This window comes from Lepus europaeus, chromosome 5, assembly GCF_033115175.1.
Source record: "Lepus europaeus isolate LE1 chromosome 5, mLepTim1.pri, whole genome shotgun sequence".
In the NCBI taxonomy this organism is placed as follows: Eukaryota; Metazoa; Chordata; class Mammalia; order Lagomorpha; family Leporidae; genus Lepus; species Lepus europaeus.
This window is the reverse complement of record NC_084831.1, coordinates 82,645,266-82,933,623: the sequence shown is the minus strand read 5'-3', so window position 1 is coordinate 82,933,623 and position 288,358 is coordinate 82,645,266. Positions and strand designations below refer to the sequence as shown.

The window sequence follows — 288,358 nt, the reverse complement described above, 5'->3', positions numbered from 1 at the left end:
GCTGATAAACACATTCCTCAGTTGGAATCATCCTGAATGCAATCATAGTTAAATCACTTGTGATCAATATTTCAAATTTATCTACAGACAGTAGATTCCCTTAATCAGGACTGGAGTTGGATGGTAGGTAGAAAGCTGTGTTATTACATAAAAATTCACAAAAGCATTCAAGTGTCCCTGGAACTATGTTTTGGTTGCCTAATAGAAACACTAGACGTAATTAGAAGAAAAGACAGCTCATTTCTCGTCATTGATTCTGTTTCAAAGAAACCTTGCCCGGCTTTCACTTTTAAGCTCATTTGAGAGAAGATGAAGTTTCCATCAAAGTCCTGAAATGGGTACCAGATTTTGCATTCTTGGAAACTACAAATGACTTTGATTGCTGTTATTTGCATAAACTCAGCTTACAGGCTGAGAAGGTGAGCTGAGGCCAGAGAGTTCCTGACAGTGTTGGCTTTAGCACTACGGGCACCTAAGACATGAATGGTAAATGCAGCCACCTCTCTGTGTTTCTCTGCATGTGTGTCTCCCTCTCGTTGTCTCACTGTCACTCAAAAAAATAAGATTATGAGCTTTTAAATTTCTGGTAGATAATTTTAAAGAAACAGAGACACAAAGGGCACTCAGAACTGAATTTGAAGAGAAAGAATCTATCATCTCATTTGGGTAGGAAATATGTATGAGGGGCCAATTAACCAAATGTTATACTGCCTGCACCTGTTAGATATAATATTTTAAGCCACAATCATTCCTGGCAATAATGCCTTGGCCCCCCACAGCAGCCATTAGATCCCGAGGTGCCTCATGAGAAGTGGTCCGCCTACGGGGACACGTCGGGTGACATTCGATGTCTGTTGTGTACTCTGCCACATGATTCTACCTTTCCCTGGTAAAAAAGCAACCCTAGAGGCAGATTCCACCAGTTCGCTCAATTAGCACAACTGTGAGAGCAAGAGGGCTTCGTCTTACAGTGTCCACATAGGTAGCCTTCTATTGAATAGTGCACTTCCAGCACACCAGAAGCAGCGGGAGGAAATGACCACGCTAGTTTCCTCACAGCCTCAGCTCTTCCGGAACACCGTGCACACCCAGCCAAGAATGTGCGCTATAACACAGGCAGGGGCACCAGGCCTGTGGAAGGGCAGCCCTGCCTGTCGGAAGGGTCAGCAGTGCACAGAGGGACAGGGACTCCATCTGTGAGGAGCAGGGGCAGAGCGGTCCAGAAACCTGCGGGAATCCAGGGATGTTCCTAGCGTGGGATTCCACAAACCTGTCCTCTGCCTGTTGACTAACGCTGTTGAAATCTCTACTTGGTATGGAGTTGGTCTTCTGTGTACAAAGTTACTTGAAAATGTGCGGTAATGCAGAATGGGACTGGGAAGGGGAGAGGGAGGAGGGGGAGGGGTGGCAGTGGGGGTGGCAGGGCGGATATGGTGGGGAGGATAACTGTATTCCTAAAGTTGTACTTATGAAATTTGTATTCCTTAAAAATAAATTAAAAATAAATAAATATGTAACAACAACAACTCTCCAAGGCTAGCAAGATATGAGTGCGGTTTGATTTCTGTCCGCCTCCCTCAGCCCTTATTTCGGTGATCGGATATGCTTTCATTTTCAGCTTCTTAAGAGTGGATTCCCGAGGGGCCAGACCAGAGGAGGAGTGTAAGAGTGTAAGAGGGAACTTGTTTCTGACTGCGGCGCCCTGGCCTGGTGAGTGCACCATGGCGCTTAGTCACCAAGGGTCCCTTCGCTTCCCCAGCACTGTCTCTGTGTTGGCTTGGGCACTGGGGGCCAGAGGACTCGCAGGTCGCTGGGGGCCCGCCCTAGGTGCAGCAGCTCTGTAGGGCCCAGAGGAGATGGGGGATAGCCACATGTGCCCCGGATGCGCAGCTCCTACTCGGTCTTCCACCAGGGGCAGCAGCAGAGTCCTGCTTGGGATGTGGAAGGACACATCCTATCCTTTCTGTGCAGGGCGGCTCAAGTCCTTTCTGGGAATGAGACCCAGATCCAGCCCCTGGCAGTGGCACTGCTGTGGGGTCCTTCCCTCCTGCCTCCCAGCTCTTTCTTGCTGTCCCCTGCTGGGCTTTGGAGGAATAGAGAGGAAAGATGCTTACCTTAGACAAGTTCAATCCTCCAAGTTTCACCTGATGTTTTAAAGCCACACAAATATTCCAGAGTTCACCAAGTTACATTTCACGGAGCTCTACTCTCACTTTCATTAGTCAGCTGTTGGAATTCACAGTACGGTCTGACCACGAGTGTTTACATCCACTTTTAGAGTGCATGGCCCTTGCTTGAACGGTGTCAGAGTGACCAGAGGTGCTTGTGGAAGACCCAGAAGGGAGGCGTTTGTATCCTCGGCCCACGTGACCCCTGGACAGGAGACTTGGGAAATCGCTGGGGGTTTACCCCCATCTGATAGAGCTGCCTTCTCTACGTGTAACTTGGTGTTAAAATTTCCTGGTTTGTGTTCCGTTGTGTAGATGTGCCGGACTTTATCCCTTCATCATTAGATGAACTCTGTGGTTGTTTCTGTGTCGCAGCTATTACGCTCCAGTGAACTTGCAAGTGCAGGCATCTCTTCCACAGGCTGACTTCCTTTCCCTTGCATATGTACTCAACAGTGGAATGCTGGATTGGATGGTGGCTCTAGTTTTAGCTTTTTGAGGAGTCTCTAAACTTTTCCACAATGGCTGTCCTAATTTACATGTCCAATAGTGGGCAAGGGTTCTCTTTTCTCCACACTTGACCAGCACTTGTTATTTGGGTCTTTGATAAAAGCCTTTCTTTTTTTTTTTTTTTTAAGGGAAAGGGTTTATTGGGGAACAACCTACAGACAGTAGTGAAGGGGCGGCGAAGGAAAAAGGAAGGAGACGGTAAGAGAGAGAGACAGAGAGGAGGAAGAAGAGAGACACGAGAGGAGGAGAGAAGCCAAGAGAGGCCAAGAGAGCAGGGAGTAGAGCCAAGAGAGCAAGTGTTCAGGAACAGGCCCTTTTAAAACTTTGCCTGAGGGTGGGCAGGGAAGCAGGAGCAAGGAATCCCATTAGGATGGGGGTGGAGCCTGGCTCAGGTAGCTGAGCTGTGTGGCCACCTGGCTAAAACTGCACCAGTTTCCTAACATTCCTCCCTTTTGTTTTGATAAAAGCCTTTCTAACTGGAGTCAGGTGATGGCCCATCATGATTTTTATTTGCATTTCCCTGATGATGAGTGAGAGAGAACATTTCTTCATACACCTGTGGGCACACGGAATACTGTTCATCCATAAAAATGGATGAATTATGTCATTTGCAACAATATGAATGGAACTGTAAGTCTTAAGTGAAATAAGCCAGCACCGAAAGACCAGTGTATCATGGTCTCACATGTGGTGTCTAAAGTAATTCATCACACAGAAGTATTATGATGGTTTCTAGAAGTTGGCAGAGCAGTTGGGAGGAAGGCTTGGGGGAAGGTAATTGAACAGGAATAAGAAATTCTGGTCTTCTGTTGCAAGTAATAGGGTGACTACAGATAATGATAATGTACTATATAGTTTTCCTACAAATAGAAAAATCCAAAAGAAAGGATGTGAATGTTTTTACCATAAAGAAATGATAGATGTCTGAGGAAGTAGATATGTTTCACCGGACTGGACATTACACAATATGTATATAGATCAAAATATCACATGGTACCCTAAAATATGTACAATGTTTAAGGGATTTATTCATTTATTTGAAAGGCAGATATATTTTTAAAAATTTTTTTAATTTTATTTTTCCTCCAAAGAAATATTTTATTTAAAGAATACAAGCTTCATGCATCTCATAAGTAGAACTAGGATAGAGATTCTTTCCATCATACCTTCCTGCCCACACACACTCCCACCTCTCCTCTTTCTCCCTCTCTGATTCCCAGTTCCGTTCTTCACTGAGATCAATTTTTGAATAACTTTACACACAGAAGACCAACTCTACACTAAGTAAAGTGTTCAACATATTGCAAGGAAAAAAAAATGTTCCTCAATAATCGAGACAAGAGCTGTTAAGTCATTGCATCTTGAAGTTAATTTCACATTTTTTTTGGAAAAAAGCACCCAAGAATGATAGATATTTTGCGAGCACTTAGACATAATTATAATGCAACTCCCTTTTTTTTGCAGTCTATATTTATTTGCATCTGACATTCTTTTTTTTAATTTATTTGAGAGGTAGAGTTACAGACAGTGAATGGGAGAGACAGAGATATAGGTCTTCCTTTGGCTGGTTTACACCCCAAATGATCCAAACAGCTGGAGCTGTGCTGATCTAAAGCCAGGAGCCAGGAGCTTCCTCGGAGTCTCCCACGTGGATTCAGAGGCCCAAGCACTGGGGCCATCTGTACTGCTTTCCCAGGCCATTGCAGAGAGCTGGATTGGAAGAGGAAGAGCCGGGTCTAGAACTGGTGCCCTTATGGGATGCCAGCACTGCAGGCAGAGGATTAACCTATTGAGCCACAATGCAAACCCCTGTAATACAATTCTTTGAGATACGAGGTTCTGCATGGGAAGTTAGTGCATAGTGTGACTTCTGTTGGTAATTTAACAATTAATGCTGTTATATATGATGTCAGTGATCACCAAGGCTCTTGACATGAGCTGCCTAGGGTATGGAAGTCTTTTGAATCCACAAACTCCATCATTTTTTAGATAAGGCCATAAGCAAAGTGGAAGTTCTCTCCTCCCTTCAGAAAAAAAGTACCTCTTTCTTTGATGACCACTGCTTTCCACTGGGGTCTCACCCATTGAGGTCCTTCATCTTGGACATTTATTGCCACAGTGCCTTGGCTTCTCTTACCTGAAATCCTCTTGTGGGCTTTTAAGCCAGACCAGAATGACTTAAGGGTTGATTCTGAGGTCAGATTTCTACTTAAAGTGATTGTTATTCTATGAGTCTTCTATGTGGAATGCTTCCCATGTTGGAGCATTTATTCATTTTTAATTCCATGTATTATTATTACCAGACACTTAATCCTATCCATATGATCACTTTAACACTTAAGATGGTATTTACACCAAACAGCTTGAGAGGATTTGGAGTCTCATAGCAAGTTTTTAAACTGCATCCTTAGCAGTAAGTCTGTAGGAATGTATACAGTTCTATACAGCTTTATAGTTATAAACTTCATACACTTCATAAATACAACTTCAGGAACATGGTGATTCTTCCCACTGTGCCTGCCCTCCCACCTATACTCCCATCCCTCTTACTCCTCCCTTCTTATTCCCACTCTTATTTTTTACTGAGATCTATTTTCAATGGACTTTATACACATATGTTTAGCTGTGTGAAGTAAAGAGTTCAACAAATAATATCAAAAAAAAACTCTTCCTCAAAAGTCAAGACAAGGGTGTTCAAAATCATTGCTTCTCAAAGTGTCAATTTCATTTATACCAATTACCTTTTAGGTGATTTATTAGTTATAACAGATCACATAGAACATATGGTATTTGTCTCTTTGGGACTGGCTGATTTCACTTAGAGTGACATTTTCCAGATTCTTCCATTATGATATAAGTGACCAGATTTCATTTTTTGTTCCTGTGTAGTATTCTGTGGTGTACACATCCCATAATTTCTTTTTTAAAATGCCATTTCACCCCTTCTCTTATGCTAACTAACCTCTGGGGTGTCTTTTGGAGTGAGACGTGTTGCCAGATGACAAAGTCTTTTTTTTTAACATTTATTTATTGGAAAGTCAGATTTACACAGAGAGAGGAGAAGCAGAGAGAAAGAGAGAGAGAGAGAGAGAGACAGAGAGAGAGAGGTTAGTCTTCCCTCCACTGGTTCACTCCACAGATGGCTACAATGGCCAGAGCTGTGCCGATCCAAAGCCAGGAGCCAGGAGCTTCTTGTGGGTCTCCCCCATATGTGCAGGAGCCCAAGGACTCGAGCCATCTTCTACTGCTTTCCCAGGCAATAGCAGAGAGCTGGTTTGGAAGTGGAGCTGCTGGGTCTGGAACTGGCGCCCATATGGGATGCCAGTACTTCAGGCCAGGGCGTTAACCTGCTGGGCCACAGCACTGGCCCCGGCGTCCCATAATTTCTTATCCAGTCTTCAGTTGAAGAATATTTGGGCTGATTCCTCTTCTTAACCATTGTGAGTTGAGCTGCAATAAACATGGGCATTCAGATAACCCTTTCATATGCTGATTTCATTTCTCTTGGATAAATTCCCAGGAGTGGGATGGCTGGTTCATATGGTAGTTCTATATTCAGATTTCTGCAGTATCTTAATACTGCCTTCCATAGTGGCTCTACCAGTTTACATTCCCACCAACAGTGGTATTTACACCAAGACCTGAATGGATAGGTGTAGGTATCAAAGAATCTATGCATTCATTCTGTTTCCCAATGTGTTGGCATACAGTTCTTTGTAGTAATTTCTGATGATTCTTTTTATTTATTCAGTGTCTGTTGTTACATTTCCTTTTTTATCTCTAACTTTATTAATTTGGGTGTCCCCCCTCATTTTGAAGTTAGTTAAGCAAATGGTGTATCCATTTTGTTTACTTTTTTTTTTTTTATAAAAAGCCCTTTGTTTTGCTGATCTTTTGTAATCTTTGATTCAATTTTGTTTATTTCTTCTCTAATTTTAATTATTTTCTCCTACTAGTTTTGGGTTTGGTTTGATGTTGTTTTTCTGGATCCTTGAGATGCATTGATAGCTCATTTATTTGGCGTCTTTCCAATTTCTTGATGTAGGCATCAATTACTATAATCTTTCCTCTTAACACTGTTTTTGGTGTATCCCTTAAGTTTTGATATGTTGTTCTGTCATCTTCATTTGTTTCCAGAAATTTTCTGATTTCTTTTTTGATTTCTTCTATGACCCGCTGTTCATTCAGGAGCATGTTGTTCAGTCTCCATGTGTTTGCATATGTTCTAGAGATTCCTGAGTTGCTGATTTCCAGCTTCATTCCACTGTATTCTGAGAAGATGCATGGTAAAATTTTTATTTTTTTTGAATTTGCTGAGACTTGCTTTATGGCCTAGTATGCGGTCCACCCTAGAGAAAGTTGCATGCATTAATGAGAAGACTGTGTATTCTGAAACTATAGGAGAAAATGTTCTGTAGATATGTGTTAACTCCATTTGTTCTATAGTGTTGACTAAATCTATTGTTTCCTTGATGATATAAGATGAATATATAATAAAATTATAAACTATATATAAATCCTTTTTAAATTTATATATCTATATACATATATATGTTTATATATATGTTTATATATATACATATATATGATATATAAATATATATGTATTATATAAATATATAATACAAATATAACAAAATCTGTCTAATTTTGTGTCTATTGCCCAAAGTGGGGTACTGAAATCCCCCATTACTATTATATTGGAATCTATGTCTCCCTTTAAATCCCTTAACATTTCTTTCAAATAGACAGCTGCCCTGTAATTAGGTGCATTTATGTTTATAATAGTTACATCTTCCTGTGGAAATGATCCCGTAATCATTACACAATGCCCTTCTTTGTCTCTTTTAACAATTTTCATGTATAAGTCTATTTTGTCTGATATTAGGATGGCTCACGAGCTCTTGTTTGGTTTATGTTGGCATGGATTAACTTTTTCAATCTTTTCACTTTTAGCCTCTGTGCATCTTTGTGAGATTTTTTTTGTAGGCAGCAAATAGATGGATTTTTTTTTAATCCAATTAGGCAGTCTGTGTCTTTGAAATGGAGAATTGAGATCGTTTCCCTTCAAAGTGACTATTGATAAGTAATGACTTTGCCCTGCCATTTTCCCAAAAATATTCCTATTTTTTACTTTGAACTTCCTTTTCACTTTTACTGAGAGATTTTCATCCTTTCCCTCCTTTCCTAATCATGACCATGTTTCTGTTTTACTGTGTGTATCACATCCTTAAGCATCTTTTGTAGGGCTGAATGTGTGGTGACAAATTCTTTCAATTTTTGTTTGTTATGAAAGGTCTTTATTTCACCTTCATTCATAAATGAGAGCTTTGCAGGGTACAATATTCTGGGTTGATTTTTTTCTCTTAAGACTTGGAATATATCTCGCCATTCTCTCCTAGCCTGTAGGGTTTCTAATGAGAAGTCCAATGTGAGCCCAATTGGAGAGCCTCTGAAAGTTATCTAGCATTTCTCTTGTGCACCTTTTATAATCTTTTATTTATGTTTTACTGTGGTGAGTTTGATTACAATGTGTCATGGTGAAGGTCTTTTCTATTAGGAATTCTATGTGCTTCCTGTACTTGGATGTCCCTTACGTTTTCCAAATTAGGCAAGTTTTTCCTATTATTTCACTAAAAAGGCCTTCTAATCTTTTATCTCTTATGTTGCGTCATTTGATTGTATCCTGTAAATTCCCAACAGTGGTTTTTAGTTTTCTAATATCTCCTTTTGGTTCTGGTTTGATTGTATAATTTCCTGTGTTTTGTCTTCTAAGTCAGATAGTCTTTCTTCTGCATCAACAATTCTGTTGTTAAGGCTTCCACTGCATTTTTTATTTGTTCCACTGAATTCTTCATTTCATTTTGATTTCCCCTTATGATCTGAATTTCATGAGAGAAATTTTTTTCATGTCCTGTACAGATTTCAGTAGTTTGTGCATTTGCTTCTGATTACTTCTATGTAATCATATGATCATTTTTTTGAATTCTATTTTTTGCATTTGGTCCATCTCATCATCTTCAAAATCTAGTATTGAAATGTTGTGTTCTTTTTGGGGCATCATGTTGTCTTCCTTATTCTTGTTTCTTGGATTGGCGCTTCTGTAGATAAGTGGAGTGTCTGCTTTCAACGAATATCTAGGGGCTTCTAGTAGTTGTGGCCAGGGATCTCTGTTTAGTTCTCCAGGGTGAAGGTCGTGTCTAAGGTGGCACACCCAGGTTTTGTGCTGTAAATCTCTCTCTCTCTTTTAATCAGAAGGGAAGTTCATTCTGCTCAGCTGAGCTCCTCTCCTCAAAGGAGACCAGTGCCTGAACGCTAGCCCCATTGGGTTCAATATTCATCTCTTCTGCCCCAAGGACCACACAAAGGATCTGCACAGTCCTCTGTGTAAGCTCATATTCCCCAGCAATGTCCCTCACCAGGAACCAGGAAGCCCTGAGCATGTGGAATCTCCCACCATGACTGTCCAGATCCCAGCCATTCTGTGAGTCCTTCCACACAGCCTCATTTTTTTTTTTTCACACTCCCAGCATACAAACCTTCCACAGTCCTGAGCTCCCAGTCCCCTGTTAGTTCTTCCTCCCAGAGTCAGGAGTCTTCATTTGGCTGATTGCTGGGCATGGATATGAACTGGCACAGCTGTTACTTATGTCCAAAATAATGCCCGCTCTATCAGCTTGTTACAGGACACTGTTGTAAAGTGATGGGGAGAGAGAAATGTGTCCTTCCTTTTTTTGTCTCTTCTAGTTGGCAGGTACACTATCTCCTATGGGGCTCCAAGCGATCTTCCCTCTGGGCTCTTCCTGTGGCTTTATTGCCAGTGCTTGGGCTGCTGCAGTCTGGTCTCACTACACTCTCCAATGTGGGTGTGTAGGCTTTTGGCTGCTGCAGTCTGAGCTGTTGGCATCCATTCCCTCCACATAAGTACACCATGTCCCTCTAATTTGCATTGGGTTTCCTCTGCCGTTTTCTCCCTATCTCTTCCCGGAGACTGCAATCTCTCCGTTTTTTTGTTTTGTTTTGTTTTGTTTTTTTAAACTATCTTCTAGATTATAGCAGTAAGTTCCCATCCTACTCCACCTTCTTGGAACTCCTCCCTTGTCTTTTTAATATCTACACAACTGACATATATTCCTCACTGTTCTGGAGCCTGGGAAGTGTGGGATAAAGGCATCAGATTTAGAGATTCAGTGTTTTGCTCATAAATAGCATTTTTTGTCAAGTGGTCCCTTTTTAGTCCCTGGTCTCTTTTTAGTCCCTTATAAGGACTCCGATCTTATGAGGGCTCCTCCCTATGACTCAGTCACTTATTTTGGTTCTGCTTCATAAAACAGCACTTTGGAGGGTGTGTTTCAGCATATGAATTTTGAGGGTACATAAGCATTCAGTTTATTGTACAGAATGAACTATTTGCTATGGATGCTTAATAGCTGAGTCAGATTTAAACCCAGTGGATGGTTACTGAACAAGTAAATTGACTCAATGTTTACTGACCACCTTACAAGAAAGTGATTCAGCTAAAGAAGCATTCATTGCTGTATTAACACTAGATGGTTTGATAATGACCTTCAGATACAGTGAAGTCAGTGGAACCTGAAGTGTGTGATAGTTGGGAATAGGTTCCAGATCCCCCCACTTTATAAAAAAGATTTATTTATTTACTTGAAAGTCAGAATTACAGAGAGAGAGAGAAGGATAAACAGAGAGAGAAGTCTTCCATCCGCTGGTTCACTCCCCAGCAGCAATGGCCGGAGCTGTGTCCATCTGAAGCTTCCTCCAGGTCTCCCACATGGGTGCAGGGCCCAAGGAATTGGGCCATCTTCTACTACTTTCCCAGGCCAGAGCAGAGAGCTTGATTGGAAGTGGAGCAGCCAGGATTCAAAACGGTGCACCTATGGGATCCTAGCACTTTAGGCAATGGCTTTACCCGCTACACCACTGTGCTGGCCCCCAGATCATTTTGATGAACATGTCATGTATGACAAGCTCAGAGGCTCACGGCAGCTGTGCTGCTTTCCAGGGTTTGCCATTGCCACCTTATTCCACTCCCTCCAAAGAGGATTCTGATGCTGATCTAATAGCAAGGACAAAGAAACTTCACAGACCCTCACCATGTCCACTGAGGAACATTCTTTGCTTCACAGAAAGGAGGTCAGGCTAGATGCACACAGATTGGTTTAAAATCCCTGCTTCCTGCTTCTATTAAAGGCTGCATGTGTGGCACGGTTTAATCTGACTGAAGGGCAGAAGGAATCAGGGAATTCTGTTTCCTGGGCTGTGCACTTCTTGAAGGTATTTCCTGCAAGCTCTGAAAGAGTTATGCACTATCTTTGTTTTTTAAGATTTTCTCTATTTATTTGAAAGAGAGTTAGGGGTGTGGACCCAGCTGAAACCAGGAGTCTATAACCCCATTGGGGTCTCCCAGTTGGGTAGCATGGGGCTTAAGCACATGTGCTGTGCCATCTTCTATTGCTTTCCTAGGCACATACATCAGCAGGAATTTGGATTGGAAGTGGAGCCCCCTAGACTTGAACCTGCATTCTTACATGGGATGAAAGCAGTGGGTTAACCTACTGCACCAAAACTCACGCCTCTATGCTCTACTCTTTTCTTTGTACTTAACACAAGTTCCCACACTAAGGAACCACTCCAACACTGAAGAGTTTTCTTAAGAAATAAGTTCTGTGATTGCCTTAACCAGAGCTCTAGATCACACAAGGGATTTGTAAGGCATCTTCACTCTGCATGGAGACCTCATTCTTCCGGTAAGGCAGAAAGAGCCAACCAGGCTCTATGGAAAACATCACAAGTATAGAAATGTGTGCTTGGTAAGAAAGGTTTAGAAGGAAAGAGTGTTGTTGGTAAGAAGGGTTAGAAGGAAAGAGCTTTTTAAATAAGGAAGGGACATTGTTTGTAAGAATCCTGGTGGCTAGTTTACTCTAGACTGGAATGGAAATGATGGAATGTTTCAAGTAAGTTGAAGAGGGTGTGTGGAAGTCACAAAAGGTTATGAAAGAAAGAAATATTGGACATGCTAACTGCTGCTCCAGGAGGTATCTGTGCCATGTTCCAGGAAGAATGTTGTCTCTGGGTCAATCAGACTAGACAGGTACAAATCCAAATTCGTACTTTTCCTAGGCAAAGCCAAACAGCTCCAGGACGAGGCCAAGCAGGGCTGGGATTTCTGGCCTGATATCTGATCATGGAAATCCTGGCTATTTCCTCTCCTTGGCCCTTCCTCCTGTCTGATAACATTTGCATCCATAAAGTCCTTTGTTTCAGACCTTCAAGAGAGAAGTTTTTCTATTTACATCCAAAAAGCCCTTTGTTCCAAGAGGAGCAGAGGTGGGGAAGCAAGACCCATCTCCTTAAAAACCCCCAGCCTCAACTGGACTGTGCACTCAGCCCTCTGCCTCTGCTGAGCCGCCCACCTGGTCTGGCCAGGTGTACTCTCTCCACTCAACCATATAACCTCGCTCCTTCCTTCCCCTCCCCCTCAGTCCGAGCGACTGGGTACTCTCTCAGTCTCAGGCTCTGTCTGGAGAGGTGCCCATCTGTCCTTATGGATGTCCCTTCCCTAATAAAACTTGCTATTTTACCTCCCACTTAAAAAAAAAAAAGAAAGAAGTTCTGGGGGTATGCTAAGACACAGTGTATAAACCTGCCGTTTCCAATAGTGCCATTTCTAATGGGAACTGATTTAGATCCTGGCTACTACACTTCTGATCCAGTTCCCTGCTAATGGCCTGGGAAAAGCAGCAAGAAATGGCACAAGTCCTTGGGTCCTTTCCTCCCAAGTGGCAGACCTAGATGGAGTTCTGGGCTCCTGCACTTGGCCTGGCCCAACCCAGGATGGTTTGCCATTTGCAAAGTGAGCCATTAAAGGAAGGATATCTTTTCCTGTCTCTTCATTCTCTTTCTGTAACCCTGACTTCAAATTAGTTAATTAATCAAAATAAAATAAATAAATAAATTATGAGACAGTTCTTCAAGCTCAGTTCAGTTGGGTATAAAGTTTGCACTAGCAAGGCAGGCTATAGACAAAGTCTCTGAAAATGGGTAAGTGATATTAGAAATGGCCAAGCAGCTAACTCACTACTTTTTAAAATTCCACATGAAAGGTTTTTTTGTGAAATTGCCTTTACAGAAAATGTTGAATAAGTTCTGAAATAGATCTTGATTCATTTAATAATTTAATAATTATCAATGCTCAAGTATATGAGAAACCTTTTGCCTTGAGTCTTGTATACATGTATATAAATAAACATTATTTCAGCAGATGACAGTGTGTACTTGAACTTCAGACTATGTAGAGATCCCTTGTACTCTGCTTATGTCCTTACACCTCATGCCTGATTCTTTCCTGATCTGTGTAAGTGGCTATATTTTAGACCAAAATTTTTCTGGTTCACTGTTTCATGTTCCTATTGCTGGCTGTGTGTGTTGGGAAAGTTTAAGGAGAAGCAGAATTTGTTGTGCGCCCATTCCCACCCATTGCCCTTCACAAGATCATCCAAATCTGCCAGACATAGAACATTCCCTTGAGTGGAATGGACCTTTGGGTCCTGGCTCAGCTGCAGGGCTTCTCATGTCAGTGGCTTGGTTAGGAAAAGTGGAAGGTGATGAAAAATTATTTCCATGGGTGGCTCCAAGATGGCAGAATAGGGAGGGAGCACACCGATAGTCCAGGAAAAGATATTATAGTGAAAGTGGAGATATTGTAATTTCAGGGAAAAAACTGCAGAGGAAACTCTTCCAGAACTAGTGGGACACGGTGGACCTATGTGGAGAGCACAGGTACCCACGGATCAGGACCCCAGCCACAAAGTCTAGGCACAAGCACTGGAAAGGGAAGTGAGGCGAAACTTCAGTAGCCCAAGACACTGGCAGAAAAATAGCAGAAGAGCCTAGAGGGAACGAGGCTTGAAGCCCCATGGGAGAAAGTTCACCAGCCTAACTAGAGGAGAGAAAAAAAAAAGGTACCGGTACAGACATAATTCTCTCTCTCCACTCACTTTGCAAAGGTGAGCAAGAGAAAGAGCACATGCCGTTTTGGACATACGTAACAGCCATGCTAGCTCAGGACTGCGCCTGCCCTCAGCCAAGCAGAAAAACCTGACTCTGGTGGGGAGAAATAACAGGAGGTTAAGACCTAGTGAATGTCTGGAGCTTATGAACTGGGACTGTGAAAAAAAACGGAGGGTGTGTGGGAGAACTCACAGAGTGCCTGAGATGTACTCTCCATGGGAGACACCACAGACTCGGTAACCTTGACAACCTGGTGGGAGATTGCAGGGGAATCTTAGCTTACACTGAAGACTGCACAGATCCTTTGTGTGGTCCTTGGACAGAACAAATATTATACCCAGGGGCTAGCACTCAGACACTGATTGCATTCAAGGAGAATAGCTCAGCTGTGTGGAATTACTTCCCTTCTGAATGAGAGAGAGAGAGAGAGAGAGAGAGAGAGAGAGAGAGAGATTTACCTTGCCAAACCTGGGTGTGTCACCTTTGGCACACCCTTAACCCTGAAAAACTGAACAGAGCTCCCTGGCCACACCCACCACAAGCCTCTAAAGATTCACCAAAAGCAGACAGTCCACTTAATCTAGAGTCATAATATGAGAAAAGCCACCACAGAGAGGAAAAAAAGAATAAACCAGAAAATATCTCCACAGTGCCAAGCAACAAACGCACATTGAACGTTAATGGCCTCAACTCTCCAGTTAAAAGACACAGACTGGATGAATGCATTAAGGAACAAAGCCTATCTATTTGAACTTACAAGAAACACATCTTTCCAACAAACATACATGCAGACTGAAAGGGAAAGGTTGGAAAAAGATATTCCATGCCAACAGAAACCAAAAAAGAGCTGACGTAGGCATCTTAATACCAGACAAAATTAATTTTTAAAAAAATTTTTTACAGGCAGAGTGGACAGTGAGAGAGAGAGAGAGACAGAGAAAAGGTCTTCCTTTGCCATTGGTTCACCCTCCAATGGCCGCTGCAGCCAGGGTGTTGCGGCCGGCAAACCACACTTATCCGAAGGCAGGAGCAAGGTGCTTCTCCTGGTCTCCCATGGGGTGCAGGGCCCAAGCACTTGGGCCATCCTCCTCTGCACTTCACAAAATAAATTTTAACACAAAAACTGTTAAGAGAGCAAAGAGGGGAACTATATAATGATTAAGGGATCAATTCAAAAGGAAGATGTAACTATTATAAATGTATATGCACCTAATTACAAGGCATCGGTTCATTTAAAAGATATGTTAAGGGACTTAAAGGGAGACTTAGACTCCAATACAATAGTATGGGGGAACTTCAATACTCCACTCTCATAAACAGACAGATCAGTCAGACAGTAGATCAACAAGGAAACAGCAGATTTAATTAACACTATAGCCCAAATGGATCTAATAGACATCTACAGAATTTTTCATCCTATACTTAAAGAATTTACATTCTTCTCAGCAGTACATGGAACCTACTCTAGGATTGACCACATACTAGGCCATAAAGCAAGTCTCAGCAAATTCAAAAGAATTAGAATTGTACCATGCAGCATTTTAGACCACAGCAGAATGAAGTTGGAAATTAGCAACTCAGGAATCCCTAGAGAGTATGCAAGCACATGGAGAGTGAACAACATGCTCCTGAATGAACACTGGATCATATAAGAAATCAAAAGAGAAATCAAAAACTTTATGGAAGTAAATGAGGATAACAACACAACATATCAAAACTTATGGGATATGGCAAAAGCAGTGTTGAGAGGAAAGTTTATAGCAATAGGTGCCTACATCAAGAAATTAGAAAGGCACCAGATAAATGAGCTTTAAATGCATTTCAAGGATCTAGAAAAACTGCAGCAAAGCAGACCAAAACTAGTAGGAGAAGAGAAATAATTAAAATCAGAGAAGAAATCAACAGAATTGAATCCAAAAAAAAAAAAAAAATTACAAAAGATCAGCCAAACGAAGAGCTGGTTTTTTGACAAAAATAAATAAAATTGACACACCATTGGCTCAACTAACTAAAAAAAGAAGATAAAAGGCCCAAATCAATAAACTCAGAGATGAAAAAGGAAACATAACAACAGACACCACAGAAATAAAACGAATCATCAGAAATTACTACAAGGACTTGTATGCCAGCAAACAGGGAAATCTATCAGAAATGGATAGATTCCTGGACACATACAACCTACCTAAATTGAACCAGGAAGACATAGAAAACCTAAATAGATCCATAACTGAGACAGACATAGAAACAGTAATAAAGGCCCACCCAACAAACAAAAGCTCAGGGCCAAAGGGATTCACTGCTGAATTCTACCAGACATTTAGAGAAGAACTAACTCCAATTCTTCTCAAACTATTCAGAACAATTGAAAAAGATGGAATCCTCCCAAATTCTTTCTATGAAGCCAGCATCACCTTAATTCCTAAGCCGGAAAAAGATGCAGCATTGAAAGAATTACAGACCAATATCCCTGATGAATATAGACGCAAAAATACTCAATAAAATTCTGGCCAATAGAATGCAACAACACATCAGAATGATCATCCACGGAGACCAAGTGGGATTCATCCCTGGTATGCAGGGATGGTTCAAGGTTCACAAATCAATGTGATATACCACATTAACAAACTGCGGAAGAAAAACCATATGATTATCTCAATAGATGCAGAGAAAGCATTCAATAAAATTCAACACCCATTCATAAAGAAAACTCTAAGCAAATTGGGTATAGAAAGAACATTCCTCAATACAATCAAAGCAATTTATGAAAAACCCATAGCCAGCATCCTATTGAATGGGAAATGTTGGAAGCATTTCCACTGTACCAGACAGGGATGCCCACTCTCACACTGCTATTCAATATAGTTCTGGAAGTTTTAGCCAGAGCCATTAGGCAAGAAAAAGAAATTAAAGGGAGACACTCTCACTGTCCACTCTGTCAAAAAAAATAATAAAAAAATAAAAGAAAAGAAAAGAATTTAAAGGGATACAAATTGGGAAGGAAGAAGTCAAACTATCCCTCTTATTTTATTTAGGGCATCAAAAAAATTCTAGTAAGAGACTATTGGAACTCATAGAAGAGTTTGGCAAAGTAGCAGGCTATAAAACCAATGCACAAAAATCAACAGCCTTTGTATACACAGGCAAGGACATGGCTAAGAAAGAACTGCTAAGATCAATCCCATTCACAATAGCTACAAAAACAATCAAATACCTTGGAATAAACTTAACCAAGGACGTTAAAGATCTCTATGATGAGAATTACAAAATCTTAAAGAAAGAAATAGAAGAGGATACCAGAAAATGGAGAAATCTTCCATGCTCATGGATTGGAAGAATCAATATCATCAAAATATCCATTCTCCCAAAAGCAATTTATAGATTCAATGTGATACCAAACAAAATTCCATAGACATTCTTTTCAGATCTGGAAAAAAAATGATGCTGAAATTCATATGGAGACACAGGAGACTTTGAATAGCTAAAGCAATCTTATACAATAAAAACAAAGCCAGAGTCATCACAATACCAGATTTCAGGACATACTACAGGGCAGTTGTAATCAAAACAGCATGGTACTGGTATAGAAACAGATGAATAGACCAATGGAACAGAATAGAAACACCAGAAATCAACCCAAACATTTACAGCCAATTTATATTTGATCAAGGATCTAAAAGTAATTCCTGGAGCAAGGACAGTCTATTCAATAAATGGTCCTGGGAAAACTGGATTTCCATGTGCAGAAGCATGAAGCAAGACCCCTACCTTTTTCCTTACACAAAAATCCACTCAACATGGATTAAAGACCTAAATCTATGACCTGAGACCATCAAATTATTAGAGAGCATTGGAGAAACCCTGCAAGATATTGGCAAAGACTTCTTGGGAAAGACCCCGGAGCCACAGGCAGTCAAAGCCAAAATTAACTATTGGGATTGCATCAAATTGAGAAGTTTCTGTACTGCAAAAGGAATAGTCAGGAAAGTGAAGAGGCAACCGATAGAATGGGAAAAACTATTTGCAAACTATGCAACTGATAAAGGATTAATAACCAGAATCTACAAAGAGATAAGAAACTCCACAAAAACAAAACAAATAATCCACTTAAGATATGGGCCTAGGACCTCAATGGACATTTTTCAAAGGAGGAAATCCAAATGGTTAACAGGCACATGAAAAAATGTTCAGGATCACTAGCAATCAGGTAAAAGCAAATCAAAACCACAATGAGGTTCCATCTCACCCCGGTGAGAATGGCTCACATTCAGAAATCTACCAATAACAGATGCTGGAGAGGATGTGGGGGAAAAGGGACACTAACCCACCATTGGTGGGAATGCAAACTGGTTAAGCCTCTATGGAAGTCATTCTGGAGATTCTTCAGAAACCTGAATATAACCCTACCATGCAACCCAGCCATCCCACGCCTTGGAATTTACCCAAAGGAAATTAAATTGGCAAATAAAAGAGCTGTCTGTACCCTAATGTTTATTGCAGATCAATTCACAATAGCTAAGACCTGTAATCATCCTAAATGCCCATCAACATTAGACTGGATAAAGAAATTATGGGATATATAGCTATAGAATACTATACAGCAGTCAAAAACAATGAAATCTGGTCATTTGCAACAAAATGGAGGAATCTGGAAAACATTATGCTGAGTGAAATAAGCCAGTCCCAAAAGGACAAATATCATATGTTCTCCCTGATCAGTGACAACTAATCGAGCACCAAAAAGGAAACTTGTTCAAGTGAAATGGGTACTATGAGAAACTCTGACCAGATCAGCCCTTGTCCTGAATGTCGAGTAACAACTTAATATTTTATCCCTTTTAGTATTTTTTTTGTTCTATTTAATACTATTGGTTGAACTCTTTAATTAACATAGAATTATTCTTAGGTGTTTAAATTTAACTGAAAAATGATCTCTGTTAAATATAAGAGTGGGAATAAGAGACTAGGGAGATGTACAGTTTGGGACATGCTCAATCAGAGTTTTCCCAAAAGGTAGAGTTAGAAACATGCCAGGGGATTCCAATTCAATCCCATCAAGGTGGCATGTACCAATACCATCTCACTAGTCCAAATGATCAATTTCAGTTCACAATTGATCAGAATGATAGGACTAAAAGTCAAAGGGATCACATAAACAAGACTAGTGAATGCTAATACTAACTGATAGAATAAAAAAGGGAGAGAACGATCCCACATGGGAAGCAGGATACACAGCAGACTCATAGAATGGTAGATGTCCTAAACAGCACTCTGGCCTCAGAATCAGCCCTTATGGCATTCGGATCTGGCTGAAGAACCCATGAGAGTATTTTATGCATGGAAAGCCAAGATACTCTGGACAAAAAAAAAAAAAAAAAACCTAAATGAAAGATCTCTGTGAGTGAGATCCCAGTTGAAAGAATGAGCCATCAAAGAAGGAGGTACCTTTCTCTGAAGGGAGGAGCAAACTTCCACTTTGACTATGACCTTGTCTAAATAAGATTGGAGCTGGTGAACTCAAAAGGCTTCCATTGGCAACTCATGACAAGAGCCTAGGGTGATTACTGATGCCATAAACAAAAATGTCAATTGTTAAGTCAACAACAGGAGTCACTGTGCACTTACTCCCCATGTAGGATCTCTGTTCTTAATGTGCTGTACAATGTGAATTAATGCTGTAAGTAGTACTGAGACAACATTTTACACTTTGTGTTTCTGTGTGGGTGCAAACTGTTGAAATCTTTACTTAATATATACTAAATTGAACTTCTATATATAAAGATAACTGAAAATGAATCTTGATGTGAATGGAATGGGAGAGGGAGCGGGATATGGGAGCACTGGAGGTGAGAGGGAAGTTATGGGGGGGGGGAATCCACTGTAATCAATAAGCTGTACTCTGGAAATTTATATTTATTAAAGAAAAGTTTAAAAAAAAAAGAAAGAAAAATTATTTCCAGACCCTGGACAAAGTCAGTGGTACTCTCTCTGCTTCAGATGGGAGCTTGGTTTTATTCAGCAGAGATAGCCTGAACTGTTGGAAGAGCTATGACAGAAGTAAGAGCTTTGCCTGATGCTGGCACTGTAGGAATTTAAACCTCATAGTTGTGTTGGGAGCCAGGGATGACGATTTCATTCCTGGCCAATTAAGATGAGTGAGAATTGGCGAACACTGAGCATGGGGGCTGTCCAGTCCATCAGAGGGAACAGGGCAGCAGGGTCAAGTGCACTGTGTGCTGTTTCTGCCTCAGTGAGTCCCTTCTGCACTGCTTCCTAAGATTGTGTACTTCATTTGGGGACTCTGGAGATCAGGGAATAGAGGGAGAAGATGTGGTAAATCAGGGCCTCACTGGAAGGCAGTCCATGTGTTTAATCACATGTCAATATTTATGGGGTGGACTTTGTACCTGGACCTACAGTGAAGACAGTGAAGTACCTGAGATGCCAAGGTGGTAGAACAGAGAAAATGCACAATCTGGATTCACAGTTATGTGAAAAGTTCTCTGTTAGGAGTGGCAGTGTGGCACAGTGGCAGCACAGAGGAGGGGACCACAGCAAATCTCAGGAAGTCAGGAATAGGAGACCTCAGGAAGAGCAGAGACTGGCAAATAATTACAAGGGATGAAGAATTCTGTGTCCTGTGCACCCAGGCCCCAACCAAGAAAGCAAGCCCTGCAAGTGCAATTATAAGGAGCTTACTCCAGCTACAAGTCTGAAGAGTTTCTAATATGATGTTTACCCCAAAGAAAATTTTCATTCTAATTCCCCATCTTTACAACTGAGGGGCTGGATAGAGAGGTCATTCATTTCAGTATATCAGGGACTTCATATGTAAAATATATTCAGGAAGAATCATTTAAATACTCACTGAAAAGCTCCAATGAAAACCAAATTATGATATGTGTCTCATGTTGTTTATTTCACTGTTCAATTGAATGGACTTTTCATGTTGAGTTGAATTATGCTGTGTCTGGTTGCATGAATGGCTCTCATCCTATCATTGGGACTTTTTCATCCTTGTGTTATTATGTCAAGTTTGATTTAGTAATTGCTTTTGTGTTCTAATGAGCAAGAAATTCACACAAAATAAAGAAACACAGAAGCATATAGGATTAAAATGAATTATCCTGTCATTTCTCAACCATTTCTGTGTCTTCCTTTTATACCCATGGATACGAGTTCATGTTTTTTGTTTTTTTCATATATAAACAATAATATAATCACATAATCATATCCTACAATTCAGTAATACAAATATATAGATTTTGCATAGCCTTTTTTACCAAGGAAAATTTTGGGGAACTTTCTTATATTAGACCCAATAAACATTTCACTTCCATTTTATTTTTGTGGTTATTTTTAATTTTTTTAAAGATGTTGATCATTTATTTATTTGAAAGCAAAAAGAGATAGAGAGAAAGGATTATTATTCAATTTCAATTCCCAATTGTCCGCAATAACTGACAGCCAAGGGCCTGGCAGCCAATCTAGTACTCCCTTGGACGATGAGGACCCCATAAGTTATGTCATCCAAGCCTTGGAATTACAATGATCCTGCATCCAATAGACTATTTCATACATAACACTTCAACTTGGGTATACAGTTCTATGAGAGAAATTGCAAAATGTGCAACTGGTTTATGAAAAGAAACCTACAATTTAACTTTTGATAAATAATAATGGGCCAGCGCCGTGGCTCAACAGGCTAATCCTCCGCCTTGTGGCGCCGCCACACCAGATTCTGTCCCGGTTGCCCCCTTCCAGGCCAGTTCTCTGCTATGGCCCGGGGGTGCAGTGGAGGATGGCCCAAGTGCTTGGGCCCTGCACCCAATGGGAGACCAGGAGAAGCACCTGGCTCCTACCTTGGGATCAGCGCGGTGCGCCGGCCACAGCGCACTGGCCGCGGTGGCCATTTGAGGGTGAACCAACAGCAAAGGAAGACCTTTCTCTCTGTCTCTCTCTCTCTCATTGTCCACTCTGCTTGTCAAAGATAAAAAAATAAAAAATAAAAAAAAGATAAATAATTATAAGAGTTGATACACTAGCAAGTCAGAGGGACTGTCAATTTCCCAAATCCCTTGCTTGCTCACTGTGTTGTCAAAGCTATTTTTTTTGCCCTTTCTAGAAGTGAAAAACGAGCACAGAGTTTTGCTTTGCACATCTTTTATTATCAGTAAAGTTAAATATTTTCACTCTTTTGGCTATGTAGAAAATGTGGATGTGATTCTACTATCATTGATATACAAGGACTCATCACAACTTAAATCAACATCTGAATTTGAAGTATAAATTGCACATCTTATCTTCATCTTCCAATGTCTTATAGCTTAATTCAAATCATTTTTATGAAATTTCATTATTTTCCAATTTGTATCCTAATTCATCATAATTATTCTATAAAAATAAATTCTATAAAAATTAAGTTTATATTTTTAGGAAGCTAGGCCCTGATAGACTTTAATAATTGTATTTTACTTTTAAAATTTTTACTGAAATTACTGTAACACACATACTTTTCACAATAAAGAACATTGTAGTACTACTAAAATAAAAAATAAAGCCCATTTTATATTTTCAGACATAAGAACTCTCAGTGAAACTCTGTTTTATCATGCTTAGTATAAATGCTGCAAGCACAGATAGTAATGGAGCAAGCAATTTACAGAAGAAATCAAGGACGAATGTAAACCATGATTGTCCGTCATTTCTTGATTCTTCATGATCTTCTTCTTGATGACTTCCCTCTTTAAAAAACTTAAAACCATAGAAAATTAATCAATTTTTAAAAAATACCATGTAGGATCTCTGTCCTTATTGTGCTGTACATTGTGATTTAATGCTATAACTAGTACTCCAACAGAATTTTTCACTTTGTGTTGCTATGTGGGTGCAAACTGTTGAAATCTTTACTTAATATATACTAAACTGATCTTCTGTATATAAAGAGAATTGAAAATGAATCGTGATGTGAATGGAAGGGGAGAGGGAGCGGGAAAGGGGAGGGTTGCGGGTGGGAGGGAAGTTATGGGGGGGGGGGAAGCCATTGTAATCCATAAGCTGTACACTGGAAATTTATATTCATTAAATAAAAGTTTAAAAAAAAACTTAAAACCATTCCCTTTAAATCCTGAGGGCATGCCTTCTTGAACCTATAAAATGGAAAGTCCATTTTCAAAACCCTCATCATTAAGAATAAAAGTGTGATATTTAACAATGTCAGCAGTTAAGCACATAGTTTATTTTTCTACCATTTTAGAGGTTTTTTTGGGGAATTTTTCCTCCAGCATAGCCAGGAGTTTTGACTTGAATAGGAGAAAATCCATGGTTTAACTTTTATAAGATATCCTTAGCACCATTTCCCCAGGAGAAAGTGGGGAGTTTCATATAGGCACAAAGAAAGCTCATTGGGAAAGAATGTGGATTAAATTCTAACTGGCTCTCATTCCATGAGGAGGCACAGCTGAGCTCATCTAGCAACTCCTCAGCAGTGCTGACACCGCACAGGACACAGCTTATCAAACCCCACGCTGGGACAAAGGCTGTGTTACTTTAGTCATAAAGCATGATCAGGCAGATCTGGAAACAATGCACCAGATTCAGATCTCCATTTTCTATCAGGTCAAATTTGATATTTTCAGACCAGATAAACCTATTTCAGTCTCTTTGAGCGTTGTTCCAGAAATCTCAAGCACCAGTAGACTTAGGTCCCATTGCATAGGGGCTTAGTGAGACCATTTCACAATTGGAGCAACAACTGCAGCCCCAAACCCAGGAGAATGTCATTTGTGCCTCCAAAGTCCAACACTCCAGAAAGGGCTGGAGCCTCCTAGATTTCCGTGCTTCAGGGGGATCCAGGTGTATCTGAGGTTGCAGTGGGACAATTGTCTTTTAGGTTCCCTCTAGAATGACACCTGTGCCTGACATCGGGTCCCGCTCTTCCCCAGGATCCAGAACATTATCCCCCAGGCACCGCCCAGCCCCCAGACTCACCTTCTGCTTGTGCTTCTGCTTCCTCTCCTTCTCTCTGAGGAGTTCCTCCTTTTCCCGCTCCATCTTCTCCTTCAGTTGAGCGATGTTCTCCTGGAAGCTTCTCTCTTGAGCCTCCATCTTTTGCTGCATCTCCTGCTCCCTCTGTCTTAGCACTTCGCATTCCTTCTCAGCTGCCTCCCTCTTGGCCTTCTCAGCTGTTTCACAAAGCATTAACAAGGGAAGAAAAACCGTTGAGTTCAAGACCAGGCAGTTTTGACAGCAACGCTGCAAGTGGGAGGGGAAGCTCTTCCCCTAAACAGCAAGAGGAGTTTCAGAATGTGCCAGAGAGGCACTGATTGGCTCGATGGGCAACCCAACTGCCCTTGTTTTTTCAGGTTTAGCAGACCATGTGCTCAATAGACAGAGGAAGTCTCTTATTCCAGGAAAAACGTCTCCTTCAATTCACAGGAGTTCATGTCAGGAACCTCCCCACCCTCCTGTGAGCTGAGCCCGGCCCGTACCTGCTAAGGCCTTCTGTGCATCAGTGAGAGCTTTGTCTGCCTGCAGGATGGAGTTCTCTGCTGCTGCCTGTGATTCCAAGAAGCTCTGGAGCACCTCATTTGCCTGGAGACCAGCAAGCAGGAAAAGCGCTTTAGGGAGAAAAGATCTAGCCAAAATTGGCAAATGGGATTACGTCAAATTGAGAAGCTTCTGTACTGCAAAAGAAACACTCAGCCAAGTGAAGAAAGAAGAAACCAACAGAAAGGGAGCAAACTACAAAAATGACAAGGAGTTAACATCCAGAATCTGTAAAGAGCTCAAGAAATTCAAAAGCAACCAGACGAACAATCCAGTTAAAAAATAGGAAAAGGACTTGAACAAGCGTTTTTCAAGAGAGGAAATTCAAGTGGCCAAAAGACACCTGAAAAATGTTCAGGATCACTAGCCATCAGGAAAACACATATCAAAACCACAGTGAGGTCTCACCTCACCCCAGTTAGAATGGCTTTCAGAAATCAACAAACAACAAATGCTGGCAAGGATGTGGGGGAAAAGGTACCCTAATCCACTGTTGGTGGGAATGTAAGCTGGTGAAGCCACTGTGGAAGACAGTGTGGTGATACCTTAAAATCTGAATATAGACCTTCCATAAGATCCAGCCATCCCAATCCTGGGAATTTGACCAAATCAAAAGAAATCAGCATATGAAAGAGTTATCTGTACCTCCATGTTCATTGTAGCACAATTCACAATAGCTAAGCTATGTAATCAATCCTGATGTCCATCAACTGTTGACTGGATCCAAAACAGTCTTGAACTACAAAAGCAAAGCTTCAGGCATCCCCCCAGTTGAATTCCAAGTCCACCACAAAGCTCTAGCAGATTTAGTACTGGCATAAACACTGGTAAATGCAACAGAAAAGAGTGCCAAGGAATAAGTCCATGCATATACAGTAAACTAATCTGAGTAAAGGGGTCAAGAATGTACATTAAGTAAAGGAGGGCCTCCTCATGAAATAATGTTGGGGGAAGCTGGATATGTAAAAGAATGAGATTAGCCCCTTATTTTCCATCATATGTAATATTAACTAAATGTTAAAGATCGAAACTTCAACCAAAGACTGGGAAGTATAATACTCCTAAAAGAAAAAATAGGAAAAAAGATGTTACAAAGTAGCCTTGACAGTGATTTTTTGGCTTTGATACCAAAAGCACAAGCAATAAAAACAAAAAGAAACAAGGGAACTATGCCAAACTAGAAAGTTCCTGCACGTTTAAAGAAACAATCAACAAAATGAAAAGGACATATACAGAATGAGAGTCAATATTGGCAAGCTATATACCTCATAGGAGGCTAGTATCCAGAGTATGTAAATAAGTCATAAATCAATGGAATACCAAGACACCAAAGACCTGACTTAAAAATGGGCAAAATAGGGGCTGGCACTGTAGCACAGTGGGCTAAGCCTCCACCATTGGCTCAGCATTCCATATGGGCGCAGGTTCATGTCCCGGCTGCTTCTCTTCTAAATCAGCTCTCAGCAAATGGCCTGTGAAAGCAGTGGAAGATGGCCTATGTGCTTGGGTCCTTGCACTTACATGGAGACGGGGAAGAATCTCCTGGTTTCTGGCTCCTGGCTTCATATAGGCACAGCTCTGGCCATTGAGGCCATTTGGGGGGGTGAACCAGTAGATGGAAGACCTTTCTCTGTCTCTCCCTCTGTCAGTAATTCTAACTCTCAAATATATATATATATATATATATATATATATATATATATATATAAAATCTTTTAAAAAGGGCAAATTCCTTTTATAGACATTTCTCAAAAGCAGATACCTGGAAGACTAACCAGCATATAAAAACTCGTTCAATGTTTCTAATCATCTAGGAAATACATCAAACCATAATGAGATATAAGTTCACACTCTTAGAATGGCTATTGTTTGGGATCACAGTTATGGTGCAGTGGGTAAGTCTGCCACTTGCAAATCTGGCATCCCATACTGCAACACCTTTTCAAATCCCAGTGGGTCTGATTTCATTCTAGCTCCATGCTAATGTACTCGGGAAAACACCAGAAGATGGCCCAAATACTTGGGCCCCTGCTATCCACATGAGAGATCCAGATGGAATTCCAGGCTCTTGGCTGTGGCAAGGACCAGCATGGCAGATGTGGGCATTTAGGGAGTTAACCAGCAGATGGAAGATCTCTTTCTCTCCACCTCTCCATTATCTCTGTTACCCTATCTTTCAAATAAATAAAAATAAATCTATAAATTTTTAAAAAGAAGAGCTATGATTTATAATTCAAAAGTTAACAAATGCCAGTGAGAATTTGAGAAAAGGGAACATTTACTCAACTGTAGCGAGGATGTAAACTGGTACAATCATTATAGAAAAATAATGAAGCTCCAAAAAAGAAAAAGAAGGATTTCTGGTGGTCAGGTAGATGGAATAGCCTTGTCAATCCTGCTACTTGCTGAATGTGTTATTTTTTTTTATATTATTTTTTTTGACAGGCAGAGTTAGACAGAGAGAGAGAGAGAGAGAGAGACAGAGAAAAAGGTCTTCCCTCTGTTGGTTCACCCCCAAAATGGCCGCCATGGCCGTCGTGCTGCGCCGATCCAAAGCCAGAAGCCAGGTACCTCCTCCTGGTCTCCCATGCAGATGCAGGGCCCAAGCACCTGGGCCATCCTCCACTGCCTTCCCGGGACACAGCAGAGAGCTGGACTGGAAGAAGAGCAACTGAGACAGAACCCAACACCCCAACCAGGACTAGAACCCAGGGTGCTGGTGCCGCTGGCAGAGGATTACCCTAGTGAGCTGTGGTGCTGGCTGCTGAATGGGTTATTTAAAGGCAAATTATTAGCTTTTCTGTACATCATGTTTTCTACCTGTATAATGGAGCTGATGTTAATACCTGATTTATAGTATTCTGAGAATTAAAATGATAATCTAAAAAATTAACATAAAACTATATTTGGTATAGGGAGTGAATGTCATGATGGTCATCACCATTATCATTATTAATATCAGTGCACACCACTGTCTTAAATATATCTGCACCCTATCTAAACAGTTTGAATTTGTCCACCCAAGATAAGATCATAATCATTTTGAGAATAGTTTTCTTCACTAAGCATAAAGTCTATTCTTTGTTTGCTTTAAAACAATGAAAATAAAGAGAAGTAAATAAATGGTTGTCACACCTGAATCCCTAATTTCAGATCCTCTCTGGGAAGAAATCTTTCATTTTACCTAGGAGTATATAACTATATATGGATATTAAAACACTTCAAATGTCAAATATTGCTGTGTTAGTTTGCTTTCCAAGATTCTAACAAAATCTTTGAAGCAGGCTATTTTATAGAGGTGTATTTAGCTCACAGTCTACAGGGTCAAGGGCACAGCACCCGCCTGAGCATGGCTCTGACCAACACATCTTCGGCTCTCACAGAGGATAGCATCACAATGCAATGTGTAGAATGAAGATATTAGGTTGCCAGAGAGTCATTCAGGGAACAGCCCTGGTTTCTATAACAAATTGATCTCAGCATTAACTCAGGGTCCCATGGGATCTATGACCTTATATCCTCTGAAGGCAGCCCCTAATGAACTAAGAACCTCCCATTTGGCTCCATCTCCCAAAGTTCTCATCACCTCTCACATGGCCACAATGAGGGTGAGGACGATGTCTCAGAAACATCAACCCTGGAGGACTAATATCCAGACCATAGCAAATGTTTCCCTCTGCCGTGATGCTGTGGTCCTCATTTTCAAAACAAGCACCAAAGATCCCACAACTCCACTCTGTTGACCAACTCCCCCCCTATTCCTCACCTTCACTCCCTTCCTGGGCACCAGCTCATACTCCTCTTCAACCTTCTTTCTTGCTTCTAAGTAGAGATTGTGGCCTCCAGGTGCAAAGAAAACTCCTCTTGAAATACTTTCCATCAGGAACTCTGAGAGCCGTTTAAGCTCAGCCTGGCAGTATTTGACAGAGGCCTCTTCATTCTGCAGCAGGAACTCTTTCTTTTTCTGCTCTGTGGTTTCCTGCCAGGGAAATGTCGGTTCACACATTAGAAAGGAATGAGTAGCAGGGAAGGTCCACCTGTGATACACTTCGCAGGAGGATCTGGACGGCCTCAGAGTGGACCAGAACAAAGAATGGACCTGCAGTCAGGAGACTTACTTCACTGTTACTTCTGGTCATTGCCTGTTTAACCTTTGCAAAGCCATGTATTTCTCATGGGGGAGAGGCCCAGGCTCAGTATCTGTAAATGAGGGTCAGAAGCCCTGAGCTCTGTGGTTCTTTAATAAATAATACGATTAACAGCGGCCTGGCCACCAAGACTAACAATAGAAAGGTGACTGCAATTAAAATTTCCTCAGAGCATGTGGATTGCTATGGACAGCAATATAAATTTATAGGAATATATGCAATAATGTCTCACTAATTGGTTAGGTGTATTTTGAACCAACTTTTGAACCCTTTAAAATGCTTTCGATGATGGCTTGAATTCATGAATATGTAAGAAAAGAGTTTTTTGTTTGTATTTGAAAGTTACAATCCAACTAGGTTTCTTCAATACAAATCAAGAGACTATTTTGCTTTTCCACTTCAGGCCTAGACACATAGAAAGCTAAATTTTTAATGATTGTTACTGTGGTCAATAGAATTAAGATTTTCCATAAGACTTCTCTACTCTTGATGTCCATATCCCCCATATTTCCTGGGTCTGAGAATATGATGGCTGTTACTCTTATGATTACGTCACGATAAATAGCACAAGTTGACTTTACAATCGAAGGAACATATCTGGCATTATCCAATCTCATGAATCTTAATGGTAGTTTTTTCTAGTTGGTGTCAGAAAAGGAAACCAGAAAATTAGAAGCAAGAGAATTATTTGATGCAGTATGACCAGTTTAAAGATGGAGGGGTTCCCTGGAGACTTGAGGCCCAAGCCCATGTGACACCTTCTTTCCGTCTGTCTACACTGAGCAGAGGACCCAGACACCCCGACATGCATGTCTGCAAACAGAACTGTGTGATATAATGTGTGCTGTTTAAGCTGTTAACTCATGATAATTCATTTTGCTGTACCGAATAATTAAGTGTCTGTCCTTTAGAAAAAGGGTGACCTATAGCCCATAGAGCTCTTTCATTCTCAAGAATCAGGATGCCTTCTACTGTGGTAGGGGGATGATCCCAGGGTGAAAAGACAGACGTTAGGTGTCATCCAGAAAGGCTGTCGCTGGCAAGGGTGGATGTTCAGATGTTTACCAAAAGGTTCTTCTGGAATTCCCCATTGTCGTCCTTGAAGGAGTGCGCCATGAAGACTGCAACGGCTTCCCTCTCCCAGGCTGCGTGCAGGTCCAGCAGCTCCTGGAGCGTGGCTGTGGGGAGCACCAGTCGCTGGGCCATCTGCCTGCTGTAGAGCTCGGCTGCCTTCTGCACGGCTGCAGCATTCTCACGCTGGGCCAGAGTCGTCACTGCGTTCTCCAAGCAAGGGACGGCGCCGCTGTTGATGGTGTCTACGTACATCTGCACCAGACTGCCCAGCCCTGAATAACAAATAATGTTGAGGGAATAAATACACAGTTCACATTCATTGTTTTCACAGGATTTATGAATCAGCATCCCAAACTTCAAAACCGTTCTGCTTGTATTGAAGTGTTCTTTTCCTGCTCCTCGTCCTTCCCTTCCTCCTCCTTTTCTTCTCTCTCCCCCCTCTGGCTTTTCCTTCTATTCTTCCTTTCCCACCTTACTCTGTGAATCCTTCTCTGTATTACAACATGGTTCTTGTTCTGTTCACCCTTTCTATTATGATTTTCAAATTCACCAATTTGCAAAATTAAATTACCGATTATAAGAAATATTACTTAGGTTTTCTAGGAAAGTACTTCTCCATTTAAATAAGGTACAAATTTATCAATCTAGGAAAATTACATAATTTTTGTATTCTCATTCCAAATAAAATGCTATCCCACTTATTAAAAATACCCTCTGTGTTTTGACGTAGGCACACAGCATGTGGATGTATATATGAGCTGATATTGGCATGGAATCTTGTAACTGACACGGTCATATGTCCATGAAGCCAGCCCTGTCTATAGGTTTAAGTTTAATTCCTTTTCTCAAACTCTAGAAGAGCTGGCATCAGATTACTCTCTCTTGTTTATGTTATGACTGGTTTAAAATCCTACAACATTTTGTGCTTCCTCACTGAGAAACTCATCTCATAGGACTTCTCACATGCAGATTAGTTTCTGTAACAGCATTTTGTGCTTGCGTCATTTGTATGTTCATTTCAAGAGATAATTGAGGCCTCAGTAATTCCCAATGGAGGGAAAACTTAACTAAGAAACATCACTTGTAGGTGTGGTAGGATCATCTCCTTCTCTATATTCCTATGCAGAAGCAAACGAAATGATTGACAAGCCCACAGAAGAATCAGAGCTTCATCACACACGCTGAACCACAGGGAGACATGTTTTGACACAGAGGAAACTCACGGTTTCCAGTGACAATGATGCCCTCTCTCAGGGTCTTGGTCTTCCCATGTGTGAAGATATAGGAGCAGAATTTTTCTGACTGCTCCTTGAAGTTCAATTCCAGTTGATCTTCTGGCACGTTGTCCATATGGGCTAAGAGATTTTTATCATTTGTGGGCCGGTCAAAGACAAAGCACTTCCGTTCTGGAAAGAAACGCCTGATGCTCATTACAGAGTTGTTGGAATTTTGGATTCTGGCATTCCTTCCTGTGGAATTAACAAACAGAGCATTCATTGAAGAGACAGCAAACAAAGGGCTGAGGACTTCCAGGAATCTCTGTGATATGGCGGCTCCGGTGTCTGTGAATTGTCCTTTATCCAAATGTGCAAAGTAGTCATGCTAATATACACAAAGCATGGGGAATCCTTCCTGCATGGAGATGAGACTCAGGGAATTACTCTGTATGGAATGGAAGGTATTCATTTCAGGAGAAGACATTTATCATGGATCCTTTTCACTTGTAGAGTGACTATATTCAAATGATTTTGAAAAATCAATTAATAAAATTTTTTAGAAACATATCTCTAATATTACAGTCCAATTCAGAAATGAAACCAGAACCTTAAAGTAAAATAATGCTACAAAATAAGAATGTGATATTTTAAAAGCAGCATGAGATAGACAACATTCAAGTCAGTAGAGAAAAATGCTTAAAAACATAACAAAAAATATATGCACTATTCACTATGTTTATACACTGTATTAGGAGTAAGCTCCATAGCCTTGGCAGCTCATGACAAGAGCCTCAGGTGATTACTGATGTCATAAATTGGTAAATCAACAGCGGGAGTCACTGTGCACCTGCCCCCCATGTAGGACATCTGCCCTTAGTGTTTTGTACTATGAGAATTAATGGTAAAACTGCTATTCAAACAGTACTCTATACTTTGTGTGTCTTTGTGGGTGCAGTCTGTTGAAATCTTTACTTAGTATATACTAAGTTGATCTGCTGTATATAAAGGTAATTGAAAACGAATCATGATGAAGAATGGGAGGAGAAATGGGATGGTTGTGGGTGGGAGAGAGGTTATGGGGGGAAAGCTGCTATAATTCAAAATTTGTACTTTGGAAATTTATATTTAATAAATATAAGTTGAAAAGAAAAAAAGCAAAAAAAAAAACAAAAAAAAAGAAGCTTCAAAATAAAACTAATCTCAATAAAATGTGGAGATCTCACTAATTCTCAAAGTCAGCTTATCCTAGAATGGACAGTAACTGAAGAGGGATTCTGAGGCATATATTTTGTTCAATAAATGCCTATTGATAGAACTAATAAAAGAAGGAAATAAAATGTATAGTTCCTCTAAGTGCTTTTACTTCTCTATTCTTCTAAATATAACCAAAGTAATAAATATTTAATAGTAAACTGATCACGCATTGCCTAAAGATAAAGAAGTTGGTGTTATAAAAAAAGACAAATGACTGTTTTATTGCAGGCACATAGCAGTATTTTCCCCACTGCAGTATTGAGGATATAACTATGCTTCTACGAAGGATCCAGCAATCAAAGATATAAAACATACCTAGTGAAATTTATTTTCAACGAACAGATCGTGGGACTTCCTAGTGATTTTCTGTTTACTAGCTTTCTAGTTTATCTATTTTTCTAAGAATAGAGTAAAAGGAATGCTTGAGCTTATTAAGTATCACAAATATGAGTCTTAGAAGTAAGAGCAGTTATTGCAGTTCTCTCTTTTTTTTAATTTTACTGATTGGACTAAAATGGTTGATGCAACATTGAACTCCAAATTTCCCCACTAAATTAAAATCTCAAACTCTAAAAATTTCAATAATAATTATTAAAATCATGCCCATCCATCAGTCACAAGTCATTATTAGCTTGGGCTTCAATCCAGTCTCAGAAGAAAAAAAAAAAAAAAAAAAAACATTTCAAGTGCCATTGGAAGTCCTGCTTGACCCCACCTTGTAACTAAATCAGCCATCCCCAGAGCACACTCTGATACCTGGAATCAGCTTCAAGGCATTCTCAAGGTACTCGTCTTCTGTGATGGGCTGTCCTTTCACGTTCAGTTCCAGGGTGAAATCCCGTACAGCCCAAACGAAGTCCGGAAAGAAACTCACAAACTCTGCGGAGTCCTCTACCTCATCAGATGGGGAAGAAGATCTTGTCCTGATTAACTCTGTGAGTTCAGTAACATAGCTGAAATCTCAGTTAAGGAAAAAAAAAACTACACCACACACTCTACATCTCACTTAGAAACAAATTGGACGAACACTCCCCTTTTCCCTGCGTCCACTCTTAAGACACAGGAAAACTTAGTTACATAAAGAAGAAATAGTCTCAACTGCCATTCTCCTAAACTCAGTGAAACATGGAAGCAGTTTCTGGAAGGATACTGCAGCTGCTCCAGGGCCTGGTGGTTGATGGTGCCCAGGCTGTTGTAGACCAAGGTGCTGCTCAGAAGCACGGCCAGGGCAAAGATCCAGGAGTCATTCTTAGGGTCTTGCTGAAAAGCCCATTGGAATAAGAGACTTACACATCTACTCTTCATTTACTCTTTGTTCACACTTTGGCTATATTATAACTGAATGTTAGGGTAAATAAGAAATGTCAAATATAATTACTAAAAAGAAATGTGGTTTTGATATACTAGGACCACACTCAGTTTGATATTCAAATAAATGATAGACATTGCTACTATCCGTGAAGTATTTAATGAAGTGCTTAAAACATAGGTGTCCAGTAGTAACTGTAGAAGTATCCCACTGTAATCATTGTTCTCAATAATGACTATAATAAGGACACAAATCCTATGAAATTGAGTTCAACTCTTCACAAGAATGGACCCTGCATTTGTTTTGTGCTTATAAAGTTCCCTATGACAATTTCTAACCACAAAAGGATGATGTTATAGATCAAATACATGTCACTTTATAAATGTAACCAAAATGATAATCCTTCCCATGAGTGGAATACAACATTGTCTGAGACCAAACAAACAAGCAAAACAGAGGTGAAGATATGGAGGCCTATGGATGTGAATAATTACCCTGAATTCAGAATAAATAGGGATTCTGTGTGGCTGGGATATGATGGCAGTAAATAGAAAATAGCTGAGATTTGAAGAGTTGATAGATAGAAAAAGGGTTTGTGAAGATGAAGGGATCCAGCAGGCAAAGAACTAAGAGAGGCTAAGTTGGAACTTTCAGCTCACAGTCACATAAAGGCATTACAAAATTATCCCACTTGATGGAAGTGCTGAGTACACAGGCAGGAGTGGGAGGGGAGGCTGGAAATGAGATTCCTGTCAAGATGTAGAAAGCATTACCCTATCACAGTATGAGTCACAAGATCAGCCAGTAGTATCTCTTGTATCACTTTATATTTTGTTTTGCTTTGATCCTTTAACAAATTTAATTTCATGAGCAGAAGTTTCATGTGAAGCATTATTTATTAAAAATCAACAGCCCATATTGGTTATACTTAGATAACAATCAGTACTTTAAACTAATTTTTAAAATCAATTTCAAATTTGGTGCTTTTCTTCCATCATAAGAGAAGCCAAAGATCTATTGCTGCTTCTTGTAATTTAGACTGAGACTCATAAATAAACTGAAAATATTGATTGCCCCTGAAACTATAAAGATAAATGCATAAAATCACCCATTACACCTTGGGGGTGGTTGGGAACAGTTCATGTTACAAAGAAGTCAGCAAAGAATTCATCTTCAAAGCTCAGAGACTTTGATTAAAAACTTAATAATAAACAGAAGCTTTTCTAAAGATGATATCAATAAAATTTCTTCACAAAGACCTTATTTTCAAAGTCGCTACCTCCAACTCAATCAACCTTCCATTTTTGTAGATTCTATTGATCTAATGCAATAGAGCTTTCTCAGGAAGCTCTTGCTAACTCAAATGATTAGATTGGTTTCCCGCTTTTGCACTGGTGCTACTCTGGGCAGATTGTGTTGTAGTCTCTACAACTAGGCTCGACCCATTACCTTATTACAGTTTTACCTTTGCTACTTAGTGCAGAGTCCTAGAACTGACTTGCTCATTCGTATTCATTAAATTAAATAATTACTCCAGCATTAAGAGTAAGAAGAATCTCTCTTCATCCTATATCAAAGTGTTTGAGGTTACTAAGGAAGTTTGAAGAAACAGAATTTCACCTCCTTGCTCATTATTGGATTTGCAATTAAGAGAAATGTGTCACATTCTAATCAAACTCACCACAGTGAAACATAAAGAAAAGATTCTAAAAGGTGCAAAAGAGAAATGTCAGATTACTCTCAGAGGATCTCCAATTAGACTCACAGCTGACTTCTCATCAGAAACCCTACAAGCTAGAAGGGAATGGCGAGACATAGCCCAGGTACTAAGAGAGAAAAACTGCCAGCCCAGAATATTATATCCTGCAAAGCTCTCATTTGTGAATGAAGGTGAAATTAAGACTTTTCATAGCAAACAGAAACTGAAAGAATTTGTTGCCACTCATCCTGCCCTGCAAAAGATGCTTAAAGATGTGTTACACACAGAAACACAGAAACATGGTCACCAATATGAAAGAAGGTAAAGGAAGGAAACCTCACAGCAAAAGATCACAGGAAGCTCAATTTCTCTTTGACATAGAATTAAACTCTGATGCTCTGTTAAAGCAATGCATTATAGTAATCTAAAAACAAAAAGCAATTCAAATCCATTGGCAATCTACAAAAAGAGTTAAAGATTTTAAAAGCTATTATTAAAATTGCTATATTGGTCTATTATGCTATGTTATATGTGTGTACATATTGTATGTCCATATAGGAAATTTTATTAAGAGTTTTATTTTAAATGGCTTATAGATAAGATTGTCCATAAATTTAAACTGCTAAAATCAATCAAAGATACATTTTAATTCGTGTGACCTGAATCTGTGTATCATATGTTTTAAACTTGTTGGTAGAAAGAAACTAAAAACATTTTATATGGTTGTGCTTAAGTTTACTGGTTAAACAAACTACACCATGTTAGATATTTAAGAGGTGTTTTCAAATACATGATTCTTAAAATTTATAGAAGGCATTGGACCTTCTGGTAAATGTTTTCTTAAGTTGTTATCTAATGGTTGAAACTGTTTGCTAAGTATTCATGTAATATTGCTATTGTCAGTTGCTCCCTCATTTCTCTATTCTAAGCCCAACTTGTTCTTTCATTTCTCTATTCTCTTCAAGGTAGGAAACTAATTCTATTATGAAGGAATCTGCAGGACGCACAATTTAATCTTTAGACCTTATAAAAGAGATGGCTAACATTTTTCTGTAATAGCATAGCCAAAATAAGAACTTAAATAATAATCTCATAGCTAGATTCACTTCGCCATCAGCGAAGTATACAGTAAGTAGAAAAAACCTCCCTTTCAGACAAAAGGGAAAGAAAGTTTTAAAGTGAGAATATAATTTTCCTCATGAGCATTGTCTACTTTATAAAAACTACTACAGAACATGCCTGTGACTATAGACTTGTAGTTCAGGCCACCGAAGATTAGAGATGGGACTTGGGCACTCCCTTGACTTGCATCCTCTGGTCTGCTTTAACACAAACCAGGAGGAAAAGAAAGCTAGGCATCAGAAGCAATGGGTGGCAGGCCTATTACTGGCTGATCTGTACAGTGATCTGCCCTCAAGGAGACCCAACAGGCCAGTCCACTGCAGTGGCTGTCAATGTGGTAAGCCTGGGCTTCAGCAGAAGTCAGCTTGGGAAGAGCCCTGGCAGCTCTGCCAAGAGTTGGATCACTGGAAATGGACCTGCCCTGGAGTCGAAGGATGCCCAGGTCAGAGGCACAGATCTTATTGGCTCTAAGCTGAAAAGCCCTTCACTCAGCCCAACTTCCAAAGTGACCAGTGCAGCTGAGGGGATGGCCAAGTAGGGTCAGCAACATTGCAGGCAGAACTGTAAATTTCTTGTTAGAGATGCCCCCTGCCTTTACCTGGCCAGCTCTCCTCCCAGGCCAGCCAAGTAATGAAAGTCAACAGAGTGTCTTCCCCTAGGAGGTTCACACCTCCCTTAGGATATACCCCATGTGAAGAGATAGATAGGTCTGGGCCTCTTAACTTACAAGGCCTAAAGCCCAACAGATTATTATCAAGCTCCTTCTATCAGGTTCTATTTGCCTCTCAATCAGAAAACTTAATTGTAGCTTAGACAGCACCTTTCTTAGCACATCTAATAATGACTCTGTCCTTTGTTCTAGACCCTGTCTAGCACACTTGGGCCTCATTCCTTTGTAATCATAACCTCTACCACCAATGGTTCTACTCCCAACCTGTGTGTACTGATGGTCCTCTTCCCCACTTAATGCTGTATAATTGTTCAAACCTGGTAAATGCCACTCTTAGGATCATTGGTTACTATCCTCACCCTGTCTTTTATGACCTTGTCTAAATATGATCAGAGTTGGCAAACTTGGAAGGCTTCCATAGCCTTGGCAACTCATGACGAGAGCCTAGGGTGGTTACTGGTGCCATAAACTAGAGTGTCAATTTGTTGGGTCAACAACAAGAGCCACTGTGCACTTGCTCCTCATGTGGGATCTCTGTCCTTAATGTGCTGTACATTGTGATTTAATGCTATAACTAGTACTCAAACAGTATGTTTCACTCTGTGTTTCTATGTGGGTGCAAACTGTTGAAATCTTTATACTAAATTGATCTTCTATATATAAAGAGAATTGAAAATGAATCTTGATGTGAATGGAGGGGGGGAGGGAGCGGGAGAGGGGAGGGTTGTGGGTGGGAGGGAAGTTATGGGAAGGGGAAGCCATTGTAATCCATAAGCTGTACACTGGAAATTTATATTCATTAAATAAAAGTTAAAAAAAAAAAGAGAAATGTGTCAGAAAAAGTGAAGTGATATGGCAAATTAAAATGTAAGAGCACAGTTGAGAGTAGAGAACATTCTGGACCTTACCTTTTCCACATCTCTCTTCATCATATATCAAAGTGCTTGAGGCTACTAAGGTAGTCTGAAGAAACAGGATTTTAACTTCCTGGCTCATTGTTGGATTTGCAGTTTAGAGAAATGTGTCAGAGAAAGTGAAGTGATGTGCCAATTAAACTGTAAGAGCACAGTTGAGGGCAGAGAACATTCTGGGTGCTTTACCTTTTCCACATCGCCCAGGCCCTCAGTGTCCAGGAGGACCAGGGTGTGGTTTGGCTTGGAGGGGTGGGGCACGCACCACATCCAGATGCCCTTGGTTTCAGATTCCACCGTGGAGCCCAGAGGGAAGCCTGAAGGGAAGAGGACAATTAAAAATCCCTGAGATACACAGCAGACTCATAGAATGGCAGATGTCCTAAACAACACTCTGGCCTCAGAATCAGCCCTCAAGGCATTCGGATCTGGCTGAAGAGCCCATGAGAGTATTGTAGGCATGGAAAGCCAAGATACCATGGAAAAAAAAAAAAGACCTGAATGAAAGATCTCTGTGAGTGAGATCCCAGTGGAAAGAATGGGGCCATCAAAGAAGGAGGTACCTTTCTCTGAAGGGAGGAGAGAACTTCCACTTTGACTAGGACCCTATCGGAATAAGATCAAAGTCAGCAAACTCTAAAGGCTTCCATAGCCCTGACAACTCATGACTAGAGCCTAGGGAGATTACTGACGCCATGAACAGGAGTGTCAAATTGTTAAGTCAGCAACAGGACTCACTGTGTACTTACACCCCATGTGGGATCTGTCCTTAATGTGTTGTCTAATGTGAAGTGATGCTATAACTAGTACTGAAACAGTATTTTTATACTTTGTGTTTCTGTGTGGATACAAACTGATGAGGTCTTTACTAATTATATACTGAATTGATCTTCTGTATATAAAGATAATTGGAAATGAAAAAAAACAACCTGGTGTTAAATTGGAAATGGCATAGAAAATTAATTAATTTAAAAAAAATTATGTAGGATCTCTGTCTTTAATGTGCTGTACACTGTTATATAATGCTATAACTAGTACTCCAACGGTAGTTTTTTCACTTTGTGTTGCTATATGGGGCAAACTGTTGAATTCTTTACCTAATATATACTAAACTGATCTTCTGTATATAGAGAATTGAAAATGAATCTTTATGTGAATGGAAGGGAAGAGGGAGCGGGAAAGGGGAGGGTTGCGGGTGGGAGGGAAGTTATGGGAGGGGGAAGCCATTGTAACCCATAAGCTGTACTTTGGAAATTTATATTCATTAAATAAAAGTTTAATAAATGGAAAAAAAAAATCCCTGAGAGCCGGCTGACAGGGTGGCCAGGGGTTATATTCATTAAACCTGTAGGAATGCAGGCTAGATCAGGAAAATAAGCATTCTCTGAAAACAAATTATATATATATATATATATATATATGTTATACACAAAATTGTATAAATATGTATCATAATACAATCATTATATATAACAAGTTTATATCATATAGTCATAAAATTTTATAATATATGATTATATACTAATCATATATAAATATTATCTTATAAAGAAATGTTCTTTCTTTCAAAGACTCAAACTACATCACTTGGTAGAGCTGGTAGAAGTCTACTAACCCACATCATTTTTTCTGAGACTAAAGAGCTCTCTTGCCTCTCATCTTCTCATAGGGTTCCATCAGTGGGAAGCCTCACAGGAGACAGGAAGGCAGGCACGTGTTCCTTCTGCTTCCCCCTTGCTGGGCCTCAGCGTCCCAGTGGCTCAGTCCTCCTTACATGTGACTCTACCCAGCGGTGTGGTCTTGACCATGATCTGGCATCAACTCTTTGCCTGTCTCTTCAGGCTGTAGGGATGGTAACGCCCACCCGGACGTTGTCATTGCCCTTCTCTGGTGCTCTCTGATGCTGCAGTGTCTCTCTTTACCCCACATAGTCCTCTGGAAATCCCTCCATGGAACTCTCTTTGATTATTTTTAATTGATTATCCGTTTCCTGCCACAACTTATTCTGTACATTAGGGTTTGTGTTTTTCTCACTCCCATCTCTTCCCCTTCATTTTTTTTCTTTTCTCTTCTTCAAGCTAATTATGAGTCCTATGTCGTTACCCTCAGGAGGGAGATGTAAGTGAAGGGAAAGCAACATAGAGCTGTGAGTCCTGTTGGCCCTGCTTTCCAAAGGCTGAATCCCAGAAGGACATGGTTTGAGGTTCATGCCCAGGAACCAGCGGATGGTATTTTCTGCCCAACAGCATTTTGACCATCTGCCTTAGGCCAATGTTTCCTCCATATGATAAAAGAACTTGAGGTGATGCAATTCCTAGAAGTTCATGGTTTTACATGGCTCAGGTCACTGCATTTCTACAGTCTGGGTGCTCTCACAGGGAGGACAGAAAGCCTGAGATGGTCTGGTCTTTTCTGCATTGTTGTATATCTGATTGCTCACACCCTGTGAACCCCCTTGTAGAAAGGACAAGTGTGAATGGAGATGATGACTACATAAAATTTGTGGGAAAATGGAATTAAATGGTAAGTTACATTACCACAAACAAACGTTTAAATCCCTACACATTGTTTTCACTATACACAATTTCCATGAACATTTGGAAGACTCTCCATCACAAGAGTTTGAAACTTATCTTTTAGTTCTATTTTCTACAAACTTTTGAAATAAATTCATATAAACACACACACACACACACACACACTGAGTCACAACCTAAGAGAGAGAAATAGTGAACTGGTTCTTCTCATGAACCTGGACCAGGAATGAGTGTCGTTCTTTCCATTTTTCCTGGGATATGGCAGGGTGGTCGAGTCACAGTTCAGATGTTTGAAGTATTTTGGAACCACAGCCTCTTAGTAGAGTACAGGGAATTTACTACATTGCCCTTTAAGGCTGTTCTTGAGTGAACAATAAGAACAATGTGGTTGAACCTTTAATTCTGATATCTGTCTCTAACAGGCCTCAACTCTATCATGCTTCAAAGAGTGTCCCTAAAACTGATGTGATCCAAGTAAGTGAAAGTGTATTCTACTGACTGAGGATGAAAAATGTCTCCAAGAGAAAATTAAAGTATGTTACTTAGGAGTCAATGGAAGATTGGAGGTAAAAAGGGGAGAGAAAAAAAGAAAGGAAAGACAGATAAGGAGAGAGGCCTAGAGGAAGGTTGGGACATAGTGATTGAGGGAAAAACTGAGAGAGATGGAGAGAGATGCAGGATCATCACAGTTTCGTCCACTAATGGTTAGTTAATAATGACAGTGAACCAGGCAGGAAGTCAGTCATTAGGGGGGAAATTATTGTATAATTTTTAGGCTAGAAACAACAAATAGCACAACAAGACCTTGTCCCAAATGCCAGTAAAAGCCAGAGACAACTCGTGGGGAAAAAAGACTTCATAAACCATGATATGCAAATGGCAAATCAATATGTGAAAACATGCTCACACTTAATCATCATGAGATAAATAGTATATCACTACACAGTCTAAAGTTAAGCCAAAATTTAAAATTTGTCTCATGTTATTAAATTTATGCAGATTGTAGTATTTTCCATTACTATTAACGAACAAACAAATTGCACCTAAAGGTATTTAATATTGTCAAGAAAGCCTGAAGACAATTATCTCTGATGCTTCAATGGCATTTCTGGATATCTGGTAAAGAGAAGATTTGTACGTATTCCCCAGGATATAAATGCAAGAACAGTCATGACAGCCTCATGCATGAATGATAGTAACTGGAAATAATACCAATGTTCATTAACAACAAATTGATAAATAAGGAGTATTATTCTCAGACTATGGCATAATGTATCATAGTACAAATAAGTAAGTTACCTTTACATATAATACCCAAAAGATTCTTAGAAGTTTTGCTGAGAGAAAGATGAAAAATACCCAAGACTACAAACACTATAATTCCTTGTAAATAAAATGCTAAAAGAAAGATCAAAGTACACTGATGTTAGAGTGTATACACAGGCTGTAGACTATTTTTAAAAAGCAAGAGTGGAAGCAGTGTGCCTATGAAAGTAAAATTTCAAGAGCTCTAGTGAGAGTGTAAGGAGGTATTATTTGGACAGTTTGGTGTCCGGAAAGTTATATTTCTTGATCCTGATTACATGGGTATTCACTTTATATTTACCTTGATGTACATGTGTGTATTATATATATTCTTCTGTGTTAGAGTTTAAATATTAGAAAAGATTTAATATAGAAAGAGAAGGGAATATAATTTATTATGTCATGAAGTGAAACAGAAGGCATTGTAGTTCAATTTGAATATTCAATATACATTAATTCTTCTTTTTTTTATTTTTTTATTTTTTTTATAACTTTTATTTAATGAATATAAATTTCCAGTGTACAGCTTATGGATTACAGTGGCTTCCCCCTCCCATAACTTCCCTCCCACCCGCAACCCTCCCCTCTCCCGCTCCCTCTCCCCTTCCATTTGCAATATACATTAATTCTATGAATGTTTCTGAATATTTTCAGAATTTTATATGCTACTTGAATGAAACGTACAGCTTGTGAAAACAGATGTAAGAGGAAGAAAGAAGTAATTACTATTGTTCATTTCCTGAGCAAGTTATAGTGGAAGGGATCAAGATGATCAGCAGGTGGTTGGAGCAGTGGTTAGGATGCTATTTGGGACAACTTTATCTGATATCAAAGTGCCTGAGTCCAAGATTCATCTCTGCTTCTGATCAAGTTTCTCCATAGTACACAGCCTGGAATGCAGCAAGCAGCCACTCAAGTGCTCAGGTGCCTGTGAATCCTGCTAGGCTCGAGGTGCTTGTGACCTGGCCCAACCCCAGTTGTTGAGAGCAGCTGGGACTGAAAGAGAAGATGAACGATCTCTGTCGGGCTATCTTGCTGCCCTCAAAAGAAATATAAATAGCCGGCGCCGTGGCTCACTAGGCTAATCCTCCGCCTTGCGGCGCCGGCACACCGGGTTCTAGTCCCGGTTAGGGCACCGGATTCTGTCCCGGTTGCCCCTCTTCCAGGCCAGCTCTCTGCTGTGGCCCGGGAGTGCAGTGGAGGATGGCCCAAGTGCTTGGGCCCTGCACCCCATGGGAGACCAGGAGAAGCACCTGGCTCCTGCCATCGGATCAGCGCGGTGCGCTGGCCGCAGCGCGCCTACCGCGGCGGCCATTGGAGGGTGAACCAACGGCAAAAAGGAAGACCTTTCTCTCTGTCTCTCTCTCTCACTGTCCACTCTGCCTGTCAAAAAAAAAAAAAAAAGAAAGAAATATAAATAAATGCTTAAAAGGTAAAGAAAATGAAGTGGAGTTGATCTTTTGAAAGACATAGGAGGCCGGTGCTGTGGCTTAACAGGCTAATCCTCCGCCTTGCGGTGCCGGCACCCCAGGTTCTAGTCCCAGTTGGGGCGCCAGATTCTATCCCAGTTGCCCCTCTTCCAGGCCAGCTCTCTGCTATGGCCCAGGAAGGCAGTGGAGGATGGCCCAAGTGCTTGGGCCCTGCACCCACATGGGAGACCAGGAGAAGCACCTGGCTCCTGGCTAAGGATCAGTGAGATGGGCTGGCCGCAGCGGCCATTGGAGGGTGAACCAACGGCAAAAAGGAAGACCTTTCTCTCTGTCTCTCTCTCTCACTATCCACTCTGCCTGTCAAAAAAAAAAAAAATGAAAGACATAAGGAACTCCTCATTAATAGGCTAAATAATGATATTTTCTAGATACATGTGTGGTTGAGGTTGTAAATCTGGAGGGGACAATGAGAAGTTTTCTTCTTTGGAGGAGTCATGCTCTCCTTTCAGGTGACTCTAGATGAGGAATCATCAGCCTGTGTTGTCACTGGTGCCAAGCTAACGACCCCTGTTCCAGGCCCACACTCACCATGGTTCTGTCTTGCCAGGCGATTCATGAGATAGGATTTTCCTGTACGGCATAATCCCACAATGGCCACCACCACCACCGGTTGAGATATCTGGTTAAGAATCTCCAAAGCAGTGGGATTCAATTTCAGCTGCTCTTCCCAGTTTTCCACTAGACAGATGGGGGTCTTCATGGTGATATCAGTTGCCATGGTAAACTGTAACCCCAAAAAGTCATTGATTAATAAGCAGAATCCTAAAGCTTTTCCTAAATGTTATTCAAGTGTAACACATGTCAGCTTTGTTTATGCACTGTATATGTCAATCTCCTAAGTTTTATATATCTTTAAAAGAAAAATAACTCATCTAGCATGTCAACACCTGGTTATAGGTAGCTTATATACCTTACTTCATGATTTTTACAAAAACTCTAAAAAAGCATTGCTCCAACCCTGGCTGTTGATTATAGACAAGGTTGAGGGCATTGGTTAGCAAAAAGAAAAGAAAAGAAAAGAAAAGAAAAGAAAAGAAAAGAAAAGAAAAGAAAAGAAAAGAAAAGAAAAGAAAAGAGGAAGAAAGAAAAGAAAGAGAGAGAGAGAGAAAAAGGAAGGAAGGAAGGAAGGAAGGAAGGAAGGAAGGAAGGAAGGAAGGAAGGAAGGAAGGAAGAAGGGAAGTGCAGCAAACTCAGCAGTTAACATACTTCGGGGTTTCTGCAGTTCTTTCACTGCTGAGCCTCATTATGGCTGCATTGAGGATAAGCTATGTTGTTGTGAAAATACACCAAAGTGGCATTCCTAACAAGAAGGCAGTCAGAGAGGTTTTTTTTAAAGATTTATTTATTTATTTGAGATGCAGAGTTACTAAGAGACAGAGAGACAGAGAAAGAGGCCTTCCATCCACTGGTTCATTCTCAAATGGTCGCTATGGCCAAAGCTGGGACAATCCGAAGCCAGAAGCCAGAAGCCAGGAGCTTTTTCAGGTCCTGCATGTGGGTGCCAGGGCCCAGGGACTTGGGCCACCTTATTCTGTTTTCCCAGGTGCATTAGCTGGGAGCTGGATCCAAAGTGGAGCAGCTGGGACTCTTCAAACCAATGGCCGTACCAGATGCCAGCATTGCAAGTAGTGTCTTAACCTACTACTCCACAGCACCTGCCCCATTGAGAGAGATTTGGCTGTCACTTATCTTCTCAAAAACAATGCTAAGCAGCATTTATGTATTCAAAAACTTTACTAGCGGTGTGACCACCAGAAAGATTACTAACTTCTCTGCGTCTCTGTTTCTTCTATAAAATAGAAATAGCAAGCAGTGACAATCTAGTAGTCATTAAATAGCTCTTGAAGTACTCCTGAAACCATGCCTGGTTTACAGTGATTCCTATATAAACCATGCTTGAAAATAGAGCCTAAGGTAGCATGCAGATATTTCCTGAAGGGACATGAAGGATTGGCTTTGAACAGAAACAGTGACACTAGTCCCCAGGGTGAAAGCAAGCAGAGGGCAGAGCCCAAGGCAAGGATGAGCAGGCAGGTGCTGACCCAACAGAAAGGCTGACAGAGGGAGAATGGATCAGCTAAGAGGAACCCAGAGCTATCCTGGGATGAAATGCCAGGGTTGAAAGTCTAGGGTTTAAATCACCCATTGCCCATACTGTGAAACCGTGCTGTGTCCAAAATGTGGGCTCAAAAATGCCCATGATCATATGAAAACATGATAGATATATATATATATGTACACACACACACACACACCATACACACACAATGGAATATTGTTCAGCTATAAAAAATAATATTCTATCATTTCCATCAAACTGATTGCAAATGGAGGACATCATGTTGAGAGGAAAAAGCTGGACACAGAGATAAGTGAAGCATGTTATCTCATGTACGTTGGAGCTAAAAAACAAAAAAAAATACTGGGACCAAAAAAATAGAAGAAATGCCTGTATGTATCAGTTCTGTTGCAAATATACTTTTATCAAACTTTGTTCTATATCAAAAATATTGTTTAAAATGCTATATCATTATAGTTTTTATAACCTGGAATTATTTTAAAATTCACTTTTCATGAGTGAAATTAACATTTTTTCATTTGATTATTGTTTATAGCCCTTTCCTATCTTCCAGTGAACTAAGTTCTCTTCACTTTTAATTTGTTGAACTCTTTATTTAATATAGCATTAAGCCTTTGACCATAATGTAAGTTAACAGTGTTGTCTCAAAACTTCAAAGAAAGAGAGAGAGGGAGGGAGGGTGCAGGGTAAGTATCATTATATTCTTAGAATCCTATCTGTGAACTATGTCAAATCTGCTCTCTTTATATCAATATCACAATAAAACATGTTTAAATCATCCGTAGCTTGGGGCGAGACCTTATAATTGGACTTCATCTTTGTAAGCCTAGATTTTCTCATCAAGGTTACAGGTAAGCAATAATGGCTGCCTGCTTTGTTACTGTAATACTGAGAAAAAGAGACTCACTAAATTTTTTAAATATAAATGATTAAAATCCTTTTACCACAACAAGCAAGTCTGAAAATGTATTAGGGTACGCTTATTTGTTCTTTAAGTTGAAATTACCAAGAAATAATAACAATCCAAGGTCTGTTAGAAAAAAACGAAAGTTCTTAATAACCTTTCTTTGTATATTTTCTCTACTTGTGTGCAAGTGCTTGGGAGCAGAATTGGGGCAGTGAAACAGGAGCTGGCATTGTGTGGTAAACAAGAGGAATTGTAGAACTTAATTACTTAAATATTTTGGGTTTTGGTTAGGAATAGATTCATTTCCAAAGTTCTGTTTATTTGTGTTTTTAATGCAAAGCATTCTGAGCCATTTAAACCAATGATTTGCTTTTACTTTTTAACAGGGTTTTGGTGGTGCAGCAGGTTCAGTGAGCTGTTGCTGACATTTGGGGAGTGAACCACTGCCTGGGAATCAGTCTCTTTCTCTCTGTCCCTCTACCTCTTAGATGCTTAACCAAATCCTTTTTTAAAAATTATACATATTCTGTACCATATGATGCTTTGATATATTAGGCATTGTGTAATGGCCAATCAGGTTAAACATATCTACCCCATGATACATTTATCATTTCTTTATGGTGAAAACCTTCAAATCTTTTCTTCTAGATTTTTATGTTTTTAAGAAAAATCTTTAGTACACTATCAGTATCACCCTACATACTGCAGAACACTAGAACTGCTTACTCTTATCTAAAATAACTTAGTATCTCTTAAATTGCCTTTGCCCATGCTTTCCTCCCAGCCGCTAGAAACCACCATTACACTCTTAACTGCTGTGAGATGAATTCTTTAAGATTCCACTGGAGTGTGATCATGGTGTGTTGGGGTCTTAAGCCTGAGGCTAGCCCCTGGACAGCATAAGCACTCCCCGAAAAGCCTAAGAGGATAGGTAAGGTCAAGGGGTCAAGCACACTGCAGCAAGCACCCGTGAATTCTGTGGAAGCAGGAACTACCTTATTGAGGAAGTGTACGGGTTTATAAGGCTTCCAAAAGACATGTGCAAAAAAGCTCGTGCAGGTGTGGGTAGAACACGCACAGGGGCATCTTAAGCAAAGTATAGGTGTTAGGTAGGAAGTCAGATATGAGCTTATGCGTGTGTGACATAAAGGCCTAAAGAGAAGATGTCTATGTCCAGCATATGCATCTGCATCTCAAAGTCATCCCCATAACGTTTCAGGGGCAGCCCAGTGTTCACATCCTGCCCTGCCCCCACTGCCAGGTGGGGGTCCCTGCCCCTTCTGCCTGACAATCTTCCACAATCTTCCAGATGCAGCCCAGTATCTGCATTTCAAATACCCTGCTCCGGATCCTGGGTTAGGATGGCACCAGCTAGGCTTCCTCCTGCCTGATACCTTCAGGGAAAAACTCAAATGGGAGCTTCTTAATATTTACACCCATAAAATCCTTTGTTTCAGGAGGAGATGGGTGAAGACAAAGACCCATCTCCTTAACCCCACCCCACCCCCCCACCCCACCCCTGGCCTCAACCAGACTGTGCGCTCAGCCCTCTGCCTCACTGCTGAGCTGCTGAACCGCCCACCTGGCTTGCCCAGGTGTAATCTCTCCACTCAACCATGTAACCCCACTCTCCCCCAGCCCGAGTGAGGTGCCCATCTGTTCTTATGGCTGTCCCTTCCCTAATAAACGTTGCTATTTTACTTTCCACTACTCTCTGTCTCACGCCTGAATTCTTTCTTGTGCAAAGACAAGAACCCTGACATTCAACGGTAACATAGGGATCACGCACTGTTCATGCGTCCAGAACTAAAGCAAACCTATCCCTGCCAGTGGTCTGATCTTATGTAGCTTAACCACAGCAGCCACAGACACGCCCCTCGAACATCCGCCAGGCGCCATATTGTAATGGAGATTTTAGGCAATGCCCAATATTTTCCCCTCTTTATTTTATATTAAAGAGAGAAAGAGGAACTGAGTGGAGAGTGTGCCTGTCTTATGTTGTCCCCTCTGACTTGGATCCACCCTTTAGGGAGCATGTCTGTCTTAGGTTGTTCCCCTCTGGGGATCTTACCTGTCTTTGACTACTACTCCAGCTGTTAAGGGCTGCCCCAAGGGGATCTTACCCATCATTGGCTACCACCTCAGCAACTCAGGGTATGATGTATTATACCTCTACATCTTGGCAGTGGCCGTGGCAGATGTATAGGGTTCCCAATCTGGCATTTAAAGAGCAGCATAACCCAGTTCTTAAAGAGTGGCATATTGTTGTTGGACCACCATTAACTGGACCACAGCAATGCGATCTTAGACAAATTTACAAGGACAATGGAGACCAAGGGGCCCACAGCGGGAGGAGATAAGTTAGCCATCCCCCAAGGCCCGACCACAGGTAATAGAGCTTCTTGGAGGGTCTTGATCTTATCCTGAATGATGGCAGAGCGATTAACATAAAATCAGCACTCCTGATGTACCATGATGATCCAGTCACAATGAGGCAGAGAGTCCAATATGGTCTTTTTATCCCTGTATGAGAAAAGAAAAATTGCTCCTCAGGAGGGGATCCTCCTGGGTGACCATCTTCAGCAAAGGGGAGATATTGGTTTCTCGCAGGTTCCCATATGGGATTGGAATTCCCCTGAGGGAAGACACATCCAAATCCTCTACCAGCGCTTATCAGTGGGTCTGGTCCTTGTCAGCATCCCTTTAGTGGGTCCTTCCATTTTACCCTAACCGAAAGGTAGGGTACTTGGAGGGACCAATGTTTGTGAAAGGCTGACAAGGGCTGATGTTTTGGAAAATTTAAAATATTTCAGGTGAGCATGGCCATTCATAGCTGGTCCTGTAGGGGTATGATTTCCCCCTGTTTGTTTTATATTAAGTTGGTCTTTTAAAATTTTATTTTGTTTTTTTGATGATTGTTTGTCCTTGTGGGTTGTGAGGAATTTTAATAGAGTGTTGAATCATTTTACATCTTGGCAGCACTTTTAATCTAAACATCCTGATTGGTTATTATCTCTGTAAGATGAGAGATATCTTTTTTGACATCTCCAGGGGCTCTCTGGAGATACCAAAATCTAGAGAATTTAGAACTTTGATCTTTAGAAAGTTTGTTAAAGGTGCCAAGAGAACTTAGAGTATCTGGTTAAAACAGAATTTTTTTTAACATTTTGAAATGATAGTCATTTATTTAGTTAGGGTGATTTTGACACTTTTAGACCTGATTTAATCAAAATGATATTTAACATAACTTTTTAAGCTTTAATGTGTTTTTATTAATCTAAACTTAACAGAGACAGTAGAGTAAGCAATAGATTACCTTGGCAGAACATGAATTTTAGGTCTCTTGTTGTTGAATAAACCAGAAATAAAAAACATTAAACATAGTAGTTAGCACATGAAAGCATCACATAATTCAGAACTATTTAACAGAGTTAAAAAGAGCTTATAGTGAAGGACCCTAATCCCCACTGGGTCCTTTAGATCGCGACCCCAGACTCAAAAATCCTCAGACCAGATGATGCAAATGCAAGAGGCGGCTTTATTTACATTTTGCGCAAAACGGACCCCTCCCTCCTGAGAGAGTGAGGTACTGGACAAGGGTTACAGGCAGTATTTAAAGGCAAAAACCACAAAGTTATCTTAAGCAAGTGAATACAAAGGGGAAGGGGGTTTTTGTTTACAGTAATTTCACTTATCTTAGTATACAGCATTCCTGCTTATCTCAGTACACATCAGTTTTACTTATCTTAACCATTGCACAAGGGGGGTTTCCAAACTGCTATTCCCTGTTATCTGCTAAGTTGCAGTTTCCCAGAAACTAACTGACCTTTCTTGAAACTTCCTAGTTTTTTAGCAGGTAAATTTTCAGAAGTCCTTCAATAGGACCTAACTCTAGAAATGGCTGAGAAACCAATTAAGTAGACACTGTAAAAAAGAGGCCTTACAGTTTTTGCAAAAACAGATCTGTAAAAGAAACAAGTTTAAAGTATATCAAAGACATGTAAAACTGAGCAAGCGAACCAAGCCAACCAAAGGGTGTTTGCATTAACCCAATTTTCTGAACCAATTTGTATTGGCTTACTTTAGTTAACAACATAAAGGCTTGTATACACAGAATTTACTCTTATTTTTATAAGGCTACTCTAGCTGGAAAGCAAAACATGAATACAACATAGGTCTGACATCACTTACAACACTTTAATACACTTCGCATAATCTGAATTGACTCAAACAGCTGTTACTTTAACAAATTTAGAGTCTTATCCTTTGAGAGTTCAAGGGATCCGACTGGAAACCTCAAAGTTGGAAGACTCGGTTTAGGATTCAAAACTGTTAGTGTAAGACCCCTAGACTAGGTGTCCTACAATACGGACCCCAGAAACACAGACTCCACTCCAATCGATGCAAAGGCAAGAGGAAAGTTTATTTCATTTGCAAATGGGCTGTCTCTGTAGCACCCTCTAGTGTGATGCAGGGAGAGAGCGGCCCCGAACATCAGTTTTACAGGGTATTTAAAGCTTAAAACCACAGCATTAGCATACTAAACTGTGTCAAAATTCTATTGGGTATGTTAATGGTTACTAGGGAAGGAGTTGGGCTGGGGGTAGTACGGGCTGTTGTGCTTTGCGGTTTTTCTTCTTTCCTTATCAGCTTAAGCAAGCAAGGAAGAGGATGGCAGTAAAACCTTGGTATGTCACAACAGGATAAGGGGTTGCAGGGCTTTCCGTTCTTCTTTGTTCTCTAAAGATAACACATGTTTTACAAGCTTAGCCATTATACAGAAGCAAGAAAAAATGTGGTTAGCCTTGAGTCCTGTTAGTCCCAGTTCCTCCATAGTCTCAACTTCGTCTTTTCATTAGAGAGTCAAACCATTTAGCCAAAAATTAGTACTTTTAACCTGAGCATTTTAACCAAGGCTGTAGACTAGATCTGATCAGATTTAAGGTAATCACTCAAACATTAAAGACAGGCAAATAAAGTAAACAACTTCACATTGCAGTTTTCCCAATCAAGACTCAGTACTGGCAATAGAAAAACATGAAACCTTCAAGACACATGCAAACTCCCATCAGCTAAGTCAGGGACAGCAGCACAGAAAAGAGCTGATCATTAGTGTAGGAGGCAATTGCTTAGGTTTCCATTAAATGCAAAGAGAAAGACCCATCAGGTTGGAAAGGGTTAATGGATCAAGGTTTTTGTTCCCTTAGGTAAGGCCAGCATTTCCCTTCCCCACCTCCTCCTAGTAAGGAGGGGAATTGAATTGGAAATGGAGAGGAAAAAAGCAGCCCTAGGAAGTGCTCTCCCTAGAGATATCTGACCATGCCTGCATGGGTGTGGCAGGCCACACTGACTGGAAGAGAGTGCAGAGAAAGGCTGTGGTCCCCCATTGACAGGGAAGACAGTGCATGCTGGGGCCTAGCAGGCCTGGTCATGGGGTTGGGTAGGCGCACTGTTTACAAGATGGTGGCAGGCAATCCAAGGGAGGGGAATACCCATAATAGCACTAGGCTGAATGTACCCTCAGTAATTGGAGGGGCGGTAGATTGAGGCAGCGCTGGGCCTTTAGGGGTTACCGCCACACCTGAAGGCTCTACCTTAGTTTTAACTGCCTCTGGGGATTTATTAGCCTCCTGACGTTCCTCATCAAAGGCCACCCAGCTCATGTGTTTCATATTAACCAGCTTAGGTGTGCACGATTTTTTATGTGGCTTTGAGCCTTGCGTCTTTAGTATTTATCTCCGTGCATTAGGCTCTGGGTCACCAAACTTAGCATGAGATTGCCCCATCCTTTCGGGGATAACTTACCTCCAGAGCCTTGCTTAGCTGCTTCCGCTGATACTTTCACTTAGGCCGGAGTTCGTCCTTCTCTCGGGCTGGAGTCAGTCCTTCTACAGGGCCTGTTCGAGTCCTGTCGAAGCAGGAACTACTTTATTGAGGAAGTGTACAGGTTTATAAAGCTTACAAAAGACATGCACAGTAGGGAAGCCAACCAACGAAAAGGTCATGCAGGCATGGGTGGACCACGCACAGGGGCATCTTAAGAAAAGTATAGAGATCACGCACTGTCCACGTGTCTGGAACTAAAGCGGACCTATCCCTGCCGGTGGTCTGATCTTACATAGCTTAAACACAGCAGCCACAGACACACCCCTCGAACATCCACCAGGCTCCATATTGTAATGGAAATTCTAGGCAATGCCCAATAACAGTGTACTGGTCTTTGTGGGCTGGTTTACTTCACTGAGCATAAAGAGCTCCAGGAGCAGGGAGGTGAGAGGTAGCCACCCACAGTAGCGCCTCTGCCAGGTGCTGGATTGGGGTCCTAGAAAGGACTTCAGCCCCTTTGCACATAAGCGGGTAGGATCCTTCCCTCCTTGTTCACTCAGAGCTCTTTGCTTGCAGCCCAGATTGGAAACCCTAGGAGCAGCAGGGCATCCTGGGCACAGCAGGCACAGGACTGCAGCCTCTAAAATCCATTGAGATACTACGGGGTCCAGAGAAAGCGCCTGCTGGCCTCGCACCAGGGCCTGTGAGGTCCTCCTGCTGCCTGCACCCACCACTCCTAGGTAGGCTGCGCTAGGAATTCGAGGTGGTCGCTGTCAGTGAAGGGAAGGGGCCAAGAAGAAGAAGCACCTCCTTCCACTTACCTGACCAGGGCGCCGCAGTCAGGGCCAAGCTCTCCTCTGCCTGCGCTCACCACTCGCCATCGCTCCTGATCTGGCTCCTCCTACACACACTGTTATGTTGAAAACCAGGGCTGCTCTCACCACCCAAATGAGGTCTGAGTGGACGACAACCGAAAGCGAAACCACATGCTTTTCTTCGTAACGGCTGAGATGTTTGCTGTGTTTTGCAGGTGGACAGGAAATCGGAGTTTCTAGGAAGAGGGGCCAAGAAAGCCTTAGGCTTCCAGTTTCTGAACCGCTGTGCCCCTGCTCAGCCCTGAGGAGCCTCTGCCCCTCTGTCCATTTCGGCACCCTTCAATCAGACAAGAGCAGCCTCTGCCTCTCATGGCCACCACGGACGCTGCCTGGGTTACACGCACACTCCTGGGCGAGCTGACCTCCCTGCAGGTCAGGGGCTTGCACAGGGGCCTGGCAAGGAAAAGCAGTTCATCCTCCCGAGATCCAAACAGGAAGCGCCTGGCATGGAGCCCTAGTGCAGGCGCCTGCTCTGGCGGCTGCTGGGGATTGGTGAGGAGACAGAGGCAAGCGCCCTGGGCTCCAGGCAGAGCTCAGAAAGGGCCCCTTCACACCTGCGCAGCCCCTGTGTGGGTGGCTCGGGTAAGCTGAAGACTGTGTCTCATTGTGTGGATGTTTCCACAAAAGCCGACCTAAGTATGATTCAAACACATTCCCAGGTTCCTGCAGGGTGTATAATGCTTCCTGGAACTAGTTTCTCTCTCTCTCTTTTTTAACCTGGGGGTAAAAGGGTGTATTTCCATTTACATGGCTTAACTCAGTGAAGCAATATTTGTAATTCTATCCCTAGTGATATAGCATCCACACAATGTCTATACTTTTTATTTTCACAAGTAAGAGATAATACGTGATTTTTGTGTTCCTGGGTATGGCTTACTTCACTTAGCATGATGATCTGAGATCTGTTTGGTGGTTGAATATTACGAGTAACATTTCTTCATATATACACCACACCACGTGACTCATCAGGGCTGCCTCCCGTATCAGCGTTAGAAGGAAGCCGGGAGCAGGAGTTAGAGCTGGGTATCAAAGCCAAGCACTCCAATATGAGACAGGGTCTTAACTGGCATCTTAACTGCTAGTCCAGATGTCCTGCCAAGCTTTGAACTTTCACATGCTTTCTTGAAACAAAACTCCTTAGATATGCAGTCAAATACGTAGTAAAACTGAGGAAGAGACTAGAATCAAAAGTAACAGCAAGTCTTGTTTTTCAGTACTAGCTTGAACAGATTGGTCAGTTTCAGTGGATTGCAGAATGTGACTGAGTAGAGGGAGATGGAAGACAACATTTTCTCACAACTGGACCTGCAGGAAACCCAAGCCATCTGTTTCCCTACCTCTGGAAGGATGTCACCTGGCTTAAGGGTCCTTGTCATATGGATGAGCAGAAACTGTCAGTTTTGGTTGTTTTTTTTTTTTAAGATTTATTTATTTGAAAGGCAGAAGCAGAGGCAGAGGAGGAGACAGAGAAAGAAAGAGAGTGAGAGAGACAGAGAGAGAGAGAGAGGTCTTCCATCCGCTGGTTCACTCCCCAAATGACTGCAACAGCTAGAGCTGGGTTGAGTCAGAGCCAGGACCATGTGGATGCAGGGGCCCAGGCACTTGGGGCATCTTCTGCTGCTTTCCCAGGCCATTGCAGAAAGCTGGATCGGAGGTGGAACAGCTGGGACTCGAACTGACACCCATCTAGGATGTGACACTGCAGGCGGAGGCTTTACCCATATGCCACAGCTCTGGTCTGAAATTATGAGTTTTCAACAGCTTATTCCTTAGTCATTTATTGGCTGGCATAATGATCTGAAATTGTTTTTACAATATTTAACATGATCCTTTTAATGCATTCAATTTTGTAAGAAATGGTTTTAAAAAGTAAATGGAAAATACAGATGAACAAGGAAAACTAAGAACTTTTCTCCTTAAAATAATACAGGTCTGCTGTTTGGGAGATTTTTCCACAGAATGTTTCCACACATCCCAACAGATTTGTCCCCTGTGCTGCACAAATACCCGCATGTGCCCCTATCTGGAGGGACACATTTGTATCCTGTTGTGAGCTCTGGCTTCCCTGGGAAACACATTGTGGACACAAAATTTAGAGTAGTTACACAAATTTCCTCCAAGGATGCTACAGATGACCTGAGAATAGATTGAAAGAGTCCCCAGATAGGTGGGAGTTGGAAAGTGGGAGTTCTAAGCAGAGTTTATAATCCAGCAAGTTGTAGTTACAAATGTAACTATAGTCATTAATTTCTCTGTGATGAAAGTACATTTTTAAAGAAGATTATTTATGTGGATACTTGAATATGAAGCCCTCCCAAAGTTGTGCAAATGGAGGGAACTGATGAAATCTGCCTTTTAATCAGGGAGAGGCAGAGTTGTGTGCTCGTGACAGTGCACTTCAGCTGTCAGATGTCACCGCTGTAGATGGAGCCGGAGCCCTGCCTCATGAGGCACTTGTGTACCTAATGGTCCCTGGGAGGAGCAAAGAGCATACTTGCTGGAAATGATTATGGATTAGAATAATAGGTCTAACCGATCCTGTATAACACTTGGTGAACTGGCCCCTTATACATACCACCTACCCAAATGACAGAATAGTTCCTTTTACTCTTCAGGTTCAGTTCAGAGTCCCTTCTTCTCGCTGTTTCTTTAAAAATTGTCAATGGTAAAAGAAAGACCTTTCTCTCTGTCTCTCTCTCTCACTGTCCACTCTGCCTGTAAAAAAAAAAAAATTATCTACCAGAAATTTTGAAGGTCATAATCTTATATTTTTGTGTGACTATGAGACAAAGAGGAACACCCAGGCAGACAAAGACAGAGATGGCTGCCATCTACCCATTCACGTCTCAAATGTCTGCAATGACTACAGCTAAAACGGGCAGGCTTTTCTCTCTTCTCAGCTCACCTTCTCAGCCAGGAAGCTGAGTATTTATGCAAAGGATAACAACTAAAGTCATTGGCAGGTTTTGCATGAAAGCAAGTTCTGGTATCCATTTCAGGACTCAGATGGAAACTTCGTCTTCTCTCAAATGAAATGGAAAGTGAAAGCAGGGCAAGGTTTCTTTCAAATGGAGTTGATGCCCAGAAATCAGCTGTCTTCTAATTATATCTATCGTTTATATCAGGCCACCAGAACATAGTTCCAGGGACAATGGAATGCTTTTGTGAATGTTTATTAGTAACAGAGCTTTCCATCTACCATCCTACTCCATTCCAGGTTAAGCAAATCTACTGCTGTGGATTAATTTAGAAATGTTGATGACCAGGGATTTAACCATTTCTAAGGAATATGTTTATAAATATAAACATTTATAAATGTTTATAATTATGTGTGTATGAAGATACTTCAAATTTAAAAGTATTAATGGTATTTATATCCCATTTATGAGTCAATGTTTTTCACCAATTACAGTTAATTATGAATTTCTATTCATGAATATAAATTATTTTATAATTATTAAAATGCAGATGTATAACATGAGAGAGATTTCATTTTAAGCAAAAATCATTGATTTCAGTAAATAATTGCTAGGTAATTCTTATTTATTTGGTTTTCTTTTTTTTTTTTTTTTTTTTTTGAAGATTTGTTTATTTGAAAGAGTTACATAGAGAGAGGAGAGAGAGAGGTCTTCCATCTGATGGTTCACTCCCCAGTTAGCCACAATGGCCAGAGCTGTGCCGATCTGAAGCCAGGAGCCAGGAGCTTCTTCCGGGTCTCCCATGTGGGTGCAGGGGCCCAAAGACTTGGGCCATCTTCTACTCAGGCCATAGCAGAGAGCTGGATTGGAAGTGAAGCAGCCGGGTCTCAAACCAGCGCCCATATGGGATGCTGGTGCTTCAGGCCAGGGCGTTAACTCGCTGTGCACAGTGCCGGCCCCTTAGGATTTCTTTTCAACTGTTCATTTATTCTTAGACACATGTTAAACACAAGCATCAGCAATGGGCAAGGCACTGTCATATTAGGGGTCTCTGGGCACAGAGGAATTATTCACATAAAAATAGTTCAGATGGCGTGTTGCCCTGCGCCTCCCAGCATGCAGCCTTTTGGCCCCCACTCTGCCTCTGCTTTCCTGCTACATGCCTGTTCCACGTGGCACCCAGCCTGCTCTCTGTGGCTATGGACCCAACTTAGCTTCTAGATTTCTTTCTCCCCTTTCTCTTCTCGCTCCTGTGTGTTTCTCTCAGTGAATAAAACATTTAAAACTTATATGTCACCTGGTCTATTTGAACTGGTATTCAGAATTCACCTCTGAATACACAGTAAGAACCCACAGGATTATTAGTATCTAAAACTATTAATAAGAAAGGATGATATCATAATGGTGACCCAGATGGGTCCCTAAATAACAGAGGGATTTATTTTAAAAAGAAAGAGATCAGTTATGAACCGAAACTGATTACTTTGACTGGTGAGATGGCATTGGTACATGCCACCTTGACGGGATTGAATTGGAATCCCCTGGCACGTTTCTAAATCTACCATTAGGGGTAAGTCCAATTGAGCATGTTCTGAACTGTACATCTCCTCCCTCTCTTATTCCCACTCTTACATTTAACATGGATCACTTTCCAGTTAAATTTAAACACCTAAGAATAATTGTATGTTAATTAAAGAGTTCAACCAATAGTATTAAGTAGAACAAAAAAATACTAAAAGGAATAAAATAGAAAGTTGTTCTTCAACAGTCAGGACAAGGACTGATCAAGTCATTGTTTCTCATAGTGTCCATTTCACGTCAACAGGTTTCCTTTTAGGTGCTCGGTTAGTTGTCACCGATCAGGAAGAACATATGATATTTGTCCCTTTGGGACTGGCTTGTTTCACTCAGCATGATGTTTTTCAGATTCCTCCACTTTGTTGCAAATGACCGGATTTCATTGTTTTTACTGCTGTATAGTATCCTATAGTGATGAGGCCAAGGCAACTTCAGCTGGCTGACAAGGTCACAGCAGAAGGTCTGTCTCAGCAAGGCATAAGAAAGACAGCTGCTGTCCTCTTGGTGGTTTTAGGTTTGATGGGAACTACAAGCTGGAGCTTCCTGGTGGTCCTGCTAATGATTGCTGTATTCCGAATTTTACGGAAGAGCACTTAGTCTCATAACCTCCAAAATGTCCATTGCCTTGTAGAATTTTAATCAAACAGAATGTTAGTGTAGAAGAAATGGTTAATGCCTTATGCAAGGTTGAGCTGTTTGTAGAAAAGAATTAAAAGGCAACAGGCTCTCTGGTATATACTCCCCACTAGAATAAAGATAGATGTTAATAAAGCTTTAATTCACTATATGCTACAAATACTACAATGGTTAGGATGTCAAAACTGTAGAATAGATCTAAGCAAACCTTTAAATAAGTGCAATAAAGAAATTAAAGAATTACAGAAAAAATTGCAAAGAGGGGATACATTTTAAAAAGGGTCTGCTTTGAACTTGGGGCTTCTAGCAAAGATTAGATTAGGAAGGTACTATTCTAGCCTATGTAGCCAATTTCTGCATAGTTCAGCAGCACTCGAGGCCTTGGCTTGTGTGGGCAGCCTGTTATCTTGCACCTGTCTGTGATTATAACCCATGCTCTGAGTATGCCCTTGAAAATCAAAAAAACTATAATTAGAAAAAATGGACAATAGGCTTTTCATTGTAAGAAGAAAAAATCAATATGTGGCTTATAAAATAAAAATAAAGTCTGGTGTTTAAAAGCCAGAGCCATGCCATCAGCCTTGCTCTGAGTGTCTCTCATTTCTTCGAGCGCCAACACCTCTCACACCTTGGGGCCCCTGGACTGGCTGGAGCTGGTCTCCGGCACTATAGAGTACATATCCCATAATTTCTTTATCCAGTCTACTGTTGACGGGCATTTAGTGATCAGTTTCAGTTCATAATTGATCATAATGATAGAACTAAGAGTCAAAGGGATCACATAAACAAGACTAGTGTCTGCTAATACTAACTGATAGAATTAAAAAGGAGAGAATGACCCAACATGGGAAGCAGGATACACAAAAGACTCACAGAATGGCAAATGTCCTAAACAGCACTCTGGCCTCAGAATCAGCCCTTAAGGCATTCAGATCTGGCTATAAAGCCCATGAGAGTATTTCAGGCATGGAAAGCCAAAACACTCTAGAAAAAAAAAATCTCTGCGAGTTAGATCCCAGTGGAAAATACGGGTCATCAAAGAAGGAGGTACCTTTCTCTGAAGGGAGGAGAGAACTTCCACTTTGACTATGACCTTATCTAAATAAGATCGGAATTGGTGAACTCAAGAGGTTTCCATAGCCTCGGCAACTCATGACAAGAGCCTCTGGTGATTACTGACACCATAAACAAAAGTGTCAATTGTTAAATCAACAACAGGAGTCACTGTGCACTTACTCCCCATGTAGGATCTCTGTCCCTAATGTGTTGTACTATGACAGTTAATTGTATAACTAGTACTCAAACAGTACTTTATACTTTGTGTTTCTATGTGGGTGCAAACTGTTGAAATCTTTCCTTAGTATATATTAAATTGATCTTCTGTATATAAAGATCATTGAAAATGAATCTTGATGAAAATGGAATAGGAGAGGAGCGGGAGATGGGACAGTTGTGGGTAGGAGGGAGATTATTGGGCGGAAAAGCTGCTATAATCCAAAGTTGTACTTTGGAAATTTATATTTATTAAATAAAAGTTAAAAAATAATTAAATAAAAAAGAGACTGTTTATTGAAATTTGTTTTTGTTTAAAAGGAAAAAAAACACAACATGGTAAGAATCCGCTTCCCACAGCTTCTAACTTTGCTTATTTTTTTACATTCCACCCCGTCTCCCTCCCCATCAGCATTCGCAATAACACATCAGAAGACATTCTTCTCATATCTAGGAAACTCATACAGAAACATGAGTTCCCAGATAAACAAAGCCATCTTCAATACTAAAGACAAAGCCAGTGGCATTGCAATATCAGAGTTCAAGACATCCTACAGGGCTATTATAATCAAAACAGCATGGTATTGGCAAAAAACAGACATGTGAGCTGATGGAAATTAATAGAAACACCAGAAATTAATCCATGCATCTACAACCAACTAATCATTGACTATTGAGATTAAATCACTCTTTGGATGCTGTGGGAAAATTGGATTTCCACGTGCATAGGTATGAAACAAGACCCCTTTCTCTACACCTTATATGAAAACTCACAGTGGCTCAAGAATATAAAGCTAAGACCAGAAATCGTCAAATCACTAGAGGAAAATATGATGCAATACATTGACATAGGTAAAGACTTCTTGGTTAAGACCAAAGAAACAAAGGCAATGAAAGTAAAAATAGACATATGGAATTATATGAATCTAAAGGCTTAATATCCAGGTTCCAAAAAGAGCTCAAGAAACTCAACAACACCAAAATACATGATCTAGTTAAGAAATGGGCAAAGGACTTGAACAGGCATTTTTCAAAAGGTGAAACTCAAATAGCCAACAGACACTTTAAAAAATACTCAGAATCACTAGCCAACAGGGAAATGCAAATAAAACCAAAGTGAGGTATCATCTCACCCAGTTGGAATGACTGTCAACTAAATATTAAAAAACAACAAATTCTGGCAGGGATGCAGAGAAAAGGGTACACTAATACACTGTTGGTGGAAATGCAAACTGTTACAACCATTAAGGAACACACAATGGAGATTTCATAGAAAACTAAAATTAGATCTAGCATGTGACCCAGCTATACCACTTCTGAGGATATACACAAAGTAAATGAAATCAGCATATGAAAAAGTCATCTGTACTCAAATGCTTATGCCATCTGAATTCATAATACCTAAGAATGATCCTTGATGTCCATTAACTGATGAGTGATTAAAGAAAATGGCATATATGAAAATGAAAGAATACTTGTCACCTATGAAAATAATGGAATCTTGACATTTACAACAAAATGGATGCAACTACAAACCATGCTTAGTGAATTGAGTCAGACCCAAAAATAAAAATATCGTGTGTTTTCTCTAATTTTGTGGTACCTAATATACGGAAAGAGTATAAAAAGATTTAATGTATACAAGTGAAATTGACATTTTTGGATTTGATTATTGTCTATAGCCCTTGTACATGTGTCTGCTGATCAGTGGTCTTTCTGCTTTCTACTTGTTAATCTCATTATTTAGTGCTTCATTAAGCCTTTGATGTACAGTAAAATAAAAATAGGTTATTTCAAAATTTAAACAAGAAAGAAAGAGGGAGACAGGAGAGGAAGTACAATATTCTTAAAACTGTATCTATGAACTACATTAAACCTATTCTCTTTATATTTATAAAATATGTAAATAAACAAAAAGAATTTAGGGAATCAAAAATTACTTGGAGAAACTGATTTAAACTCTTAAAGTTTTTTTTTTCCTAAAACCATGTAACTTCCTTTATTTGCTTTTAAAATCATTTGATTACCACTCTGTTTAAAGGAATGAGTATAACTTCATAGTAACATGTGATCTTTTTTGAAAATTTTTGTCCTATATTTGACATGCAGACTTACACAGAGAGAGATATTCCATTCTCTGTTTGACTCACCAGATGGCCAAAATGGCCAGGATTGAACCAGGCCAGGGCCAGGAGCCAGAGACTCCATCTGAGTCTCCCATGTGTGTTCAGGGGTCCAAGAAGTTGGCTATCTTCTTCTACTGTCCCAGTCACATTAGTAAAGAGTTGGATTGAAAGTGGTGTGGCTGAGACCACAACTTGCACCCACAAGGGATGCTGGCATGGCAGGTGGTAGCCTAACCCACTGAGCTGCAATACTGGCACCAGGGTCCACAGGGCAATACCCCTTGATCCTATCTGCAGGGGCTTTGCACTGTAGCAAATTTTGCTTGGCCTTTCATGCTTTCATTTAAAATGTTTATGGAAAACAACATGGCCTCATAATTACTGTATTCTGCACAAGAGCAAAATTGGCCTCACATGTCCACCAAGATCTGCCACCAGCACAAGTAGCACCTGGGCCCCTTAGAATCATGAATGAGCTGTAGAGTGAGTGGCTGAATATAGGGAAACAAATATGAAGGCAGACCTGGGGAAACACAGGCAAGTGCTTCAATGCTCAGTGGAACAATTCCATTCTCCCAGGCCTGCAGGACTTCCAGGATTGCAGATGGGAAGCATACCCATTTTTTTTTCCCATTGTTTGGTCACTTAGCACATGACTCAGTTTATCTACACTAATATATTCAACAAGCAGTTTATCCAATGCAGTCTCTTGTCCTAAACATTCTTGAGCTTTGAACCCTTTTTGGACAGGTATGAATTTTCAAATCGTTTCACTCAGCTCTATTTTCTCCAATTTCTTATTATGAGATAAACTAGTTAGAAGCGGCCAATAATATCCATGCTACAGCCTGAACACTTTGCTGCCTTAAAATCATTCACCAAATATGCTGGTCTATCATCTAAAATTTTGATCTTCCACAAAATTTCAGAGCACGTACACAAGAAAGCCAAGTTTTTGCCACAGTGTAACAAGTGTATCCAGTTCCCCATAGGGTCACATCCCCATTTTCATCTGAAACCTCATGAGCATTGCCTTTGTTGTCCACACATCTTTCAGCATTTAGGTCTTTTGAACCCTCTCCTGAACTGGTATTAATGCTCTGCTTAAGCATTTTAGGTTTCTCTGCCCTTTGCTGCCAAACTCTCCCAATCATTTGCAATAAGCCCATGCCAAAGTCTTCTCCACATCTTCAGTTATTGTCATTGTAATGACCTCACTCCAATACAAGATTTCAATTTTACTATATTTCTGCTTTATCAAAATATCTTAAGACAATTAACTTTATTAACATAAAAGATTCACTCAGACCTCAGTTTTGAAGGTCCAAGATCAGGTAGTCCTAAGATGAAATAGAAGACCGAATATCAGAATTTGAAGACAAACTTCCAGAAATAATACAGTCAGTTCAAACACAGGAAGAAGAAATTAAAAAATTAAAAAATATGGTCGGAGACCTACAAGATTCAATCAAATGGTGTAATGTTCGGGTAATAGGAGTCCCTGAAGGGGCAGAAAGAGAGAATGGATTGGAAGGTGTTTTCAATGAAATAATATCAGAAAACTTCAAACAAAGGCAGCTGGATAACAACAGCCAAATTCAGCAGATAGCCAGGACTCCGTATAGGGTAGACCAGAAGAGAAATTCACCGCGACACATTGTGGCAACACTCAGCTCAGTGACACACAAAGAACAAATCCTAAAATGTGCCAGAGAAACATGACAAATCACATTCAGGGGTAAGTTAATCAGACTCACCCCAGACTTCTCATCGCAAACACTACATGCAAGGAAACAATGGCATGATATATTTCAAGTTTTAAAAGACAAACAATGCCAACCTAGAATACTATACCCTGCAAAGCTATCATTTATGAATGAAGGGGAAATAAAGATCTTCCAAGACAAACAGAAACTGAAAGAATTTATATCCATGCGTCCATCCCTACAACACATGCTCAAAGATGTGCTGCACACAGAAATACAAAAACAAGAACTTCGCTACAAAAAAAAAGCGAATGTAGAGTAACCTACAAACAAAGTTCAAAATACATAAACAGCTTGTTTCAGGAAACATGAATGGGAAAAGACAGTACTAAACAGTAATCACACTGAATGTGAATGGTCTTAATTCTACCAAAAGACATAGACTAGCTGATTGGATCAAGAAAGAGATTCCATCTATATGCTGCCTTCAGGAGACACACCTTATCAGCAAAGATGCACGCAGACTGAAAGTGAAAGGATGGAAAAAGATACTCCAAGCTAACAGAAATCAAAAAAGAGCTGGTGTGGCCATCCTAATATCAGACAAAATAGACTTTAGCATAAAAACTATTAAAAGAGACAGAGAAGGGCACTATATAATGATTAAAGGATCTATCCAACATGAAGACATTACTATTATAAATGTATATGCACCTAATTACAGGGCGCCTGGCTACCTGAAAGAATTACTAAAGGACTTAGAGGGAGATACAGATTCAAATACAATAGTAACAGGGGACTTCAGCACCCCACTCTCACCAATGGACAGATCAACCAGACAGAAATTCAACAAGGAAACAACAGAGCTAATTGATGCTATAGACCAAATAGACCTAATAGATATCTTCAGAACCTTCCACCCACCGCCACAGAGTTCACGTATTTCTCCCCAGTACATGGAATGTTCTCTAGGATTGACCATATGCTAGGCCATAAAGGGAGCCTCAACAAATTCAAAAAAATTGAAACTATACCATGCAGCTTCTCAGACCATAGCGCAGTGGAACTTGAAATCAACAACCCAAGAATCTCTACACCATATGCAAATATATGGAGAATGGACAACATGATCCTAAACGAACAGTGGGTCATCGAAGAAATTAAAAGAGAAATCAAAAGATTTCTAGAAACAAATGAAAATGATAACACAACCTATCAAAACCTGTGGGACACAGCAAAAGCAGTACTAAGAGGAAAGTTTATAGCAATTGGTGCCTACATCAAGAAGCTGGAAAGGAACCAAACAAATGAACTCTCCATGCACCTCAAGGATTTAGAAAAACAGCAGCAAATCAAGCCCAAATCCAGAAGCAGGAAAGAAATACTAAAGATCAGAAAAGAAATAAACAGAATTTAAACCAAAAAAACAATACAAAAGATCAACAAAACCAGGAGCTGGTTCTTTGAAAAAATAAACAAAATCGACACACCATTGGCCCAACTAATCAAAAAAAGGAGAGAGAAGACCCAAATCTGTAAAATCAAAGATAGTAATGGAAATGTAACAACAGACACAACAGAAATAAAAAAAATCATTAGAAACCACTACAAAGCGATGTATGCTAACAAATTGGGGAACCTGGAAGAAATGGATAGATTCCTGGACACATACAACCTTCCTAAACTGAGCCATGAAGATATAAAAATTCTAAACAAACCCATAACCATGGAAGAAATTGAATCAGTAATAAATGTACTACCAAAAAAAGAAGAGCCCAGGACCGGATGGCTTCACTGCTGAATTTTGCCAGACATTTAGAGAACAACTAACCCCAGTTCTTCTCGAATTATTCAAAACAATTGAAAGGGTTCCCTCCAAAATTCTTTCTACGAAGCAAATATCACCTTAATTCCTAAGCCCAGAAAAGACACAACAGAGAAAGAAAACTGCAGACCTATCTCCCTGATGAACATAGATGCAAAAATACTCAACAAAATTCTGGCAAACCGAATCCAACTGCACATCAGAAAGATTATTCACCCAGACCAAGTGGGATTTATCCCTGGTATGCAAGGATGGTTCAATATTCGAAATCAATGTAATACATCACATTAATAAATTGAGAAACAAAAATCATATGATTATCTCAATAGATGCAGAGAAAGCATTTGACAAAATATAACACCCTTTCATGATGAAAACCCTAAGCAAATTGGGGTTAGAAGGAACATTCCTCAACACAATTAAGGCAGTCTATGATAAACCAATGGCCAGCATCATATTGAATGGGGAAAAGTTGGAGGCATTTCCATTGAAAATTGGCACCAGACAGGGGTGCCCACTCTCACCATTGCTATTCAATATAGTCCTAGAAGTGTTAGCCAGGGCCATCAGGCAAGAAAAAGAAGTTAAAGGGATACAAATGGGAAAGGTGGAAGTTAAACTATCCCTATTTGCAGATGACATGATACTATATATAGGGGACCCGATAAACTCCTATAAGAGACTATTGGAACTCATAGAAGAGTTTGGTAAAGTAGCAAGATACAAAGTCAATGCTCAGAAATCAACAGCCTTCGTATACACAGATAATGCCAGGGCCGAGGAAGAACTTCTAAGATCAATCCCATTCACAATAGCCACAAAAACAATAAAATACCTTGGAATAAATTGAACCAAGGATGTCAAAGACCTCTATGATGAAAATTACAAAACACTAAAGAAAGAAGTAGAAGATGACACAAAAAAATGGAAAAACCTGCCATGCTCATGGATTGGAAGAATCAATATCATCAAAATGTCCATTCTCCACAAAGCAATTTACAAGTTCAATGCAATACCAATCAAAATACCAAAGTCATTCTTCAAAGACCTAGAAAAAACGATGCTGAAATTTATATGGAGAAACAGGAGACTGAGAATAGCTAAAGCAATTCTTTACAATAAAAACAAGGCTGGAGGCATCACAATTCCAGACTTCAAGACATACTACAGGGCAGTTATAATCAAAACAGCCTGGTACTGGTACAAAAACAGAGGGATAGACCAATGGAACAGAATAGAAACACCGGAGATCAATCCAAACATCTATAACCAACTCATATTCGACAAAGGACCTAAAACCAACCCCTGGAACAAGGACAGCCTCTTCAACAAATGGTGCTGGGAAAACTGGATGTCCACATGTCGAAGTATGAAGCAAGACCCCTACCTTACACCTTATACAAAAATCCACTCAACATGGATCAAAGAACAAGAGATGTGCCATGACATCATGAAACTAATCGAGAGCATAGGGGAAAACCCTTCAAGATATTGGAACAGGCGAAGAATTCCTGGAGAAGATCCAAGAGGCATGAGTAATCAGAGATAAAAATAAACAAATGGGATTACCTCAAATTGAAGAGTTTCTTTACAGCAAAGGAAACTGTCAAGAAAGTGCAGAGGCAACCAACAGAATGGGAGATGTTATTTGCAAATTACACAACAGATAAAGGATTAACAACTAGAATCTATAAAATGATCAAAAAACACCACAGAATCAAAACAACCCAATAAAAAAATGGGCTAAGGACCTTAACAGACATTTTTCAAAAGAGGAAATCCAAATGGCCAACAGACACATGAAAAAATGTTCAGGATCCCTAGCCATCAGGGAAATGCAGATCCAAACCACAATGAGGTTTCACCTCACCCAGGTTAGATTGGCTTCCATACAGAAATCAACCAACAACAGATGCTGGTGAGGATGCAGGGGAAAAGGGACACTAATCCACTGTTGGTGGGAATGCAAACTGGTAAAGCCACTATGGAAGACAGTTTGGAGAGTCCTCAGAAACCTGCATATAGCACTACCACAGGACCCAGCCATCCCACTCCTTGGAATTTACCCAAATGGAATTAAAGGAGGGGAAAAAAGAGCCATTTGCACCTCAATATTTGTTGCAGCTGAATTCACAATAGCTAAGACATGGAATTAACCTAAATGTCCATCAAAGGATGACTGGATAAAGAAACTATGGGATATGTACTCTATGGAACACTATACAGCAGTAAAAAACAATGAAATCCGGGCATTTACAGCAAAATGGAGGAAGCTGGAAAACATCATGCTGAGTGAAATAAGCCAGTCCCAAAGGGACAAATATCATATGTTCTCCCTGATTGATGGCAACTAAATGAGCATCTAAAATGATACCCATTGAAGTGAAATGGACACTATGAGAGACAATGGCATGATCAGCCCTTGTCTAGACTGTTGAGGAACAACTTACTATTTTATTCCTTTTAGTATTTTTGTTGTTGTTGTTGTTGTTGTTGCTAAGTGAAATGGACACTATGAGAGACCATGACAGGACCAGCCCTTGTCTAGACTGTTGAGGAACAACTTACTATTTTATTCCTTCTAGTATTTTTGTTGGTGGTGGTGGTGTTGTTGTTGCTCTGTTTGTTCTACATAAGACCACTGGTTGAACTCTGTAACCAATGCACAATCATTCTTAGGCGTTTAAAATTAACAGAAAAGTGATCTCTGTTAAACATAGGAGTGGGAATAAGAGAGGGAGGAGATATATAGGTTGGCACATGCTCACTCGAACTTACCTCCAATGGTGGAACTAGAAATGTGCCAGGGGATTTCAACTCAATCTTACCAAGGAGGCAGGTACCAATGCCAGTGCACTTAAAGTGATAAGTATAAATACACAACCGATCAAAAAGAGAGGGTGCGTGTTGAAGATATTTCACAAATAAGACCAGTGTAAGCAAATAATGAAGGAAAGAATTAAAAGGGAGAGAATGATCCTGCGGGGGAAGCAGGACACACAGCAGACTCATAGAATGGCAAACGCCCAAAACAGCACTTCTGACTCAGAATCAACCCTTGGGACATTCGGATCTAGCTAAAAGGTCCATGAGAGTCTCACAGGCATGGAAAGCCATGACACGGTGGCAAAAAACAATCTAAATGAAAGATCCTGGTGAACAAGACCCCAGCAGAAGGAACAGGCCATCAAGGAGAGAGGCGCCTTTCTCTGAAGGTAGGAAGGAACCTCCACTGTGATATGGCCTTGACTAAACAAGTTCAGAGTTGGTGAACTCAAGGGGCTTCCATAGCCTAGACAGCTCATAGCAAGAGTCTCGGGTGATTGCTGACGTCATAAATAAGAGTGCCAATTGTTAAATCAACAATGGGAGTCACTGGGTACATGCTCCCCACGTAGGATCTCTGTCCTTAGTGTGTTTTACTATGAAACGTAAAAACACTACTAGTTGAACAGTACCCTATGCCTTGTGTGGTTGTGTGAGTGCAGCCTGTTGAAATCCTTGCTTAGTATATACTAAGTTGATCTTCAGTATATGAAGGTAATTGAAAATGAAACTCAATAAAGGGCGGCATGGGAGAGGGAGAGGTGAGGGCCACGGGAGGGAGGGAGGTTGGGGGGGGAAGCCACAACAATACAAAAGTTGCACTTTGTAAATTCACATTTATGAAATAAAAAAGAAAAAAAAGGATTACTGAAATGAATTAAAGACCACACAAATAAATGTGTGTGTGTGTATATATATATATATACTCTGTTCATGGATTATAAAATATATATAATAAATCAATGTTCCTAGTGAAAAAAAAAAAGACACAGAGTCAGGCCTGGCCACAGGAATCTGGATTTAAAGACTTGGATTTCAGGGCCAGCCTTGAGGTGTGATGAGTTAAGCAATAGATTGTGATGCCATCATCCCATTTGGGTGCTGGTTTTAGTCCTAGCCTTAAGTTCCAATCTAGCTCCCTGCTAATATGCCTGGGAAAGCAGCAAAGATGGTCAAATCCTTGCGCTCCTACACTCATGTGGGAGACCCAGATGGAACTCTTGGATCTTGGCTTCAACCTGGCTCAGCACCAGCAGTTACATAAATTTGAGGAGTGAGTCAGATTTCTCTCCTATCACTCTCTGTACTCGGGCTTTCAAATAAAATAAATTTTAAAAGATTAATTTATTTACTTATTTGAAAGTCGGAGATACAAGCAGAGAGAGAGAGAGAGAGAGAGAGAGAGAGAGAGAGAGAGAGAGAAAGAGATCTTCCATTCACTGGTTCACCCCCTAAATGTCTGCAACAGCCAGGGCTGAGCCAGACTGAAGCCAGGAGCCAGGAGCTTCTACCAGGTTTTCCCATGTGGGTATAGGAGCCCAAGCACTTGGACCATCGTCCTCTGCTTTCCCAGGCACATCAGTAGGAAACAGAATTGGAAATGGAGCAGGTAGGACTCCAAACAGTACCCATATGGGATGCCAGCACTGAAGATGGCAGCTTAACCTGCTATGCAACAGTGCTGGCCCCAGTAAAATTAAAAAAAAAAAAGACTCAGATTTCAATAATCACCTTTGTAACCAACATCCTGAAGTATGATATTAAGAACTTTAAGCCCTGATCAAATAAATAATAACCAATCTACCAATGAGTCAAGAAGGGGTGGAGCCCACTTTGCCATCTTAGATTTTCAGAACAATGTTCCATCCTATCGCTGACAAATCAAGGGAAGACCATGACTACTGTTAACCAACCAGAGACCTGCACATGAGCTGATTTCATGCTATGCAATCTCAACTGTAAGATTCCTCAGCTTTAATTCTTCAGAAAATCTGGGAACTCAGTGATAACTACCTGACTCCCTGTCTGAATATTGCAAAATTAAGCCCTACTTTCTTCCACCATCTTGACATTGTGATTGGATTTCTGTTACCATGTAAGTGGACCTGGTTTATAATAATTCCTCCAACCACTCTTCAGAGTTAATGTATAACAGAAATTCTTTGTTAAGATTCCCTTGCTGGTACCATATAAAGGTCTAATTTTGGTGGGGGCATACTTGGAACACCACCTCTGTGACATGAAACACAACTATTCAATTGGACTGCCTGTTATGAGGAATGGGAGACTAGTATAATGGCTCCTTTGTCACTCAGCAACTAACCTGACTCTTCCCTCCACAGCTACCAATGCAATGTGTAGTATGAAAACATCTTGGGGAATTTCAGACACATAAATATTGGGATCCTAAAAATGCTACTCAAAATTAGTACTTTGAGATACTAAGAACCAAAATCGGCACAGCAAGTCCAGGGTCTCTATAACTTCTTGCTCCCTATATCAGGTGCCTCATGCCTGAAGTTCCCTTTCTGAATAAGGGACTATCTTCCAAAGGAAATGATATTGTTAAGAATTAACTGCCAATACTCTAAGCAAGCAAGGAAGACTATGTCGTGGAAAAGGAGACTGAAAATCTTTGCCTATTTTCACTAAATACATGCCTGTTCTGAAGACTGCTACCTGAGACCGTCTCTGCCTAAGACAGATTTTGTTCCTCATGCAATTCCTCTGCAGAACTTGCCCTGGTGCTATCAGACCCCCTACCAGAAGCTACAAGACTCTCTTTGGTCCAGTACTCAGAATGCTTTTTAAACTCAAGCATCTTACCTCTCTTTGAGTCTTGTATCTTACGTGAGTCCCACCATACATACAATCAGAGTAAACTGATAAACTGTTTCTCCTGTTTTTCAGAGTAAATTATCAAAGTGTGGCCCTTTTGTGGATGCCGGGTAAGAATGTTGATGGGAGCTGGGCTGCAAGAGAGTGCCATGATCTGTTGGAGACTGTGGAGTTGAGTCTCCACATTTTGAATCTAAGATCTCAAAATACACTGTGATGCCTATCCATTGATGTAAGGTTTATGGAGGTAATCTTCATAACAATGGCAATAAGACTGAATTGGAATGGGCCTTGGATATTATGGGCTACTCCAAAGTGTTTGGGTTGCAAGAAACCCTCCTTGGCTTTGATTTTATTGCATTTCAAGACCCCAGGGATTCAGCTTTTGCCCACCAAGAGCTAGACAAAGAATGTTTTGTTGCTGTCATGTAAGAAAACAGAAAGTTTTCCTAATCTGGGGAAAGAAAGAGACATACAAGTGCAGGAAGCACATAGAACTCCTAATAGACATGACCAGAAAAGATCTTCACCAAGACACATGGTAGTCCAATTTTCAATGGTAAACATAAAGAAGAGATCCTGTAATGTGCACAACAGAAATATCAGCTTATCTTCAGAGGATCTCCAGTTAGACTCTAAGCTGATTTTCCATCAGAAATCCTACAGGCTTGGAGACCATGGAGAGACATAATCTTTTACAAATGAAGGTGAAATAGGCCAGCGCCACGGCTCACTAGGCTAATCCTCTGCCTTACGGCGCCGGCACACCGGGTTCTAGTCCCAGTCAGGGCGCCGGATTCTATCCCGGTTGCCCCTCTTCCAGGCAAGCTCTCTGCTATGGAGTGGGAGTGCAGTGGAGGATGGCCCAAGTGCTTGGGTCCTGTACCCCATGGGAGACCAGGAGAAGCACCTGGCTCCTGCCATTGGATCAGCGCGGTGCACTGGCTGCAGCGTGCCAGCCACGGCGGCCATTGGAGGGTGAACCAACGGCAAAGGAAGACCTTTCTCTCTGGCTCTCTCTCTCACTGTCCACTCTGCCTGTCAAAAAAAAAAAAAAATGAAGGTGAAATAAAGACCTTCCAAAATAAACAGAAATTGAAAGTTTGTCACTACTCATCCAGCCTTACAAATGATGCTTAAGGATGGGCTATACACAGAAACATTATTCAACACTATGAAAGAATGTGAAAACCAAAAAATTCCTTGTATAAACTACAAAGGGAATCCAAAGCGAACAATAGCAAATTTATGGGAAAATGGCAGGGCCAAGTTATTATTTATCAATAGTAACCTTGAATGTAAAGTGCCTAAATTCTCAAAAGATAGGGAGGCTGGCACAGTGGGTAGTGGGATAAGCCTCTGCCTGCAGCACCAGCATTCCATGTAGGTGCTGGTTTGTATCCCAGCTGCTCCTCTTCCAATCCAGCTCTCTGCTTCTAGCCTGAGAAAGCAGTAGAAGATGGCCCACGTGCTTGGGCTCCCGCACCCATGTGGGAGACCCTAAAGAATCTCTGGCTCGTGGCTTCAGCCTGGCCTGACCCTGGACGTTGCAGCCACTTGGGGAGTGAACCAGCAGATGCAAGACGTCTCTCTCCATCTCCTCACCTCAACCTTTCCTTCCCCTTCAGGTTATGTCCATGGATATGAATTTATGTTGCATTTCTCCAGGAAAAGACAATAAAATATTCACATAAACATTATGCTCTGAAATTCAGTCATACAAATATAGCCACTTTTCCTATCATTTTTTCACTTAGACAATCTTGAAGATTTCTTATTTAAGTCCAAATAGACTCAGCATATTCTTTTATTATTGCTTGCTTTTTAATTTTTTAAACCCTCTTCATTTATTGATTTGAAAGTGCAGAGAGAAAGAGACAGACACAGACAGATAGAGAGACAGACAAGAGGGGATGGTAATTCTCCCATCTTCTTTTCCACTCCCCACATTCCTACAGTAGCTGGGGCTCTGCTAGTCCAAATGCAGGGGCCTGGAACTCAGCCTAGCACTTCAAGGACCCCACTGCATGAGCCATCACCTCTTTCGTCCAGGGGTACACAGGAGCAAGAAGCTTGAATCAGGAGCAAATATGGAATGAGTGTGTCAAGCAGCCACTGAACTGCCACACCAAATGCACAGTCTCTCATTTTCTTGTTTTTATTTATGTCCCCTTTCATTTTAGTGACAGTAGAGTATCCTTTTGAAAGAATATACAGGATTTAACTTTTCATTATACAACAGAGACATTAAAGTCCTCTCAGAGTAGTCAGAAAGTGCTTTGGCATTACAATGACACTGCAACCAACAGACTATTACATATGCCACTTCAGCTTGGTATATAGATCTATAAGAGAAATTCTCAAATATGCAATTGGTAATTCAAGTACACACATTTTACTTATTGATGTATAATTATGACTACTGACATTCACATTAAGAAATATGAGTGACTCTCAATTTCCCAAAACCCTTCCTTGTTAACTGTGCTGTCAGATATTTTTTTCTTGCCCTTCCTAGAGGTAAAAGACACACCACACAATTTTACTTTGCACACCTTTTATTGTCATCAAGGTTCAACGTTTTCACAATTTCAGCTATTTAAACAAAAAATGTGGTTGTAGCTCTACTCTCGCTGATGTACAAGGACTCATCACAACTTAAATAACCTCTGTACATGTGTAATACTAATTGCACATCTTTCCTTCATCTTGTCATGGTTTTTGGTTTCACTTAAATTATTTTTATGAATAATTTCATTATTTTCAAATTTTGTTACCATTTCTTCACAATAATTAATTCAATAAAAATTCAGTTTGGTCTTCTGTGGACGCCAATACCTGATATTCTTTAAAAACTGCATTTCGTTTTTAAATTTCCTTGAAAGAAACTACTATGACAATTTTTAAATGAACAACATTATTAGGCTATTAAAACAAAAGAAGTCCAATTTTATATTTTCATTCCCAGAAAAATCAGTCTTTAGATTTTGAACCAAGAAATTTCAATGGCAAACCAAGTAACTTAGCAGGCCCAGGTAGTACCAGGGTGAATACGGTGCCCAACATATCAAGGAGCCCTGTAAACCATGAGGATCCTTGGTTTTTAGTTGCTTCAATTTCTTTATTTAGCTCTCTTATCTGGTTATTTAACTCCTCAGCATTCTTTCTAAATCCTTCTGTAAGCATTTCTTCTTGGACCTATAAAATGGAAAGAATCCACACTTCAAAATCCCTAGTATTAGAAGTTAATATTTGTATTTCATGATGTCAGCAGTTTAGCATGTACATCTATTTTTCTACTATGTTAGAGTATTTTTAGAGGAATTTGTCCAATATACCCAGGAGTTTTGACTTGAATAGTGGGAAAATCCATGGTTATATTTTGTGAAATTTTCTTACCACCATTTTCCCTAGGGTGGTGGGATTGTGTTACGGCCCACAGAAAGCCCATTGGGGAGGAATCTGGGTTAAATTCTAATTAACTCCTAGTTCCTCTGAAGTGGCACAGCTGAGCTCATCTGGCACATAGTGGGAGTTGCAGGTACTGACCGAGCGCCATGCTGGGACAAAGAATGTATTACACTTTAATCATGCAGGAGGAATCCGGCAGGTCCAAAACAAATGGAGCAGATTCAGAGCATTCAGTGTTCTCTTATCAGGTCCAGTCTCAGCCTTTCAGACCAGGTATATCTGTTTTAAGTCTCTTTGAGAGTTCTGCAGAAATCTTAACCACTAGTGGACTAAGATCCCCTAGAAATGGGGCTGAAGGAGAACATCTCTTATCGGCCTCAAACCCAGGAGAATGTCATTTGTGCCTCCAAAGTCCAACACTCCAGAAAGGGCTGGAGCTTCCTAGATTTCCGTGCTTCAAGGGAACCCAGGTGTATCTGAGGTTGCAGTGGGACAATTGTCTTTTAGGTTCCCTCTGGGATGACACCTGTGCTTGACATTGGGTCCCGCCCTTCCCAGGATCCAGAACATTGTCCCCCAGGCACCGCCCAGCCCCCAGACTCACCTTCAGCTTGTGCTCCAGCATCCTCTCCTGCTCTCTGAGGAGGTCTGCCTTTTCCTGCTCCATCTTCTCCTTCAGTTGAGCAATGTTCTCCTGGAAGCTTCTCTCTTGAGCCTCCATCTTTTGCTGCATCTCCTGCTCCCTCTGTCTTAGCACTTCCCGTTCCTTCTCAGCTGCCTCCCTCTTGGCCTCCTCAGCTGGTTCACAAAGCATTAACAAGGGAAGAAAAACCGTTGAGTTCAAGACCAGGCAGCTTTGACAGCAACGCTGCAAGTGGGAGGGGAAGCTCTTCCCTTAAACAGCAAGAGGAGTTTCAGAATGTGCCAGAGAGGCACTGATTGGCTCGATGGGCAACCCAACTGCCCTTGTTATTTCAGGTTTAGCAGACCATGTGCTCAATAGACAGAGGAAGTCTCTTGCTTCAGAAAAACCACCCTGTCCAATCTATAGGAGGGCATCATAGGAATCTCCCCCCCCTCACCGTCCTGTGAGCCGAGCCCGGCCCCCTACCTGCTAGGGCCTTCTCTCCATCAGTGAGAGCTTTGTCTGCCTGCAGGATGGACTTCTCTGTTGCTGTCTGAGACTCCAGGAACCTCTGGAGCACCTCAGTTGCCTGGAGAAACAAGGAGTAAAAATACTTTAGACAGCAAGTATCTAAATCTTCTGATGTGGAAATTATTGTTAATAAAAGTACAAATCTGACCCTGTGAATCCTGCATCTTCTTTGGTCTTAGCAGAAACTCCAAGCTCTTTGGTGAGGCAGGAACTTCCTCTAGGGCAGCTTCCTTCCTGGCTCTGCAGTCTCCATTCCCAGCAATGCTGCCCGCCACCCCCACCCCACTCCGAGGTCAGAGCCAGCGAGATTCACGTGCAGGTCTACAGACACGTGTCCACTTGGCTTGCAAGATTTGCACTTTGGTTCTCCTCTGCCTGAATGCTCTTCCACCCTTTCTTACCTAGGATAACATCCACGGATACTTCCATATGTGACTCTTACCTCCTCCAACAGGAAGATTTTCTAAGCTGCCTTCTGAGGTTTTTCTCTGAGGTTGTATTGTGGTATAATGGACAAATAACTGTGTATGTTTAAGATATAAATAAAGGGGCCGGTGCCGTGGCTCAACAGGCTAATACTCCGCCTTGCGGCGCCGGCACACCGGGTTCTAGTCCCGGTCAGGGCGCCGGATTCTATCCCGGTTGCCCCTCTTCCAGGCCAGCTCTCTGCTGTGGCCAGGGAGTGCAGTGGAGGATGGCCCAAGTGCTTGGGCGCTGCACCCCATGGGAGACCAGGAGAAGTACCTGGCTCCTGCCATCGGATCAGCGCGGTGCTCCGGCCGCAGCGCACAGGCCGCGGCAGCCATTGGAGGGTGAACCAACGGCAAAAGGAAGACCTTTCTCTCTGTCTCTCTCTCTCTCACTGTCCACTCTGCCTGTCAAAAAAAAATATATATATATAAATAAAGGATGTTTTGATGTATGTGTGCATGCATCGTGAGGTTCTTTATATTAGGCTAATTAATTCATCTATAACCTAATATACCTTTTGCTTTTATGAGGTAAAGATACTTGAGATCTCTCTTAAAAAATTGTAAGTGTATAATATGCCAGTTTAACTGCTGTCACCCTCATGTACTGTAGATATACAGAACTTATTCATCTTATAACTGAATGTTGTAATTTTTGACGAATGGTAACCTTCCCTTTGCTCTCTGTTAATATGAGCCCAACTTCTCTTTTTTCTTGAGTATAAAAGAAAATCATGGGGTTAAAAAAAAATCAGGGTTAAAGCCCTGGCCTGAAGCACCGGCATCCCATATGGGTGCTGGCTCTAGTCCCCACTGCTCCGCTTCTGATCCAGCTCTCTGCTATGGCTTGGGAAAGCAGCAGAAGATGGCCCAAGCCCTTGGCCCCTGCACCTGCATGGGAGACCTGGAAGAAGCTCCTGGCTCCTGGCTTTGGCTCAGCGCAGCTCCAGCCCTTGAGACCAACTGGGGAGTGAACCATCGGATGTAAGACCTCTCTCTCTGCCTCTCCTCTCTTTCTGTGTAACTCTGACTCTCAAATAAATAAGTAAATCTTAAAAAAAGAAAAACAAAAACAAAAAAACTTGGCTGGCGCTGCTGCTCACTTAGCTAATCCTCCGCCTGAGGCGCCAGCACCCCAGGTTCTAGTCCCGGTTGGGGCACCAGTTCCGTCCCAGTTGCTTCTCTTCCAGTCCAGCTCTCTGCTGTGGCCCGGGAAGGCAGTGGAGGATGGCCCAAGTGTTTGGGCCCCTGGACCCGCATGGGAGACCAGGAGGAAGCACCTGGCTCCTGGCTTTGGATCAGCGCAGCGTGCCGGCCATGGCGCCCATTTTGGGGGTGAAGCAATGGAAGGAAGACCTTTCTCTCTGTCTCTCTCTCTCTCTCTGTCTAACTCTGCCTGTCAAAAAAAAAAGAAAAAAACTAAATCATGTAGCATTTGTCTTTTTGTCTGCCTGTTTCATTAGCATAATATTGCCCATGTTCATTCACATTGTCACAAATGACAGGATTTCTCTCTTTTTAAAACTGCATAGAACTCCTATAAAGGTACGTGTTAGTATGTGTGTGCATATACATAATAGTTTCTCCATCTCTTCATCCACTGCTGAGTGGTTAGGCTGCTTCCCTGTCTTGGTTGTTGTGAATGCTGCTGTATTGGACGTAAGAATATAAATAGCTCTTCAAGTTACTGCTTTTATTACTTTTGGAAATGTAAGACCACTAAAAGCTATTAAAACTAATAAAAAAATTTTGATGAATATGCAGGATATAAAATCAACATAAAATAATCCACAGCACTAACTGCTAAGGATTTGAAAAAGAAATCAAGGAAACAATCCTACTTACAATAGCATCAAAAAATAAAATCCTTAAGAATAAATTTACCAAGGACATGAAAATCTATGCTCTGTAAGATTAACTCAGTGATGAAAAGAAATTAGAGAGATGAAACAAATGGAGCTATTTCTAATATTCATTGCTTAGAGGAATTAATACCGCTAAAACGCTCGTGCCACTGAAAGTGCCACACAGCTTCAGTGCAATTTCTATCAAAGTGACAATGACAGCTTTTACGGAAATTAAAAAAAAAATCAACCCCCAAAATTTATATGGAACAGCTGAAACAGCCACGAACCACAAAAACAACGCTGCAGATACAGCACTTCCTGAATTGTGCCAGAGGCCTCTGTCTTTCCATCAGACTTGCTTCTACCTGACATGATTCAAGCTGTGGTAGAAACCTTCCCAAGGGCAGAAACAGGAAAAGGGAGGCTTCTGTCCTGGGAATGGAATGTGGCTGTTATCTGCTTGCCTGTGAAAGCTTCAGCTGCAGGCCCTGTCTGCTTCCATGTAACCAGTCAGGTTCTGCTTGTTCCTACAGAGCAATGGTGTTAACTCTTGCCAGACAGCAGATGGCTCAGATTGTGTGTAAAAAATATATATCTTCAGCTACTATGTTCCTATGTGCAGTACTGTATCAGTCCTGAGGCTAATACATTAGAATATCCAATCAAATGTGTACATGTAACCATATAAGGGAGACAGAGAGGCTAAGACCAAATATTAGGAAAAACTCTTCTTCGTTCTGGGCTCAGCATCTTGAATAAGAAATTCCACCTGTGCTTTATGCTGTCATAATAAAAGACTACTTCCAGTTAAGAGGCCTTCATGTCTTGTCTCAGTACACAAATCCTGCTACAGAATCTCAGGTCTACAGCAAAGCTAGGGTAGTTTTGCTGTTGTTGTTGTTGTTTTATGTTTTATTATTATTATATTATTATATAGGGTATATATTATTATATAGGGTATATTATTATATTATTATTTATTTGACACATAAAGTTAGACAGTGAGAGAGAGAGAGAAAGGTCTTCCTTCCGTTGGTTCACCCCCTAAATGGCCACCACGGCTGGTGCTGTGCCAATCCAAAGACAGGAGCCAGGTGCTTCTTCCTCGTCTCCCATGCGGGTGCAAGGGCCCAAGCACCTGGGCCATCCTCCTCTGCATTCCCAGGCCACAGCAGAGAGCTGGACGGGAAGGGGAGCAACCAGGACTAGAACCCGGTGCCCATATGGGATGCTGGCACTGCAGGAGGAGGATTAACCAAGACAGCCACAGCACTGGCCCCCAAGGGTAGTTTTGATATTGGTATCGAAACATATACATAGACTAGTGGAACAGAACAGAGAGTCAGGATAAAAAGCCCATGTTTATATGGTCAAATAGCTTGAATAATGTTCAGGAAGACACATCAAGGAAAAAATATTCTCTTCAAGAAATGGTGCTGGGAAACCTGAATATACAAAAGAATGAGATTGGCCCCTAATTCGACATCATGTGTAAAAATCAACTAAATATTAATGACCTGAAAGTGTATAATTCCTGGAAGAAAAGATAAGGGAATAGATCTATGACATTAGCCTTGACAATGATTTTTTGGCTTTGATACTAAAAGCACAAGCAGAAAAACAAAAGAAACAACTGGGCTCTGTCAAACTAGAAAGTTTCTGCTCATCTAAAGAAGCAATCAGTAAAATTAAAAGGCCGCATACAGAATGAGAGACCATATTGGCAAACCATATATTTCATAAGAGGTTAGTATTCAGCTTATATAATAAGTCATACAAAATAAATAAGAAAAAAATTATCTGAATTTAGAATGGGCAAAGTACTTTTTATAGACATTTCTTAAAAGGAGATATTCAAATGACTACCAGTATATAAAAACATGTTAAATGTCACTAATCATCTGGGAAATAAAAATCAAACCACAATGAGTTATCAGTTCACACCTGTAGGAATGGCTATTATTCGGGGCCAGCATTGTGCCACAGTTGAGTTAAGCAGCCATTTGCAACCTTGGCATCTCCTATCAGGTCAAGTCCCAGCTGCTCTGCTTCCAATACAGCTACCTTAAAAAATGCCTGGGAAAGCAGCAGAAGATGGCCCAAGCACCTGGGCCCCTGCCACCCACATGGGAGATTGGGATGGAGGTTCCCAGTTTCGGCACGACCTCCCTGGGTTTACAGCCACCTTGAGGGTGAAGCAGTGGACAGAAGATCTCTCTCTCTCTCTCTCTCTCTCTCCATCACTCTGCAATTCAAACAAATACAAATAAATCTTGAAAACAATGGCTATAATCTGTGATTCAATTTGTAAAACTGCTGGCAAGAATGTTGAGAGAAGTGAACCCTTGTACAACCGTTGGTGGGATCCATGTGAAGCTCCACAAAAGGAAACAAATGAGATTCTAATGATCACATACATGGAGCATCCTGGTCAGCCCTGTTACCAGCCAAGGGTTTCTCTAAAGGTAACTCAGTAGCTTCTCTGTGCATCACATTCCCAATTCTATAATGGGAAATATGTTAGTACTTAATTTAAAGTATTCTAAAAATTAAATTGGTATTCAATAAAATAATCTGAAACCATGCCCAGTATAAAGAGTGAATGTGCAGACTGTTAGCCACGATGGTCATCACTATCATCGTTATTATTCTAGTGCATATCAGTACGACAGCTGTATCCTTCACAATACCCAAATCACTAAGAATTTGTCCACCTCAGGTGAAATCACAGGCATATTGAGAAACATTTTCTGTATCCAGAAAAAACTATTCTTTTGTTTGATAAATAAAATAAATGGTGTCACCCCAGATCCATTTCTGGGGAGAAATATTTACAATTTATCTAGGAGTATCTAATTATATATGGATAAAAGGAAACTTTAATGTCAAAATATTATTGCTTTAGTCTGTCATAAGTCTGTTTTCTATGATTCTAACAAAATCCTTGAGGTGGGCTACTTTATAAGAGGTTTAAGTTGCACTCTGGAGGTTCAAGGGCACAACACCTGCTTGAACATGGCTCTGGCCTAGATGGCTCAGGTTCTCACAGAGGATGGCATCCCAATGGAACACGTAAAATGGAGAGATCATATTACCAGATAGGAAGCCAGAGAGTGATTCGGGACCTTCCTGGCTTTTATAACAACTTGATCACACAAGAACCAACTCAAGGTCCCACAAGAACTACTACCTTAATTAACCTCCTCTGAAGGCAGCCCTCAAAGACCTAAGAACCTCGCGCTAGGCCCCATCTCCCAAAGGTCTCATCACCTCTCACATGGGCACACTGAGGATGAAGCCCCAGCACATCAACCACTGGAGGACAAAGCACATTCAAACCACGGCTACTGACATTCCCTGCTCACTGTCCTCAGATGAATCCGTGGTCCTCACTTCAGAAGGAGCAGCCAAGACCCTGCCTCCATTATGCTGACCCACCCTACCCACCACCCCATTCCTCACCTTCACTCCCTTCCTGGGCACCAGCTCATACTCCTGTTCAACCTTTTTCCTTGCGTCTAAGTAGAGACTGTGGCCTCCAGGCGCAGAGAAAACTCCTCTTGAAATACTTTCCATCAGGGACTCTGAGAGCCGTTTAAGCTCAGCCTGGCAGTATTTGACAGAGGCCTCTTCATTCTGCAGCAGGAACTCTTCCTTCATCTTCTCCAAGGTTTCCTGCCAGGGAACCATAAGGACAAACATTAGAAAGAAACTGTTACTGGGGGAAGCACGAGGATGGCCGCAGAGTGGGCCAGGACATGGAGTGGGCCAGTAGGCTGGAGTCTTGATTCAGTGCCACTTCTGATCATTGTCTGTTTAACCTTTGCAAAGTCTTAATTCTCTAGGGGACAGTCTCCATACCATAAAACATGGGTCAGAAGACCTGAGCTCAGGGGTTCTTTACCATACAATATGATTCACAGGGACTTAGTCACCAAGACTGAACAAAAAAAAGTTGTGATTTGGCTCAAATTAAAATGTCCTCAGAGCACATGGATTGTTACAGACAGAAATATGAATATATAGGAATACATGGAAATGAATCTAATTGGTTAAATGTATTTTGAACCAATTTATGAAAATTTTATGAATTCCTTTGATGATGGCTCAAACTATGAATATATAAGAACCAAGTTTTTTGACCTTGAAAGTTGCAATCCATCTGGGTTTCCTTAATACAAACTGAGAGATATTTGTTGCTTATATAGTTCAGGCCTAGACAGATGAATAGATACATTTTCAATGAAGGTGCCTATGGTCAGCAGAATTATGATTTCCTATAAGACTTTTCTCCTCTTGGTGTGCATCCTGTGCATAGTCCCTAAGCCTGAGAACATGATGGGTATTTTCTTGTGATTAGATCACATTATATAGCACAAGTTGCCTTTACAATGGAAAATACTCTATCTCATATTATCCAGTCACATGAGCCCTTGAAAGGTAGTTCTCTTTAGCTGGTGTCAGAAAAAGAAACCAGAGACATTAGGAACAGGAGAAGGATTTGATACAACATTCCTAGCTTAAAGATAGAGGGGTCCCCTGCCCCAAGCCTTCGTTTGCAGACCAAGCTCATTGGAAACCTCCTTCCAGTCTGTCTGCACTGAGCCGAGGACACAGACACCCTGACATGGAAGACTGACCTACAGACTGTGTGACAGTAATGCATGCTGTTGTTAGCTTCTAAACTCATGAGAACTCAGTTTGCGGTACCAAAAAATAAAGTGTCCTTTCTTTAGAAAATGGGTAAATGAGGCCCACAAAGCTCCTTTAGTCTCAAGAATCCAGATAACTTCTACTACGGTAGGGAGATGCTCATGGGGTCATAAGGTATCGTTCTAGAAAAGACAGATGAGGAAGGATAAACGCTAAGATACGTACCGCAAGTTTCTTCTGGAATTTCTGGTTATCATCCTTGAAGGAGTGCTCCATGAAGACTGCAACGGCTTCCCTCTCACAGGTTGCGTGCAGGTCCAGCAGCTCCTGGAGCGTGACTGTGGGGAGCACCAGTCGCTGGGCCATCTGCCTGCTGTAGAGCTCAGCTGCCTTCTGCACAGCTGCAGCATTCTCACGCTGGGCCAGAGTTGTCACTGCGTTCTCCAAGCAAGGGACGGCGCCGCTGTTGATGGCATCTACGTACATCTGCACCAGACTACCCAGCCCTGAATAACAAATAATGTTGAGAAAGTAAGTAAATAGTTCTTTCATTGCTTTCACAGGAATTAAGAATCAGCATTCTAAAAAATCACGAAAATTCTATTTATCTTGAAGTTTTATTTTCCTCCTCCTGCTCCTACTCCTTCTCCCTTTTCTTCTAATTCTCCCACTCCTTCTTTTCTGTGTACTCTTCTTTTCTAATCTTGTTCTGTGAATCCTTCTTGTACAATAACATGTGTGCTATTGCTATTCACCCTTTCTATTATGGCTCTCAAATTCACCAAAATTCAAAATTAATTACTTGATTATAAGGAATATTATTTAGAGTTTCCTAGAAAAGTACTTTTCCATTTTAATAAAATACAAATTTATTAAACTAGGAAAGGAAATTACATAATTTTCAAGCCTTCCTTCCAAATAAAATGCTAACTCTTTGATAAAAAATTTCTCAGAAGTTAACATCCTGCCACATAAAATATTGAACCAAACATGACCTGATAATCATATCATGGGGACTGTGTGACTAACATGGTCACATGTCAATAAAGCCAGCCTGGTAAGTAAGATTAGTTTTAATTTTTTTTTCAAATTCTTGGTGAGTTTGCATTGGAATCATGGACTATTTTTTTATGTTCTGACTGGTATTAATTTCTGGTATTAATATTTTGCTTTTTCACCAAGGAATTCTTATCCTATAGGACTTCTCACGTGCAGATTTGTCTCTGTAATAGTATTTTGTGCTTCCATCATTCCTGGGTTCATTTCATGAGATAATTGAAGCCTCGGTAATCCACCATTTGGGGAAAATTTAACTAAGAAACATCATTTGTAGATGTGGTAGGAGCATCTCCTTCTCTATATTCCTATACAGAAGCAAACGAAATGATTGACAAGCCCATAGAAGAATCACAGCCTCATCACACACACTGAACCACAAGGAGACATGTTTTGAGACAGAAGAAACTCACGATTTCCAGTGACAATGATTCCCTGTCTCAGGGTCTTGGTCTTCCCATGTGTGAAGATATAAGAGCAGAATTTTTTTGACTGCATCTTGAAATTTAATTCCAGTTGGTCTTCTGGCACTTCTTCTATACGGATTAATAGATTTTTATCACTTGTGGGCCGGTCAAAGACAAAGCACTTCCGTTTGGGAAAGAAATACCTGATACATGTTCTGGGCTTGTTGGAATTCTGGATTCTGGGGTTCTTTCCTGTGGAATTATAAAAAGAGTACTCATTGACGAGACAGCTTACAGACAAAGGGGCTGAGGACCTCTAAAGGAATTTTTGCATTACTGCAGCCCCTGTGCCTGGAAATTTTCCTTTATCCCATCCTAAAAAGCAGCCCTAGGCTAACTGACCCAAAGCATTGGGAATCCATTATTGTACAGAACTGGTAGTGAAGGAAATGCTCTGGAGAGGAGTGGGAGGCATTCACTGTGAGTAAAGAAATCTATCATGGGTCCTTGGCGCTTGTATTGTGGTAGGTAGAGTGACTACATTTTAAAACTATTTATTGATTTATTTACTAAAAGTCAGAGTTACTGAGAGAGAGACAGAGAGAAAAATCTTCCATCCACTGGTTCATTCCCCAAATGGCCACAATGGCCAGCACTGAGCCAGGCCAAAGCCAAGAGCCAGGAGTTTCATTTGGGTCTCCCATGTGCATGGCAGGGGCCAAACACTTGAACCATCTTTGTCTGCTGTTCTCAGGCCATTAGCAGGAGCTGGACTGGAAGTGGAGCAGCCAGGACATGAACAGGTGTCCATATGGGATGCCAGCATGGAAGGTGGTGACTTTATTCACTACACCAAAAAGCTGGCCCCATAGTGATTATTTTTAAATATTTTTAAATAATTGATTATAAAAATTCTCAGAAATACATTTTTAATACTGCAGTCTCAAGTTAGAATTGAAACATAGACTTTAAAAACTTGTTAGAAGTAAAGGTGAGATGTTTCTGGAAAAATAGCATGAGAACAGATGAAATTCAAGTCACTAAAGAAAAATGTTTCACAATCATAGGAAAAAAATTAACACACCATTATATTTATAGACTACTTCAGCAGTAACCTTCAAAGAATATAATTGGGGACCTCACTATTTCTCAAAGGCAGTTTATATTGACCTGCACAGTATCATGATGAGGGATTCCAAGGCATATACTTTGTTCAAAATAACTGCTGGAGCCAGCACTATGGCACAGTGGGTTAAAGCCCTGGCGAAGCACCGGCATCCCATATGGGTGGCAGCTGGAGTCCCAGCTGCTCCACTTCCAATCAAGCTCCCTGCTAATGCACCTGGGAAAGCAGCAAAAGATGGCCCAAGTCCTTGGGCCCCTGCACACATGTGGGAGACCCAGAAGAAGCTGATGGCTCCTGACTTTGGATCAGCACAGCTCCAGCCCTTGCAGCCATTTGGGGAGGGAACCAGCAGATGGATGATCTTTCTCTCTACCTATTTCTGTAACTCTGTCTTTCAAATAAATAAAATAAACCTTTAAAAAATAACTGCCTATTGAAAGAATGAATAAAAGAATTAATTAAATCTATGGCCCCTCTAACTGCCACTTCTCTACTCTTCTAAATGCAATGTAATAAAATTGTAATACTAAAATAATAACACATTGCCTAAGGCTGGAGGGTGAAGATAGTGTTATGAAAAAGACTAATCAAAGGATTCAACAATAGTACTGGAGGCACACAGCAGCAATTTTCCCCCATACTACTGAGATATAAAAATGCTCCTATGAAGAATGCAACAGTCAAGGATAATAAAGCATATCAAATGGAATTTATTTTGAGAATTAGGTCATTTTGTTTTCAAGTGATTCTGCATTTACTAACTTCCTAACTGAGTTTTTTTTCTCAAAATAGAGTAAGAGAAATGCTTAAATTTATTAAGTAACACAAATATATGAGTCTCAGGAGTGATAGCATTGATGGTAATCCTCATTTTTTTCATTGTATTGATTGGCCTAAAATTGATACAACATTTAAATTTATAAATTAAAAAACTCCTCACCCAGTGTAAATCTCAAATTCTGAAAGTTTTCAGTAATAATTGCTAAAATCATGACCACCATCAATCACCAGTCACCATGAGCATGGGTCTTAATCCAGTCTCAAATAAATATTTATTTCAAATGCTATAGGACAGGGCTCTGTTGATCTCCCCCTTGCTACTGAACTAGTCATCCCCAGAGCACATTCTGATACCTGGAATCAGCTTCAAGGCATTCTCAAGGTACTCGTCTTCTGTGATGGGCTGTCCATTTAACTTCAGCTCCAGGGTGAAATCCCGTACAGCCCAAATAAAGTCTGGAAAGAAGCTCACAAACTCTGTGGAGTCCTCTACTTCATGAGACGTTGGGGACGATTTTGCCCTGATTAACTCTGTTAGTTCAGTCACATAGCTGGGGTCTTAGTTAAGGGAAAAGATCCTACTACAAATTCCAGATCTCATTGGAAAGCAAGTTGTGGGGCTGGCACTGTGGTGCAGAGGGTTAAAGCCCTGCCCTACAGCACCAGCATCCCATATAGGCAACAGTTCAAGTCCCAGCTGATCCACTTCCAATCCAGCTCCCCGCTAATGAGCCTGGGAAAGCAGCAGAGGTAGCCCAAGTCCTTGGGCCCCCGCACCCATATGCTGGGAGAAAGCTACTGGCTTCTGGAAGAAGCTCCTGGCTCCTGGCTTTGGCCACTGCAGGCATTTGGGGAGTCAACCAGTGGATGGAAGCCCTCTGTGTGTGTGTGTCTCCTCTCTCTCTCTGTCTCTACATTTCTCTGTAACTCTGTCTTTCGAATAAATAAAATAAATCTTAAAAAAAATGTCTGGACAAATGTTCCCTTTACTCCTAGGTCCACTCTAATTAAACCAGGAAAACTGAATCACATAAAGAAGAAACAGTCTCAGCTGCCATGTCCTAAACTCAATGATATACAGCGGCTCTGTTCCTGCAAGGATACTGTAGCTGCTCCAGGGCCTGGTGGTTGATGGTGCCCAGGCTGTTGTAGACAAAAGCACTGCTCAGAAGCACAGCCAGAGCAAAGATCCACGAGTCATTCTTAGGGTCTCCCTAGAAAGGACAATAGAGCAAGGGACTTAGACATGTACTCTTCATTCATTTACCCATTCATTTTTTTGGTTGTTCATTCACTCTTTTGTCTGTACTACAGTTGAATAGTTGGGTTAAAAACACATTTTAAACATAATGCTAAAAATAAAATGTCTTTTGATATGTACAACATGCAGGGCATAAGTTTGTTTAGTGAAAAAAATGAAAAAATGAATGACAGTGTATCACTGATACCTTTTGTATCACTTAATATTCTGGCATCCTTTGATCCTTAACAAATGTTGTTAAATGAATAGAAGGTTGATGTAAGCCACAATTTATTAAAAAGTCAACAGTCTATATTGGTTATACTTAGATAATAAATGTCTTTAAAACTAAATTTCTAAGCTCACAATTTCTGTGTGTCCCTCCCATCCTTTTATAGTAAGAGAAACCAAAGATCTATTGCTGCTTCTTCCAATTTATATTCAGACTCATTTATGAAGAGGAAATTTTGATTGAACATGTTTTTTGGATCTTGCTCATGTTTTCAAAGAAGTCAGTGAAGGATTCACCTCCAAAGTTTAGGGACTTGGTTTAAAAAACTGTTTAATGGTAAACAGTTTTTCTAAAGATGCTTTAAATAGATTTCTTCCCCGATGCCCTATTTTCACAATCAGTGCCTCTAACCCCACCAACCCCACCAATACCATACACTTCAGTAGATCCCATTGATCCAATAGAATAGAGCTTTCTCAGGAAGCTCTCCCTAACTCAAATGATCAAATTTGTTTCCCACTTTTTGTACTGGTGGTACCCCGACCAGATTTCAATGTAGTCTCTACAACTAGCATCTACCCATTACCTTATTTACAGTTATATCTGTGGTCTTTAGTGCAGTGTCCTGGAACTCACTTGTTCATTCATGTTTATTAAATTAAATTATTTATGCCAGCATTAAAAATAATAATATTTCTCCATAATATATCACAATATGAGGTTACTAAAGAAATCTGAAGAAACAGATTTTAACTTCATTGCTCATTATTGGATTTGTAGTTTAGAGAATTAGTCAGAGAAGGTGAAGTGATGTGCCAAATTAAAATGTAAGAAGAAGCCAGCGCCGTGGCTCACTAGGCTAATCCTCTGCCTGCGGTGCCAGCACCCCAGGTTCTAGTCCCGGTTGGGGCGCCGGATTCTGTCCTGGTTGCTCTTCTTCCAGTCCAGCTCTCTGCTGTGGCCCAGGAAGGCAGTGGTGGATGGCCCAAGTGCTTGGGCCCTGCACCCGCATGTGAAACCAGGAGGCAGTGCCTGGCTCCTGGCTTCAGATCGGCGCAGCGCCAGCTGTAGCGGCCATTTGCGGGTGAGCCAACAGAAGGAAGACCTTTCTCTCTGGCTCTCTCTCTCACTGTCTAACTCTGCCTGTCCAAAAAAAAAAAAAAAAAGTAAGAGGAAGTTGGGAGTAGAGAACATTCTGGGGCTTACCTTTTCCACATCGCCCAGGCCCTCAGTGTCCAGGAGGACCAGGGTGTGGTTTGGCTTGGAGGGGTGGGGCACACACCACATCCAGATGCCTTTGGTTTGAGATTGCACAGTGGAGCCCAGGGAGAAGCCTGAAGAGAAAAGGAATAACAAACCCTGACAGCAGACTGACCAAAGGCCCAAGACTTACATTCATTAAACCTGCAGCAATGTAAGTGCTGGTCAGAAAAGGGGTTGCTTCTACTTCACCAATGAAAACTAGTTTTATATATATGATTTTCTCAAGAAAAATGCATTCTTTCAAAGACTCAAACTATGTCACATGATAGAATTAATGTAAGTCTAATTATTATGTCATTTTATGTGAAACTAAAGAGCTCTCTTGCCTCCCAGCTTCTCATAGTGTTCCATCGGTGGGAAGCCTCACAGGAGACAGGAAGGCAGGCACGTGTTCTTTCTGCTTCCCCCTTGCTGGGCTTCAGCGTCCCAGTGGCTCAGTCCTCTCTGTCAGATCACGTAGCTCCATGCAACAGTCTGGTCTTCACCAAATCCCCGCATCTACTCTTTGCTTGTCTGCCTAGATGCAGGGGTGGTAATGTCCACCTGGCTGTTGTTACTGCTATTCTATGAGTGCTTTGTCTCTCTTACTGGTTCCTTTCACTCAATCTATGCCCTTATAAGTAGTCCCTCAATTGAATTCTCTTCAATTATCTTCTGAGCAGGCCATGTGTGTCCTGCCAGAACTTAGACTGATACAATAGCTTTTGTGATTTTACTCATCCCATCTCTCCCTCCTCATTTTAATCTTTTGCTTTCTCTTCTTAAAGATAAAGATGAATCTCATGTTCTCTGCCTCAGGAGGGAGATATAAATTAAGGAAAGGCAGAAGAGAGCTGTGCTTTCCAGAGGCTGAAACCCATAAGGAGATAATTCGAGGATCATGCCCAGGAACCAATGGATGACATTTCCCGTCCAGCAGTCCTGGATTTTGACCATCTGCCATATGTCAATGCTTTCTTCAACTGACAACAGAAATCGACATCATTGGGTAGCTCCAAGTTCACCCTCTGCATGGTTCAGGTCGATCCCCTTTGACTCCCTGGATGCTCTCACTGAGAGGATAGTCTGAGATGGTCTGCTCTTTCCTACACCATGGAAATATCTTATTGCTCCCTGATCAATAGGGATGAATCCAACACCCTGTGATCCCACTTGCAAAAAGGACAGAGTATGAATGGAAGTGATACTTCAAAAATTTGTGGAAAAACAGAATTAAATGGTAACTTAATGCAGCACACACAAAAAAATTTAAAGTTCTGGATACTTTTTCATAATACAGCTTCCCTGAATCTTGAAGATCTCTGAAATGCATGGATTTGAAAAAAACTTTTGCACAAAAATAAACTTACCTTTTAGTTCTGTTTTCTACAAACCTTTCAAAAATTTGTGGAAAAACAGAATTAAATGGTAACTTAATGCAGCACACACAAAAAAATTTAAAGTTCTGGATACTTTTTCATAATACAGCTTCCCTGAATCTTGAAGATCTCTGAAATGCATGGATTTGAAAAAAAACTTTTGCACAAAAATAAACTTACCTTTTAGTTCTGTTTTCTACAAACCTTTTAAAGTTACTTCATTAAAAGAAAAAAAATCACACACACAGCGAGTCACACCCAAAGAGAGAGAAGTGGTATTCTGATCCTGCTCATGAACCTGAAGTGGAAACAAATTTCTTTCTTTTTGTTTTTCCTAGTATATGGTGGGCAGCAAGTGGCAACACAAATACTAGGATGCCTGTGAATCCTAGATGGGGTTCTGGGTTCCTGCCTTTGACCTGCCCCAGCCTCAGCTGTTGGGAGCATTTGGGACTGAACCAATGGATGGAAGATCTCTGTCTTTCTCTGTATCCCTCCTTCTTTGTGTGTCTCTCTGTGCTTCAATAAATAAAAATGAATTATACAAATGTAACAAAAAGGAAGACTAGTGGAGTGGATCTTTTGAAAGAGGGAACTCTTCAGTAATGGACTAAAGAATGGACACGCATGGCTGAGGTTGTACATTTGGAGGTGAGAATGAGAAGTTTTCTTCTTTGGAGGAGTCATGCTCTTCTTTACAGTGACCGTAGACAAGGAGTGATCACCCTGTGTTGTCACTGTTGCCAAGCTAACGGCGCCTGCTGTGGCCCACACTCACCATGGTTCTGTCCTGCCAGACGATTCATGAGGTAGGATTTTCCTGTACGATACAATCCCACAATGGCCACCACCACCACAGGCTGAGATATCTGGTTAAGAATCTCCAGTGCTTTGGGATTCACTGTCAGCTGCTCTTCCCAATTTTCCACTAAACAGATAGGGGTCTTCATGGTGATATCAGTTGCCATGGTAACCTGTAACCCAGAAAAACCACTCAGTCGAATGTGGGATCCTGCAGTCATCTCTAGTGGTTCTGGGGGACAAAGGCACATGAGCTTTCTGCTCGTGGAATGTGTATATCAATCTCCTATGTTTTATACGTCTCTAAAGGAAAAAGTACTTTGCATAGCATGTCAAGGTCTAGCACAGATGCCTTACACATTTTACTTGACAATTTCTATGAGAATTCTAAAAAAAACTTTGTCCAGGCTTTTTCAGAACAGAACAAGAAAGGCAAACTGCTGATGTCAGATCCTTAAGAACACGAACATTTGAGGTACGTAGGGGCAGAACATGATAATAAGGAGATAAAGAGTGGTCAGTAAAGGCATTCCAGGAAAACTATGTCTCTCATTAATCCAACAAATATTTCATGGTAACTGCTATGTCCTGTACCTTGTTCTAAGTACTCAGTATCAAGCAGTGAACAAAACTGACTTAAAGCCGGCGCCGCGGCTCACTAGGCTAATCCTCCGCCTTGCGGCTCCAGCACACCGGGTTCTAGTCCCGGTCGGGGCACCGATCCTGTTCCGGTTGCCCCTCTTCCAGGCCAGCTCTCTGCTGTGGCCAGGGAGTGCAGATGGAGGATGGCCCAAGTGCTTGGGTCCTGCACCCCATGGGAGACCAGGAGAAGCACCTGGCTCCTGCCATCGGATCAGTGCGGTGCGCCGGCCGCAGCGCGCTACCGCGGCGGCCATTGGAGGGTGAACCAACGGCAAAGGAAGACCTTTCTCTCTGTCTCTCTCTCTCTCACTGTCCACTCTGCCTGTCAAAAAAAAAACAAACAAACAAACAAACAAAAAAAACTGACTTAAATTCCTTTTGCATGGAGGTCTGTTCTAGTGAGGGACAATAGTAAATACACAAAATAAATAAAAAGAAACTATGTTAAAATAATGGTATGCTCTCAGAAGAAAATTAGCAGAGAAAGAGGGATGGGGAGGGTTGGGGGTTAAAATCACACATATGTGGTAGCCAAGCAAGGCCTCTGAGAAAGGGAAGAATGAATCGGATGATGACAGACTGAGAAACCTGTGGGAGCACAGTGGGCTGCATGGAGGAGGACCATTAAACATGGAAGCGAGATGAAGACCTCAACTTTTCTCAGAGTAACTAGACAAATACTTTATTTGTATTTCAATACTTTATTTAACTGTCAGAAACAGATACTTCACATCTACCAGTGATAGGGAAGAGATTCAGCAACCTGGGTATCTAGGATCTGCCCAGATCTGACAGAATCCCACACCTGGGCGAAATGTAATAAGTAGAGCATAGCATGAAACTCAGGTTCAGAAAACAGTCAGCTTGGACTGTCACTTTCTTTCTTAAAAACAATGCTAAGCAGCATTCGCATGTTCATATAACTTTACTAGCTATGTGACCACCACAAATATTATTAACTTCTCTGTGCCTCTATTTCTTCTTCTATAAAATGGATATACTAATAAGGAAAAATACAGTGATTATTAAATATCTCTTAAAATGCTCTTAAAATCTCTATATTGTAGTCATTCCTATATAAGCAAAGCTTAAAAATAGTACCTGAGAAGGCAGGTGGTATAATTCCTAAAGAAAAGTGAAGGACTGGCTTTGTACAGAAACAGTGACACAGCTCCCCAAGGCTCCAGCAAGCAAGGATCAACAGGCAGGAGCGCCCAGTTAGAAGGGATGATGGAGGGAAAATGAATCAAGCAAGGGGACTCTAGAGATGCCCTGGGATGTCAAAGCACAATGCTAGACTTGGACTTCTAGGGTTCAAAGCCTGGAGTTCAAATCACTCATCGTCTGATGATCTTGAAAACATTCTCCTGTGTGAGCCTGGACTTTCCTATCAGTGATAGGAACATCATGATTTTAATCACTGCCTGATTCAGTAACATAACGCTGAGAAAAATATTCTCAAGGAGAAATTTTTAATTTGCAGGATTAAAATACTTTTCATACAATGAACAAGAAAATGTACTAATATGTACCTATATGTTCTCTAAGCAGAAAATTATCAAGAAATAATAAATATCCAGGATCTCTGCTGGATAAAAAGCATCAATTTGTTTTTTAACAACCTTTTTCTTAAATTTCTTTTCTTTTTTATAGGTGGTTGGGAGCAGAAGTAGAGCAGTGAAACAGGAGGTTTTTATTGCTGTGTAATAAACCAGAGGAATTGTAGAATATTTTGCTCAAAGTATAAATTTTGATTTAGAGTAGGAATAGATTAGTTTACAATGTTTCCTTTGTTTCTTTCTTTAATGCAAATCATTCTAATTATTCAAACCAAGAATTTGTTTTTACTTTTTTAAAATGTTTAACTAACACAAAAATTGTACATATTTGGGATGTATGTTGTTGTGCACCAGGTTAAACAGGCTATTGCAGGCATTTGAGGAGTGATTTCGCTGATGGAAATCTCTCTCTCCTTCTTTCTCTCTGTTTCCTTGTATCTCTCTGTCCCTCTGCATTTCAAATAAATAAAGTTTTTCTTAAAATTATAGAAGTTTGGGGTGCCTTATGATATGTTGATACATGCATTGTATAATGTCCAATCAAGTTAAATATACATGCCTCCTCAAACATTTATCATTTCTTAATGGATAAAGCATTCAAAATCTTTTCTTCTAGATTATTCTGTTTTTAAGAAAAATATATAGTATATTTCTACCTGTAGTGACCCTATGTTTAACAGACACCAGATCTTCTTACTCTTATCCAACCATAATGTTCCATCTGTTAAATTACCTTTCCCCGTGCCTTCCCACCTGCTCAGCTCCCAGTCTCTAGAAATGATACTCTCAACTTCTATGAGATGAATACTTTAAGATCCTATATGTAAGTGAAATCATGATGGATTTGTCTTTCTGTCCTTAGCTTATTTCACGTAACATAATTATCTCCAGTTCCAACCATGTTGCTGCAAATGGCAAGATTTCATCAGATACATGGAGAAAGCTCAACTTCCTCGCTAAGAACCAGGGAAATGCAAATCAAAAACCATCATGAGCCATCACCTCACTCCAGTTAGATGGAGTATTATAAAAAAGACAAAAGATAACAAGTGCTGGCCAACAAGTGGAGAAAAGGGAGTCCTTGCCCTTTGTAGGTGGAAATGTAAATTAGGACAGTCATTGTGGAAAACAGTTTGGAAGTTCTTCCAAAAAACTGCAAGGAGAACTGCCATCTGATGTAGCAATTCCATCACTGGGTATATATGCAAGGGAAATGAAGCCAGCGTGTTGAAGGGACATCTGCTGTATTGTTCACAATAACCAGTACACAGAAACCTAAGAGTCCGTCCAGATGAATGGATAGATAAAACACTGCACAAATATACAACAGAGCACAAACCAGGAAACTTGCAACACCAAGTAACAAGTGGAGAAAACAGCTCTGTTAGATCGCTGTAGACCAATGGTTTCCAAAGGTTACTATCCAGCAGAGTCACGTGGGCTGAGGGCTGCAAATGCCTGACATTAGGAACTTCTCACAAGTCCCTCGGATCACTCTGATGCAGTTCTTGCAAGCACTGTGCACTCTAAAAGTGGATGTACGCACGTGTGATTAGACCACAGTTATTCAAACAGTTGATTAGTGAAAGTGAGATTAGGATTCCATAAAATTTAACTTTGCGGTCTCTTTGGAATATTAAATGTAGTTTTAAAAAAAAATCAAATGAAACTTCAAGGATTTCACTTGTCTAAGATAAGGATCTTTCCTCTGTTTCTCAAGGTCCAGCAGGGGACAGCCAGGAAAGGTGTGCGCGCAGGAGAAGGGAGGCAGGAGGGAGGGACTCCACAGCAGCGCCTCTGCCAGGGGCTGGATCTAGGTCCCTGTGCGCTAAAGAGAGGGGGATCCATCCCTCGCGTCCAGCGCGCGGCTGGGCTGCAGCCCCTGGAGGAAGCCCGAGCAGGAGCAGCGCAGGCGAGGGACACCCGGCGAGCCGCCGCCGCCTCTACACCCCGCAGAGACGCTGAGCCGCCTGGAGAAAGCGCTCCGGGGAGACCCGCCCAGCTCCCGGCGCCGTCCTCTCGCTGTCCGTGCCCACCGCCCGCGCTCAGCCTGCGCAGGGAATCCGTGGTGGCCGCTGTCAGTGAAGGGAAGGGGCGGCGACAACCAAGCGCCGGCGCGCACTCACCGGGTCCGGGCGCCACAGTCACGGCCAAGTTCTCCGCTGCCCGCACACACCTCTTGAGCTCTGCTTCTGGTCTGGCTCCTCGGAAACCCTCTGTTGAGCTGAGAAACAAAGCCGACCCGACCTCTGAAATAGGGCTGAGAGGAGGAGAATGGAAACCGAAACCAAAACCACATTCCATAGTTGCATGGTTTGCAAAGTGTCAGGAAACGGGTTTGTGGGATGAGGCCCCGGGAAAGTCCGCGGATCCCGGCCAGTATCTGAACCGCGCCCCTCTCCTCACAGACGGAGAGCCGTCCCTGTGTCCACTCGGCCATGCTTCAATCAGGAGCCACCCGTGCCACATCACTGATGTGTGGCATCCCTGATGGCAGTGCCTGGGTTACACCGCACACTCCCGGGCAAGCTGACTGCCCTGGCGAACAGGTCCAGCGACCTGCACAGGAGCATGGCAGGGACAAGCGCCGATCCTCTGAAGTCCATCAGTGGGATCGCGGGAGGGGGCGCCTGCTCTGGCAGCTGCTGGGGATTGCTGGGGAGACACAGACAAGCACCCTGGGCTCCAGGCAGACCTCAGAAAGGGCCCCTTCACGCATGTGCAGCCCTGTGCGGGTGGCTCAGGCAAGCTGAAGAACGGGTCTCAGCTTTCACTACTCCAAATGCCCTAAATTCCCATTTTTTAAAAGGACAGATTCATCTACGCAAGGCTTCACCATCTGATTCTTAGCTTAGCTCCAGTCTGCTCTCTCTCAAGGAATGAGACTGAAGTTTTCAAAATAGCAGAGACCTGCTGTCAGGTCAGTTCTCAGCGCACCTCTCAGCTCCATTGGAGAGAGCAGGCATCTTCATAAAATCAGCATTTAGTTCCCTCCATCCCCATAAAGGGAGGGGGTATTTACCTTAAATCGTGCTAAAGAGATAAGAGTGCTACCTTTGGCTTTAGAGATAGTATGCATATGATAAAAACAAAGGTACACTCATATGTACCAGTCACTATTAACCCTGACCAGTCACAATGTGTAATAGTTTATCACCAACTGTATATGAAAGGGTTAAAAGCTTAAAAGTAAAGCCATAAAATTGAAACTGCAAAAATCCAAGTGTAGCTAAGGTGATAAGGAACCAAATTATCTCTGTTGAAATATGTGTCTCCATTTGCCTGTGATTCTGTCCCCATCTGCTTGAGAGATGGCCTTGTAAAACTGTCTCACATGATAACGCTTGCAGGAGTCCGGAAAGAGCTACAGTAAGTTCCTGTAACTTAGTGATCTTTGTATGAACTCACCCCCTCCCGTTGCACTATATAAAAACCCTAGCCTTCTTTCACTGTTCCTGAGTGTTCAGACAGCCCCAGCATGCTGGAGAAAATAAACCCTTTGCCGATTGCATGAGAGTGTCTCTTGGAGTCGTTCCTTGGCGGTAGACGTTCTGTGACCCTTACATATACACATGTCATAACTCTGCTTCTGGTTAGGCCACTTTGTCCATGTAGTAGATGTGATTATTCATGGTTATTCACACTTGCCTCTTATCTCATGGGACGATTGTATTTGCCCACTGTGTTTATGAGGTTGACCATGTGACTGGCTTTGCAAATGGAATGCCAGTGGAAGAGAAAGCCTTTGTGAAGACCTTTCAGAGTCTCACCAGCCTGCCTGTGCATTTGCATCCACAATGAGGATACAAACTGCACAAAGGGATTGCTTCTTTAAATTCATCCCAGATGAAAAGAACACAAAAATAGAATTAACTAACCTTAAATCTGGATCCCACTTCTGTGGCAAATCTGAGTTACTTCACAAAAAATAAACGTGAATTTGTACAAACCATTCACATATCCAGGATTATGGTGTGTAGTATTGCCATAGCAGCTGGCTAAGCATCTTTCTTGCCTCTCCCCCAAGCATGCACACCTTCTACCATCAATTCAGTCTTGCTGGGTGGCTACAGAGTATTACTGCTGCTGTGGGCTGAGTTAGCCTCAAACTTCTGTTTCCAGTTCTTGCCTTTTACTTAGAGAAGAATTCTAAGTATGGCCTCAAACATACTGTGCAGCATGCTAAGTTTTCTTTAGAAAGTGAGCAGAATACACAGGAACATCAGGGCTTTATTAAGGGAGAGAGGGCCAGGAAGGGTAAACAGGGACCTCCATACCAGTCTTTCTCTGGGCCCACCAGGAGAGAGAGGCAGCAAGCCAGAGAGAGAGGGAGAGAGCCCAGTGCTCCCCAGGCTTCCTATTCCCTTCCAACAGGGGAGTGCCTACATACTCTGATTGACAGGAGGGTAGACATAAGTGGGATTACATGGGGGCTGGGAAGGTATAGTCTCCAGCTCATGAACTATCTACCTGATGTGTTTTCCCACATCACTGCACTTTCTGTGCTTCGGCAAGTTTCTGGGGTGTTGTAGGGAATGGGAACAAGTCTGAGGACAATAGAGCAATTCCCTGAGTACCAGTGGTGTGGCTCTATCTGATGACAAGGCAAAATCATGACTAGATGACAACCAAAATGATATCTGAAAAGCTTTTGGATTCAGGGACAGAGATACACCCTTGAATGACACCTGGCTGTGTGCATGCAGCAACACATTCCTAATTGGTTGAGCTCTGTACCGTGTCTGTGCACAGGGATTTTATTGTGACTGAACCCACTTCTCTTGTTGGATTTCCTTTCAGGGGATACAGAGATGGATATGGTACCATTTCTACCTTCCACGTGTAGGAACTATGACAGGTAAATTTACATTCGTTTGTGAATAATAGAAAAATTCCAAGAAATTATTGTGTGAAGATAGTTATTTGTTATATGAATTTGGTTTTGTATATTTACATTTTATTTATTTGAGAAGGAGGGAGACTGGGAAATAGAGAGAGACAAATAGGGAGACAGAATGAGTTCCCATGGATATACTGTGTTTTCCTGCCCAAATCCCACCAACAGACAGGACTAAGCCCAAATTTAGAGCTGAGAACTCAACCTGAGTCTTCCATGTGAATGACAGGAACCCAAACAGGAGAGTTTTTGTATTTACCATAGTGCTTATTTTTGTGACTGCCTGGCATATTTCACTCAAGTATGGCAAAATCCACACCCTTTATCCCTGACTTGCTCCTCTGTTCCTTCAGCTACCTTGCCCTCCTCCTCCTCTTCTCCCCATGCTCCGTGCTTTCTGTCTGCTTTTCCTCTTCCTGAGGTTTTCTGTGGTTTGGATGTGGTTTGCACTCCAAGAATCCATGTGTGGGAGACTTGATCTTCAGTGTAACCTTAAAGAGGTAGGATCTAGTAAGAGGTCCTTTTTTTAAAAAAAAAAAAAAAAAAAAAAAAAAAAAAACACTTATTTTATTTATTTGACAGGCAGAGAGAAAGAGAAAGAGAGAGAGAGAGGGAGAGAGAGAAATGAATCTGCTGATTCATTTGCCGAATGGCCACAATAGTCAAGTCTGGACCAGATTCCATCTGGGCCTCCCACATAGGTCATAGGGTCCATGCACATCTTCTGCTGCTTTCCCAGGCGCATTAACAGGAAGGAGAATCAAAAGTGGAGCAGCCTGTGTTCATATGGGATGGCAGCGTTGCAGGCAGAGGCTTGGCCCTTTGAGCCACAATATGGATCCCTAGTAGGAAGTCCTTAGGTCACTGGGGCCATTCCCTCAGAAGGATTAAGTTACTTCTCATGGGCCTCTGGGTTAGTTCTCAGGAGAGGGTTTTTATAAAGTGAGCAAGCCTGGCCCTGTGCATGATTCTCGTCACTGCTGCTTGACACGATGGCATGCAGCTGCGAGGATTCTCACCAGAGCTGAGCCAAAGCAGCACCAGGCTTATGAACTTCCAAAACTGTGCGCCTCCAAAAGTGTACACCAAATAAACTTCTTTTCCTCATAAATAGCCTGCTCAGGTTGTTTTTGTTTTGTTTTGTTTTGTTTTGTTTGTGATGAAAACCTGGATAACCCAGGGTGCTTACAGAGCAAGTTGAACCAGAAATTTCTATGCACAATAAAGACTGATCTATATATCATTTTGCTACTTTTTAATACATGCATTGTTTTCAAACATGAAGACCTGCTATGAGTATGAGGAAGTAAAATCATTAAATATGCATGGATTGTTTCAGACTAGTAATACCCCCCTTAAAACTATTTCTGTTTCAGGAACTAAAGCTATTTATGCTTTAGAAATGGTTGCAAGTTGAGTGATGATTTAAAGTGCACTTTGGAAAAATGTTTTGTAATCTTTGCCAATGTGAACAAACGCATTTTTTAACATTTTTTAAAAGGCAGAATTATAGAGGAGGAGTGAGAAAGAGAGAGATCTTCCATCCACTGGCTCTCTCCCCAAATGGCTGCAATGCCCAGGGCTGGCCCAGGGTGAAGCTAGGAGCCCAGAGCTTCTTCTGGGTCTCTCACATGGGTGCAGGGGCCCAAGCACTTGGGCTTTCCTCCGCTGTTTTCCCAGGTGTAACAGGGAGCTGGATTGGAAATGAAGCAGCCAGGACTCGCACCAGTGCCTTTATGGGATGCTAGTGTCACTGACAGAGACTTAACCTGCTATACCACAACAGCAGCTCTAACAAATGTATTTTTTATATAATCCTTTGATTCTTGAGAATCCCTGTGACAGAAATATGTTCATAGGCATATCCAAGGCCTCAAATAAGACCATAGCAGGAATGCATAGATTCCAAGCACCCATCCCCCTGTAAATAGGTGAACAAAATGTGGTATATTCATTAAATGAAAATATTGATAGCAATGAAAAGTATAACCTTTTATACACCAAACACCACAGATGAATACTGAAGTCATTACGTTGAGCAAAAGAGCTGGACAACCAGAGTATATCTTGTCTGCTTCCTTCCATAGATGGTGTACACACAGGCAAATCTCAGGTCTGAGGTTACAAAGGAAGACTCTTGTCTCTTATGACACAGTTATTTAGTAGAATTTGGGCTTTTTTTTGTAATGATTGCAAAGGTAAAACCTGATCCAAAAGTGGATCTTACACAGGTATCATCGATAGTCTCAGATCCTAAAATTGCCAGAGTATCAAAAGAATTTGACAAACTGGACAAAACTCGCTATTTCTGCCAATCTTTTCTCTTGCCTTCCCTCGCCCTCTCAGTCTTGTCAGCTGAATATTTTTGGAAATTATAAAAACTGAAGTTGTCCACTGCTTTTTGAAGTGAAACAAAAGTGAACACCAGTATCCATTACAGGACACATTCTCACAAATGGAATTGAAAGTGAAAGTAGAGAAGTCTTCTTTGAAACTGAGATTAATTCTGAGATATCAGCTGCCTTCTGTTCTGACCAGTTCAATCTGTTGTTTATTTCAGGGAACTAAAACATAGTTTCAAGGACGATTGAATGTTTTTGTGAATGTTTATGTAGTAAGGGAATTTCCCCAGTACAAATAAAGTACTTTCCAAATTAAATAACTCTATTATCTATAGATAAATTTGGAAATTTTGGTTGAGTGATTTAACTTCAGGCATATTCAGCATGACTCCATTTATAAAAAATGCTTGTAGCCGGCGCCGTGGCTCAACAGGCTAATCCTCCACCTTGTGGCGCCGGTACACCGGGTTCTAGTCCCGGTCAGGGCGCCGGATTCTGTCCCGGTTGCCCCTCTTCCAGGCCAGCTCTCTGCTATGGCCTGGGAGTGCAGTGGAGGATGGCCCAAGTGCTTGGGCCCTGCACCTCATGGGAGACCAGGAGAAGCACCTGGCTCCTGGCTTCAGATCAGCACAATGAGCCAGCCGCAGCAGCCATTGGAGGGTGAACCAACAGCAAAGGAAGACCTTTCTCTCTGTCTCTCTCTCTCTCTCACTGTCCACTTTGCCTGTCAAAAAATTAAATAAATTTTAAAAAATGCTTGTAAACATATAAGTATATGTTTATATATAAAATATATGAAGACACTTCAATATAAGTATATGTATATATATATATATAAAAATAAATGAGAATACTCCAATGAGATAGTATTGCTGTATCAATGAATGGATTAATGATTCTTCATTAGTTTCTGTGAATTATAAATTTTTGCTCAATGAATATAAAGTATTTTTATAATCATAGAAATACACCTACATAACAATAAAGATTTTCCCATTTGGAGAAGAAAATCATGTATTTTAAAAAAATTGTTTTTGATAACTTCTAGGTATTCAGTGTTTCTTCTCAACTGCTCAATTATTGTTTGACACATGTTTCATAAGCACCAGCTATGGGCAAGAAACTGTTATACTAAAGTTCTTTGGGCACAAGGATCTGATTCATACAAAGATAGTTCAGATGGAAAGGGCTTCTTGGAAGGAAGAGTTATACTGATCCCATGGTTGGGCAGAAACTAGGTTTTGCAGTTTCAGGAGATAAAAGAAGAACTTTCTCCTACTAATATATCAGAAGGACATAACTCAATGCCAAGAGCAGACCGAACTGGAGCAAATTATTATTGTATTTGTGTGGTAATTTGCTTTACATATTTCAGAGTATTTCAGCAATGTGCTGTACCTTACCTAGAATTACCTTAAGAGGATGCAAAAGAACATTGTTTTATCCATATAAATGGATAAAAAAGCATTTGCTCATTGGCTTAAGAGTTGATAGAAACAACAAAGTCAGTGGTATTTAATCAATGGGATGGGTCAGGAGAAATGAATACGTCCTGAGTGCTTAAGCCAACAAGGCACAAAGCACAAGGAACAGCAGGTACAGTATCCCCTTCCAGCTGCCGAACCAAGTTCTGGGCTTGTACCTGCAGTTTTCCATCTCCCAGTACACAGAGAATCCTGCCAAGACCAGCATTCCTGCCATAGAACATAACTGTGCCTCCTGTTTCATAGAGGAGACCTCCCCAAGTGCAGACAGGTTGTTTAAACGTTCTTAGCCCCTGGTGTCATGTGTATGCTATAGTCATACACATTGTACTGGAAGGCACAGTTTGTGGCTTCGGGAACTTAGGGTCCCTGATTTCTAACCACCAGGGTTACTAATGTAACCAAAAAAAACAGACATCTGCCAATGACCGTGTAACTTCTTCAACACTAAAGTGGATGCAAAGGACCAAGTTACCATTTGCAAAAGCTCGTGCGAGTGCCAGGGACAGTGTAAAACAGTGATCCAAGAGCATCAGAGAGCCCAGTTAGTACAATCAGGGCTTAACCCAAGAGTGTTTCATTACCTCTCACCTTGAAGAAGTTGAAATTATAATCTTTCAAGAATATGAGATATTAGGCAATTTCCCTAAAAAGGAATTCGGAAACCAAGATAAGGCTGAGTCATAATGCTGCGAGCTTCTGCCACATCTTCAATAAGCACCAAGAGTTCTTGTTCTTTTGTAGGTCAATCAAAGGTACAGCACTCCTGTTTGGTGAAGAGTTGCTTAATACACTCCCTAGCCAAGTTGGAGTTTTGGATTTGGGGATTCCTGCCTGCAAAAGCAGAAAACAAAAATCAATCGTGAGAGTTCAGCCTTCAGGAAGGGGGATTCCTTCAGGAGGATTTTCATTTCCGGAGATTTCTGCATCACTGCAGTTCCTTTGTCTGCACCTTTTTAATTCTATTGTGTGATAAATCATTGCAGTTCAACCTTGTGCCACTTTTCTGAGGCATAGAAAATTCTATTTCTTATCAGAGGTCAAAGGTAATGGTATCATTCTGAAGAGCAGGAGGGGGCATGGATCCATAGTGGAAGGGGTAGTTCTACTTGTTTTCCTCAGTGCTTGTATGAGCTCCTACGGATTGAGTCATTAACAAATGTTACTGAATGGTCAGGAACAGAAGGATGAGAGTGCTTTTCCGATCTTACTGTATCCCTGCCTGGAATGACAAGGTGGCCTTCCCTAAAGTGACTCCAATAGCTTGAGTGTGATTTGAAGACTGCTATGCTTCACTACATCAGAATACATTAGAGTTTTTTACTTCCACATCAGAATTGTAAAAGTTTATTTTTACAGTTCCTCACTTATTTCTCCCAGGAGAGATTAAAAAGGTAAATAAGTAAAACCTGGATTGAGGAAGGGCATTGATTATAATGAAAAGGAGCTCCAGGAAGACTGGAACCAGGGAAAGAAAAGTTTGAGGGTGAGTGAGCAAGAGAGGTAGAGGTAGAGGTAGAGGTAGAGAAGATGATGGAGATGGAGATGGAGATGGAGATGGAGATGGAGATGATGAGATGGAGAGGGAGAGAGGCAGGGAGGTAGGGGTGGGGATGGGAGACTGAAGGCTGAAGATTCTAGAAAGAGAGGAGTAACTGAAAAACAAAACAGAGTTCCCAAGCTATAGTGTGTTTGCCACTCATTTACCTGGGTTCAAATACTGGGTCTATTTTTCACTAGCTAGAGACCCTTGCCTCTCTGTTTTCCTCTTTTTCTTTCTCTTTAAAATGGAAATTCGAGAAGTAACACTTCATCAGGTCCCAGGAGGACTAAGTATCTCATAATGTTTATGCATATTTAAAATGGTGCTGATACATAGTAACACTTTGTAAACCGGTTTTTGCTTTTTGATTATCTGAGGAAATAGCAAGGATGGAACTCCAGATAAGGTTGAAAGATTGGCATTAGAGAAAAGCAGGTGGAGCCAAGGTGAGTGTGGAGGCAGGGACCTGAGCCATGAAGGAAGGGTGCATTCCACAAAGGGATGAGCAGCCAGGGGAAAGAAGATAGGGACTGGGGCGGGGGCCTGGGGAGTGTGAGGGGTGTGGCCAGGCGAGAGGAACCCAGAGCCAACCTGGGAGGTCCCAGCACAGATTCCAGAGCCAGTTTCCAGGGCTTAAACCCTCCCATTCTCATCTCTTGTTGCCTGTGAGACCCTGGAAGAGAATCCAGCCTCTGCAAGCCTCCATTTTCTTGTCAGTATCAATCATAATAAACCAGTTCTTGCCTGATCCATTCTACAGGCTAAAAACGAATAAGCTCTCAATGATCACTTTTATTTCCAGGATCCCTCTACTGTTTTCTCATTAGCAGCTGAGGCAGTGTGAGAATATGGATCACATTGTCCTGTAAACTGTAAGGTACTAGGAAAATGAGGTTACTTGAGAATATTTTTGTCAGAAAAAAAATGTCATTTTGATTTTTTAAATGTTTTTAAGATTTATTTATAAGACAGAATGGTTCATATTGGGGGTAGGGGTGGAGGGAGAGGCAGAGAGAGAGGAGAGAGATCTTCAATTTGCTGGTTCAGTCCCCAACTGACCACAGTGCCCAGAGCTGGGCTGGTCTGATGTCAGGTGCCAGGAGCTTCCTTGGGCTCTCCCACACAGGTGCAGGGGTCCAAGCATTTAGGCCATCCTCCACTGCCCTCCTAGGCACATCAGCAGGGAAATGGATCGGAAGTGGAGTAGCCAGCATTCAAATGGGCCCCCATATGGGATGCCAGCATCGCCGGTGGCAGTTTTACCCACTATGCCACAGCACAGCCCACAATTTGTGTTCTTCATCTGTAGCTGTCTGAGAACGGAATTTACAGAGACAAACATGAGCATTTAGCTGCTGGTGCAAACAAGATAAATTGTGGAGTTCTTTTCTTAAATTCGAGTTTAAGAAAACACTGGGGAAAGAGGAATGAGCTTAGAGTTTGGTTTGTTGTTTTCCTTTAAAAATGTTTTTGACTACCATGTTGTGCTACCATGTTTTGACTACCAAGAAGTGCTCAACTCCACACAAAATAAGTAGAACCAGGTAATTCTATGAGATTGTGTAGCCTATCAGTGGTTCCCAAACATTGCTGTCCACAAGAGTTATCTTCAGGGCCAGAACTGTGGCGTAGCAGATAAAGCCACTGCCTACAGTACTGGCATCCCATGTAAACGCTGGTTTGAATCCTGGCTGCTCCACTTCTGAACCAGCTCTCTGCTATGGCCTGCGAAAGCAGTGGAAGATGGCCCAAATGCTTGGGCCCCTGCCCCCATGTGGAAGACTGGCTCCTGGCTTCAGATCTGCACAGCTCCGACCGTTGCAGCCATCTGGGGAGTGAATCAGTGGATGAAAGACCTCTCTCTCTCTCTCTTTCTCTTTGTGTGTGCATGCATGTGTATGTGTGTAACTCTGACTTTTAAATAAAACAATAAATAAATCTTAAAAAAAAAAAAGAATGTATCTCGTGTTTCACCATGAGTGCCAACTCCAGACCCTCTAAGTAAGTTCCCATTGAAAAGGAAAATCAGCAAGTTTTGGCCTGGGAAGTCCTCCTTTCCATTCCTTGGATGTCAAGGTGTTCACAAAATTAAAGCTGACAGACTTAGTTTCTGAGGTGGGCAGAGGGGCACATGCCCATTATGTGGCATCAGCCAGCGAAGCAGCGTCCAACCCCAGATGTGAGCACCGGCTGAGTGTGCACAGGCCTCTGGAAGTACTGACACTGTAAGTAGATTCCTGCAGGCATCCTTACATCAGCTGTGTCCGCTCACTCACCTGAACTGCCCTTCAGAATACGAATGGAGCTGTACAGTGAGACACTTAGCCATCAAAACATCACAATGTGAGTCCTGGCCATTGGAAATGTCTCAGATGTTTGCCTACTGAAACTCACCCTCCTCTCCTTCCCCATTTTAATAGGACTTGTAGGAAACAGAAACTGCAGCTGTGGCCTGACATGAACCAACTCTTTTGGCAGCTGAAAATGAACATCAGGTCCTTTCCCACTTTTCCCCCTGCATCTCATTTCTTAAGCTCTTCAATGCATTTGTGCCAAATTCCTATGGCTTCCCTGCAGCCGGTGCCCTTTTCCATCACCGTAACAATTCCAGAGAGTGCTCTATTTTTCTAAGAGCATTTAGCCCTCTGCATAGTTCCTTCCCTGTGCTGGCTAAAAGGACCGTCATATAACATCTATCTATCACCTTCTTAATTCTTGGGAAAGAGCCCGGAGCATTCTCTTTCTTTAATAATCTTTTATTGAGCACAAAATGAATTTAAACCAAAATAAACAGGATTTAACTTGCATTGGAAAGAATTTTTTTTTTTTGACAGGCAGAGTGGACAGTGAGAGAGAGAGAGACAGAGAGAAAGGTCTTCCTTTGTCATTGGTTCACCCTCCAATGGCCGCCGCGGCCCGCGCGCTGCGGCCAGCACACCGCACTGGTCCGATGGCAGGAGCCAGGTGCTTCTCCTGGTCTCCCATGGGGTGCAGGACCCAAGCACTTGGGCCATCCTCCACTGCACTCCCTGGTCACAGCAGAGAGCTGGCCTGGAAGAGGGGCAGCCAGGACAGAATCCGGCGCCCTGACCAGGACTAGAACCCTGTGTGCCAGTGCCGCAAGGCGGAGGATTAGCCTAGTGAGCCACGGTGCCGGCAGAAAGAAGTTTTTACTATTGCCACAATGAGGGTTTAAGGGCTAGGCCCATACAAATTATAAAGGAAGAATTAAAACTCCTCTTCAGAGATATTAGAGCTTTTGGGATTGCGACTCTATGTACAAATAAGCTAAATTTGAACTTGCATAAATGTCTTTCTTTTTAATTTTCTTAGGCTCTGATTTTTTTCCTAATTGTTAACAGACATGGTTCCAAAACTTTCTGTTTCTTGCTGGGAGCAGGGATTCCTGGAAAGAGTTTGGATTCTCACTAAGAGAAAATAGTTCTTTAAGGACAGTAGGAAAGGATTTTCCATCTGTGTAAGGTAGTGCCACTAAAATTTTAGGTTAACCACTAGCTGTTGCTTACCCTTAAGGAATGAGTCTGCAGTTTTTAAAATAGCAGGCACCTGCTCTCAGGTCAATTTCCAGTGTATTTCATCAAGATCACTTAGTACGATACAGCCGTGCTAAATGTCTGTAGAATCAGCACATTGTTGATACACACAATACTAACCTGAACATGTCCCCAGTGATGCTGTTACCCTCTCAATTCAATCACAGCTAGCAGGTGGTCTTACCATAAAGCTGCCTTAGGTCTGTCTTCATCCCCCTTAGTGTCCATCTTGAGTGCTAAGAACTATATTCTTGGGATTAGTTTAAGGATAATATTATTCATATATTATGAGCAAGACCACCACAGACCAACTAGTGAATGGGATCTCTGATAGCTACACCGTGAAATGGAGTGTGGTCGTTTATGCTGATTTGCCATTTTCTTTGCCCTAGCTGTATCCTCCCTGTGTTGAGTTTGATTATGCAACACATATTCACCCTTCCCTCCTTGCTATCATGGAATTATTGTATTTCTCCCACCGTATTTGTAATGAGATTGATCATGTGACTTGTTTTGCAAGTGACATTTTGCAAGAATGTGGTTAGAAAGAACAGTGCGTCATTTTAGAGCAGAGGTTTCAAAAGCCAATATAGGTTCCCATCATCCCCATTTGCACCCTACAACAAGGACAGCAAATCTCTGGTGAGAATGACTCTTTTAGCCAATCACAGTTGAAAAGTACACCCAAAGGAGCTTGAATCTACCCTGAGGTCTACAGCGTAATTTTCTGCAACCAATTTGAGTTACATGAGCAAAAAATAAATATTTGTTTTTATTATTAATTGCTCACATATTAGGGGTTGTACAGTGGAGAATTAATACATTAAAGTCTGAGAAAGCTTCCTACCTCTCCTGTAAATATAGGTACAGTTTCTTCCACTATGACGATCCTTCTACTTGACTAGATTCTTGTTTCCTTTGCACTGACAATTTCCTGGAACGTTGTGGGAATGTCCATAGAGTATAAATCAAATAAGGGCGGAGCAACTTCTCCACGCACCCGTAGATGTAGTGCTCTCTGTTGAGGAGCAGGAAACCCTCAGCAGACACCAGCCAAAGGGAAATCTAGAAACTGTATGACAGCAGGGAGTGGGGACTACACTCTTGACTGATGCTAGCTGTAGTGTGTGCAAGAATGCCTTTCACGTTTGTCCTTCCTTGTGCCACCCATGGGTACAGGAGTCATGTTGTGGATGTCTATATTACTCTGGAGATAAATAACATAGACATCTCATCTCCTTTTAAAAAAAGCATCATAATGAAACTGACCTTTTTTTCAGAATAGCATGATAGAAAACAAAATCCAAACTTCAAAATCTTATCCAGACTACCAGAAAACTGGCTCAGATTCTAAAATAAGTAGTCACTTTGACCACAGAATTTAGGGAAACTTCTATTGAAACAGATGGATGATGATTCTGCAACTTTTCCTCTATAAGTGTCACCTTTTGCTCTTTCTGATTTTTTCAGTTTGACTATTAAACATTTGCAAATTATAAAGCCCTCATTCTTTGACACTTCTCAAGAATATAATGGTTCTGGTGCCTATTTCAAGACAAAACGTATCCCTTTACTTTGAAATAGGACCAATGACAAGACATCAGCTATGGTTTTCTTGACTAAATAAAGTCCATTTTTCGCATCAGGAAATCTACTCCCCTCCTTCCTCAACAACAATAGAAAGAAATCCACTAGTGACTATTCAATCTTGGCAATGATTTGGAATGAAACACCTAACTCCATCAACACACTCCCCTTCCAGGTAATCCAATGTTACACACTTAAGACAATTGTGCAAATATTAAGAAGAAACTAAGGGGGCAGTGCTGTGGCTTAGCGGGTAAAGTTGCCACCTGCAATGCCAGCAGGTGAGAACTCTGGCCCCTCTTGAGAACTCCGCAGCCCTACGGAAGGCAGCCCTATGGGCACCAGTTCGAGTCCCGACTGCTCCACTTCTGATCCAGCTCTCTGCTGTGGCTCGGGAAAGCAGTAGAAGATGGCCCATGTTCTTGGGCCCCTGCACCTGCATGGGGGACCAGAGGAAGCTCCTGGCTTTGGATCAGCGCAGCTCTGGCCGTTGCAACCAATTGAGGAGTGAACCAGTGGATGGAAGACCTCCCTCTCCCTCTCTCTCTCTCTCTCTCTCCCTCTCCCTCTCCCTCTCTCTCTCTCAGTAACTCTTTCAAATAAATAAATAAATATTTAAAGAGACGAAGACAAAGACGAAGAAGAAATTTAAATAAGAATCTGTATGTTATATATGTATAACGATTGCATTAATGAGAAACTGAGCATATAAGTAATTGTCTGCTTACTTAGATAAAAGCCTAGACATATTTACTCCATCACCATTGAAAAGATCAATGTTATAGCAATGGTGGTTTTAATCTACTCATTTAGCAAAAGTCCTGAATACAATACCGTATTAACTATAGAGAAGCTAGATTCTAAGCATTATTCCAGAAGGGCCGGAATCAAGAAAGATAAAGTCTCAGACACACTGCAAGATTCTTCTGCAACCCCTGATTATCCTTCTTAGAGCAGAGCTCTATAAAGACTGCAAGAGCTTCCTTCTCACAGGCGGTGTGCACATCCAGCATCTCCTGGAGTGTGTCTGTGGGAAACCTCACTCGCACATTGGAGCGGTCGGCTGCCTTTCGCAGGGCTGCGGAGTTCTCGAGTGGGGCCAGAGTTCTCATTGCATTCTCCAAACAAGGAACGGCTCCACTGTTGATGGTATCCATATAGGCCACCAACTCACTCCTCATCCCCAAATGAGCCAGCAAATACAAGGGTAAATACCAATTTCTCACTCGTTGTTTCACTGGGGTTATGGATCTCCCTCTGAAAATCACAAAAACCCTGTGTAGCAGAATATTTTCTTTTCTCTTTTTATTAATATACCACCTAATAATATTACTGTTTTGACTATTCAATCTATTATAATTTTCCAGTTCATACATCACAATTTAAATTGCTGACAGGGGCTGACGCTGTGGCGTTGCAGGCAAAGCTGCCACCTGCAGTGCTGGCAGCCCATATGGGCACCAGTTCGAGTCCCGGCTGCTCCACTTCCAATCCAGCTCTCTGCTATAGCCTGGGAAAGCAGTAGAAGATGGCCCAAGTCCTTGGGCCCCTGCACCCATGTGGGAGACCCAGAAGAAGCTCCTGGCTCCTGGCTTCGGATCGGCAGAGCTCCGGCCATTGCAGCCATTTGAGGAGTGAATCATCAGATGGAAGACCTCTTTCTCTCTCTCTCTCTCTCTCTCTCTCTCTCTCTCTCTCTCTGTCTTTCTTTCTCTCTGTGTGTAACTCTGCCTCTCAAATAAATAAATAAGTCTTTTAAAAATAAATAAATAAATTACTGACACCCAGAAATAAGATTAGGAGCTTCCTGGAAAAATATTTCTCCTTTAAAATAAAAAAAGAAACAAATTACTCAAGAAATATAAATTACATAAACAAAAGAACAGCATTCATCCAAATGGGCTGGAGTCTTCCGTTCCCAGGAGTCCTTGCATCATTGCAGCTCCTGTACATGTAAGTCACTTGCAAGGCCATCGCATGTTGCCTCACTGGATATCAGCCTTGTGACCATCACTTGAGAAAAGGTCCATCTCTATTCAGAAGAGAGAGTCAAGCAAGTACTTCTAGAGGAAGAGGAAAAAGAAACATTTATACAAAAGGAAGAAATGTGCTGCTGATTCCCCTAGTCCTGGCGTGGTATCTGGTATATTGGTTGTTCCTTAAATATATTTGAATGATTGATTAATTTTTTAAGAAGCCTGGAAGCACATCTCTGATCTTACAATCTCCATACCAGAAATGAACAGACAATAATGCTAGAAATAACGATGAGATAATGCAAGGGAAAATGTCAGGAGGACAAATGAGACCCACACTGGTGTAGAATACCTTATATTCCTGAGCAAGATACACCATCACACACATACCTCATGACTGTATTTAGAATCTTCCTTTAACTTGACCTCCATGTGACTTGGGAATCTTTTCACTTCGCTGTAGCAAATGCATAGTCTTTTTTTTTTTTTTTTTTTTTTTTTTACTTATTTGACAGGTAGAGTTAGACAGTGAGACAGAGAGAAAGGTCTTCCTTCCGTTGGTTCACCCCTTAAATGGCCGCAATGGCCGGCATGCTGCGTCAATCCGAAGCCAGGAGCCAGGTTCTTCCTCCTGGTCTCCCATGCGGGTACAGGGCCCAAGCACTTGGGCCATCCTCCACTGCACTCCCGGGCCACAGCAGAGAGCTGGACTGGAAGAGGAGCAGCCAGGACTAGAACCCAGTGCCCCTATGGGATTCCAGCACCGCAGGCAGAGGATTAGCCAAGTGAGCCACAGCACCAGCCCCTTCAAATGCATAGTATCGATCAAGCCTATTAGAGTATTTCTTTCTGTACCACACATCAGATGTTCAGTAAACAATTTCTTGAAAAAATTAATTAGTGAATGAATAAATAAAAAATGGATATTCTCTCTAGGTGCCATCAGTTATCCACTCTGATAAATAATATATATTAAATTTATACTATTAACATAACTTACTGGGTCAGGCTGTAGAATAAAGTTTGATATGAAAAAGAAAATGAAGAATTTCATAGTCTTACTGGACAGATATGTCAATGTTTTTTGGACCATTTAATGTCTACTGTTTCTATGAATGATATAAATAGCCAGACACTAATAAAACATATTATATGAAAAGTATTTTTAAAAACCTTTTGATTTCATTGCACATCAGCAACTTCCAATCTGATCAGCTCTTTTTTTAGTATACATGAACAGAACATCTAATAAGAAACACAAATATTTGGGCCTGAGGAAATTTTTTTAACTTTTATTTAATAAATATAAATTTCCAAAGTACAGCTTTTGGATTACAGTGGCTTTTTCCCCCCATAACCTCCCTCCCACCCACAACCCTCCCATCTCCTGCTCCCTCTCCCATCCCATTCACATCAAGATTCATTTTCAATTATCTTTATATGCAGAAGATCAATGTAGTATATACTAAGGAAAGATTTCAACAGTTTGCACCCACACAGAAACACAAAGTGTAAAGTACTGTTTGAGTACTAGTTATACCATTGATTCACATAGTACAACACATTAAAGACAGAGATCCTACATGAGGAGTACGTGCATAGTGACTCCTGTTGTTAATTTAACAATTGACACTCTTATTTATGACATCAGTAATCACCCTAGGCTCTTGTCATGAGTTGCCAAGGCTATGGAAGCCTTTTGAGTTCACCAACTCTGATCTTATTTGGACAAGGTCATAGTCAAAGTGGAAGTTCTCTCCTCCCTTCAGAGAGAGGTACCTCCTTCTTTGATGGGCCTGAGGAAATTTTAGCACTGACTGTACCCTGGAAATTTTTATTTATTTTTTAATGATAATTTTTTTTTTTTGAGAAAAGAGTTACAGATAGAGAGAGAGAGAGACAGAGAAAAAAGTCTTCCATCCACTGGTTCACTCCCCAAATGGCCACAACAGCTGGAGCTGGGCCAATCCAAAGCCAGGAGCCAGGAGCTTCTTCCTGGTCCCCATGTGGAAGCAGGGGCCCAATCGCTTGGGCCATCTTCCACTGCTTTCTCAGGCCATAAGCAGAGAGCTGGATTGGAAGTTGAGTAGCTGGGACATGAACTCGCACTCACATAGAGGCTTAGCCCAGTACATCCCCGCGCCAACCCCGAAAATTTTATTCATGATACTAACTGGTATAAACCAGTAAAATGTTGGACCATAAATCTTCTCAGGGAATTGAAACTCCAATCACTAGACTCTTTCAAATAATTATAACCCTCAAAAAATATCACCAGTAACCATTACTGTGAGCATCAATCCAATCTCAAGCAAAACTTGGGGTAGAATGATCCCTGCACCATCCCCAATCCAGGATGTGCTCCGTTACCTGGATTCTGCTTCAAGACATCCCACAGGTATTAACCTTTATTGCTGGGCCATCCATCTAAGATCAGCTTCAGAATGAAATCCAGTACCATCCAAAATCTGGAAATTCATGAACTCATTCACATCATCTATTCCATCAGGAGCCTAAGGATTTTGTCCTGATCAGTCACACAGCTGGAATCTTATCCAAGAAGTGAGAATTGCCCTATACTACAACTTCCAGATCCTGTTGTGGGCAACAGCCCCCCCCCCCACACACACACACACACACACCTCGTTGGGCTTATTTGAAGCTCTCCTCTCCACTGGTGAAAAAATGCAAGGAGATGTAAATTGTGCAGGAAAGCAGCATTTTCTCAAAGGATGAGCACACACTCAAACATCAGTGTAGCTACTTCTCTTTATGAGGAAGGAAGTGTGACCACCCCCTCCAAAGTTAAGGTCGTTCATTGTTTTACAGGGTGAGGGTGGTGCCCTAAGTGAATATTCAAATGGTGGAGTTGGGATGGAGTTTGAGTACTTCTTATTTCTGGATCACTTTTTTCAGGAATCTCAGAGGTCTCATGGCATCTCCACGCATGGAAGATGCAACAGCATCTCACACGTGATGGGAAGTGAGGCTCGGTGCACAATGGGGAATGTGTGTGCCGAGCCTGCAGCTAGCCGTGTTGGGTCAGCAGATAGCGGGTGGGGTTTTAGGCAGTGGGAGGCTGCTGGCAGGCCCTCAGTTCCTCCTTACTAGCTTCCTGCCGGCCCACATCGACCCTACTGAGAAATAACTTTTTTTTTGACAGGCAGAGTTAGACAGTGAGAGAGAGAGAGAAAGGTCTTCCTTCTGTTAGTTCACCCCCCAAATGGCTGTTATGGCCGGCGCACTGCGCCAATCCGAAGCCAGGAGCCAGGTGCTTCCTCCTGGTCTCCCATGTGGGCGCAGGGGCCCAATCACCTGGGCCATCCTCCACTGCACTCCTGGGCCACAGTAGAGAGCTGGACTGGAAGAGGAGCAACCGGGACAGAATCCGGCGCCCCAACGGGGACTAGAACCCGGAGTGCCAGCGCCGCAGGCAGAGGATTAGCCTAGTGAGCCGCTGCGCCGGCCAAGAAATAACTTTTAAACATTAAGTTTTGCCCCAAGTTTCCTTGTCTTTGAATATGGCAATTGAGTGACTAGTGCAATGAAGTGTGGTGTCTCAGCTCCTGGAAGGAGACAGCGGCTGCCCTGGTTGATGTGGTTGATGGTGCCAAGCTTGTGGACTAAGGAGCTGCTCAGAAGCACAGCAAGGGCAAAGATCCAGGAGTCAGTCTTCAGGTACAGAATGTACAGCACAGCAAAGAGCTTCCTTCCTCTAATTCTTCATTCACTAGTTCAGGTGAAAGTATATTCCATAGACATTTATGAATGCTGTCTTCACAGTTATACTCCTTACATAATCATATGCCTTTCTTTCCTCATTTTATGATTTTGTCATGAAACTTACATCATGTGATATTAATACATTCAGGACTGATTTCAAAAATAGTTTGTATGCATGCATGCAATGTTTATAAAGCAAATATGACAATATTTATATGCAATGCATATAAAGCAAATATGACAAAATGTTTTTAAAAAGTAAAATAAAAAAAGAAACACAGCTGAATAGTAAGACAAAAGTTTTTGAATAAAAATTTCAAGATAACCCAAAATTATAACCTAATGTTTTATATTAATAACCACCCCCTTGAGAGCTTTAGTTTACCTATTAAAAGAAGTGAATGGGGGCCAGCGCTGTGGCCTAGCAGTCTACAGTACCCACAGTACCCACATCCCATGTAGGCACCAGTTGGAGTCCCAGCTGCTCCACTTCGAATCCAGCTCCCTGCTAATGAACCTGGGAAGACAGCAGAAGATGACTCAAGTGTTTGGCACCCACATGAGAGACCCAGAAGAACTTCTGGGCTCCTGGCTTTGGCCTGGCCATTGTAGCCATTTGAGGAGTCAACTAGCAGGTTGAAGATCTCTCTCTCTCTCTCTCTCTCTCTCTCCTCCTTCTCCTCTCTCTGTAACTCTGTCTTTCAAGTAAATTTTTAAAAAAAGAAGAAAAATTCAATGGGCACATATAGATGTAATACTTTTTAACATTTTGTCATATTCACTTTACATACAAACATTTTATATATGTATATACATATATATATATATATACTATCTTGATAGCAGGGATGTATATATTAATATCACACAAAGTGCAATTCATGAAAGAGATCTTAAAATGTGGAAAGAAAGATATATTATTATTATATAAGGACAATAATTTTATGAAGACAGCATTTATAATATCCAAATACAAAATAATATGGCATGCGCCCACATACACACACACACATATATATATATGTAAATATATATAAACTTCCACATGAGAGAATAATCATGAGGTGTTTGTCTTTCTGTATCTGGCTGATTTTAAAGAGAAAGGAAGAAACATTAGTATAGAACTCTTCTTTATGACCTAGTAGATCATAAGATCTAATGGACACTTGGGGTGGAGGTTAAAATTTTGATGGGAAGAGTCAAAAGTTCTTCATGGAGATAAATTGAATTGGGCACAATTGTAAGTGCTCAGTATCGAACTTTGAATACTACAGATAGAAATTCCTGCTTCATGAGACCTCATTATAGTGGAGGGATACAGATAATAAAGGAAAACAAAAAATGTTCACGTTAGATGCAGGAGCTAAGCAGGAGATGACAACAGGGAGGATTAAGGATTGAATTTATATATAGGACATGCAGAGGAAGAGACAAGATGAAGGGGATCAGTGAGTTTGAGGAGGGCAGTTAGGAAATCTCGTGAGTGGCTGCCTGGTTGAACGGAGGAGAGCTTGTGAGAGAAGAAAAAGATAAAGAACATAGCTCCAGGACCCAGAGTTTTGTGGCATAGCAGGCCAAGCTTCCACCTATCCCATATGGGTTCTGGCTGTGTCCTGATGCTCTACTTCTGATGCAGCTCCCTGCTAAAGGCCTGGGAAAAAGAGGATGGCCAAGTGCTTGGGCCCCTGCCACCCAGGTGGGAGACCTGGGTAAAGTTCCTGGCTCCTGGTTCCTTGCTTCCGTCTGGCCCAGCCCTGGCCATTGGGGCCATTTAAGGAATGAACCAGTAAATGGAAGCTCTCTTTCTCTCTCTCTCTCTCTCTCTCTCTCTCCTTCCCTCTCTGCCCCTGCCTCTGCCTTTCCCTCTCTTTCTGTAGCTCTGCATTTCAAATAAATAAATACATCTTTTTAAAAAAAATGTAGCTCTTTTTCTCCAGTAAGGGGAGGGACATCCAGCAAGGTACTTCTTCTGGATTCAGTACTGAACAGGCTAATAACAAGTAGCTACTTAACAAACTCTTTGTAATTTCCCAGGATTGATAGACTATTTCGCCAATGAACAAGTGAGACAATGAATTGCTCTAAGGCCATATGTCCCAAAAAGCTGGGAATTATCATCAAGAAGTCTAGGTTAACTGAAAATCTTTCTGTCAGAAAAAAATGAAATTATTTTTAGCAGACTTCCTCTATACAGTTTCTATTCTTTCTCTGTAGCTGTTGGAGAGCAGCAAAAAGTTGTTGGAAGAAAAACAGAACTTGGGCAGATTAAACATAGCGGAATTTATTGGATGGCTCATCCATTGGTCAGTATCCCAAACCAGTAGAGGTTCAGAGAGCTGCTCCCAGCAACACAGGCAGGCAGTATTTGCCTATGGAAGAGGAGGTGACCTACAGAAATAGCTTGATGGCCTACAGCTTGTATTTGCCTTATATGAGCATGGTTGGAAGAGACATTTACCTTAAACGGATGTGGTCTGATCCGTTGTAGCTATGATGGGCTGAGATGCAGCTGTTAGAAGAACAAGAGTGTACCCATAAGCACTCTTAAATCAGGCTGCATTTACTACATTCAGAGGCAGCTCTGAGCCAACATTTTAACAAAGTAAAACTTGACTCTTTTCTTGTGTGAGATAAGAAGGAGAATTTTTTATGTTCTTTAATATTTCAAGAGATTTTGGAGAAGGAATATGTATGAGCTTACAAAATAGTGCATGTTCTTTAAAATATGTTTATTTGCTTTTCTTTTTGCTCTTGTTTCAAAGGACTGAGATATCTCTGGGGGGTTGGTCAGGCACCTGCGTTGGAGTGACTCGTTCAAGTTCGAGTTACTCAACTTCTGACCCAGTAGTGGATGGGCTCAAGACCCAAATCTAAGTGACAATAGTCTTTTCTCTAGATTCAATCCAAGAAGCCCCTGTTTCTCTCATTTTTTGTGCATCATTTTGTTTTTGTTTGGTTTATTTGTTTTTTAGTTTTTTTTTTTAAGATTTTATTTATTTATATGAGAGGCAGAGTTACAGACTGAGAGGGAGAGACAGAGAGAAAGGTCTTCCATCTGCTACTTCACTCCCCAAATGGCTGCAATGGCCGGAGCTCCACCAATCCAAAGCCAGGAACCAGGAGCTTCCTCCGGGTCTCCCACATGGGTGCAAAGGCCCAAGCAACTGGACCATCTTCCACTGCTTTCCCAGGCCACAGCAGAGAGCTGGATGGAAAGAAGAGCAGCCAGGAAAAGAACCAGCGCCCAAATGGGATGGTGGTGCCTCAGGCAGAAGATTAACCTACTGAGCCACAGCACCGGCCTATAGATTTTTTATTTATTTGAGGCACAGTTTTATAGACAGAGAGGGAGAGACAGAGAGAGAGGCCTTCCATCCACTGGTTCATTCCCCAAGTGACCAAAACAGCTGGAGCTGGGCCTATCCAAAGCCAGGAGCCAGGAGCTTCCTCCGGGTCTCCCACATGGCTGCAGGGCCCAAGCACTTGGGCCATCTTCCACTGCCTTCCCAGGCCACAGCAGAGAATTGGATGGAAAGAGAAGCAGCCGAGACATGAACGGGTGTTCATATGGGATGCCGGCGCCACAGGAGGAAGTCAAGCCTGCTATGCCGCAGCATTGGCCTCTGTGCTTCACCTTGTTAATGCAGTTATTAAGATACAGCTCGAGAGAAGAAGAATCTAGGCTACTTCCTTCTTTTGGACCACAAGCAAGGTGTTTGTTTTTTTTTTTTTTTTAATTATTTGATAATGGAAGAAATGAAGTTGGAGTCTTTCCTCCAGTCTCCATGGTTTGTAATTGCTGCAGGGAAGAATATCTTTGCAAATTAGATTCAGGAAATCTCTACTACAAGAGTTTGATGCTGGTAGAGGAAGATTTATTGAAAAGGTTCACCAAAGTGATGGAGGTCAGTGAGGCTTTATTTAACTGAAATGAGGTTCATTCACATCCTGTTTGTTGAACACCGGAAACAACCTGGTATCTTCTGTTAGAAACTGTGGTTGGTTTTTTCGTTCTTTGTTTTTTGACACAGCATACTCAGCTCTGGCACCTGGTGTTAATGCTCAAACAGGCACAATGCTCTTTTTTGACATCCTGCTATACAGTGTTTGGTGAAAGATCATGACACTGGCCTCCATTGGGTGCTTACAGGAAAGTACAGGTACAGAGCAGGAGACAAGAGTGAGACCCTTGGCTGAGCATCTCAAGGGTTGAGATTAGGGACCGGCACTGTGGCGTAGTGGATAAAGCTGCCACCCGCAGTGCCAGCATCCCATGTGGGCACCGGTTTGAGTCCCGGCTGCTCCACTTCCGATCCAGCTCTCTACTATGGCCTGTGAAAGCAGCAGAAGATGGCCCAAGTGCTTGGGCTTGGGCCCTTGCACCCATGTGGGAGACCCTGAGGAAGCTCCTGGCTCCTGGCTCCCAGCTTCGGATCAGCACAGCCCCTAGTGCGGCGGCCAATTGGAGAGTGAACCAGCAGATGGAAGATCTCTCTCTCTCTCTCTCTCTCTCTCTCTCTCCCCCTCTCCCCCTCTCTCCCTCTCTTTCCCTATGTGTAACTGACTTTCAAATAAATAAATAACTCTTTGGAAAAAAAAAAAGTGTCGAAGTTACACAGCAGTGTTGGGAGAACAGAGATGACCCATGCCTTCACTAGGAGCCTTGAACTGAGCAACAAGTAAATAGTAGCCCATTGTGAGGAAAGAACAAAATCACGGAAAAGAAAGGGGCCATGCAGCCTGTGAAACCAGGAGTGAAATGCCACTACTGGCCGTACCTGAGCACAGCGTTGTTGGAGAAAAGAGCTGGTGAGATTTTAGGCTTGTGATGCATGGAAGCCTGTTATAGAACAAACAAAACTTAAACTCAGCTGAACCATGACTACACTGAAGTGACACTCACCCCAAACCTCAGAACATCAAAGAGGGGTGCCTGCTTCCAAACAGAAATATTATGATCTCAAGCCCAACTGTTTTTGCAGCGATACCCAACATCCAATTAAAAAATTATGAAATACTCAGAAAACTCATGTAAAACTATTCATTTTGAAAGAATAAAGCAAGCAACAGAAACAGAGATAGATCAAGTGTTAGAACAACCATGTAGGACCTCTAAGATCACTTCAATTCTTACGTTAAATGATCTAGTGGAAAGCTGATCAGTATATGTGAGGTGGGTTTTCTGCCAAAAAATAGAAACTGTTTGTATAGTCAGATGGAAATGTTGTAAATGCCAAGGATCATATTAGAGAAGAGGAATTCTTTTAATATGTTTAACAAAAAACTGAATGTGTACACAGCCAAGGAAAGAATCAGAGGCCTTGAACAGACCTATGGAAATTCACTAAATTGAAATAGAAGACGACACAAAAAAATAGAAAAACTTGCCATGCTCATGGATTGGAAGAATCAATATCATCAAAATGTCCATTCTCCAAAAAGCAATTTACAAGTTCAATGCAATACCAATCAAAATACCAAAGTCATTCTTCAAAGACCTAGAAAAAACGATGCTGAAATTCATATGGAGAAACAGGAGACCGAGAATAGCTAAAGCAATTCTTTACAATAAAAACAAGGCTGGAGGCATCACAATTCCAGACTTCAAGACATACTACAGGGCAGTTATAATCAAAACAGCCTGGTACTGGTACAAAAACAGAGGGATAGACCAATGGAACAGAATAGAAACACCGGAGATCAATCCAAACATCTATAACCAACTATATTCGACAAAGGACCTAAAACCAACCCCTGGAACATGGACAGCCTCTTCAACAAATGGTGCTGGGAAAACTGGATGTCCACATGTTGAAGTATGAAGCAAGACCCCTACCTTACACCTTATAAAAAAATCCACTCAACATGGATCAAAGAACTAGAGATGCGCCGTGACACCATGAAACTAATTGAGAGCAAAGGGGAAACCCTTCAAGATATTGGAACAGGCGAAGAATTCCTGGAGAAGACCCCAGAGGCATGGGTAATCAAAGATAAAATAAACAAATGGGATTACCTCAAATTGAAGAGTTTCTTTACAGCAAAGGAAACAGTCAAGAAAGTAAAGAGGCAACCAAGAGAATGGGAGACGTTATTTGCAAACTACACAACAGATAAAGGATTAACAACTAGAATCTATAAAATGATCAAAAAACACCACAAAATCAAAACAAAAAACCCAATAAAAAAATGGGCTAAGGACCTTAACAGACATTTTTCAAAAGAGGAAATCCAAATGGCCAACAGACACATGAAAAAATGTTCAGGATCCCTAGCCATCAGGGAAATGCAGATCAAAACCACAATGAGGTTTCACCTCACCCAGGTTAGATTGGCTTCCATACAGAAATCAACAACAGATGCTGGTGAGGATGTGGGGAAAAAGGGACACTAATCCACTGTTGGTGGGAATGCAAACTGGTAAAGCCACTATGGAAGTCAATCTGGAGAGTCCTCAGAAACCTGCATATAGCACTACCACAGGACCCAGCCATCCCACTCCTTGGAATTTACCCAAATGGAATTAAAGGAGGGGAAAAAAGAGCCATTTGCACCTCAATATTTGTTGCAGCTGAATTCACAATAGCTAAGACATGGAATCAACCTAAATGTCCATCAAAGGATGACTGGATAAAGAAACTATGGGATATGTACTCTATGGAACACTATACAGCAGTAAAAAACAATGAAATCCGGGCATTTACAGCAAAATGGAGGAAGCTGGAAAACATCATGCTGAGTGAAATAAGCCAGTCCAAAAGGGACAAATATCATATGTTCTCCCTGATTGATTGCAACTAAATGAGCATCTAAAATGATACCCATTGAAGTGAAATGGACACTATGAGAGACAATGACATGATCAGCCCTTGTCTAGACTGTTGAGGAACAACTTACTATTTTATTCCTTCTAGTATTTTTGTTGGTGGTGGTGGTGGTGGTGTTGCTCTGTTTGTTCTACATAAGACCACTGGTTGAACTCTGTAACCAATGCACAATCATTCTTAGGCGTTTAAAATTAACAGAAAAGTGATCTCTGTTAAACATAGGAGTGGGAATAAGAGAGGGAGGAGATACACAGGTTGGCACATGCTCACTCGGACTTAACTCCAATGGTGGAACTAGAAATGTGCCAGGGGATTTCAACTCAATCTTACCAAGGAGGCAGGTACCAATGCCAGTGCACTTGGTAAAGTGATAAGTATAAATACACAACCGATCAAAAAGATAGGGTACGTGTCAAAGAGATTTCACAAATAAGACCACTGTAAGCAAATAATGAGGGATGGAATTAAAAGAGAGAGTATGATCCTGTGGGGGAAGCAGGACACACAGCAGACTCATAGAATGGCAAACGCCCAAAACAGCACTTCTGCCTCAGAATCAACCCTTGGGACATTCGGATCTGCCTAAAAGGTCCATGAGAGTCTCACAGGCATGGAAAGCCATGACACGGTGGCAAAAAACAATCTAAATGAAAGATCCTGGTGAACAAGACTCCAGCAGAAGGAACAGGCCATCAAGGAGAGAGGTGCCTTTCTCCAAAGGGAGGAAGGAACCTCCACTGTGATACGGCCTTGACTAAACAAGTTCAGAGTCGGTGAACTCAAGGGGCTTCCGTAGCCTAGACAGCTCATAGCAAGAGTCTCGGGTGATTGCTGACGTCATAAATAAGAGTGCCAATTGTTAAATCAACAACGGGAGTCACTGGGTACATGCTCCCCACGTAGGATCTCTGTCCTTAGTGTGTTTTACTATGAAATGCAAAAACACTACTAGTCGAACAGTACCCTATACCTTGTGTGGTTGTGTGAGTGCAGCCTGTTGAAATCCTTGCTTAGTATATACTAAGTTGATCTTCAGTATATGAAGGTAATTGAAAATAAAACTCGATGAAGGGTGGGATGGGAGAGGGAGTGGGAGAGGGGAGGGCCACGGGAGGGAGGGAGGTTGGGGGGGGGAGCCACAACAATATGAATGTTGCACTTTGTAAATTCACATTTATTAAATAAAAAATAATAATAATAACTATATAACAAACAAAAAAAGAAAAAAAAAGAACTTAATACTTTACCCTTTTAGTATTTTTTATGTTCTACTTAAAACTATTGGTTGAACTCCATAATTAATACATGATTATTCTTAGGTGTTTAATCAATGCTATAACTAGTACTCCAATAATATTTTACACTTTGTGTTTCTGTGTGGGTGCAAACTGTTGAAATCTTTACTTACTATATGCTAAATTGATCCTCTGTATATAAAGATAATTGAAAATTAATCTTGATGTGAATGGAAGAGGAGAGGGGGTGGGAGAGGGGAGTGTTGTGGCTGGGAGGGAAGTCATGGGGCGGGGGGGGGGGGGAGCTATTGTAATCCATAAGCTGTACTTTGGAAATTTATGTTCATTAAATAAATTTTTTTAAAAAAACTTGTTGTTAAATTGGAAATTGCATAGAAAATTAATCAATTCTTTAAAAAATATCATGTAGGATCTGTGTCCTTAATGTGCTGTACATTGTGATTTAATGCTATAACTAGGACTCCAACAGTATTTTTCACTTGGTGTTGCTATGTGAGGGCAAATTGTTGAAATCTTTACTTAATATATACTAAACTGATATTCTGTATATAAAGAGAATTGAAAATGAATCTTGATGTGAATGGAAGGGGAGAGGGAGCAGGAAAGGGGAAGGTTGTGGGTGGGAGGGAAGTTATGGGGGTGGGGGGGAAGCCATTGTAATCCATAAGTTGTACTTTGAAAATTTATGTTCATTAAATAAAAGTTTTTTAAAAAAAGAAATATGAAGACATTCCAGAGTGAAAGAAATAACAAGTGAGCACAGACATCCCAAAAACAATAAAATGCCCCAGGAAGGTTCACTATACATGTGACTGGAATATCAATGGAAGAAATGGGAGAGAATGAGAACAGAGATGAGAAATCTCCAAAATTACTGAAATACAACAAACAATAGATCCAGAATTTTAGAGAACATCAAGCAGAAAAACACACCTCTGCCCACTATAGGAGAAGTGAGAAGCCTAAATATAAAGAAAGCCTTTTGAAGGCAGCTAGAGAAAAACAAATATTCCATGCAGAGGAGCAAAGTAAGAATGTGAGAGATTTCTTTGAAACCATGCAAGTTAGAAAAAAAATAGACAAATATTTCTATGGAAGTAAAAAGAGTCAACCTCAAATTCTCTACCCAATGAAGAAGTTTCAAAATAAATATAAATATAAGATTTTTCTAAATAAATCTGATAGAAAAATTTTTGAATGGCTTCAGTGTAATACCAATGAAAATTCAAACCTTGCAGAATATAAAAAGATTCTAAAATTTATGTCAATGTAAATGCAAATGTTCACTTGAAATTAAAATACTTTTGAAGAACATTTTCCAAGAACTGATTGTAGCAGAAATACAAGTTTATTAGAAATTTAGTAACACATCGTAATATTTTCACCTGGAAGGGCAAATAGATCAAGAGACCCATGGAAAGAACCACAGAACTAATATGCTCATATATGGGTATTTGATTTATGCAAGCATGGTTTCTTAATAAGTTTGGTGAAAAGATTTATCTTCTGATGTATTTATCTTGTGAAAATGAGTTATTCTTCTCCAGAAATATACTAGACTTTGGACCCATACTGCACAAAATATGGAAATTCAATTCTGATATAGTCCTAAATGTGACTGGTAAAATGACACCCACTTTAAAACATAAATGGATAAGTAGTATCACGATCTTGGGTGACAAAGAATTCTTATAGAAGCACACACACACACACACACCTCTAATCATAAAGTAAAAATATTATTGACTACATTAAAATTAAGAACTTCTTTTCATAACAATACTATAAAATTGTTTTTAAAAGTCACAGAATGGGAAATGACATTGTCGAATCATCTAACCAACAATAACTCATCCAGAATATATTAAAAAAACTCTTAAAAATTAAGAAAAAGATAATATAAGAGCAAAAGATATCAACAGTCTTCTCACAAAAAAAAAAGAAAAAGAACTAACAAGGAAATTTATGAAAAAATTTTTCATTTGGTTTGTATGAGGAAGATACAAATAACTCCCCCAAAGAGATACCATCACTCAGCCATCACACAACAGCAGTTAAAATCGTTGAGGCTGAGGCCAATCTGCTGGTGAATATGTAAATTGCTAAGGAGTCTTTGATTTGATGATAAATCTGATCTGGAAAGTCTGAGCCCCCACATCCTGCATGTCCTAGAGTCTCCCTAGTATTACACAGGAAATTTATATACATATGCAAGTGTACATGTTCAAAACATTAATAAGATTTAATAACTCAATAACATTTCTTAAAAGATAATCTTGAAAATCCAAATGTTTATCTACAACAGAATGAGTCAATTGTCTTTGACCTCATATAATGCAATATGCACAACTCACAGCTCCATGCAATGGACTATACAAATCTTACAAATATCTCAGTGACAAATGAAGCAAGGCACAATAGAATATTCACAATGTAATTCCATTTGTATAAACGTTGAGTGCAGGTAAAACTAGATTAGATTACTTAGAACCCTACATGTATATGATGAAGTTGTAGAAGAAATTTGGGGAAGTTATGAAATTGATTGGGTCTAGCAGTGTTGTCAGAGGTTATAAAAAGCGCTTTTAGGGTTTTAGGAATGCTGAGTTTATGTGCCAGGATTGTGATTTATAAGTTCATTTTATAATTATACATATATAATTACTTACATATAATATGATAGATAACATTGACATTTTATGCTTTATATAGACTTCTGCATGTGTTATATTTCCACATTTTGAAAACAGAAAGAAATGGATATAATTTGTTAAACTATTGCTTTTACAGGGATCAAATGATTATATTGTAATTGATCAAGGTATGGGATCAATAGACATTTCAACAAGGTTTTCTTATCCTTAAATATATTTTTACATTTAACCTTTTACCAATTTGAATTTTTTGTATTTGTGAGATCTAGCTCCAACTTGATCTTTGTATAAATAACCATTCAGTTGTCTCAACCTATTAAGAAGTCCATCTGGAGGGCTGGTGTTGGGGATCAGCACGTAAAGCCAGTGCCTGCAATGCCAGCATCCCAAACAGGTGTTGGTTCAAGTTCCAGCCACTCCACTTGCAATCGAGCGCCTTGCTAATGCACCTGGGAAAGCAACTGAAGATAGTCCAAGTGTTTGGGCCCCTACACTCATATGGAAAACCCAGATGGGGGCCATAGCAGGTTAAAGCTGCGACCTGCAGCGCTGGCGTCCCATTTGGGCGCCAGTTTGAGTCCTGGCTGCTCCACTTCCGATCCAGCTCTCTGCTATGGACTGGGAAAGCAGAAGATAGCCCAAGCCCTTGGGCCCCTGCACCCACATGGGAGACCCAGAAGAAGCTCCTGGCTCCTGTCTTCAGATCAGCTCAGTTCCGGCCGTTTCGGTCATTTGGGGAGTGAACCAGTGGATGAAAGACCTTTCTCTCTCTCTCTCTTTCTCTCTCTCTCTCTGGCGCTACCTCACTCTGTAACTCTGTCATTAAAATAATTTTTTTTAAAATCTTTAAAAAGAAAACCCAGATGAAGCTACTGGATCCTGGCTTCAGTCCGGCCCAGCCTGGCCATTGCAGCCATTTGGGGAGTGAATCAGCAGATAGAAGATCTCTCTCCCTCTCTCTCTCTTTCTCTCTCTCTACCTTTCAAATAAATAAATAAATCTTAAAAAAAAAAAAAAAAGGAAGAAGTTCATCTTCACCCTGCATAACCCTATAACCCCTGTGCAGTCTATTTGTGGAATTTCTGTTCTGTTCTTTCAGTGATCTGTACATTCACAAATCATTACTACCATTTCTTTTTTTTTTTTAAAGTTTATTTATTTATTTGAAAGTCAGAGTTACACAGAGAGAGGAGAGGCAGAGAGAGAGAGAGAGAGAGAGAGAGAGAGAGAGAGAGAGAAATGTCTTCCATCTGATGATTTACTCCCCAATTGGCCGCAATGGCCAGAGCTGCGCCAATCTGAAGACAAGAGACAGGAGCTTCTTCCAGGTTTTCCACGTGGGTGCAGGGGCCCAAGGGCTTGTGCTATCTTCTACTGCTTTCCCAGGCCATAGCAGAGAGCTGGATCGAACGTGGAGCAGCCAGGTCTCGAACCAGTTCCCATATGGGATGCTTCAGGCCAGGGCATTAACCCACTGTGCCACAGGGCCGGCCCCCATTACTACCATTTCACTACTGTTTGGAAATTTATTTGAGATAAAGAATCCTTATACAACACACACACACACACACACAGCACTAATCATAAAGTAAAATATTGAATACATTAAAATGATGATGTTTTTCTCTGACATGTGGCAGTCAATATAGAATACAAAAAATGTATAGTAATGAAATGAAGATCTTGTGATATGATATGATTGTTTTTCTTAGCCCTTTTTTGGACACCTGTGGACTTGTGGTCTTTCTACCTCTTACTGGTTGAATATTATGGTTAGTGGAGAATTAAGCCTGTGATTATAGAGTAGATTGAAATTATGTCTTTGCAAAAAAATTAACATAAAAAGGAAAAGGAAGGGAGGAAGGAGACTGAGGGAGGGAGGGAGGAAAGGAGAGGAAGTCTGGTTCTTCTCTGAGAACTGTGCCTATGAAATACATGAACTCTGTTCTCTGTTATTACTATAAGTAATAAATAAATATATTACTATAAGTATAAATAACTCTGTTATTACTATAAGTAATAAAAATTAAAGAATAAATAAAAAAATAAATGAGATGTTCTTTTCATGAAAATACCATAAAAAATGTTGAATTTTTAAGTGTTATTTCTGATTTCAGTTATTTTAACAAATGCCCCTAAGTTTTACATTATTAAATATTTTTGTTTTCCTAAGCAAGGAAAGAAAGTATCACAAGGTAGTTACTAAGGTGAGGTCTAGACTGAAAAGACCTTCTGAGATATTGTCCTTAGACAATTTATTTCATTTCAATGCCTCAGAAAAGGTAATTTTAATTATCTTTGTTAATGATTGTATTAACAATTATAAGACAATAGTAAATGCTCACTGGGGATTTGTGAGCCATAGATGAGTTATTATAGCTACCACAACAGGTACAGAATGAATCCTGAATAAATACCAGATGGTTTTAATGTCTCTTCAGAGTGTTAATTATTTTTTTCAACTCTTTTTAATAAATATAAATTCCCAAAGTACAACTTTTGAATTATAGCAGCTTTTCCCCCCATAACCTCCCTCCTACCCTCAACCATCCCATCTCCCACTCCCTCTCCCATCTCATTCTTCATCAAGATTCATTTTCAATTATCTTTATATACAGATCAACTTAGTATATACTAAGTAAAGATTTCAACAGACTGCACCCACACAGACACACAAAGTATAGAGTACTGTTTGAGTAGTACTTAATGTAACTTAATGTAGAACTTAAAGTAGAACGTTAATTCGCATAGTACAACACATTAAGGACAGAGATCCTACATGGGGAGTACGTGCACAGTGACTCCTGTTATTGATTTAACAACTGACACTCTTATTTATGGCATCAGTAATCACCCGAGGCTCTTGTCATGAGCTGCCAAGACTATGGAAGCCTCTTGAGTTCACAAACTCTGATCTTATTTATACAAGGCCATAGTCAAAGTGGAAGTTCTCTCCTCCCTTCAGAGAAAGGTACCTCCTTCTTTGATGGCCCATTCTTTCCACTGGGATCTCACAGAGATCTTTCAGTTAGGTCTTTTTTTTTCCAGAGTGTCTTGGCTTTCCATGCCTGAAATACTCTCATGGGCTTTTTAGCCAGATCTGAATGCCTTAAGGGCTGATTCTGAGCCCAGAGTGCTATTTAGGATATCTGCCATTCTGTGAATCTGCTGTGTATCCCATTTCCCATGTTGGATCATTCTCTCCTTTTTAATTCTATCAGTTATTATTAGCAGACACTTGTCTTATTTATGTAATCCCTTTGACACTTAATCCTATCTTTTTATCAATTATGAACTGAAACTGTTCACTTTGACTAGTGAGATGGCATTGGTACATGCCACCTTGATGGGATTGAATTGGAATCCCCTGGCACATTTCTAGCTCTACCATAAGGAGTATGTCCTAGTGAGCATGTGCCAAACTGTACATCTCCTCCCTCTCTTATTCCCACAGAGTGTTAATTATTAAACACAGTATATTGGCTTCCCATTGCTGCCATAAGAAAGCACCATGAACTTAGTAGCTTCAAACAACAGAAGCTTATGCCTTCTAGTTGGGGAAATACAAGTGTTAGGGGTGTTGTACTCTGCCTGGAGGCTTTGGAGAGAATCTCTTTGTTTTTAAGTACACTTACAATGCAATCAGGTAATTTCACAGCAGTGAGACCAAGAAAATCAGAAGACTTAGTCTACTTCTTGGAAATTTCAAGGAATGGCTAATGTTTATCTAGCAGTACATTTTCTTATCCTTTTGTACCTAATGTCAGTCCCCTGTCCTGAGCTATCAGGGTATCTGAGGAAGAAAGGAAGCTAAGGAAGCCAACGGGAAAGAACATTCATGATCATGGTGATAGGTCATGATGAAGGCAACATGCTTCTCTGGGGGTTCCTAAAGAAAGGAAAACCTTGATTTTTGGTGAAGTCACAAATATAACAGAAGTATTGGCCTAAAAACTAGGTTCTTTGTAATATGGTCTAGGCTAGCAACATCAACAAGTACATAAGTGACTTGATTTTGCTAAGCCTCAGAGTTGTAATAATCTGTTTAAGATGGGTAGCAGTGACACCAATATTTAATTTGGAGATGTGGTTGTTCTTTTCAACCATGACATTTCTCCAATGTGAAAATGGGTGTTACTTTCTCTTGATTGTATTAGCTTGCAAGGTTAATTACAGCTAGACAAATGCTCAGAGGAATGTATTAGTTTGTTCTGAAATTCAACTCTAGAAATACAACTGAGCAGCATAGACTCTACCTGACGTAGGATGTTCAATGTGATAAACTTCATGGAACAGAAAAAAGGACAGATATTAAAATTCATCTCCTTTTCTCCTGTGAATAAATAACATGCTTTAGGCCATTAAGAAAAATTCAAGCTCCTATAACATAACTGGAAAATTCCTTACATGAGTAAGTAGTTATAAGGAGGACAAATGACAGCACTATGTCATGTTTCTGTAACTTTTTAAACATTTTACTGGAGATAAATAAAAAAGGCATCAACAATAACAGCAAAAACACAATAAAAAGATACAGTAAAACGTGTTTTAATTCAAGTGTTAAAGTAATTGTTCATTTCCTCTTGGAAATTCAGACTTCTTTCTGGATGTTTACTACTGAGGAAAATAAAAACAAGGCAATACTGGGTTATAATTTTTAAATGTTTTTGTGGCTAGAAATATATACAGACATATAATTTATAATTTTAAGAGAAAAACCAGTGACTTTTACAAATGATTGCAAAGATTTAAGATCATTTAACTGTAGCACTATGCCCAAAAATCCAATTGAATTAACCCCATCAGATCTGTTGGCACCTCATTCTGCACTGCTGATACCACCGCTGTATCAGCTCTCAAAACTATAAACGTGGAATGCAACCTGATTAACCACAATATAAATTATCTCAGATTTTCAAAGAGCCTGCTAATGCCATGCCCTTTTTCAGGGTGAACAAAAAGAAAAGCTTTCTTTAGCCTTAAAGCTCACAACACGATCTCCATGTTGGTAGTGCTTTCACCTTCTAAAACACCCATCTCACAAGATCGTCATCAGTGCTCAGCTCACTGTGTCTCTGTGCAAATGGGCTATGGCACAGCTGAGGAGCCACATCAGCCCTCTCAAACAGGCCTCCACCCAGGAGAACTGTGCATGTATCTAGCACATGCCCACCAACAGGAGTGATGTCCAACTAAGCTCAGGATTTTGATTGATTAAGCTCTACTTGACTGAGCCTATGTGACTGACCTGACTATACATGACGGACCCTCTCCATAACTGAAAATGTCCTTGAGAGAAATAGGGAAGACTAGACAGGTGGCACCGAGATGCAGGAGAAATCTGCCCCTCATGTAGCCTAGTATCATCCCTAAATGAAGGCAGTGATAAAATCACCCTTGTTGTATAATCGGCACCACAACATTATAACTCGATAGAAAACATCAGTATAGTAATTACTAGCTTCTTTAAGTGTAGATTTCTAAATGTCTACAGTGTTTTTTTCCTTTGTCTCTTTGGTGGAAAGGAAGCTCTGGTGTTCACCATGTTAGAGTAAGATGCAATCATCATTTGAAGGTCGAGAAACTTGCTGGAGTCTACGGAGCTCCTCCTGAAGTCGTGCTTGTTCGGCTTGGTGTATTGCATTCAGCCTCTGAGCCTCTTCCTAAAGAGAGATGATGAGAAAATATTAAGCTTAGCACAAAAGTGAAATCAATCTTCTTTCTGATGGCCTAAATCATTCACTTGTCCTTCTTCATTTTAACTCACAGTAACAGTAGACAGGCCCCAAATCTCTCTCTTCCATGTGTGTACTTCCAACCCACTCCTGTAATTATCCAATCTGCTTCTCTTTCTCTACCTCCAGAAACATCTTTCAATCTGCAAAACGTTGCTGTCCTTACTGTCCTTAGCATCCCATCCCAAAGTTCTCTTTCTCTTTACACTGTACGATTTCCTGGAGAATCTCAATGACAGTGTGACTTCAGTTCTGATTACACATGAGAGAATGTAATCTATACATAGAGAGGAAGGCAAAGTAACAGAGACAGAAAGAGAGATCCCTGAATGGTCACAACAGCTGGGAAAGGGTCAGGCCAAAGCCAGGAGCCTGGAACTCCATCAGGGCCTCCTCATGGGTGGCAGGGACTCAAGAACTTCCACTGCTTTCCCAGGTGCATTAGCAGGGAGCTGGATTGGAAGCGGAGCAGCTGGGATTTAAACCTGTGCTTCAGTATGGGATGCCAGAGCTGCAATTGCGGCTTGACGTGCTGCATTACAACAGCAGCGCTGATGGAAAACTAGGAACTCTAAGTGACATCTGGGGTCCACTGAGGTCTGAGCCCCAGATGAGGGAATTTCTGCTAGGTCAGCACAGTTTTGGAAGCAGAAGTAGAAGAAAAGATTCTGGAGATCAAAAGCCCTAGGTTGCCCATCTTGTCATTCAGGAAAGTGCTGAAATCTAAAAAATATCTTGGGGGCCGGCACAGTGGCATTAGGGGGCTAAGCCTCCGCTTGCAGTGCCGGCATCCCATATAGGCACCAGTTCGAATCTCGGCTGCTCCACTTCTGATCCAGCTCTCTGCTATGGCCTGGGAAAGCAGTAGAAGATGGCCTAAGTCTTGGGCCTCTGTACCTGCGTGGGAGACCCAGAAGAACTTCTTGGCTCCTGGCTTTGGATCAGCACAGCTCCGGCCATTGCAGCCATATCAGGAGTGAACCCAGTGATGGAAGACTTCTCTCTCTCTGTCTCTCGCTCTCTCTCTCTCTCTGCCTCTCTATAACTCAGCCTTTCAAATAAATAAATAAATATTTTTTAAAATATATTGGAGTAGCCCCTGAGTAATAGGGGGAAAGTCAGGATTCTGTCCCACAGTGAATAGATTACAGGAAAGAATGCATTCAGTGTGCTTGGCACAATGCTTGGTTAGTAAAAGCCACTGTGTACTGAGCGATGAAAACACTACAGGACTGGGTAAGAACAACTTCTGCAAGTTAAAGGCCTTCAGAACTAGAGATTCTCAAGGCAAGGATTGGGTATAGACATAGTAATACAAAGTTAATTTAATAAGATATCTATGATCAAAGCATTTTGGCATAGTGGATTAAACCCTACTTGGAACACCAGCATCTTAAATCAGAATGTGGTTTTGATTACTAGATTCCTGGCTCCTGGCTTCAGATCAGCCAAGTTCCAGACATTGCGGCCATTTTGAGTGTGAACCAGTGGATGGAAGACTTTTCCCTCTACCTTTCCCTCTCTGTCTCTCCCGCTCTTTCTTTGTAATTACGCCTCTCAAATAAATAAGTAAAACCTTTTTAAAAAAAATAGGAATTAGCAAGTTTATCAAAATAACTATTACTGTGCACTAGAAATGTCTTTGTTCAATAGTTTATGCTATTTACTCTATGCCTAGTCCCATTTTAAACATAAATATAACTCACTTGATTACAAAAATAACCCTATAATGAGTATCACCACTGACTCTGTTAAGCTAGGAAGAGAGGAGACAGACAACATGATTAAAACGGTAGGATGGTACTTCAAGGTTCTGGAAAGCGAATTAAAAGATAAGCTTATATGGCTGCCAGAAATTTTAAAATATATGTGTACACAGTCTTCAAAAATTCCATGGAAAATGTGTATTATGAAAAACTACATGGCCAGCGCTGCGGCTCATTAGGCTAATCCTCCACCTGCAATGCGGGCACCCTGGGTTCTATTCCTGGTTGGGGTGCCGGTTCTGTCCCGGTTGCACCTCTTCCAGTCCAGCTCTCTGTTGTGGCCCGGGAGAGCAGTGGAGGATGGCCCAAGTCCTTGGACCTGCACCCATATGGGAGACCAGGAGGAAGCACCTGGCTCCTGGCTTCAGATCAGTGCAGCACGCCGGCCGTAGCAGCCATTTGGGGGGTGAACTAACAGAAGGAAGACCTTTCTCTTTTTCTCTGTCTCTCTCACTGTCTAACTCTATCTGTCAAAAAAAAATTTTAAAACTACACATGGAGGGACAAGCACTGTGGCGTAGTGGGTAAAGCTGCCGCCTGCAGTGCCAGCATCCCATATGGGCGCTGGTTCTAGTCCTGGCTGCTCCACTTCCAATCCAGCTCTCTGCTATGGCCTGGGAAAGCAGGGGAAGATGGCCCAAGTCCTTGGGTCCCTGCACCCATGTGGGAGACCCAGAAGAAGCTCCTGGCTCCTGGCTTGGATTGGAACAGCTCCAGCCTTTGCGGCCAGCTGGGGAGTGAAACAGGAGATAGAAGACCTCTCTCTCTCTCTCTCTCTCTCTCTTTCTCTCTCTCTCTTTCTCTCTTTCTCTCTCTCTCTGTGCTTCTCTTCTATCTCTGTGTAACTCTGACTTTCAAGTAAATAACTAAATCTTTATTTTTTTGACAGGCAGAGTTAGAGAGAGAGACAGAGACAGAGAGAAAGGTCTTCCTTCTGCTGCTTCACCCCCAAAATGGCCACTACAGCCGGCGCGCTGCACTGATCTGAAGCCAGGAGCCAGGTGCTTCCTCCTGGTCTCCCATGTGGGTGCAGGGGCCCAAGCACTTGGGCCATCCTCCACTGCACTCCTGGGCCACAGCAGAGAGCTGGACTGGAATAGGAGCAACCAGGACAGAACCGGTGCCCCAACCGGAACTAAAACCCAGGGTGCCGGCACCACAGGCAGAGGATTAGCCAAGTGAGTGGTGGCGCCGGCCTTAAATAAATAAATCTTAAAAAAAAAAAAAAAAAAAAAAAAAAAAAAAAAACTAAACATGGCTTGTAAAAAATATTTTGCATCAAAATGAACTTGTATTTTCATTCCATTTCCCCATAAACTCTTAGAAGTTGCTGTTATTGGCTGGTGCCGTGGCTTAACAGGCTAATCCTCTGCCTTGGGGCGCCGGCACACCGGGTTCTAGTCCCGGTCAGGGCGCCGGATTCTGTCCCGGTTGGCCCTCTTCCAGGCCAGCTCTCTGCTATGGCCCGGGAAGGCAGTGGAGGATGGCCCAAGTCCTTGGGCCCTGCACCTGCATGGGAGACCAGGAAAAGCACCTGGCTCCTGTCTTCAGATCAGCGAGATGTGCCGGCCACAGCAGCCATTGGAGGGTGAACCAACGGCAAAGGAAGACCTTTCTCTCTGTCTCTCTCTCTCACTATCCACTCTGCCTGTCAAAAAAAAAAAAAAAAAAGAAGAAGAAGAAGAAGAAGAAGTTGCTGTTATTGAACAGGAGGTGGGGCTCAGACGCACATGCAGCAGGATGGCTCCAGAATCCTGGCTCTCAGCCACCACATTGGACCCTCTCACCCCGACCAGTGGTTCACCCATCATCACAGTGTGGGGAGAGATGGTGAAACCCCGAGATGAAATGACTGATGAGTACCTGGAGCCGGCGCTCCTTGGCCCTCTGCTGCTCTTCCAACATCCGTGCTCTGTTCATCTCCATTTGCCGCACCTCTTCCTGGTGGCGCCTCTCCCGCTCCTCCATCAGCCGCTGGTTCTCCCGTTGAACGGCCTCCAACCTTTCTGCTTCAGCCCTTGCCGCCTCCTCTTGCCTGCGTGCCTCTGAGGAGAGAGTGGAGAAGGTCAGACCCCTCCAGGATGAACGTGCCCCTTCCCTCTGCCTCCCACATCTCCCTGTTCATAGTCCGACTTCTTTGGGAAAGTCCCCAGGGCCTGTTTCTCCATCCCAAGAAACCAGAATGCACTCCTCATGCCACACTCAGATGTGGCCTGAGAGGCTAAGAAGCATCTTTGCCATCCCACTGTAGTGTAATGATCCCAGGCAAGCCAGGCCAAGTTCAAATGTAGACATTTTTGTTCATCTTGCATTGTTCCCATCCCTTCTCACCTTTCATCTCCTCCTCTCTGGCTGTGAGAGCCTGGTCTGTCTGCAGAATTGTAGCGCTCACAGACTCCTTGGACTTTAAATACTTCTGCAGAACTTCCTCAGCCTAGGAGGCCAAAAACATGCAGTCAGTCATAGGGAATGGTGATAAATTATCAATGCTGTCTATTTCTTCATCTTCTCAACTCTCTTCCTCCTAGGAGGTGCTCAACCTGTGCCTCCTAAAACTGTGCACCAAGCTGCTCCTGCCACAGGGTGGGCATAACCCCCAACAGGCCCCTTAGAGCACTCAAGGCCACCATATGCAAAGGATTTGTTCACAGGTAGGAAAATACAGCTTCTTGGGTGTTTGGAAAACTGTTATGGATTCTGGGGAAAGATGCTCTTTCTCCCTCCTGAGACAGATGGCACTAAGGAATAATTAAGTAAGAGAGCGGCAAGATGGTGGAATAGGAAGGGAGCACACTGATAGTCCGGGAAGAGACAGTTGACTAAAAGTGGAAATACTGCAAGTTCAAGGAAGAGTAGGGGAAGAAACAGCAGAGGAAACCCTTCCAGAATTAGTGATTCACAGTGGACCTGCATGGAGTGTGTGGAGAGCATGGGAGCTCACGGTTCTGGACACCAGTGGCAGAATCAATGCACCAGCGCTGGAACGCGAGGTGAGCTGAACCTCAATAGCCCAAGACACCAGCAGGAAAGCGGAAAGAGGAGACTAGAGGGAACGAGGCTTGAAACCCCGTGGGGAAAAGTTCACCAGGCTAACTAGAAGAGAGAGGGAAAAAAAAATGTGACCGATGCGGACACGAGTTTCTCTCTCTCCACTCACCTCTCAAAGGCAAGCAAGACAAAGAGCAGGCGCCATTTTGGACATATGTCATAAGAGGGCGACCTCAGGGCTGCGTCCGCACACAGCCAAGCAGCAAAACCTGACTCTGGGGCGAACAGCAAAATCTATCAGAAATGGATAGATTCCTGGACACATGCAATCTACCTAAATTGAACCAGGAAGACACAGAAAACCTAAACATACCCATAACTGAGACATCAATTGAAACAATAATAAAGGCCCTCCCAACAAAGAAAAGCCCAGGAGCAGATGGATTCATGCTGAATTCTGCCAGACATTTAGAGAAGAACTAACTCCAATTCTTCTCAAAATATTCAGAACAATCGAAAAAGAGGGAATCCTCTCAAATTCCTTTTATGAAGCCAGCATCACCTTAATTCCTGAGCTGGAAAAAAAAGAAAGAAAGAAAAGAAAGAGAATTACAGACCAATATCCCTGAAGAACATAGATGTAAAAATCCTCAATACAATTCTGGCCAATAGAATGCAACAACACATCAGAAAGATCATCCACCCAGAACAAGTGGGATTTATCCCTGGTATGCAGGATGCTTCAGTGTTCACAAAATAATCAATGTGATACACCACATCAACAGACGGCAGAAGAAAAACCATATGATTATCTCAATAGATGCAGAGAAAGCATTTGATAAAATACAACACCCTTTTCACTGGGTATGGAAGGAACATTCCTTAATACAAGCAAAGCAATTTATGAAAAACCCACAGCCAACATCCTATTGAATGGTGAAAGTTGGAAGCATTTCCACTGAGATCTGGTACCAGACAGGGATGCCCACTCTCACCACTGGAAGTTTTAGCTAGAGCTATTAGGCAAGAAAAAGAAATTAAAGGGTTACAAATTGGGAAGGAAGAACTCCAACTACCCTCTTTGCAGATGATATGATTCTCTACTTAGGAGATCCAAAGAACTCTACTAAGAGACTATTGGAACTCATAGAAGAGTTTGGCAAAGTAGCAGGATATAAAATCAATGCACAAAAATCAATGGCCTTTGTATACACAGGCAATGCCATGGCTGAGGAAGAACTTCTAAGATCAATCCCATTCACAATAGCTACAAAAACAATCAAATACCTTGGAATAAACTTAACGAAGGATGTTAAAAGACTCTACGATGAAAATTACAAAACCTTAAAGAAAGAAATAGAAGAGGATACCAAAAAATGGAAAAAATCTTCCATGCTCATGGATTGGAAGAATCAACATCATCAAAATCTCCATTCTCCCAAAAACAATTTATACATTCAATGCAATACCAATCAAAATACCAAAGACATTCTTCTCAGATCTGGAAAAAATGATGTTGAAATTCATATGGAGACACAAGACACCTCGAATAGCTAAAGCAATCTTGTACAACAAAAACAAAGCTGGAGGCATCACAATACCAGATTTCAGGACATACTACAGGGCAGTTGTAATCAAAACAGCATGGTACTGGTACAGAAACAGATGGATAGACCAATGGAACAGAATAGAAAAACCAGAAATCAATCCAAACATCTACAGCCAACTTACATTTGATCAAGGATCCAAAACCAATTGCTGGAGTAAGGACACTCAATTCAATAAATGGTGCTGGGAAAATTGGATTTGTACATGCAGTAGCATGAATCAAGACCACTGCCTTTCACCTTACACAAAAATTCACTCAACATGGATTAAAGACTTAAATCTATGACCCAACACCATCAAATTATTAGACAACATTGGAGAAACCCTGCAAGATATAGGTACCAGCAAAGACTTCTTGGAAAAGACCCCAGAAGCACAGGCAGTCAAAGCCAAAATTAACATTTGGATTGCATCAAATTGAGAAGTTTCTGTACTGCAAAAGAAACAGTCAGGAAAGTGAAGAGGCAACCAACAGAATGGGAAAAAATATTTGCAAACTATGCAACAGATAAAGGGTTGATAACCAGAATCTACAAAGAAATCAAGAAACCCCACAACATCAAAACAAACAACCCACTTAAGAGATGCACCAAGGAACTCAAGAGACATTTTTCAAAAGAGGAAATCCAAATGGCCAACAGGCACATGAAAAATTGTTCAAGATCACTAGCCATCAGAGAAATGCAAATCAAAACCACAATGAGGTTTCACCTCACCCAAGTTACAATGGCTCACATACAGAAATCTACCAACAACAGATGCTGGAGAGGATGTGGGGAAAAAGGGACACTAACCCACTGTTGGTGGGAATGCAAACTGGTTAAGCCTCTATGGAAGTCAGTCTGGAGATTCCTCAGAAACCTGAACATAACCCTACCATACAACCCAGCCATCCCACTCCTTGGAATTTATCCAAAGGAAATGAAATTGGCAAATAAAAAAGCCATCTGCACATTAATGTTTATTGCAGCTCAATTCACAATAGCTAAGACCTGGAACCAACCCAAATGCCCATCAACAGTAGACTGGATAAAGAAATTATGGGACATGTACTCTATAGAATACTATACAGCAGTCAAAAACAATGAAACCCGGTCATTTGCAACAAGATGGAGGAATCTGGAAAACATTATGCTGAGTGAATTAAGCCAGTCCCAAAGGGACAAATATCATATGTTCTCCCTGATTGGCGACAACTAATCGAGCACCAAAGGGGAAACCTGTTGAAGTGAAATGGACACTATGAGAAACAGTGACCAGATCATCCCTTGTCCTGATCATTGATGTACAATGTAATATTTTATCCATTTTAGTATTTTTTTTTTGTTCTAGTACTATTGGTTGAACTCTGTAATTAACACACAATTATTCTTAGGTGTTTCTTAGGTGTTTAAATTTTAACTGAAAAGTGATCCCTGTTAAATATAATAGTGGGAATAAGAGAGGGAGGAGATGTACAATTTGGGACATGCTCAATTGGACTTGCCCCAAATGGTGGATTTAGAATCATGCCAGGGGATTCCAATACAATCCCATCAAGGTGGCATGTACCAATGCCATCTCACTAGTCCAAGTGATCAATTTCAGTTCACAATTGATGGCTCTGATAGGTCTAAGAGTCATAGGGATCACACAAACAAGATTAGTGTCTGCTAATACTAACTGATAGAATCAAAAACGGGAGAGAACGATCCCACATGGGAAGCGGGATACACAGAAGACTTATAGAATGGCAGATGTCCTAAATAGCACTCTGGCCTCAGAATCAGCCCTTAAGGCATTTGGATATGGCTGAAGAGCCCATGAGAGTATTTCAGGCATGGAAAGCCAAGACACTCTGGCAAAAAAAAAACCTAAATGAAAGATCTCTGCAAGTGAAAAGATCTCTGCAGTGGAAAGAATGGGGCCATCAAAGAAGGAGGTACCTTTCCCTGAAGGGAGGAGAGAACTTCCACATTGACGATGACCCTGTCGGAATAAGATCGAAGTTGCCGAACTCAAAAGGCTTCCATAGCCTTGGCAACTCATGACTAGAGCCTAGGGAGATTACTGACGCCATAAACAAGAATGTCAATTGTTAAGTCAACAACAGGAGTCACTGTGTACTTACTTCTCATGTGGGATCTGCCCTTAATGTGTTGTCCAATGTGAAGTAATGCCATAACTAGTACCAAAACAATATTTTACACTTTGTGTTCTGTGTGGGTGCAAACTGATGAAATCTTTACTTAATATATACTAAATCAATCTTCTGTGTATAAAGATAATTGAAAATGAATCTTGATGTTAATGGAATGGGAGAGGGAGCAGGAGATGGGGGGGTGCGGGTGGGAGGTAAATTATGGGGGGGGGCATTGTAATCCATAAACTTTACTTTGGAAATTTATATTTACTAAATAAAAGTTAATTAAAAAGGAATAATTAAGTTGGACCTGGCACTGTCAATGCTGTTGTCATGGGGCTAAGTCTGCCTGACAGTGAAGCCATTAGTCATGGAAAGGGAACAGAAATAAGAAGTGGGGGATTGGGAACAAAAACAAAGAGAAATTGATGACACTTTACATTCTGAAGTATATCTACATTTGAAACAAAATTAAAACTTTTTGCTTTGAGCTTTTATAAGCTAATCAATGATTTTTTTTTTTTTTCTAGAATTAGTTTCAATTATTGGGATTCTGTCCTGGGTAGCCAAAAAGATCCCTTTGTGGCCATCAATGCTGATGGCTGAGCAGAGGTCTGATGACTATGGTAATGGTTCCATGCAGTTCCAGGGATATCATTCAAGCATAAATTTGGCTTTAGGAACACCAGTACCAGGCACATATTTTTTTATACATGTTCATTTAATGAAAGAGTAACCTCTGGCAGAGGCAAAAACCTCATCTGTACTTACAGTGGTGTTTGTTCTCCTGTCCACAATGTTTTATAAACAGCTTCCCCATGCATTTTCCATAATTAATAAATCAAATCAGGGATACCTGTATTCCTTTCCTGGGCTTCTGATAGTACTTTGCCTTCAGCTCTTCTGTCTTCTGAAGGTAAAGATTGTGACCTCCTGGTTTCGAATAAGTCCCCTGCTTCACTGCTTCTTCTAGGGGACCAAAAATATCCTGAAGCAGAGCTGAGCAAAGATCCGATGAGGCTTCCAAGTTCCGTTTACAAAAGTCATCACGCTTTGCATCCAGTAGTGCCTACAAAGAGACAAAACCCAGAAGATGTTAGCATCACTTCAGTGTTTCTGGATGGGTTTTCAAAAAGAATCTATATTTTTTCTAGAAGCACAGAGGAATACAAAGAAAACTATAACCATCCCATGAAACCTGGAAAAGTTCCAATGATGATACTTTAGAAAACTAGCATTTACTTTTCAGTTTGAAATTTCCTGAAAGCCCATTTTCTTGTTATTTTTCCTTTATGGGTGATCTTCAGACCACAGACATGTAGTCTTCTGCTCTGTTTCCAAACTTAGCCTACTGCTTCACAATTTTTCTGGTTTTAATGTTTTACTGAACCTGGGATCCCACATTGGAGTAAAGCTATAAGTCCTTGCTGCTCCACTTCCAATTCAGTTTCTTGCTGATGTGCCTGGGAAGGCAGTGAAAGATGGCTGAACTGCTTGGGCCCCTGCCACCTCTGTGGAAGACCAGGATGAAGTTCCTGGCTCCTGGCTTTGGCCATGACCCTAGACCTGGCTACTGAAGCTCTTTGGAGAGCGAAATATTAGATGGATGATCTATTTCTCTCCCCCCCCCCCATCTTTCAAACAAAAAAATAATTTTTAAAGTGCTTTAAACTAATTGGACTTACACTAGTTTATTTTATTAAACTCAGATACATCATTTGTACCATTTTAATGAATTGAATTTACAATTCTTTATGTTAGATTTTTCAAAAAAGCCAATTTAATACTTTGTAAATATAATCATTTATAGGTTTAAAATTAGTTCAAATAAGTCCATGGCTATAATATGATAAAGTAGTGTGCTAATGGGAAAATGAGAGACAACAGAAATAGGGCTCACTAAATCAAGCCCCTCCCGACCTGACCACATATTCATCTCCCAAGCCATAGGTGTATCCATCTCCCACCAAAGGTTACTCGACCCAACTCCAAACCAATCAGGAGCAGGGAGCATCCAGACTCTCATTGCAAAAGACCCCCTACTGCCCTGTTAGTGACTTCTCCAATCTATGCATGCTGTGAATAGTGGATATATGACGAGTACTGTGGATAAATGACCTTCGTGTGGAGGTGGTAGTGAGCAACACTGACATTTTGAGTGTGGCGTGTGCAAAAGAGGCAAGTGAGCCTGTGGAGAACAATGAAGTACCCAGTACCAAGGTGGCTAAGTCAGAGTTCAAGAGCACAAGACTACATCTCCCCAGCCTGATACATCTCCCATTCATCTTCCCTCTGGAGAGTCCATCAGTGGCATATGCTTGTTGTGCTCAGGTATAAGCACCAATAGGCCTTGTCTGGGTTCAACAATGGCTTCTTGCTAATTTCTATTACAAGTGAGTCAAAACCTTGAGCTGGTATCAAAAAGCTCAGAATATGTAGAGCACAGAGTATTACTTGTTTGCTTGTTTGTTTTTACAGTAAAAGTGGCATCATACACATGTAGTTGACTATCATTATTTCCCAGTGTAGTAGAAATTCCTTTTCTTAATGAAATCATGTTGTACTATTTATAGCAATACTTTGCCTTGATCTGGAACTTAACACTTGTGAACTAAAACCAAAAAATAACTACCTCTAATTCCTTCTGAAACTTTTGATCAACATCCTTGAAGGAGTCCTTCATGAAGACTTCGATGGCCTCTCTCTGAGAAGCACTGTGCAGGTCCAGCAGCTCCTGGAGGGTTTCTGTGGGCAGCTGCACCTTCTGGCTCATCTGCTGGTCGTAGTGGGCAATGGCCTTTTGCACAGCAGCCGTGTTCTCCTTCTGGGTTAAGGTCAGAACTGCGTTCTCCATGCAAGGCAGATCCCCACGGCTGATGGCATTGATGTAGGTCAGCAACAGGCTCTCTAGAACTTCACAGAGTGAAACCAGGCTTTCATTAATTTGCAGAAAAGGAGGCCATGAGCTATACTGAATAATTCTGAAAATGTTAATTTAACATTCTATTTATGAAATTTTTCAGTATTTTGATCAAGTGAACAAAATAGGTTCCTGTGAGAAATAGTGTGATCAACAGGGCAAGTGTTTCTTCTTTGGGAAAAGAAATAATGTATAAAGAAGAAAATCTCAAGATGTATGATACAATCCGTCCATATTTCATTCTTCTCCCATGAAAAAGATAATTTTACAAAAGTCGTGCATACTCATTTTATTAGAATGCTCAATGCCTTATTTCTTTTTAATCTGCCCTCTCTTTTCCTTTTCTTCAATTTTCTATTCTCTGCAGAACTCCCTTTTTCTTTTTCACTTTAACATGGGCTCACGGCTATGCAGGATTAACCTCCACCAATAAAGTGTGAAGTGAGTAATTTGGACCTGATTTTCCATATTCTTGTTGGTCTTTCCTGTTTAACTTCCTTATCATTTACACTTTTTTGTTTGCACTTTTTTGTTTCCCTCTATGATCTAACAATTATTTACAGAGCTCTAAGACAGAATTCTTGGAAAAGACTAGAACAAGAAATCTGTTTAAACCTCTTCATGAGCTTTAGACTTTTGGGCCTTTGTTTAATTTTGCGTCAACCAACTTTAATTTCTACAGAGAATATGGATCTCTTGCTCATACAATACCTATCAAAGGATATGATGCATAATAAGGAACCAATGTATTTGTTGAATAAATACTGCCAACCTGTGTGGGTTGGTCTATTTCAATAGTGGATCACTTATGGAAAAAACGTATTTAACTTGTTCTATCATCAAATGATATACCTATTTTATGTTTGAGGCCTTTCTAAAAACAATAGAAACATCTACTGGGGCTTTGACAACACTGGGACATGTGATACATAGGATTCCCATGACCATAATTGCTTATACATTTGTCTTAGATGTGTCCCTTACTCAAGAGACTGAATTGAAGGAAAATCCTACAAAAGGTACTCACAAGGTCCATTGACCTTGATGCCTCCTGGAAGAGTCTTGGTCATAGAATGATTAAAGATGTAGGAACAGAATTCTGCCACTTGTTGCACAAATAGAGGTTCCAGGTCATCATCACTCAGTGTCTCAAGTTGGGAAATCTTCTTCAAGTCAGTGGGTGAGTCAAAGATAAAGCATTTTCTTGTTGGAAAGAACTTCTTTATACACTTACGGGGCAAATTGTAGGACTGAGTTCTTTGATCATCACCTAAATATGGAAAAATGGTATTTATTTAGCATAGGATTTACATCGTGTTGAACAATGATCTAAATACATCAAGTTAATGCCTTTCCATCTGATGTTACTGAGAAATAGAAATCTTAAGCAAAAAAAAAAAAGTGAATAATTAGGAAAAGGAAAAAAAGAAATTTGTTTCAAGTGTATGGGACTAATGCAATTTATTATTAATATTAATTCATTCTAAATTGATGGTATTTTAAACTTCTTTTGTGAAAGAGATAGGTGAGTCACTATGAGAAAGTTTACATTTAACCACCTGTCCTAAACAGATCACTTCCTGGGTTAAACTCCCCATTCCCAACCCTGAAGTCCCCATCACCTTCTTTCAGCTTCAGTGAGTTCTCCAGGTATTCATCTGCTGTGATGAGCTGCCCGTCTATTTGAAGGTCTAGGAAGAAATCTCTCAGAGTCCACACCAGGTCTGGAAAGAAACTCACAAGGTCAGCAGCATCTTCACCCACATCTGGGTCAGGTGAGGTTCTCACCCTCAGCAGATCTGTCAGTTCTGTCACATTGCTGACACGCAGCTAAGGAAAAGTGGGGTGACAGGACTGCAGCTGAGCCCCTTTCAGTTGTCTGTATCCCCAGACTTTGACTTTGCTTTAATCAATGAACATGGGGCCCTCACATAAGGGCTTTTGTCTTTGCATTTCAGTGTTTTTGTCATATTTTCATTTTGAGGATTCACGAGGTCACACAGATAGACTTTGAAACTAAGACTTCTCTCTGGCTTGAGTCAGCTAGGAACTACAAAAGGATACTTCAGGAGGTCCATAGATGCCTGGTCAATTTTGCTCATGGTATTGTACACAAAGGTACTACTCAATAGGATCGCCAGTGCAAAGCTCTTGATATCATTGCTGTCATCAGCCTAGAAGTGAGAACAAATTTAAATCATTTCTTTCTTAAAGCAACAAGAGTCACCTAGTGGTAACCAATCACTTATTTTCTTTTTTTTTTTTTAAGATTTATTTATTTATTTGAAAGGCAGAGTTACAGAGAGGCAGAGAGAGAGAGAGAGAGAGAGAGAGAGAGAGAGAGAGAGAGAGATGTCTTCCATCCACTGGCTCACTCCCCAGATGGTTACAATGGCCAGAGCTGTGCCGATTCAAAGCCAGGAGCCAGGAGCTTCCACCAGATCTCCCAGGCAGGTACAGGGGCCCAAGGACCTGGGCCATCTCTTACTGCTTTCCCAGGCCATAGCAGAGCTTTATCTTAAGTGGAGCACCCAGGCCTCAAACCAGCACCCATATGGGATACCAGCACTGCAGGCAGCAGCTTTACCCACTACACCACAGTGCAGGCCCCAAATCATGTTTTATAACATTCCCAGAATACCAGTCATTAAAAACAGGTTCCTGACCTGCAAATGTTAAACCAGATGAATAATAATGACTGATATGTGAACTTTAAAAACTCTTTGTTTGCATGAATAATTTTATACTGATCCATATGTTGTTGACTTTGTGTAAAAATTAAGGTTGCTTTTTCAGTTAAAGATTGTGTAACAATTGCCAACAATGCATCTGAAAAAGACATATGGATCTGCTGTTTAAATAATGTAGTGGATAAGACCAAAGAGAAAATAAAAGATGTGAGGAGACTATAAAAGCCAGAACCCTGATTTGAATACAAGTTCATCTGACACTCATATTAACCAATTCTCCCTGCAGGACAAAGCTTGCAACACTAGTTTGATTTTCACCAACATTTTGCATCTGAGTTAACTCTCTAGCTCAAGATTAATATAGTTCTCCCAATACTGATTTTGACTGAGAAATGTATTTTCTCATTCAGGTTCCCAAATTCTATAAAAAATAAAAGGAAAGCGGGGCCGGTGCTGTGGCGCAGTAGGTTAATCCTCCATCTGTGGCACCAGCATCCCATATGGGCGCCAGTTCTAGTTCCAGCTGCCCCTCTTCCAATCCAGCTCTCTGCTATGGCCTGATAAAGTAGTAGAAGATGGCCCAAGTGCTTGGGCCCCTGCACCCACATGGGAGACGGGGAAGAAGCACCTGGCTCCTGGCTTCAGATCAGCACAGATCCAGCCATTGCGACCATCTGAGGAGTAAACCAATGGAAGGAAGACCATTGTCTCTCTCTCTCTCCCTCTCACTGCCTGTAACTCTACCTCTCAAATAAATAAATAAAAATCTTAAGAAAAAAAATAAAGGAAAGAAATGAAAATGTATATTCTGGGGTGAGTGTTTTGGTGTAGCACTTAAGCCACCACTTAGGATGTCCACACTCCATATCAGAGTGCATGGGTTCCACTTACAGCTCCACCTCCAGTTCCAACTCTGTAACCTGGATGGCATAGCTGAAGATCCAATAGTTGGGTCCTTTTCACCTCTCTGGGAAACTTGGATTGAGTTCCCAGCTCCTGGCATCAACCTGGCCCATCCCTGGTTGTTGGCATTTAGGGAGTGCACTAGCAGGTAGGAGATCCTTGCCTATCTAATTTCAAGTAAATAATTGTTTTAAAGGCCATTGTCTGGTCAAGTGGGAATATAAATTTAGGAAAACGGAAACTTCCCTGGATAAAGAATGCTGAGATGAGAGAGATTCAAAAAGGAATCCCGTAGCCATACCTTCTCTACATCACCCAGACCTTCTGTGTCAAGCAGAACTAGGGTGTGGTCGGGCTTCTCAGGATGAGGCACACACCACATCCAGATGCCCTTGGTGTGAGACTGCACGGTGGATCCAACTGAGAAGCCTGCAGAGAAGTGGAGATGTTGTAAGAGAGGAGGGGCTCTGGAAATAGGAGAATTGCCTTGATCACTGAAAAAGGATTTAGAGAAAGCAAGATGGCAAAACAACGGAAGGCACAACTAATCTGGTTCTGAATTACAATAAAGAAATAGAAAAATAACATCAAATATCATAGACTGGAAATTTTATTTTTTAAAGAACACCATACTACTAAAATGTCAATAGTTTATAATTATACTTATGGGAATTACTTCCCTGATAGCTCACTCTTGATGAGGGAGCACATGATGCTCTTTCCCAGGAGACTTGTTAAGGGCAAATAAAAAACACAGTGTGAGGCATCAGGACAGACAGCTGCCCTTTGTCTCCCCGGAGATAAAAACACCAGTGCCTTCCACACATTGGCTTTCAGTGCCCCTCCCCCTCCCCACCTTTCTCCCTTCTCTTCCCCAGGCTGAGTGGTGACAGTGTGGGTGGACAGAGGAGCCCCTCAGAGCTCAGCTGTTGCCACTCACCCTTCTTCTTCCCAGCCAGCTTGTTCATGAGGTAGGACTTGCCCGTGCGGTAGAGGCCCACGATAGCCACCACCACCACGGGCTGTGTAATGGCAGACAGGATCTGCACGGCCTCCTCATTGACCGTGAACTGCTCATTGGTGTTCTCAATGAGGCACAGGGGTTCTGCCATGAGGCTCTCCGAGGCCATGTCCAGGACGTTACCTTGTCTGCAAGGGAAGAGATGAGCTGGGCCGGAATATCTAGTGTTTAAACCGAGAAAATCATTTTGTCTACTGAATCTGGGCATATGCTCCTCCCCAGCATGGCCTGTCTGAAGAATTTTCTAAAAGCTAAAAATAGCTTAGTAAGTGTGGATAGCAATGAAATACTATTTCCTTCATACTCTTGATCACCTTACTGGCTCCTAGCTATTTGGTAGACAAAGGGACATCCCACCATTGTGAAAGACCCAGGTAGAGTTCCAGGCTCCTGGCTTCAGACTAGCACAGCCCTGGCCATTGCTAGCATTTGGGGAGTGGACTAGTGACGTATCCACTGCCCTACAATGTCTGCCTCTCTCTGCCTTTTAAGCAAGCAATTAAATAAAGAAAGAAATAAATAAAATTTGCTTTAAAAAAATCATGATCGCAGAGGCAATAGCAGAGTAGAGACAGAATTCAGCACAATAAAGGGTTAACAAGTACTAAGAAACAAAAAACTCAGTTGGGGCTATAGGAAAAACCCACTTTGGAAGAGCAAGACCAAGGCTCAAAATACATTGCTGCCTGGAAACCTCTTCACTGTTCAGACTGGGTTTCACTCTTCCTGTTCTTTCTTTTTCTGGGGAGATGAAGAATCTTCATATTAGCAGTCTAGCAAGCTATTTACTTTGTATCTCATTCATTACTCTTTCTCACGAAAATAACAATCATAGCTCATCAGACTTACAGACTAAAGTTTGAACCAGCTTAATCAGGTTTTCTACCTAAATAGCAATTATAATCTCTTAGAAGTCATGAAATGGCAAAGGGAGAAAAGCGGTTTTAGGATATTTTAAACTCACAGGTTGGTCTTCCCATATATGCATATTTAATTCAGCAAGAAGCGAATGTAATTGGCACTTGATGGATTCTGCTCTCTGATAACACCATGACTTAATCTTTTCTGAGTCCCAATACACCACACCCAGTTAAGCTTCCTCCTATCCCAGACAGACCGATTTTAAAACTAAAAGGAACCTTGTACAGTTCTTCCCACCTTTGCCCAGTCTTACCTTAACCGCAGCAATAAAATCAGTTGGGAGCAGAGACCTTCCGGAGCAGACAAGGAAACTGCTTAGACGAGGACTTGATAAGAAACTGCTTTGACGAGAACTAGCAAGAGTTCTAACTGCTGTGTCCAGTGTGAGTGTAGCTGAGATGATTTCTAATATACTTCATCCTTACCCACCTCCTGGGATTCCCTATCCCCTCCCCTCCCCACCCCACCCTCACCCCCACCAACAGTTAACTGTGTAGCACAGGGAAACCAAAAGTGGGAAATGACGTTGGGAAACTTGCTTGTAGGAAACTGAAACTACAAAGCAAAGTCAGTTACAAATGCTTTTTTCTGATGTTGACAATTGCTGGGCTGGAAGGTTTGGTCGGATTTCTCAGAAACTCTATGTTGCTACAGAAAAGAAAACTTTGAGATTCTTGATAATGTTTCTAAGCATATGGTATTTTACATAGCTTGAAACCTGATATTTATCTTCAGCTTAGAAGCAGGGCAGGAAGAAACCTCATAAAATTTTGGGGGTCTAAAGGGAAAGAAAGTTTTTAAGTGAGAATATAATTTTCCTCATGGGCATTGTCTGCCTTAGAAAAACTACTACAGAACATGCCTGTGACTATAGACTTGTAGTTCAGGCCACAGAAGATTAGAGATGGGACTTGGGCACTCCCTTGACTTGCATCCTCTGGTCTGCTTTAACACAAACCAGGAGGAAAAGAAAGCTAGGCATCAGAAGCAATGGGTGGCAGGCCTATTAATGGCTGATCTATACAGTGATCTGCCCTCAAAGAGACCCAACAGGCCAGTCCACTGCAGTGGCTTTCAATGTGGTAAGCATGGGCTTCAGCAGAAGTCAGCTTGTGAAGAGCCCTGGCAGCTCTGCCAAGAGTTGGATCATTGGAAATGGACCTGCCCTGGAGTCGAAGGATGCCCAGGTCAGAGCCACAGATCTTATTGGCTCTAAGCTGAAAAGCCCTTCACTCAGCCCAACTTCCAAAGTGACCACTGCAGCTAAGGGTATGGTCAAGTAGGGTCAGCAACATTGCAGGCAGAACTGTAAATTTCTTATTAGAGATGCCCCCTGCCTTTATCTGGCCAGCTCTCCTCCCAGCCCAGCCAAGTAATGAAAGTCAACAGAGTGCCTTCCCCTAGGAGGTTCACACCTCCCTTAGGATGTACCCCATGTGAAGAGATAGATAGGTCTGGGCCTCATTCCTTCGTAATCATAACCTCTACTCTACCACCAATGACTCTACTCCCAACCTGTGTGTACTGATGGTCCTCTTCCCCACTTAATGCTGGTTAATGCCACTCTTAGGATCATTGGTTACTATCTTCACCCTGTCTTTTATGACCTTGTCTAAATATGATCAGAGTCGGTGAACTTGGTAGGCTTCCATAGCCTTGGCAACTCATGACGAGAGCCTAGGGTGGTTACTGGTGCCATAAACTAGAGTGTCAATTTGTTGGGTCAACAACAGGAGTTACTGTGCACTTGCTCCTCATGTGGGATCTCTGTCCTTCATGTGCTGTACATTGTGATTTAATGCTATAACTAGTACTCAAACAGTATGTTTCACTTTGTGTTTCTATGTGGGTGCAAACTATTGAAATCTTTACTTAATATATACTAAATTGATCTTCTGTATATAAAGAGAATTGAAAATGAATCTTGATGCAAATAGAAGGGGAGAGGGAGCGGGAGAGGGGAGGGTTGTGGGTGGGAGGGAAGTTATGGGAGGGGGAAGCCATTGTAATCCATAAGCTGTACTTTGGAAATTTATATTCATTAAATAAAACTTAAAAAATAAAAAAATAAAAAAATTTGGAGGCTCTAATTTTTTGAAATGTTTGATACACTTACATAGGGTCAAGTTTCTTGCTTTTTTTCTGATTTAACAACTTTATTGAATTTGCATTAAAAGAATCACATAGTAATTAGTAGGTACCTGTGTACATGTACAGCTCAGAAGACAAATAAGAAACAAAATCATTCCCAGAAAGCTTCAAAAATGGACACGTGTAGTCTAAGGATATGATAATGGCTAAAGGGATACCCAAAGGACCATATTTTGATATGCTTAGGCTACTATTTTCCACAATGCCTCTACAATTAGAATCTTACATTCACAGAAATGAAAACAGGAATAAAATCCTACTTTATACAGCAGTTTATTTCTTATTGCTTTTAAAAAAAAGTCATTTAAATTTGCTTTTAGAGTATAGATTAAGCCTAATCATCCATGAAACACAATACCTTAAAAGTATTTTAAAAATCAAAGAAAGCTCCATCTTTTCAGTTCACCTGACAAAATGCACCACCCCAGAACATTTATCATCTAGAGCAATGTTTCTCAAAGCATTGGCCGTGGACTGGGCTATAACCCATGAATCATTTGCTACAGCTTTGTATGCTCTACTGAGCACTAAGTCAAAGTGTTTATCACAAAGTTCAGTGGAGGATGTCTGAATACCTGCTGTTGGGGTGGTTTTGATAAGGGGCCCAATCAGGGAGATAGGATTAGATTGATTAGATTCATGGGCTGGAAACCACACCCCCTTGCCTCTACCTGATCTTGTTACCGGAGAAGCAGAGGGTCCTTGTCTTCCCACAAAAAAGAATTCAGGCATGAGATAGAAAGCAGTAGAAAGCAAAATAGCAAGGTTTATTAGGGTAAAGACATCTGTAAGGGCCGGCGCTGTGGCTCAGTAGGCTAATCCTCCGCCTAGCAGTGCCGGCACACCGGGTTCTAGTCCCGGTCGGGGCACCGATCCTGTCCCGATTGCTCCTCTTCCAGGCCAGCTCTCTGCTGTGGCCAGGGAGTGCAGTGGAGGATGGCCCAAGTTCTTGGGCCCTGCACCCCATGGGAGACCAGGAGAAGCACCTGGCTCCTGCCATTGGAACTGCGCGGTGCGCCGGCCGCAGTGCGCTACCGCGGCGGCCATTGGAGGGTGAACCAACGGCAAAAGGAAGACCTTTCTCTCTGTCTCTCTACTGTCCACTCTGCCTGTCAAAAAAAAAAAAAAAAAAAAAAAAGACATCTGTAAGAACAGATGGGCACTTTTCCAGACAGGATCTGAGAGGAATTTAGGCTGGGGTTTTTAGGGGGATGGGTCTTGCCTTCCAGCCTCTTCTCTCCCCCTCTCCTTCTTCTCCTCTGGAACAAAGGACTTGTTGGGTGTAAATATGAAAAATTCCTTTCTGAGTTTTTCCCACCGAAGTTATGAGTCAGGGGAAGCCTGGCTGGCGTCACGTCTTAGAGGAGGGATGTTTATCAGGCCAGGTAGAAGGGGCAGGACTCCCTGGAAGGTCATCAGGATCCGGGTGGGACTTTGAAGTACAGATACTGGGCTGAACCTGGAAGGTTATCAGGATGACTTTGAGATGTGGATGCTGGATTGATGTAGATGTCAATTCCTTAGGCCCTTGTCACACACACACACATAAGCTCATTTCTGACTTCCTACCTAACAATCTCACCTGTCAATCAGGCTGTGTAACCACCGCCCTTTTGGAAGTGGATAAGCCTCTGGGGAGCACACTGGGCCCACCCCTGTTCTCCTGCATGCCTTTTGTACTGTCCATTTTTGCAGCCACTCCTGGCACTTCTCCTGCCTGAAGGGCTCCTTTGCGTGCCTCTGGCCTACAGACTCCCATATGTGGCCCCTGGCCTGCCTCCTGAGAGTTTAGTATTGAAATCAGGGACCTTTACTCAAAATTTTATTAATTATTTTAAGATTAATATTTTGAGGGTCCTTGCTGTCTATTCTTCTGAATATCAACTCAAATAAACCAGGCACTATGGTAAGGTTTTAACATCTATTTAGGGAGAGAAATATACAGGAAAGTGAGGGCTTTATTTAGGAGAGAAAGAAGTCTAGAAACATAGGCTGGGTCCATATCAGGCAGAGGGCAGGCCGAGAGCCACGTGGATCAGAGTGTGCAGTTAGGAGCAGCCATAGGTAATGTAGCGCAGGCGGGAAAACAGAGAAAGGGGCAGCCACAAGGCTGAGCATCTGGAGGCCTGAACAACAAGACAGGGGCCCCAGCACTCCAGGCCTTTTATTTACTTCCAAAGGGGAGTGGTTATGTCATCTGATTGGCAGGTAAGCATACAGGTGAGGTCAGGTAAGGGCATGAGATCACAAAAGGGGGCAGAGTGAAGGCATGGTCTCCAGCTCACAAATCTGATCAATTTAATCCTATCTATCCTATCAGTATGGAACTTCCCATATAATCCTTCTGACTCCTCTCTCCCTTCATAAAGCTCTCACATTCCTGTGTATTTTTCCCACTTCCCCAAACAAATTCTGAACTGTACCATGTTGCCTGTCTCTTTTGTGCCTGAGCTTAGAATGCTTCTCTAAGCTTAAGACAAGAACCCAAAATATTAAAATTTGGCTTAAGGTTACCCCACAACAGTTTCAAACAAACCCTAGGATTTCATCACCTACTTTTGGAACTGATAGTATACATATTGCCTCACTGGAAGAAATCAGACACTTGTATGCCAGTGACAGCAGTTACCTGTCAATTTGCTGCCACTCCCCTTCATTTACTTTTAAAATAGATTCATGAAAGGGAAAAGATAGTTCCAAGGCATCTATTTTATCATGCAGCAAATGCTTACGTTACTGGTGAAATGGCAGCAGGGGAAAGGTTACCGTAGTTGTTTGTCTCACGTGGAAGAAGAATTTCCGTGCAGATGAGGCCGAGGAGAGAAAAGCAAAATTTATTTAAGTCGGAGAGTTCCTGGCAAAATGGCCAGAAGGGGGCTTCAAGAGAGGCAAAACCCATAGGGGCTGATGGTAGTACGGATTTTAAGCACAATTTGGGGGGAAAATCTTTCAATCAGCTAACAATCAGTAACAGAATCCATCAAAAGTCTTGATTTTTAATCTGATTTGCTCATGATAAAACAAAGGAGTGTTCAGAAGGGTGGGAGAGATAATGTCTTTCTATTCTCATGATATAACTAGAAACTCAGAAAGGTTGGATGGGCACTTTTGTCTTGCTAAAGGCTATTTTTGGGGAGAAACATGGAGTAGGATGTGGCACCTTCTTAGGGGGACTCTCCCAGTTCCTCATTTTCCTCTGGGACCAACCTGACTGCCTATTGTGATTTTTCTTTTTTGACAGGCAGAGGTAGACAGTGAGAGAGAGAGAAAGGTCTTCCTTCCATTGGTTCACCCCCCAAATGGCCACTACAGCTGGGACGCTGTGGCAGGCGTGCTGCACTGATCCGAAACCAGGAGCCAGGTGCTTCCTCCTGGTCTCCCATATGGGTGCAGGGCCCAAGCACTTGGACCATCCTCCACTGCCTTCCCAGGCCACAGCAGAGAACTGGACTGGAAGAGAAGCAACCAGGACAGAATCCAGCGCCCCAACCGGCACTAGAACACTGGGTGCTGGCACTGCAGACGGAGAATTAGCCAAGTGAGCCGCGGCACCGGCCCACCTATTGTGATTTTAAGTTACCCTGATTATGATGAGAAACTAGGATGACTTCTTTTAAGATTTATTTTTTATTTACTTGAAAGGCAGAATTACAGAGAGAGAGAGAGAGAGAGAGATTTTCCATACACTGGTTCACTCTCCAAACAGCCACACTGGCAGGGGCTGGGCCAGGCCAAACCCAAGAAGCAAGCCAAACAGCAGACTCATAGAATGAGAAACACCCTGAAACACACTCTGACCTGAGAATCAGCCCTTAAGGCATTCAGATCTGGCTGAGAAGTCCATAAGAGCATTTCAGGCACGGACAACCAAGACACTGTGGCAAAAAATTGTCTACATAAAGGATCTCTTGAGTGAGACCCCAGTGGAAAAAAGGGCCCATCAAAGAAGGCTGTACTTTTCTCTAAAGGGAGAAAAGATCTTCTATTTTGCTTATGGTCCTGTCTAAATACTGACAGAGTGTAGATACAAGAGGCTTCCATAACCTTGGCAGCTCATGTCAAGAGCCTCGGGTGATCACTGACGTCATAAATAAGAATGTTGTAGCAAAAATAAACTTATATGTAAATAGACATTGGAAACAGCTCTATGAAGGGTATATTTATCTGCAGAAAGACCACTGGGAGAGAAATGTAAGAAGTAAAGTATGAGAATTAGAGGTCATTTTTAAAAGAAGTTAGCTTGTATATTTTGCATCTGTTGAGTTCTCCATTTCCTCCTTGGGTGTATAAAAGCTAACAACAGAAGACCTGGTGATGAAGTTGAATTCCCAAGAGAACTAATATATGCTTAACTAAGTCAGGTGTCATAATTCAATTGGTGAAGAAAATTGCAAAACAAAACCTCCCAACAAACTCCTACCTGAACTTCCTGAAAAGACCTTACAAATAAATAGGTAGGAAAGTACTCAAAAGCCAGCCTAAGCCTATCAAAATTGTGCAGTTTGCATTCCCTCCTCTGCATAAATTTTATTTTATTTTATTTTTTTGAAGATAAGGTCTTTTTTTAAAGAAAGCTTTTATTTAATGAATACAAGTTTCATAGGTACAGCTTTAGGAATATAGCAGTTCTTGCCCCCATACTCACCCTCTCACCTCTACTCCCATCACACCTCCTACTCCCTCTCCCATCCCATTCTTCATTAAGATTCATTTTTAATTAACTTTATATACAGAAGATCAACTCTATACTAAGTAAAGATTTCCACAATTTGCACGCACACAGGCACACAAATCAAGAAGTACTGTTTGAAAACAAGTTTTGTAGTTAATTCGGCCGGTGCCATGGCTCACTTGGCTAATCCTCTGCCTGCAGCACCAGCACCCCGGGTTCTAGTCCCAGTTGGGGTGCCGGGTACTAGTCCCGGTTGTTCCTCTTCCAGTCCAACTCTCTGCTTGTGACCCTGGAGGGCAGTGGAGGATGAGCCAGGTACTTGGGCCCTGCATCCACATGGGAGACCAGGAGGAAGCACCTGGCTCCTGGCTTTGGATCAGTGCAGCGCCAGTCAAAACGGCCATTTTGGAAGTGAACCAATGGAAAGAAGACCTTTCTCTGTCTCTCTCTCACTGTCTATAACTCTACCTGTCAAATGAGGAAAAAAAAAAAAAGAAAAGAAAACAAGTTTTGCAGTTAATTCTCATAGCACACCTCAGTTGGGTAGAATATATTGAGAACCCTGCCTGCAGTTAATACAAGAATGCGTGATCAAGGCAGTAAACACTTTTACTGAAAGAGTAAAACATGCTGAGGACATCATGAAAAGTCAGGGTGGACTACGAGTGCCTGGGAAAACTCACATTCACCTTCCAGAGAAGGAGTAGGAGATACAACTTCTGTTCTTTCAAAATACAACCAGGACTTGCAAAGGGGTCATTAAAAACCTTTGCTCTTCCCTTCTTAGGTCAAATCCTTCATTTCCATAGTGAAATATTCTTTGATTGCAAAGCCAGATTTGGGCATCAATGAAAAGAATGTAAGGCACGTGCAGAAGTACCAATTTTCTCCCTTAATAAGAGAGAAAGGAACCAAGGGTCCACAATTGCTCATTTCTTACTCCCTGCTTTGTCTTAACCAAAAGTTTGGATTATCTCTTAGCAGTGATTTTACACTGACTTTTGTCTCTTACCTTTTTTTTTTTTTGCTATTTGTCCTATTTTCTAAACTGTGTCACATGAAATTCTCAACCCAATTTCCTTTTGATAGCTGTGGCTATCATAAATAAGAGTGTCAATTGTTAAATCAACAATAGGAGCCACTGTGCACTTACTCCCCATATAGAACCTCTGTCTTTAATGAGCTGTACTATGAGAATTAACTGCAAAACTTGTTTTCTTTTTTTGTTCATTTGACAGCAAACAACAAAACTAAACATAGTCCCTGATGAGTTTTTGCTAAGAATGCCTCACAACAATGAAATACTTCTCCGGTCAAGCTCTGCTAGTTATTTTCCACTACTTGCCAAATCCCCTAACAGTTCTTGTAGAACATTGCTTACCTCTCCTGACCCTTTGAACAAACACTTTTCATATTTTATATTTGAACTTGATAAACTTGTAGATTCCTAAAGTCATGGTTTCTCCTTATTACATTTGTCTCTGATCTAGATAGTGGAGTTTTAAACTATTTTGTTTTGGCTTGACAAGTAATTATTGTATATATTTATGAGAAAAAAATGTAGTTTTGACAAAGGTAGATGTTATGGAATGATTAAATCAAACTGATTATGATGTTACCCTCCAGAGTTATTTTTGTATGAAATAATCCTTTGAAGTCTAGTCTTTCAGTAATTTTGATACACACATCACATCATTAAATATCATCACTATGCTATGCAAGATAATGCAACATTAATTCTGCTGTCTACCTGAAACTTTGTGTTCTTTAATCAACATCACCTAATTTCCTCCACATCTTGTAATCACCCCTGCTTCTATAATTTCAACATTTTTATATCCCAAATGTAAGTGAAATTATGCAATATTTCCTCTCATTCCTGGCTTATTTTCACTTAGCATAATGTTTTCCATTCTCACCCAAGTTCTTGCAAATATAAGAATTTCCTTATTTTAAAAAATTATTTATTTATTTGAAAAGGAGAGACAAAGGCAAAGAAAGAGAGAGATCTTTCATCTGCTGGTTCACTCCCCAAATGGCTGGAACAGCTAGGGCTTAGTCAGGCCAAAGCCAGAAGCCAGGAACTCCATCTGGGTCTTCCATGTGGGTGGCAGGAACTTAAGTACTTGAACCATCATCTGCTACTTCCCAGGCACATTAGCAGGAAGACAGATAGGAAGTGGAGTAGCTAAGACTCAATCAGTACTGCAATATGAGATGCATCCCTAGCAACAGCTTAGCCCACTGTATCACAATGAAGCTTAATAATATTTCATTGTGTGTGTGTATATATATGTATATGACACAAATTAAATTTCTTGTATTGATTTACTTTTATTTGCTTAATAATATACCATTGAGCATATATTCCATATTTTTAATTTATTTTATTTACTTACTTTTTATTTGCTTGAAATGCAGACAGACAGACAAGCAGAGATCTTCCATTCTCTCCTTCATTCCCCAAAAGCCTGTAACAGCCAAGACTGGGTAAGACCAAAGCCAGGAGCCATGAATTCAATACAGATCTCCCAATTGGGTGACAAGAACCCAAGTACTTGAGCCATCACCTGCTACATCCCAGAGTGTGTGTTAGTAGGAAGTTGGAATCAGAAGCAGAGCTGTGACTTGAACTTAGGTATGAGATGCAAGCAAAAAGCTTCTTAACTGCTTCACCAAACACCCACACCCATTTTCTTTATCCATTCATCCATTGTTATATACTTAGCTTGGTTGGATTAGTTGTTTTTTTTTTTTTTTTTTTAACAGGCAGAGTGGACAGTGAGAGAGAGAGACAGAGAGAAAGGTCTTCCTTTTGCCATTGGTTCACCCTCCAATGGCCGCCACGGCCAGTGCGCTGCAGCCGGCCCACCGCGCTGATCCGAAGGCAGGAGCCAGGTGCTTCTCCTGGTCTCCCAAGGACTTGGGCCATCCTCCACTGCCTTCCTGGGCCACAGCAGAGAACTGGACTGGAAGAGGAGCAACCAGGATAGAATCCGGCGCCCCAACCAGGACTAGAACCCGGTGTGCCGGGCCGCAGGTAGAGGATTAGCCTAGTGAGCCACGGTGCCGGCAAGGATTAGTTTTTATTGGACAAAATTAATAGATGCTTAACGTGTCTCAGAGAGAACAGAAGGGGACAGTTACACATTGGGTAACACCAATCCCCATCCTATAACCTAAGTATTCTCTTGTAAAGACACGAGTATCGCAAGGCCTGGAGCAAGCTGCAATCAGGTATCAGTATGAGATGAGTCCCAGCCTCTTGTAAACTGCCCACCAAGCCCCAGCTAACATCAAAGGTGAGACTGAGAGGATGAGTCAGTACATCCGGGGCACCTGGCTGAGTCCACCCCTTCGCTACTCTGATCACCGTACCCTACATTTAAACTCAATTCATTGCCATGTCTGCAGGTTGGTGACCATATCTATGCAAGATTTAACACATAAGGGTTATTAGCATACTCACAGACTTTGCTGCTGCAACTTATCCCAAGACCATAATATATTCAGCATCTCCCTCTTCCACTTTCCAATCTAGACCTCTCTACCTTCCTCATAACTAGAAGCAGATGTTCCATGTAAGTTATTAGAAAAAGAAGAAAAGATTGAGCTGTGTGCTGGAAGCACTCCTTCTATAAGTGTTACCAAAAAGAACCATGGCTTGGCAAAAACTCAACTATTCAACAACTCCAGGTACCAGAAGCTCAGCTTATCTTCTGGTAAAAAACAAATGAGCACCATACAGCACATTCTGCTTACTTACTTACATTTTATAAAAAGTGCAAGTATCCCCATTGTCTTCAATTTTCATTTCAGCTGTATCTTTATATGACAGTCATTCTGCTGCCCACAAGTACAGTTAAATAGCATATTGCAGGCCCATGCCGCAGCTCAATAGGCTAATCTTCCACCTGTGGCGCAGGCACACCGGGTTCTAGTCCTGGTCGGGGTGCCGGATTCTGTCCTGGTTGTTCCTCTTCCAGTCCAGCTCTCTGCTGTGGCCCGGGAGGGCAGTGGAGAATGGCCCAGGTGCTTGGGCCCTGCACCCGCATGGGAGACCAGGAGGAAGCACCTGGCTCCTGGCTTCGGATTGGCACAGTGCACCAGCCATCGCGGCCATTTTGGGGGTGAAGCAATGGAAGGAAGACCTTTCTCTCTGTCTCTCTCTCTCTCTCACTGTCTAACTCTGCCTGTCAAAAAAAAAAAAAAAAAAAAAAAAACCAGCATATTGCAGTCACATAGAAATTGTTGTATTTGGTTGTATTACATCTCAGGTAATTCAGATGAAAAAAATGCAAATCTTCACAGTTTGCTATCAGAAATTCAGCTCACAATGGTTACTAATTAATGCAAATTTGTTCAAACTTATAAAAGTTCTACAATAATGGAATAGTATTTAAAATCTGGTTTAATGGTTTAACAGTTAATACATGTTTTCTACTTTTTTGGTTACTTTGTTTTAATCTATTTTGATCACAAATACCACATTTGGTTGTGTGTTTTTCTTTAACTTTTGCATTTTCCAAGTGTTCATCCAAACATGGATCAAATTCACCAAGTAGTTTTATGATTCTCATGACATTTCCATTATTTGAAGAATGTAACTTTTAATCATGACCTCCTATTGAGCAAGCCTCATTTAACATGTAATAATTACCACTACTCATCCAAAATAATAGCAAAATTTTCCTCAAGACACTGGAAATTGCCTTTATATTTGATTTAGATGAATCCAAATAAACTCAAGCATTCTTCAGCTCTGTGGAGTCTTCAACATGTTTTGAAAGTTTGTGATATAATTATTCATTTTGAAAAATATATGCTGTAAATCAGTTTGTTCTGATGAAAACAATTTATTAAGCAAACATTATATGCTGACTTTTGGTTCTTGAATAGGCTATCCAGGATCTCAAATGTTTCAATTATTTTAAAATTTGAATACTGTGTATTATCTCAAGCCAAATGCAGACATAAGTAGGCCCAACAGAGAGTAATATCAGTGCTTCACATTAAAGAGCTTCAAGAATGACACCAGAACATCCCACAAGTCCTGAATGAAACGTCTTTCATAACAAAGTAAATGTAGATAATAAAGATACTAATTATTGGCTTATTACATCACTTTAATTGTGATATCCCTAGATGGGGTAGCACTGTACTATTTGTCTCATGCTGACTTATAAATTATTCCATCCACTTCCATGTTTTTGTCAAATTTGTGAGGAATTTGTATTAATTCTTCATTAGATACTTCATAGACTTTGCCAGTGAAGCAATTTAGGCCTGAAATTTTTGATACTCTTTAATTAATAACACAATCTCCTTACTTATTATAGGTTTCCTCAGATCATCAATGTCTTCTTGAGGCCATTTCAGAAGATTGTGTCTTTCTACCAATTTGTCCATCTCATATAATTTCATTTGTTGGCACACAGTTGCTATCGCCTGCAGTGATGGCATCCCGTATGGTGCCAGTTTGAGTCCCAGCTACTCCATTTCCATCCAGCTCCCTGCTAATGGCCTGGGAAAACAGCATAAGATGGCCTAAATACTTGGGCTCCTGCACCCACATGGGAGATGTGGGTGAAGCTCCTCACTCCTAGCTTCAGCTCAGCCCAGTTCTGGCCATTGCAGCCATTTCAGTAGTGAATCAGCAGATGGAAAATCTCTCTTTGTCTCTCCCTCTCTCCCTTTCTGTAACTCTGCCTTTCAAAGAACTAAATGAATCTTAAATAAAAAAGAAATTGAAGAAGATAGAATAAATTTATAAAGCTGTTTAACTTACAATTTGCGGTCCATTAATTCATCTGTATTTGAGTTAGTATCAGGTGTCAGTTTTCACTCCAATACAGTTATGCTCCTATGTGCCTTCTCTGTGCTATTATCATCAAATATATTTCTATATGTTATCAGCTCTTTAATAAAGATGATAAAGGCTTTTATGCAATAGATTTCTGTAAAATCAAGAAGAGAGAGAAGAAAAAAAGCATTATGCTGTTTTTTATAATTATATAATTTCCTTAATGATGCTCTTCATGTTTCTATATGGATTGGTATTTACATCTAAGATCACTTGCATTCTGCCTGTAAACCTTCTGTTAGTATTTTTTTGTCAACTAGATCTGAAAGCAATACATGTTTTCAAGTCTCTAGAGTTGAACTTCCACACACACTGTTTCAAATACAGTCAGTTCCTTTGAAGAGCACTTCAGAGCTCTATTTTTATGGGCAACCTCCCTCTGTGAGTCTGAGTCATGTTTCTTCCACTGGACATTGTTGGTAGTCTCTGCTCTTCTCTTGCCTCTCTCAGCATAAAACTGCACCCAGAAGTGAACCAGAGGAAGGGTAATCAGGGCAGGTGTTCCTAGCCTGCTCTGCATGGACCATGGCTTTGACTCTGTGGGTGGAAGATGGCAGAACGCAACCTCTGATCTCACTGACCAGGAATTTAGTCCCTATGCTTCCAGAGAGGAGAAGGCTAGACATGCCAGTAATCTGGCCCTGCAGCCTTCAGCCTCTGCATGTTGAGCAATACCAGGGTACTGTGGGATCAGCAGAGAACCTTGTGTCTCTTCTTCCTTTCTTCTTCCCTTAGAAATGCAATCAGGAAGCGAAAGAACAGCATAGAGTCTAAGGGTAAACAGAGTTTAAAATTTGCAGCCATATTGATAGTCTTATTTTCATTATACAACAGAGACAATTCCACTTATTTTGTATTACTATAGTCAGGACTGAATTAGACACTTATTGACTTATTTATCCAGGAAACAATTCAATCATAAAAGCTGTTGTTTTCACATTAGTCACTCAGCAACAGAGAGAGGCAGCATAGTGAGGTGGTTCAAGAATAGGATATGGGATCAAGACTGCCTGGGTTCAAATTACTTGTGATGCCATGATTTTAGATAAAGGATAAAGTCTGTGTGTGCCTTGGTTTCTCTAAAACCATAGGGAAATATTTCTTCCAAGATTTAAGGTGTGTAATCCGTGTGAAGCAGCCAGCGTGGGGCCTGGAACCCCCACAGAATACACAGCTCTCTCTTAACTGGGTGCTTGGTGTTAAGTGCAAGAGTGGGAGTCCATCAATGTGTTAGGCACGTCCTGCCCCTCACACAGCCTCTCTAAGGGAAAACCAGCCTCACCTACAGTGGGTCAATGATTTTAGATTAGACCGCAAAACACAATAAGGTGCTTCCTCGTACTGGGATTTCTGAAGTGACCCCTAATCAGGAAACATGCTCTGTGATGTTCAATATCCGATGGGCATTGCGAAAACAGCAAAAAGTCTCTGCGATCTCTTGCAACGTAAGGTAAAGATCATGTCCCTTGCACAGCCCTGGAAATTCCTGATGGTTGTTGAGTCACTGCCTACACTAAGTACTTTCAGTTTCACATTACTCTAAACCTATGTTTAGATGTTGCTTTTTCCTCATTGTTTGCTCACTGAAAAAACTCAGAGGATGTCACGGTTGGAGGGGTGACATATAAATCCAGCAATCCACTGAGACAGAGCAGTGGAAGAAGCCACTCCGTCTACACTGCACAGAGAAAGAACAGGTAAGAGCTCTTCCAACTTCTCTCAGAGCAGCCTCCTCCCAGCTATAAAGCAAGCAGGGCAGCATGGGAAGGGGTAGAATAGGATCAGTTTGTTTCCTGGAAAACGAATGAAACCAAGAGAAGCTGCAGCTGAACCCGAGGTGGCACAGGGCATCTGGCAAAATCCTGCTGTCATCCAGTGCCTGAGGGCCACTACTGTTCTGTGGAACCAGGTGACAGAGACACAAGCTAAACTGGAATTTGAATGCAGGAGGACTGTCTTTCTCTTTATTATCATTGTCTGTGTTGAGGAGGGGCAGAATTAAACCCATTAAGCCACAGGGAACTTGCTCAGTACTCCTGCAGTTGGAAAAGCTGCCCCTGGATTATTTACATGACAATGAACAGTCACTGAGACGCAAAAACCCCTGAAACCCAGGATTCTCTAATCACACTGCTGACCTTTGTTTTCAAAGAGGATTTCTTCCCTCAGAAAGGCCCATCCACTCCTTATGCCTTTCTACTTGTTTACCAGAGTGCTTCTTTTTAAAGAGCATCCCTGGAGGCAAGATCTCTGCTTACCTTGACCACACATCACCCCAGACAATTTTGACCCGGGCACTGCCCCGCTGCCCCCTCCCCCAGTACCTTGGCAGGGACATGCTTTATTCTCACCTCTTCTCACAGGTCTGCTTTCTCCTTTCCCTATCCACCCCCAACCCTCCCTCCCACACACACATACACTCCTTCTCTTCCTATCTCTCCTGCTTCTCTACCGAATGGAAAAACTGAGACTTTAAGTGTTGACTAGGGATTTGAGAGGGGGAGAGAAGGGAAGGAGGAAGCAAAGGAAATATGATTATCTTCTTAGAATTGTACCGGTAAAATACATGAAATCTGTTCTCTTTAAATTAATGAAACGTTTTAAAAATAATAAAATAAGCAATGACAGGAAATATAGATATTTTCTTTGAATAACTTCCTATCTAGATTTTTTTCTCGAATTTTTTTATTTATTTGAGAGCAGAGACAACATGTATTCCCATCCACTGGTTCAATCCCCAAAAGTTTGCAATGGCTGGAGATAGACTGGGGTGAAAACCAGGAACTGGGAACTCAACCCAGGTCTCCTGTGTGGATGGCAGGGAACCAGCTACTGTAGCAATCACCTGCTACCTCCCAAGGTATGCATTAGCAGGAAGCTGGAGTCAGGACTCAAACCCAGGTATCTTAACTTCCCTCTTAACTGGTAAGTTAAATGTCTATTCTCTTGTCTACTTTTCTTGATCTGCAGATTGATCTTTTGATCCTTATTGAAAAGTCTTTTTTAAAAGCAGTATTCAATATACGCAGTTATGCATTCATACTTCTACTGAGTTAGAAGTTAATTTATTATGAAGAATATGAACCTCAAATTCCAGGGCACCGCTCTGTCATAAGCTCCTTCCAAGGCTGTGGATGGGGGCCTACTCATATATTCACCAGGTCACATATTTTCACAAAATTTGTAGAACTGATTATATTGGTTCTACTTCCAAAAAGTGATGTGAGGAGTTCCATGGTTCCTCATTTCAGTGAAATAAACTCATCAGGAGTGGGGGATGGGAACACAACCAAAAATCTCTGGAAATTGCCCTAAAGGCATACATCAAATAATGAAATGTTTATTCATGGAGATCTTTGTTCATTATAAGAACTGATGAATGTATTAACTAGCACTGAATTTCTTTTTTCTCAAGCTTTTTTATGTATTTATTTGAAAGACAGAGTTATGGAGAGAGGGAAAAAGAAAAGAGAGGGAGATCTTCCATTTGCTCCTTTAATCCCCAAATCACCACAACACCTGGGGCTGGGCCAGGTCAAAGCCAGGAACCTGGAACTCCATCTGGGTCTCCTATTTAGTGACAAGGATCCAAGCACTTGGGCCATCTTCTGCTTCTTTCCCAGGTGCATTAGCAGAGAGCTGGATCAGAATTGGAGCAGCTGAAACTAGAACCAGTGCTCAAACATGGTGCCGGCAGTTTAATCTACTGCACTACAATGCCAGCTCCAGCACTAGATTTCTCACATATAGCCAAAATGAAAATAAATTCTGTAAATCCTATTCTATTTCTATTTAATGTCTACTCTATATTTTTAAAAATATACTTATGAGGGGCCGGCGCAGTGGCCTGTCTATAACTCTGCCTTTCAAATAAATAAATAAATAGTTTTTAACAATATACTTATTAGAGAGAGGCAGAGAGATTTAGAAAAAGAGAGACAGAGAGAAACGGAGCTCCTTTAAATTGGTTCACTCCCTACATGCCTGCAATAGCCAGGGTTAAGGCAGTCCAAATCCAGGAACCAAGAACTCAATCTCAGTACCCTTCATGGGTTGCAGGGATCCAATGACTATGGTTGCCACCAATAGCTTCCAGGGTCTGGCTTCAGCCACAGCCAGAAATTGAACGCAGGCATTTCAGTGAGGAATGAATATCTTAATCAACAACTTAACTGATGGGCAAAATACCCATCCCTAAATTTTGAAATAAGAATCCAAAAGGAAAGTTTTACATAGTAAGTCAAATAGAAGGTTTGAGTTATGAGACTGATTAAATGTTGATCATCCGTTGTCATACTACATTTTTAAAATGAACTGCTTTGATAATAGTTACATGACTTTCTAAAATAGTACAGATTTTTCCCCTGTCTATGTTGTTGGCTCACACAAAAACTTTGGCCATGCCATGGAATTTTATGACTCCACTTTGCGAAGACAAAAGACTGGAAACTCTAATTCATTTCACCTCTTCCCTTGCAGACAAAGTGATATTCCAAAATGACCTCAGAGATCCACATGCCAGGCCCCATGTGCCTCATTGAGAATACTAATGGACAACTGTTGGTCAATCAGGAAGCTCTGAAGATCCTGTCTGCCATCAAGCAACCTGTGGTGGTGGTGGCTATTGTGGGCCTCTACCGAACAGGCAAGTCCTACCTGATGAACAAGCTGGCTGGGAAGAAAAAGGGTGAGTGGCAGCAGCTAAACTCTCTCTCTCCCCTCTCTCCACTCACACTGTCACCACCCAGTCTGGGGAAGTGAGACAAGCAGGATGAGGATGGGGGTGAACACTGAAAGTCAATGGTTGGACCACAGCTGGTCTTTTTATCTGGACTGTGAACCAGGAGATGAGAGTCGGCTCCCTGCCTCTTCCAAGGATGCCTTAGTTTTTCCTTCTACAAGCAAAAATGGTTCATATTTTAGAATTAAACAGTAATAAAATAATAAATGTACACAATAATCATGCATAATAAACTACAAGACATTCAAAATGTTCTTGAAGTGACAAGTTTGATTAGATGTCTAAGGTTAAACATTTTTCAATCTGTATTGAAATTTTTATTATTATGTAAAATATATGTGCCATAAGATTTAGCCTTCTTATTGTATTTAAGGTACAATTCTATGGCATTAATAAATGGTCATTGGTGTACAGCCATCACCTCCATCCATCTCCACAACTTTTTCATCTTCTGAGACAGAAAATCTATACTCAGGGGCCCCACTGTGGTGTAGTGGGTAAAACCACTGCCTACTACACCAGCATCCTATATGGGTACCAGATCGAGACCCATCTATTTAGGGATCCCTCTTGAGAATCCTTGAAATTATACAGATTTTTCTACTTCTAAAAAAATAATCTATGGAATTTTGATGGGCATTGTATTGAATCTGTAAATTACTTTGGGTAGTAGTTACTTTTTTTTTTTTTTTTTTTTTTGACAGGCAGAGTGGATAGTGAGAGAGAGACAGAGAGAAAGGTCTTCTGTTTTGCCATTGGTTCACCCTCCAATGGCCGCTGAGGCCAGCACATCTCGCTGATCCGAAGCCAGGAGCCAGGTGCTTCTCCTGGTCTCCCATGCGGGTGCAGGACCCAAACACTTGGGCCATCCTCCACTGCCTTCCTGGGCCATAGCAGAGAGCTGGCCTGGAAGAGGGGCAACCGGGATAGAATCCGGCACCCCAACCGGGACTAGAACCCGGTGTGCCGGTGCCGCGAGGCGGAGGATTAGCCTGTTGAGCCACGGCGCCAGCCATGTAGTTACATTTTAAGAATACAAAATCTGCCAACCCATTAATGATATCTTCCCAGCTCTTTATGTCTTGAGTTCTTTCAAGAAGGTCTTTAAGTTTTTTCTATATGTGTCTTTCATATCCTTGGTTAAGCTTATGCCTAAGTAGTTTATCTTTTTTTAAAAAAAAGGTTTATTATATATCAAGCATTTTCTCTGCCATAGGCACTAGGCTAGTTTTCATAATTATATCATCACATAAAATACAAGCTACTGTTGTCCTTTATTAGGATGAAATTATTGTTTTCAGAAGTTATGAAACTTGCTTGAGTAAAAGTTTAAGTAGTAATAATAAATGGTAGCTCTTGAATTAAAACCAAAGTCAACTTGATTCTAGAATATGAGGCTTTCAATCAAACAGCCCTACTGCTTCTCCAATTTCACTTCTGAAATTTGATTAAATAAATTTCATGAAAATCATGAGATTGGCCAGTAGTGATATTGGAGAAATAATCTTTAGCTCAATAAAGCAAAATTCCAGAAATCTCATTACCTATGTCAACAGTGCCTCAAATCTATATGAGCCTATCCATTCTGCATGATAGGGAGTCAAGGAGAAGGAGTGGGATAGGCTGCATGAATATATGTAGGCTATTATCTAGGGCTTGGCTTTTGTTGAAGCTGGTTTGTCCACCAGGAGTGTTATTTAAAAAAAAAAAAAATCAATAAATAACTCAAAGCAGGCCTTGCTTGAACGAATTCATGATGACCATGCCATGGATAAAGGATTTTGCCTAAAAATAAATAAATATATATAATAAAAATAATTTTTTAAAAGGTTTCTTTATTTATTTGGAAGTCAGAGTGACAGAGAGGGAGAGACAGAGAAATTTTCTGTCCGCTGGTTTACTCCCCAAATAGTCACAACAGCTAGAGTTGGGCCAGACTGAAGCCAGGAGTTTCAACTGAGTCTCCATGAGGGGATCAAGCACTTGGCCATCCTCTGATGCTTTCCCAGGCCATCAGCAGGGAGCTGGACTGGAAGTGGAGCAGCCAGGACATGAACCAACACCCATAGGGAATGCCAGTGTTATAGATAGCATCTTTACCTGCTATGCCATAACACCAGATCCAGTAGTTTATTCTCCTGATGTTATATGAAAAAAGATTATTTTCTGATTGGTTCAACATGGCAGATGTGCTGCTGCTGGTCATATGGTGCTTCGACCACCACCAAGTGGCTGAGGGTCCAAAACTGAGTCAAGGTTTAATAGGTTAAAAAATGTTTGGAGCCAAGAGCCTGTAATTTGTTTTTAATTCTGTGGTTTCATGCTGAAGACACTGCCGTGACATCTGGTAAGACTGATCTGATTGTTCACAGAGCATAGAAATACAGCTCATTTCTATACACTGATTTTGTATGCTACAACTTTGCTGAGTACACTTATTAGTTCTAACAGGGTTTTGTGGTCTACTTAACGTTTTCTGCATATAAGAGCAGGTCATCTGCTAACAGAAAGTTTCATTTTTCCCTTTGTAATTTTTATGCCCTCTATTAAATTTTCTTACAGTTTCCTTTTTGCTTCCAGTATTATGTTGAACAATGTGGCAAAAGATATCATTTTCTTCTTATGTATGATCTCAGAGAAAAAGCTTTCTTGTTTTTATCATTGAATGTGATGCAAATTTCTCATATATGGCATTTACCATGTTATGTTTACTTCCTTCTATTTCTAATTCATTGATTGTTTTTTATCATGAATGTGTGTTGCATTTTTTCCATATGTTGGGTACCTTAATTTTCCTTTTGCTCTGATTATTATATGTGACATAAATACTGATTGTGGATATGTGTATCTCTCATAACTTCTACTATACCAACATTTATCTCAGTTTCCCTAACTCCTGGCTCCTAACCATGCATGTGTCCTTTCTGATGCCTCTCCTCTCTGCAGGCTTCTCTCTGGGCTCCACGGTACAGTCTCACACCAAGGGCATCTGGATGTGGTGTGTGCCCCACCCCAAGAAGCCAGACCATGCCCTAGTTCTGCTTGACACTGAGGGTCTGGGAGATGTAGAGAAGGTAAGGAATGGGCAACTATTTTGGATTAACTCCTCATTCCAGAACATCCTCTAAAATACATGGTTTTCCTTAAATAAGAGCTTGCATTCAACCATCATAAATCTGTTTCTTTTTACCTGCATGAGAATTAGTTCAGCAACCAGAGGTGAGAAAAATATTCATAGGAAAAATCCTAGTAGAAGAGCCTGGTGGTCAGTTGAGAGTGTTCTAACTATTAACAGGCTATAAACTAAGCAAGTTTACCCAGATGCCAAAAGGTACCACAAATAAGCTGTCTTACTTGACAGAGACCTTCAGTTAAGGATTTGGGTTGTAAAGTCCCATAACTCTGTATTTAAATTGAAACAGTCTCACTAGTTCATTGGCTTTAGCAAGTTGACTTCTCTAGCCTCAGCTTTCTGATTTGTAAAATGGATATAAAAGATCTATATTTGCTTTGCAGTATTGTTTTGGGTATTATATAAGATTACTAATGTGTTAAATGCCTAATGACTTCACACTTAAATAGCTACAAATATTATAAATCTTACTTAAATCATTTTTATTATACAAATATAAAATTATACATTTTAATTGTGTTTCAAGCCTTGGGATGTCTGTTTTATAATTGTCTGCCAATAATCATAAGTAGGCCTCATGAGAATTAGTGTAAACCAAAAATTCTAACAAAAGATATCAAAAGTCAAAGTTCAACAGAGAACCATTTTTCTTTGGATTTGGGTTCCTTTTATAGGTAGTCTTTAAAAAAACACTCCAATTAGGTGAGTATATTTTTACTGCTGATCTGGAAAGTGCCACGAGAATGAATTGATGGAATGTGTTCTGACTTTCAGGGGGACAATCAGAATGACTCCTGGATCTTTGCCCTGGCAATCCTCCTGAGCAGCACCTTTGTTTACAATAGCATGGGAACCATCAACCAGCAGGCCATGGACCAACTGCAGTATCCTTTCTGTGGTCCCAATTAGCACAGATTCAGAGAGGAGATCTGCACTAATAATCCAGCTGTGAGATTTTAAAGCAAGTGCAAAACAAAACAAACAAAAAAACATAAAAAGTAATTCAAGGTATAGCAGGTTAAGCCCCAGCTTGTGATGTCTACATCCCATATTTGAGTGCCTGGTTTTGAGTCTGGCCACTCTGCTTCTGACCCGACTTCCTCCTAATGAACCTTGGAAATGATATCAGAGAGGCGGCTAGTTAGGTCTGTGAAGCTGGAAGCCAGAAGCCACATAGCCTGCCCTCCCTCCCTCACCCTCCTGCCCTTGTCCCCTCCTTCTTGTCAATCAAAGCACCCCGTCCCAAGATGTATCTCCTTCACCTGGGACCTGGCAGACAGGCACCATTATGTTTTAGACAAAATAGGGTTTAATTTTTATTACAGGCTCTTGCCATGCATAATGGGATTCTTAATGCTGGCATATATAAGATAAATTTTAATCAGAAGATGAGAAAGTGAACATAAACACATGTGAACATGGAATGCCCCACACCTACAGATACCCATCATGAATAGGAAGTGGGACCAGAAGAGAAAGGGGGTAAAAGAGGGGGAGGTGAGAGACAGATGTCCAGATGTGAACCTCTTTTATGAGGCTATAGGGCAGAGTGACTATTTACATGGTGTCTACCTCCCAGGTCCCAGGTGAAGGAGATTCATCCCAGGAAGGGGGTGGTTTGATTGTCAAGGGGTCGAGAGTTGGGGAAGGCTTATGGCTTCCAGCCTTGCAGATCTAACTACCTGTCTATCCCCTATCAGAAGCAGCAAATGTTGTCTCAAGTACTTGAGTCCCTGCCATCTGTATAGGAGATCTGAAAGGAATTCCTGGTCCCCTGGCTTTAGCCTGGACTGGTGCTGGCTGTTTCAGCCATTTGGGTAGTGAACCAGTGGATAGAAGATCTCTCTCTCTCTCTTTTTCTCTCCTTCCCTCCCTCCTACCCTGCATCTCTTTTTGTCGCTCTTTCACCTAAATAAATAAATCATTTAAGAAAACAATTCAAATCAAGGGAAAAAAGCCAAGTATTTACTGAAGAATTGATACCTAGGTGAGAACAAAGGCACAATGAATGTTTGGGAAGATGTGGAACTAATACAGAATTGGGATATGGTTATTTTCACCAGTTTTCCTTAGTTAACACTCAGCTATGTGACTGAACTGACAGATCGCATAAGAGCAAAATCCTCACCTGATGCAAATGAGGTGGAGGATTCATCTGACTTTGTGAGCTTCTTCCCAGACTTTGTGTGGACACTGAGAGATTTTTCCCTGGACTTGGAAGTAGATGGACAAGCCATCTCAGCAGACCAGTATCTGGAGAATTCACTCAAGCTAAAGCATGGTAATGGATGTGTGGCCAGTAAATGGGGACGACAGAACACCAGACATTACAGTTTTTGAGTTTTCTTATATTTACAGCTTTTTATTTCTTCCAGTCAGTAATTCCAAGAAAATAATGCTTGTTTAATATTAATTTGATTTTAAATTATTTTCTCCCTTGTTCTAAAAGCAACTTTCTTTTTATCTCACATCTCACTATGTTATGACTTGGTAAATGTCTCCTTGCTTAGGGTCTGTGATTCTGTATTTATCTAAAGAATACAGAGTAAAATTGTTACCGGAGAAATCGCAGCATTCTTGTCTTCGCGCAAGAAAGAATTCAGGCATGAGACAAAGAGTAGTGGGAGGTAAAATAGCAAGGTTTATTAGGGCAGGGACATCCATAAGGACGGATGAGCACCTCTGCAGACAGAGCCTGAGAGACTTGGCGCGGGGGGGGGGGGGGGGGGGGGGGACGGGAAGGAGTGAGGTTATGGTTGAGTGGAGAGATTACACCTGGCCAGACCAGGCGGGCGACTCAGCAGAGAGGCAGAGGGCTGAGCGCGAAGTCCAGTTGAGGCTGGGGGTTTTTAAGGAGATGGGTCTTGCTTCCCCACCTCTGTTCCTCTTGGAACAAAGGGCTTTTTGGATGTAAATAGAAAAACTTCTCTCTTGAAGCTCTGAAACAAAGGACTTTATGGATGCAAATGTTATCAGACAAGAGGAAGGGAGCAGGGTGTTTGAGATGCAGATACTAGGCTGCACCTGGGAGATTGTGTAAAATTGTCAGGCAGAAGGGGTGGGGACCTCCACCTGGCAGGTTATCAGGTAGAAGGGGGCAGGGCAGAGCAGGATGTGAACACCGGGCTGCCCCTGAAACACCATCGGGATGACCTTGAGATGCAGCATATGCTGGACATAGATGTCTTCTCTTTAGGCCTGTTACACACACATAAGCTCATAACTGACTTCCTACCTAACAAAATGAATCCATATATTTGAAGAAAATCAACTAAAGCATGAAGAGAATACTTGTCCAAGTACTGATCAATGACACCACACAAGTAATATTATCAATACAGTGATGCCATTTTTTCTTAAATAAGGTTCATTGGAAAATGCTATGCCCATTCATTTATGTAGCATCTACAGCTGCTTTCATGTTATAATACTTGAGTGGAGTACATAAAGAAAGCTCATCTGACCAGAAAAACCGAAACTGTGTATATTTGGCTCTTCACAGAAAGTTTGTAAACACTTATTTTAGGCAAATCCTTTTATGTTCCCTAGGCACCGGTGAAAAAATTAAAAATTTTAATCTGCCACGACTCTGTATCCGGATGTTCTTCCCAAAGAAGAAATGCTTTATCTTCGATAGACCTACACACCGGAAGAAGCTTGGCCAGCTCGAGACAATGCACGATGATGAACTAGACCCAGAATTTGTGCGACAAGTGGCCGAATTCTGTTCCTACATCTTCAGCAATTCCAAGACTAAAACTCTTTCAGGAGGCATCAGGATTGATGGCCCTCGTAAGTCCCCTTTCTAGTCCCTCCAGCTTCAGCTTTAAAAAAATGCAAATCTACCACCATTCTTGTGTTAAATTTCAGATGTCACCTGCATTTCTAATGGATTTTGTTGGTAGAACTCCCTGGTGAGAAAGGCAGAAAGGATCAATGAAAAGCTGTATTGCTCAAAACTTTCCAAGTAACCTGGACGTGCACTATCCAATCTGAGAGTCACTAGACTAGTGTGCCTATTTAAATTTAAATGTAGATAAATTAAAATGAAAGAAAAGTAAAAATTCAGATCACATGGTTACATTTCTTAGCTAGAAGTGGCTTGTGACTACTCTATTATACAGCATAGCATCAATTATTCCATGAATAGTGATCAAAACATGCTTACTATGGACAAGGCTGATGGTGAAATGAAAGTGGTATGCCTCCCAACACAACCGTGCTTGACGTTAAAATGGATGCAAATATGCAATAACCACAGGCCTATGTAATCTAGAAACCAGATTCCCTAAACTTGTTGTGCTTACAATACCTATCATCTGGGGATCTTGCCAAACAGAAGGGTCTGATTAAGGAAATCTGAGCAGAGGCAAAGATTCTGCATTTCTAGCAAGTTTCCAGGTGAGCCTGTGGACACTGATGCAGTGAGGCAAATGGGTGGTAAATGAAATGCTCAGAATTACACAGAACGGCAGCATTGTCTTCACTCAACCTGCAACAAACATCACCATTTGTGCTTCATTTGTAGGTCTGGAAAACCTGGTGTTGACATATGTCAGTGCCATCAGCAGTGGGGATCTGCCCTGCATGGAGAACGCAGTGCTGGCCTTGGCCGAGATAGAGAACTCAGCTGCAGTGAGAAAAGCCATTGCCCACTATGAGCAGCAGATGAACCAGAAGGTGCAGCTGCCCACAGAAACCCTCCAGGAGCTGCTGGATCTGCATAGGGCCAGTGAGAAAGAAGCCATTGAAGTCTTCATCAAGAATTCCTTCAAAGATGTTGACCATTCATTTCAAAAGGAATTAGCGGTAACTTTTCTCTTAAGTTCATGTAGATATAGATGAAAGCAAAGTACTACTAGGAAGTGAAATGGGTTCTTACTTTGAAAGAGGTGATTATCAATATATTTTAAAAAGGTGAGAGCTATCTCTTGATAATCATAATAATCAGATGAGAATTTTATTTTTACAGACTTAAGGCTTTGAAACATGTGTCTTTCATGAATAAGCTAATACTCCTCCCCTTAATTGGATTCAGTGCATATAAGTAATAATCAAAACCTATAATCAGATTACATGCCCACTGGTATCAGACTGATTTGAAAGTCTAGCCAAGGCCAAAGAAAATTTTATTGTTAGTTTCTCGAGAAGGCTTATGTTGCACTACATTTATTCTACATGCCGTCATTTGTCCAATCTGAAAAAGTTGAACTTTAGATCCTAAGATGTGGCATGAAGCTAACAATCTCTACTGTGAACTTCACCTCCCACGAGAAAGACACTTTAGTACAGGATTGGGATCAGGAGGAAGAATAGAGTCTTGAGACAGTACCTGTAATTTTCTAGGGGAAATAGACCTTTTTCAAAGAAGTATTTTCAAAATTCTGAGCTCAGGCTAACCTCTCTTCCATGCTCTTCTTTTTGCTTCCTGTTTTTCCATGAAAGGCCCAGCTGGAAAAAAAGCAGAATGACTTTGTAAATCAGAATATGAAAGCATCATCAGAGCGTTGCTCAGTTTTACTTCAGGACATTTTCCAACCTCTAGAAGAAAGTATGAAACAAGGGGTCTTTTCTAAACCGAAGGGCTATCACCTCTTGGTTCAGAGGATGCAAGAACTGAAAGAACAATACTATCAGGCACCTGGGAAAGGGATACAGGTAACCATGAGTTTTCTTTGATTATGGGGAACTGTTGACATGCCTCCTTGAAACATCAATATGACCAAGTATAATTGCAAATAGACAAACACTACTGTCTGCCTAGCATTCATCTTTTTATTCAATGACATATACAAGAGTCCAGTTACACTAGATATGTACCTGGTACTCATTAAAGTACATGCAATTAGCAATAGATTTATAAACTGAATCATGAGGTTAACAATGAAACTGTTATTATCATCGATTACTACAGATGGATTGTGTTTTGCAAGGGAGATAAATTCAAAACAATTTCTTAAACAAAAATGACCATTCATCAGTCTGTGGTTCAAAATGGCATTGAAGGCCAACTGGATCCAAGATTTTCAACCATGTCATCATCTGTCTTTCTGTCCATTGCTTTCCCACACCCCCACATGTGCCTCCCTCCCTCCCCACATCCTCCACCTCCTACTCTGATCTTCTTTCTTCTGGATAGCTTCATTCTCCAGCAAACTCACTCCTATGGGACCACAGCACCAACAGCTCCATACTTAAAGCCCCCAATCTAAAACCACAGAGTCACTTTTCCCCAGTATCTGTTTCGGCTCCCTTGTAGGAACTGTAATTACAGAGGTGGGGTCGTGATTGATTAGCCAACCTAGAGTTTGAGTCTGCATCGTGAAATGGAATCTTGAACACTGGGGTCACTGGGGCCAAGAGGAGCAATTGTTATAGAAAAAGAGCTGAGAGACAGGGAGAAATGCTTACAGTCATTTCCTATACCAACTCTATCCTCTGGGTTCTAAGGCTGAAGAGACTCTGCAGAAATACTTGAAATCCAAGGAATCGGCCATTGATGCAATTCTGCAAACAGACCAGACCCTCACAGAAAAAGAAAAGGATATTGAAGGTGAGTGACTCAAAAGAGTGTAGATACTCACATAATCTCTTACAATTTATATAATTTGACTGCATGAACCTGGTGTCTTTAAACTGGAGAAAGAAGAGCAGAGATGTGTCTTACAAGTGGAAGTCACATCTGAGGAGGGGCTATCTAGCCAGCAGCAATGATAACCCCATGAACATTTTCTTCCTTCCTTTTCCTTTGCAGTGGAACGTGTGAAGGCTGAGGCTGCAAAGGCTAATGTAAAAATGTTAGAGGAATTACAGAAAAAGAATCAGCAGATGATGGAGCAGAAAGAGAAGAGTTATCAGGAGCATGTGAAACAGTTGACTGACAAGATGGAGAGAGACCGGGTCCAGATGCTACAAGAGCAGGAGAAGACTCTGGCCCTTAAACTTCAGGTATTCCATGGCATCACCTTCAGGTTTCTGCTTTTCTGCTTTCTCTCCTTCTTCTGGACCACAAAAACAGTCAGAAGGGGAACACAAAGCCCAAAGACAGCCCTTGCTTGCTCATTTGCACTCTTCAATCCCTGCCTACCTACCTGGCCTGTCTGTGCCCCTATCTGCTAACTAAACACATCAATGTTTGTGCCATATCTGTACTTTACTAGTGAGTCCTTCAGTTAACAGTTGCCCTTATCTGTGATGCATCACAAAATTGTCTTAATCTCTATCTCTTACTGAATCCTATGTAAGCAATAACTAGATCCCTATATTCAGGAAAGCACACGGAGGTTCAGAAAAGACTACATAACTTTCCTAATATCATAGAGTTAGTAAAACATCCACCACTTAGTAGAGTCCACAGTAATTTTTTTTTTTATGTTGCATCTGATGTGACTTTCACTCCATGAGAATTTTCTGAGCAAGACTCCTTAGTTCTCACACCTGGGTGAGTCTGCAATGCCCTCTTGCTCTGAGTCTATGTTGTGCAGAAAATCACATGCAGAAATTCAATGTGGTCACTCTGGGACTCTGAGTTTCTTGCCTATCTCCTGCCAACCCTGCCACCAAATTTTGGAGGGCTAACATCCTGATATGAGACTCAGGTGCTTCATCAGATTTTGAGAATACTTTATTTCAGTGTTAGGTGTAGAAATATAAACATGTATGTAGGAGGATGAGTAACAGAGTTCAGTAATGCAGAGATGAGATTTGAAGCCAAATACATGACTGAGGTTTCCAACTAACATCATGTACGATGAATAGGGGGAAAAGCAAAACTGGTAATGAGGTTCATGAGTGGGTCAGGAGGGGTGGTAGCTGAAACTCTCTCTTAGTCAATGGACACCCAGGAGAAATAATCACAGAGTTCAGATGCCCAAGAAAAAGTGCACTGATTACTAGGTGTAGGGTAGGGAAAGTTTCAAAGAGAAATTAAGAACTAAAAACTCAATGAGTGCAGAAATTACACAGAGGGGTTTGCTTAAAACTAACTGTATTCTGTTTCATTTTCACTTTTTAGGAACAAGCTCGACTAATGAATGAGGGATTTGCAAATGAGAGCAAACGACTTACTAATGAGATAGAGAGTCTCCGCAGGCAGATGAGACCACCAAGGAGAATATGTGTTATAAGCTAAGGACCTTAAGGATAGGCCTTTCCTGTCTCCCTAACCCAAGGCATAGTGTCACATGTTATCTCACTTGAAAATCCTTAGGCCTTGCATCACAACACCAAAGACATGGAAGTATAACAGTTGAAATCATATTCTTCCAAAAAAGATTGTAAATTCTGTAGTAAAGAATGATTTTGCCTCACTACCAATACAGGAGATACCATAGAGGAATCACTCAGGAGATGTCTATTCTTCTGGTTGCAAATATATTCTGAGCAAAGTCATGGATAAAAGACTTGGGATGTAGTTGGACATCAGTTTAGAAAACTCTACCATGGTCCCAGAAGCAGGGATAGCCATCTTAATTTTTTCTGAAGATAATGTGAAGTTCTGCATTATGTTAAAGGTATAGTCTACGAGCAATAATATAGGGTAGGGACAGTGGATAATCTTCACTAATGGATTCCAAGCCAAAGTAAACTACTTTGTGTAAGCTCTAGAATGTCTGAATAATTTCCACAGGAAGATGGAAGAAATCATCAACATGAAGAGTTGGGTCACATGAGCTAAAGCAAGCAGCTTCCCTTTCTTTCTCAGTTCACCCAGATTATAACTTTAATGGAACCCTGTAGAATTTAGGATAAATGACACTGGATTAAGCTCAGTAACATGATGGCACTTATACATTATGTATTTAGGAATGCATAATTTTCAAAGGCCGAATTTAAATGATTATGGGTAGCATGTGAGAAAACAAAAGTATTAATGACTTTATGACTTACAATACTAAAGTGTAGGCTAGTGTTTTCCTAGTGGTTCATCTTAACAATTGACATCCTTGTGATTTTCTTCAAAGAGCATGTATTTGAAATGTTTTCTATATTTTTCACCAAGAAAGTGTTGCTCTTGTTATTACCTGGTATTTGTAGACTATATCCAATTGTCAAAAGTCTAGGTGGGCTGGCACTGTCGTGTGGTGGGTTAAGCCTCTGCCTGTGGCTTCAGTATCCCTTATGGGTGCCAGTTTGTGTCCCGGCTACCCCTCTTCCAATCCAGCTCTCTGCTAATGGATTGGGAAAGCAATGGAAGATGGCCTGGGTGCTTGGGCCCCTGCACCCACATGGGCGACCTGGAGGAGACTCTTGGATCCCAGCTTCTCTCTCTGTCTATCCCTCTCTCTGTATGTAACTCTGCCTCTCAAAAAAAGAGAAAAATGAAAAAAAAAAAGTTTAGGTAAACAATTGTGTTTTCTTAAAGTTATTAGTAATTATTTTCCAGCTGAAAATAAAACATATTTCACTAGCCTTATCCCTAATTGAGTGTTCTTTACAGTTTCTTACAAAACAATAAGGTTTTAGTCTTCCTAGCAATGATTGGCCAACTTTTCTGCAAAATACTAGATAGCAACAATTTATGGCTTTGCAGATCATTTAGTCCCTGTCTCAACTACCCAACCATGCACATAGAGAAAATGCAGCTGTAGAGACAACATAGAAATGAATGAGCCTGGCTACATTCCAGTAAAACCTTCTTATCAAAAATAGGAAGCACTCACAGCCACCGTTTGCAGAATTCTGCTTTCTAGAAGCACTGATCAAAGTTTTATATACCTGCCTTGTGTTACTTAAAAGAATCACATGGATTAGATTGGATATGTTAGCATCTTGAAAATGTTACCTGCTCAGAAAAGGTCAGGAAAGCAGCAACTGCCGTTAACTCCACATGAACAACCCTCCTTTTTCTGATTTTATTACTTTGAACCTCTCCTGTGCCCATCAGATGGCAAATCCCTCCTTTCACAGTTGGGTCTGATACTGGCAAACAGTATTTCCTCCCTTGAACTGGAATTTCACAAGAGACCCGATAAGACAGCATATTAGATGGAATGTTTATGTATATATGCTTTGTTTTCTTTTTTAAGCTAGATGCTACAAAGAAATATAGGAAATATATTTTATTAGTTGAAGAAACTCAGGGATAGAATAAAAATAAGCTGTCTTCAAACTAAAAACGATGGGGAGCAGATGTTTGGTGCAGTGTCTTTAGTTGCCATCTACAACACCCATGTCCCATATCAGAAAGCCTGGTTGAGTTTCCATTAAGCTGCTTCCAATAAACTGCAAGTGATGGCTATAGTACTTGGGTCTCTAACACCCACGTGGGGGACCTGGATGGAGTTCCAGGTTCTTGTTTTCAGCTTGGCCCTACCTACCCTGGTTTGTGGGGCATTTGAGGAATGAACCAGCAGATGGAATATAAATTTCTCTGTGTGTGACCCCCTTTCAAATAAAATGAATTTTTAAAAAAATAAACTATATAGGCCGGTGCCATGCTCAATAGGCTAATTCTCCACCTGCAGCGCCGACACACTGGGTTCTAGTCCCAGTCGGGGCGCCGGATTCTGTCCCGGTTGCTCCTCTTCCAGGCCAGCTTTCTGCTGTGGCCCGGGAGTGCAGTGGAGGATGGCCCAAGTGCTTGGGCCCTGCACCCGCATGGGAGACCAGGAGAAACACCTGGCTCCTGGCTTCGGATCAGCGCGATGTGTCGGCTGCGGCAGCCATTGGGGGGTGAACCAACGGCAAAAAGGAAGACCTTTCTCTCTGTCTCTCTCTCTCTCACTATTCACTCTGTCAAAAAAAATAAAAAATAAATAAATAAATAAATAAATAAACTGTATAATGGTTTCTTTATTAACCACAAACAAATAAGAAAATTGAGACTCAGCGAAACCGCTACTTCTTCTCTAGCTTGGTAACATCAAAGTCCAGTACAGATTCCAAGTCATGTGACTATTGGTTTCATGATTTTTTTTAAACAGTATTTCCAGGAACAGCAACAATAAGCTCACTCTCCATAGATGCCTATTGCTGTCACCAGTGCTCCTCAGTCCTGCTGCCTGTTAAAAGCAACTCATTAGATAGAAAGACTCCCTGACCCCTCCCCTTCCTCTGACTATGAGTCTGGGTACTTCATTGGTTGCAACAATAAAAAGAGAAGGATGACACATACTCAATATGCCAATGCTACCACAGGTTGAGACCTATGTTTCATGACCCTGATGGTGTTCCTTTTCAAAAATCATTTGAGAGACTGGTATTGTGGCTCCACAGGTTAAAGCCATGGCCTGCAGTGCTGGCATCCCATATGGACACCAGTTTCAGTCCCAGCTGCTTCACTTCCAATCCAGCTCCCTGCTAATGTGCCTGGGAAAGCAGCAGAGTGGGCCCCAAGAGCTTGGGCCCCTGCGCCCATGTGGGAGACCGGGATGGAATCTCAGGCTCCTGACTTCAGCCTGGCCCAACTCTGGCTGTTGTGTTTATTTGGGGAGTGAACCAATAGACGGAAGATCTCTCTTTTGTCTCTCCCCCTCTCTCTCTTACTCTGCCTTTCAAATAAATAAATAAATCTTTTTTAAAAAGAAGTCATGAGTTTAGAACACTAGTCCTCTGTTGGTAAGTGATAACTACTTATGCTTTAACCTATGGGTTTAGCAACAGGAAATACAATTTCCCCTTATATAGGGAAAGGAAACTCACCAAACAGTGAAATCCGAAGCCCATAAGTCCTCCAGAGAAATCTGCCTTTCAAATGTCCAGGCTCAAGAATTGACTAAGCCAAAGAAGCTACCCCTACCAAAAAAATAAAAACACACATAAATATTTAGGAAATCCTTTTCATCTTTGATACATCAAACAGGCACACTAGAATCAACAATCTGACAACTCTGTGTGTATCAGTTGAGAATTCTGATGAAAGGACTAATGTCTCTAAAAGCAAAAGCACAAACTACTAAAAATCCCAAGATAAAACAGATAACTACAACTACCTTGTAACTTATAAAGAAGACAATTTTGCAGAAAAACAAATCTGAACATAAGTTTTCTAGATCCAGATGGCTTCTCTTAGCTGGCAAATTTTACTAAGAATTCAAAGAAAAAAAGAATATCAACACTACACAGTTTCTTTCAGAAAATAGAAGGTAGGGGATAATTTCCTTATGTATTCTATGAGGGCAGAATTATCCTGATACCAAATTCAGACAAACACAATACCAAAAAAGAGAGAGAAAATATAGATCATTACCTCTTATGAACATAGATGCAAAAATCCTCAACAAATTATTAGCAAAGCTAATCAAGCAATATATAAAAATAATGTACTCCTACAAAGTGGGATTTATCCTGGACATGCAAGGTTGGTTCAAAAACCAATTAATGTAAATCACCACAGTGAAAATATAAAGAATAACAAAAGATTACACAGATTGTTCCAGAAAAATCCAAATATAATAAAACTCTCAACAAATTACCCACTCAAGTAAGTTCTATTTAAGGAACTTACTGAGTCAACGTAGTCCTCATACCTAGCACAGTACAATATATTTTCTCTTTATGTACCTACATGCACATGGCTAATTGTGTTTCCAACTTGAAGATCCTGACTCCATTCAACCTTACCCCAGTGACCCTTTGAATTAATGATTCCTACTGCTATGCACTCAGGAGCCTACTGCCTGCTGTCTTTTACATGAAAGCAGCTGATTATAAAAACAGTTCATTCCTGAAATTGAATCCATCCTTGAAACCCTAATATTTGTAACAGGATTTGAAACCAGTTATCAAAGATATAGATATGATTTTATAAGGCAATAAAACTCAATTGAGTTAAACTGATCCATATATTTCTATTAGAAGGATACAAAGGTCCCATAGACTGCAACCAACTCAACTGGAAAGAGAGGAAATTAGCTCACTCATATTCAGGCTTCAGAAGAAAAAGTCCCTGGATATAAAAACAAAACGCACAAAATTTACAGTTTATTATAGTACTCAGGAAGGAACCATTTTCTTAACATCCAGTCTATTTCCAAGAAACTGAGAGCCTACTGCTACTTTCAGTCTCAATACAACATCAGGTTCAAAAACAATAAATAAAAGCTTCATTTTGTCCCAAATTAACACCAGAAATCCTTTATTCACAAAAAAAGGGGAGTAGGACCCAGACTTTTCATTCATAAGACTAATAAGTCTTTGAATGTATAGAAACCAGAAAGTTTCAGTCCACTTTGGCAGAATATGGAGCTATAAATGAACTTAATTTGATCTTTTATTAGCTCAGTGACTTGTCATTTGAAGAAACCCCAAATCAACTGTCAGCAAACCAACTGTCAGCACCTTGTGGCCTGAAAAACTCCTACTGAAAAGCCATTAGACAACTTTAACTGTGCTTGTTGATCTGTAAATTGTAGATACTACAACCTACAGTTTAAGCACATAGAAAAGAAAGAATAGCACATTACTATGCAGTAGATACCACATGCATTTTACTTCTGAATATAAGAGCAACTCAGGCTTCATTGCCTCAAGGATGCTTTTGTACTATGAGATGAAAATGTGGTGAAATAAGTACATATTCTCGTTTATGTTCTACTTCAGAAGTAATTGAAAGGATCCTATTTAAACAACATTGTGTCAGTTGAGGTAAGGTTAAAAAGCATGATCCCATCTGTTGGGGAGGAGGTGAAGATCAGATAAACACTTGGAAGAGTGAGAGGGTCAGGACACAATTTGAGAGTCAAATTTCATAATATGTCTCAAAAATCTTTAATAAAAACATAACCTTTACCCCACATGTTCACTGCCACAATTTTGGTTCATTCAATCAACAAACACTTATTGAAGGCTTATTATATGTCAGACACTTGTTTTAAAGATTAGCTTATTTGAAAGGCAGAGTAACAGAAAACTGAAGACAGAAAGAGAATGAGAGAGAGAGAGAGAGAGAGAGAAAGAGAGAGAGAGACCATCCATCCACTGATTCACTCCCTAAATAACCACAATGGCCAGGACTGGGCCAGGCCAAAGCCATGAGGTTGGGACTCAATCCAAATCTCCAATAGGATGGCAGGGGCCCAAGCACTTGGGCCATCTTCTGCTACTTTCCCAGTTGCATCAGCAGGGAGCTGGATGGGAAATGGAGCAGCCAAGACTTGAACTAGTGCTTCAATGTGGGATGCTGATATCAAAAAAGGCAACTTAACCTGCTGCACCACAATGTTGGCCCCTGTAAGGCAGGGTTTTGAGGTGCTAGTAATTAAAACAAAGATAAAAAATTTATAGGCAAAAGAGACAAAAATTCCTGCCTCCTGGATGATAGCATTCTAGCAAGCCACAAGCAAGAATTTAAAACAGACAGAATGTCTAATGACCACAAGTTCTATGCAAAAAAGAGAAGCAGGGACAAGAGATAAGAGTTGGTCATGTAGAGTATACCAGTGTTATATATCATCAATGAGGTGTCATTTCAGTGAACATCTCAAGTAGTAGAAGGGTAGGTCACATGGGTATCTAGGGAAGTACCACAACTGGCAGAGGGGATACCAGGTGTAAAGGCCCTAAGGTAAGACAAACTCAACATGTCTGAGAGGCCAGGAGGGAAAGTTACAAGGTGCGGAATACCAATCCCACAACCCATGTATTCTGCTGTGATGACGTGAGTGTCACATGTCTTAGAGCAGGATGCTATCAATCTGAGATGAGCCCCAGTCCCCAGGGAACTGCCCACCAAGCCCCAGCTGGTCAAAGGTGAGACTGAGAAGATGAGTCAGTGCATCTGATGCACCTGACACAGACCACTCCTTCACTGCTCTGATCACTGTGCCTACATTAAACTCAACTCATTGCCATGTCTTCAGGTTAGTGATCATCTCCAATAATATACAGGACTTAACACACAGGAGTTAGTAGCATACACACACTTTGCTCCTGCAACTTATCCCACAACCCCAAGATATTCATGATTGCCCTCCTCCATTTTCCACCCTAGATTTCTCTACCTTTCTCATAACCAGAGGCAGACAGCCCATGTAAGTTATTAGAAACAGTCGTTCACCTGTGTGCTTAAAGCATTCCTTCTACAAGATTCACCCGAAAAGAAAACATAGCTTGAAAACACTCAAGTATTCAACAGCTTCAGATACAAGAAAGCTTATTCTTTGATGAAACAATGAGCATCACACAGCACATTCTACTTATTTGTTACTATTTTATACTGTATGTAGCAATATTGTCTTTATATTTCATAACAGCTGTATATTTCTATGAGAGGCCAAACTGTGTCCCTAGCACAGCCTGGGAAATTCCTAAAATGGATGTTGTACTAAGTACTTTCAGTTTCACATTACTTTTTATCTGTTACAGAGCTTGTTTTTTCCTCATTATTTGGTCACTGGAGAAAATCTAAGGAAATTCGACACTGGAGGAGTCAAATAAAAGTCTCCCTTTGAAGAGAGAGCAAAGAAGCCATTCCATTCACACTATGCAATCTTCCTGCTTCTCTCAGACCAGCTTTATTCCACCTGTAAAGCAGGCTGGGAAGGGATTCATTAGGATCAGTTCATTTAGTTAAAAAACAACCACAACCAAGAGAGACTGAAGCTGAGCCCAAGGTAACCCTGGATGTCGGATGAAATCCTGGTGGTACCTGGGGGCAATACCCTGCCAAGAGCCACTGTCGTATTCCTGGGGAAGTAGGCTTCAGATATATGGGTGAAACTGGAGTTTGAAACGCATGATGGCTGTCTTTCTCTTTGTTGTCATTGTTGTGTTGATGAGGGGCACAAATGACCAGTGCTAGAGAGGGAGCTTGCTCAGTGTTCCTACTAAAAAGCTGCCTATGGGTTATTTTCATGACAGAGCAAGAACAGCAGATGAGATGCAGCCCATTGAGGGGTTACAGGCAATCCTCCCTAACCCCTACCTCTCCACCCCCTAGACCAGCAGGCTCTCCAACCACTCATGGGAACTTTGTTTCAAAGTGGATTTCTCCCTTGCTAAAGAGTTCAGACTGGTTAATATCTTAGTGCTCCCCACTCCTTATCCCCTTAGGTAGGATATGGCCCACTACTTTACCTGAGGGCTACCTTTTAAAGAGCCCCCTAAGGTGCATCACTAAAGGAAGATCTCTGTTTTCCTTGACCTCCCCAAGCCCTCATATGGTTTTGACCATCTAGGCTTTCCTCTCCCAGTTGATCCTATATATTCACCTGCTACTTTCACCACCTTCTCTTCTCACAGGTCCACCTTACATTTCCCCCAACTCCACACTCCTCTGTCTTTTCCTATTTCTCTTCCTCTTCATACACCAAATGGAAAAACTGAGAACCTAAAGTGTATCATCTAGAAATATAGACATTCTCTTTGAATATTATGGTTAGTGGTGAATTAAACCTGTGAATACAGAGTGGATCAAAATTATGTTTTTACAGGGCCAATGCTGTGACATAATCGGCTAAGCCTCCACCTGCCACGCCAGCATCCCTTATGGGTGCTGGTTCTAGTCCCAGCTGCTCCTCTTCCAAACCAGCTCTCTGCTATGGCCCGGGGAAACAACAGAAGATGGCCCAAGTGCTTGGGCCCCTGCACCTGCGTGGGAGACCTGCAAGAAACTCATGGCTCCTGGCTGGCTTCAGATAGGCTCAGCTCTGGCCATTGTTAACCATTTTGGGAGTGAATCAGTGGATGTCTCTCCCTTTCTCTGTCTGTAACTCTACCACTTAAATAAATAAATAAATAATGAATAAATAAATAAAATTATGTTTTTGCAGAAACTGATGAAAGGAACAGAGGGGAGGGAGGAAGGAGGATTGGGACTGTGGCAGAGGCCTTTGTATTTTAATTAAACTTGCTTCTAACTGACATGATTAAAGCTGTGGTAAAGCTTTCCCAAGGTCAGAAAAAGAATAAGGGAGGCATCTGTCTGGTAGCTTCGGGATCCGCAGGAGAGAAGGCCCATACTTCTGGGAATGGAGAGTCCCTACACGCACTTCTGGGAATGAAAAGTCCTTGCCAAGGTGCCCGCGGGCGCCTAAAGGTCAACCAATGAGGATCAGACCTGCCTCAACCTTTAACCCCCACACCCTGTGTCTATAAAAGGAGCCCTCCCAACCTCTGATGCAGGACTTCCCCGGCCCCCACCCTGTTGGGACCGGAGAACCTCGCCTGAGATTGGAATCCCAATAAAAACCTGTAAATTTATTAATCTGGCTGGGAAGATTTGTTACACACCAGACAACTTGCACTGCCCTGGAAATGAAAGGCAGTTGTTAGCTGCTTGCCTATAAATACTTTAGCTGTAGTTACTACCTGCTTATGTGTAATCACTTCAAATTGTATTTGTTAGTACAGAACAATGATGTTAACACTTGCCAGACAGCATATGGCTCAATATATGTGTGGAGAAAAACATCATAAATAACTATGTACCCATGTGAAGTACTGTCCCAATTCCTGTGGCCACCATGGAACATTAGAATATCCAGTCAAATATATGCATGTAACCATATAAGGGAGACAAAGAGGCTAAATCCATATACAAGGAAAAACCCTTCTTTGTTTAGGGTTCAGGTTTTTGGATACAAAATTCCACCTGGGCCTTATGCCAGCATAATAAAAGACTACTTCCTGTCCAAAGGTGTCTTATCTCAGTACATGAATCATGTTACATTTTTCTGGAGATTTCTCTAGGATCAGATGTGAGTTTTCCACTTCCTTTGTTTTCAGAGGTATGGGGTTCCTGGCACTGGGGGTAGAGTGAACTTTCTTGACACCAGCAGACCACTTGGGGAATAGCTCTCTCTCAGCATGCTGGGACCCCAACCCTGCAAGCACAATGGAACCCACGGGCACAGGAACTTGTCTCAGGAGCACTGTCCATCAGAGCTGGTAGAAACTCAGGTTCAGTTGGTTTGGAGGACCTGCCATAGATGGCAGAGGGGAGCCTGATCAACTCCCAGAGTTGCCCTACTAATCTCATAAGACACTGGAGTGGAGCACTGAGATGAAACCACAGCTCTAAGGCACTGGCCAGCGGGCTGGAGACGTGGTCTGAGTGTGTGTAGATGATGACTGAACAAGATGGTCATCAGGGGAGCTGAGCCTCACCTAAAAGGCCAAAGTGATTGCAGAGTCTTGAACCACAGTTCTGTGGTCTCCGTGACAGACGAAGTGGGTGTGCGTCCCCTCCATTGGTATCTACCCCTCCCCTTCTTCCTCTCTGTGCATGAGTGTCTGTTTTTTAGAGGGAGGAAATGGGTAGCAAACAGAGCACATGTACTCCTTTAGAATGTATGGTAAAAAAAAATTCAAAAAGGGACATTCAGCAGACTATGGTGTAAAGTTGCTCCCCAACAAACTTTGAACCTTCTGTGAGGTAGATTGGTCCTCCTTCAGGGTGGGATGGCCATCTGAGGGCTCTAGATAAGTTGGTAGTCAGCAAGGTATACCATGTCATGGTTAAAAAACCAGGCTACCCCAATCAATTCCCATAGCTTGGCTGAAGACTTGTTGGGAAAAAAAAAATGTAAAATCACAATGGCCCCTTCAAAATACCAGGAACCAAGCCAAGAAGCCCATTGTATTGGAGGAGCCAGAAGTTCCCCCTCCTTATGCACCACTGTACCATCTGCTACCAAATGCACTCCTGCACTTGTGCCAGGGACCACCTCTTCCCCTGAGGTTGGAACCTCACCAGAGGTTACTCTCCCAAAGCTGCCCCTCCCATGAGGTCACTAGAGATACCTCAGACTGCAGCCATCCTGGAGCCACCTGTCTTAACCCCATACCCTCCAAATGAAGAGGAACCAGCTGGCAGCACCTCTCTTAATAAATGCTAATACACCCTATAGATGTCATTAAGAGAGACCTGGGAGTCTATTATGATAAAGATAGCCAAGTTCAAGGGGGACAGCACATATTTATATATCAGCCTTTTATTACCCTGACCTCCTAAACTGAAAACACCACATCCCTTGTTCAATGAGAAGCCTCAGGCTATGATTGATCTGATGTTGTCCATCATTCAAACTCACAGGCCCACTTGGGTTGACTGTCATCAGCTTCTACTGACCTTGTTCAATACTGAAGAATGTCCCTGGGTTACCCAGGTGACAATACAATGGTTAGAGGAAAATGCCCCAGAAAAAGCCATGAATGTTCAGGTCTACACCCAAGAACAGTTCCCTCAGAAGGAAACCCAATGGGACCCTGAAGAAGACCAGAGACTCCAACAGCTTGAGTGTTACCAAGAGACTCTCATAAGGGGTGTGAAGGAGAAAAAAAGACTATAAACATGAGCAAAGTCTCAGAAGTCCTGCAAGAGCTTGGGAGAGTCAGAGTGTTTTCTATGAGCGACTTTGTGAGGCCTTCTGTCTCTAAACTCCCTTTGATCCCAAGGCAGCAGAGAATCAGAGGATGATTAATGCTGCATTTGTCAGCCAAGGCCAGGGAGACATTAGGCACAAACTGCAAAAACTAGAAGGTTTTGCTGGGATGAATGCTACTGGAGGTAGCTTCCAAAGTATTTGTCAATTGGGACCAGGAGGCCTGCCAAGAAGCTGCCTGGAAGATAAAAACAAAACAAGATAAAACAAAAAAGCTGACCTATTTGCTGCAGCATTGGTGGAACAATCAGAATGATCTAGGCAGGCAGATAGGATTAAATTGATTAGATTTGTGAGCTGGAGGCCATACCTTCACCCTGCCTCCTGTGTGATCTCATGCCCCTAGCTGACTTCACTTGTATGCACACCTGCCAGAAGATGTAACCACTCCCCTCAGGAAGTGATTAAGAGGCCTGGAGCATGGTGGGCCTTCCCTTGTTGTCCCATACCTTCAGCTGTGTGGCCTTTTGGCTGCCTCTCTGCCTCAGCTTTCCTGCCGGGGCTACTCTACCTATGGCTGCTCCTAACTGCACACTTTACTCTACTTGGTTCCGGACCTTCTCTCTGCTTGGTATGGACCCCGCTTGCTCCTTAAGACTTCTTTCTCCCCTAAACAGAGCCCACTTTCCTGTGTATTTCTCTCACTAAATAAATGCTAAACACTTACCATGTTGTGCTCACTTAGGCAGCACATATACTAAAATCGAAACAAAAAAAAACAACTTACTGTTGTTGTTGTTCTAGTACTAGTGGTTGAACTCTGTAATTAACACACAATTATTCCTAGGTGTTTAAATTTTAACTGAAAAGTGATCCCTGTTAAATTTAAGAGTCAAAAAAGAGAGGGAGGAGATGTACAATTTGGAACATTCTCAATCGAACTTGCCCCAAATGATGGAGTTAGAAATGTGCCAGGGGATTCCAATACAATCCCATCAAGGTGGCATGTACCAATGCCATCTCACTAGTCCAAGTGATCAATTTCAGTTCACAATTGATGGCTCTGATAGGTCTAAGAGTCAAAGGGATCACACAAACAAGACAAGTGTCTGCTAATACTAACTGATAGAATCAAAAAGGGAGAGAAAGATCCAACATGGGAAGTGGGATACATAGCAGACTCATAGAATGGCAGACGTCCTAAACAACACTCTGGCCTCAGAATCAGCCCTTAAGGCATTCGGATCTGGCTGAAGAGCCCATGAGAGTATGGTAGGCATGGAAAGCCAAGAAACCATGGAAAAGAAAAAAAAAGAAGAAGAAGAAGACCTAAATGAAAGATCTCTGTGAGTGAGATCCCAGTGGAAAGAACGGGGCCATCAAAGAAGGAGGTACCTTTCTCTGAAGGGAGGAGAGAACTTTCACTTTGACTATGACCCTATCGGAATAAGATCAAAGTCAGCGAACTCTAAAGGCTTCCATAGCCCTGGCAACTCATGACTAGAGCCTAGGGAGATTACTGACGCCATGAACAGGAGTGTCAAATTGTTAAGTCAGCAACAGAATTCACTGTGTACCTACATCCCATGTGGGATCTGTCCTTAATGTGTTGTCTAATGTGCAATGATGCTATAACTAGTACTGAAACAGTATTTTTACACTTTGTGTTTCTGCGTGGGTACAAATTGATGAGATCTTTACTAATTATATACTGAATCGATCTTCTGTATATAAAGACAATTGGAAATAAAAAAAAAAAACCTGGTGTTAAATTGGAAATGGCATAGAAAATTAATTTTTAAAAAAAAATATTATGTAGGATCTCTGTCTTTAATGTGCTGTACACTCTTATTTAATGCTATAACTAGTACTCCAACAGTATTTTTTTTCACCTTGTGTTGCTATATGGGGGCAAACTGTTGAAATCGTTACCTAATATATACTAAACTGATCTTCTGTATATAAAGAGAATTGAAAATGAATCATGATGTGATTGGAAGGGGAGAGGGAACAGGAAAGGGGAGGGTTGTGGGTGGGAGGGAAGTTTTGGGAGCGGGAAGCCATTGTAACCCATAAGCTGTACTTTGGAAATTTATATTCATTAAATAAAAGTTTAATAACCCCCCCCCCAAATAAAAGCCATCACAGGGGGAAAAAAAAGCAAAAAAGAAATCAACAGGTATCTCTACAATGTCATATAAATGCAGCAACACAAAAAACAAGAATAAGGAAGACTATATGATGCCCCCCAAAGAACACAACACTTCCATACTAGAATGTGTTGGAGGGTGAACCAACGGCAAAAAGGAAGACCTTTCTCTCTGTCTCTCTCTCTCACTATCCACTCTGCCTGTCAAAAAAAATTTTTTTTAATTTAAAAAAAATAAAAAAATACTAGAATGTGAAGATGAAGAGATTGAAGAAATGCCAGAAATGGATTTTAAAAATTGATCGTATGATTACTTAGAAGTAATCAGAAGCAAGCGCACGAACTAATGAAATGCATACATGACATGAAAGAAAATTTCTCCCATGAAATTGAGATCTTAGAGAGAAATCAAAATGAAATCCTGGAAATGAAGGATTCAACAGAACAAATAAAGAATGTGGTGGAAAGCCTTAACAGCAGACTCAGTAAAGCAAAAGAAGAATATCCAACTTAGAAGACAAATCTCTGGAAATTTTAGTCAGACCAAAAAAAAGAAGAAACTAGAAAAGTAAAAACACCTTTGGAGATCTACAGGATACTATCAAATGACCCAACATACAGGTCTTAGGAGTTCCTGAAGGTGTTGAGAGAGAGAATGGTTTAGAAAGCCTCTTTAATTAAATAATTAGAAAACTTCCCTAATTTGGAGAAAGAAAGGGACATCCAAGTCTAGGAAGCACATGGAACTCCTAATTGACATGACCAGAGATCTTCACCATGACGCATTGTAATCAAACTCACCACAGTAAAACATAAAGAAAAGATTCTAAAATGTCCATGAGAGAAATGGCAGATTACTTTCAAAGGACATCCAATTAGACTTACAGCTGAGTTCTCATCAGAAACCCTACAGGCTAGGAGAGAATGGCAAGATATATTCTAAGTCTTAAGAGAAAAAAACTGCCAACCCAGAATATTGTACCCTGAAAAGCTCCCATTTATGAATGAAGGTGAAATAAAGACCTTCCAAAACAAACAGAAATTGGACCAATTTGTCACTACTCATTCAGCCTTAAAAAAAGATGCTTGAGGAGGGCAGCATTGTGGCACAATAAGTTAGTCATCTGCTTACGGTATCTCATATGGGTGCCAGTTCTGGTCCAGGCTGCTACTCTTCCAATCTGGCTCTCTGCTATGGCGTGGGAAAGCAGCAGAAAATGAACCAAGCACTTAGGCTCCTACACCCATGTGGGAGACCTGGAATAAGCTCCTGGCTCCTGGCTTCGGATCAGCCCAGCTCTGGCTGTTGCGATCACTTGGGGAGTGAACCAAGATGGAAGACCTTTCTCTATGTCTCTCCCTTTCATTGTCTATAACTCTAGCTCTCAAATAAATAAATAAAATCTTAAGACTAAAAGATGCTTGAAGATGTGCTACACAAAGAAACACAGAAACATGATCATCATTACAAAAGAAGGTGAAGGCACAAAATCCCCCAGTAAAAGTACAAAGGAAATCCAAAGTAAACAATAGGAATATTTCTGGAAATGACAGGGCAAAGTTGTTACTTATCAAAAGTCACCTTGAATGTAAATGGCCTCAACTCTCCAATTAAAAGACACAGACTGGCTGAATGGATTAAAAAACAAAATCTATTGATTTGCCGCCTACAAGAAACACATCTCACCAACAAAGTTACTTAGACTGAAAGTGAAAGAATGGAAAAAGATATTCCATGTTAGCAGAAACCAATATTAGGGTGTAGCCACCCTAATATCAGACAAAATAGACTTTAACAAAAAAACTGCTAAAAGAGACCCAAAAATTATGTAATGATTAAGGGATCAAGTCAGCAGCCTTTGTGTACAGACAATGCCACGGCTGAGAAAGAACTTCTAAGATCAAATCCATTCACAATAGCTACAAAAAGATCAAAATGCCTTGGAATAAATTTAACCAAGGATGTCAAAGATTTCTGTGATGTGAATTACAAAACATTCAAGAAAGAAATAGAGGAAGATCAAAAAAAATGGAAAAATCTTCATGTTCATGGATTGGAAGAATCAATATCATCAAAATGTCCATATTACCAAAAGCAATTTACAGATTCAATGTGATACCAATCAAAATACCAAGGACATTCCTCTCAGTTCTAGAAAAAATGATGTTGAAATTCGTATGGAAACACAGGAGACCGTGAATAGCTAACACAATCTTATACAACAAGAACAAAGCTAGAGGCATCACAATACCAGATTTCAAGACATACTATAGGGTGATTATAATCAAAACAGCCTGTGCTGAAAAAAAAATAGATGGATAGATGAATGGAATAGAATAGAAATGCCAGAAATCAACCTACGCATCTACAACCAACTTTTCTTTGACAAATGAGCTAAAATCAATCCCTGAAGCAAGGACAGTCTCTTCAACAAATGGTGTTGGGAAAACTGGATCTCCACCTGCAGAAGCATGAAGCAAGATCCCTACCTTACATCTTACACAAAAATCCACTCAAAATGGATTAAAGACCTGATACCATTAAATTATTAGAGAATATTTGGGAAACCCTACAAGACATGGGTATAGGCAAAAATTTCTTGTAAAATAACCCAGAGGCACAGGCAATCAAAGCCAAAATTGACAAATGGGATTATATCAAATTGAGAAGCTTCTATACTACAAAAGAAACATTCAACAAAGTGAAGAGGCAACCAACAGAATGGGATAAATTATTTGCAAAGTATGCAACTGATAAAGGATTAATTACCAGAATATATATAGAGACCAAGAAACTCAACAACAAAACTAACAACCCAGTTAAGAAATGTGGAAAGGACTTAAACAGACATTTTTCAAAAGAGGAAATCCAAATGGTCAATAGACACATGAAAGAATGTTCAGTATCACTAGCTGTCAGGGAAATACAAATGAAAATCACAATGTGGTTTCACCTCACCCCCATTAGAATGGCTTTCATACAGAAATCAACAAACAACAAATGCTGGCAAGGATGTGGGGGAAATAGTACCCTAATCCATTGTTGGTGGGAATGTAAACTGGTAAATCCACTATGGAAGACAGTATAGAGATACCTCAAAAATCTGAATATAGACCTACCAAATGACCCAGCCATCCCACTCCTGGAAATGTACCCAAAGGAAATGAAGTCAGCATATGAAAGAGTTATCTGTACCCCCATGTTTATTGCAGCTCAATTCACAATAGCTAAGATATGGAATCAATGCAAATGCCCATCACCTGAAGACTGGATAAAGAAATTAAGGGTTATGTACACCATGGAATACTATACAGGGGGGGAAAAAATGAAATCCAGTCATTTACAACAAAATGGATGAAGCTGAAAAACATCAGACTTAATGAAAGAAGCCAGTCCCAAAAGGACAAATACCATATGTTCTCCCTGACCTGTGATAATTAATAGAACAAAGGTTATCTATAGAAGTGAAATTGACACTTTGAGAAGCAATGACTTTGAACAGCCCTTGTCTCGACTGTTGAGGAACAATTTTTTTTCATACTATTTGTTGAACTCTTTGCTTAACAGAGTTAATCACATGTGTATAAAGTCAATTGAAAATAGATCTTAGTAAAAAATAAAAATGGGAATAGGAGAGGGAGGAGGAAGAGGGGTGGGAGAGTTGGTGGAACGGTGGGTACAGTGGGAAGAATCAACATGTTCCTAAAGTTGTAATTATAAAATATATGAAGTTTGTATTCTTTAAAAATAAATAAATTAGTTCGCATAGTGACTTTAAAGAATATTAAATCTGCCAGGCTATTAACACAGGGTATCTTTCCAGTTACTTTTTTAAAAAAAGGATTATTTTATTTATTTGAAAGACAGAGTTACAGAGAAAAGTAGAGCCAGAGAGAGAGAATCTTCCATCCACTAGTTCACTCCCCAAATGACCGCAACAGCCAGAGCTGAGCTGATCCAGAACCAGGAGCCAGGAGCTTCTTCTAGGTCTCCCATGTGGGTGCAAGGGCCCCCTTCTCACCTGAGGGCAGGGATCTGAACTTTCAAGTACTCTGTGCTAGTTGCGCCCCCTTGTGGGCATGGTGGGGCTGTTGCTAATGCCATCCTTTGGATGTTCCCCAGTGGTCAGGATTCTTCCTCCTCTGCAGATGGAAGTGGTTTTCACAGCACCAATGAGGCAGGGTCCTACCATCTCTGTGTTTACAACCATGGATACTCACTGACAAGTGTTTCAAACCAGTATTACGATCCCCATGTTTTCAGAATTCAGCTTCATGGCACAATCATGTTGAGAAATTATTAGGATGTGTGGAGGGTTTTTTTATAGATAATAAATAAATATTTAATAGAATCATAGAAGGACTTCAAGTAATCATAGTTTTAAAAATTCTGTCTTTAAATTTAATGTTATAAATCATGGCATACATGAGATAATTACAAGGATGTCAGATACAAATGTCACAAATCTTCCCTCTCCAGACTCACATTCTCACCTCACAGAATAAACCTCATTTTGAACAAAGTTGAGAATTGCCTTCCAGATAGTTTATGCCAGGTTATACTTCCATTTACTATTGTAGCAATGCTTCTCTCTCTACACTTCAACAGTCTCAAATAATATCCAAATTATTATGTTAACCTATGTGAAAATGATACCTAATTTTTATTTTAGTGTTTGTTGTCTATAATTGTGAGGGAAGTTGAACAACTTTGAGTAGTAGGATAATGGATAACACATTAGTTTACATTGTACATGTACAATAATTTATAAATTGGTCTTCATGCTTTCTTTCTGATGATATCTTTCTTTTGTTGAAGCTTCCTTCAAAAAGTATTTCAATTATTTTTTTTAAATAAAAAGAAACAGTCTTCCCACCACCTCCTACCACACACATCCATTTTCTCTTAGAAATTCCATTTATATGGCACTCCTATGGAAAATTAAGGATTCAGTGTAGGTTCATTCATGGTATTTTTTGCAGAAAATGATACACCTTCAAACCCAAGTTTTGCTGATAGGACATAACTACTTGCAGTGAAACTGAGACTATAAGAAATAAAAGGAAAATTTGGCTATGGCATAAATGCCAAAGCTGAATTACGTGAGGCCAAATTTTCTTTAGCTTGTTTATTGATGTTCACTTGGAAACACACATACACACACACACATGACTCTTTTTTTAAATCAAATACATTTCCTGCTTTCTTCTTTCCTCAATGATCTTACTACCAGCCTATTTATAGCTCAGGGAAGGACAAAGCCCAACTGGAGACAGGACAATGAAGTTCAGAAAGAACAGGAGGAAGTGTGCCTGCCATTTAGCCAAACAACATTTAATTTATTGCACTTAGCAGATTAACTGGCCTAAAGTGTCAACAGTTTGCAAATTTCTTTTTTTCTATCTCTTTACTTTTGAACTGGATTTGGGCAATGAAAGTGGTCATAGCATTGCAGAAGAGAGAACAGGAATCCCTAAGTGTTTAGACATGCTGAAGAGAAAATTTACTAGAACATGATAAAGCAGAAAGAAAAGGACTACTCAATAGTGGAAAGAACTGTAAATGATCACGTCTACACATTATGATAAGGGTCATGTGTAAGTCTGTCATATCTTCATGTATTTCACGAACTGTGGATGGTAGCACAGGCAGTATTTATGGTTTGAGGGTTTTAACACATATGTTCATTGAAGTGGTTGATTTTCATTGTCTTTAGTGCATTATTGTGGTCCCTGTCATCCACAGACTGAGAACAAATGACTTACAGTTAAGCAGATGACCCCTCAACCACTGAATTATTTTGACACATTAGAGATCATGTAAGGCCTAAGTTCATAGCTGTTGCTTACTTATAGCTAAATTTAGTCTGTGTCACGGTTTCACATTTTGATCTTTTTTTTTTAAGATTTTTTTTTGACAGGCAGAGTAAGTCAGTGAGAGAGAGAGACAGAGAGAAAGGTCTTCCTTTTCCGTTGGTTCACTCCCCAAATGGCCGCTATGGCCGGCACTGTGCCTATCCGATGCCAGGAGCCAGGTGCTTCCTCCTGGTCTCCCATGCAGGTGCAGGGCCCAAGCACTTGGGCCATCTTCCACTGCCTTCCCAGGCCACAGCAGAGAGCTGGACTGGAAGAGGAGCAACCAGGACAGAATCTGGCACCCCAACTGGGACTAGAACCCGGGGTGCCGGTGCCACAGGTGGAGGATTAGCCAAGTGAGCCACTGCGCTGGCCTCACATTTGATCTTGTAAAGGATTTTTGGAGTCTACTGCCATCAACTTTTTGCCTCTCTCCCAATTCTGTATGTCTTTACAGTAACACCTGCTATAGATCAGAACCTGTAAGTCTCTGGAAGAATGTGAGGTGTTTGTTATTTGCATTTTCATTAAATCCTGGTTGGCTTTTATCCTTTAAAAAAGGACTGGGGCAAGGGAGCTTTATTTTCCTACTTTCCTCACCATATTATTCAGTTTACAGAAATGCAACTAATTTCTGAACATTGATTTTATATGCTAAAACTTTACCAAATACATTTATTAGTTCTAACACTGCTTTGTGGAATATTTAAGGTTTTCTACATATATGATCATGTCACCTGCTAAAAGATAATTTTGGGGTCTTTTTTCCTAATTCTACTCCCATTTCTTGCCTAATTGCATATATGCTTCAGGTACTATGTTGAACAGCATGGCAAAATTCAGCATATTTTCTAACATCTGATCTTAGAGAAAAAGCTTTCAGTCTTTTACCATTGAATGTGGCTTTGGTGGACCCGACCCTGGCTGTTGCAGGCATCTGGGGAAGAGAACCAGAGAAATACTCTGTGTTCTGTCTTTCCCTCTTTCTCTGTCACTCTGCCTTTCAAATAAATAAATCTTTAAAAAAAGACTATGAGCGCCATCTAGTGGCCACAATTTTTATCTTCACAATATTTTATTGCTATCTTCTATTACCTTTGAGTTTGTTCATATTAAATTTTTAAAAATTAGCTTCATCTTATTTTAAAGGCAGAGATACAGAGACAGATAGAGACATATAAAGATAGATATCTTCCATCCACTGTTTCACTCCCCAAGTGCCCATAACCTCCAGGGCCATGCCAGGCCAAAGCTAGGAGCTCAGAACTCATCCCTGATCTCCCATGTGGGTAGTAGGAGCCCAAGGACTTGAGCCATCATCTGCTGCCTCCCAGGGTGTACATTATCAGGAAACTGTATCAGCAGCAGAATAACTGAGACTTGAACCAGGCACCCTTAAATGGGATGCAGGCATCCCAACAACTTCATCATTGCCACCAACACCCAGCCCAGTTGGTTTATGCTTACTGCTCATTTCTCCCATTAGAACCTATGTTCCAGCAAGCAAGGTGTTTATTTTTTTTTTAATTACAGCATCAGTGGAGTCTAGAAGTGTGCCAAGCACATAGCAAGCACTCCATACAATATATTTTTAAAAATTTACCTACTTATGTGAAAAGCAATTATATAAACAGAAAGGGAGTGACAGGGAGAGAGATCTTTCATCTGTTGATTCATTCTCCAAATGGCTGCAACCGCCAGGGCTGGGCCAGTCTGAAGCCAGGGGCTTCATCCGGGTTTCCCAGTTGGGTAGCAGCGGCCCAAGTACTTTGGGTCATCAACTGATAGTTTCTCAGGCTTATTAGCAAGGAGCTGAATCAGACTGGAGCAGCTCGGACTCGAACCAGCACTCATATGGGATGCTGCGTCTCAATAGGCAGATTAAACCACTGCACCACAATGGCAGCCCCATCCACACAGTATTTTTCAATAATGAATGAATATCGTACATATGAAGGGTCTTCAAAATGTTCATGGAAAATGTATGGTATTTTTTAAAAGTACACATGAATTTCAAAAATTGTTAGCAGCACAATAAACTTATTCTAACTTATTATGACTGAATAAGATTCACTTTCAGGCATAAAGAAGACTGAGACACCAGTTTGAAAAAAGCTCCTATCAGAGCAAATCCTGCTAAAAGTGAAGCAAGAAAACATCAAATTGATAGGAAGCTAGGATGGCAGCATGGTAAAATCACTGATGCTTTATGAAAAGTCTACAGGCTCAGTGCCCCCCACAGAAATCAGAAGTTTACAAATGGATAACTCATGTTCAAGATGGGATGAGGGAGTGGGGGCTGGCACAGAGGTTAAGATGATATTTGGGACACTGGAACCAAATATCTTAAGTAACACCTTGACAGTAGGGGCTCCATTTTGTTTTGTTTTAACTTTTATTTAATGAATATAAATTTCCAAAGTACAGCTTATGGATTACAATGGCTTCCCCCCGCCATAACTTCCCTCCCACCCGCAACCCTCCACTTTCCCGCTCCCTCTTCCCTTCCATTCACATCAAGATTCATTTTCAATTCTCTTTATATACAGAAGATCAGTTTAGTATATATTAAGTAAAGATTTCAACAGTTTGCCCCCATATAGCAACGCAAAGTGAAAAAATATTGTTGGAGTACTAGTCATCAATTAAATAACAGTGCACAGCACATTAAAGACAGAGATCCTACATAATATTTTTTAAAACTGATTAATTTTCTATGCCATTTCCAATTTAACACCAGGTTTTTTTTTTTCATTTCCAATTATCTTTATATACAGAAGATCGATTCAGTATATACTAAGTAAAGATTTCATCAGTTTGCACCCACACAGAAACACAAAGTGTAAAAATACTGTTTTAGTACTAGTTATAGCATCACTTCACATTGGACAACACATTAAGGACAGATCCCACATGAGATGTAAGTACACAGTGACTCCTGTTGTTGATTTAACAATTTGACACTCTTGTTCATGGCGTCAGTAATCTCCCTAGGCTCTAGTCATGAGTTGCCAGGGCTATGGAAGCCTTTAGAGTTCGCCTACTTTGATCTTATTCCGATAGGGTCATAGTCAAAGTGGAAGTTCTCTCCTCCCTTCAGAGAAAGGTACCTCCTTCTTTGATGGCCCCGTTCTTTCCACTGGGATCTCAATTGCAGAGATCTTTCATTTAGGTTTTTTTTTGTTTGTTTGTTTGTTTGTTTGTTTTGCCAGAGTGTCTTGGCTTTCCATGCCTAAAATGCTCTCATGGGCTCTTCAGCCAGATCCGAATGCCTTAAGGGCTGATTCTGAGGCCAGAGTGCTGTTTAGGACATCTACCATTCTATGAGTCTGCTGTGTATCCTGCTTACCATGTTGGATCATTCTCTCCCTTTTTGATTCTATCAGTTAGTATTAGCAGACACTCGTCTTGTTTGTGTGATCCCTTTGACTCTTAGACCTATCAGAGTGATCAACTGTGAACTGAAATTGATCACTTGGACTAGTGAGATGGCATTGGTACATGCCACCTTGATGGGTTTGTATTGGAATCCCCTGGCACGTTTCTAACTTCATCATTTGGGGCAAGTCCGATTGAGCATGTCCCAAATTGTACATCTCCTCCCTCTCTTTTTCCACTCTTAAATTTAACAGGGATCACTTTTCAGTTAAAATTTAAACACCTAAGAATAATTGTGTGTTAATTACAGAGTTCAACCAATAGTACTAGAACAACAACAACAAAAATAGTAATACATTGTACATCTAGAGTCAGGACAAGAGCTGATCAGGTCATTGTTTCTTATAGTGTCCATTTCATTTCAACAGGTTTCCCCTTTGGTGCTCGGTTAGTTGTCACCCATCAGGGAAAACAAATGATATTTGTCTCTTTGGGACTGGCTTAATTCACTCAGCATGATGTTTTCCAGATTCCTCCATCTTGTTGCAAATGACTGGGTTTCATTGTTTTTTCACTGCTGTATAGTATTCTATAGAGTATATGTCCCATAATTTCTTTATCCAGTCTTCTGTTGATGGGCATTTGGGTTGGTTCCAGGTCTTAGCTATTGTGAATTGAGCTGCAATAAACATTAATGTGCAGATGGCTTTTTTATTAGCCAAATTAATTTCCTTTGGGTAAATTCCAAGGAGTGGGATGGCTGGGTTGTATGGTAGGGTTATTTATATTCAGGTTTCTGAGGAATCTCCAGACTGACTTCCATAGTGGCTTAACCAGTTTGCATTCCCACCAACAGTGGGTTAGTGTCCCGTTTTCCCCACATCCTCTCCAGCATCTGTTGTTGGTAGATTTCTGAATGTGAGCCATTCTAACCGGGGTGAGGTGAAACCTCATTGTGGTTTTGATTTGCATTTCTCTGATTGCTAGTGATCTTGAACATTTGTTCTTGTGCCTGTTGGCCATTTGGATTTCTTCTTTTGAAAAATGTCTATTGAGGTCCTTGGCCCATCTCTTAAGTGGGTTGTTTGTTTGTTGTTGTGGAGTTTCTTGATATCTTTGTAGATTCTGGTTATTAATCCTTTGTCTGTTGCATAGTTTGCAAATATTTTTCCCATTCTGTTGGTTGCCTCTTTACTTTCCTGACTGTTTCTTTTGAAGTACAGAAACTTCTCAATTTGATGCAATCCCAAATGTTAATTTTGGTTTTGACTGCCTGTGCTTCTGGGGTCTTTTCCAAGAAGTCTTTGCCTGTACATATATCTTGCAGGGTTTCTCCAATGTTCTCTAATAATTTGATGGTTTCAGGTTGTAGATTTAATTCTTTAATCCATGTTGAGTGAATATTTGTGTAAGGTGAAAGGTAGGGGTCGTGCTTCATGCTTCTGCAAGTGGAAATCCAATTTTCCCAGCACCATTTATTGAATTGAGTGTCCTTACTCCAGGGATTGGTTTTGAATCTTTGATCAAATATAAGTTGGCTGTAGATGTTTGGATTGATTTCTGGTGTTTCTATTCTGTTCCATTGGTCTATCCATCTGTTTCTGTACCAGTACCATGCTGTTTTGATTACAACTGCCCTGTAATATGTCCTGAAATCTGGTATTGTGATGCCTCTGGCTTTGTTTTTGTTGTACAAGATTGCTTTGGCTATTCGAGATCTTCTGTGTCTCTCTATGAATTTCAGCATCTTTTTTTCCAGATCTGAGAAGAATGTCTTTGGTATTTTGATTGGTATTGCATTGAATGTATAAATTGCTTTTGGGAGAATGGACATTTTGATGATATTGATTCTTCCAATCCATGAGCATGGAAGATTTCTCCATTTTTTGGTATCATCTTCTATTTCTTTCTTTAAGGTTTTGTAATTTTTATTGTAGAGATCTTTAATGTCCTTGGTTAAGTTTATTCCAAGGTATTTGATTGTTTTTGTAGCTATTGTGAATGGGATTGATCTTAGAAGTTCTTCCTCAGCCGTGGCATTTCCTGTGTATACAAAGGCTGTTGATTTTTGTGCATTGATTTTATATCCTACTACTTTGCCAAACTCTTCTATGAGTTCCAATTGTCTCTTAGTAGAGTTCTTTGGGTCCCCTAAACACAGAATCATATCATCTGCAAAGAGGGATAGTTTGAGTTCTTCCTTCCCAATTTGTATCCCTTTAATTTCTTTTTCTTGCCTAATAGCTCTGGCTAAAACTTCCAGAACTATATTGAATAGCAGTGGTGAGAGTGGGCATCCCTGTCTGGTACCAGATCTCAGCGGAAATGCTTCCAACTTTTCCCCATTCAATAGGATGTTGGCTGTGGGTTTTTCATAAATTGCTTTGATTGTATTGAGGAATGTTCCTTCCATACCCAGTTTTCTTAGAGTTTTCATCATGAAAGGTGTTGTATTTTATCAAATGCTTTCTCTGCGTCTATTGATTGTTTTGCAAACGTTGAACCATCCCTGCATACCAGGGATAAATCCCACTTGGTCTGGGTGGATGATCTTTCTGATGTGTTGTTGCATTCTATTGGCCAGAATTGTATTGAGGATTTTTGCATCTATGTTCATCAGGGATATTGGTCTGTAATTCTCTTTCAATGCTGTATCTTTTTCCAGCTCAGGGATTAAGGTGATGCTGGCTTCATAGAAAGAATTTGGGAGGATTCCTTCTTTTTCGATTATTCTGAATAGTTTGAGAAGAATTGGAGTTAATTCTTCTTTAAATGTCTGGTAGAATTCAGCGGTGAATCCATCTGGTCCTGGGCTTTTCTTTGTTGGGAGGGCCTTTATTACTGTTTCAATTTCAGTCTCAGGATGGATCTGTTTAGGTTTTCTATGTCTTCCTGGCTCAATTTAGGTTGGTTGAATGTGTCCAGGAATACATCCATTTCTGATAGATTTCGCTGTTTGCTGGCATACAAGTCCTTGTAGTAATTTCTGATGATTCTTTTTATTTCTGTGGTGTCTGTTGTTACATTTCCTTTTTCATCTCTGATTTTATTGATTTTATTTTTTTAATTAGTTGGGCCAATGGGGTGTCAATTTTGTTTATTTTTTCAAAAAACCAGCTCCTGTTTGGCTGATTTTTTGTAATTTTTTTTTTATTCAATCCTGTTGATTTCTTCTCTGATTTTTAATTATTTCTCTTCTCCTACTAGATTTGGGTTTGGTTTGCTGCAGTTTTTCTAAATCCTGAGATGCATTGAAAGTTCATTTATTTGGTGCCTTTCCAATTTCTTGATTTAGGCACCTATTGATATAAACTTTCCTCTCAACACTGCTTTTGCTGTATACCATAGGTTTTGGTATGTTGTGCTGTTATCCTCATTTACTTCCAGAAAATTTTTGATTTCTCTTTTAATTTCTTCTATGACCCATTGTTCATTCAGGAGCATGTTGTTCAATCTCCATGTGTTTGCATATGCTCTAGGGATTCCTGAGTTGCTAATTTCCAACTTCATTCCTTTGTGGTCTGAGAAGCTGCATCGTATGATTCTAATTCTTTTGAATTTGCTGAGACTTGCTTTATGAATAATATGTGGTCAATCCTAGAGAAGGTTCCATGTACTGCTTAGAAGAATGTAAATGCTTTATGTGTAGGATGAAAAGTTCTGTAGATATCTGTTAGATCCATTTGGGCTACAGTGTTGTTTAAATCTACTGTCTCCTTGTTGATCTTCTGTCCTGTTGATCTGTCTATTTCTAAGAGTATTGAAGTCCCCCAGTACTATTGTATTGGGGTCTAAGTCTCCCTTTAAGTCCCTTAACATATCTTTTAAATAAACCAGTGCCCTTTAATTAGGTGCATATACATTGATAATCGTTATATCTTCCTGTTGAATGGATCCCTTAATCATTATATAGTGCCCCTCTTTGTCTATCCTAACAGTTTTTGTGGTAAAGTTTATGTTGTCCTATATTAAGATGGCTACGCCCACTCTTTTTTCATTTCTGTTGGCATGGTATATCTTTTTCCAGCCTTTGACTTTCAGTCTGTATGCATCATTGTTGGAAAGATGTGTTTCTTGTAAGCAGCAAATAGATGGGTTTTGTTCCTTAACCCAATCAGCCAATTGGTGTCTTTTAACTGGACAGTTCAGGCCATTAACGTTCAATGTGACTATTGAGAAGGAGTAACTTTGCCCTGCCATTGGCCAAAGAGATTTTCTAATATATGCTTTGAGATTCCTGTGATCTTTTACTGGGAGGTTTCCTTCCTTTACCTTCTTTCATATTAGTGACCATGTTTCTGTCTGTGTGTAACACATCTTTAAGGATTTTATGCACGGCTGGACAAGTGGTGACAAATTCAATTTCTGTTTGCTATGAAAGGTCTTTATTTCACCTTCATTCACAAATGAGAGCTTTGCAGGATATAATATTCTGGGCTGGCAGTTTTTCTCTCTTAGTACGTGGGCTATATCTCGCCATTCCCTCCTAGCCTGTAGGGTTTCTGATGAGAAGTCATCTGTGAGTCTAATTGGAGACCCTCTGAGAGTAATCTGACGTTTCTCTTTTGTGCATTTTAGGATCTTTTCTTTATGTTTCACTGTGGTGAGTTTGATTACAACGTGTCGTGGTGAGGATCTCTTTTGGTCATGTTTATTAGGGGTTGTATGAGCTTCCTGTACTAAGATGTCTCTGTCCTTCTCCAAACCTGGGAAATTTTCTGCTAGTATCTCACTAAAAAGGACTTCTAATCCTTTCTCCCTCTTCATGCCTTCAGGAACCCCTAGAACCCAAATGTTGGGTTTTTTTTAATAGTATCCTGTGGATTCCCAACAATATTTTTTAGATTTCTGATTTCCTCTTCTTTTCTTTGGTTTGACTGTATACTTTCCTGTTCTCTGTCTTCTAAGTCTGATCTTCTCTCTTCTGCTTCACCCATTCTGTTTTTAAGGCTCTCTAATGTGTTTGTCACTTGATCTATTGAGTTCTTCATTTCATTATGATTTCACTATCACAGTTTCATGCTCTACTAGTTGTTTCATTTCATTTTGATTCCTCCTTAATATTTCATTTTTGCGTGAGAGATTTTCTATCCTGTCCAGTAAGGATTTCTGTAGTTCAAGAATTTGTTTTTGAGAACTTCTAATGTTCTTATCAACTTTTTGAGATCTGCTTCTTGCATTTCTTCTGTCTCTTCATCCTCATAATTTTGAATTGGGGTGTCTTTTTCATTTGGGGCCATCATAGTGTCTTCTTTGTTCTTGTTACCTCGGTTTCTGCATTTGTTGTTTGGCATATTGGAGATAATCTTTGATTTTTTTGCTGTGGTGTTTTTTTCTTGTTATACTATGACTCTAGAAGTGGACTGACTGCTTTTGATGGATCCTTAGAGGCTGTGATGGGTGTGGCCAGAGAGCTCTGTTTGATTCTTCAGGTTTAAGGGTGTGCCAAAGGTGACTCACCCAGATTGTTCTCTCCCTTGCTAGCGCTCTCTCTCTCTCTCTCTCTCTTTTTTTTTTTTTTTTTTTTTACTCAGAAGGGAAGTAATTCCGCACAGCTGAGTGGAATGGAGGGTAGTTGAAATCTGGCCTCTGTGGGTATTCGTTTGATCTACCCCTGGGACCACACAAAGAGTTTATGCAGCCCTCAGTGTGTTCTCAGATTTCTCCACAGTCTCTCACTGGGTTGCCAAGGTTACTGAGTTTGTGTACTCGGTGAGTTCTCTTGCCCCAGTAGGGGCTCCACTTTGGAACACCTGAGACTCCATCCTGGGAAGGCATCTCCCCCCCCCCACTGTGAGAATCTGGTCTGAAACTATGATCTAAACAAGTTGGACAATAGCAGTCCACTACATCACACTTGGTAGACCATAGAAACCCCCTAACATGATTGCTCAAGCTTTAAAGTAGATAAGCTGCACCTGGGTTAATGGTAAAACTGTAATTTGTCTATGTCCTACATATTATAGGACAATACCTGAATTAATGTCAAGATTATAACTGGTATTGTTAAGATTATAATTGATATTAGTTTCGAATAGGTTTTAGGTTAGCTTGACCTTGGTAACCATGTATTCCCCTCCCAATTTTGTGGGTTTTGCCTTTATAAACCTTGTTGCTTTGGGCTTCAGATGAGAGTTCTTTAGGGCATGAGCCCACTCTCCACTTCTGGCAATAAAGGACCATCAAATTTTATCAGTGTAGGGACCAATGCTGTGGCACAGCGCATTAACGCCCTGGCCTGAAGCATCAGCATCCCATATGGCTGCCTGTTCGAGACCTGGCTGCTCCACTTCCAAGCTCCTGGCTCCTGGCTTCAAATTGGCACAGCTCCAGCCATTTCGGCCAATTGGGGAGTGAACCATCAGATGGAAGACATCTCTCTCTCTCTCTCTCTTTGCCCCTGCTCCCTGTGTAACTCTGACTTTCGAATAAATAAATAAATCTTTTAAAAAAATTTATCAGTGTGTAGTACACCTTTGTTTGCACTCGCTCAGGTACAACATTTTGGAGGCCCCAGCAAGATATGGAGACCACCTCCAGGAAGACCTCACTCCAATCCTTCCAGGTTGGTGCTCTGGCCATAGGGGAGGCGCCCCTGATGATGTTCCAGGGCCCTGTGTCCCGATTCACTGACCTGGGAGGCTCAGCTCGACCTTAGGTCTTCTGGTAAGTTGATTCCTGTTTTCTGGTGGCGCCTTCTGGGTATTGGAGGTCTGATGAGACACCAATGGAGCCTCCGTTCAGCTTGAGCATGATGGCGTTAGGACGGGAGACTCTGGTCTGGTTAAAGAAAGGCTTTTCCTGGATGTACTGATTTCTGTTCCTGTTTCATGGCCACTTTATGATGTACTGCCTACATCCATAATCCTGGGAGGTAAATTCTTTTCCCTGCCCTGTCTGTCTCCTTTATTCCCTTGTCTCTGGAATCTCTCTGCCCCTTCCATTGAGCATGGTTCTGCTCAGTCTAAGGGGACATCTTTTCAGTGAATATTCAAAAATTTCTCTCTTTTAAATCTAGAAAAATCACTGCCTTAAAAATTGCCTTGTAACTTGACAAAGTTTTGCAGCTTGGTTTTTACAGATCTGGATGAAAAATAACAATGGGTGATCAGCCCTGATGTAGATTTTTCAATCTCTGGTTTAGGTCATTAACTTCTAGCTGGAGTTTTATAAAAAGAGTAAAATTCCATGTAAATATAGTTTTGACCTTAATTCAGATAAAGGTATTATATACTATCAACATCTTAAGCCACATATGTGTAACTGTTAAATATAAATTGGGTAAAGGTAAATGAGATAAATGTGTCTAACAAAAATGTTTTCATAAGAGTCCATATATAAAGAATAATTCAAGACCGCTTAAAAGTAACTAAAGTTAAAATTTGATGTGTTATTTTATTTTAAAAAATGTCTTAATTTACAGATTTGTAAAGGATTATTTAAATACAAATCAAGAAATCAACAGATAAAAAGAGGTCACAAGTATAAAACTGTTCTTGGTAAGGAAGGTTAAGAAAGAGGTTTAAAAAACAGGTGTAAGTTGTAGAAAGAGGTAAAAAAAGAAACAAGTTGTAAAACATGTGAGAAAGTCACAAAAGGTAATGAAAAATTTTCTGGATACAAGAGCTATTAATTAAAATCTGATCTTCTGTTAAAACAGTGAGGTTTTGGTAATACATATTATGTTAGTAAATATTTTAAGATAGTCTTTAAAATCTGTTGAAAAACTACACCACCTCCTTTTAATAGTTATTTAATTGGTGACTGTCAGTTTTCTAGCCAGATCCAGCAAGCTCTCTTCTTGATCCTAGTTCTGACTCTGTTAAAATTGTTCCAAGTTATGGGATTGTTAGGTAGGAAGTCAGATATGAGCTTATGTTTGTGTGGCAAAGGCCTAAAGAAAAGACATCTATGTCCAGCATGTGCATCTGCATCTCAAAGTCATCCCAATAACGTTTCAGGGGCAGCCCAGTGTTTGCATCCTGCCCTGCCCCCTCCTACCTGATAACCTGCCAGGTTGGGGGTCCCCACCCCCTTCTACCTGACAATCTTGCACAATCTTCTGACAATCTCCCAGATGCAGCCCAGTATCTGCATTTCAAATACCCTGCTCCTGACCTGCTCTGGATCCTGGGTTAGGACGGTGCCAGCTAGGCTTCCTCCTACCTGATACCTCCAGGGAAAAACTCATATAGGAGCTTCTTAATCCTTTGTTTCAGGAGGAGATGTGTGAAGACAAAGACCCATCTCCTTAAAAACCCCCGGCCTTAACCGGACTGCGCACTCAGCCCTCTGCCTCTCTGCTGAGCCGCCCACCTGGCCTGCCCAGGTGTAATCTCTCCACTCAAGCATGTAACCTTGCTCCTCCCCCAAATCTGAGCGACTGAGCATTCTCTCTCAGGTCCTGTCTGGGGAGCTGCCCATCCGTTCTTATGGATGTCCCTTCCCTAATAAACTTTGCTATTTTACTTTTCCACTACTCTCTGTCTCATGCCCGAATTCTTTCTTGCGTGAAGACAAGAACCCTGGCATTCACCGGTAACAGGATGATTCCATGTGCTAACTTATATTTAAGGATTTTATTTCCCATTTTAGTGATGCTTTATTCCCATTTTAGTATCCTATTGATGTTCCTGTCTCTCCTTAAATTTTGATAGTTTAAAAACAGCTGAGTTTTTATTAAAAGAATTATGGTGGGGCCAGTGCTGTGGCTCAGTGGGTTAATCCTCTGCCTGCAGGGCCAGCATCCCTTATGGGCGCCAGTTCTAGTCCCAGCTGTTCCTCTTCCAATTCAGCTCTCTGCTATGGCCTGGGAAAGCAGTACAAGATGGCCCAAGTGCTTGGGCCCCTGCACCCACATGGGAGACCAGGAAGAAGCACATACTATCTCCTAGCTTCAGATAGGCACAGTTCTGGCCATTGCGGCCATTTGGGAAGTGAACCAATGGAAGGAAGACCTTTCTATCTGTCTCTTCCTCTCACTGTCTTTAACTCTACCTCTCAAATAAACAAATCTTTTAAAAAATAATTATGGTTTGGTTAAATCTATACTCATTCTAAAACATTAAAATGATCACTCTGTAACACTAATGAAATCTGATCTATATCAGTGCTACTCATACAAATGTCCAAAAGTTACAAAAGTCTAATAATTTTGTTGTATTATCAGTCACAATGGTTGCTTTAATGAAAAAAGGCCCAGAGGACTAAAAAGGGATACATGTTTAATAAAATCTACACAGTACTTTCTTAAAATACTGTGTGGAGTAAGCAAGTGCCTCTTCTTGTTGGTTAATAAGTTTTATAATTTTAACCATGTCTATGTACAGGCTTTTGTCATTCACAGTTTTGTATCTTCCTCTAAACAATAAAAGTCATATTTACTGTTCATAAAAATTAAAACATTGTTGGTTCTGTGTTTAAATGTGTCCTCTTTTAGGTTTCTAATGACTTCTTTTTCTTACCTTTATTGTATTCAGTACTTTGGTATGGCTCTAAAATAGATAAAGCCAAAGTTAAAAGTTTAGCAGGTTCCAACTAAAAAAAGAATGGTTAATTCAGGTTACTAAAAACAGAAAGCAATTCTAATTAATTGGCAGTCAAAAAAAAAAAAAAACAGTTAAAGATCTTAAAAAGCTGTTACTAAGACTACTTTATTGTTCTATCCTGTAATGTATTTTATGTGCTGTATTTGTATATATTGTATGTCTACATAAAAATTTATTAAGAGCTCTGTTTTAAATGACTTATAGATATGATTGCTCATAAATTTAAACTACTAAGTTAAGCCAAAATACATTTTGGTTCAGGTGACCTAAATAAACCTCTGTATCAGGTGTTTTAAAGTTGGTGGTACAGAGAAACCAAAATGATTTTTTTTAAGTCATTGACATGTTTATGCTGGGTTTGCTGATCAAACAAGTTACACTTGTGTTAGACATTCAAACTATATTTCCAACTACAGTTACTCTTACAATTTTTAAAATACTTTAGACTTTTTGGTAAATACTTTCATAAGTTGTTATTTGACAGTTAAAATTGCTTGCTAAGTTTTCACTTAACATTAAATTATTGACAGTAAGGAATCTAAAAAGCCTGTTTTCAAGATGAAAAACTGATTCTATTCTAAATTCTCCATCAGGATACACAGTTTGATCTTCAGACCTTATAAAAGAAGTGGCTAACATTTTTCTGTAGCTGTGCCTGACCAAATATAACAGCTAGATTTATTTTGCCATGGTTACAGTAAACAGACAAAAACCTCCCTTTCCAAACCAAACCAATGGAGAGATACAAAGTCTTACTAATTGCTTCAAAATGGTTTGGATAAGGTGGTCTTCATGTTTGATATTATACATGCCTGTGACAACACATTTCTAGCCCAGGCCACCAAAGATTAGTGACGGGATTGACCACCCCCTCAGCTAACATCCTAAAGGCCTCCTCTGTGGCCTGCTTTAACAAGTACAGGGAAAAAGGAGTGAGCTGGACAACAGGAGCAATGTAAGGACAGGTGGCAGGCCAATTAATAACAGCTTTACACAGTGGTCTGCCATCAAGGAGACCCAACAAAGCCAGTCTATCCTAAATGGCATTGGTTTTCGATGTGGAAAGCCAGAGTTTTGGACAAACAGCAGTCATGACAGAAGCCAGCATTTGAAAAGCCCTGTCAGCTCTGCCAGCCAAGAGCTAGGTCACTAGAAATGGAACTTCCATGTAGTCGAAGGACTCCTAGGTCAGAGCCACAGACCGTGTTGGCTCTAAGCTGAAAAGCCCTTCACTCTGCCCAGCTTCACTCTGCCCACCGCCATCAGGGGGACAGCCTAGGGTCATCAACACTGCACTATAGCTTTGCTTTCAGAGATCCTGCCTCTTCCATACTGACCTCCTGTTCAGGCCAGCTCTGTTCACAGGCCAGCTAGGCACTAGGAGTCAACAGGGTGCCTGCTCTAAGGAGGTTCACATCTCCCTTAAAATGTCTCTTCCAGTACCCTATGTAATCTTCAAGCTCCTCCTGTCAGTTTCTGTTTGCCTCTAAATAAAAAATAAATAAATAAAAATTAAAAAAAAAAAACCTCTCTCCTGGTTTGTCAGCACCTTTTTATAGGTCCTCTAATAATGACTCTGTCCTTTATTTTAGACCCTGTATTTAATCTGCTTGTTAGATTTGTTTTCTCCAACATTATGCTGAGTGAAATAAGCCAGTCCCAAAGGGACAAATATCATATGTTCTCCCTGATCAGTGACAACTAACTGAACACCAAAAAGGAAACCTGTTAAAGTGAAATGGACACTATGAGAAACGGTGAATTGATCAGCCCTTGCTCTGACTGTTGATGAACAACTTAATTCATTATCCCTCTTAGTATTTTTTTTGTCTGTTCTACTTAATACTATTGGTTTAATTCTGTAATTAATACACAGTTATTCTTAAGTGTTGAAACTTAACTGAAAAGTGTTCCCTGTTAAATATAAGAGTGGGAATAAGAGAGGGAAGAGATGTACAATTTGGGGCATGCTCAATCGAGATGCGGGCCAGTCGCACCTGTCGAACGGAACCTAAAGGAGGGAGTGGGAATGAAAAGAGGGACAAGGGCACAGAGAATGGAGCCAAGACAAAAATATGATCAAGCCTTGTTTATTCCAGTGTCTCAGCGATATTTTATGCATAACCAGCTGCAGCTCAAGGCAACACAGAAGTTAACAACACAGGCAAGCAACTTATCAGGCTTTCTGCAACATAGTCATAACATAGTTAATTTTAGCGGAGTGTTCTTGTTTGATCATTCTCCTACAGCATGGGAATAGGTGACTTTTTTTCCTCCCAGGCATTCCACAAGCCAAGACTGACCTTGACTTGTCTACGACTTGTTTATGGGCTGCCTACACAATAGGACTTGCCCCAAATGGTAGAGTTAGGGGCGGGAGCGGCAGCCGGGCGGCGGAAGCGGAGCCGCGCGGCGGGAGCGGCAGCCGGGCGGCGGAAGCGGAGCCGCGCGGCGGGAGCGGCAGCCGGGCGGCGGAAGCGGAGCCGCGCGGCGGGAGCGGCAGCCGGGCGGCGGAAGCGGAGCCGCGCGGCGGGAGCGGCAGCCGGGCGGCGGAAGCGGAGCCGCGCGGCGGGAGCGGCAGCCGGGCGGCGGAAGCGGAGCCGCGCGGCGGGAGCGCAGCCGGGCGGCGGAAGCGGAGCGGAGCCGTGCCACAGAATCTCGCCAGCGCGGGAACCAACGGAGGAGGGTAAGACCTCAGAAACCCAAGACATTGAGGGGGGAGGGAAACAGAGGCCTCACCCTTCACTCAACAAGCAAAACAAAGAGCACTGCGATTTTACATATCTAAAGCGCAGCCAAACTCAATAACTTTAGCAAAACTGGAGAACACATTGAGGGCTGAATAAACTCGTGGTGTGGTCCCAGAGGTAGATCAAACGAATACTCACAGAGGCCAGATTTCAACTACCCTCAACTCCACTCCCAACTGAGTCAAAAAAAAAAAAAAAAAAAAAAAAAAAAAAAAAAAAAAACATAAATTATCTCCAACATGCCAAACACTAAACATAGAAGCCGAGGTAACAAAAGCAAGGAAGACACTATGACGCCCCCAAATGAGAAAGACACGCCAAAGCAAGATTATGAAGATGAAGAGATAGAGGAAATGCAAGAAGCAGATCTCAAAAAAGTGATAGGAACATTAAGAAATTCTCAAAAACAAATTCTTGAACTACAGAAAACCTTAATGGACAAGATAGAAAATCTCTCCCGTGAAAATGAAATAATAAGGAGAAATCAAAATGAAATGCAAAAACTAGTAGAACATAAAACTGAGATAATGACAAAAAACCTCAACGAAATGAAGAACTCAATAGATCAAATGGCAAACACACTAGAGAGCCTTAAAAACAGAATGGGTGAAGCAGAAGAGAGAATATCGGAATTAGAAGACAGAGAACAAGAAAGGAAACAGTCAAATCAAAGAAAAGAAGAAGAAATCAGAAATCTAAAAAACACTGTCAGGAATCTACAGGATACTATTAAAAAACCCAACATTCGGGTTCTAGGAGTACCGGAAGGCATGGAAAGGGAGAAAGGATTAGAAGGCCTTTTTAGTGAGATACTAGCAGAAAATTTCCCAGGTTTGGAGAAAGACAGAGGCATCCTAGTACAGGAAGCTCATAGAACCCCTAATAAACATGATCAAAAGAGAACCTCACCACGTCACGTCATAATCAAATTCACCACAGTGAAACACAAAGAAAAGATCCTAAAATGTGCAAGAGAGAAACGCCAGATTACTCTCAGAGGATCTCCAATTAGACTTACAGCTGACTTCTCATCAGAAACCCTACAAGCCAGGAGAGAATGGCAAGATATAGCCCAGGTACTAAGAGAGAAAAACTGCCAGCCCAGAATATTATATCCTGCAAAGCTCTCATTTGTGAATGAAGGTGAAATAAAGACCTTTCACAGCAAACAGAAATTGAAAGAATTTGTCGCCACTCGTCCAGCCCTGCAAAAGATGCTTAAAGATGTGTTACATACAGAAACACAGAAACACGGTAGCCAATATGAAGGAAGGTAAAGGAAGGAAACACCACAACAAAAGAACACAGGAATCTCAAACCAGATACTAGAAAATATCTTTGGCAAATGGCAGGGCAAAGTTACTCCTTCTCAATAGTCACATTGAATGTTAATGGCTTGAACTGTCCAGTTAAAAGGCACCGATTGGCTGATTGGGTTAAGGAACAAAACCCATCTTTTTGCTGCTTACAAGAAACTCATCTTTCCAACAATGATCCATACAGACTGAAAGTGAAAGGCTGGAAAAAAATATACCATGCCAACAGAAATGAAAAAAGAGCAGGCGTAGCCATCTTAATATCGGACAACTTAAACTTTACCATAAAAACTGTCAAGAGAGACAAAGAGGGACACTATTTAATGATTAAGGGATCCATTCAACAGGAAGATATAACAATTATCAATGTATATGCTCCGAATCACAGGGCACCAGCTTATTTAAAAAGCTTGTTAAGGGACTTAAAGGGAGACTTAGACCCCAATACAATTGTACTGGGGGACTTCAATACCCCACTCTCAGAGATAGACAGATCATCAGGACAGAAGATCAACAAGGAGACAGCAGATTTAAATGACACTATAGCTCAAATGGATCTAACAGATATCTACAGAACATTTCATCCTACATCTAAGGACTTTACATTCTTCTCAGCAGTATATGGAACCTTCTCTAGGATCGACCACATACTAGGCCATAAAGCAAGTCTCAGCAAATTCAAAAGAATTAGAATCATACCATGCAGCTTCTCAGACCACAAAGGAATGAAATTGGAAATTAGCAACTCGGGAATCCCCAGAGCACGTGCAAACACATGGAGATTGAACAACATGCTCCTGAATGAACAATGGGTCATAGAAGAAATTAAAAGAGAAATCAAAAAATTTCTGGAAGTAAATGAGGATAACAACACAACATACCAAAACCTATGGGATACAACAAAAGCAGTGTTAAGAGGAAAGTTTATATCAATAGGTGCCTACATCAAGAAATTGGAGAGACACCAAATAGATGAGCTTTCAAGTCATCTCAAGGATCTAGAAAATCTGCAGCAAACCAAACCCAAACCCAGTAGAAGAAGGGAAATAATTAAAATCAAAGAAGAAATCAACAGGATTGAATCCAAAAAAACATTACAAAAAATCAGCCAAACGAGGAGCTGGTTTTTTGAAAAAATAAACAAAATTGACACCCCATTGGCCCAACTCACTAAAAAAAGAAGAGAAAAGACCCAAATCAATAGGATCAGAGATGAAAAGGGAAACATAACAACAGACACCACAGAAATAAAAAGAATCATCAGAAATTACTACAAGGACTTGTATGCCAGCAAACAGGGAAATCTATCAGAAATGGACAGATTCTTGGACTCATACAACCTACCTAAATTGAGCCAGGAAGACATAGGAAACCTAAACAGACCCATAACTGACACAGAAATTGAAACAGTAATAAAGGCCCTCCCAACAAAGAAAAGCCCAGGACCAGATGGATTCACCGCTGAGTTCTACCAGACATTTAGAGAAGAACTAACTCCAATGCTTCTCAAACTATTCAGAGCAATCGAAAAAGAGGGAATCCTCCCAAATTCTTTCTATGAAGCCAGCATCACCTTAATTCCTAAGCCGGAAAAAGATGCAGCATTGAAAGAGAATTACAGACCAATATCCCTGATGAACATAGATGCAAAAATACTCAATAAAATTCTGGCCAATAGAATGCAACAACACATCAGAAAGATCATCCACCCAGACCAAGTGGGATTTATCCCTGGTATGCAAGGATGGTTCAACATCCGCAAAACAATCAACGTAATACACCACATTAACAGGCTGCAGAAGAAAAACCATATGATTCTCTCAATAGACGCAGAGAAAGCATTTGATAAAATACAACACCCTTTCATGATGAAAACTCTAAGCAAACTGGGTATGGAAGGAACATTCCTCAATACAATCAAAGCAATATATGAAAAACCCACGGCCAACATCCTATTGAATGGGGAAAAGTTGGAAGCATTTCCGCTGAGATCTGGTACCAGACAGGGATGCCCACTCTCACCACTGCTATTCAATATAGTTCTGGAAGTTTTAGCTAGAGCTATTAGGCAAGAAAAAGAAATTAAAGGGATACAAATCGGGAAGGAAGAAGTCAAACTATCCCTCTTTGCAGATGATATGATTCTTTATTTAGGGGACCCAAAGAACTCTACTAAGAGACAATTGGAACTCATCGAAGAGTTTGGCAAAGTAGCAGGATATAAAATCAATCCACAAAAATCGACAGCCTTTGTATACACAGGCAATGCCACGGCTGAGGAAGAACTTCTAAAATCAATCCCATTCACAATAGCCACAAAAACAATCAAATACCTTGGAATAAACTTAACCAAGGACGTTAAAGAACTCTATGATGAAAACTACAAAACCTTAAAGAAAGAAATAGAAGAGGATACCAAAAAATGGAGAAATCTTCCATGCTCATGGATTGGAAGAATCAATATCATCAAAATGTCTATTCTCCCAAAAGCAATTTATACATTCAATGCAATACCAATCAAGATACCGAAGACATTCTTCTCAGATCTGGAAAAAATGATACTGAAATTCATATGGAGACACAAAAGACCTCGAATAGCCAAAGCTATCTTGTACAACAAAAACAAAGCCGGAGGCATCACAATCCCAGATTTCAGGGCATACTACAGGGCAGTTATTATCAAAACAGCATGGTACTGGTACAGAAACAGATGGATAGACCAATGGAACAGAATAGAAACACCAGAAATCAATCCAAACATCTACAGCCAACTTATATTTGATCAAAGATCCAAAACTAATCCCTGGAATAAGGACAGTCTATTCAATAAATGGTGCTGGGAAAACTGGATTTCCATGTGCAGAAGCTTGAAGCAAGACCCATACCTTTCACCTTACACAAAAATTCACTCAACGTGGATTAAAGACTTAAATCTACGGCCTGAAACCATCAAATTATTAGAGAGCATTGGAAAAACCCTGCAAGATATAGGTACAGGCAAAGACTTTTTGGAAAAGACCCCAGGAGCACAGGCAGTCAAAACCAAAATTAACATTTGGGATTGCATCAAATTGAGAAGTTTCTGTACTTCAAAAGAAACAGTCAGGAAAGTGAAGAGGCAACCGACAGAATGGGAAAAAATATTTGCAAACTATACTACAGATAAAGGGTTGATAACCAGAATCTACAAAGAAATCAAGAAAATCCACAACAGCAGAAGAAACAACCCACTGAAGAGATGGGCCAAGGACCTCAATAGACACTTTTCAAAAGAAGAAATCCAAATGGCCAACAGACACATGAAAAAATGTTCAAGATCACTAGCAATCAGAGAAATGCAAATCAAAACCACAATGAGGTTTCACCTCACCCCGGTGAGAATGGCTCACATCCAGAAATCTACCAACAATAGATGCTGGAGAGGATGTGGGGAAAAAGGGACACTAACCCACTGTTGGTGGGAATGCAAACTGGTTAAGCCACTATGGAAGTCAGTCTGGAGATTCCTCAGAAACCTGAACATAACCCTACCATACAACCCAGCCATCCCACTCCTTGGAATTTACCCAAAGGAAATTAATTTGGCTAATAAAAAAGCCATCTGCACATTAATGTTTATTGCAGCTCAATTCACAATAGCTAAGACCTGGAACCAACCCAAATGCCCATCAACAGTAGACTGGATAAAGAAATTATGGGACATGTACTCCATAGAATACTATACAGCAGTAAGGAACAATGAAACCCAGTCATTTGAAACAAGATGGAGGGATCTGGAAAACATCATGCTGAGTGAATTAAGCCAGTCCCAAAGAGACAAATATCATTTGTTTTCCCTGATTGGCGACAACTAACTGAGCACCAAAGGGGAAACCTGCTGAAATGAAATGGACACTATAAGAAACATTGACCTGATCAGCTTAGGCCCTGACTCTAGATATAGAATGTAATACTTTATCCTTATACTTTGCGTTTCTGTGTGGGCACAAACTGATGAGCTCTTTACTAATGATATACTGAAGTGATCTTCTGTATATAAAGAGAATTGGAAACGAAAAAAAAAAAATAATAACAACCTGGTGTTGAAGGGGAAATGGCATAGAAAGTTAATTAATCTGAGAAAAAATCATGTGGGTTCTATGTCTTTAATGTGCTGTACATTGCTATTTGACGCTACAATTAGTAATCCAATGGTAGTTTTTTCACTTTGTATTGCTATATGGGCAAAATGTTGAAAACTTTACCTAATATATACTAAGCTGATCTTCTGTATACAAAGAGAATTGAAAATGAATCCTTACATGAATGGAAGGGGAGAGGGAGCGGAAGAGGGGAGGGTTGCGGGCGGGAGGGAAGTTACGGGAGGAGGGGAGCCATTGTAACCCATAAGCTGTACCTTGGAAGTTTATATTCATTAAATAAAAGTTAAAAAAAAAAAAAATGGTAGAGTTAGAAACATACCAGGGGATTCCAATTCAATCCCATCAAGGTTGCATGTACCAATGCCATCTCACTAGTCCATTTGATCAATTTCTGTTCACAATTGATCATAATGATAGGACCAAGAGTCAAAAAGATCACATAAACAAGACTAGTGTCTGAAAATACTAACCGATAGAACAAAAAAGGGAGAAAACAATCCAACATGGGAAGCGGGATGCACAGCAGACGCATAGAATGGTGGATGTCCTAAACAGCACTCTGGCCTCAGAATCAGCCCTTAAGGCATTCAGATCCAGCTGAAAAGCCCATGAGAGTATTTCAGGCATGGAAAGCCAAGACACTCTGTCAAAACAAACAAACAAACAAAATAACCTAAATGAAAGATCTCCACGAGTGAGATCCCAGTGGAAAGAACAGGTCATCAAAGAAGGAGGTACCTTTCTCTGAAGGGAGGAGAGAACTTACACTTTGACTATGACCTTGTCTAAATATGATCAGAGTTGGTGAACTCAAAAGGCTTCCATAGCTTTGGCAACTCATGACAAGAGCCTAGGGTGATTACTGACGCCATAAACAAGAGTGTCAATTTGTTAAGTCAACAACAGGAGTCACTGTGCACTTACTCCTCATATAGGATCTCTGTCCTTAATGTGCTGTACATTGTGATTTAATTCTATATTACTCAAACAGTATTTTTCACTTGGTGTTGCTATGTGGGTGCAAACTGTTGAAATCTTTACTTAATATATACTAAACTGATCTTCTGTATATAAAGAGAATTGAAAATGAATCTCAATGTGAATGGAAGGGGAGAGGGAGTGGGAAAGGGGAGGGTTGCAGGTGGGAGGGAAGTTATGGGGGGGAAAGCCATTGTAATCCATAAGCTGTACTTTGGAAATTTATATTCATTAAATAAAAGCTAAAAAAAAAATTTGTTTTCTCCAGATTTAAAGCGATACAACTCTAGAAGGCCATGCACATGAAACCTTGGATGAAAGCAGTTTCTGCAAGCTGACGCTGCAGCCCTCTCAAGAGGCCACCTCCTGTTGGAACCCTGTTTTGACTCCAGTCCCTATTCCATAGCCTAAGGGGCCCCCAGGATAAGGACCCACTGATAGCAGGAAGTAGCCAAGACAAGATCAATGCCCTGGGTCCCCACAACAGTGGGGTGTGGATTAAAAGATGGGGAGGGCTGAGGTGGTCTGGTTGGGCTAAGTGTCTGTGGGCCCCTCAGGCTTTAACAAAATGTCTTGTACATATAGGCTAACTGTAACAGTAAGTTTTACTCTAAGACCTCACCCCTCAGGCTTTAACAAAATGTCTTGTATATATAGGCTAACTGTAACAGTAAGTTTTACTCTAAGACCTCACCCCGCCTCTCCACACTGTGATATCCCATACCCAAAACTAGCAACAGGAGGGCTGGGTCCACCAAAGCAAACTAGCTCTTAGCACCTCCCATTCACCAAAAGGCCCCAGGTTAGTTCTGGTCCTAGATGGGTTCAGTGTGACCCACTGTTGCCCTCAGCACAGCAGCCTTGGTTCTGAGTGAGCAAGGTATTTCTCATATGCCAATAGCAGCCACCCCCAATAGCCAGGTAGAGTCTCTTACAGGAGTTGTCCTACAAAATAGCTGCCTCCTACTCAGACTGATTGTAGGCCCTGCATTCTTAATAAGTTATTTAGTACACTACCCTAAATATCCTTCCTAATCCATATGATGTGGCTAAATCAAGGATTTGATTATTGTCAAAACACAAAGGGGGGAAATGAAGTAACACCTTGACAGCAGGGACTCCATTTTGGAGCACCTGAGACTCCATCTTGGGAAGGCATCCCACACACACACTGTGAGACTCTGGTCTGAAACTATGATCTAAAACAGTCAGACAATAGTGGTCTACTACATCAGATTTGCAGAGCATAGAAACCCTGTAGCATGATCGCTCATGCTTGAAAGTAGATAGGCTGCCCCTGGGTTAATGATAAAAATGTAATTTGTCTATGTCCTACATATGATTTAAGCCAATACCTAGATTAATATCAAGATTATAATTGAAATTGTTAAGATTATAATTGGTATTAAGATTATAATTGATATTAGTTTTGCATAGGTTTTAGGTTAGCTTGACCCTGGTAACTATGTATTCCCCCCGATCCTAGCAACCATGTACTCCCCTCCCAATTTTGTGGTTTTTGCCTTTATATACCTTTTTCCTTTGGGCTTCAGGGTGAGAGTTCTTTAGGGCATGAGCCCGCTCTCCACCGCCAGCAATAAAGGACTGTCACATTTTATCAGTGTGTGGTACTCCTTTGTTTGCACTCGCTCAGGTACAACAAATCCAGGTCTCTGGGTTCAAGTCCCTGCTCCGCTCCCAATCCTCACAACTATCCTATTTAATCTCTTGGTCATCTCCACCCATCGTTGTTTCTTTCACAGCACTTACCTCTCTCTGCAAGCATTTTCAGATTTACTTGTCTATTCCCTTCCTGCCCTAACAGAACCTAAAGTTCAATACACAGTTTCTCCACTCATTCTTCCCAGCAGTCAGTATCCAGGCATTCAATTCGCTTTTGTTGAATGTAAGAAAAAGGGAAGCAGCCTGTGGGCTCATAACTGAACTGAGCCTTCACCTCAGTGCTGTTAGTGGGTGGCTGTGGTGGTCCCTGTTAAAATACAAGTTTCCCAGTACACCAGCATCAGAAACTCATTCTGTGATAATGATAGGGTGCAACAAAAAACAAGGCCATTTCATAATCTTGTCTAAGCAGATTTAAAACAAGGTCACTGTACAAACTACAGTATACCCCTCCAACTGAAGATTATTACTTTCTTATATATGCTTAAATATATATACTTTCTTACATATGCTTAAATAACAGCAATAATGCTCTATCCACTCATCTACTCTTCCATCCTCTTAGAAGTAATCAAAACAGGAAACTCCCTAACACCAACCACCTCTCCCACATGAGTAACCCAAGGTAGTCTCATTTTTCTCCCAGCAGCCTTTCTTCATTTTTTTTTCCTACAGATATATTTATTATTTGAAAGGCAGAGAGAAAGAGATAGAGATAGAGACAGAGAGAGAGAAACACACACAGAGAGAGAGAGAGAGAGAGAGAGAGAGAGAGAGAGAGAGAGTCTTCCATCCACCGGTTCACTCCTCAAATGCCAAGGGCAGCCAGGGCTGGGCCAGGCTGAAGCCAAGAGCCAGAGGCTCCATCAGCAACGTTGGAACCATACGGAATGTGGGTGTCCCCAGCCGCAGCATGACCCTGTGTTGCCTTCTTCACCTTTAAACGTCATTTACCTTCCCCCTTCGGTCTCATGACCTTTCATTCTCAGTTTTCTGAGGAGATTCATTTTACCATTTAGCAAAGTAAACTGCCGCTGTTTTCCTCCCCTCACCCAATTACAGGAGACATAGGATGGCACTTCAAAAAGTTGGTAGAAAATGGAACCAAAAGGAAGTTTCTTTTTATGCAAAAAAAACTTTTAAACCCATGCATAGTTTTCATACCACACATTTTCTGTGAACCCTTTTATGTACAAACTCCTTTCCCCACGTTCTTTTAGCCTTGCCTTCTCTTGGACACCTTACAGAATTACTGGAACCCTCTCACAATCTTGGTGGCCCGACAGCCTGCCCATCCCTTAAAGTCAGCCGTTGTCCTCAAGCCTGCCCCAACCCAAGCAGTCTCACACAAGTAAATCCTGGCCGTGGGTATAAATTCCATAGCCAAACCTCACTCACGACCAAAGGCCCACGCACCCACCCCAATCTGCTTCCGCCCTCCCGCCTACCTGGTCCAGTCTGCGATCCCGGAGATCCCACAGCCAATCCGTGACCTGAGTCCAGAGCCCAGAGCCCAGAGCCAATCCTAGGCCACATCCAGGCCGTGTCCCGCCCCCCTCCGTCCTCCAGCTCCGCGCCCTCCGCCCGCCACACGCTGGTTGTCCCGTCCCATCCGGGGCCTCACTCCAGACCACCGCACAGCCAATCTGCACCCTGAGGCAGACCCCAGAGTCCGCCCGCGCGCAGGCTCCGCCCCCACGCCCAAAGCGCGCCCGGCCAGGCTCCCCAGGACTGGCGTCCGGAAGCGAGGAAGGTGAGTGCGGTGCGCGCGAGGAGCGGACCGGCTGGGAGCGCGCGGGCGCCTGGCGCGGCCGGGAGGAAGAGCCGGCGCTGGATTTCCGCCCGGACTCGGACTCGGACTCGGACTCGGCCCCGGCCCCGGCCCCGGCCCCGGCCCCTCAGGAGTCCGGGCGCGAGCCCGGGGCTGGACCCCGACCGGCCGCACGGGCGGGCCGCGGCGCGGCAGAGGGCCCACCCTGAAGCCGGCAGTTTCCTCTGGACAGGGAACGACTTGGTTAGGAACGGTCTCCTAGATGTCCTGCACTATTTGCTCTTGATTTTGTAATCTGGGCCTTTAGAAAGCGCTCCGGGAGGGTAAACACCGACGCCAGTTCGTGCATTACCTAGCGTTTGTTAATTAAAAAAAGGAGACGAAGGCTGTTGACTCTCCATGTAAGTGAATCTTAGTGGAATCCAGGGTTTTTAATGCGAAGAGCAGGTCAAGCTGTTGCGTCTGGATCTTGCAGACCAAGCCACCTGCCCTTACCTGTCACTTCTCTTTCCTCCTTTTGGGGAAATGGGAAATGACGCGAATCCTGTTTGCACAGAGCAGCTTTCTGGCTGCTCCAGGGTGGGATCCTCTTAAATCTTTGCCCAGCACTGGCTTTCTTTCCTCTTCTCTAACGATGTGGCTCTGAGGTTTATCCTTACCCAACCAGGATGCCGTTTCGTGTGTCGTGAACCTTGCACACATTCTGGAAGCGAAGTAGCAGAGCGTGAAATGAACGTAATCGTTTCCTTCTAACAGTGCGGGTTGTTCCCTGATGCCAGTGCCTGCTGCCCTTGCCGCTCCTTAATCTCCCTGGAACTTGCAGTTAACCCCAGTGTTCTCGAGTTTGGCAAATTACTGAGTCTCTTCCTACCTCTCCCCCCCCCCCCCCCCCCCCAGTGCAAACTGTTTATAGGTTGATTATCAGGATTTCAGGCCAGAGCGTTAAACTTTTTTTAACGTCTTATATTTTAAAAATCCTCTTGACTGCTTTTGCCTACTTTGTAGCTTTGAATTCTCCCAACGGTTCACCAGACCTTCGCAATTTCAGATCACTTTCAAATCTGCCATGCATAACTTCTGAATCTTCGTTGTAAGAGTCTGCTCCTGTGATGACGGACAGTTAAATTTACTGTCAATCATTTTCACCTTTGGTACATATTGCCGTAATTGGATTAACCAGACCACTTGAATCACAATTTGCCTGGTTTTCCTCACAGAGCATTATTTATTGGGAGAAATTATAAAAATGCAATGAAAATACCGTTTAGAGTTAAGGACCCTTTTGATTTTTTCCAGCTTTTCTATGACATCCAAATGGGTAAAGTTACTTAGTTTATCAGTGAATATGTATATGCAGTGTTCACTGCATTAGAAAAATGCCACCCAAAATATATGTGTTCAAAGTGGAAGAGAGAAGCATCTTGCTCCAAAGGTTCTAAATCTGTAACTACCAATCTGCTTAGATTTCTTGGCAGTCATTTTTTCACCCATTTTCCCACAATTCCTAGTGGTAAAGTAATAGGTAAAAAAGAAAGAGAGCCTAGGTGTGGGTTTTGATGAGTTCCATCATTTAATGGTAAGGTAAGGAAGAGGTAAGAGAAAATTAGAGATGGTTATAATGTGAAAAACCAAAGGAACATGGTGTTTCTGGGAGGACTGAGAGCTTGGACGTGGTATCTGAATCTTCAGAGAACACGAGGAAAGTGAGAATTGCAAAACATCCATTGGATTAAACAATATAAAGGTCAGAAATGACTTTAGCAAGAGCTGCCTCTATGAAGTAAAAAGTGCAAAAATCAGATTGCACCAGATTGTGGAGTAGAGGTTAAGGGAAAGGTGAGAGCTGGTGAAATGAGCAATGGGAAACAGAGTCAGGAGTTTCATTTTTGGTGATTTTTGGTTTTGCCTTTTTTTAGCTGGAAGAAGCAAGAGCAAGGCAAGTTGAAGAGACAAGAGAAAGGGAGAATAACCCATGGAGCAAGGTCTTTGTTGAGATGGGACGGAATCAGGTCTCGGTACATATGTTTTTCAGCTTACAATGAGGCTGCATCTCTGGTAAACCCATTATAAGCTGAGAATACCCTAAATCAGTGATCTGTTTAATCCACATAATTTACTGACCATCATAGCTTAGCAGCACAGCACACTGTGGGGTATCAGTTGTTCCCCTTCGTAACTCTGTGGCTGAATGGCGGTTTGGAACGCCGCCACTGCCCAGCATCCCAAGACAGTGTTCTGCTGCATATCGCTAGCCAGGAAAAGATCAAAACTCGAAGTACAGGGGCGTGTGTTGTGGCCCAGTGGGTTAAGCCACTCCCTGCAACACCAGCATTCCATACAGGCACCTGTTGGGTCCCAGCTGCTCCGCTTCCAGTCCAGCTCCCTGCTAATGCACTTGGGAAAGCAAAGGAAGATGGTCCAAGTCCTTAGGCTCCTGCTCCCACATGGCAGACCTAGAAGAAGCTCCTGGCTCCTGGCTTTGGCCTGGCCTATCCCCAGCCATTGCAGCCATTTGGAGAGTGAACCAGCAGTTGTAAGATATATGACTCTCTCTCTCTCTCTTTGGGACTCTAAATCTTAAAAATTCAAAGTACAGAATGCAGTATGCATTTTTACAGAATACACATTGCTTTCTCTCTATGGTGATATCAAAGAACCTTAAGTCCAGGACCATCTGTAGTGGGTCCCATTTGATGGCTTGTGTTTTCTCTGATAAAAAGCAAAGTCACCTGCTTAGACTAAGAAGGGAGGTAGAGGCCTGCGCCGCGGCTCACTAGGCTAATCCTCCGCCTGTGGCGCCGGCACACTGGGTTCTAGTCCCAGTTGGGGCGCTGGTTCTGTCCTGGTTGCTCCTCTTCCAGTCCAGCTCTCTGCTGTGGCCCGGGAAGGCAGTGGAGGATGGCCCAAGTGCTTGGGCCCTGCACCCGCATGGGAGACCAGGAGGAGGCACCTGGCTCCTGGCCTAGCGCGGTGGCCGTAGCGGCCATTTAGGGGGTGAACCAATGGAAGGAAGACCTTTCTCTCTCTCTCTCTCTGTCTAGCTCTGCCTGTCAAAAAAAAAAAAAAAAAGAGAGAGAGAAGGGAGGTAGAGGGTTTCAGATTAGAGGAATGTGGGTTAAAAAGTAAAATAGTCATTTTAGAGTGTGGCAGAGAAGTATTGGTATTGTTTGCAAAATTCAGTTAGAAGTGCTGGCGAGTATTGGGGTCGATTTGAGAATAATAGCCATGGACCTGTGCTATTGTGATGACTTCTCAAGCACTCCAGTTCTGTGAACTCACTGGGAGAGGGCGAGTGAGGCAGCGTGGAGAATGACAGTAACGTTCAGGTGTATGACTGTTGTTTGACTGGTTGTCTCTGAAGACACTGAAATTTGCCAGGGTGATCACAGCACTTGGGGCTGAGAAAACTATGTTGCTGCCTCAGGACCTCTCCTCAATGAGTGATGGGGAGTCAGCAGCAGGTCAGGAGGTAATATCAGTGAGGCAGATGAGAAGGGTAAATAGTCTGGCAATGGTAAAATAGCAAGAAAGAGGTGGGTGATACCACCTGGTGACTACAATTGGTAATGAAATACTGTAAATTTGAAAATGTGTGAGGGAGTAAATTTCAGATGTTCTCACCAAGTACAAAATCCAACAATGAGGAATGGAGAAGTGATATCTTTGGAGGGCAGTAAGGTTCAACTTAGAGCAAGGAGGTAAAGAAAACGCACTGAGAATATCAAGGTAGAATGGAATTTGTTGTTGCTGCTGCAACTGTCCCCAAAGCCATAGTGGAAGGTTTGGAAGTGGAAGAAGGGAGAGCTGGGTCAGTTACCAGGAAGTGTGAGGTGCTGCCGAAGGCAGACAGGGGAGGTGTCAGGATTTCCAGGGAAAAACAGATTTGGTATGGTTTCAGACACTGAGGCCTGGTGGGACATGGCTCACCACACCTTGGCAGGGAGATCTCCCAAGTGCTCCAGCCTAAGATCACACATGACCAGCCAGTGACCTAATGGTTCCTTCTGTGATTACTTTCTTTTTTTTTTTTTTTTTTTTTTTGACAGGCAGAGTGGACAGTGAGAGAGAGAGACAGAGAGAAAGTTCTTCCTTTTGCCGTTGGTTCACTCTCCAGTGGCTACTGTGGCCGGTGCACTGCAGCTGGCGCACCACGCTGATCCGAAGGCAGGAGCCAGGTGCTTCTCCTGGTCTCCCATGTGGGTGCAGGGCCCAAGCACTTGGGCCATCCTCCACTGCACTCCCTGGCCACAGCAGAGAGCTGGCCTGGAAGAGGGGCAACCGGGACTAGAACCCGGTGTGCCGGCACCGCTAGGCGGAGGATTAGCTTGTTGAGCCACGGCGCCGGCTTGTGATTACTTTCAAAACCAAGGACTCATTCATTCGTCATTTTGTCAAATGAGGAAATTGCATCGCAGCAAGAGCCAGTGACTTATCCAAGGTTAGAGACCTATCTAGTATCAAGATGAGAACTGAATTCAGGCATCCTGATTCTCAGTCCTTTTCTCTTTCTGTAATGACAGCCCCACCACCACCAATTTTTCTCAAGAAGTTAGATTTCTCTACTTGTAAGAAAACATTTTGATTGTACTTTGCCCAAAAACCTAAGAAATCATGCTGAACTTAAGGAAATGAACATTTGTTTGCTGAAAAAAAAATGTTGTCCTGCTTCAAAGTCCTCTGTGATATAAATGATTATTCAGTATAGTTAATGTTCTTTGCTAATTCCTTTCTTTAAAATGACCCCTACTACCTAATCCAATTAATATTTGTTCTAGAACAGAACAGTTAGCATCACGAGAAAAAACATGGCTTGATTTCAAAACTTGGTCTTTGAAGTGAGAGACCCAAAATATAAAGGTTATCTATTTCTTTACAAAATGAATCAATATTTCATGAAAGAATTCTTCTCATAATAGCCCACTTAAATCATTAATTCATAATGTGACTTTATATATTCATTTAGCCATTCAGTGAGTGACTATACTGTTTGAGAGAATACTCATGCAGTATTAAACTTAACACACCAGGTATGTGTTCCTGAAGCTTACATTTTAAGCTGCCAAACAAGGCCTCGTGGCTAGAGTGAATGAGTAACCAGACAAACAAAAAAAAAAATGTTTTGCAGAAAGTTAATAGTATGCTGGTGTTAAGTAGAATAGCTAAGAAGTTGTTATCTTGCAAGGCCAGGGAAGGCCTTTTTAGATGCAATCCTGTAAGCTGAGATTTTATTAAGAAGAGCAGGGTTTTATATTCCACTGTATTATTTTTCACAGCCAAACCTTTATGTAGCCTTCACATTTGGGTAACTTCGAGATTCATAGCTAGTGTCAGTGCCCCCTTAGATTTCAGGGTATGCCTCCTTGTCTAAGGTTTGAACAACTGTTAGAGATACAGAAGATGCCACACACTGAAACAGCAGCCTTATATGCTCTAGAGAATGACTTTCTCAGAATACAACTCCGTGAAAGTTCTCAGAAAGCTGGACGTCCTTCTGCTTCTGAGTGGCAAGATAGTAATGGAGTTGCCTTGCCTTTGATCACCCTGCGTCTGCCCATGACTGATAATTTCCTGACAGGTAGAGAAGCCATTTAGAATGCATGCCTGTCATGGAACTGCAGTCTATTGATAGGGCTTGCTAGCTGTCAACAGAATTGCAGAGGGAAGTTTCTTCTGAGGAAATAACCTAAGATTTATTCATTTCAGGGGTCTTCAGGAAGTTCATGTCAGATGTACATTGTGAAAAAGCTGCTTGAGAAGGAACAGGCCATCAAGGAGAAAGGCGCCTTTCTCTAAAGGGAGGAAGGAACCTCCACTGTGACATGGCCTTGACTAAACAAGTTCAGAGTCGGTGAACTCAAGGGGCTTCCATAGCCTAGACAGCTCATAGCAAGAGTCTCGGGTGATTGCTGACATCATAAATAAGAGTGCCAGTTGTTAAATCAACAACGGGAGTCACTGGGTACATGCTCCTCACGTAGGATCTCTGTCCTTAATGTGTTTTACTATGAAACTTAAAAACACTACTAGTCGAACAATACCCTATACCTTGTGCGGTTGTGTGAATGCAGCCTGTTGAAATCCTTGCTTAGTATATACTAAGTTGATCTTCAGTATATGAAGGTAATTGAAAATGAAACTCGATAAAGGGCAGGATGGGAGAGGGAGAGGGAGAGAGGAGGGCCACGGGAGGGAGGGAGGTTGGTGGGGGAAGCCACAACAATACAAAAGTTGCACTTTGTAAATTCACATTTATGAAATAAAAAATAAAAATTAAAAAAGCTGCTTGGATTTCCAAAAACTTTTGTACCAGAATAAACATCTTTTAATTCCATTTTTCTACAGATTTGTTGAAGTCTGAAAACTTTTTGTCATGGGCCTACTGTTATCCATCCTTTCAAATAGCTTTCCAAATAACCTGTTCTAACAACTTGAATGTACTGTTAGAACTTGTGCTTTTATCAGTGACTGTTTTCCAGGTGATTCTGGAATTTGAGTTACTGGATGGGAATATTCTAGATTTTATAGCTGCTAGAAATGGAAATTACACTTAATAAATTCTTTTTTTAAAAGATTTATTTATTTATTTGAAAGAGTTACACAGAGAGAGGAGAGGCATAGAAAGAGAGAGCGGTCTTCCATCCGATGGTTCACTCCCCAATTGGCTGCAACGGCCAGAGCTGTGCTGATCCATAGCCAGGAGCCAAGAACTTCTTCTGGGTCTTCCACGGAGGTGCAGGGGCCCAAGGACTTGGGCCATCTTCTACTGCTTTCCTAGGCCATAGCAGAGAGTTGGATTGGAAGTGGAGCAGCCGGGACTAGAACCAGCGCCCATATGGGATGCTGGCACTTCAGGCCAGGGCATTAACCTGCTGCGCCACAGCACCGGCCCCACTTATTGAATTCTAATGCTCTTGACTAAAGCCTTATCTTATTCATTCAAAATATCCTTACAGATCTCTAGTCTTAAAATGAAGTCTAAATTTGTGTAAGGGGGAATAGATTGATTACAGTGATTGCAGTGATGAGAAATTATAATAAGAAAACTAGAGAGAATGAAAACTCAGTTATCAAAAAATATATTTGTTATATGTAAGCTTATGGCCTAGCATCTCACCATAAATGTGTGATAGTGTTGGAACGGTCATATATTTACTCCCTTTTTCCATTTTTCCTTTTTTCCTGTAGCATGTTTTTGGCCCACAGGAGGCTCTGCTCTCTTGGCAATAGGACAGAACTCCTAAAGACAATTTATTCTTCAGAAATCCTGGGATTCTCTACTTCTGCTGTAGGTATTGCTTATCACTTATGGATAAATTATTGTACATTCTCTGTAATGTTAAAAAAGATACAAGTTTGTAGGTGATTTTATAGTCACTCTATTAGAATGATTATTTCTATTACATTAGCTAAAGGTGTCTCTTGTCATTGACTAGAACTGGCATCCACTGAGCACCTGCTTGCCTGTGTCAGGATCAATGTGTAGGATGCTACATGTCCATTTTTCTCACTTTGTCTTCACAAAACCTTTAAGAATTGTTATGGTCCTCATTTATAAATGAGTAAATAAGTAGAGGCTTAAATAGCAGTAACTTGTCTCAAGTCACATAGCTTGTGAGTGGCATGGCCAAAAACAGTCCTCACCCTTGTCCAGCTCTGGCTCACTGAAGAACATACTGTTTCTACTCAAGAAGCGATAGTATTGTGATAGCCATTGCTGGTCCTGCAACTTCCAGTTTATAGGGAATGAGGTAGATTGAGGAGCAGTAAAGTGTCATCAGGGCAAAGCAAGCATGCACATGCAGAATGGCATCATAGCACAGCACAGATAACAGACCCCCATTATTCTACAAATGAATGTGGCACGGGGTGGGAGTGGAGGGGGGAGGGCAGCAGTACTGCAGAGGGACTGCTCTGAGATGGAAAAGGGTTCAAGAAGCCAGCACCGTGGCTCAATAGGTTAATCCTCCGCCTTGCGGCGCCGGCACACCAGTGCCGGGGCGCCGGATTCTGTCCCGGTTGCCCCTCTTCAAGGCCAGCTCTCTGCTGTGGCCTGGGAGTACAGTGGAGGATGGCCCAAGTGCTTGGGCCCTGCACCCCATGGGAGACCAGGAGAAGCACCTGGCTCCTGCCTTCCTATCAGCGCAGTGCACCTGCCGCAACGGCCATTGGAGGGTGAACCAACGGCAAAAGGAAGACCTTTCTCTCTGTCTCTCTCTCTCTCATTGTCCACTCTGTCTGTAAAAAAAAAAAAAAAAAAAAAAAAGAAAAGAAAAGGGTTCAAGAAGCATAAGCACCAAAGACAATGTATGGACCTTGTTTAGGAACTTGACCAAATGTAAAAGGATATTTTTTTAAAGATATATTAAATCAGATGGCATGTATATATGTCTGAGAGACAGAGAACTCCCGTCTACTGATTGACTCCCTAGATGGCCACAAAATGACAGCCAGGGACCCAATTACTTGAGCCATCGCCTGCTGCCTCTGCGTTTGCAGGAAGTTGGAGTCACAAGCCAGGAACTGAATCCAGGTCCTCTGATATGGGATACAAATTTCTTAGTATCTTACCCATGAGACTCAATGTTCACCCCAATGACGTTTTTTAAAGACAGTTATAGAAATATGAATGTGGACTGGGTAGGAGGTGATACCATGAATTATTATTGATTAAGTGTGGTAATGACATTGCAGTTATATAAGAAAATAACACTATTTTCTAGAAATACATTCAAGTATATTACAGTGGTGTAATGACTTAAGGTCTATAATTTGCTTTAAAATGACTCAGCAGTATGAACTCTGGACATAGTTCCTGTGTTCATTTGCATAGTTTGGCAAGCTATGAAGTAGTTGAACAAATTTAGATTTGGCCAGGTGAATCCCAACTCTACACAGTGATCTCTTATGGTCTTCACCTTTATCATCAAGAAGGCTGAATTCTCCAGACACATTGAGCATTCCTTCCACGTGCTCAAGAGCAAGTGTGACTTAGGAAGACTAGCGCTGCAGTAGTCTGAAGGCGATACAGAGAGGGAAAGTGTTGACTCAGAGACAGACAACAATAAAAAACCCATCTACATGTTAACAGGACTCATTTATTTTCAAATGTTAAGAAAAACAGGTAATTTTAAAATTTTATTTAATTATTCATAGAATATTGTAATATTAAGCATTTGAAAATAATTATACACTTAGGAAAGAATAAAAGGAGAAATATGCAGCAGAAGCAAGATCTTGACAATTAGTGAATCTCAGTGATATATAAATGAGTGTTTTCTGCTAGGTTGAATCATATGACTTTTTTTTTTATAAATCAAAAATAGATGAAAACTGGGCCAAAGTGGCGGCTCACTAGGCTAATCCTCCGCCTGTGGCACAGGTACCCCGGGTTCTAGTCCTGGTTGAGGAGCTGGATTCTGTCCCGTTTGCTCTTCTTCCAGTCCAGCTCTCTACTGTGGCCCAGGAGTGCAGTGGAGGATGGCCCAAGTTCTTGGGCCCTGCACCCGCATGGGAGACCAGGAGGAAGCACCTGGCTGCTGACTTCAGATAGGCGCAGCGCGCTGACCATTGTGGCTATTGTGGGGTGAAAGGAAGACCTTTCTCTCTGTCTCCCTCTCTCTCACTGTTTAACTCTGCCTGTCAAAAATAAAAATAAAAATAAAAAGATGAAAACAATTTTGCATTGTTTAATCTAATTCTAATCTTTTAAATTTTGTGTAGGCTTGAAATTTTCATAAACACCATCATTAACTTCTTGTCTTGTAAATACAATGAACTGTACATCATGTGCCTCTTGAATTCTGCCTTTCCTCTTTATTGCCATCATAGCTACCTTAGTTCAGTCTCTCTCCCATACACAGAAGAAATTGTTTGGAAATTGTCATTATCCAAGTTAATCATATGAAACTATGGTTTCACAAAGAAGGTTGTGTGCAAAATTCACATTCATGGAGCATTGTTAGACTACATATACCCAGGACTCATCCTGAGCTCTTCTGATTCTTTTTTTTTTTTAAGATTTATTTTATTTATTTGAAAGTTAAGAGTTACAGAGAGAGGTAGAGACAGAGACAGAGACAGAGAGAGAGAGAGAGAGAGGTCTTCCATTCTCTGGTTCACTCCCCAGATTGCCGCAATGCCCAGAGCTGTGCTGATTCGAAGCCAGGAGCCAGGAGCTTCTTCCAGGTCTCCCACGTGGGTGCAGGGGCCCAAGCACTAGGCCATCTTCTGCTATCCCAGGCCATACCAGACAGCTGGATGGGAAGAGGAGCAGCCGGGACTAGAACCAGCACCCATATGGGATGCTGGCACTTCAGGCCAGGGCTTTAATCTGTTGCGCCACAGCGCCAGCCCTCTTCTGAATCTTTAAGTCTTTTGAAAAATCTTTCCAGGTCATTCTGATGTACACCTTATGTGAGGACCACTGACAATGCATTATTGAAACTTACAGATTATTTTGGATGCAATCAACCTTCCCCATAGCTAGCAGTAGAATGATTGGATTATATTGTAGCTTTATGTTTAATTGGGGGATGGGAGGCACTGAATTTCTTTTTTTTTTTTTTAATTGATTATTTCTTTGAAAGGCAGAGAGATACATATTCTATCTGCTGGTTCACTCCCTAAATGTCCATAATAGTGAGGACTGGCCAGTCCAAAATCAGGGGCCAGGACCTCAATTTGAGTCTCCCACATAGTGTCATAGACCTAACTACTTGAGCTTCTCAGGTGCATATTATCTGGAAGCTGGAATCCAGAGCAGAGCCAGGACTTGAACCCAGGCACTCCCATATGGCATGCAGAGGTCCCAAGCAGCATATTAACCAACACACCAAGCATCTACCCCATGTTTAATTTTTAAGTGGCTGCCAAACCCTTTTCCAAAGCACTTGTACTTTTAATGACAACAGCAGAATGTCCATGCAGTTCTTCCGAGGCTTTGCATTTACAGTGGTTGCTCAAATAGTTGCTCTTGATGGACACATGAAAAAAGCAAACTGATCAGTGTGCACAAGAATAGAGAGAATAATTTTAAATCAAGAAAGACTGGTCAGAACCAGCCAAACCACTTACTATAAACTCATTTCACTGGAAAATTCTTTTCATCCATACCATCCTTAGTATCATTGAAAACTTATTTTGAAGGTTACTTCTGAGAGCGGGAATAGAACGAAGGATGAGCTACACTTTTCTGTATTATTTTCCCTGTTTACTAAAATATTTGTATTTATTCTGAAATTTAAATAGTATTTGAAATGTTAATGAAAATATTACAAACATGCATAAAGAAAAAGAAGCACATGTAACCCAGGATGAAAGTCATTCTCACTCTTTGAGAACCTACTTCTCAAAGGCTTGGAAAATTGGAAGATAAAATCTTGATTATCCTCTGATGCTAGAATGTCAGAGAACGAAGTAACAAGTAGAATGTAGATAGATGAGTGGAAAGAGAGATGGGTAAGGGAGGAAGCCAGGGAGTTAATGGGTTTGACAAATGTATGACATGTATCCATATTATCACGTAGAGTAATTTCCCTGAGAAGTCCTTTTTTGGGAAGTATATATTGAGAATAAGTAGTTAACAGATTATTCTTGAAAGAAGAATAGGAAGCCAAATAGGCTACAAATTACAATCTGATTGACTAACCTCTAAATGAAGATTATTCTCTCCCTCTCTCTCCCTCTCTCTTCCTCTCTGTGTGTAACTGTGACTTTCAAGTAAAATAAATCTTTTAAAAAAGTTAAAATAAATAAATAAAGGACATACACCTGACAGTCCAGGCAGGCATCTCAGAAAGTAACTGAGAGCTCAATCTGCCTTCAGACTGGAATTTTTTTTTAATTTATTAATTTATTTGGGCCGGCGCCGCGGCTCACTAGGCTAATCCTCCGCCTTGCGGCGCCGGCACACCGGGTTCTAGTCCCGGTCGGGGCACCGATCCTGTCCCGGTTGCCCCTCTTCCAGGCCAGCTCTCTGCTGTGGCCAGGGAGTGCAGTGGAGGATGGCCCAAGTGCTTGGGCCCTGCACCCCATGGGAGACCAGGAGAAGCACCTGGCTCCTGCCATCGGATCAGCGCGGTGCGCTGGCCGCAGCGCGCCAACCGCGGCGGCCATTGGAGGGTGAACCAACGGCAAAAGGAAGACCTTTCTCTCTGTCTCTCTCTCTCACTGTCCACTCTGCCTGTCAAAAAGTTAAAAAAAAAAAAAAAAGAAAAGAAAAGAAAAAAAAAATTTATTTGAAAGATTGGGATGGGGGGGTGGGAAGAGATCAATCTTCCATCCACTGGTTCACTTCCCAGATTCCCAGATGGCTGCAACAGCCAGGGTTGGGCCAAGGCAAAACCAGGAGCCAGGAGCCAGGTCTCCCATGTGGGTGAAGGGGCCCACACACTCAGGCCATCCTGCATTGCCCTCTCAGGCGGAGCTGGATGGGAGGTGGAGCAGCTGGAACTCAAACCAGTGTCCACATGGGATGCCAGCGTCACAGGCGATGACTTTACCTGCTAAAAGCCATAATGCTGGAATTTTATAGATCTGGCTAGGAGTCCCCCCCCCCCCCAGATATTGCTGAATAGGTGGCTTTTTGGGTGTGGAATTTATGAAATTCTTCCCAGTGTTATTGGACCAATTAGCCTGCCTGGCAAAGAGTGGGAAGGATTCCCCTAAGCTGTCCCCAGGAGAGGACTGGGGCCCACCAAACAAGGTTGGCAGACCCGGGCAAGACTCCTGCCAAATACCGGTCTGCTTCAGAGGCTCAGGCTTCTGAGCTGCTCCCCTCACCAAATGCACAAACTACCCCTGTGTGTTCTTTGGCCCCTCTCATACACATAGGCTAGCGTCTAACTTCTAACAAGAGAAGCACAAAAGAAACGTTTTATAGCAACCAAAACAAATTTTTTTGCTTCTTCCTAATCTGTCCTTCGTTAGAGAAAACAATTGCCTTTTTTGGATATACACACAATTTTGATTATGTATTGAGTTCAGATTCAACAGCTCACGCCCTTTGGTGCAACCTTCCTCATCGTACTTGTAACTAAGAGAATCTTTCTGTTTTCCGAATGGGCACTGTCTTTGGAGTGTGTTATATGCTAAGAATTGTGTTTTCCCATTTAATCGCCGTAGCCCTTACATGAGGTAGGCAGTCATTTCACCGTTTAACAAATGAGGAAACTGGATCTCAGAGAAGACAGTTAGCCTGCCTACTTCACACCCTTGGTGATTTTCGGGTTCAGTTTCTAACTAAGGTCTATCTGGCTTGAAAGCTCTTTGTGCTAAATAATCTTGGAAACTTTCATCAGAATACAGGCATATCTTAGCGGGCAAAGAACTTGGGGTGGTTGTGAGGGATTATCCACGTTTACCTCTCTTCCTGGTACAGGTATCCATCAGAAGCTGTTGTAGGAGAGCATAAACCAGAATTTAATATTTCGGGTTATTGCTGTTTATTTTGATTTCTAAGTGCCAGCCCATACGAAACAGACAACATGGTAATGTTCAGGATTTATTTGGAAAGAGAAATACACAGGAACATGAGGGCTTTATTAAGGGAAAGTGGGTCAGAAAAAGTAAACAGGGAGTTCTGTACCAGGCTTTTCCAGGGAGCAGCCCGGAGGCTGTAAGAGAGAGAGGACATGCTGGCGGGGGAGCGGCGAGAGAGCAGGCAAGCAAAGCACAGGAGGGCAGGCGTGAGAGTCGGCATTAGGAGGGCGGGGGAGCTGGCTCAGTGCGCTCCAGCCATTTATCCACCTCCAAAAGGGGAGTGTTTACACAGTCTGACAGGTGGGTGGATATAGGTGAGAGCACAGTGGGGCAAGATTGCAGGGGGTGTGTGACCTCCTGCTCATGAGCCTAATTCTATCACTCTGATTGGCCCCATATCAAAACTACCTGTGTCTTAGTCTTGGACCTAATTGCCTGTTGTCCTTACTGGCTTGGCCTGATATTGCCCTGCCCTAAGCCCGGAGCTGTGTCTGTCTGGATGGGAGAGGACTGTACTGTGTAGGCTTTGGCATAAGGACCTGGCCAGTGACAAGGAGTACAGGCAGTACTCAAATACTTTCTCTTCTGTGATCTTGGGCTTGGGCCCAGTTTTTATAAATAATAAATCAGGGTTTTTCTTCTTCGCTTGCCTCACTCTCCAGTTTTGCTTGTTTTCCAGTTCTTCACCTCTGTGATCGTAGTCAGAGAAACCCTTGTGTCCAGTAAGCTTGTCTCTCTAAAGGTAATGTTTAAAGCTAGCTTCCAGAAAAAGGTTAGCTCATGACAAAGTACAAAAATGAAAATGAACCTGTGTTAAAGGGTTTTATTTTATTCAAGTGATATGAGGGAACCAGACAGAAGTTGTGACCAGTTCAAAGGAAAAGCCAAAATACACAAATTTGTATAATAACTGAATGACAAGTGAAGGCAAACTGGTTTGTCTACAAGGGGAAGAAAATTCAATAAAAGTTAGAACCAGTGTTTGTATGCCTCCGTTATCGTAAATTTACAGCTACGCAAAATAGCTCAAGTTCCAGCCCTGCAGAGTCAACCCTGTAAGGGGATCCTGAGGCCAGTGCATTTTTCCATTGAAATATAAATTTTTCCAAATTCTAATCCTTTCACTGTTCAATCTACAGACATTAAACTGTGACAATATATCAGGCAGAGGCCATTCTCTATAAAATAAATGAACTAAATGTGTGTTGTTTTAAAGGTCTACTTAGGGTTGGACATTTGGCACAACCAGTAAGAGGCCACTTGGAATGCCTGCCTCCCATATGGAGAATTCTGGGCACCAGTCCTGCCTCCAGCTCCCTGTAAGTGCACATCTAGGGAGACAACAGGCAATGGCTCAAGTACTTGGGTCCCTGCTACCTATGTGGAAGACCTGGATTGAATTCTGGGTTCTTGGCTCTTGCCTGGCATGGCCCCTGCAGTTGGAGCTATTTGGGAGTAAACCAGCCTGTCTTTGTCTCTCTGCCTTGCAAATAAAATGAAAATAAATAATTATTTATGTGTTAAAAAAATGTTTAGTTCCACTTAAGTATGTGCATCTTTGATCTCATTGTAACCAGATATTTTCCTTGCGTATCTTGGAGTCCTCTTTCCCTACTTTGCCTTTCGTCTCAGTTTTACTCTGAATTCTTCCACCATTGACAGGAACTTTCTGTTTTTCCCTATGCCATCTAGTGGCCAAAAAAAGTAATACGTGTGCTTTTTGATTCGTCCTGCTGTTGAATAAGTTACAGGAAGCCATAGTTTTGGACTAAATTCCCCAACAGACCAGGCCAAAAACCAAAATGGAGTCATTTGTGCTAACAGTGCACCTTGTCAAGTGGTTTAGCTGAACTTCAGAGCAATCAAGATTACAGACTGTGGTGGTTAATTTTATGGTGTCAGTATGACCAGCTTAAGGAATACCCAGAAACCTGGAAAAGCATTATTTTGAACATGTCCAAAGGAGATTGGCATGTGAATCTGAGTGCACTAGGCAGGAAGACTTGGCCTCGACGTGGGCAGACATTGTCAGTGGGCCGGGAGGTCTGAAGAGAATAAATGGGAAAGGGCTTGGGCCTCTCAGGAAGAGAGCTCTGGCTTCTGTCTCGGCTGCTGTCAGTTGTTTGTCAGTCTCACTCCAGGACTCCACCATGGACCCCTTGTGGCACTGGGCTTTTCAGCCTTGAACTGAGACATCTCAGCTCCTCTGGTCCAGAGGCCTTGAACTTGAATCAAGCCACAATAACAGCAGCCCAGGCTCTCTGGCTGGGACACATCCTGTCTTGGGACCTCTGGGCTGCTACCGTTGCGGGAACCAATGCCCCTGATAAACTCTCCTTCATACACGTATGTGCATGTCTGTCAGCTCTGGGTCTCTGGAGAACAGTGACATGCAGAGAGACAGCAGCCAAGTTTCCCAAGCAGGTCAGTTGCAGTTGGCTTAATGTTGAAGTTGCCTCTGCCTTAATTCTTTCAGAGGGCTGGGAGCATGGCACAGCTGTCAAGTTGCTGGTCAGGGCAGCATGGTTGGAGCGCATGGTTCCAATCCCAGCACCTCTGCTCCAGCTTCCTGGTAATGCTCACCCCAGGGGACAACACGTGATGACTTAAGTACTTCAGTCCCTGCCACCCATGTTGGAGTTCCAGGCTGATTGAGTTCCAGGCTGCTGTTGGCTTGGCCCAGCCTTAACTGTTTGAGGATTTGGGAAGTGAACAACTGGATGGAGGATTGTGTGTTTGTGTGTGTGTCTTCTTGCATTTTTTCTCTCTCTACCTTTCAAATAAGAATAAATTTTTTAAGACAACTTGAAGTAACCTAGTGTTGACCAGTCATTTTTCTGTTCTGTTTCCTGTCCTCTTACAAGGAAAGTCACTTTGAAATAGCCAATCCACTTTTTTTTGCTTTTTATTTCTGTTTGCTTCAAGCCTGTCTCTGACTACAAAACCAAGCGTTGCCTGATTCCAGAATTGAAATAGAGCCAATTAAAATCTTTAAATTGCAAATGTTTTAAAATATTTATTTATTTATTTATTTGAAAGGCAGAGTTACAGAGAGGCAGAAGCAGAAAGAAAGAGAGGTCTTCCATCCGCTGGTTCACTCCCCACATTGCTGCAATGGCTGGAGCTGGGCCAATCCAAAGCCAGGAGCCAGGAGCTTCTTCTGGGTCTCCCATGTGGGTGCAGGAGCTGAAACACTTGGGCCACCTTCTACTGCTTTCCCAGGCCATAGCAGAGAGCTGGATCGGAAGTGGAGCAACCGGGTCTCAAACTGGCACCATATGGGATGCCGGCACTGCAGGCGACAGCTTTACTAACTGCCACAACAGCAGCTCTTGCAAATTTGTGTGTGTGTGTGTTTTTGTTTTGCATCGCTGGGCAGACAGGCTGTGTGTTCAGAGTCCTGAGCCCACAGGGGCACCTGCACATCCTCAGTCTCCCTTATGCTCACAGCTAGGGAACAGGAATTGAGTTTGTTTGTTTGTTTGTTTTTGACAGGCAGAGTTAGTGAGAGAGAAAAACATAGAGAAAGGTCTTCCTTCTTTTGGTTCACTCCCCAAATGGTTGCTATGGCCGGCATGCTGCGCCGATCCAAAGCAGGAGCCAGGTGCTTCCTCCTGGTCTCCCATGGGGTGCAGGGCCCAAGCACCCAAGCCATCCTCCACTGCACTCTCGGGCTACAGCAGAGAGCTGGACTGGAAGAGGAGTAACCAGGACAGAACTGGCGCCCCAACCAGGACTAGAACCCAGGGTACCAGCGCCGCAGGCGGAGAATTAGCCTAGTGAGCCATGGCACTGACTGCAAATTTGTTTTTAAAAATACCTTGAAAATCATCTAAAATCTATGAGTTGATTTTGTTAATGACTGCTTGCTTGAGAGGCATTTTGTCCAAAAGAAAGAGCAAATGATTCAAAATACACTGGTAGCATCCCCCCACCTTCTTTTTTCTTTCTTTTTGTATAAGTAGTGAGACAGACAGCTGGAGTTTGCATCCACCCGTTCACTCCCCAAATTCCAGCAATAATCAGAACTGGGCCAACCAAAGCCAGGAACTGGGAAATCAATCCACATCACCCATGTTAGTGGGTGGCAGGAACCCAAACTCTTGAACCATCGCCTGCTGCTTCCTGGAGTGTTGAGTGTACATTAGCAAAAGGCCAGAATGGGGAACTGTAGCAGGACTCCATATCTAACCAATTCGGAGCTTAAATATCTCAATTGGCAGCTTAACCACTAGACCAGACACCTCTCCCTCTGGGAGCTTTTTAAAATCAGTTTCACCAAAGTGCATCCACTTTGAATTACAATTCAGTGCCCAGCATTGTGGCATAGCAGGTTAAGCCATGGCCTATGATGCCTGCATCCCACATGGGCACCGGTTTGGGTCCCAGCTGCTCCACTTCTGATTCAGCTCCCTGCTAATGTGTCTGGGAAAGCAGCAGAAGATGACTGAAGTCCTTGGGCCCCTGCACCCACATGGGAGAATTAGATGAAGCTCCTGTCTTGGCTTCAGCCTGGCACAGCCCTGGCCATTGTGGCCAATTGGGGAGGAACCAGCAGATGAAGCTCTCTCTCTGTAACTCTGCCTTTCAAATAAATAGATAGATATTTTTAAAAAATTACAACACGATGATGACCTCTATGCATACCATAAGACCCTGCCCCAATCAGCATACAGCACTTCCATCACCCCAAAAGACTCCTCATGTTCTCTTGCAGCCTGTCCTTTACTCTGCTGATTTGCTTTGTCACCATAGAGGATTTTCTTTTCTTTTTATTTTTTTTCTTTCTTTTTTTCTTTTAATATCGTATAAACTGGGATTGTATATATCTTATGTAAATGAGATATGTTATTTAATGGGATTGTGTAGTGTGTACTCTAGTGTGTGTGATTCCTTTTACACAGTTGATACTGAAAGCAATCCATGTTGTGATATATCAGAATGTTATTACCAAATGGTAGCTGATCATAGGGCTGTAGCATCATTGAGTGTTCTGTTCCTCCATGGCTGGAGCTTTGCTGTGTCTCCAGTTTGGGGCTTGTAAATAAAACCATGTGGACATCTGAGTACAAGCCATTGTGTGGCATAGGCTTTTGTTTCTTTCAGGCAAATACAGTGGATTGGTGGTTGTGTGGCAGAGATTTATGTTCCATTTTTAGTAACTACCAAAGCATTTTTCAAGGTGATTATAACACTATTAGGCAGACTGTTTTTAAAAAACTTTTTTATTTGCTTATTAATTTCATTTGAGAAAGCAACAGAGAAAGAGAGAGCACTTCCATCTGCTGGTTCATTCCCCAAATGCCCAGACTGGGTCAGGCTGAAGCCAGGGGCTAGAGCTCCATCCAAGTGACCCACGTGGGCGGCAAGGACTCAATCACTGCAGCCATCACCTCTGGCTCCCGAATGCATTGGCAGGAAGCTGGACTAGAAACAGAGGAGCCAACACTCAAGCTTGCACTGCTTTATGGGATGTGGATGTCACGTATCGCGGCTTTAACCCACTGTGCCACAATAATTTCCCCTGGGTATACTCTCTTAACACCTGTCCCTTCCCACCTGCCTGCATCAGATCTTACGGGAAGAGACCTTGAAATATATGCAATTGAAACTTTGATGTTCTAGAGACTTAAAATCATGGCAGTGTTTGTCATCTTCCCAAACTTTCCTTGTTCCAACACTTGCAGTAAACATTTTAGACACTGGACAAGCTTCTTTATCTTTGCCAAGGTTGCCACCTGGTGGTGAAAATACAGAACAGCATGTTCAACCTAAAATGAACAAAAAACAAAATGCTGCTTACATTTCACTAGCAATTCTGTATTGATAACATAGCAGTTCAGTATAACTATGCCAGGTCTTTAATCTACCTGGTAGCAAAAGTCACTTCATGGTGTTATACAATTTAGAAATTATACAGGCCTTCTAGTTGTTTCCTTCTAAATTTGAGCCTCGTGTCTAATTCTCCATAGGATTCCAGGTGTATTTTAATTGCCTGGTACTGGATCCACTCTACAGCAAGCACTTACATTTACTGCTGAGTCCTGGCATCTTTGGGTGTTGCAGGGTATCTTCTACATGTTCACCAGTGTTCGTATTCACATCCTTACATTGTCTGCACAGTACCTGCACGTGGGTGCCTTCAATGGCAGAAATCTCTTCCCTTGCATTCTTGGAGGCTGCAAGTCTGAGGTCCAAGGGTGGGCTGGCTTGGTTCCTTCTAAGGGCTGTTAGAAGAGCCTGCTCCATCTGCCCCCTTCTTGTGGCGATGTCCTGGAATTGTTAACTTTACTTGGCTGGTAGCACCATCACTTTAGTCTCTGCCTTTGTCTTCACACCACCTTCTCCTGTGTCTGTGTCTGCGTCTGTGTCCAAACTTCTTCTCATACAGTGTCAGTCAGGTGCATTAAAGCCCACATTGGTGGCCGCATCTTAATGAATTATGCCTGCAGTGACTATTTCCAAGTAAGGTCACATTCATAGGAGATAAGGGAGATAAGGCTTTCAGTATGTGAATTCGAGGGGGCACAGTTCAGCCTGTAACAGCTGCCTGTCTCATGATGCCTCCAGACCTGGAAGGTGCTGCAGTTAACTGGAGCGCGTAACAGGACCCCTCGGCTTGGACTTGGAGAATCAGAGAGGGCTCTCTGGAGAACTGAAGTTGGCAGGTGGAATAGGAGTTAGCCAAGGGCAAGGGTAGGGTGGCAAGCATTATCCACAGGGGAGGTGGACATGGGTACTTGGCATACAAAATAAGTCTCACTGATTACAATGTTTGTGAGCCTTCAAGGCTCAGTCCTATTCTGACAAAATCGTATTCCTTGATATTTAATTGAGGGGAGGGGAAATGATTAGTGATGAAAAAGAGGTCAGGAAAGAAAGACCATTTGGGGCAGAGGAAAGATCACATACAGAGGTGAGAGAGAACATAAGACTGTTTGAAAAATTAAAATGAGTGGGGCACTGATTTGGGAGGTAGAGGACAGCAGGAACAATATTGAGAGAAGAGGCTGGTCTAGGTACAGACTTGAAAGATAATTTAACCTGAAACCATTTTGACCTCCTCTATCTAAATTTAAAGTCAACTTGAACTTTGTGTCTAAATTACCTTTGCACACCAGGCTGAGGTTTTATAGACAGGTCTGTGCTGTGTTGTCGCATACGGAATGCATCATTAGGCTTCCAACATTGTTTTAGAGATAGCAAAGAGCCTTTGTTAAAGCTTCCCCTTTCCTCCACCGTGCTGGGACTTTCGCGTTACAGTTGGAGTCTCCAGAGTGGATCGTGTTCCAGCAGGTCCTGAATCGTGATGTCCTGCCAGAAGGCAGCTGGGACACTTGCGTGTGCTCTGCCTCCCTGGAGTTTCAAAGATTAAAAGCGTAAGACTCAGAAAGGAGATTTTCTTTGTTCCATTATTGGGGCTAGAATGAGAACAATGGTCTATTTTATAACCGTTATCATTATCTTCCTCCCAGATTGAATTAAAATTAGTTTAATATTCTATTAAAAAGTTCTTTGTAGAATCGCTGTCAGTCATTTTGCTTATTTCCACTAGCTTGTTAACGATGAACTAAAGCTAATTCAATGCCTTTGAGAGAGTTGTAAACTTTATTTTAGTCTCTAAGGAACTTAAAAAAAAATTACATGCTGTCCAGTAATTAAAATTCCCAATACTTCCACAGCCGTAGCATGCTAGATGTAAATCTACCTGGTCTGAATTACTAGTAGACTTTTTTTTTTCCCAGGATTTATTTGAGAGGAAGAGTTACAGAGAGACAGGGAGAGACAGAGAGAGAGGTCTTCCATCTGCTGGTTCACTCCTCAGATGGCCAAAACAGCTGGGGCTAGGCAAGGCCAAAGCCAAGAGCCTGGAACTCCATCTGTGTCTCCAAGGACTTGGGCCATCTTCTGCTACATTCGCAGGCACTTTAGCAGAGAACTGGATGGGAAGTGGAGCAGCTGGAACTCAAATCAGCACCCATTTGGGATGCTGGTGTCCCAGGCAGCAGCTTACCCACTGTGCCACAAAGCTGGGCCCTGCTAATAGACTTCTAAGAGGCAGCACTGCAACAATATTTTTAGAAGGTCTTAGTATGGAACAGATAGTGTAATAGTTCTGACTGGGAGTTCTGGAGTCAGACTGGATTCAAATCTTCGGTTGAACCTGTTGGGGTGCAAGTGTTACCAAGTTTTTTATAAACTTGGGCAGATATGGAAAGTTCTGTGACCTTGATGCTCTCTGTACCTCACTGTCCTCCTGTGTACATTGTGGCTCATAGTAAAACCACTACAGAGGGTTGTTGTGAATATTGAATGAGTTGATTGTGGAAAGTGCTTAGAACAGTGCCTGGTACATACTCAGTACTCAATAACGTTAGCTATTGTTACTTGGAACCCCTATTGAATAGTTTAAGACAATTTGTTAAGTACATTCTGAATGCCATACAGGAGCTTACATAAAATAATTGTCAGAGAATAGCTTAAGATACTTTTCTTAGTTGATTTTTTAAGTATCTGTTTGTCTTTAGTGCATTTAAGATTTTTAAACTGACTTACTTTTTTAAAAAATATATTTATTTATTTGAAAAGCAGAGTTTCAGAGAAAGTAGAGACAGAGATGGAGATCTTCCATTCACTGTTTCATCCCCCAGATGGCAGCAACAGCTGGGACTGGGCCAGGCTGAAGCCAGAAACCTAGAACTCCATCCGGGTCTCCCACATGGGTGGCAGGGGCCCAAGTACTTGGGTCATCTTGCAATGCTTTAGCAGGGAACTGGACTGGAAGAGGAACCACCAGGACTCGCAGGCTGTGGCTTATCCTGCAGGCCACAATGCTGGCCCCTAATTGATTAACTTGTAAGCTGGGATGATGTTTGTCCATAGGCAAGAAGATGAACCTTGAAGGTTCAAAAGAAAAGACATTCTTGGGAACAATAGGTGGAAGATAGATTCCTTTTAAGAATTTTCTGTGGAACTCTAGAATTTGTCTTTGTGGTTCTGCTTACTTAATGACAAAGAAGAGCTGCCCATAATTTACTGGCATTTTCAATTTTTTATTAAAGCCATTGAAAAACTCTTTGAATATTTATCTTTCAGAAAATGTCTTTGAAATTGAAAAATGCAAAGCGGATTGAGGGACTTGATAGCAATGTGTGGTGAGTATCTTAGAATAAATAATAATAATCTGGTGAGGTTTTCCTTCATAATTTTATGGCCTTAGTTGGGAATTTTTAGCCTCAACCATAGCCTATAAATAAAACCACTCATTTAATTCATTCATCAAGTGGCAATAGAAGAAAGTTAGTGATCCAAACACTGATTTGCTTAGCAAATGTGCCATGCCCTTTGCCTAAGAACTTGGACATACTAGAAAAAGAAAAACAGAACTTACCTTTTAATCCATGAGCTTTTCTTATTAATTTTATTAATGATATCTAATAGTTAGTGAGAGAACTTGGTAGCAGCTGGTCTCTGAGAAAAAAGCATGATTAAAATATGGGTATCATGGAATTGAAGTTTATAAGGAACATTAAGTTCATTGATTCAATTGTAATTTTATTATTTGTGAGTGGTAAAGTTACTGTTAGAAATTCATAAATTTTTCATCTGTAAGACTAAAGGAAGTCTTCTTTTTCTTTTTTTTTTTAAAGACTTATTTATTTATTTTTGAATCTACTGGTTCACTCCCTAGATGGCTGAAGCCAGGAGCCAGGCACTTCATCCAGGTCTCCCATATGGGTGGCAGGGGCCCATCTTCTGCTTTTCCCAGGTCATTAGCAGGGAACTGGATCAGAAGTGGAGCAGCTGGGACAAGAGCCAGTGCCCACGTGGGATGCTAGTGTCAGAGGCTTCGACTTTACCTGCTGTGCCACAACCCTGGCCCCTAACTCTTATTTTTTCAGTTTTATGAAAGACCAGGAGATGTAACAAGCCTATTTTGGTAACTGTAGTACCTGCCAACAGTTTGTTTGTTTTGTAATTTAGGATTGAATTTACCAAGTTGGCTGCAGACCCTTCTGTTGTCAATCTTGGCCAAGGCCTTCCAGATATATCCCCTCCTGCGTATGTAAAGGAAGAATTATCAAAGATTTCAGCAATTGATAGCCTGAATCAGTACACCCGGGGCTTTGTAAGTATATAGGGACCTGGTGGGGAATGAGCCTGTGTTATATTTTGCATTGTGTGTATGTGTACTTTTGCTTAGAGGCGATTGACTTTCTGGGGCCAGCTGTCCCAACCTGGTAACCTCAGGAACTGCCCCTTGTCCTTGTTTCCTGGGATGAGTCTTTCTCTACTTCTAGCCCCTCTGGAGCTCTGTTTTGGCCATTACAGTAGCTCCAGGATGGAATCCTATGGCAGCAAAAGAAGGGAGAGTACTTGCATGAATTGAAAGGTCTTTTCCATCTCCTTAACACTTAGCCCCAGCACTGGCTAATTGTAATTAGTACTCTCTGTTTTGAACTGGTTACTTTCTTCCTTTCTATCCTACCTCAACTCTGTTACTCATCCTTCTGTGATGGAATGCCTAGAATAGGAGATTTTCTACATTCAGATGTCCCTTTGCACTGTAGACATACCTGCCATGTCTAAAGCCATATAATTATCACACGTCTGAGCGTTGATCTTTTCTTTTTATGATAATTATGGAAAATTGTCAGGGAGATGGTATAGGAAGAAGGATTTTTCCACCCCTTAGGAAGATGAACAGTTAAACAGAGAGAAATCTCCATCTTCTGGTTCACTTCCCAGATGTCTGCAACAGATAAGACTTGGTAAGGCCAAGCCAGGAGATGGGAATTCAGTCTAAACCTGCTACATGAATGGCAAGGATTACTTGAACCATCACCTGTTGCCTCCCAGAGTACACATCAGCAAGAAGCTGGAATTAGAGCCAAGCCAGGATGTGAATCCATTATGGGATACAGGTTCCCTAAGCTGTGTCATAGCTACTATACTTTGTGTTGGGGATTAGCACACAGAGAAAAGCAGTGAGACTGATCTGTGTGCCTCTTCGGCACCGGTGGGAATCTCTGCTCTCCATAAACCTTTACTCCCTGACTTACCCTCCAGACCCCTTCTCAGACCTTCTCTACCCACATACCCCTCTCAGGCCTGTTCAGGTCCATGATGAAAGGCTCAAAAGAACAAATGAAAGAACATTAATGAAACAAGAAGCCAATTCCTTGAAAAGATCAGTATGTAAAGCTTTCAGCTAGATTGGTCACTAAAAAGAATACACCTAATACTTTTTAAGGAATGGAAAAAAGAATAGCATTACAGATCAAATAGACACTAAAGTGATAATAAGAAAATATTAAGAATAAATGTATGCCAATCCATGAAGTAAATTATTTAAAAGATAGAAATCATCAGAACTCACGTTTATTTTTAATCCTTTCTTCCTCAGAAATTAGTTATCCTCAATAAATACCACTCACTTAGTCATCAGCGTGAATATCATTCACTTCCTCTTAGCACTTGTTGTCACATAAACTCTAGTGTGCATGTCTTCAGTGAACTTGTTTTTGCCCTCTCTCCATGGCCCATGAGTTGTTAGAACCTCTCTAGCAGTTTGGGAATGCAGATTCCGGGAATATGTAGTTAATGAAAGTTTTCTTGTTTTAATTGGAAAAAAAAATCAACTCTATTCAATGTGATTACATTACTGTCAAAGATATAATAGGAGTTCATTTTTATTCAGAGCAACTACTTTGAAATTATGCATTGTCAGATGCTTTGTTTAGTAGAGAGTCTCAGTCATTAGCAAGTCTTCATGAACCTTCATGTAGGAACTCTCCAAAGGTAGGGGAAAACTTTTAAAAAATGTTATTACCATTAAAAAAATACAAATGTTTGGATAATTATAAATATTTAAATGTACATTTTAAAGTTTCTTACATATGATCTCAGAGAAGTAGGCTTCATAATCAGTTCTGTTTTTCTTATTTTTTTACCCAACAGGGCCATCCACCGCTGGTGAAAGCTCTGTCCTGCCTCTATGGAAAACTTTATCAGAATGAAATCAATCCAAACAAAGAAATCCTCGTGACAGTGGGAGCGTACGGCTCTCTTTTTAATGCCATTCAGGGACTAATTGACGAGGGAGATGAGGTAGGTGTATTAACATTAGCTCAGGATCTGTGTGAATCATGTTCCTTTGTCCCACATTTGACTCTTTATTTCCACTCTTTTCCTTTCTATTTTTAACTGTTTTTTTTAAGTTTAATGCATATATAATGAAATTCACAAAACTCAAGTGTACAGCTGGATGCCTACATCCCCTGTCTCCTGAGCCCAGACAAGGATGGAGTGCATCTCCAGCACCCTAGCAGTCTCTTCCGAGCCCCTTCCTAGTCAGTATTCTCCCAGAGGTCATCATTCTTCTGTCTTTTGTCACTGCAGGTTTGCTTTGACTACTCTCTTACTTGATTAAGTAGAATAGAAATTCACCCATTTTGTTACACATAGGTAGAAGAGGGTAGGGAAGACGGGGAAAAAGAATTTTTTGTCTTCATTGCTAAAATAACCTTTGATCTGAATACAATCAAGTATTTGACCGATGAATTTCTGTGCTTGGTCCTGTGTGAGCAGCACAGCACGAGGATATGCAAGTATGATGGGGAGGTTCAGTGCTGTCTGCTGTTTAGTACTGTGAGGTAAAACCAACTTGGGAACCCAGTCGTCTCCACCTCGACTTCTCCATTGACATTCCAGTACTCCTGCTTTCCTGTTTCTTGACCTCTTCAGTTTTTTCAGAAATTACTGAGAATCACTCATATGAGAGGCAGTGTGAGAAAGAAGAATTTTAAAAGATCATTTCTACATGGAAGTAGTTCTTGTTCTAGTAGAGGAGATAGACTTGCAAACAAATTGAGGAATGCGGTATGTGGGTCAGTAATGGAGAATGTGTGATTGACGGTGCTGGCAAGAGGAAGAAGGGATCAGCTCTGCTAGTGAGGGTCTGGGAAGCTCCAGAGGTGTTATTCAAGCTGGGTCTGGAAATGAGGTTTATCGTGCTCAGAGCTCTTAGTCATACCAGGTTCATAAAACACCACTATCTACTTCCTGTTATGTTATTCTTCGATAGCTCTAATTCCTTCTGTAAGCTATTTACGGGCACATGTTAAGGAAGTACAGTCACACTCTCATATCCATAATCACCTTTAATCCTATAACATAGCTGAATGTTATGTCCCTTACTTTGATGTCGTGAAGCTGTCTTGCTTCCTCCTCCTCTGCACTGTGTTGGAGGATCCCAAGGCCCAGCCCATGGCCTTCTTTCCTTGACCACTTTTTCTAACACTTTGGAAACCCATGTATATCACTTTCTATCATACTGGCCTATTTTATTATCTTTATAGCATTTATTACTCTCTGAAATTATCTGGTTTGCTTACTTGTTTTCTAATTCACTGTACATCTTTGTCAGCAGGATCCTAATTACAGGAGAATTTGTGTTTTTTTTTCTGTATTGCTAGCACCCAAAATGGAAAGTGCTCAGTAAGTGTTCTTTAAGACAAAGAGAAGGGAATTATTCCCATTATAAAATAAATGAAGACAAAGAGTATCAGGTATATTCTTTCCACTCTCCTGCCCTGTCTCCCCAGTTTATTTTCCTTTATTGAATTCTCAACTTTTGTGTTGGGCACTGTTTCCCATGAGGGTTTTGAAGATAGGTCATCTTAGTCCCTGAGAACCTTACCGGCTGCTGGAGGAAACTATCCACTCCTGCTTCATTTCTTAATCCTCCACCTTTTCTAACACTGACTCTAACACTTTGTACCTAGTAGGTCCTCTGTATGAGTTGAATGACTGGTGCAAACAAAGAGTTTTTGACAATGTATGGTTCCAGTGAGAAAGACCTTGAGAAGATATTTTACATCATAAGAAATACAAACAAGGGTCCTGCACTGTGGTATAGTGGGCTAAGCCTCTGCCTACGACACTGGCATCCCATATGGGTACTGGTTCATGTCCCAGCTACTCCTCTTCCAATCCAGCTCTCTGCTGTGGCCTGGGAAAGCAATAGAAGATGGCCCAAGTCACCCACATAGGAGACCCACAAGTTGTTCCTGGCTCCTGGCTTCGGATCAGCCCAGCTCCGGCCATTGTGGGAAGTGAACCAGCAGATGGAAGACCTTTCTCTCTGTTTTTCCCTTTCTCTGTCTGTAACTCTGCCTCTCAAATAAATAAAATCTTAAAAAAGAGAGAGATAGAAACCATGGAAAGTGCACACTTAAGACAATAATTGCATATCATTACATTTAACCAACAAATAGTTTAATGAAACAACTTAGTGTAGATTTAAAAATTACAAATTATTACCAGATTTTTCAAAAGCAATTTGGAGATACACCATACACACACACATACACACACACAATATCTATTTATATTTAATCTGGCCGTAGCAATCATGTGAGTTTACTCAACAAAGTATTTAAAAGTAGAGAAAGTACACACAAATAAACATAGCAATGTTATTTATACAGGAAAAAGGTAAGAAAATTATTCTAGAATTCAGTAGACCCTCATGTAGCCATTGAAATAATAAAATGGAAACTCATAGTGTGAAGTTTTCATGAAATAGTGCTAGGTTTTCAAAAGATAGAAAGAAAATATGTATATGATAGTTATAAATTATGTGTTCAGACTCTCCTGATAGAAAAGCAAGAAGTCAGTGACGCTGGATCAGGCTGGCAGGAGGCTGGGACAGCCACCTGGACTGTTGATTGGCCCACTCACCCAGAGCTCAGCCAATGGTGACTGACAGCATGGAGGGGCAAAGAGAAGGAGTATATCCAGGGTGCTAGAAAAAAGAATACAGATAGGAGGCACCTGGAGGAAAACTGAGGGAATTAGGTAAGAATGATAGTACCCTAACTGGTCTCAGCATTCACGTTTTGTATTGGGATTTAAAAAAAAAAAGAAAAAAGATTTATTTATTTATGTATTTATTTATTTATCTAAAAAGCAGTGTGACAGAGAGAAAGTTATCCCATCTGCTGGTTCACTCACCAAATGCCAGCAACAGGCTGGGCTGGGCTACGCGTAAGTCATGAGCCAAGAATTCCATCTGAGTCCTCTACATAGGGTGGCAGGAGTCCAAGCACTTGGGCCATCATCTGCTGCCTTCCTTCCCAGGCACATCAGCAAGGAGTTGGATAAGCAGAGCAGCCGTGACTCTCTCCAGCTCTCCAATAATGGAATGGCAGCGACCCAAGCTGCATCACAACACCAGGCCTGTGGAATGATTTTGCAAAGAGAAAAGCATCGTTATTCTAAGGATAGAGCTTGTAAGTTAGCACTTCTGGGCAGAAAGCATGCAATGCTCTGTTGCTTTCTCTCTGTTTTGTTTTGTTTTGTTTTAACACTTATTTATTTGAAAAATACTATTTCCTTAAAATCCTGCTTCTGTCATTGTTGTATCAATTATATTCTATACTTACTTTTCTAATTTGAAATATATGAAATTCTTAATGGTTTTGACTGGAACATCCTTTTAAGAATTCAATGTCATGGCATAACAGGTTAAGCTGCCCACCTGGGGACACAGGCATTCCATATCAGAGTACCAATTCACGTCCCAGCTGCTCTGCTTCTGATCCAGCTCCCTGCTATTGTGCCTGGGAATGCAGTGGAGAATGACCAGAGTGCTTGGACCCCTACCACATGTGGGAGACCTGGATGGAGTTCCTGGCTCATGGCTTCTGCCTGACCCAACCAGCTGTTGGGATCATCTGGGGAGTGAACCAGTGAATGGAAGATCGATCTCTCTCTCTCTCTCTCTCTCTCTCCCACCCCCTATCACTCTGCCTTTTAAATAAATACATAAAACATTTTAAAAAATAATTTGATGAAGGCCGGCGCTGTGGCTTAACAGGCTAATCCTCCACCTTGCGGCGCCGGCACACCGGGTTCTAGTCCCGGTTGGGGCGCCGGATTCTATCCCGGTTGCCCCTCTAACAGGCCAGCTCTCTGCTATGGCCCGGGAAGGCAGTGGAGGATGGCCCAAGTGCTTGGGCCCTGCACCCGCATGGGAGACCAGGAGAAGCACCTGGCTCCTGCCATCGGAACTGCGCAGTGCACTGGCCACAGCGCGCCTACCGCGGCGGTCATTGGAGGATGAACCAACGGCAAAAAGGAAGACCTTTCTCTCTGGCTCCCTCTACTGTCCACTCTGCCTGTCAAAAATAAATAATAATAATAATAATAATTTGATGAGAGCTATGGCCTGTCTCCCCAAATAAAACTACCTATACACATATAAAACCTTCTATACAATTTCAAGTGCTCCCCACTGCAAGCCCATTCATAAATCTCCCTGAGAAACTAAGGACTCCAATCTAGAGCCCCTAAACAATCTTATCTTTTTTAATATTTATTTTAAAGGCAGAGTTATAGAGAGGCAGAGAAAGAGGTCTTCCATCTGCTAGTTCACTCCCCAAATGGCTGCAATGGCCAGAGCTGGGCCGATCCGGAGCCAGGAGCCTGGAGCTTCTTCTGGGTCTTCCCACACAGGTGCAGGCACTCAAGGACTTGGACCATCTTCCACTGCTTTCCTAGGCCATAGCAGAGAGCTGGGCCACAACGCTGGTCCCTCCCTGAGTAATCTTATCTCAAGGTCTTTTCCACTCCAAGTGTTAGCTCCATGAAGGCAGGGCCAACCTTTTTTCACTGCTGCATCTCAACACGGTACAGAGCCTCACACATAGAAGGCACACAATATTTGTAAAGTGTACTGATGACTGATATGCTGTATTCTTATTTGTGTTTACTTCAGGTCATAATAATGGTGCCTTTTTACGACTGCTATGAGCCCATGGTGAGGATGGCTGGAGCAACACCTGTTTTTATTCCCCTGAGATCTGTAAGTTTGCCAGTACAGTTCCTATGCTTTAAGAAGTCTTGAAAATACCAATTACTTTGTCACCAACAAAGTTTCTACTTTGATTGCTTTTGGGGGTTTACTATCTATCTCTGTCTAATCCTTTTAAAGTCTTTTCAAAGTAACTAAAACACTAAAGTGAACCACAGAATCTTCAATTAGCCTTGCAGTATCAGCCATGTTAACCATAGTTATAGCTGGCTCCTGGGAAGGATATAGGCATTTTAACAGCTGTTAATGTTGACAGGGTTCATTTTTCCACTTAACAGGTGTGTGCATAAGACTCAAGTCTTATTTGGCTCTCAAGGCAGAACTAAAGCCTAGTTATTTCTATTTGTGTTCTTTGCTAGTCATTTATTCAGTTACCTTTGCCATGTCTTTCTTTAATTTTTCTTCCTTATCAGGTTTTTATTTGTAAGACAGCAAACATTAATTGCATTAAATCCATCTTAATTCTTCATGCTTAGAAACCTGTTGAAGGAAAAACATGGTCTAGTTCTGACTGGACATTCGATCCTCAAGAACTGGCAAGTAAATTTAATTCCAAAACTAAAGCGATTATACTGAATACTCCTCATAACCCCCTTGGCAAGGTAAGCAACTTTGTCTCTTTATCCAGTCTTCTGACCTATTGTTTTTTCATATGCTGGATAATAATTGGCCGTGCTCTTTCCTTTAATATATATAGGTATATACCAAAGAGGAACTCCAAGTAATTGCTGACCTTTGCATCAAATATAACACACTTTGCATCAGTGATGAGGTTTACGAATGGCTCGTGTATACTGGAAATAAACATTTAAAAATAGGTATGATTATAACATGGAGTCACAAATCTAAATGTGTTTGGGGACATGTGGAACAACTGATTGGAAAGGATCCCAGGCCAGCTTTAAAATAGTCTTTGCAATGGGTATGTGTGTGGGCACTTCAAAGTAGTATTTGAATGAATGATATGTGAGTGAATTAATGAGAAATTTGAAGGACAGGCATTATAAACTTAAGGGAAGAGATTTTGGTTCATGCTGTAAATCTGTGAAACCAGGAGGTAGAACTTTTGCCTGTATCCTTGGCTTCTTAGCAAGAATCTTGCTATTAATTGGTGTCTAAAACTTGGGGAAGTGTGCTTGCTCCTGAGGACATGCTGGACTGTGCTGAGCAAATTGTCAAATGCTAAGTCAACAAGGAGAAATTACAGGGACAGTAGACTGTTGTTCAGCCCTTGCCTGAGAATTTGCCATGACTACTGGGCCACATCATACATGCCACTTTGTCTTCTGGAGTAGTCCAACTTTGTATCAGCTATAGGACTATAAGCTGATTCTCTATAACCTTTGAATAATTGCACTTGTCAGTTGCCTTCCTTTGTCTGGAAACATATTCCCCCAAATGCAGATATGACTTCATCTATTTTGGGTCTTGCTCAGCATGTCAGTTCTTATGACCACCACAGTTAAGATAGTTACACCTCTCCCTCCACTATTTGTTTAATCTGTTTTGTTTTTCCTCTCTAATAAATATCAGAATCCATGTATTTTACTTCTAAACTGTAAGAAAGTGGGAATTATTATTTTGTTCCCTTCAGAGTCCTCATTTTCCAGAATACATATGAGAGATAAATCAGAAAATAATGGTTGGATAAATGAATAGGAACTAAGAAAAGGGTAGAGGAAGGATGACTAAGACACTGTAGCAGAAATAGCTGGTAAATACATTTTAAAAATAGATAAAGAAATGAGTGCACTGATACATAACATTTGTTGCTTGTATCATAATTGTTCCTGTAGTGAATTACAAATTGCTATAGAGACAGAAGAGAAAGCTTGAGAGGATCAGGAGAGGAATAGCGAAGGATGGAATTAGAGTGAGAGATACAAACTTAGTTCCTAGCAGATAAACTGGTATGTATTTACACAAAAAGGCATGAAAGATCAAGATGTACTTAAGGTAGATGGTTTGATTCATAAGGGTATACTATAGTAACTGGCGAGATGAGGAAAGGTGATTCTGAAGGTCTCTCTCTCTCTCTCTCTCTCTCTCTCACTATATATCTGAATAGAGGGTGTAAACTTTGGGTCAGAGGTCAGTGATTTTGAAAGTTCTGTGGTAGAGCACCTTGAGGCACCATATTGCCATAGATAAGAACTGATCCTGAAACCAGAAGCAATCTTCCTAATAGAAATGTAAGTTAGAAGGCAATGCAAAAATCAGAGTTTTATTCATACTTGTCTGTAACAAAGAACTATTGAAATAAGCCCACTTGAATTTTTCTGATTTTTTTTTTTTTTTTTTTTGCCATTAACAAGACTATGGAGCTTAGAGTACTGCATTTAAAGGTGGGAGGGGACAGCAAGAATGGTTCTGGGATCTCTAGCCTGGGCTGTTTAGCAACAATGAGGCCCTTAACCAGAGAAAATAGGAGTAGATCTGTGAGGAAGAGTTGTGCAAAGGGGGTTGCTGCTTCTCAGATTTTATGCTTGCCTTGTTGGAGTGTCTGAGACATGGACACACAATTGGAATTATGGGCTGGTAGGATCAGGTTATAAGAGGATATATTTTTGGCAGTCATTAGAATTTTGATGGTAGGTGGACCCAAGGAAGAGAATGAGTTTTCTCAAGGAGAATATATAGAGAGTGAACAGAGAAGGCAGTGAGAGATTTAACAAGTCAAGTTGTTAGGTATCTAAATTACATCCCAGGCCGGCGCCGTGACTCAATAGGCTAATCCTCCGCCTGTGGCGCCGACACTCCGGGTTCTAGTCCCGGTCAGGGCACCGGATTCTGTCCTGGTCGCTCCTCTTCCTGTCCAGCTCTCTGCTGTGGCCCAGGAGTGCAGTGGAGGATGGCCCAAAGTCCTTGGGCCCTGCACCTGCATGGGAGACCAGGAGAAGCACTTGGCTCCTGGCTTCGGATCAATGCGGTGCGCCGGCCGCAGCGCGCCGGCCGCAGCAGCCATTGGGGAGTGAACGAACGGAAAAAGGAAGACCTTTCTCTCTGTCTCTCTCTCACTGTCCACTCTGCCTGTCAAAAAATAAAAATAAAAATAAAAATTACATCCCAGTCTATATGGACCATCTTATTGATGCCCTCTGTCTCAAGTCACTTGAACTATTTGAAATATGAGCCAAAAATCAGACCAACAGAATTTTTTATTTTGTAATTCATGCAGGTAAGCAATGTTTATTCCAAAAGATTCCTTTATGTGATCTTGAATTTATTGTTTAGACACATGAATTAAAAGCCCTTCAAGGTAAAGTGTAACTGACAGCACTACTTGGTAAAGATATGTGAAATACATATTTAACATAGATTTTTTTAGTTGTGAAAACATCCCATAAAATTAAAACAAGAAAGATATATGAATTCTCTATGTCATTATTTAATAAGTACAATTCATTCGGATTAAACTTGGATAATCCATCAAATACAGTGGTCTTTGTTACATGAAAGATGCCATTTGACTATTCCATCAACTTGCAAAGTGCAATAAGTAGTTTTTTAAAATAATAAGACTTTCTGGCCACATGTCATGAAATTAGCATCATTGTTATATTGTCACAGATATCCTTGGTGTAGCATTCTTCATCTTGTCTCTAATCTTTTGCTGGCTTTAGTTAAAGCCCAAGTCGCCTATAACTAAAGGCCAGAGCTTCTTTGATTGAATTAAAGATTATGGCTCATATTTAAGAAGTGCAAAGACCAGTTAAGACCAGTTGTGTTTCGGATGAAGCTGCAGTTTGAGTTTATAGTATAACAGATGTGATTTTCTAAGATCATCAGTCCTGAAAACACTTTTTTAGTCTCTAAATTACCACCTGCACACCCAAAGCTGTGATTACCTCTTCTGCCTATCTATTCACAGTAACTTATGTGGCTTCCCAAAATCGCCAAGATTGAGAGGATATAAACATCTAGATTCCTTAATATTCCTTAAGGCTTTTAAGAAATACCAGAGGGGCTGGTGCTGTGGCGTAGTAGGCTAAGCCTCTTCCTGTGGCACCAGCATCCCATATGGGCACCAGTTTGTATCCCAGCTGTTCCTCTTCTAATCCAGCCCTCTGCTTATGGCCTGGGAAAGCAGTAGAACAGGGCGCAAGTCCTGGACCCCTGCACCTGCATGGGAGACCAGAAGGAAGCTCCTGGCTTCAGATCAGCTTAGCTTTGGCCTTTGCAGCCACTTGGGGAGTGAACCAACAGATGGAAGATCTCTCTCTCTCTCTCTCTCTCTCTCTCCCCCTCTCCCCCTCTCCCTCCCTCTCCCCGCCCCTCTCCCGCTCTCTTTCTGTAACTCTACCTGTCAAATAAATAAATAAAATTTTTAAAAAATATATTTATTTATTTGAAAATCAGAGTTACACAAAGAAAAAAAAGAAATAGTAGAATTTGCTCTTACTGGAACAGATTCTTTTTTTGAAGAAAGATAGATTTATTTATTCATTCATTCATTCATTCATTCAAAGCAGAGGTGGGGTAGACAGATCTTCTGTGTGCTGGTTCATTCCCCCAAATAGCCACAACAGCTGGGTTTGGGCATTCTGAAGCCAGGAACCAGGAACTCCATCTGGATCTCTCACGTGGGTGCCAGGGCCCTAAGCACCTGGACAATCTTCTGCTACATTCCCAGGCACATGAGTAGGGAGCTAGATCAAAAGCAGGGCAGCTGGGACCCTCTCACAGCACTCCAGTACGGGTTGCTGGCATTGCAGGTGGCAGCTTAGCCGGCTGCACCACAACGAAGGCCTCTGGATCAGATTCTTGATTCAAATGTTTTTTTCTGGTCAGTGAAATGACATTCCAGTCAACAAAAGGAACCTCTCCGTTCTCCCTATGTATGTACTAATGCACTGATAGTTGTCAAATTCATATGAAATTCCTTGTAAGCTATTAGGCTCATCAGGTTACTCTGAAAAAAAAGACACTGACTTTTATATGGTTGAAACAGTCATTACAAATTACTTAGTTCTTTCAAATGTTATAATTAGATCTAATACTTTAGGAATGAAACTTGTATTTAATGTTTCAGTGGCTTTGGTTTCCCACATATATAACTTTCAGTGAAAACATGTTAGAATTCATTTCTTTAATTCTTATTTTGAAAGACTTTTTTTTGAAATACTGTTCTTACTAGTAGACCTTCCTGATTTAGAATACATATATTGTCATTCTAGAAGTGATACTCTACATTATACATAGCTTAGATTTTCTGTGCTCAAATACAAAAGTGGAACATGTCATGATGTTCTCTTGCAATACTTTGGAAGACCAGAAACCTCTCAAAACTTCAAGTGGTATAATTGCTTCTAGCAAATGTTAGAATATTCCTTCTTCTAAATATTTTCCTTATTTGTCTTTCTTCTTGGTTTTTGTTATAATCCACAAATAATACAGTTGTATCATTTCTGATTTATATACTTTTTTTGCTTTTACAAATATTGGCATATTCCATAATAAATTAAAATCATTTATGCATCATTTTGGAAATGTCTTTAGCTACCTCAGGTTTCAGTAGGCCCTTTACTTGCTTATGAGCAGATTCGTTTTAATAAGTAGATGCTTAGACCTCCGGGAAGTATATGTGCTGCCTAAGCGAGCACAGACCCCCGTACTTTTCCTTTGTGTGTACCAGCAGGCATAGACAATACAGAAACCCCCACTGTACCTCTGAGAAACAACTAGAAAAACCTGGTGGGATTGCATGTAAAGAACTTCCCAGCTAAATGACTTGAGGAATCTAGAAAACAGTGTTTCAGATAGCTTTCTCAGCAGAGTAATTGACCAGTCATTGTCAACCAGCAAAATCCTCAAGCTCTTCCATTTTAGACCTCCAGGCCTGTGTTTCCCATGTTTCCCTTTAGACTAAACTGCCTTTCTTCTTCTCTGGCTGGCTAAGGTCTGTTTGGTCTTCCAAGTTCAGCTCAAGCATTGTTGGCTGCAGAAAGAAGCCCCCAACAGCCTCTGCCTTTGCGTTAACTCCCTGCGTCCTACTATTTCAGCACATACTACTCTGTATCACTGTTGTTTTGTGTGCCTGTGCTTCCACTAGATAGCAAACTCTTGGAAAATAGGACCTGCATCCTACATCTTACTCATCTTTGTTTCCTCTAGACCTTAGTCCCTGCCACTTGGTAGTTGCTAACAAATATTTGTTAGGTAAATGACTTTATTAAAGATTTTCATCAACGGGAAAACCTTTATTCAGTTGATTCACATTATTTGTGAGTCCTACACATGCAAATTCACGAACTCCCTAAAATATATTTGTAGCCTGAAAATCAGTTGCCAACAGTGTTTAATTCAAAGAAAGGGAAAAGTCTCAGCCATTCTATATTCGCTTTCCCAGTTGAGGCCAAACAAGGCATCGCTTTGCTTCTTACATCAGCTCATACTATGAGAAAGCATCGTTTTCAGTGACTTTGCTGAGAAATAGCCCCAAACACAGCACTGAAGTGCTGTTTGATGTTGCAAAGTGCAGGAAGGCTGTGATGTGCCTTATGGAGAAAATACGTGGGTTCAGTAAGCTTCTTTCAGGTCCAAGTTCTAGTCCTCTTCGCTATGGAGGCCTCAAAGGGTGACAGCTAAAAGATACAGGGCTTCTTTAGATATGGAAATGGTAATCTAGAGCTGATAGTGGTGATGGTTGCACAACTCTAAGTACTGTAAAAGCCACACACAGATGCAAACATACACAAACAGATTACTAGGCCCTGCCTCCCAGAATTTCTTTGATCTGGGATGAGCCCCAACTATTTGCCTTTCTTACAAGTTCCGCTGAGATGCTGATATTGCTGGTGTGAAATCACATTTCAAGAACCATTGCTTTAGGAAACCTAGAGAAATAGTTTGAGAAAATGAACAGAATAAACAAGGGCTAAACAGTTGTTAGGATCACAACTAAAACCAGGCCACAGGATCATACAGCCACCACGAACACTGAACAGTGGATGCTGCATTCCTGAGCAGCTGCCACTTAACCTGGCCTGAAACACTGCCTTCCACTATCACTGCTACTTATGTATTACTCCAGTGTGGTATTATAGTGTTTGAAAGCAGTACAGTGTTTTCAGCTGTGTTTTGGGTTAAAGTTACATTATCCTGTATTATAATACATTTATTTTCGTGGAATTCATGTATCTTTGTTATGTTTTTAGATTTGCTGAATGTGATTGAAAAACAATTATTCAAAGTTTTTTTTCCCCCATTCAGCCACTTTTCCAGGCATGTGGGAGAGAACCATAACAATAGGAAGTGCTGGGAAGACTTTCAGTGTCACAGGCTGGAAGGTGAGATAAGGAAGAATTTAATTGCAGGAAAAGTGGGCGTGTCTTTTCTTTTTTGTACAGTGTTTTGTATTTGCTTATCTTTTCAGTTTATTTTTTTATACTCAAGGATCCTTTGTTATTCATTGACTCATTAAGCTTTCATGTTAACCTTTATCCTTTTTGAGACAATCATCTCCTTAAAAGTAAAAAGTTCTAGTCCCGGTCGGGGCACCGATCCTGTCCCGGTTGCCCCTCTTCCAGGCCAGCTCTCTGCTGTGGCCAGGGAGTGCAGTGGAGGATGGCCCAAGTTCTTGGGCCCTGCACCCCATGGGAGACCAGGATAAGCACCTGGCTCCTGCCATCAGAACAGCGCGGTGCGCCGGCCGCAGCGCGCCTACCGTGGCGGCCATTGGAGGGTGAACCAACGGCAAAAAGGAAGACCTTTCTCTCTGTCTCCCTCTACTGTCCACTCTGCCTGTCAAAAAAATTTAAAAAAATTAAAAAAAAAAAAAAAGTAAAAAGTTCGATAATTTTTATTTCTTAAATCATCAACTAAATGACTTTTACTTGCAAAGAATGTTCATATTGATGCAGATTAATATACAAAAAGAAAAAGCTAATGGCTAATGTTTTGGTGCTTAGTAAGCATCAGACTCTAAATTTTACATGCACTAATCTTCAATCTCTGAACCTCATTATAAGGTGGGTGTAGTTATTGTCCTTGTTTCACAGATGTTAAAACTAAAGCATAGAGAAGTTGAGTAATTTGCCTGAGATTCTGCTGCTAATGTATTCAAGCCAGGACAGGCAGTCTGGCTTCAGAATCCATTGACTCCATCACTTGTGATTTACCACAATGAAGTCAAGCAGCTGAAGTCAATCTTCCAGCCTCATCTCTCCTGAGCATAGCTAAGATGCAGAAAACATCAAAAAGAAGCTTGCAGAATCTAAAGTCTCTGCAAGAGGTCTTTAAGAAGTTCATGAAAAATGCATATCTGGAAAAATATGCATGATTTCAAAATTTTATTGCAGCAAAATAAATTTATCTTCTATCCTATTTTTCCATGAACTTTTTGAAGTACCCTTAAGCTCTTATTCAGAGTTACTTTTACCTATAATTCAAACACACTTAGTCACTGTTTTTCAGTCCCCTAGAATACCAGGAGTAATAAATTAGAAAAAACTAATAATGAGAACAGGCTCTGTTTGCCTTCTGAAAGCAGAGTTTAGGGACCCTAATTGAAAACTTCCATAAAAAGAATAGTGTTGGAATGGTTATAAGTACTAAGATGGCACTACTTTTGTTGTGTGAGCCTTTTAGCATTGCATGTATTTAACGAATGCATTGTTTAATTATTTTCTCAGATGTGGTATAAATGATTAGCTTATTTTTGAAATTTGCTTTTATCTTTTCCTCCCCCAGCTTGGTTGGTCCATTGGTCCTCATCACTTGATTAAACATTTACAAACAGTCCAACAAAATAGTGTTTATACTTGTGCAACTCCTTTACAGGTAGGCTTTATGGTAACTTGGGGGTGAAGCATGCTGTTTTGGTGACAGTGTCACTTTTACTGCACGTATTTGAATTGACCTAGTTATTACTGTTATGTCCTTGGGCAATGCCTTCTAAGATAAGTTTGGAATTTAAGAGCAGACACGTATCCACCAAGGATAGTGGTTTGTTTCTTTTCTAAATACACCAGGTTTTAGCTTTGAACACTCATATATGCTGTAAAGAGTACAAAATGCTTCAAACTCTCTGGAAGGCAGAGACAGCACCAAGCAAAATAAAAGATCTGCTTGCCATAGGAAGCAGCAGTCCATCTGCTGAGATTTGCCCCAGAGCTTTTATCTGCAGATGAATGAAGTTATGTATGCACATGGCTATTCAGTGCAGGTAACTAGTGATCGTACATTGTCCATTCACAGACAATTTAAATGAACCGTGATCTATCCAGAAGTTGAAACAGCATATGACTATGTTAATTTCCTGTTGCTTCTGTCACAAATTACAACAAACGTGTGACTTATAACAATGTAAGTATATTATCTTGGGGCTGGCCTAGTGGCTCAGCAGGTTAAGCTGCCACCTGCAATGCAGGCATTCCATATGAACACCAATTTGAGTTCAGGCTGCTCTGCTTCCAGTCCAGCTCCCTGCTAATGTGTCTAGGAAAGCATCAAAAGATAGCCCAAGTACCTGGGCCCCTGCCACCCATATGGGAGACCAGATGGTGTTCTGGCTCCTGGCTTGTGCCTGGCCCAGCCATGGCTGTTGTGGCCATTCAGGGAGTGATCCAGCGAATAGATGTCTCTTCCTTTCCCTCTCTATCACTCTGCCTTTCAAATAAATAAATATATAAAAATATTTATATATTTATATATATAAAATAAATTTAAATATATATATATAAAATCTTACAATTCTGCAGATGAGAAGTCCAAAATGGGTCTTAAAGGACTAAAATAAAAAAAAATAAATAAAAAATAAATAAATAAAAATAAAGGACTAAAATCATGGTGTTGGCAAAATTGCATTTCTTCTGGTGGCTCTAGAGAACAATCTATCCCTTGTTTTCTCCAGCTTCTAAGGGTTGCTAGAATTTATTGGCTTGTGGTCACATCATTCCAGTTTCTGCTTCCATCAAACATCTTTTCCTGTGACTCTGACTCTCCTACCCCCTCCTTCCCTTATAAGGACCTCTGAGATTACATTAGGACCCTGGGTCATCTCCCCTTCCCAAGATCTGAGATTAACTCACATTTTTGAAGTTCCTTTTACCATGCAAGGTAACATACTAACAGATTCTGGGTTTTAAGATGTAGAAATCTTTGGAGACCATTATTCTTTTAAATTTTTATTTATTCACTTTATTTGAGAGGCAGTGAGACAAAAAGGGACAGACAGACAGAGATCTCCATTCACCCAGGACAGCTGAATCTAGGTGGAGCTGAAACCAGGAGCCAGCAGCTAAACCTGGGTCTTCCGTGTGGATGTCAGGGACTGATAATCTGCTGCCCCCCAGGGTACACATTAGAGTACCCTGGAAGCTGGAGTCTAATGCAGAGCCAGGACTCAAACCCAGGCTCTCCAGTGAAAGGATACAGGCATCCTAAGTGGCATCTTAACTGCTAGGCCAAATGCCAACTCCCATTATTCTCTCTACCACACTGGCTATTAAAAAGAAAAGAATAAAGAAAGAGAATGAAGAAATTATAATTGCTGATATGAATTTTCAGAACACATAATAAAGTTAAAAAAGACAAAATACAGTACAGTATGTATTCATACCATACTTTATATAAGAAAGTATATATTGGTTTATATATATATATATATATATATATATGGAAAGTATATATTTTCTTTCAATTTTTAAAGATGTATTTATTTATTCAAAAGACCAGATTACAGAAAGAAGTGGGGAAGAAAGAGATCTTTCATCTGCTGCTTCAACCCCCAAAGACCACGATGGTTAGGGCTTGTCTAGGCCAAAGCCAGGACCAGTAACTCCATGCAAGTCTCCCATGTGGGTAGTAAGGGTCCGAGCACTTGGGCCATCTTCTGCTGCTACCCCAAATGCATTAGCAGAGACAAACCGGATCTCCTATATGGGATGCCTACAGTGCAGGTGGTGGCTTAACCTACTGCACCACAACGCTGGCCCCCAACTTGTATTTTCTTTGAGGATTTCTAGAAGAGTCCATATTAATCTAGAGATAGGTCAGGTTAGAGATAGGTTCAAAGTCTTTTTTTTTTTTTCTTAAAGATTTACTTTACTTATCTGAAAGAATTACAGAGAGAGGTAGAGACCGAGAGAGGGGTCTTCCATCCACTGGTTCACTCCCAGGTAGCCACAACAGCTAGAGCTGCACGGATCCGAAGTCAGGAGCCAGGAGATTCCTCCAGGTCTCCCACATGGGTTCAGGGGCCCAAGGACTTGGGCCATCTTCTACTGATATCCCAGGCCATAGCAGAGAGCTGGATTGAAAGAAGAGCAGCCAGGACTAGAACCGGCGCCCATATGGGATGCCGGCACTTCAGGCCAGGGCATTAACCCACTGCGCCTCAGCGCCGGCCCCAGGTTCAAAGTCTTTTTACTCCAAAGTCAGCCCTTCATCTATGAATTCAACTAACTGGAGAGCAAAAATATTTGGAAAAAAAAAATTCGTCTGTATTAGGTTTGTTTCCTTATCATTATTTCTTAAAGCAATACAGTGTGACAACTATGTATATAGTATTAGGTGTTATAATAAGTAATTCAGAGATGACTTAAAGCATACAGGAGAGTGAGCAGAGGCTATATGGAAACACTACACCATTTTGTGTAAGGAACATGAGCATCTACGATTTTAGAATCTAGCAGAGGGGAGGGGGTCCTGAGACCAATTCCCCATGGGTACTGCGGCACAACTTTATATCTTCTTTATCTTGTTTCTGTCTTTTCTATACAGAAACAGGGATCTGTTTACCATCATTCTGTGAATAAGCCAAACAAAATGTTATTTTTCTAGAAGGCAGTTGAGAGGGTTCCTGTACAAGGGTACTTCAAGTTCATGGGAACATTGAGTTAAAAAAGAAGTTCATTTCAGTGCAAAAAAAAAAAAAAAAAAGGAACTCCATACATAGACTTTTCATAACATGCATTTTCCATGAGCTCTTTGAAGTCCCCTCCTTGGCTACTGTAAACTTGGTATTTCTCCTTCCTGTCAAAACTGCCTACTAGGGACCAGCATCGTGGCTCAGCAGGTTAAGCTGCAGCTTGCAATGACATCGTCCTACATTGGAGTGCCAGTTCTTGCCCTGGATGTTCCACTTTACATCCAGCTTCCTGTTAATGGTCTGGCAAGGCAGCAGATGATGGCACAAGTGCTTGGGCCTCTGCCACCCGTGGGAGAGACCAGGATGGAGTTTCTGGCTCCTGGCTTCAGCCTGACCCAGATCTGGCTGTTGCAGCCATTTGGAGAGTGAACCAGCAAATGAGAGAGATCTTTCTTTATCTCTCTCTGTCTCTCCATCTCTCTATAGCTCTGCCTTTCAAATGAATACATCTTTTTAAAAAATTACTAAATGGGGGGAGAATATTTTTTTTTCCAAAGATTAATTTTATTTATTTGAAAGACAGAGTTAGAGAGAGACAGAGAGAGAGCTTCTATCCTCTGGTTCACTCCCCAGATGGCCGCAACAGCCAGAGCTGTGCCAATCCGAAGCTAGGAGCCAGGAGCTTCTTCCTTGTCTCCCATGTGAGTGCAGAGACCCAAGGACTTGGGCCATCTTCTACTGCTTTTCCAGGCCATAGCAGAGAGCTGGATCAGAAGAGGCGCAGCCAGGACTAGAACCGGTGCCCAAATGGGATGCCTGCGTTTCAGGCTAGGTCTTTAACCCACTGCGCCACAGTACAGTCCCTGGGAAAATCTTTTAAAATTTATTTTTCAGTGACTCTAAAGTAATACCATGGGAAAGGCTAATTCCTTTTTTTTTTTTTTAGAGATATATTTATTTATTTGTAAGAGTTACACAGAGAGAGGAGAGGCAGAGAGAGAGAAAAAAAGAGAGGGGTCTTCCATCCACTGGTTCACTCCCCAATTGGCTGCAGTAGCTGGAGCTGCGCCGATCTGAAGCCAGGAGCCAGGAGCTTCTTCTGGGTCTCCCACGCAGGTGCAGGGGTCCAAGGACTTAGGCCATCTTCCACTGCTTTCCCAGGCCAAAGCAGAGAGCTGGATCAGAAGTGGAGCAGCCACGTCTTGAACCAGCACCCATATGGAATGCCTGTGCTTCAGGCTAGGGCGTTAACCCACTGCGCCACAGCGCCGGCCCCAAGACTAAATCTTGCATTTGGTTTTATTATAAATGTCAATGGATTCTCTCAAAATAAATATATTCATTTAGTTAACAAATCTTTAATGAATATTAGATATCTAGCAAGCAAATAGTCCTGCCCTTTTGGAACTTGCAACTTAGCAGATACTGATGATAAATATTTTCAAAATATTATATATCAGATGTTGATGGATGCAAAGATAAAAAATGAAGTAGAGAAGAGGAAGGAGGGGCCGGCACTGTGGCGCAGCTGGTTAACACCCTGGCCTGAAGCGCCAGCATCCCATATGGGCGCCGATTCTAGTCCCGGCTGTTCCACTTCCAGTCCAGCTCTCTGCTATGGTCTGGGAAAGCAATGGAAGATGGCCGAAGTCCTTGGGCCCCTGCACCTGCGTGGGGAGACCTGGAGGAGGCTCCTGGCTTCAGATCGGCGCAGCTCCAGCCATTGCGGCCATCTAGGGAGTGAACCATCGGATGGAAGACCCCTCTCTCTTTCTCTCTCTGCCTCTCCTCTCTGTGTAACTCTGACTTTCAAATAAATAAATAAATCTTAAAAAAAAAAAAAAGAAGAAGAAGAAGAAGAAGAAAGAAAAAGAGAAAAGAAAGGAAAGTACCAAGAAAGAGAGTACACTTGTATTATGTTAAATAAGATAATCTTTGAAAACCTCACTGAAAAGGTCACATTTGAGCAATGAACTGAAGGAAGTTATGCAGCCATATGATTTCCTAGAGAAGAACCCTGTGGGCTGAGAGAACAGCTTATGCAAAGGCCCAGTGGCCTGGCTGGCATATTTATATCAGTGAATATCACAGAGGCTAGATTGGGGGTGATCCAGGGAGAAGGCTAGGAGGAGCTGAGATGAGAGAGGTGCCTGGGAGGCAGATGGAGCTGGGCCATGTATGTCACTGTAAAGAATGAGTGACATCAGTCATGAGAGAGTTTTGAGCACAAGAGTGACATGGTCTGGCTTGAGTTATCAAAGGGACTCTGGCTGCTGTGTTGCAGTGATCAGGGGGAAAAAAAAATACCAATAGATTGAACCACTGTGTGGATGGTAGAACTGCTGAAAAGTGATTGGACTCTGAATATATTTTGGAGTTAGTCCCAATAGTATTTGTCAATGGATTACATATGAGATACAAGAAAAAAGACGAGTCCAAGATAGGGCTAGTTGTGTCCGAAGTTTGTCTCCTGAGCTCTGAATTTTCTAAGGCAGTATCTCCTAGTATAGTGAGTGAACAAGTTGCTGAGAAAAAGAAACATGCAACTGAGAATCTGGAACACCTTTTCCTGCATGTCAGCTTGGGGCCCTGTTCTGCCCTCAGAAAACCATGTTTAGATACGGGCCCCTCCTCCCGGAGAACCCCAGATTTCTAGGCTGATGCAGTCCATCCTTATCTCAAAGTTTACTTCTGCACTAGTGCTGAATTCTTTCTCTGTGACCTTGCCCCACACTATAATTTCTAATCATCCCTGTTCACACTGGCCTATAAAGTTCTGTGCTTCTGCTTGTACAGATGTTTGCTGTTTGTCCATGCCCTGAGCCTGACTTGTTTACCTGTTCCTGACCTGTTGCCTTCTCAGAAAGCTGTCAAATCCTTGAGGTTGCCATCAGTCCAGACTGCTGGGACAAATTACTGTAGATTGGGCAAACTATAAACAAGAAAAATGTATTTCTCACTGTTCTGGAGGGTGGGGCATCCAGGATCAAAGCATCACAGTTTATATCTAGTGAGGGCCAACTACGTCATGATGATGCCTTTTCACTGTGACTTCCCATGATAGAAGTGAGGCGCTAGCTCTCTTTTTAGGTACTAATTCCATTCCTGAGGGCTCTACTCTCCCACTCTGATCACCTCCTAAAGGCCTCACCACATAACATGATCACCTTGGGAGTTAGGATTTCAACATATAAATTTGGAAGACACAGAAACGTGTACTTAACAATGCTGGCTCTTCATTGGCCCAGTTTTTCTCCTGCTGTTTGACTTGCCTGGGAGTCGGGGAAAGGAGATCCTTTGTGTGCTCCTTTCTAATCCCTGTTGCACTTAGACCACTGTCATGGGAATGAACGACACAGCAAGGATTTGCACGCTATGGAGGTGCATTTGCTCCTCTCCACAGGGGGTCAGTTTTCATTCCCACTGTGTCCCACAAGGTAATGAGAAAACAAGTCTTTTTTCAGACTTAGATTTAGCAAGTCATGCTACAGCACATCTCAGTGGAAAATAGCATACTTTTCTATAATGTTTCTTTTTTAGTTTGGATTTGCATGACTCATGTCTACTCTTCAAATTAGATTTAATAATTTCTGTGTAATTGATTCCTCCATTAACTTGTAGAATTCAATATAGGTTCACAGGAATTGAACTGAAATTTCCTGAGTGACCTTTTCATAGTAATTTTACTCAGATAATTTTTATTTATTATACCAATAAGCTAAGCAATAAATAACATTATCATATTTCCTTTCCACATTTTTCCAACTTAACATACAGGAAGCTCTGGCTCGAGCTTTTTGGATTGACATCAATCGCATGGGTGACCCAGAGTGCTACTTTAATTCTTTGCCAAAAGAGCTAGAAGTAAAAAGAGATCGGATAGTACGTTTACTTGAAAGTGTTGGCCTAAAACCCATAGTTCCTGATGGGGGATACTTCATCATAGCTGATGTGTCTTCACTAGGTTTGTAAAGGTTTTTATTACTTCAAATATATGGAGACTTATGAGTGAAATTATGATAGAATTATGGAGAAAAGATGGGTGTCAAAGCCATAACTGCTTTACTCTATGGAAACAGATGGATTTAAACAATTTCAATATTTTCTATGATTCTCTTTACTTTGATTTTTTTTTTTTTTTGCCTTAAATATGACTGTTGTTAAGTGGCCATGGAGTCATTGTTCTTCTAGGTATTCTGTTAACCTTAGAATTTGCTGTCATCCACTTCTGGAGTATAATTTAAAACACATGTGCAAGAAGTAATATATGTATATCCTGTGTTTATTTGAGTAAAATAATTTTTAAACCTTATTGCTTTAGCAAAGGGACCAAATCCTAGTTTTACTATTTGAAATGCAAAGATAGAAAAAGACAGAAACAGAAAGAAACCTTCCATCCACTGGTTCACTTCCCATATGGCTGCAACTGTCTGCAGTAGGCCAGGCAGAAGCCAAGAGCCAGGAACTCCATTTAGGTCTCCCACATGAGTGGTAGGGGCCAAAGTACTTGGGTTCATGTAGGATTGTAATTAGTATTAACTTTGTGCCAGAAAGCTCATTTAGAAAAATTGAGTATTTGTGATATATTAGGCACTGTGTTAAGAACTTTGCAAATGCCATGTTCTCACAGAAGCCTTAGAGATTGGTGCAGTGAAGGTATTTCAACACATTTGTTAAACAGTGGAATTACAAGTATGAGTTTATTTTGGTGCAAAAAATTTTTTCATGATATATGGACAATACATCTTACAAAACAAGATTTCAAACTTGTTTTTGTACCAGAGTGAACTTATACTGTTAATTTATATTTCCATGAATATTTTTAAATATTATATTCTATCCTCATTGAAAGAAGAGAGAGAATCAATCTCTCATTGAAATAGAGAATCAAGTAATTTACTGAGTTTAGTCAACTAAATGGTCTCTAAACCTAGAGGTCCATTACCAAACCAATGAACTTAACCTGTTTTCTGCTGTATTAAGTACCACCTTCATACCAGTGAGCTTAATCCTAGAACTAAAAAGGAACATTTGATTAGAAGACAAAGCAACAAATGAGATTACAATTGTTCTGGTAAGATGATGAGATCCCAAATCCTAGTGGAGATACTGGGAATGCAAAAACCAATTTAGGTTTTCATAGATTTCTTAAATAAGTGAATGAATTTGGTTTAAAGTCTTACCTTCTCAAGAACTGCTTTGCTTAGTTTCACTGAAGTTCTCTAGCTCAGACATTTAAAAAAAATAGACTCCAACCTCTATCTAGTCTCTTTTCTTTTTCAGTATCATTGACAATAAATTTTTTTTCTTTGCTTTATAAGAAAAATTGAGTATTGTTCTGTCCATTGTAGTTAGTTGTTCAACTTCGGCTCTTCCTTTTCTCATAGGTATGACTCCTTTTCCTTGCTGTCTTTGTATACTGAGTACACTACTGTTGTGTACTTGTCACATAAAATTTTTCCATCCTTTACTGTTTGACTCTAGCTTTTTGTTAAGCTGCTTTTTTGTTATGGCCAAACCTTAATTAAACATACATACACCTTAAAACAGTAATTTAATTTCCTCATCTGGAAAGAGAGGCTTGTAATCACCTTAGAATTGTGACAACTGGAGCCGGTGCTGTGGCGTAGCAAGTAAAGCCACCAGCTGTAGTGCCATCATCCCATATGGGCGCCAGTTCAGGTCCCTGATGCTCCACTTCTGACCCAGCTCTCTGCTATGGCCTTGGAAAGCAGTGGAAGATGGCCCAAGTCCTTGGGCCCCTGCACCTGTGTGGGAGACCTGGAGGAAGCTCTTGCCTTCGGATCAGCTCAGCTCTGGCTGTTTGGCCATCTGGGAAGTGAACCAATGGATGGAAGACCCCTCTCTCTCTCTGCCTCTGCCTCTCTGTACTCTTTCAAGTAAATGAATAAATCTCTAAAAAAAAAAAAATAATAAAGAATTGTGACAACTGAAAAAGAGCATTGTTAACACTCTGCACAAATCTTCAGTGGTCAGTACATGGTAGCATTTTATTAGCAATGTTATGTGAAACTTTTGCATTCTTAAAGTAATGGAGATAATGGCAATAAGAATCATCAGGTAAAAACATATTGAGACTTCTTTAAAAGATAAATTTAAAAAAGGGGGGAGAGGCTGGCACTGTGGCATAGCAGGTTAAAGCCCTGGCATCCCATATGGGTGTCGGTTCTAGTCCCGGCTGCTCCTCTTCCAATCCAGCTCTCTGCTATGGCCTGGGATAGCAGTAAAAGGTGGACCAAGTCCTTGGGCCCCTGCACTCATGTGGGAGACCCAGAAGAAGCTCCTGGCTCCTGGCTTTGGATTGGCACAGCTCCGTCCATTGCAGCCATCTGGGGAGCGAACCAGAGGATGGAAGACCTTTCTCTCTGTCTCTACCTCTCTCTCTAATTCTGTCTGTCAAAGAAATAAAGTGAGTCTTAAAAAAAAAAGTGAAATTTCCTTCAATGTCAAGGTTTTTACATAGTTAATTTGAAAAGATCCCTAGTAGTATGGAATTTTTAAAAAGTAAGATACCCCAAACTGTTGAAATCTTTACTTAATATATACTGAACTGATCTTCTGTATATAAAGAGAATTGAAAATGAATCTTGATGTGAATGGAAGGGAAGAGGGAGCGGGAAAGGGGAGGATTGCAGGTGGGAGGGAAGTTATGGGAGGGGGGAAGCCAATGTAATTCATAAGCTGTACTTTGGAAATTTATATTCATTAAATAAAGTTTTTAATAATAAAAAAAAGTAAGATACCAACATAAAATGTTTTTAAGCTATAAATTATAAGATTTCAATGATTACAGAAATCATCAATATTAATTGCTTTGGGGCAATCAAGGAGATCTAAGAGTATATCAATAAAGTTGAAATAATATGAGATTAGGCCAGCGCCGTGGCTTAACAGGCTAATCCTCCGCCTTGCGGCGCTGGCACACCGGGTTCTAGTCCCGGTCGGGGCGCCGGATTCTATCCCGGTTGCCCCTCTAACAGGCCAGCTCTCTGCTATGGCCCGGGAAGGCAGTGGAGGATGGCCCAAGTGCTTGGGCCCTGCACCCGCATGGGAGACCAGGAGAAGCACCTGGCTCCTGCCTTCGGATCAGCACGATTCGCCGGCCGCAGCGGCCATTGGAGGGTGAACCAACGGCAAAAAGGAAGACCTTTCTCTCTGTCTCTCTCTTTCACTATCCACTCTGCCTGTCAAAAAAAAGAGGGGGGGGGGGGGTGCGGGGTAACACCAGAAATGTCTGAACAGATTTTCTCTATAAACTGTGAGTAATATTAATTTATTCATTCAGCAAATATGATTTTCATAGTTATGTGCTACACCCAGACCTAGGAGTTGGGATACAGTAATTTGCAAAACAGATACCTTACCTTTGTGAAGCTTACAATCTATTGGAAGCTATAATTATTACTGATGAATACGCCATAGAATTAGTTGTTTAATAATTATTTTTGAGTAGTCTAAACAGAAAGACAACAATCCTCTTCCCTTCCTTTTTCCTACTCTCTTCCTGTAAGAGCTGCATGTGTATGATTAACCAGATGTACACGTGAGTGCTGCTGTACAATATCAGTAAAGCTCATCTGTGGATTCGTCACTTCACACCCCACCATGCAATGGATCTCTAGCATATTCTGTGAATATCTTCTGAGAAAATTCTGAACCAGTTAAAGCTAGAAGAAAATTTTGAATCTTTAAAAATAAAGATTTATTCATTTATTTGAAAGTCGGAGTTACATAGAGAAGGAGAGGCAGAAAGAGAGAGGTCTTCCATCCTCTGGGTCACTCCTCAGTTGGCCACAATGGCTGGAGCTGTGCTGATCTGAAGCCAGGAGCCAGGAGCTTCCTCCAGGTCTTCCCACATGGGTGCAGGAGCCCAAGGACTTGGGCCCTCTTCTACTGCTTTCCCAGGCCATAGCAGAGAGCTGGATCAAAAGTGGAGCAGCTGGGTCTTGAACTGGCGCCCATATGGGATGCCCAGCACTGCAGGAGGTGGCTTTACCTGCTAAGCCACAGCGCCAGCCCCCCAGAATTTCAAATTTTGATAGACATAAGTGAAATAGAAGACAAACTGTCTTAGATAAAATTCATAAGCCACCTAATTTTGTTGTGTTTTAGATGCGGACCTTTCCGATATGAAGAACAATGAGCCTTATGACTACAAATTTGTGAAATGGATGACAAAAAATAAGGTAATATTTATTGACGTGGAATATTTAGTTGTATTTTATTGTGAATTTATAAAGAAAACCTAACATTCTTTAAAAACATTAACTATTTTGTTATATGATATTTTATTCAAAGCTTTTGAGAGGAGTTTAAAAACATTTTTCTTTTTGAAAATTATAAATACCTTAAAGTTTCTGTTTATAATCAATAGAAATTAATATTTGAAGTGTAAGCAGTTTTCATATTATATCCTGCTATTTATGTTTCAGAAACTGTCAGCCATCCCTGTTTCAGCATTCTGTAACTCAGAGACTAAATTACAATTTGAGAAGTTTGTACGATTTTGCTTCATTAAAGTAAGTTCTCTCTGCTTTACTCAAAAACTCATTTACAATATCCTGCCTTCTAATTTATAAAGTACCTTTTTTTTATCCTAGAAACTATACGCTCATGTGCAGCTTTTACATTTTGGCTTTATGCCATGAAATTAACTGAACACCAAGGACCCAACTCAACTCTTTGAGAGGAGACAACATAATCTAGAGTCCTTACAGTTAATATCACAATGTCCTGTGTACACTAAGAAATTGTGACATGAAAACACAGGGAATGTGACCCATAAGAAAAAAATAAATTAAGTGGTCAATAGAAATAAACCCAAGAGTGACCCAGATATAGGAATCAGTAAATAAGGACCTTAAAGCAGACATTATAAGTATGTTCAAGAAATTAAGGAAAATATGGCCATAAGGAGTAAATAGAGGAATTAGAACTACCAGAAAAAAGGAACCAAATGGAAATCCAAGAACTTAAAACTATATCTGCTTTGACCTATTTATAGCACTTAGCAGAAGATCGAAGATGTCATAAAAAAAAAACTTGAATACAAATGTATAGAAATTATCCAATCTGAAAAAAAGAGTGAATCAAGCCTCAGATCTATGAGACACTATAAAGTAAGAATATACATGTCATTGGAATACCCAAAAAAAGAGAAGGGCGTAGGGTAGGAAGAAAAAATGTTTTTAAGAAACAGTTTTTGAAATTTTCCCACATTTGGTGAAAAACAACTTACATTTCCAAAAATTTAGTGAACAACATCAGAGAAAATATTTTAAAAACCACATCTAGGCACATCATAATCAAAGTACTGAAAACAAAAAGTAGAGAATATCTTGAAAGCAGCCTAAAAAAAACCACATCGCATGCATAGAAACAAAGGCACAAATGTAACTAACTTCTTATCAGAAACAATGGAGACCAGAACACAATAAATAACATCTCTGAAATGCCAAATTAAAAATCATATCATCCCAGTGGCCTATATCCAGGAAAATATCTCTTAAAAAAGAAAATGGGGCTGGCCTTGTAGCATAGCAGGTAAAGCCACCTCCTACAATGCCAGCATCCTATAAGGGTGTCAGTTTGTGTCCCAGCTGCTCCACTTCCAATCCAGCTCCATGTTAGGCCTGGGAAATGCCATGGAAGGTGACCCAAGACCTGGGCCCCTGCCACCCATGTGGGAGACCTTGAAGAAACTGCAGGCTCCTGGTATCGGCCTGGTTCTGCCCTGGCCATTGCGGCCACCTAAGGAGTGAACCAACAGATGGAAGATCGATTGATCTTTCTCTCTCTCCTTCTCTCTCTGTAACTCTGCCTTTCAAATAAATAAATAGATAAGTCTTTAAAAAGAAAGAAACAAACTGGGCTACTTGTGGTGTAGCAGATTAAGTTGCTGCTTGGGGGTGGGGGGACAGAGAGAGAGAAAGAGAGATCTTCCATCCACTGGTTCATTCCCCAAATGGCTGCAATGGCCAGGGCTTGGCTAGGTCAGAGCCAGGAGCCCAGAACTCCATCCTGGTCTCCCATATGAGTGGCAGGGACCCAAGCACTTGGGCCATCTTCTGCTTTCCCAGGCACAATCGCAGGGAGCTGGATCAGAAGTGGAACAGCTGGGACTCAGACTGGCGCTCACATGGGGTGCCAGTGTTTCAGGTGGTGGCTTAACCCATGGTGGCACGATGCCGGCCCCTATTATAGCTATTTTTAAGGTATTATTGCTGCTGAAACAGTCTTGCTGGTATCAAGTCATCCTCTGTGTCAGCTTACTCTCTGTGAACCTAGTCAGGATAATATAAACACTTTTTTCAACTTTTAGAGATAACCCATAGACAAACTATAAAAGAACTGTTCAGAATAAAATATAAATGTTAACAACCTAACAGTGTAAACACTCAACTGCCTGAAATGTAGAATAAATGGCAAAACTATTAAAATTCTCATCTTTTGGTGAATCTACAAATCATGACTTTATTATTTGAAATTACAACCATACCCAGCAAAAGAAAAACATAATGGAAGACTTCCAGTTTTAAAATGGTAATCATAGCCCTTCCTATTCTCTCCTTGGAAATTATTCTAAAATGGCTAGGAGGATGGTAAACTAATTCACCAATTTCCAAGTGTATGAGGAAAAGTTAGCAAACACAGTATAGGTGATAGTAGAGGGAAGAGACGTAGAAAGAATCCTGTTTCTGCATTTTCAAGTGGTGTACACAGCCAGCATACTCATTATCGAGGACAATAAGAACAGGATGCACTGTCAGAGGCAACGTCTCTGGATCCATTTGGCATTGAGAAAGAAACGGAAAACAGTCATGTTACCAAGGAAGTGTGTGGGGCAGGTGGGAAGGAGATTCTGCCTGAGCCATCCATTCCCACACGCACCCCTGTCGTTTTGCTGAAAGCTCTGTTGAGGCAATGAGGAAGAGACATTAAATTGCAGGTAGCCAACTTGTGTATTTGGCAAGAAATAAAGCCTAAAAGAACTCCTCTTTTAATGAATTGATGAATCCTACATCATCAGTTTTATTAAACTTTACTGTCAGCCAAAGAGAATTTCTGCTCTCCTCTAATGCTGCTCCAGCTCCCCCTTTATACAAATCTGCAAATACATCTTCAGAGCATAGACAGAACCAGCAGGTGGCACTTCCATTACCTGCAATAATAGGAATGGTACGTGCTTTGGCAATGAGAGCTTACAAAGAGAATTCAGTCAAAAATTATTAATAATCAAAGAGGAACCAGCTATGATCTATAAAAGAACACTATAATGAAAAGAGGAAATATAAGCAAAAACAAGAATCAAACAGAATAGTCACTAAAAAAGTTGCAATAGAGCAACTGAAGATTGTAATATTTCAAATTCAAAACTTTTAAAACAAGAGATTAAAGCAAAGACTTTGAAAGCTCTGAGAATATAGGTGTCTTCATGTCTTTTCTGTTGCTATTTAAAAAAAATACCTGAGGCTGAGTATTTTTTGAGGAAAAAAAGGTTTCTTTAGCTCACAGTTCTGGAGATTCAAAAGCATGGCGCCAGTGTCTGCTCAGCATGGCGAGGGCCTGATGCACATGCCGTCACAATGACAGCTGCATATGCAGTAGTGGTGAGTGGCATAAGCAGAAGAGGAGTCCGGGGAGATGCCAGGCTCCTTTTTTTTTTTTTTCCTTAAAAATTATTTATTTGAAAGAACAATAGAAAAAATGAGGTAGAGAAAGAACAATCTTCCATCTGCAGGTTCACTCTCCAGTAGCCACAACCAGGGCTGGGTCAGCTGAAGCCGTGAACCAGGAATTCCATCTGAGTCTCCCACATGGATTGCAGTGGCCCAAACACTTGGGCCATCCTCTCTGCCTCCCCAGGCACATTAGCAGGAAGCTGGATTGGACACTAGTAGCCGGAACTTGATCTCAGATGCCAGCGCTGCTGGTGGAGGCTTAACCCACTGTGCCACAACTCTGGTCCCTGAACATTTTTCTTCACCTGAAATCTCTTAAATCTTCACATGTTGTGATTTTGATTTGTATTTTTTATGTGAATCATCTTGAATTTATGTTGCTATATAATGATGATGACTGTTTAATTAATTTACAGAGAGATAGCACACTGGATGCTGCTGAAGAAATCATGAAGACATGGAGTAAACAGAATTCTTGATATAAATGCAGAATGTGGCAATGTTTATGGGATGACAGGCATGGACTTGTTACTCAGTACTGCCACCTGCTGGATGGTGAAAAATAAAATACTTTAATATAGAAGACAATTAAATAATATTGCCATTGTTTTTCCATAGTAGGAATCATCAATATTTTTTAAGATTGATTTATTTATTTGAAAGGCACAGTTACAGAGATAAAGGGAGAGAGACAGAGAAAGATACCTATCACTGTTCACTCCCCTGGAGGCTACAATGGCCAGCACTGGGCCAGGTGGAAGCCAGGAGCTTCATCTGGGTCTCCCATGTGGGTGGCAGAGGACCAAGTATTTGCGCTATCTTCTGCTGCTTTTCCCAGGCCATTAGCAGGGAGCTAAATAGAAGTAGAGCAGCTGGGACACCAACCAGCACCCATATTGGATGCTGGCATCACAGGCAGCAGCTGCAGCTTTACCCACTACACCACAACACCGGTCCCAGATTCCTCTCTTAAAAATATCCAGATCTAATTTTTTTCTCCATTGAAGTGTGTTAGAACACTTTCCTCAAGCACCTAATGAGAGTTAGCATAATATAATGGGTAAGAACTATGAGATGATTAACCTGTGATTAATTTCCTCTTTATAAAAGGTGAATAAAAACAGCACCTACTTCATGTGAAGGTGAACATTAAATGGACTAATGTAGAAAAAGCCTGGCAAACATAAACACTTGCCTGATGTTAGCCAGTTTCACTTTTCCACCGTTGTATAGAGACTCCCAACCAGCTAGACCTAGGGTCCTCTCTGGGTTTGCTTTGACTACCTATACATCGATCCTGCCTTTGTTTCCCAATGGTCTTTAACTTTGCTCACAGTTTTGCTCTCTGTCCCATATATTGCCATCATTCAGGGTCCACAGGTGTAACCTAGGTTCTCTGTACCTTGACCCCATCTCCTGGTGAAGTTTGCATCCAATTCATTTCAGCCACCCACTCCTTGTGTATACGCTGAGGCTTTCATCCTTCAAGGTGGTCTTGCCTTTGAGATAGTAATTTTGTCATCTCATACTATAACTACCTGTCTTCCCAGCTCATGTTCATGTGTGTGCTCTCACTCTCTCACCCAGTTTCCCTCTTTCTCCCCTCTCAGCTTTCCTCAAAGTATCATTTCTTTAAACTCAGTACAATTTCAGGTACCCTAAAAAATGCTCAAAAAATGGTCCATACCTCTCTTACATCAGAATCAACTAGGAACATGGTTGAAGATAGAGATTCTGAAGACAGGTGTTTGGCCTAGAGGTAAGACTGTCACATCCCTTATCAGTGTACCTGAGTTCAATACCAGGCTCTGGCTCCTGGCTGCTGCTAATGCAGACCCTAGGGAGCTGCCGTGATGGCTCAAGTAAATAGGTTCCCGCCGCCCACACAGAAGACCTGGATTGAGTTCTGAGCTCCTGGCTTACACTAAGCACAATCCCTGCTGTTGGGCCGTTTGAGGAGTAAACCAGCAGACAGGAGTGCTTTCTCTTTCTGCCTCTTGAATAACTAAAAATTTTTAAGGAAAGAAAAGAAGATATTTTGATCTTTACCCAAGACTTGCCTTTTAATAACTTAGTGAACTAGCCCTTCCCCGAGGAGATTCTCACTGCTGTAGTCTGCATAACCCTTTTTTTTTTTTTTGCATAACCCTTAATTGTGTATTCCTATCAATCCCTGTGTATCTACTCTCTTCCTTGTATAGCTGGCTTTCGTTGCCTTACTTCAGCCATGATACTTTTGCTGCCTTGACTTATTTGCCCCCTTGTTCTACCTTGTCAAACAAACAAACAAAAAAATCAACCCTGAGATTGCCACTCCACACCTGCACCTGGGCTGCTGAGCACTGCTGGAGCCACTGGGCAAGTTCTATAGCAGCCATGAATTCACATCATTGATCTGAACTACACAATGCTGTGCTTCCCCAGTGAGCTTCCTCCATCTTTTACCACAGCAGAAAGTCCTAATATTCTTTCATTCTCCATTGCAAATATATCCCATCTCCATTCTCCTCACACCTCAAAGCCCATTAGCACTGACATGATAAAGTCATAGCAAATGACACATCTGCTTCTCTGAAAAACAATGAGAATACAGAAGCTACCAGACTAGAATTTGCAACTGGAATCCTGCCCATAAGCCTAGGATTTGCCTGCATCGAGCACCCTGCCCTATTCCATTCTTCCAGTTGTCAGGGCCATCCCTTGGCTTGTCCAAGACAAACAGGTTAGGGGTGGTAGCAAAGTGGGGAGGACTGTTGGTTCAAGATTACTAAGTCAGGTCATCTAGAAGGAGGCTCATGACCTCCAAGACCCAGCTGTTCCATAACAGTACAATCCTATGAGAATTTTTCAGCCCATCTGTCTTGCTGGGACTTGATAAAATTCTCACCAGGATTTAAACCTGCCCTTCACATCTCTGGAATTGCCCAGTGTTGATTGCACTCCTGTGCTCTGGATCCCATTTTTTCTCACCCTCTAAGAGATCTGGTATAGTCATTCTTTTGTGTCTTCAGCCTCTAGTTGCCCCTTCCTCAGAAATGAAGCATGTCAGATCCCTCCCATCTTGGGGTGAGCACTGCAGTGCAGTGGGTTAAACCATCACTTGCAATGCCAGCATCCCATATCAGAGTGCTGGCTCAAGCCCTGGCTGCTCCACTTCCAATCCCGCTTTCTGCTAATAGGCCTGGGAAGGCAATAGAAGATGGTTCAAGTATTTGGATGGAGTTTCTGGCTCCTGACGTCAGCCTGGCCCAGACCTAGCTGTTGTGGGAATTTGGAGAGTGACTCAGCATAAGGAAGATAGATCTCTCTGTGTCTTGCCTTTCAAACAAAAAAGAAAATCCTTTCATTAATTCTACTACTACCATCTTTTAAACCACTTCCTTCTTCAGAACAAAGTTCTTCCTTTCTGTTTTTCCTCCCTTCCTATCTTCTTTCCTTCCTGCCATAAGTGTTTCCTGATCTCCTGTGTGCTTAGCACTATTCTAGGCATTTAGTATGTATCATGGAAAAAATTTAAGATCTTTGCCCTTTAGAACTTCCCACTAGCTGTGGGAGGGAGACTGAATCATGAGCATGATGAAATGCATTGTCAATAAGGAACGTTAGGATTGCCTGAAACTGTAGAGCAGGATGGAGTGGGATGAGAGTGTTAGGGAAGCAAATGGACATTGTAAGTACCGTGCTCAGGTCGATCTTGCGGAGGGGGTGTGGAGGAAGACTAAGAAGATGGGAGAGAGAGCTTTATGGAGGCCTTGGGAAGAATGTTTCAGGCAGAAAGAATGGCCAAGTTCAGTGGCTTTACAGCGAGAGTCTAGTATGACTGCCTGGAATAAGCAAGGGGAAAGCAGTAGGTGTTAAGGTCCCAGAAGTAGTCTGGGACCTCAGCGACAGTGGTTTAATCCATATGATCAGGATGCCATTTTACATTTTTTTAAAAAGATTTACTTATTTATTTGAAAGTCAGTGTTACACAGAAAGAGAAGGAGAGACAGAGAAGAGAGGTCTTCTATTTGCTGGTTCACTCCCCAATTGGCAACAATGGCTGGAGTTGTGCCAGTCCAAATCCAGGAACCAGGAGCTTCTTCCAGGTCTCCCACATGGGTGCAGGGGCCCAAGGACTTGGGCCATCTTCTACTGCTTTCCCAGGCCATAGCAGAGAGCTGGATTGGAAGTGGAACAGCCAGGACTCACCCGGCACCCATATGGGATGCCGACACTGCAGGCGGCAGCTTTACCCACTAAGCCACATCGCAGGCCCGCCATTCCACTTTTTAAACAGTTTATTGCAGCATTGTTTATAATTGTCCCTAACTAAAAACAACAAAATGTTCACCAACAGACTAATAATGTTGGGAGTACATTAACACAGTACAGTGTCATACAGCAATGGAAATTAACTACAGCTGCACATAATAATATGAATGAATTTCATCATCATGATTTTTTAAGACAATTGATTTTTTTAAGATTTACTTATTTGAGAAGTAGAGTTACAGACAATGCAAGGAAGAGACAGAGAGAAAGGTCTTCCATCCGCTGGCTCACTCCCCAAATGGCTGCATTGGCCAGAGCTGGACCAATGAAGCCAGGGACCAGGAGCTTCTTCCAGGATTCCCATGTGGGTGCAGGGACCCAAGCACTTGGGCCATCTTCTACTGCTTTCCCAGGCCATAACAGAGAGCTGGATCAGAAGAGGAGTAGCCGGGACTAGAACCGGCACCCATATGGGATGTGGATGCTGCAGCCAGAGGATTAACCTCCTGTGCCACAGCACTGGCCCCAGATCGTCATGATTTTCACAGGGTTTCCTCACAGTGCCTTCAAAGAATCATCTGGAGTTTTCAGTAGGCAAAGTGTTCTATAATACTAGAATCTGGTACTGTAATCATTGCAGCCTTGCATATCAGCCTCACCCTTGGGAGTTTTAGAATTTCTGTGTGTACACTAGGCTGTGAGTTTCTATGGTTTGGGGCTGAAAGAATTAAGACTGTTCCATAGGCCAGCATTGTGGTGTGGTGGGTAAAACCACTGCCTGTGATGCTGGCATCCTTTATTGGCACTGGTTCATGTCCTAGCTGCTCCACTTCCAAACCAGCTCCCTGCTTATGACCTGGGAAAACTATGAAGGATAAGTGTTTGGGCTCCTTCTACTCATGTAGGAGACGGGAGGAAGCTCCTGCCTTAAAGCTCCTGGCTTTGGGCTGGCGCCGTGGCTTAACAGGCTAATCCTCCGCCTTGTGGCGCCGGCACACCGGGTTCTAGTCCCGGTTGGGGCGCCGGATTCTGTCCTGGTTGCCCCTCTTCCAGGCCAGCTCTCTGCTGTGGCCCAGGAGTGCAGTGGAGGATGGCCCAGGTCCTTGGGCCCTGCATGGGAGACCAGGATAGGCACCTGGCTCCTGCCATTGGATCGGCGTGCTGGCCGCGGCAGCCATTGGAGGGTGGACCAACGGCAAAGGAAGACCTTTCTCTCTGTTTCTCTCTCTCACTGTCCACTCTGCCTATGAAAAATAAAAAAATTAAAAAAAAAAGCTCCTGGCTTTGGTTTGGCCCAACCCCGCCACGCCCATTGTGTTCATCTGGGGAGTGAACCAGCGGATGGAAGATCTCTCTCTCCCTCTCTCCCTGTAATAAAAAAGTAAATAAATAAAGTAAAATAAACAATAAAAATAAAATAGTAAATAAATCTTTGAAAAACAAAACTGTCCCACAGCAAATCTCATATCTGGATGATCAAGGAATAGAGCTCAGTATGCTTTCCATTGAGATAAGATGAAGAGAGCAGACTTGAGGAGGCAGAAAGAGTGGATTATAAATATGGGTGCTAGTGCATGTCCTGGCTAATTGCCTGGGAAAAGCAGCAGCAGATGGCCCAAATGCATGGGCCCCTGCCACCCATATGGGAGACCCAGAAGAGGCTTTAGGCTCCTGGCTTCAACCTAGCCCAGCCCTGGCCGTTGTGTCCATCTGGGGAGTGAACCAGCAGATGGAAGACTTCTCTGTTTCTCCCTCTCTCTCTCTGTAGCTCTGACTTGCAAATCAATAAATAAATCTTTTTTAAAATAATAAATATGAGTTGTGTAGATAAATAGTGCAGTATTGGACCAAGGAAATTCTTGGAGTTTAGCATAACATTTCTGGGACTTTAGAAGCAAATGCCAGACCTGAGGCTTCCAGGTGCCTAGCTAGATAGACCTAACTCAATAGAGACAGTATAATTGCTCCAGTAGACAGCCAAAGGGGCTAGACAGAAGGGTCTGCAGGAACCTGAGACTCACGAAACACCAGGATCAGCATAGGTTCTGGCTGATATCTCCGGCTCTTCTCAGCACGTAGCCTGTAAGCAGTTCTCTTGATGATCGCTGTTATTGCCACTGCTGCTAAAAGCATTTGGTCCTGAATCTTCTAAACAAGACCTGAATTTGCACTCATTTGGGTTAAAGTTTCCATCTTCCTCCCTCATTGAACATGATGTTTCTGCTCTGTTTTCACTTTCCTGCCATTTTGAGCACATTCTTTGCACCTTACATCTTTCATAAGAATCACTCTGGCTGCAATGTTGGGAATGGACTACAGGGGCACGAAAAGTGGAGGTGTGGAGACCTACGACAGTGATTCTGGCAGGAGAGCCCAGTGGTGGCATTACAGGGGTAAGAAATAGTCAGATACTGGGTAAATTTTGAAGACAGGATCAACAGGATTGCTAATAGTTTACAAGGCTCACGAAAGAAAGTGAAGAATCAAGAATGAGTCCTGTGTTTGGCCTGAGCAAGAGGAAGTATGCAAGAGGATGCTATCCCTGAGGGGGAGAAGGTTCTAGGAGGTACTGGCCTGGGGGAAGACCAAGAGCTCTTCACACATGAAACCTGACATGTCCTTTTCAACTTCCAGATATGATGAGTAGGCAGCTGGGTAGTCAAGTACGGAATTTAGAGATGAGGCCCCAGCTGGACATTTAACAGTTTGAGTCTCTGCCACATTGATATTTAAACACATGCGACCAGATCATCACCAGATACCTGGCCACAGATAGCAACAACAAGAGAAGAGATACAGCTTTGGATTTCTTGAGAAATTTTACCAAAGATCTCTTAACTCCATTGCTTCTGTTTGCCCAAACTGTCACCACTCTGGTACAGGCCAGAATCATCTCCCACCTACAGTACTACTCGATTTCCTACCTATTCTCCCTGCCCTGCATCTTGCAATCCATTATCCTTGAGACAAAATGAGTTTTATAAGATCTAAATATAATTGTTTTATGTATATCAGTTAAAAATGCTTTGGGGCTGGTGCTGTGGCTCACTTGGTTAATCCTCCGCCTGCCACACCGGCATCCCATATGGGCGCCGGTTCTAGTCCCAGTTGCTCCTCTTCCAGTCCAGCTCTCTGCTGTGGCCCAGGAAGGCAGTGGAGGATGGCCCAGGCCCTTGAGCCCCTGCACCAGCATAGGAAACCAGGAAGAAGCACCTGACTCCTGGCTTCGGATCGGTGCAGCGCGCCGGCCATAGTGGCCATTTGGGGGTGAACCAACTGAAGGAAGACCTTTCTCTCTGTCTCTTTCTCACTGTCTAACTCTATCTGTCAAATAAATAAATATATATATATATATTCATGCTGTGAGTTACAGAAAGCCTAACTTGTGTGGGTTGAAATCAAATAAAATGAAATTTTCTATGTCAACTAGAATTTTAGAAGTAGTCTTGTTTCAGCTATAGCTTTATGTAGGACTCTGATTACACTCTGTCCCAAGCCTGTCAAAGAAGAAAACTAAAGTAGAATGGCGTTGATTCAGAGTGCTCAGAATGGAATCAGTGGGCTCTTGTTGAAACAGACCTCGATGTGTCTGCAACTGAACTCTTGAACTGAGTGATTTGTACACTCCCATCTGGATACATACAGGCTTTGTGTACTGGCCTGAACTGTTCTTGGAAAAGAATTCACCAGCCTCTGGGACAGTTTGTGAAAATATCTTCTTGTTTTCCTGAGATGGTATCCAGTCCCCTTCTCACAAAACAGTTTAACCTTTGCTGCATCAATGATAATGTATGACAAACAGAAAGTGGAATTAGCAAACTTTCTTGCAATGTGGGTTATAAAACCAGCCACCATTTGGTAAAACCATGGAATACATTGTCAAGGTTGCTTTAACTTTCAGTCTCCTGCTTGCCATCTTAATAAGTCCCTAGTAAGCCTAGTTCTCTTTGTTCTCAACCGGGTTGATTTTTATCACAGTCTGTAAGTCCCATCTCACAGTTTTGTCTTCTCTGTGTGTCAGTGGTGCCTTCAGGTTGCCTCCTTCTGCGGCGGCACCATGGCTGCAGCAGTTCTAAGCACCATGTGATCACACCAGCAAATACCACAAAAGAGGACACTTTTTCAGGAGCTCCAGCAAATGCTATATTTTGTGTTATTGGCCCATCCCAGAACTGTGGCAATCTGAAGTCAACTCCATACAAAGGAGTTGTATGGTTGTATGGTTGAAAAGGGGACAGGATGAAGAGAGGAGGAAATGGATTACTTCCCATTGCTCTTCACATATAGGCTACTTTCCTCATTGAGGCCTCCAGAGCTTTGCATGGTGTGGTCCCTGCTTAGCCCTCCAGGCCCAGCTTTCACTGTCAGTCTTTCCTTGGCAAAGGCCTGGTCACAGGAATCATTTCAATTTCTCAGATGAGCCCCTTTTCTCTCTACTTTCAGCATATGCCATTTCCTGATGTTCAAGCATGTTTAATGTATGTGCTGTGATGAGTAATCACGTGGATCGACTTGGGTAGGCCATGGTGTCCAGAGAGTGATCAAACATCATTCTGGGTGTTTCTTTGGGAGTGTTCTTAGTGGAAACTAACCTTTAAATCAGTGGACTTTGGATAGAGCAGGTTGCCTTTCATAAAGTGAGTGAGCCTCATTCTGTGAAGCAAAGGCCTAAGATAGCCTGACCTTCCCCAAGTAAGAGACAGTCTGCTCGCAGACAGCCATAGACTAAAACTGCAACATGAACCTTTCCCAGGGCTCCACCCGGACAGCCCACCCTGCACATTTGGACTTACCAGCCTCCAAAATCATAGATCCAATTCCTTAAGCCTCTTTCTCTAAGTCTGCACATCCCATTGGTTCTGTTTCTCTAGAGAATGTTTATTAATGCACATGGATTTGCAAAAATGAAGATACATTGTCTATAAATTCCCAAAGTTAGGTGAGAAGTCATTGTGCAGCATCATACTACAAAATAGTAAGAGACTGGGACTTTGTATAGTAAGTCCTGATGAACTTTTCAAGGTCTTTATGAAAGAAAAGGAGTATGACAAAAACTGATTTGGATGTTCAAAACCCAATTCCATCCACCTTCTCCTTTGACTACTTCTACTGTTTAGGCTAAAAAGGCAAAATACCCAGGACCTCAGCCTCCTTTCCAACAAGTCAGAACTCCCTAACAAGGCTTTCCCTTTACAGAAAAAAATAAAAGACAAAGTCTTTTTTGACATTCTTGTCCTCTTCACTCTCTGCCTTCCTCCTACCTGAAATGTAGAAGTAAGGCTTGGACGTGCAGCAGCCTTCTTGTATTCAACTGCTGGCACACACAAGGAGTCCTTGCACGTGGGGTGTCACCAGATAATCACCCCCAAGCAGGAGCTGCTCAGAGGAATGTTCTGTTTACTTGCGACAAATAAATAATGTAATGGGAAGGCCTCGCCCCCCGAAGAATCTACCTCTCTGAGAAGCAGTTTGCCAATGCTTTCATATTGAGGGTTAAGGAAGTGTCCAACTTGGAGCAAGAGAGGATGGAGAAGGTCACTCATGTTCATATATGTAAGCTGCATACATCACCATACATTGTGTGTTCAGGAAATATTGGGCCTTCTCCCCTAGGCAGATAATTTAGTATTAGATGAGAAAAGTTCACTTACATTGGGAAGATCTGCCTCAACTTGTTACTTGCAGCTTTAAATGTTCCCTATTTGTGGTGGTCTGGCCCCCTCCAAGTGCCTATGTTGCAAGACTATCTCTTCTGGAACATTCTCTGAAAAACAAGTTCAAGAGAGTTTAGATTCTCTGCCTGTGTTTCAATCCCACCCCTTCTTTCTACCTAAATCCTACACTCTTGATTACACAATCAGCATGAGGGCGAAGTGAGCAAAAAAATAGAGATGAACCAGATGCTCACCCCTAATGCCTTTGATGTAGACTTTTATCAGGCCCCAGTCTCCCTTAGCTTTCAGCTCCTCTGTCTTCACTTTGATGATTACAGGTCAACTCCTTCCTAAGGATTAACTCACTGAATTAAGGGAGTGGTGCAGGAGTCAGGCCAGCCTTACAAAGACCCTAGGTCACAATATCCAGAATTTAATCATCAACTTTATAGCTAAAATCCTAATGCTAGATTTTGTAGTAATTTCAAGCCTTGACCAAATAACCAATCTTCTGGCAGACCCTAAACAGCCTCTTCAGGCAAACACACCAGTGCTCATATCACTATTTAATCCAAGGAAAGCCACAAATACTTTGGACCAACCAGACATCCGCACATGAGTGGATCACACACTGCTCAACTCCCACTTTTATCTGTAAAACTCACTGCCCTTAATTCCTCAAGGAATTTGGGAATTGAGCAAAAGCTGCCCAACTCCTTGCTTTGTGTATTACACAATAAATTCCTATTTTCCATCCATCACCACCCCAGGGTCAGTGATTGTTTCCCTGCATATTGGGCAAGCCAGCCCAGGAGTGTTTTCTTGAGGTTGGGGGAGGTTCACAAGACTGGACCCTGGAAGCCATTTGTAGTCATTGTACCTGTCATTCATTAGGCTTCATCATACGTGAGACAAGTAAGCCCCTATTTGTCAAAGCCATTACTGTAGAGGTTTTCCATTATTTACAGATAAACATATTTCCATTGAATATAGACTGCATTATATAAAGATCAAATCTCTCTTCTAGCAGATAAATTGATCTGATGAAAAGGCCAGAAGGCAGAAAAAAAACTGATCAGAAGGCTTTAGAGAATCTCAACAAAAAAGATTGTGAGACTGCGGACTTAGTGTAAGAGAAAGGCAAATTATCCCATTTTGGTCAAGTTTATGAATTTTTCCCATAATTCTTATGATGAAAACAATTATATCATCACATGAATACCAAATACCTTAAATTAAAAGTTATTACCAGATAAAATACAAGTCTTTGATCTCAGTTGGATAAACCCAAGGGTAAAACAAAGCAAAACAAAACCCTCAACCATGTTACTGAGACATGAGAATTTCATTTTATTGCTGCTCTGAGAATACATCTAATTACTCAATCATGCCAATTAAGTAGGAAGTTCACCTGCTAACAAACAGTTATCTTGGGACACATCAGAATAAATTTTAGAAATAACTGGATTTGCTAATCAATATTAACTTCCCCATATTATGCAGCTGCTATTTCCCTTTATATTTAGATACAGCATGTTTTTTTCTTACACCATGTAAAGCCTTTTATTTGTGCCAAAAATCTCATGGTTAAGAAAATGAAATGACAACTTTATCCTTATGTCCCTGAGAGTGGTCATCCTGTCCGAAGTGTTATTTTCAAAAACTAACTAATTTCTATGAAAAGTGTAAAATCCTACTTTAATTGACATCTCAGAACTATGTCTTCTAGCCGTCATGATTCCATTTTCTGTATAAAATCCCAAGAGGAATTATTATAACACTACTTTTATAGTTCTGGAAGCATTCTGCCATCAATACATGCGTGAAAGAGTACAAAACTCATGAAAACTGGTTTTCTTTTTTTTTTTTTTAAGAATTTTTTAATTTTTTTTTTTTGACAGGCAGAGTGGACAGTGAGAGAGAGAGACAGAGAGAAAGGTCTTCCTTTGCCATTGGTTCACCCTCCAATGGCTGCCGCGGCTGGCGCGCCGCGTTGATCCGATGGCAGGAGCCAGGTGCTTCTCCTGGTCTCCCATGGGGTGCAGGGTCCAAGCACTCCCTGGCCACAGCAGAGAGCTGGCCTGGAAGAGGGGCAACCAGGACAGAATCCAGTGCCCCGACCGGGACTAGAACCCGGTGTGCCGGCGCCACAAGGCAGAGGATTGGCCTAGTGAGCCACGGCGCCGGCCAAACTGTTTGGTTTTCTAAAATTCTTCTCTCTAGATCGCCTGTCTCCAGGTAGCACACTCATGTCAGTGTTCCACACTTGAAGTGATCAGAGTGATCAAAGTGATCAAAGTGACCGTGACATCACTGGGCTCAAAACCTTTCAGGAAAAAAAAAAGAAAGAAAGAAAGAAAAGAAAAGAAAACCTTTCAGGACTTGAATCTCACTCTGAGTCAAAGCCCGATTCTTCACCATGACTGTGGAGTCCTTGCATGATTCTCTGACCTCATCTCCTGCCGCTTTTCCCTTCCCTCGACAGCACCAGCCAGGCTGACCTCCTTGCTGATCCTTGAATAGTAGGAAAGCTCCAAATTGTTACTCATTCCCCCACAAGGAGAACTTTTCTGACCTCTAATTTAAAGCTGTAAATCCTGGCTCTCCTCTCCTCTTTTCTTGCCTTATTTTAGGCCTTAACACTCAGCACTCTAATGTACAACAAGATTTTCTTATTAATTTATTGCCTATCCCTCCTCTTAATGTAAGTTCCAGGAGGACTGGGTTGTCCCCTCTTCTGTCCACTGCTGTATCCCCAGCACAAAGAGCAGAGGCTGGCAATACGGTGGGTACTCAGAAATGCTTCTTGGATGAGTGACTTTCTGCTGACATAATTTGGGCCTCACAACACCATCCTGTTGTTGTTGTCTTGTTTTTAGCCTCAGCTCTCCCTCTGCCCTGTGGCTTTCGTTATTAATGACTTCCTGATGTTCCACTGTGAATGAAGTGAAAATATTAATGATTCCTGAAGTGCTGATGTTGTCAGCATGTGCCAGTCACTTCAGCAGGCTGCTAAGGCTCTTTTACTTAGGTTTCAGCTAAGCAATAATGTGAAACTCTGACTCCTGGAAGCCCAGTCCCAGCATTCAAGATCCAAGACAATTAGATTCAGTGGAGTGGTGGTCTACAAGGCATAGTTAAGCCACATAGTACATGTTCACATATTCATATACACACATATGTACATGTACACAGAAGCTTGGCATTTGCTATTACATGTATTTTTAAAAATACATTTAATCTAATTTTTAACTTTTAATTTCAGATTAGTTTTAAATTTATAAAACAAAAATTGTGAAGTAGTACAGAGTTCCCTTATACCCCACAGCCAACTTCTCCTATTACTAGCATCTTATATTAGTATATTTTTCACAATCAATATACCACACCCAGATTTCCCTGTTAGCAACATCTCATGTTGGTATAATATATTTGGATGTTGATATATTTGTCACATTGGACACATCCAATTTCTACTTTTTATTCAGTTTCCATCTATCCCTCTCACCCCTCTCAGCCTCTAGTAACATTCTGTGTTCAGATTGAGTATTTTTTTAAGATTAATTAATTTATTTGAAAGGCAGAGTTACAGAGAGACAAGGAAAGACACACACACACAGAGAGAGAGAGAGAGAGAGAGAGAGATCTTCCATCAGCTGGTTCATTCCCCAAATGACCGCAATGGCCAGAGCTGGGCTGTGCCAGGCCAAAGCCAGGAGCCCAGAGCTTCTTCCAGGTCACCCACATGGGTGCAGGGGCCCAAGCACTTGCATCATCTTCCATTGCTTTTCCAGGTGCATTTGGAGGTAGAGCAACTGGGTATTGAACCGTGGGTCCATATGGGAGGCTGGCACTGCAGACAGCAACAAAACCTGCTACACCACCGTGCTGGCCCCAGACTGAGCCTTTTCTTTTTTAAATGTTAGCTCCCACATATGAGGGAGAACATGCGATATTCGTCTTTCTGTGTCTGGCTTATTTTACTTAACAAGATGCCCTCTAGGTCCATCCGTATTGCTGCAAGCGACAGGATTCCATTTTTTTGGCTGAATAATATTCCATTGTGTTATATTTACCACATTTCCTTTATCCATTCACCTGATGAGGGACACCTTGGTTGATTCCATGTCTTAGCTATTGCGCACAGTGATGCCATAACATGGTGGAGCAGGTATCTCTCTGATACAATGATTTAATGTCTTTTGGATACGTACTCGGTAATGGGATTGCTGGATCATATGGAAGTTCTATTTCTAGTTTTTAA

At 41.4% G+C, this 288,358-nt stretch overlaps 5 protein-coding genes across 16 annotated transcripts; 2 read left to right on the top strand and 3 right to left on the bottom strand.

The window, feature by feature from the left end:
• Window positions 1–23,591: 23,591 nt before the first annotated feature.
• LOC133759135 (guanylate-binding protein 4-like) lies at window positions 23,592–52,842 on the bottom strand. The gene is made up of 11 exons (XM_062190103.1): window positions 52,622–52,842; window positions 51,780–51,882; window positions 43,516–43,711; window positions 37,845–37,972; window positions 33,095–33,204; window positions 32,701–32,897; window positions 30,697–30,942; window positions 29,465–29,745; window positions 28,018–28,230; window positions 24,194–24,296; window positions 23,592–23,887 (listed from the first exon to the last, which is right to left on the bottom strand). Exons 3-11 carry the CDS (start codon window positions 43,703–43,705, stop codon window positions 23,592–23,594), a joined length of 1,764 nt encoding a protein of 587 aa, XP_062046087.1. The 5' UTR covers window positions 43,706–43,711; window positions 51,780–51,882; window positions 52,622–52,842.
• Window positions 52,843–67,930: 15,088 nt separating this feature from the next.
• On the top strand, window positions 67,931–274,804 carry KYAT3 (kynurenine aminotransferase 3). Of its 7 annotated transcripts, none has more exons than XM_062191688.1 (14): window positions 67,931–67,951; window positions 227,500–227,599; window positions 242,890–242,948; window positions 243,778–243,922; window positions 245,755–245,904; window positions 250,577–250,663; window positions 251,149–251,274; window positions 251,370–251,490; window positions 257,885–257,961; window positions 259,364–259,453; window positions 266,262–266,448; window positions 270,618–270,691; window positions 270,938–271,024; window positions 274,603–274,804. In XM_062191688.1, exons 2-14 carry the CDS (start codon window positions 227,501–227,503, stop codon window positions 274,663–274,665), a joined length of 1,365 nt encoding a protein of 454 aa, XP_062047672.1. In that variant the 5' UTR covers window positions 67,931–67,951; window position 227,500; the 3' UTR covers window positions 274,666–274,804. The 7 variants fall into 7 exon arrangements, with proteins under 7 accessions (XP_062047672.1, XP_062047667.1, XP_062047673.1 ...); XM_062191683.1 differs by lacking the exon at window positions 67,931–67,951 and adding an exon at window positions 220,114–220,296; XM_062191685.1 differs by lacking the exon at window positions 67,931–67,951 and adding an exon at window positions 220,529–220,715.
• LOC133759926 (guanylate-binding protein 3-like) lies at window positions 72,542–94,635 on the bottom strand. Of its 2 annotated transcripts, XM_062191681.1 has the most exons (12): window positions 94,528–94,635; window positions 90,178–90,373; window positions 87,985–88,112; window positions 86,411–86,520; window positions 85,661–85,857; window positions 83,407–83,652; window positions 82,163–82,443; window positions 80,747–80,959; window positions 79,470–79,529; window positions 74,923–75,025; window positions 74,416–74,609; window positions 72,542–73,598 (listed from the first exon to the last, which is right to left on the bottom strand). In XM_062191681.1, exons 2-12 carry the CDS (start codon window positions 90,365–90,367, stop codon window positions 73,374–73,376), a joined length of 1,947 nt encoding a protein of 648 aa, XP_062047665.1. In that variant the 5' UTR covers window positions 90,368–90,373; window positions 94,528–94,635; the 3' UTR covers window positions 72,542–73,373. The 2 variants fall into 2 exon arrangements, with proteins under 2 accessions (XP_062047665.1, XP_062047666.1); XM_062191682.1 differs by lacking the exon at window positions 79,470–79,529 and having other exon boundaries at window positions 94,528–94,634.
• On the bottom strand, window positions 128,716–220,072 carry LOC133759924 (guanylate-binding protein 5-like). 5 transcript variants are annotated; one of them, XM_062191677.1, is made up of 15 exons: window positions 219,992–220,072; window positions 179,122–179,214; window positions 172,811–172,929; window positions 159,530–159,698; window positions 156,141–156,212; window positions 145,917–146,144; window positions 145,278–145,405; window positions 143,448–143,557; window positions 143,006–143,202; window positions 142,411–142,653; window positions 141,096–141,376; window positions 139,320–139,532; window positions 134,077–134,179; window positions 133,609–133,790; window positions 128,716–129,907 (listed from the first exon to the last, which is right to left on the bottom strand). In XM_062191677.1, exons 5-15 carry the CDS (start codon window positions 156,199–156,201, stop codon window positions 129,791–129,793), a joined length of 1,863 nt encoding a protein of 620 aa, XP_062047661.1. In that variant the 5' UTR covers window positions 156,202–156,212; window positions 159,530–159,698; window positions 172,811–172,929; window positions 179,122–179,214; window positions 219,992–220,072; the 3' UTR covers window positions 128,716–129,790. The 5 variants fall into 5 exon arrangements, with proteins under 5 accessions (XP_062047661.1, XP_062047658.1, XP_062047660.1 ...); XM_062191674.1 differs by having other exon boundaries at window positions 145,917–146,125; XM_062191676.1 differs by lacking the exons at window positions 172,811–172,929; window positions 179,122–179,214; window positions 219,992–220,072 and having other exon boundaries at window positions 145,917–146,125; window positions 159,530–159,719.
• Window positions 161,132–176,914, top strand: GBP1 (guanylate binding protein 1). The gene is made up of 11 exons (XM_062191680.1): window positions 161,132–161,301; window positions 164,084–164,291; window positions 167,292–167,419; window positions 168,253–168,362; window positions 169,563–169,759; window positions 171,028–171,270; window positions 172,007–172,287; window positions 172,924–173,136; window positions 173,929–174,031; window positions 174,233–174,426; window positions 175,493–176,914. The coding sequence occupies exons 2-11, from the start codon at window positions 164,102–164,104 to the stop codon at window positions 175,607–175,609; spliced, it is 1,776 nt and encodes a 591-aa protein (XP_062047664.1). The 5' UTR covers window positions 161,132–161,301; window positions 164,084–164,101; the 3' UTR covers window positions 175,610–176,914.
• Window positions 274,805–288,358: the final 13,554 nt, after the last annotated feature.

Excerpts from the sequence above, each read along its gene's own strand:
- LOC133759135 (XM_062190103.1), bottom strand. The coding sequence starts at position 43,705 with ATGGCAACTGATATCACCATGAAGACCCCCATCTGTCTAGTGGAAAAC. Across the intron at positions 33,205-37,844 it reads GCCTGGGCGATGTGGAAAAG|CAAGACCCTAAGAATGACTC; the intron begins GTAAAGCACCCA and ends TGGGCTTTTCAG. Across the intron at positions 28,231-29,464 it reads AATTCCAGAAGAACCTTTTG|GAAACCACAGAGCAGAAAAA; the intron begins GTAAACATCTGA and ends TTTCCCTGGCAG.
- LOC133759926 (XM_062191681.1), bottom strand. The coding sequence starts at position 90,367 with ATGGCAACTGATATCACCATGAAGACCCCTATCTGTTTAGTGGAAAAT. Across the intron at positions 86,521-87,984 it reads GCCTGGGCGATGTGGAAAAG|GGAGACCCTAAGAATGACTC; the intron begins GTAAGCCCCAGA and ends TGTCCTTTCTAG. Across the intron at positions 73,599-74,415 it reads TGCTGGAGCACAAGCTGAAG|GTCCAAGAAGAAATGCTTAC; the intron begins GTGAGTCTGGGG and ends TCCATTTTATAG.
- LOC133759924 (XM_062191674.1), bottom strand. Across the intron at positions 145,406-145,916 it reads GCTGGCTGGGAAGAAGAAGG|GCTTCTCAGTTGGATCCACC; the intron begins GTGAGTGGCAAC and ends ACTTCTCTGCAG. Across the intron at positions 143,203-143,447 it reads GCATCTATGGACCTCCTGAA|CAATGTGACAGAACTGACAG; the intron begins GTATCCTTTTGT and ends GCTGCGTGTCAG.
- GBP1 (XM_062191680.1), top strand. The coding sequence starts at position 164,102 with ATGACCTCAGAGATCCACATGCCAGGCCCCATGTGCCTCATTGAGAAT. Across the intron at positions 169,760-171,027 it reads TTCACTCAAGCTAAAGCATG|GCACCGGTGAAAAAATTAAA; the intron begins GTAATGGATGTG and ends TATGTTCCCTAG. Across the intron at positions 174,427-175,492 it reads CTCTGGCCCTTAAACTTCAG|GAACAAGCTCGACTAATGAA; the intron begins GTATTCCATGGC and ends TTCACTTTTTAG.
- KYAT3 (XM_062191688.1), top strand. The coding sequence starts at position 227,501 with ATGTTTTTGGCCCACAGGAGGCTCTGCTCTCTTGGCAATAGGACAGAA. Across the intron at positions 242,949-243,777 it reads GGACTTGATAGCAATGTGTG|GATTGAATTTACCAAGTTGG; the intron begins GTGAGTATCTTA and ends TTTGTAATTTAG. Across the intron at positions 271,025-274,602 it reads TACGATTTTGCTTCATTAAA|AGAGATAGCACACTGGATGC; the intron begins GTAAGTTCTCTC and ends ATTAATTTACAG.